This window comes from Cupressus sempervirens, chromosome 6, assembly GCF_028749045.1.
Source record: "Cupressus sempervirens isolate cs-2001-9-10 chromosome 6, ASM2874904v1, whole genome shotgun sequence".
NCBI lineage: Eukaryota > Viridiplantae > Streptophyta > Pinopsida > Cupressales > Cupressaceae > Cupressus > Cupressus sempervirens.
The window spans coordinates 513,685,321-513,973,678 of NC_143123.1; the positions used below are offsets into that span (position 1 = coordinate 513,685,321).

General features: G+C 35.7%; 1 protein-coding gene across 1 annotated transcript; it reads left to right on the forward strand.

Annotated features, from left to right (window-relative positions):
* The first annotated feature begins 36,826 nt into the window (after positions 1-36,826).
* On the forward strand, positions 36,827-228,387 carry INDH (INDH1(iron-sulfur protein required for NADH dehydrogenase)). Its single transcript, XM_089788749.1, has 8 exons — positions 36,827-37,055; positions 37,147-37,315; positions 81,208-81,330; positions 143,303-143,400; positions 159,411-159,537; positions 198,098-198,183; positions 204,554-204,679; positions 227,776-228,387. The coding sequence occupies exons 1-8, from the start codon at positions 37,002-37,004 to the stop codon at positions 227,944-227,946; spliced, it is 954 nt and encodes a 317-aa protein (XP_089644875.1). The 5' UTR covers positions 36,827-37,001; the 3' UTR covers positions 227,947-228,387.
* Positions 228,388-288,358: the final 59,971 nt, after the last annotated feature.

Here is a 288,358-nt window from a genome sequence, read left to right on the forward strand (position 1 = left end):
CTAAATTGATTGCTGAAAGGTTTAAAAAGTGGCTTACAGTGCTAATCTTCGAAGAGCAAAGTGGTGTGGAAGGTCGTCAGATTTTGGATGGGGTGGTGGTGGATACTAAGACTATCAATTCCATGGCTAGTTCCAAAGCCAAGGCTATGTTCATTAAACTGGATATGGCCAAGGCGTATGACAAAGTTCGTTGGTCCTTCCTTCAGAAGGTTTTGGGTGCCTTTGGTTTTGAGGAGGAATGGATTTGTTGAGTTATGAGTTGTGTAGTTTCGACTTCCTTCTCAATTTTAATTAATGGGGAGCATTCTAACCTCTTTGGGGCCTCTCAGGGTTTGCGGCAAGGTGACCCTCTTTCTCCTTACTTGTTTCTTCTTTCGGTGGAAGGTTTGGGAAGGTTGATTAAAAGGAATGTTGCAGGAGGCTTTATTTAGTGCTAGCAGTGGGGAGAGGGTATTCATGTTCAGTCTCACCTACAATTTGTGGATGATACAGCTTTGATGGGTTTGGCTACTATTAGGGAGGCCTCTAACATGCGCAGAGTGTTGGATGTCTACCTTGCTGCTTTCGGTTAGTTAATTAATGAGGGCAAGTCTTCAATTTTTTTCTTCAACACTCCGCCTTCAATTCAACAAAGAATTGCCCATATACTCAAGTTCCAAATTGGAAGTCTTCCTTTGCTTTACCTTGGGATCCCCATCTCTACTTGTAGGCAATCTAGGGATTCTTGGTAGGTTATTCTGGATAAGTTCAATGTCAAAGTGAACCACTGGACTCATCGCTGGCTATCCTTTGCTGGTCAGGTCCAGTTACTTCAATTTGTGGTGCAGGCTCTTCCTCTTTACAGGTGTTTGATTCAAGTGGTGTCGGTGAGCTTTGTTAAGAGCCTTGATTCCTTAGCCAGACAATTTTTATGGGCTGGTAATTTGTCATCAACTAAGAGGAGCCTTATTAAGTGGGAGACTGTTTGTAGTCCTAAAAGATTTGGTGGTCTTGGATTACGATAATCATTGCTTTCTGGTACTGCTCTGGCAGCTAAATTGTATTGGCGATGGTGTGTGGAACAGGATTGAGTGTGGGCTAGGATCTTGTCTCACAAGTACTTTTTTGGGATCCCCCAGTGAGATATCCCTCGATATAGCTTGGCAGGGAAAGGCTCGATGATTTGGAATACTCTCAATGATGTAGGAGCATCCAGAGGTATAAGGGCAATCCTGTGTCACCCAAAAAAATGTACTTAGACTTAGTCTCTATTTTATGTCTTTGCATTTTTGGATACCCATTTGGCTCAAATAAAGGTTCCAACTCTCATAGTTCAACTATCAGTGCATTTAAAAATCCCGAAAAAATAGGAGCATGCAATTTGACCATCATTTCGGTGACCTAGAAGGTGTGACTTGGCTAGATGAATGTAATTGAGATTTAGAGCATTCCAAAAAAAGAATCAGGTCAAAAGGCCCCACGGTTTGAAATTTATTGCAGTTTTTTGGGTTTTGGAGACCCCCTAAGAATGCTTCAAAGTCAGGTTTGGGGCATTAAATGACCTCAAAAAGGGTCGAAAAATGGGGAACGAGCGAAGCTGGTCCATAGGACTATAGAGCGCTTCGAGAGCTTTTCGAAAATGTAAACGATTCGTCAATCGGAGTTACGGTTCAAAAGTTATGCCTCCCGGAAGTTCGGCTACCGTTTCTGGATTCTTCTAGAATTGCACCGACTTCTAACGCAGCTTCCGGAACCTTCTATTTTTTTGGTGGATGCCTACTAGCACTTTCTAGAATGTACTCCTAGTCCTTAACCCTCCGGGGTCTATTTAAGGAGATTTCTGGCATTGTAAAAGGCAGTTCGGATTGGAGCTTGAGAGGAGGTGCTAAAAGGAGAAATATTCTCCAGATTTATGCTATTGTAAGCCCGCAGGGCATGTTTTGAGTTTATTTTCTCTGCACTGTTTGTACCAGCTTATTTTCTCAGTTAATATAATTTCCCCTTTCTATTGTGTCTATTCTGGTTGTTGGGTTGTGTTCCCATCACTCAAGAAGGGGGTTGCGCTTATTAAGGGTGGTCTCTTCTAGATTTGTAAGAGTGGGATAGAGGCACACTTTTGGCATGATTCCTGGGATGGCTACCCCCCCATAGTTTCCCAATATCCTCACCTGAGTATATTGGCACAGAGGTTTTGTGAAGCTGGTTGGACTAGGGTGTGTGACTTTAAGTCATTTTTCCTTCAAGGGCAGGTGATGGAAGCAAGCTGGAAGACTTCAAGGAAGTGGTCTATTTTTGGGTTGGAGGCTGAGTGTGCTGAGCTTCATAACATTATTTCGGGTCATAGTTGTAGTGCCCTTATGGATAGTGATGTGTTGGCCTAGTCCCCTAATCCCAAAGGTACATACACTGTGTCTTCTGGTTATCAGGTGCTACTCTCCTAGCAATTTGCTGGGGGGGAAGTCCATTGGTGGAAGAAAGTCTGGAATAATTTCTCTTGGCCAAAATGTAATTGCTTTTCTTGGACTTTGGCTTGGAATAGATGCTTGACCTGGGACAATATTCAGAAGAGGGTTTTTGCTGGCCCTTCAAGGTGTGTTCTATGTGGTGGGGGGGAGGAAGATTCTCCACACTTATTCTTTAGTTGCCCATTCACACTACAATTATGGCACTTCTGGTGGGATGTTTGGAAGAGTCAGTGCTTTCATGCATCCTCCCTAGCTAAGCTTTGGATGAGATTGGGAAGGCCCCCTTCCTCGGCTCCCTTTTTGCAGGATGTCTGGTATGCTGGCCCTATCTTTTTGCTATGGCAAGTTTGGTTGGAAAGGAATCGTAGAATCTTTCGGGGTGAACAATTGGAGATTCAACAGGTCTGGACTAGAATTATGGGAATGGTACAGGAAAGTATGAAAGCTAAGAGTGAGATTATTTTGCTGCTGGAGAAAGGCGATGCAGAGATAGTTAATAGGTTTGGTATACAGGGCATATCTCCAGCCTTAACTTGTGTCAGGAGAAGTAGGCGTGTGAAACATAGAGTTCAAAGGATGGGGAAATGGCTCCCCCCTCCTACCGGCTTTTTGAAAATTAACACGGATGGTTCTTCTAGGGGTAATCCTGGTCCAGCTGGGATTGGTGGGATTGGTAGGGATTCTTCTGGATATTTGGTCTTTATCTTCTCGGCTAATGAGGGCGTGCAGACTGTTAATAGGATGGAAGGCTTGGCTATCCTATATGCTTTGAAGCGAGCTTATGCCTTAGGGTGGCGGAAGGTGATTTGTGAAGCTGACTCTCAAGTACTAGTTAACTTGCTCCTTCAGAGGAAGATGTCTAAAGTTAGTTGGCAACTATCTATGTTAGTGCAATAGATATTACAGGTTAGCTCTGTAATGGATTTGGTGTCTTTTACCCATATTCCAAGGGAATGGAATAGGGCAGCTGATTGTCTGGCTAAATGGGCGTCAGAAGATATTGATGACTGGAGGATTGATGAGTGGGAGCAGTTGCCCTATGAGCTATGTCAATATTTGGAGAGGATTCTTGTTGAAGATGAAAGTGGTGTTGGGGAATGAAGTTCTCATTCTTGTTCTTTCTGTAATCTCTAGTAGTTCATGGGGCTTTGGCCCTTTGTTGTTTTGTACTCAGCTGTTCTAAGTTTCAATAAAAATTTTACCCCTATTTTTTCAAAATATACATGTACACTAATAAATATGTATATGCACACAAACCTATCATAACTAAATCATAAATGCGCTCATAATCAGTTGAATATATAGGATCATGAATGTCAATGTCAATGTCAACATCTTCAAAAGGAGGCTTTCTAACTATCTCCTTCAAATTCCAATGTGAAACATATCCATTCACAATATTTTCACATACACTAATTGGATTGTCCTTAATGCAGTCATCACAAAAACATGTTTTCTCTCTTACTTTAATTATTGGACATTTATGGTTTCCTGTAGTCATCACTTGATGTAAACTTCTAATACTAGAAATCCTTTGACAATTGTAAGGATTAGATCAATCTATATCTGTTACAAATACAAAAATTAATTGTCATATTTCAAAATAAATATTTAATAAAAAACTTGAATTTGAAAAATACATTAAAAATAAATATAAACTTCAGCATTCACCTCCCAAAAGTAATGCTTATTGTATTCAGTATCTTGAGTAGCAAAATGAACTTTGCACCATTCAACAATTTGATTTGCACTCTCTATCCTATTCCTTGTATGTACATACAACATGCATATATATAATTAAAAAAATACACCATGTGTGTGTGTGTGTGTGTGCGTGTGCACACGCTACTAGTATGAAACATGCACAGTAAATGCATATTTACCTGCAAGTTCATGTTGTCAAAGTGCATATTTTATACATGCTCCTACTCCATCACACTCCCCTTTTCCATGTCCACTTTCAAAGAGATTCCATAAAAATCTAACATTGGTTCTAGCATGTTACATTGCTAACCAATTAAATGCTTTTGCAAATTTGAATTGTCCTGTGAACATGAAATGTTAAGTAGAAACAATTACCTATGTACATGTATCAAATCGAAATAGGAATGTACAAATAAATATAAGTTAAAATAAAGTTAAATAAATGTGCAAGTTCATGTATACTAACCTACACAACCATCAAACCAAATTCAGTGCTCTAAAACATTTATTCCACAATTTTTAAGATCTTCAGAGAATATTGCAAAACAATGAGCCACATAACTCCTATCATGAACTCTATCATCACTAATATAGAAATGAACCTCTTTGATGATGATGCATTCATTTTCAACCAACCTTTCTATCTCATCCACCTCAAATTGTGCATGTCTATAGCTCACTTGCACAAACATTGCAACTTGTTCAAAATGAAAATATTGTCCTTAAAGCTCTGTTTGAGGTGCAAATGTATAATTCTCAATAAAATATACAACTACAAGTATACAATTAGGTGAAAAACAATTTTTTGAATCACGTATCTGTTTAGCTTGCCATCGTGCACCATGACAATCGTGGATATGTGGATATATCAATGGATAGAACTTGGTCATAAACTCATCATAAGGCAATTCAATCTCCTTCAATACAATTTTTTCGGATTCATCTCCTGTCTTATTTTGGTATGTCTCATATTCATATCTCATCCATGAAATTGGTGTTGATTCATTAATATTCTCAATTTGCATTAAAAATTTAAGTAAATCTCCACAATCTTCACATTGATTTTTGATGCATTGCACTTTGAACTCATCTAAATCTTCTAATTTATCACATAATATGGACTTCACAAATTGTGTTGTACTACTAAGGATGACCAAATTAGGATCAAGTACTGCCATAACTTTTTTATATGATTGCAAGTGTAGACCAAATTCAACATAATTTCAACAACAACAAGTTTTACATATCTTATTTATGTGTACAAAGGAAGGACACAAACTCTCTAACATTCTCTAACATATTTTGACATTTGAAAATTCTTGCTTGAATGTTTGAAATAATTCACTTTGAGTTATATCTATGAAATGTTTTGGATGTACAATTTTGGCCCCTGTCTCTTGATCTTTAATTTGTATAGTATCATATCTGTTGGAAGAAACACAAGAACGTGTGGTCCAAAATTCAATAACTTGTCTTTTTACATCTTCAAAAATTCTATCTTTTCGAGGAACTCTACAAATATTCACCCAGTTATTCTCAATGTTATCATCTAGCATATTTGTCCTCTTGATGTATCTCTGAACAGTTCTTCTAGATATATGTAATACATCAGAAATTGCATGTACCTATTTTCTATGTGTCAATTTTCTACTAGATATAATAGTCATCAATGCTCTATGTGCATTACTCAAATCACCTCCTCGAGTTGTGTTGTCAATTTTGTTCTAAGCATTTTACAAGTTTTTAACTATTATTTTATTAATATTATGTGACTGATTTTTCCTGTTATCAACACCCAACAACTCCAAAATGGGTCTCATATCTTTTTCCCTAAATAACTTGACAAATAATTTTGCCTATCCAAATATACGTTTATCTTTGAAATATTCATCCCACATGTTTTGACAATGTTTTCTAATAATATTATCATTTATCATATGTTTAGATGGAATTTGGTTTAAAAGTAGTTCTTCATCCAAATCCATCAAATTTGCTATGTCTTTTAATTTGTTTCTATCATTAGAACTGCCAATTTCTTTCTCTTCATTACTTTCATCCTCTTCATGAATCTCATTCTCTTCAGGAATTTCAATAAGTTGGTTTTGCTTATGTTTTGTATGACTTTTCATTTTGTCATCTCTCATTTTCCTTGCACTACCCATTGAATACTTTAATCTATAGAAGAAGAAAAATTAATTTAGATTTCACTAAATACCAACTAATGCTTCAATATAGAATACATAAAAATAAGTAGACAGGAAAAAAATATTCGATCCTTTGTAGTTATGATTAAATCCACAAAATATTTGTTGAAAATGGCTTAAAAAATCGTTGTCTTCTGAAAATGCTCTTTTATTTTTTGTTTTTTCCTATATTTATTAAAAAAATGAAAAAAATAAATTTTATTTTATATGAAACAACCAAATTAACTGCTAGCAATTCGATAGGTCGACGGGGGTTATTGTCGAAACACTTTCGGCTAGAAGTGTTTCGGCTGAAAGGGTTTTGGTCGTAACTGTTCATGTGGCATGCTAAGTGGTAGCCACACAAGCAAAAATAAGAACTTCTGTAAACATCTCATTTTGAAGGCCAATTTGACCTACTAAAATGAAGTTTTTCTAAAACTAAAAATATACTTCTGTAGGTCTTGGAATCAAGATTATGATTATATAAAAAATTTTTTAATTTTGATTATGGATAATGTGTTATAATTTGAAAATATTACAAGTAGGTATTTTAAGATTTAGGAAGATGTCTATTCAAAAATAGTAAATCATGTTCAAAAATTATTATTTTTTAATGTTGCACTAGAGGAGAGAGTCTTCTTCAAGAATATGTAATTTGTTTTAAAAAATATGTAGATTTGATGGGAGAAAAAACTGTCAATTTCTAATAACTTGACTTTGACCAATTATAACTTGAAAAATATTAGCCAAATTTCAATTTTTCTTTTTTGGTGCACTAGGTATACATGTCAACTCTAACATATTCCATAATCATACCAAAATATGATCATTTGCATATATTTGTTTGACAAGGAAAAAACTCTATATTTTTAGCAAAAAATTAAAAAATAGACTTTAAAAATTCAAAAATAAATAAAATTTTCACTCAAATTTTTTTTTTAAATTACAAACATAAACTTCATCCAATTTAACACATTTCATTAATTTACATCATCTTCAAATTCTAAACACAAATGCCACTTTCATGTTGTTAAAGTTGAAGAGTTTAAATTCTAATATCACTTTCCTTTATAAAAGGTGACATAGGTTTGTGCTTTTACCCACATACTAGTGCTCAACACTGACTAATCATACTACTCGGCATGTACTGTCTGGAGGCTTATGCTTGGCATATGCTATGCACTCATCTCATACTATTTTCTGATAGATAATGACTAATTTTTTTGTCACTGCCTTATCAAAGATTAACAATCTCCCACTTTGACATGAGTGGCAAAAAAACTTTGTCATAATATACACATACTTGTCTTATGCATAAGTTAGACAATATATTAATCTTTGCTTAGCTCCAATACAAAACTTTAGAATCTTCAAAATTTGCAAAAATGCAATCATTACCTTAACATGTTACTCTCTCTAAGTAAATACTTCATGTCATTGTTGTGACTCCCTCTAAGTAGATATTTTCCTTGACAAAACTTCTTCAAAATTTTACAAAGCTTTAGTATCCCCCTTTTTTGACACTTATGTCATGTGGGTGGTACACTTATAGTGTGTTTACCCAAAAATGTTTTGTGCACTTGCATGATAATGGCCAAAGTGGAATCCCAATTTGTACTTGTTGCATCCAATGTTTGAATTTAGATTTCTAACCTTGCAGCCATATCAACTAAGCCTTCATGTGTTGACAGATGTGAATCTTGCTTGATCAATGGTTCAGCTTGTGCTAGTTCTCTCTATAGAACTTCCATGTGTGGGGTCAACATTAATTGTATGTTGATTAGAGTGGATCTTATATTGGTATCTTTTGCTTGCAGCTCGATAAGCCTACTTTGAGTCAACATCAATCTTTGAAAGTGTAATTGGCTCATTGCAGGAGACACCTACAGTGAATTTACAATTGATTTCAACTCTCCCTACAACTTTTCAATTAGCTATTGAGTCTCTTGAGTAAAAATATCAACATCAAATAATGTCTTGTACAAAGAATGGATGTTCCCCAAAACTTTTTGTATGCCCTCTACCTTAGTTGCTAACTCGACTAAGTGCAATGACACTAGATATCTTGTCCATTACTTTGGTGTGAAACTTTCTCTCAAACCATTCTAGCAATTTTACATTGGTCACTAAATCCTCATCTTTTATTTTATCAACAATATTTATAAGTTGCTCAATAATTGGTTTATTAGAAAAAGAATATTGAAGGTCAAATGCATCAACAAAAATATCTTTAATATCATAAAGTACCTATTTCTATTTGTGCTCCCTCCTCAATATTTCTTTCCTGGATTTTCTTTGAATGGTCTCTTCAAGAACTAATATTTCTTCAAGTGTGATTGTTGTTAGATCAAATTGTGGTAAAACAATCACCTAATCTGGACTAACATCACCATAAGATGTAGTCTTAGTACTCGGCAAGGTACTGGTACTCAACCTTGCTATCTATGATGGTGCATTATGTGAACTTGGTTGTTGAAGAGTTTGGCTAGTAGAGATAGGTGTAGAGACTAGTAAGGTAACTGGTGTTTGTATTGCTACTTGTTCTTCTGTTCCAATAGTCAACTTTTCCTCTTTCTCCTATTCATTCCCCTATTTTTCATCATTCTATTGAAATGGGGTTGTTGCTGGGGTTTCTTCCTTGTCATTTCTCTTCTCATTTCCTTCAGTATCAACTTCCATAGTAGCTGGTAGTCTTGAACTTTGTAAACTTGACAGTAATGTAGCTAGTGTGTCTACCTCTTTGTCCTTCATCTGAATGACTATGGTAGGCAATTCAGATGATGCTTGTGTGGGCTCTTCTTTCTATTCAAGAGTTACACCTTGATCTTTGATCTTGTATTGTGTCTCAACTATTGTTTCCATTGCAATGCTTTATGGCACTAAAGATGTGTCTTTTGCTTCTCAGTCTCAGTGGATGCAACCTCAACCTTTTGAAATTCATCAATCTTCACCAATACAGGATTTATGTAGCATTGGAACATTCCTATTACAATTTCCTTACATCGTCCTCACTTAATGGATTGACATTCTAAGTGGAGTTATCTGGCATGCCCTCAATAATGACTGTATCATGTTGTCTTTCATTTATTGTATGTGGAGGACTAGTGCTCGACACTTGAGCATCCTGTGCATCTCATTGCTCTTCTTTACTTGTATTAACCTTATCTATTCCTTCTTTACTTTCCTCCAGCGTACCTTCTTTTGTTTGATCTTTAGTAGTTTCTACCACATCTTGCTCTCCTTCTTCTTTAATAGCTTATGTGGATAACCCATAAATTGATTTCCAAAGCAGTATGCTCGTAGTTACCACATCTTCCACTTGTTTCTTCAAGATATAAAATTCTCTATATTTAGGAGCAAATTTCTCTTTATGTTTCTCCATTGCCTCTACAATCATCTACTTATCCAAAGTAGGCATAACTTGGGCTAGTGTAGCCTCTCTAATTTGTCTTTTAGTGGTTAAATTGAATTGTCACTTTTGCTCAACTCTATCATATAAGCTCTTTAGTATGGAGTTGGAAATCTCTAGAGGAGTGGTCTTGAATGTTACCATCATATCGTTTATGGACTTGTCTACATTATTCTTATCTACACTCCCTAGTTTATCAAAATCTATATGTGGAAATCCATATAGGTCTGCATTGGTTTTAATATTTTCAAATAGATTGTCAATATTAGAGGAAGGGTTGCAGCTTACCACTTTGAATTGATTGTTTTCATCTGATTCAGTCTTTTCCTCATATGATTCCTCTTGTGGCTTTTATTTCTTTCCCAATCTCTTGGCAAGATTTTTCAACTTTGTTGTAGCACCTTTTCTCTTATCTTTTGCCTTTGATTCTTCTTTTGCTTATGTAGTGGTTACCCTTGTACTTGACCTTGTTAGAGGTACTACTAGCTTTTGTTGTGACTTCTTCATAGTCTTCTTTAGCTTGTCCACTAACTTATATTGAGCTTTCCTCTTCTTCTTTGTAACCTTGGGTGCTTCCTCAACTTCTTTCTCCTTAGCACCTTCTTCTTCATCATCTTTGTCTTCACCCAAACCTTGTGTTAATTCAAGAGGTCCTTGACTTTGCTTTTCTTCTTCTTCTTCTTCATCTCCTTTTTCTTCACCTTCACCAAATTTCTCAATTAGTTTCTTTACCATCTTATTATTTTTCCTAATGACTAAGGCAGTCTACAAATTGATTGTTATTATGTGGTTTGCCTCATCATAGTTGCTAAAGGATGTAGCATCCTTGTCAATTTCTTCTACCAGTAGTGCAGTGATGGTTGTTGAAGCTTCATCAACATTAATTTCATATGGCAAGGGTCTTAGCCATCTTACCCTAGGAATTGTTGCTTGCACATATGTGTAGTCAGTATCCACTAGAAAACAAATATCATTGTAGTGTTATTATACTAGGGATACAAGTATTCTTAACCTTTGCTTCATGGATTTCTTAAAATCCTCGAAATAGCTAGTCATAACTGACTCAAAATTCTCACCAAGTTGTTCAATAAACTCTGTTATCTAGTGTGTAACTAGTATGTTTGTCTTCCAAACAACTTTGCAAAAAGTGGGAAAAGTGTTTTGCACATAAAAGAATATGAAAATAATCAATGAGCCAAACTTACATGATGCACTTTTTGCCTTCCTAATGGCTTCCAAATTCTCTAAGAGTTGTTGAAGTTGGAAATTGGCTAGGTCATAAGAGTGGTCTCTCTTTACAATTTTATAGCCTAGGTCAACTACCGTGCGGGATAAATTATTTAGTCAGCTCGACTGAAAGAATTTGTGTGCTATAACTTATTGGGCAGTTATTTTACACGAGGTCAATGGTAGGAATCCATTGCACAATTCCTCTCTTGAAAAGCTAATCTTTTGGGGATCAACTCCAAGGTTTAGTATTTGTCTTGTGACGTACCAAAATCCACTCAGTTGAAGATAAATGTGATTGTTCACCAGGAGGCCTTTGCTGCTTCTATTATGATCTCATAATGAAGTAAATTTGTTTTCTGTCTCAAAATCACACACAAAAGAACAATATTTTTTGTATTTTTTGGGTTTTTCAATGAATGCAATTCTAACAGTACAACTAAAATGAGTTCCTATTCTAACAAGGGGTTAGCAAAGAAAATAACATGAAATTGAAATAACTCGAAATTGAAATCCTAAATGGACATAAGCTACAAAAAAAATATGCTACGAGTTAAACTTTCGAAGAAATCAGTAGGAAACCAATAAAAACAAGAGCAACGCTTCCTAGAATACACTAATGCAATTGTCAATGAGAAATTTCAATAGCCAAATGATGTTTCACTCTTCATCAAATTGCAAGGCCACAGAAAGTGCACTTATGCAAGACAAAGAGTTATGCAGGCACAATTTGGATCTCTCCTCAAGCTAGATACGTCAACGAAATTCATAAATCTGCAACAAACACCAGAACTAAAAGATCACACAACCAGAAACAATGCAATAAACCTTTGGCTCAATCACAATTCTATGAAGAAAATTCATAAAAATATGACACATTCAGGCAAGAATCACTACACTTCGAATGCTAGCACCAAAAGTATAATTTTATTGCATAATAACGGCGGCCTTTGTTACACTTTACAATGGGGTATTTATAAGAAATCATCTCCTCAATTTGTGTTGAGAGTGAGAGATATCTTCATGCAATAAAATGCTTTTAAACATAAAACAAACTAAATATATACAAACTAACCATTAATCTGGTGCTTAGAGGGATTCCATCCATGTTTTATTCATTAATTGGATGCATGAGCCCTTTACATGTCAAAAAAAAAGAAAGCATGAGAGAGAGAGTAAGAGGAAGTCATCAGTTAAAGTGGAAGTGCATGGAAGCACCAAAAATAGAAGCTGGTCTTTCACTAGGCATGTGTCGGAGTTTAATTGCTATCAAAATGCGCTCCCGATGCATGGAAGGTGTTATTTTTGGAACTAGCAATTAACTATCAGTACACTTCTGAATTGCGAAGCTGCAAACCTACGCACTTTGTTGAGATAATGGGTGTTGCACACATTGCATAATATTGTTATATTTTATTATTTTATTTTATCATGTAATGTTCCACCTAGATGGACGTGCAACATGTAAAGACTCTCATGGAATTTTCTTGATGAGTTGTATTGTAACATTATGATAATATTTCATGTAATTATTTAATATTGGGAAAAAGAATTAAATGCCCAATATTAAATGTGGGGTCAGTGGGTTAGGTAGCACATGGTTTATGTAATACCACTTAGTGGTTTTATGGGACTTGCTACTATATAAGTAGCCACAAGGGTAGTTGTTGTAGAGAGTGAGAGTGAGAAAGGCAAGAGTCGAGCGGGACAAGGCTTGACAGGTTAGGCAAGGGAGCATTTGTGAAGGTTGGAAGCACGTCATGGGATGTGTGGATTCATGCTTGTTCACATAGTTTGCTCGGTTGTGGCTATGGCCATGAAGGCTTCCATGGTTGTATGGCAATGGTATTTTTTGCTGAATAATACATGGTGGTGGATGCTTTTGGAGGCTGGGTTTTTCCCTCAATGACGGTTTCTCAGGGTATATCTTGTGTCACAATTTTGTGGGTATGTTGTCTATTCTCTTGCATGTGGATTTTAATTCTGTGTTTATTTCAAATTTATTATGGATTATGTGGAAATGGCTATATTCTTTATTGCCAGGTTTCCTTGAAAGTGGTATCAGAGCTATGATTTTATTGTTTGTAACCCTAGATTGAATCCATGGGAATGCATGAGAGGATAAAAGAAAGGGCAAGATATATGAATAATTTATTGCAGATCTAAGGGCTTTGGGTTTGTTGTTATGATGGGATGTTGGTAGATTTGGGCACGTGAAATTGTTGGATAAAAGGTTTTTTTGGATGTTTCATTTAAATGAGGATTTTAGGGGGAGCTTGTAGAAATGACCTCGTAGGTAAAAACAGACCTCACCATTGGATCCGGGTCAACATTTCCATAAATTTTGATATATAATATGCCCTAGTTTGGCCATGTTAAGAAGAAATAAAAGAGTTTTTTGGTTTCAGCCCATCATGGCGATCAAATTTAATCCCGTCGGAATTTTCATCACAAAAAATAAAATAAAAAAATGAAAAATCGCACTGAAAATGGTAAAAAGATTGTCTTAGTAAAATGGCCATAACTTTCTCTCAGAATATCAGATTTTAGAGTTCTTATAGGCGTTGGAAAGCTAATTCAGAGCACTACAACATGTTATAGGTTTAGTTCTATGATTTTGATATTTTTTTAGGTTTTAAGAGCCCTAAAGTCAGATGTTATTTATTTTGAGCACGGATTAGGGCATAACTTGGGCATACAGAGTCAGATTTTGGACTTTGAGTAGTCAACGGAAAGATCTTGGAGAGCTCTACACATTGGTTTAGATTTGGTGTAGGTTTGGCATGATTTATTTGGTGAAATATTGATCTAAATAGTTTATGGTATATTATGACTATGGTAACATTGTGAGTTTATGGCATTGGAGATTTAAGATTTGATGTCATTGTATACTCAGTTCAATATTTAGATTGGTCTCATGATGATACGATTATCAGTGTTTGGTTTGGATATGTGTGATGACTTATTAGATCTACAAGTTGTGCAGTGTTGTAAGTGGTCTATACTTACAAGTTGCATTTATAACTTGGTTATGGGTTGTCTTTGCCCATTGATCTTTCATTATTGATGCATATTCAGATTGGTGGCTTGGATTTGGGTTGTCTATGCCCTAAGTCACATGATTTATTGATTTATCTTCATGTAGAAGGGATGAGATGTTGTTACCAAGTACAGTCATGGTGGAGGATTGTGGTTGACTATTTTATGCTGACAGGTTAGACATATTGAGAGTCGGATGCTCGATTCATGGATGTGATCATGGTGCCATGGATTTTGAAATGACATGATTGGATATACAGTACATCCTTGATGTTCATTAGCTTGGATTTTTTGATTCAATTATGGTGGTATATCTTCTTGGTTGAGGATCATGGTTATTTGGTTTCTTTTGAGGAGCTTATGATGTGCACTTTGAGTTCTTTGATGGTTTGATGCCTTGGTTGATTCTCATGGTTAGAGGATGGGTTTTTCATCATGATGCCATGGATAGCTTGGATACATGGTTTAGTGGAAACTTGTGGCAGTGATGGGGTGACAGTGCACGATTAGTTCCTAGTTTTGGTTTGGATCTTCATATAGGAGATGGATTTTATGATGTCATAGGTGACTTGGTACCACGGTTGAGTGGGAGTTGTTGGCATTGATATATTTATTGAGTGTTTGCAGATGTTGGAGGTTTGTCTTACATCCTGTAGCTGCAGAAGCATCTTTGACATTTGTATGGTGCACTTGTTATCTTCATGGTGTGTGGAGATGGTTGCATCTTGAGGACTCACAGGGTTCCTGGCAAAGGTGTGGTTTATGCTTTTATTTGACATGTTATCCTTGGTATGAGAATGGTTTCATTATTATCTCATGGTATACTCTTGATATGCATTTAGAGTTGTGACATGTTATGGTATGTTCATGTGGAGCATGTTATCTCTTTAGTTGAGATGGTTAGATCATGTTGTCATGTTTATGTTCCTGAGGCCATGGTTGGAACTTTGACATTGATCTTGGTTTAGTTTCTTGGTATTGAGTACACTGATCATAAGCTAGATACTTCATGATATTGCTATGTTGCATTTGGAGTTGGCATGGATTGATTGGTTACAGGTGCTCATGGATACTTAGAGATAGTGGTGATGCTGATTTCTCTTGAATTAGAGAAGTATTTGTTGGGACGGTTGACGGTTTCAGCAGGAAGTCCGAGGGGCAGTCACCTGATATGGACTTGAGAGGAGATTGTTCTTAGATGAGTCTTGGTTGGAGACTTGGGTATCTTGATGAGCATTCTCATTCCCCACTCTTGGTCTACTAGGCGGTTTGCTACTTGAGAGGTATAGCCCATTGTTTTTCTTAGGTGCATTATATTTATGCTTGTCTTTCATGGATATGGATCTTGAGCTATGGTACATGAGTTAGTTCTAGAGGGTTCATTTGAGAGATGGTTTAGCATTGGTTATCTCCATTTGCATATGTTGTTATGCTGGTTGAGTTTGGGAGATGGTTTTATATTGGGCATTTTCCTTGGATTAGGAATGGATTTTCCTTGATTTAGGAATGGTTTATGAGTTTGATCTTCTTGTGAGAGGCTTACATCCATGATTAGTTATATGGTATGGTTTGGGTGTTGTTGAAGTTTCTTGTTGGGGTTTAATGGAGGAGATCATACTTGCACAGTTTACATCTAGAGGTGTGTGTAGAAGGACATGATACACGTTATGATTTGCATGGTTTTTTCAGTCTTGGTTATCTTCCTGGATGTTTAGTTTTTTATTACATTGGATTTGAGATTGGTTAGAGATTGTGATCACTGGTTTGTGCTCATGTATGTCATGTGAGAGATGACATGGTTATTCTTTTATCTCTTTCTTCTGTTAGTTGTGGAGAACTTGGGAGAGCATTGGAGACTTGTTATGAGAGTTGTTCTTGTAGGATATTAGTTTATGTATTGTGGATGTCCTTGATACTACATGGATTCACTTCTTTGAGATGTGTTGAGTGGATTGGTTATAGATTTGACATTATCTTTTGCAGTGGGAGCTTCTTGGTATATATTTGGCAGGTATTGCTCTTGAGGCTTGTGATTGCAGATTATAAATTGGATATGTTGATGATGTGAGATTCACTTGGTATACCTTTCAAGGTATGGATAGTTGGATGGGTTGGTACTTTGTTGTGGGTGCTATTTCAGCTATGGATATTTTGACAACTACGGATACATGTGATTACCTTTAGATCAGGTTATTTGTGCTTGGAATTTTAGTTGGTACAGGATTCTATGATCTTCTAATGTGACAGGTTGGGTGGCTTTCTCTTTGGATGGCTTCTATGTATGTCCAGTGGCAATGGCATAATAGGAGGTGAGATCATTCATGTTTGAGATGCTAGATACTTTGATTTTGTTGTGGGTACCAGGATGGAGCACTTGGTGTATTTTTGATCCATGATGGTGGATGTGTTGGAAGGGATTGTTCCTTTGTTCATTTATGTGGCTATGGATTGACCCTATGCAATGTATACAACAAGTGGGAGATTGTTGAGATAATGGCTGTTGCACACATTGCATAATATTGTTATATTTTATTATTTTATTTTATCATGTAATGTTCCACCTAGATGGACGTGCAACATGTAAAGATTTCCATGGAATATTCTTGATGAGTTGTATTGTAACATTGTGAAAATATTTCATGTAATTATTTAATATTGGGGAAAAGAATTAAATGCCCAATATTAAATGTAGGGTCAGTGGGTTAGGTAGCACATGGTTTATGTAATACCACTTAGTGGTTTTATGGGGCTTGCTACTATATAAGCATCCACAAGGGTAGTTTTTGTAGAGAGTGAGAGTGAGAAAGGCAAGAGTCGAGTGGGAAAAGGCTTGACAGGTTAGCCAAGGGAGCATTTGTGAAGGTTGGAAGCATGGCATGGGATGTGTGGATTCATGCTTGTTTACATAGTTTGCTCGGTTGTGGCTATGGCCATGAAGGCTTCCATGGTTGTATGACAATGGTATTTTTTGTTGAATAATACATGGTGATGGATGCTTTTGGAGGCTGGGTTTTTCCCTTAATGAGGGTTTCCCAGGGTATATCTTGTGTCACAATTTTGTGGGTATGTTGTCTATTCTCCTGCATGTGGATTTTAATTCTGTGTTTATTTCAAATTTATTATGGGTTATGTGGAAACGGTTATATTCTTTATTGCCAAGTTTCCTTACACACTTGCGCACCTATGAACTTATATGAAATTGCAGAGCTGTAGACCTGCAGAGTTGCATGAAAATGCAGAGCTGCGAACCTTGACAAGGTCAAAATCTCAAAATTTTACTAAGTGTCAAAATTGAAATTCTGGCATCTGGGTTTTGTTCTTCTTCATCCCAAAGCTATGTTTGGATGTTTGCCCTTGAATTTCTCTATCATCTTAGTAATTTTGGCCGCATCTAGAAGATCTAAAGCCTCATATTTATCCTTCACCTTCTGTCTATAGTTGTCCACCTCAATTCTAGTCTCTGCAAAATCTCTGAGTTTGGTGTCCAACTCTAACAATGCTTCTTCTATTCTGAAGGCTTGCCTAATATCTTCATCACTGGATGCTTCCTCTAATGTCTTCTTGGAATTCTCTACTACTACCTCAACTAGCAATAGCTTCTCTTGTTCTTCATCTTCAAAAATGTCCAAGCATGCATCACTGTACAACTTTTCTGCTTCCAAAATTTGCCCCCGGGCTTGGTCCTTGAGCCGATGGATCTCTTCATGTAATGTTTCCATTACTTTATTGCCATCCGCTATCTTCTCTATCCAATCATCAATCAAGTCTAACTCTTCTCCAGTATATACATCAATCAAACTGCAATACCTTTTCCCTTTTATAGCTTGTAGAGTCTAAAAATCCTTGCTCCATGCCCATACCTCATCCATGATACTGAAATCCTGCCTCAAAATTGCTATGATCTTATTCACATTTTCTTACGTAGCATGCAGTAACTTCAAATTCCCCATGATTGTGGTAACACCTCTATCCTCAAGGGTTTCTTGCCATTCCTGACAAGCTCTCAAAAATGGATTAAGCCGTACACCATCCCCTTCTCTAAGAATGGTATTTAGAGTCTCCTCAGGGTGCTCGGGATCAAGAGGACCAAGAACTTTGGCTAGATATCCTTTTATGATCTCAACTTCCCTTCGAAGCATTCAGAGTTCAATCTCATCTTGCTCCATGTACCTGAGAACCTCTTTGACTCCCATAGTCATCATCTGTCAGGTTGAATCCCATGTAGGATTTCCCAACATAACATCCTTCACTTCATAATCCTCAAGACTAACAACTTCTACATTTGTACCTTTAGGAGGGAGAGCCACTTGTGCAAATAAATCTTGGTTCCATATGGTAGTGACAAATGCAAATGGTGTTGCATCATGTAATGGAGACTCAGGTTTGTTCAAGATCTCTGCAATATCACAAATATCATCCTCTAAAGCACGAAACTGAGGCTTAGCACTCCTCATTATCTCCTTTTGAAACCATCTCCAAATGTGTTTCTCTACAACCTTGGCTCTTGATGATGAAGGGGTGTGTTCAACTACCTCCTTCCCTTTATCACTCTTGCTTGGAGTCGTCTCCTATTGTGAAGACTCTCCTTTTGTAGCTTCAATCTCTGTAGATCCTGTAGCTTGCTCCTTAGCATCTTGGGAAGGTTGTTGTGCATATTCTACCATTTGTCCCTCTTTTGATACTTCATTAGTAGCCCTCAACTCTGGTTGCTCTTGTGGTGATGGTTCCTTTTGAACTTGTTCCTCTTCTAAACTTAGAGGTGGGGGAGTTACTGAACCCTTATCTACCATCGTAATCAATGGTGGAGATGGATGAGTGAGATCAGGGACCTATGTTTCAGGTGGCATCTGCATCCAATCTTCCTATTGGAGTTCACCTATAGGGTTGTCTCTGATCTTATCTCCAACCAACTCTGTACCCATAGCCATGAAATCAAAATCCATCATAGAGAAAACATCCTCACCTTGCTCCCTTTGCTCATTCACCCATTGCTGCACTTCATCTTCTAAAGAAGAGAGTTCTAATGGTTCTACTTGGGTGGATAGCGGAGTATTGGTGGCACTCTTTCTTCTTTTTAATTATGTAGCTTTTGCTAACCAAGTTCTTCTTTGTAGGGGTACCTATTCCTCCTCCTCTTCTAATTCTATTTCTTCTTCATCTTCTTCTTCCTTCAAAATAGTTTTAGGAATAGATGGATTAGGTACTAATCTTCTAGTGATCATTTGCCTTTTCTTCATCTTAATCTTGATCCTCTTATGTTTCTTAGAGATAGAAGGAGAAGGGGGTTGTTCTTGTACAGGAGGAATGGAGGCTTCTAGAATCCCTCACTCTTCTAGTTGGCTTGGCACAAAAAGAGGCAACTGAGGTTCATCCTGGATTTGAGAGGCTCCAATACCTTGGGACTCTTGTGAGCTCTGTTCATGCTACTAGGAAGACACATGTTATGTAACCTATTCTATCTAAATCCTCTAAGGAGAGGTTCTCTTCCTCTTTCCCTTCCTTTCTGGAGGGTGATAATATCCAACTGGGCAATCAAGCTGGTAGATTGTCTTTGGCCTAATAGGAGACTAGAGTGCAAAGATAAGAACTATGACTTTCCTTCCTTTACCCCTTTCTGGGTGAGCATGTGCATGGAAGATTACAAAATGAGGAATTGGATCAAGTGGAAAAGGTTTATTGATCCAATCCTTTGTCACTCTAATGACATGTCTTGCTTGATGATTGATGGCATCTCCTTCCTCTCTGTCAATCTCTACATTCAAAATGGGTCTTTTACTAACTTTATCTGCATTGAATAGTGGATCCAGTAATTCTTTAAAGTCTTGTAGCCTTATCTCATCAGGGATATTCAAATGGAGAGCCTTTCCTGCTAGATACAAAGTCATCCTACAATAGTTTTTGATGTAGACATCGTAGTCGTTTGTGGTGTTCATCCAATGATCTCCAATGGCATCCTCATGATGGAAGTCATTTCCTACCAGGCTTTCCACTTTACCAACATTGTCAAAGTATGGCTGAGGAGAGTTGTATTCTTCAAGAGGATAGTTCTCCCATTCCCACTCAAAGGTCGAAATATCCTGTTTCTGCTTCACCTAATACGGCCCAATGACCAATGGTCAATCCCAACAGGGTCTCCGTTGCCTTTTTATCTTCTCATAAGCTGACTTAGTTTTCCTAGAGATCTCTAATAATACCAACTTGTCACTTGGGTATCTTGGAAGCTTCTTAGGATTGATAGATGCACCACCCACCCAAAGATACGTGAATGTCTTAAACTGAATGAAGTAGGCTCTAAGAGTCGTGATCTGTGCTTTTGCTTCATCAGATAACCTCTTCCCATGGTCTCCCTCAATGAATCAAATGATCACAAAAATGAATGCATCATTCACAATCCTATACTCCTTGCTCTATTCTGAGAGCTTCTTCTTCACCAACTGAGGATAGACTATGTATGGCCAATCATTGGGGTCCTGCATACTGCCTTTCTTATACAAACTAGGATAGTTCATTGCCTTAGCTGCAAATAGGTACACCATATAAGAATTCATATAAAACTTCTTCTTGTCCTTCACCATCCTTAGTTGATCACACAAGTTTTCGCTTAGTGTGGTGGCCCAATCTAGTGGTATCCTTGCATGTCTGATGGTCTCAATGAAGTTGACCATGAATGTAGTGAGATGACTCACTACAGATAAGCCCATGACTCTGCTTAGGAGAATGATAGAGTATCCGATGTCATCCTTCATGTATCCTCGAGTCATATCCACTTTGCTGTTTATCCTTCCCCGAGGAGGTTTCTCAATGAGGTATGAGGATTGTATAATGTCAATGGCCTCTTGTTGATGCTCCTTGTACCATCTCTCATCTGCTTCATAGGAAAGTTGGATGAACTGGTCTACTCTTGGTAGGTGGAAAACTTTCTCAATGTTATCAGGTTGCAAATCCAATATCGCTTCCCCTGTGACGCTCTTGACCACCCTCTCATTAGGAACAAAGTGTTGTGATAGGGCTATGATTAGTTCAGCTGATTGCATCAACACAAGATGTGACGTTACACTCACTAATCTGGAATGGATCAATGCAAACACCAAGGCTGACCTCTCCGTCGGCTTGTTGCAAATTCTTAGGAAATCTCCTAGATCTGTGTGTCCTAGGATGGTATCTCTGATCTCAGCATAGTCATTGTGGAATCTTGATTTTGAAGGTACACCTTGAAACTTGAATAGGACCAGTTTGGGTGTTGTTCCAGATGTGGACACCATCTAGTTATGTTACCTACACATTGCAAGAGAAAGCTTTTATTAGTCCATAGATAGCGTAAAAGAAAAAAAACATAAGTAAAAAAATGTCCCCCTTTGGGGATTCATTTATTTCTAATTTGAAAAAAATTATTTTTATTTTTATTATTAACTTTTTTTAAATATATATATATTTTTAAATTTAAAAAAAAAAACATTTTCAAAAAAAAAATGAAGAAAACACATGCGCGCATGCTTGTCGATGTGCGACAACCATGGTGCGGGCGGCCAGTGTGCAGCACGAAGTGGTGAGCGCGTGGCCCATGTGCGATGAAACCATTGCGCAATACCATCGAGTGGTGCAGCATGCATGCAACGCTACTGCATGGATGGGGCGTGCACAACCATGGAGGGAAAAGAGGGGGGGGGGGGGGGGGAGCTCACCTTGCTCCCTCTCTTGTGAAAACTCGAAAAAATTGGGGGAAAAGGAAAGGGAGAGGATTTTTATAACCCTTCTCCTTCCCCCGTGCATCGTGCCTCAATGCACGTGCACGGGTGAGTGGGGATTTTTTTTTTTGGGTTTTTTCAATTTTCAACTTTTGACTCTAAAATTCTAACTTTTTAACTAAATTTTCTTCTTCTGACTCTCAAACTGTGAGTCTGGGAATCAAAAAGAGTAGGGGGTCCCCATTCCTAGCAAGGAATGGAGCGTGTGTTGTGGATACCACAACATAACTTTGACTACAAAGGCTATCATGGGATCTAAAATTGCATCAATTAACATTCCTCTTTTATTCCACACAGCTCCAATACTCTTTTCAATAACTTCCTTTGCATCGCTTCTCATACTCTTTGGTTGGTCAAGGGTAGGATACCTTGTCACTTTGTGTATGATTCTCTTTGAAATTTTTATTGGTCCATTCTTTAACCATAGCTGGTTATCATGTATTCAGCTTAAAAGTGATCATAATCCATTTAGTTTTAAAAACCTGACGAAAATCTAGGGCACGCATCAACCCTTTTCACTCCAATATCTTGTTTTCCTCCTTCATCACTATGTTCTCACATAACATATTGTAGATATCCCTAATCTCCATGTCTCCTACTTCTCCTACCTTATAGGTGTAGTAGCATCACACATCCTAAATTATTAATACTTTTGGTGGTATCATGGATAACACATCAGACAGATTTCCCTTATATGCAATCTCAGGAATTGCACAAACTAGAGGTTGCCTAACACCATTGCTAATTAATTGTACATTAAAAACTTTCTTCCCCTCTTTCCTAGGTGTTTTTAAAGAGTTAGCTATCATTTTTGATTTACTAGGGTTTACAAAAATGAAACAACATAACTCGACACAAGCTACATACCTTTTGAATCTAAAGAATGGTGTTGAATAACAGTTGAATTTGGTTGGCAAACACTTGAATCTCCTTTCGCTAATCACCTACATGCTCTTTGTGCTCTTCAAACTCTAGTAAGTGTAAATGAGTTAAAAATTGACTATAGAACCCTTCAAATTCGACATTAATTGCTCAATGCTTATACAGTTATAAACTCAACTATCATAGGGCTTTCAACATGCTCGGCTATCATAAGATGTTCGATATGCTCGACTAACATACCAAGCTTAGAAACAACTATAATTCTTTTCATGCTCAGTTGTAACTCTAATTTTGTCCATGCTTAGCAACAACATAAAAAATAGCATATCTATAGAATAACTCTTTCTTCTAACTTCTTCATTGTGTCTAAATTCATGCATATATAACCTTTTCAAATCTTACATATTTGGAACTAATTCATAATGTTATATTTCAAATATCAGTTCCACACATACCTCTGATTACGTAGTTGAGGGTGATGTGATCACCTGATTCATTAGATAAAGTGACCTCATATGGACTTGATGTATTTCAATCTTCCTTCTTTCTCTATGTCTTGTTGATCTGCATCTTTACCTTTTCAACATCAACCTTTCCTTTACCTTTGCTAAATTCATTATTTGATGCAAGTGACTGAGTTGGGTAGTTTCTACTAACATGACTAGTTTTAAGACAACTAAAGCATATAATCTCATTCAACCATCTATTGTACTTACTTCTAAAGTGTTTCCTAATGTAATCATATGACCATATTCTTGGCAATAGTGACAATTGTACCTTGTATTATTATCCCAATCATAAGAATTTATGTTGTCTATTTTTTTGATGTCCACTTGGATTTGGGTTTGCATTCATATGCCTTGTGTCCATATTTCTGACAGTTATAACAATAACCTTCAAATCTTTGACTGTTAGTGATCTTTGTCCTACATTCATGTGCTTGATGTACTTGCTTCTTGCAGTTATGATAATGTCTGTTGAATTTTTGCTTGGGGTTTTGATTTCCAGTGTTGCTCCTATAGACATTTGTTGTGTGACTTAATTTTCCACAGTGATGACAAGTGAGCTTGATGTTCTTTCCCTAATTATTCCTTTGTTCACCACTCCTAGATGATTCTCCTTGCTCAATAGTAGAATATCCCAAACTAGCTTTGTGTCATTGTTTGATCTTGGTGCTTCCATTAGTTTTTCAAAGTAATTGATGGATTCACTAGGCTTGTTAAGATTTTATTTCCCAATCTTTAATTCATTCTATAATAGGGTATTATGTGTTTCCAAAGTTTTAATCTCAATGTCTTTCCTATTCAGTTGTTGATTCACAATCATTAGTTGATTCATTATATCCAATTGCATGTTTGCAAGCTTTTGTAATCTAATGTCTTCTCCTCAAGTCTATTAGCTAGTAGTATTTTGTCTTCTTCAATCATGGCTTTGTCTTCTTCAACTTTATTTTTTAGTTCATTTGTCTCGCACAACAATATTGGTTGTGATTCTTATTCTATTTTCAGTTTCTTGACTTCTTCACTTAGGGCATTGTTCTTTTCCATTAGATCTTCAATTGTTGCATCAAACTCTTCTGAGTTTCTATCCTCAAATAATCCAATAGTGTCTACTTCTTGATATTGGGTGTCATCTTGTTGAATAACTATCTCCTTTCTTCTCTTCAATGAGTGTTGCAGTTCATCTCTTGCCTCCTTGTGTTGATGTAGGGCAAGTTGCATTTCAATCTTCTAGTTCTCAATAGACTTTCCCAACTTGCAAACTTCCATCTTCAAGATTTTACCTCCAAATCTATAAAATTTTCCTTTCTAGAGAACAAAGCTCTTATACCAATTATTGGAAATACTAATGGGAAAGTAAGTTTTGAGGGCGGGGGGGGGGGATCAACACTTAAAACTTTTAACCTTAAAACAATTCACCATACATTCATCTCATAACTTTGTATGTAAACTAACATAACTAACCATACATCACATCCATAGCATAAAGTAAATCAACACATAATACATAAGATTTTGGTTACCTAAAAACCCTCCAAGGAGAAGGTAAAACTAGGGTGGGGATGACACCCACAAATCTTTACTACTGCAATTGTAAAGTGTGGCCTATTGTGGCTACAAAGTTTTGATCATAAGCTATGATCTACCCTGCAAGGGTTCTGCCCTGTTAAAGGCTTACAAAGACTGATAGGTCTCACCTTGCTAAAGGATTTTAACTCTTAATAAAGTAATCTCTTGGTTAACAGATTTACAATAGCCTATTAGGACTACTCTGTTAAGAGATTTACTCTATCTCACCTATTAAAATGATTCAACACCTAATTATTTGGTTAGCACCTTACTATTTAATGCCAAATCTCCTCTTTATTATTTAAACCTTGATCCTCCTGGTCATATATCTCTCCTCTATCCTTTCACCGCTTCACTTTGTTCTCCTTAAACTGATTATGCAATGTATAACTCTGTAATAGCCATCATATCTAGCATGAATGTTCTCTATACTCTTAGAATTCATCTCCTCGCATACCCATAAACTCTTTATGGGTTTACCTCATTAAATAGGCATTGGTGGAAATGGATTAGGTTATAATCAATGACTGTGGTTGATCCTTATTACCACCTAATGCTTCCCTTAATTTGATTGGTTGCATGCATTACATAGGGATGCATAATATGATTGGATCCTTATCCCTTAATATCAAAATTTCATGTTTATGTTGGCCAAAATAGTTTACATAGAAGTTTATATCATAACAAAAATATATGCCAAAAATTGTTCATTCAACACCAATAGCCTCTAATGCTCGGCCTTCATTGTGCTCTAAATGTTATAACTCGACTTCTGTATAACTTAGCACTTACTATTACTTGACATTTGAATCACTCGACATGTATAGACTACTCATCATTGGAGTGACTCAATGCATACTACCTACTCAACACATACTAGTGCTTGACACTAACTAATCATATTACTCGACATGTACTGTCTGGAGGTTTATGGTTAGCATATGCTATGCACTTAGCTCACACTATTTTTTGATAGATAATGATCAAGTGTTTTGTCACTGCCTTGTCAAAACCAAAAACTGAGATTAACACTTTCATGAATGACATTAAAAAATATTAAATTATTTTCACTTTAAATGACATGTTTAAGACCCAAGTCATAATTCTCACCATAGTTCTAACCTACATCATAATCTTTAATGCAAGTGTGATCATTGTTTCAATAATAACAACAATATTTTTAAACTCTACACAAACACAATACAATAGTAACATTAAATACTACACATGCTTTCAATATAGGAGCCTCTACCTTATAATCAAAGTTGTAAATACCAATTATAGACTTTCTGCAACTAGAAGGGACAAGACTTACAAGTTTTTAATAAGAAATGGAACAAATCAAACATATTTTAACTTCATTGGTTAGGACATGTTGAAAAATATAGACTATCAACTCAAAAAAGTCTTTCCACATAGTTCTAACATAGGATTTGTTGATATACATTTCCTTATTGCTAATGGTTTTATTAATGTCTTTTACTAAATTAGTGTAGCTCATATACAATTCATATGTTTTTTATTTTACTAGATGATCTAAAGTTAAAATTTTCCAATTCTCTTTCAAGTGTATCTATTATTTTAGCTAGTGATTTGGGGTGATTATCTCAAGTCAATGATAAACCAAGATATGATAGAAACATGGAGGTAAAGTTACTCTGGCAATAATTCAAGATGCTGGTTACATTGGATAAAGTATTTAAGCAAGAGGAGAAAAAATTTAGCAACAAAGATTTTGCTAGCTTCTCACAAATCTGAGACATGCAAATCCACATATAGATGATTGGAACTTGCTTATGACAAAAACTCCTATAAGGTTAGATGATGCAAGAAATGATGAATTTGATAAGACAGTGCATTTGTTATCTATAAATGACAATGTTCATAACCATAACATAAGGATGTTGTATTCTTCAAGACATCATTTTACACATAGTCTTGCGTCTAAGTCAAGGAATGATAATACAAATAAATATTGGTTAATTAAAGAACTTGATATAGAGTTATAGTTCACTGAGAGTGTAAGGGTAATACTAGCCACAAATCTATGGATATAAGTTAGTCTTGTTAGTAGAGCATTGGGATATATCATAAATACTGACTTTTCCACCTGAATCACCAACATATATCGTAGTTGAGTTTGATAGCTACTTTGGACTACCATATGATGACCACCGTCCAAAAATAGAACTATTAGCACCAATACAAATGGGTAGGACCTTCAAACTACCATTAAGGTTGGCATGGACATTAAGAATTCACAAATCTCAAGGACTATCTCTTTCAAAAGCCATAATCGATATAGGCCTCTGAGAGAGAGAAGGATTAATATTTGTGGTTATGTCTCTTGTAAAGTCTCTGGAAGGTTTGAGAATAATATCACTCTTCACATATGACCATTGTAGAAAGATAAAAAGTGAGAAACAAATTTCAAAGAGAAAATTAAAAGAAATCAAACGTATATGTCTAAAAAAATCAATGATGTACTCTAATGATCTATATTTACAACTTCTTATTAAAAAAATATAGAATGGTTTGTCCTCCTATGCTATGTGATAATCATTCTCAACTATTATATCATTAATATTACTATGCATATTCATACATTCTATTCCACTCTTAATGACAAGTAAAATAAAATATGCTCAATCTAACTTGATAACCTCATTATTTAAAATTTCTCATGGTTGCTAAATTCATTTGGATGAAATTTAATTGCACTAATTATATCGATTTCTATATTTAACTATCATCATTAATTATGTCCTCGAATCAAGATTGAAGTACCCTCTTCATTGTTGAAGATTGTGTGATGTACTCACATCATTATAGACATGCATTTTACATGCATCTAAACATTAATTAATACATCAAAAGTGTAACCATTCTTGCAATAAGATTAAAATAAATAATAAAAACGAATTAAACTAAACCTTAATACTAATATTAACTAAGTCTAAGTGCACACCTTCACCATAACCATAATAAGCATTGTCAAAAAGTTTAATACTATCCCTAACTATACCCTTGACTCTATTACCTACACCACATCACTAATATATAACAATACTCAACGCAGTAGTAACTAACAAGATTAACAAAAATCTTACACTTCATCTTACCAAGGACTCTAGATCAAACTTGGAGCTACTAGAGTCCTTGGTAATGTTACTAGAGTATTTAAAATCAAGTTAGGGATATAGTTACTCTTCATCCTACTAGAGTCCTTGGTAATGTTACACACAATATCTTAACTTAAATTTTACTTTATATTAAACTTATAATACTATGTGTATTTAAAATGAACACACTCTAATTACAACCTTAACCATATTAATAACATGAATGCTAATATAATTCTAAAATGTAATCAAATACTAATTTAAACATATAACATAATAGTTACTCTAACACTAAGCATAATGTAACAATAACATTACAACATAATTGGAATAGGAGCACTAACCCTAACCATTTTTAGATTAACCCTGACAATTTTTATCAACCCTAATTACAACATAGAACCCAATAATTACTGTAACACTAACCTTAAGTGTAACAATAACAAGTTAAACTTGATTGTAATAGGAAAAATACCCCTAACCATAACCTTCCCCTTAATAATATCATTAATCTTAACCATAAAAACAACATAACCCTAACAAAATTTAAAGGTAATGAAAAGACAACCATAATTTATGATAAAGACCACTCCAGCGTCTTGGAAGATATGAGACTAAAAAGATAACATGCCCCACATTCATCTTATCACAAATGTGTCCCTAACCATAACTCTAAATATAACCCTAAATAAATGAATAATCATAGTCCCAACACTAATCCTATGCCTAACCCTTCCTTTATCCAAAGTCTCACCCCAATCCTACTCCTAATCACAAGTCTAGCTCTAACTGTATGCCTAACCCTGCTATTAAATGTAACCCTCTCCCCAGTTTGAATTCCTAACCCCAACTCTACTATTGAGCAACTAAAAGCTAATTATAAGTCTAAGACTTTTGTTATCATAACTTGGACTCTAATCATAACTCTAATCCTAACTCTATTTTTTGTAACTCTAGACAAAAGCATTATTCTAACCATTGTTTAAATTTGTAACCTAAACCTAACTGTAACCCCAATCATAATTAAGCAAACACTAATCCTTATTGTAAGCCTAACCTCACCCCTAACCATATTCCTAATGCTAACTATAATTATAGCATTACTTATAACCATAATTCCAACCATAAGCCAAATCATAACCCTAGATATAAGCCTAACTTTCAACTTAATGGTTACCTTGTATGCCTAATTGTAACCCTAACCCTAACCATATTATGATATTTAACTGTGTAGTTTTTGAGTCAAACTCATTGACCCATATATCATGAGTAGTGATTTAACATGAATCCATCTCTCATGAGAATAAATGGAACACTTAGCACTCATTGGACCTAGGTGATGCTCATAGAGATGAAGCACTAGGACTTCTCAGGAGGTCACCCATCCTAGTACTACTCCAGCTCGAGTGCACTTAACTACAAAATTTTCTCCATGGTTAAACCCATTTTGCTTGCAACTCCATTTGCAAAACCTTCACCAACTATTGTGCCTTATAAACCTTTCTTTAGAAAGCCCCTTAAGCTCATTAATTGATAAGTAGGAGATAATTTCCATAGTAAGTCAAATAATGATATTGCTATCAGGATTTAATTGTCTAGTTTTTTAGTCAAACTCATTGACCCATGTATCATCAATAGTGATTCAACATGAATCCATCTCTAATGAGAATAAATGGAACACTTGGCACTCATTGGATCTAGGTGATGCTCACAAAGGTGAAGCACTGGGACTTCCCAGGAGGTCACCCATCCCAGTACTACCTCAGCTTGAGCACACTTAACTATGGAGTCTCCTCCATGGTTAAACCCACTTTGCTTGCAACCCCATTTGCAAAACCTTCACCAAGTATCGTGCCTTACAAAACATTCATTAGAAAGTCCCTTAAGCTCATCAATTGATAAGTAGGAGATAATTTCCACTGTAAGTCAAATTATGATATTGCTATCAAAATTTAAGTGTGTAGTTTTTGAGTCAAACTCATTGACCCGTCTATCATGAATAGTGATTCAACATGAACCCATCTCTAATGAGAATAAATGAAACACTCAGCACTCATTGGATATAGGTGCTACTCACAGACGCGAGGCACCGAGACTTCCCAGGAGGTCACCCATCCCAGTAGTACTCCAACTTGAGCACACTTAACTATGAAGTTTCCTCCATGGTTAAACCCACTTTGCTTGCAACCCAATTTGCAAAACCTTCCCCAAGTGTTGTGCCTTATAAACCATTTATTCTATATCCAATGGGTGCTAAGTGTTCCATTTATTCTCATGAGAGATGGATTCATGTTGAATCACTACTCATGATACATGAGTCAATGAGTTTGACTTAAAAATTACATAGTTAAATCCTGATAACAATATCATAATTTGACTTAATGTGGAAATTATCTCCTACTTATTAATTTATGAGCCTAAGGGACTTTCTAATGATTGGTTTATAAGGCACAATACTTCATGAAGGTTTTGCAAATGGGGTTGCAAGCAGAGTGGGTTTAACTATGGAGGAAATTTTGTAGTTAAGTATGCTCAAGCTAGAGTAGTACTAAGATGGGTGACCTCCTGAGAAGTCCTAGTGCTTCACCTCTGTGAGAATCACCTAGATCAATGAATGCTAAGTGTTCCATTTATTCTCATGAGAGATGGATTCATGTTGAATAACTACTCATGATACATGGGTAAATGAGTTTGACTCAAAAACTACACAGTTAAATCCTGATAGCAATATCATAATTTGACTTACTACAGAAATTATCTCCTACTTATCAATTGATGAGCTTAATGAATGGTTTATAAGGCACAAAATTGGTGAAGGTTTTGCAAATGGGGTTGCAAGTAGAGTGGGTTTAACCATGGAGGAAACTTCACAGTTAAGCACGCTCAAGATGGAGTAGTACTAAGATGGGTGACCTCATGGGAAGTCCTAGTGCTTCACCTCTATGAGCATCACCTAGATCCAATGAGTGCTAAGTGTTACATTTATTCTCACGAGAGATGGATTCATGTTGAATCACTACTCATGATACATGGGTCAATGAGTTTGACTCAAAAACTACATAGTTAAATCCTGATAGCAATATCATAATTTGACTTATTGTGGAAATTATCTCTTACCTAACCATATTACTAATGCTAACTCTTATTCCAACCTTATCCATAACCCTATATATATACTTCTACTCTTATCCCTAACCCTGCCCCACAATCGTAAGCCTTTCCATAACTATTATGGAACACTTAAGTAGAATAATAACTATAGTTCTAATCCTAACCCTAACTCTACTCCTTAACATAACCCCAATCATAAGTTCATAAATTTTCTACTAACTCTAACTCTAAAGCTAACCATAATCCTAACTATAACTCTACCTAATTGTAATTAGAACCCTAAACTTGATGCTAAATATAAACCTATCTGTAACCTTAACTCTAACTCTAACCATAGTCATACTCCTATCTGTAACCCTTCCCGTAACTATAAGTATATCCCAAAGTCTTGTAGTTCATAAACTAATGAATGACTTTGTGCATGAGATTTGGGATGAGGAAGAACTATTGAAACAAAAGGAATTGTTGATCAAGGAAATTTTGAAAGGTGATGATTTGATAGAGAAAGTAGAAGTGGAACAAGTGCTAGTAGAACTAGAAGATCAAGAATAAATGATCAATAATATATGGGGATAACCATGACCCAACCAAGTAAGAATAACCTTGATTGTGAAAAAATAGATAAAAAGAGGGGAATAAAATCTTTACAAGAACTAAGAATAAGGATGAATGTGCTCATGTTCAATATAAATTAACTGATATCTTTAATGCAGAGAAGTAGAAGATCCTTCCCAAGTCGCCATGAATGTCCTAACTTGGAGTGTTAGGGGTTTAAATGCTCCTAACAAGTAGTGGGTCTTAAAATAGTGCATATAAAAAACAAAAGCATAACTCATTTTATTACAAGAAATGAAGCTATATAGGAATTCTCTAGAGAGTTTAAAAATGAAGCTAGGATTTAGGGACAAATGGGGATCTCCAACTAGGGAAGCCTTAGTAGGTTTATCTTTTACATGGGACTTAAGGTTTCTGACTATAACATCTTTAGAAGATCATGGAAATTAGAGTCATGGCTTAGTAAGAAGCTCCCAAATGAAGTTGAGCTTTAGGATGTTTAATGTGTATAACCCTATTGAAAATATGTAGAGAATTAGAGTCTGGAAAGAGATTGAAAAACAAATTAATTGTTTATAAAGGAGATATTTCAATCATAGGAAGGGATTTCAATGCTATAACCAAGACATCAAAAGAATGGAGTGGAACTCAGAAACTCCCTAAAGAAGCAGTAGATTTTAATCAATGGGTTAACACAAATGGACTAATAGATATTGTGACTTCTACAGATAGCTATACTTGAAATAATAGGAGAAAAGGATTCAACTTAATTGTGGAGAAATTGGACATATTTATTTTAAATGGGGATATGGTAGAACTACCCTTTACTCTAGAATCAAAAGTGAAACCCATCTCAAGTTTGGATCACTACCCAATTGAATTATGCATCATAAATGATAAATAACCGAACAATTATCCTTTCAAATTTGAACAAATGTGGTTTAAGGTTGAGGGCTTTCTAAAGATGATAGAAAAATGGTGAAACAAAATTGTGTTATTTGGGTTTAAACTTTACCAAGTATTTAACAACCTAAAAATTATTGAGCAAAGGCTTAAGGTATAGAATTTTGAACACTTTGGGAATATCTTTGAAAACAAGAAAGAATCAGAGAATCTGAATAACGAGGTTACAGAGAAAGGGATGAATTTAGCTTTATATGAAAGAGAGAAGTGCCTAATGAGGGATTATGAAGACATCTTAACTAAACAAAAACCTTTTTGGAGACAAAAGCCAAAAGAAATATGGCTAGATGCAAGGGATAGAAACATAAAATTCTTTCACAACAATACAAAACAACATAGGGTAGCTAATAGAATCAATTCCATTCAAAATAACGATGGAATTTTTTTGGAGGACCCAGATAATGTTGCAAAAGAGGAAATAAAGCACTCACTTTGAAGATATCTCCAATAATAATGGTAACCAAAACCCAAGGGCAGAAGAAATTAGCATCATTAAGAACATCCCAAAGCTTATATCCAAAGAACAAATAAAAAATTGTTGGAAAAGTTTTCCATTGAGGAAGTAACTATAGTCCTCAAGCAAATGAATCTAGATGAGTTGCTGGGCTTGAATGGGTTTCTAGCATATTTCCTTCAAAAGTAATGGGACTTCATAGGGATGGAGGTAATTGAGGCTTTAAAAGGAGTACACAATTTGGAAATATTCCTTAGGGAGGTGAAAATATCTTTAATGATTATTGTCCCATAGCTCTGTGTAATACTCTATAAATTGTTTACTAAGACTATGGCAATGCGAATCTAAAAACTTCTCCCTAACTTGATTGGTGAGGAACAAACATGGCTTGTACAGGGCGTATCTATCTTTAAAGGAGTAATAATTTCCCAAGAGGCCATACATATCCTTCAAACAACAAAGAGCCTAGTATCTTAATTAAGTTAGATACAAAAAAAACATATGATAGAGAGGATTGGGGCTTTTTGAGGGAATTCCTTGAAGCCTTTGGGTTCTTAAGATAATGGATAAATTTTATCTTTGAATTCATATCCTCCCCTAAGTTATCAATATTTTTAAATAAATCACCCAAAGGCTTTTTTGGAATAAGCATGACACTTAAACAAGGGAGCCAATATCACCTTTTTTTCATCTTAACAACATAAGCATTAGGAAGATCAATGAACAATGCCAGCTATGAGAAGACTATTAAAGGAATAAAGAACACTAGTGATATGGATTTGACAACACACCGATAGTTTGTTGATGACACTGTGCTTTATGGAAAAGGTACCATAAAGGAGGCAAAAGCTTATAAAATAATATTTAAGTCAGTACACTAGTGCATTAGGTTAAGAGATTAATTCCTAGAAGTAAAAAATCTTCTTCTTAAATATCTATCTTAGTCTGGAGCACTAAATTTGACAAATATGTTATTTCAAAAGAGAAAGTTTATCTTGTAAATACTCTAGTCTCCCTTTATATGAAGGGGGATGCTTGACAAAATTATGGGATCAAATAACATAAAAGATAAAAAAGATAAATGAATTCCCGAAAGGAAAATGACTCTCTTATGTGGGTAGAGCAATGATGATACAATTTGTCATTTTAGCACAACCTATTTATCAATTATCTTGTATTGATCTTCCCATAAAAATAGGAAAAAAATCAATAGACTCCTTAAGAATTTCTTTTGACAGGGAACACGAGAAAAGAAAAGAAAATCCTTGTTATATTGGGACAAGGTATGCAGACCAAAAGATGATGGAGGTGTAGGGATTGGGGACATCAAAATCCAAGGTAAAGATTTAGGAGCTAAACTAGTATGGAGAATTTATAAGAATCTACACCTTAAGTGGGCAAAGGTCCCAATAGAAAAATATCTAAGCAATACTGATTTGATCAACATATTTAGGGAGAAATCACCGCCTAGAGGATCAAGAATTTGGAATTTCATAATGGATTGTAGATCTTCCATCCATCATAGACTAACATGGAACCCGAGGGTGGGGGAAGGATTTCTCTTCTAGAAAGACTCTTGGGGAGGATATGGTGCTTTGGAAAAGGATGGTAGACTAGCCCAATTAAGCTTAACACTTGAAGTGAGATGGGGAAAAAGAGTTATAGATTATGTCACCTTTGAGGATGGAGGAAACTATTGGAAATGGAAGGATTTTAAGAACATGAACTTCCCACCTAAGGAAGCAAAATATCTACAAATAACCTTATCAAACAAGAAAATGACTTTCAATTTTGGCAAAGAACAAATTGATGCGGGATGAAAGTAAGAGTAGGGAATTCAAATTGAAGGAGGGGTATAAATTCCTCATGTCTCTCTAGATGAGCACAAAGGACTCCCTTCTACAACATTATGTTGGAATAAATCTTGTTTGCTTGAGGCAAGATTTTTCACTTGGTTAGTTTTAAACAGGAAGGTCCCTAACTCAGAAAGATTTAAGAAAATGGGATACCAAGGCCTAAGTAGATGTCCTTTATGTGAAAATGAGGAAGAATCCATTGACCACCTTATTTTGCATTGCCCTTATTTGAGTCAATGTTGGAAATGGCTCTGTTTACGATTGGGGTGGGTATCAACGTTTCCAAGAACTATAACAGATATGCTACATGCTTGACCCCTCCTTAGATAGGATAGTATTTATATCTCTTTATGGATATCTACACCTTCCATAGTCCTATGAGAATTATGGAAGGAACACAACTAAATAATTTTTCAGGGTACGAAGATGAATGTAGAACAACTTCTTGTTAAAATTGAGACTTTTATCATTGAACTTACCATTAGTTGAGTTTTGAATACACAAAAGGAGGCTTTAATGTCTCATTGGGATGAGAAAATGAGAGGCAAGTGGATAGGTCTAAAATTACCCCCTTTTATAGGAGCAGTGGGGGAAACTTCAAAAAGAAAATGAGAGAAGTACCAATGGAAACCATCCAAGGAGGGATGGTTTAAACAAAGCTTCTAGAGGGATTCTAGGTAGAGCATGCATTGGCTATAGCATCCGTAACTTAGAAGGCACAAAGATAGCAAAATCAGTAAGATATATATGAATATAAACTAATAATTGAGTTGAATTAACAACTTTAGTTGAAGGACTATAACTATACAAAACTCTTGGTTGTAAGAATGTAGAGATTCAAGGAGATTTTGCAATTATAATAAATGCTACAAGGAAAGGATCCCTCATTAATTAGAGACTAGACTCAATTTTATATAGAGCCCTTTCACTGTGTTAGACCAGTGACAATATCACAATCAATCATATATGTCGAGACTGCAACAAATAGAAGATGAATTAGCTAATATAGGTATAGAAGAAGGCCATACTTAAGAAGTCAAAATTTTAATATAGGGACTCCATCCGAGTCAGGGATGATTTAGACTTTTTAGAATTTCAACCTTAGTGTACATCTATTTATCTCAAGAAGATTTTGGGGTTTTTCTTTAACTTCTACCCACTGCCTACTTTTTTGCATCCCAAGACAATATGATTGGATAGACAGATTCGTTGTGGAAGATGGTGTTGAAGCCTAGGAAAATGGGTTTGAGGTGAATTTGGAAGTTATGGATTCATCCAATTTGGTTTTGATGGACATACTCAACTGAGGAATGACTACTTCACTTTATTAGATGTATTTTCTAATGATATAGATGTATATTTTATTTTTGTTTAAGAAAATATTTTTATTACATTATGTTTCCTTTCTATGCCCTTTTTGTATTCATGTTTCGTGACTTTTCAGAGTTTTATCCTTAACATAAGTGCAATATGTAGTGCTTAGATTATATACAAATCCTAATCGAAGGCAGTAGAAGAAGAAGAGAATGACAAGGAACAACCTAGAAGGAAGGCAAAAAACATAAATTGGGACTTAAAAGTTAAATATCTAGATGTATCTATGTACTTTATGAAGTATAGGACGTAGGTTGTTTATCTATAAAAAATAAAAGTACAATAAATAAATAATTTTCCTGATGCGTTGTGACTGCTACTAACTCTCTCTCTCTCTCTCTCTCTCTCTATATATATATATATATATATATATATGCGCTAAGAAAGCTTGCAAGCAATCCTTCTTGATGCGCCTATTTTCATCAATCCTAAAAAACAACAAAAAACAACAACCTTAGAATTTGATAAAAATAGACACCTCAAAAAATATTACTCTCACCATATATATAAACTAAAAATATTTCTAAATTCTAATATCAACCAAATATAATTTTAAATTTTTGATTCAAATTTTAATTGACGAAGAAAAAAGACTAAATTGATGGAGAAAATTGACTAATTGATGAAGAAAATTGAATAAAACGAATAAACAAATATTCGTTGCCCTTGAGAGGAATAATAATAAAAAAAATACTTTCAAATCTTACTTCCGAATGGCGCAATTGCTAGATTTTAGCTTATAGCCCTCGCTCTAGACACAGCTGACAGCTGACATGGTCGAGGCAGTACCTACCCTGAGTACTCGGTTTTGTTCTTTACTTTCCTCATATTCACCAATTTGAAATACGACTAGAAAACCCAATGAAGTTCCCACCGATGAACAACATCACATTTTGGAGATCTGTAAAACGCGAGGTGCGCATTTGCAGTTGTTTTTGCGAGGAAGTTGTTTTATTTCGTGGGTTTTAGGTTTCTGAATTCAGTTATGAAACTTCATGGGGTGCAGAGGGTGTGGCAAATGATTGTAAAAAGAGGGATTAGCAGCAGCCATTTTTCACGGGAGCCCATTTCTGACAAAGGACGAATGCCGCTGCACAAGCTTAACATTGAAGGAGTTAATGATATTATTGCCGTTGCCTCTGGGAAAGGGGGAGTGGGAAAGTCTACCACTGCAGGTTTGCTTTTTTTTGTTCAAAAAGGTTACAAATATTGTTCATGGTAGCGATTAGTCACAAGGGATTATACAAATTAGGTCTTACAAGTATTGATGAGCCTAATGCATAGTTTTATAGAATATTTAAATATTAATATTTAGTTTCTTATGAGCATTTATATTATATAACATCCTAGATATCTATATTAAAAGTCAATACTAGAATATCAAGAATCATTACTTATACATTTACATACTACGAATTAACAATAGAAGATCAAGAATCACAATTCAGAATTCCACTGTAGATACTCTTTTAAATTTGAATTTGAATTTCTACAACAAGGACTAACATTTTAATTAATAGAGCTCAACGCCTTAGATCACAACAGATATCTTTCTGTCATCAAATTGAATTGAAATCAACAATAAATTAAGTTCATGTGATGTTTGCTGCACTTTTGTTTGTATATATATGCCCAGCACACATAAGAAGTTTGCATAATATGCCTAAAGCAAGTATTTGTATATATGAATACTATAGCAATATAGTGGGGGAGAAAAATGAGCACGAGCTATTTTTTTCTGCTCCATTTACGCTGCCCTTTTCTGTCGTCTAATTGAATTGAACTCAATACCAAGTTAAGTGTGTGCTATGCTTGACATATAATTACGCTTTCATGTGTATACATATATACACACGCCTTTGGGTATATCATATACATAATACGTATACAAGTTTGTATAATTTTCTAACAACTATTTGTCGACTCTGCACATAGGTATTATAATAACAATATAGTCGAGTTCACAATCTTATCTACATGCATGCCTTGTATATATATACACCATATGTAATATATACACAAGTTTGTATAATATGCTAACATTAAGTACTTGTCTACACATAACTATTATAGCAATATATTAGAGTTGGCAATTTTTCTGCACTCTGTTTACATGTTACCCATAGAAACCATGCACTTTTTGGTCCAATGGTCAAGTACAACTTTTTTTCCTTCTAAAAATAGGATAGATTAGATATCATTTGTGTGAGGAGATAATGGGATTAGTAGAGCTGTCATCTTTGGAGTGAGAGATCTCCAGTTTAAGTCTCTCGTTTTCTCATTTTAAAACTTCTATAAATTGTCAAATTGGATGATGTTTAAGTTGCTATTATACACTTATGTTTGCCTTGTCCTCAAATATGTTCTTTGGTGCTCAGTTCAATATGTTTTATGATTTATCATATAAGCTGACAGAACTTAACCATTACCTCTTGACATGGTGTTATATAGAAACATACATGATATGCACACAAGTTTGTATGGTATGCCCATCACAAGTACATGTCCATACATAAATATTATAATCCAAACAATATGTAGTTTCAATTTCATATGATTCTCTGAACATGTATGTGTAGAATCATGCGTATATGCTATCATATTTACATTTGCATGCCCTTTAATAACAATTATTGCATTTAATATACTTATAATATTTTGAATACTTGTACCTCTAATTTCTATTCATGCCATGTCAGCCTCTTTGAGAACAGGAGGTGTTGAACTTCCCAACATTACTAATAGGAATAGGGATTTTGGTGCTAACCTAGTTTGGCAAATGTATGACAAATTCTTTGCCAAATGGTTTCGCCTTTTACAAGAGAAATATTTAGATAATTTGGATCCTTTCAGGGTTTTTACTGTCTTGGACCTGCCAAAGGGCTTTGTCATTCGGGATTTCATGATGGTTTCTTGAGAAGTTATTACTTCATCCATATCTTGGGAAGTGAACAATGGGGATAGTGTCAATTTTTGGTTTGATTCATGGAATGGGTTCCCTCTCCTTGCAAATATTGATTCCTTAAAGAATTTCTCAAACATAGTGATTCAAGCTTGGGGGACATCTTTTTCTAATTATGTCTTAGCTATACATAGATTCACAGGGCTAGTCATTTAGAAAGACCCCTCAATTCTTCCTATATCCCACAATTAAGCTGCTTCTTTCAAACAAGTATTCGCTAAAAGGAATGTTTTTATGTCTAATCAACCAGATTGCCTCTTTTGGGTTCCGTTTAAAGAACAAGGATACTTAGCTCTCTAGCACAATTAGTTTAATTAGACCACATATTGTGCCTTTAAATTTTGTTGGAACAGTTCAGTTCTGCCAAAAGCATGATGCTTTGCATGGCTTGCATTACAAAACTGAATTTTAACTAGTGATCGACTTTATAGATTGAACATTTCCGATCCCTTTAATTGTGTACTCTGTATGGAAACTACTGATCACCTCCTCTTAAATTGCCCTTTTACCCAAGATTGTTGGCATTTTATTCTTAATAAGCTTAATTTCCATATGCCATTACCTAACTCTCTGTGGGATTTATTCCAGGCATGGCCAATCTTACATTCTGAATCAATGTTTTCATGCCTTTGGAAGTGCATCCGTGCATCTCTAGTATGGGCAATTTGGTGGGAGAGAAACAAGAGAATTCTTAGACAGACATCATCTCCAATCCCTTGATTTCTAGAAAGATTAGAGATATCAATTGTTGAGCTTGTTAATGCTATAGTAAGTAAATACGAGGTTAAACATATTTTTTCTCCTTGGGATGTCTTTGTTATTCATCGGTGGAAGGGTTTACTTTTTTCTCATCTTCCTGCTCCATTGTGTCCATCCAAGGTTCCTCTTATCCGAGCACAAACCAAGTGAATTCCCCTAAGTGAGGGTTATCACAAACTCAAATTTGATGGGGCCTCTAGGGAAATCCAGGTAACTCTGGCTATGGTATAGTCATTAGAGACTTTAAAGGTCATATAATTGCAACAAAATCATCTCCTCTCTCTTCGAGCACTAATAACAAAGCTGAGGCCTTGGCCTTGCTTTTTGGTTTGGAACTTGCAAAATCACTATCTATATCTAAGTTACATATTGAAGGGGATTCAACCATTATCATTAATGCGTGTATTAAACGTCAAGTATATAATTGGTGCATTAAGTGTATATTGCATCAAGTATGGTCTCTTCTTGATTCAATCTCTAAATGTTACATGATGCATACTTATAGAGAAGGTAATCTATTAGCTGATTGTCTAGCTATTTTGGGTACTAATGGGGTTTATATTAACTCTTTACTTTCCCCACTTAATCACCTTGATTTCCCTAGCTTGGTTAATATTACGACAAAAGAATATGTTTAGAATCCTGTTGAGCCTTCTCAAATATTATTTGATAGTTAATCACGACTTTTTTGCGATTTCACATGTTGTGATATTACTATCAAGATTTAATTGTGTGATTTTGAGTCAAACTCATTGACCCATGTTTCATGAGTAGTGATTCAACATGAATCCATCTCTCATGAGAATAAATGGAACACTTAGCACTCATTGGATCTAGGTGATGCTCACAGGGGTGAAGCACCGGGACTTCCCGGGAGGTCGCCCATCCTAGTACTACTCTAGCCTGAGCGTGCTTAACTATGGAGTTTCCTCCATAGTTAAACCCAAAGCTTGCAACCCCATTTGCAAAACCTTCACCAAGTGTTGTGCCTTCTGAACCATTCATTAGAAAGCCCCGTAAGCTCATCAATTGATAACTAGGAGATAATTTCCACAGCAAGTCAAATTGTGATATTGCTATCAGGATTTAACTGTGTGATTTTGAGTCAAACTCATTGACCCATGTTTCATGAGTAGTGATTCAACATGAATCCATCTCTCATGAGAATAAATGGAACACTTAGCACTCGTTGGATCTAGGTGATGCTCACAGGGGTGAAGCACTGGGACTTCCTGGGAGGCAACCATCCCAGTACTACTCCAGCCTGAGTGCGCTTAACTACGGAGTTTCCTACATAGTTAAACCCAAAGCTCGCAACCCCATTTGCAAAACTTTCACCAAGTGTTGTGCCTTATGAACCATTCATTAGAATGCCCCTTAAGCTCATCAATTGATAACTAGGAGATAATTTCCACAGCAAGTCAAATTGTGATATTGCTATCAGGATTTAACTGTGTGATTTTGAGTCAAACTCATTGACCCATGTTTCATGAGTAGTGATTCAACATGAATCCATCTCTCATGAGAATAAATGGAACACTTAGCACTCATTGGATCTAGGTGATGCTCACAGGGGTGAACCACCGGGACTTCTGGGGAGGACACCCATCCCAGTACTACTCCAGCCTGAGCGCGCTTAACTACGGAGTTTCCTCCATAGTTAAACCCAAAGTTTGCAACCCCATTTGCAAAATCTTCACAACAAGGGGCTTTCTAATGAATGGTTTATAAGGCACAACACTTGGTGAAGGTTTTGCAAATGGGGTTGCAAGCTTTGGGTTTAACTATGGAGGAAACTCCGCAGTTAAGTGCGCTCAGGCTGGAGTAGTACTGGGATGGGTGACCTCCCGGGAAGTCCCGGTGCTTCACCCTTGTGAGCATCACCTAGATCCAATGAGTGCTAAGTGTTCCATTTATTCTCATGAGAGATGGATTCATGTTGAATCACTACTCATGAAACATGGGTCAATGAGTTTGACTCAAAATCACACAGTTAAATCCTGATAGCAATATCACAATTTGACTTGCTGTGGAAATTATCTCCTAGTTATCAATTGATGGGCTTAAGGGACTTTCTAATGAATGGTTCATAAGGCACAACACTTGGTGAAGGTTTTGCAAATGAGGTTGCAAGCTTTGGGTTTAACTATGGAGGAAACTCTGTAGTTAAGCGCGCTCAGGCTGGAGTAGTACTGGGATGGGTGACCTCTCGGGAAGTCCCGGTGCTTCACCCCTGTGAGCATCACCTAGATCCAATGAGTGCTAAGTGTTCCATTTATTCTCACAAGAGACAGATTCATGTTGAATCACTACTCATGAAACATGGGTCAATGAGTTTGACTCAAAATCACACAGTTAAATCCTGATAGCAATATCACAATTTGACTTTTTGTGGAAATTATCTCCTAGTTATCAATTTCACATGTTTCACTTTTATGGATCTCACTTGTTCTTTTGAGATATTGTATGCAGTTCAGGGTCCTAGATTGCTCTTGCATCGAATGGCTTTTTATTAATATCATTGTCTCAATTGGAGTTTTGGATGAAGATCAATGATGGAAATTTTTATGACAGTTTTTGGCTTGGCTCTTGGTGTTGTCTCCGACACCAAACAATGAATTGTAATTGTATTTATATGAGTTTTGGTTGTAATCACAATGTTCTAGATTCGGGATTCACAATGACAAGATTCATTAGTGTTGATAGATACTCTCTCTAGCTGGAGTCTTTCTTCTTCTGCATCCTTTTTGTATTAGGCAATGATCATAGTTTTCTTTTCTGGTTCTTTTCTTTGGGAGCCATTTTTGAACTAGTTATTATTATTAATATAAATATAAAGTTTCGCCAAAAAATCTAAAATTTTGAATACTTGTAATACTATAAATCACCTGACTGATGATCAAGAAGTTTGAGCTGGTGGGCACCTTGGAGTACGCTCATCCTCTTGGTAATCACATGAATATAGGCATTTCAGTACCAATTTTGATGAGCTAGTTTTCTCCTGAGGAAGAATTATGCCTCAAACTATCTTCTGATTGCCCAAGTTCTGCATTAGCCGTTGCTCATCTTCTCGGTAATCTCATTTGCTTTCCTTCCACCAAATAAGTTTCGAAGGGTTTGTCTGGAGTTCTCAATCATTTGCATTTACAATTGTACATAGTTTCTCATAAAGATCTTGTAGCAATCTATGACTCGTGGTGGTTTTAATTTCAATGCCAATAATTGTACTCAAGGTAAGCAGATATGGTTGAAAAGTGTTCAAGAAATGATTTCAATTGTTGAAAATGAATGATTGAGATCTATTCCCCATCAAAACGATCAAAAGATCATCAAAATTGATGCTGCTTTGTATTTTGATTTGCAATGATAGTTGTTATTGGCATCATGCAATGGGGTTTGAAGCCCTTGCTCTGATTAGGCTATTTTGCATAGGCCTTGTAGACAAGGAGATAATTTGAATCCTTGTCTATCATAGTCCAATCAACCATACATAAAAAAATCATCTAAATGAATGCTACTTTGTGTCAGTAACATATTATGATATGACAATCTTTACTTTATTAGCATTCTTAGGCTAGATTCCATTTTCCTACATTTCAATTTATTGCCCATTCTAGCAAAAAATCTTGTGTGAGGGTGATTAGATAGTAGTCTTGGGGATAGGGCCTATAGGGCCTTTGTCTATAAGTTCAAAGTCACTATTTTGCTAATTATCGTCCAAAGTGGTGCAAGTTTCACCACCATAAATACAATTGTAGGGAGTGTTGATGGGAAGATTGACCCCCAAGTCATTCAAATCTTTAGTAGCTAGATCTTTAAGGCTTCGTGATTTGACTCAAAAATTTGAAAGGGGTTAGAACTTAAAATCTTTGGATAGTAGAGTATTAAGCTCTCTTTTGGTGAGGGTACTTGCTTCTAGATAATTTGTTTCTTTTGTTTTGGATAGGAATAAAACCGTCTTCTTTGTTGTTCTTAGTTAGCTAAACATATGCCAAATTATTAGAGCAATTCTTAGATAAGTTCCCATGGTGCGATACATGAGACATGTGAAGGGAATGTGCTTGTAATTCAATTCCTATTGCTTTGGGGAGACCTTTTTAATGTTTGACTTCAATGCAAATCCTAGTGTAGTAGACATAATGGGCTTTAGGAGGAATCCAATCAATAAATTTATCTGTTTGATTACTTGTTTGTTCAAGAATTGGTTTATTCAAAGGTGCAAATGGATTAAGGGAAGCCTTACGTGGACCAAGATCTCTTTTGATGTGTCCACCTAGCAATTGAAAGTGTAGTCCAATGGTAGACAAATAGGGGCTCTAGATTCCATAAACCATGTTCTAACTTCGAAGATTGAGTCACTTGAGTAAAAAAATAATGACAAAGTAGTCACGAACTTACAAATAGAGCTTGAATGAAGGTTTATTTAGCCCATGTTGTTTTTAGTATGCTCGTTTAACTACATGCAATGACTCAATCATTATTGTCCTCCCAACTATAGACGATAAACACTTTTCATCTCCCTTGAGCACTACTTTGTTGAAGAATGCAGATTGTATATATTCTGTAGTTTTTTAAAAGAGGAAGACTCAATCTTCCTTTATACCTATTGGTGGTGCCCCTTCACCATCATTCACCACGCTTCATATGTGGCCCTATTTTAATTTAAAAAACATATTATTATAATATAATAATATTATCACAATAATAATATGATAATTATATTATCAATATAATTATGTTTATATTATCACAATAATAATATAATAATTATATTATCAATATAATCATATTGATATTATCACAATAATAATATAATAATTCTATTATCAATAATTATATTTATTAAATTAATGGGGCCACACATGAAGATAGTGACCCTTGGTGGAGGGGTGCTACCGATAGGTATAAAGGAAGATTGGTTCTTCCACTTTTATAAAAATGTAGAATATATACAATCTGCATCATTCAGCAGAGTAGTGCTAGAGGGAGATGATAAACATTTGTCATCTATGGTTGGGAGGGCAACAATGATTGAGTCATTGCTCGTGGTTAAATGAGCACACTAAAAACAAGGTATTAGAGCCTAGCAGTACGATCTAGTGCAGAACGTGGAGAGCAAGCTGCTTGAACAAGTATGTGGTCAATGTTTGTTTTGAGTGATGCGAACATTCTTCAAAATGGAGGGTGATAAATGAACAAAGTCATAGAAAAGCTGTGGAGCAAGTTCTCTGCCCAACCACATTCACAAATTGCCCAAATTTCTTCCGTAGAGAAAGTTCTTTGTCTGGCGTGTTACTGCTTTGTGAAGCTATACAAAGAAGGTGGAAGTTCGTTGAGAAGTTCGCATGAGTTGAGTAGTATGCTTGAGTTTTAATTACATTATGGGCATTCGATATTAAATTGAGCCGATAGATCTTTATGAGTATCGAGCTTAATATACATGGACCTATTTCACTGCTACTAAGCCTTAAGGTCTGGTTTAATAGTTCAATATCGTGGAATCTCTTCTTGATAACAACACTTTAATATTTGATAAGGCAACATAATAAATATGCCACGCCTTCAACAAGTTAGAAACATCTAGCTCGATATCCTTGAAGGTGGTATCAATAGCTGGGCTTAAAAGTGCTTCCATGAAAGCTAAGGGATTGAGTCTCTGCTCATTGTTGTGACTTTTGGACATTAATCATTCCCTGTAGTATTTGAGGTATTCTTAACATTGACGTGTTGGAATTTGTAGCAGTAGATATCAGGTTGAAGAAGTGTCTATATGAGGTGTCTTTAGGCATGGTTATCATTGAGTTCTGAATTTGATATTTGCCATAAATAAGAAACATCGCAGTGTAAGGCTCACATTTTGCAGTTCAATCTATACTTCGAGTGGTCTATTTACATAATTTTCACACGATTAACATTGATAGTGTAGCCTGCACAATATTCTTGGCTTTCTCATCTGGCCTGAATTTTCCCATCAAAGGCAACTTGTTTGTCCTCGTGGATGGCATGCATATTTCATCATAGTTTGCAGAGTTCATATGTTTGGATCAAACCTACTATTGCCTATCTGATTGGTGCATTGTGAGGTGCTGTTTTCCTTCACTGGGGGGGGGGGGGGGACGTCCATATATGTCTTGTGTGGCATGGTTTGTGCTCAGATAGAGCTTTATCTGCCTTCATCACAGCATACACATTTAGGCGCAGTTCTGACCAACTTCAATATTTGTACCAACACTTATTGTGGCTTGTGCGTACCTTTTTGGCAACATTTTCTTCATCCACAATTTATCTATTGTTTAGATTGGGTGAACGACAACATTTGTTCTCTTGGCACGGGTTTCAATTCTTTCCTGATCATGGTTGATAGATCCAAGGTGGCCCCTTGATCTCTTCATTGGTAGCTTTATCATGGCTTTCGATTGGTGCATAGACCTCTGGTTTTGCAGGCTTTTGATTGTTTGCTTGGTGTGACAAATATTTGTTTGGTCCTTTATATGCTTTGATTGGGTTGTATTTGTCAGATCCAACTTCGTCCATCATCATTGACAGAAGGTAGTATACCTATTTTGGAGGCCTATATTGTTGTCAGCATACATATTTAATCCTGGAGTTTTGGCACATATCAAAATGTATTGTGCAGATTCATTTTGTTAGAGTGGGCATTGCCCATAGTCGGCTTCATACATTAATCTGAGACTGTTTGTTTGATAGAGAGAGTGTTCAACATGTTTACTGGAAGGTTTCATTGCATGGTATTTATGTTGCTCTGTGGTTAACACCTATTGGTGATCATTCTCTGATTTTTGTCTCGTGGTTGAGGCCTGTACTGCAGTCAGCAAGGAAATTTAAGGATGAAGCTTTCATGTTCTCCCGTGATATCCATTTTCAGAAGACATAAACCTTGTTGTGAAATTGTTTAGAAGAAAACTCGGAGCCAGATAATTTTGGGGTATTACTCCTGTAAGGCATCCATTCATTTCCTTGGCATCAAAAACATATTTGCTGGAGTTGGAAGAATCTGTGATTGGTATCAATTGAAAACTCTACTGATTTGTACAATGTATATAACTCTTTCGATCATTGTCTCTTTAGAGTCTTGTGCAAAGTTAGAGTAGGTTCGTCTTGAGCCACTTGGTTCAACAAAGGGTAGGATAGGTACCCTTTCTACCAGTTCAAAGCTAAGAGAGTAATTTTCCGTGAGTCAGTTGAGTTGAGATTTGTTTGAGTGACTTAGTTTGTTGTTGTCTAGTTTCCTTTGGTGGGTCAGTTTAGTGGCTTAGTGGTTTAGTTGTTGTGGTTTAGGTTTCCTTGCTTTTGTTGCTTAGGTTGGAGAGGGATCTCATTTTTGACAGGGGTGATATATTTTTAACACACACTCTGGTGTTTGCCTGATAGTTTTGCTTGGAATATTTCCTGGATATCTCTCTGTGAAGATCTCTTGAGTTGGAGACAGAATGTCGATAGAAAGAAGAGACAGGTGCATGAGGAGACTATGGGCACATGGTAGACACTGAAGGAATAAAGGTGAGAGGATTGTGAAGACAAACACACACACAAGGGGAAAGGTTGTGATGGAGCCCCAATTTTTCGCAAAAATTTGGGGCCTCCATTTGAGAAACATTACTACTTGATGAAAATGTCATTTATGTCAGATATTTTATATATTCAGGTTTATTAAATCTGATATATGTATATATGTGTTGTATATCAGAATAATAAAACAAAGATTACATATAAAAGATAAAGTTGCAATGACCATTCATACAGCAGACAGAGTCATGGTGACAAAACATGAAAAATCAATATACAACAGATATAATCTAAAGTCTTGAATGAATTGATGTTACATCTTTAACAAGCCTTAGAAGAGCAAATACATATATTGAACCAGATCCATGCAGACACAGATATTAGTTGCATACTCTCCTCTATGCTCGAACCTGAAAGTTCATCTCTGTTTCCATATGTTGAAGATCTTAGTCATGGACCAAACAGAGGACATGATTCTATGCAGGAATTTGAAGTCTGTGATAGAGGACGTCTGATGGCTAAGTCTCATCAAGATTGCCGGCTTCTGGACTTGCCTCATTGAACAGCTATTTACAAACTTGTCCTTGAAAGAAGTGATTGAAATATTGTCATTGATGTCGAAAGGATTTCAAAGATGGATAAGTCACTTAAGCTTCATCAATTTCAAGGGTTTGAATGAGGGTGTCATTGATAGACATTGGAAGACATCAGGGGTACGATAGTATGACAAAACAATTGTAACGACGCCATATGCAAATCGGAATAATCTTAAGAGATGGATTTGACACATCAAGGGCGCCTCTGATTTGTCACGATGGAATTATTTACGGTGGCTTTTCTAGATGTTTAGTGCAGTGTGAGATGTCGGGAGCAATTTTGATACTTGGGGATACATTGGAGTCTAAAATCCATCGAAAGGACTTGCAAGCACTTGGAGCACTTGCCGGCTTCTGGACTTGCCTCATTCAACAACTTTTTTACAAACGTGTCCTTGGAAAGGAGCTTGATATATATGATGTTGACCTTGGAGCAACACTGATATCAATGCAAGCACTTGTTTGTCTAAAACAATTTTTGGAATCCATGTTGCATTTTTTGATCATTATGAAGACTAAGAACTTATAGAAAAGAAATTGAAGTGTTAAAGCTAAATGTGATAGTACAAGTTGGGCGTAGTATGAATTGATAAGAACCAATCTCCTCCCTATTTGTGTCATTCGATCCAGCATGCTAACATTTGGAAAGCTTGAAAACATCATTACACACAAAGAGAACTCAAACAACTACAGTATGGAAAATTTGCAGTAAGATACCGTTAAGCGATGCACATCTCTTTCAAGAAATAGGAGATAAATGTAGAATGTACCCCACTTGATAAAAATAATACATGCTAAGGAACACACAAATGAATGACCAACATTCCTGTGATAGGAGGAGATAGATGCTGGTCACTTTTCCTTGCAGGTCTGTATATAACATTGGAAGACATCAGGGGTACGGTAGTATGACAAAACAATAGTAACGATGCCATATGCAAATCGGATAATCTTAAGCGATGGATATGACACATTAAAGACGCCTTTGATTTGTCACGATGAAATTATTTACGATGGCTTTTCTAGATGTTTAGTGCAGTGTGAGACGTTGGGCGGAATTTTGATACCCGGTGATATATTGGAGTTCGAAATCCATTTGCTGTGTCATCTTTCAGACACATCAACATGAAGGTATTGTTGGGAGTTCAGAAGTTAAGTGAGAATAAAAACAGACCATTTTGTGCGTAATACCAATGGTCGCACATTATAAGCTTTATTAAAAGGTTGATTAAGAGGAGATGGAATTAAATTTGAAGACAATGATTTGTGCATCATTATTTATAGCGATTAATATGTTATATATAGATTGATATATTATATATTTTATTGATAAAAACAAGATCTCTATTCGTGTTTATTTAAGGCAAAGAGAATCCATGTCTAATTGGGCTTCCACCAAAGAAGTTAGAATCCTTTTGGATTAACATCGAATTGCATAGGTGATTTCTCTTTTGCATTTGGAGCATAGGAATAATTGATGATATTCTAAAGTATATTGTTTTATAATGTTGTATATAAGAATCCTCATTGTGGTAAACTCTATTGCCCAAATAAACAAGGCACTTGTCTTTGGAATCACTAAAATACTATCATTGGATTTATAGTTAAAGTTAGCGATTCTTTTCTGTAATTCCTTCTTGCAAGCATGAACTCAATTATTAAAATTTATATTAACATTTAATCATTCAAGCTTTTAACTTAAGTTTGATCAAGTTTAAAGATTTTGCCAACCTGAAAACTCACGAAATTCAAATTTGCTATAGAAAAGCTTTATACCAATTAATTTGGGTTTAAGGTAAAGGTTCACCCACCTAGGTGTAGCGAAGCCTAAAGTGTAGGGGAATTGAAGTTATCCTTGTTCGTTGGTCAAAACTGATTGAGTAATCCTATTGGAGAATTGGCAAAGCTCTTAGATTTCTAATCTATGGTTTTGGGAACCAATAGGTTGTGTAGGTACCTCATTGGTAGACAAAAGGAGAGGACTCCATACTCCGTAGGGAAGAAGCGCCACATCACCACAGGCCGAGACCACTGAGTGACATCTTTCGATGCGGCTTAAGGAGGAAGGTAAATAAAAAAAGTTGTTCCATGCAGCGACAATAAACCAATAAGGGTGTACAACATAAACCTCGTAGGTAGAGTTGGCACACAACACATAAAAAAACTTTGGTGTTAGGCAACCAACTAGAAGCCTATAGATGTTGTAAAACACTTAGGCAAGTTGAAAGGAGACATGCAACGGAGTTCCCAAGGTTGCACAAGTAGGGAATAAACAAGAGATTGAGATCTATACGATGGAGGTGGCCGAATGAAGGAACAAGAGCCCTAACCATTTTTTCTTGCGCAGAATGACAAACAAGTGATAGTTATGGATTTGGCTAGCAAAAGACATTGGAAAACCAAGTTGAAGTCATAGGCAAGTAGTTCTAGCAATAACTTGGACAAAAATGCTCAAGTTTTACCTTTGGGAGTAAATATTTGTAATGTCCCCTTTTTAGCATTTATAGCATGATGTTGTTGTTAGCCTATTTCCCCACGGTCCCGGAGGCTAACTAAGACATTAAAGGGACTTAGAGGCCTTTTGGCCTAGATAGTTTCAGCTGCAGGTCTTTCTGTGGGGTTTTGAGGCAACTTTGGGCATACTTACTATTTATAGTAAATCATCTTGGATATGGTCGGACATCTAGTGGCAGCGGTATGTCGATGGTAATTGTTTAAAATCGAAAAGACGACTTGTTTATCATTGATAAGATTTGTTATGCATTGATAAAGCTATTTTATAAAGTTAAATTTAAATATTTAACTTTATTAATGCATAGACTATAGTTGTGGGAAATATTTAAATTAAAAGAGTCCCCTTTATTTTATAACACATTGGAGACATAAGTTACATAAAGGGAGTGATGTTTTATCCCACATGGAGAAAATGAAGGATTGAGCTCTTGTGAGAACACTATAAAAGAAAGGGAAGAGCTTCTTTTTAGTATGCTTGGAAATATCAAAGAAATTGAAATTTTTTTTGGAGATTATGTCTCAATAGTTTGAAGGACGAAATCCCTTCAAGCTGGAAATCTTGACGCCATTGAAAGATATGGTCTTGAGATTCAACATGGTAGCAGTCCGAAAAAGCAGATACGAAAAAGCAGTCCAAAAAAGCAGAATCGATAAAGCAGTCTGTAAAAGCAGTTCAAAAAGTAGATCCAAAAAAGCAGTCGAAGAAGCAAATCGGAAAAGCAAAGCAGAAGGGGCAGCATTGAAGGAAATTATTACAGCCATCTACAACCAGGTTCCTTTGTTAGTATTGCTTTTTAGGGTGTTATAAGTTTCAGCTGTAAGTGTGCATTATACCAGCATTATCATTTTGTAATCCATGTTAATGCCAAAAGTCATGGCCATATTTCATGAGCATAGTATTAGAAATTTCATTGCAATTAAGAAGATAATAGTTGCTGGTGTCATTTAAGCAATTCAATATCATTATTTATCAGCTAGTTAGTTTGCATACCAACTGTTTGTAAAAATGCCAGTTGGCTGTAGGTGTTCATTTCTCATGCTTAGATCATATATATGCATTGAATATTGTCAAAATTAGTAGCACACTCATGTTAGGCCATTGTGTACTCCATTTGGAGTCTTCTAGCACAAGATTCTCATTAATGCAAATTGAAGAAAGAGTCATTTAAAGCCAGCTGAAATACTATATCAGTCATACGTCCCTTGCAAGTGAATTGTTTGATGAAATTTCTTGAGCTTTCATCAGCATTTTTGAGAGCAGATTTGAGGAGGGTCATTACAATATTGCAGGTAAAATAGGTACTAGTTCCAACAAGAAGAAGAAGAAAATAAAGCCCAAAGTTTAGATAGTGTTGACTCCTTTGAGGGATACAGTCACAACATAGATTGTGGCATTCGAGGGTTTGAATGTAGGAAATGGTGGTGAGACACACCTGAAGATGACTTGATAAAGAAAAGTTTGAGGATGATGTAGGTACCATGGGCAAAGTAGATGCTTGTGTTCGTATTAAGGATTATGAGGGTGCACTTAGAGTGACGATAGAGACCTTTGATAGGTATTCTCAGGTGAACACATTTCCATATCTTGAGTGGGACTTGAGGATTTCATTCATAGCTGTGGAGTTTTCTTGAGTGTTTTGTATGCCAGGGTGTAATGGCAAAAAGATTGACATGAAAGTATAAAAGATGACAACGGAGGCAATGGAGTTCTCCATAAAGTTGGTATCTCGAGGCCTTACACCTACTAAGTTGGAGTTCGTGGTGAGGGATGAAGAAGTCCTTCGTTGCAAAACGACTAGGGCAATGTATCATGGACATAGCGAAGAGTAGGTTGACAGGTTTTAGCCATGCCTAAGATATTACACTCCCTTAGTGCTGATGAAGGGCACTGTATGTGATTGAGCTACACTGTTGGCGGATAAAATGTATGAGTTCATGACCTTGTAGCATAAAACATTTTACATGCCTTACTATGCCATCGACCTCTTCTTGGATGCCACATGCATGCGAATTCCATCTGACCAACTGGAGGTGAAACCTGCCCCCTTGACACTTGGTGAGCCACCAATTATGTGCTGGAGGCACTTGCTCTTGGACACGACAACATGTCAGAAGGTACTTTCAAGGTAGAAGCGGTGGAGGCAAATTTTTTTTTGAGTTGGAGTTAGAGGATGTAGATAGTGGATGAGAGGAGGCGTTAAAGAGTCCTAGTGCCTCAGGAGAGGGGGACAGTGAGGTGGCCGAGGACAACCCTGTTGAGCCAGTAATTGCCACAGTCACCTTGACACCCATGCTTGCACTCACACAAGTTCTGTTCACACAACCTTTATTGGCAAACACTGTACAGTTTACTTCATCGATGTCAACGAGATTAGCAACCTTTGCAGTGATTCCAACATATGGTCATATTTGCATGCTGATGAGTATGACGCCCCTTACAATAGTGCCAGAGATAGGCCTAGCACACCCCCGATGGAGATAGTTTCTGTACCTTTGGCAATGGAGTTAGTTTTAGCTCCACCACCAGCGTTGGTGGAGTTGGCTTTACCTACAATACCTCAGGAGGTTCACGAGGGTAGACCTCAAATGGAGTTACTAGGAGTTGGGAGAGTTGTAATAACCCCAACCGGTTATAGTGATGCAGGAGCATCCTAGGGTAGTCCGCATCCTGTATGTAGGAGCATCGAGCTTGTATTTACGGAGTTATGGTTTGCATAGTTAGGGCTGTGTTCGAGACATTGTGCAACCTTGTCCTAATTGTGCATAATGATTGGAGTTATCGTCTTAAAGTTATAGCCGTTTTGGTGGTTGCTAGTAACGTGTTCCTGACTTACTAGCAGACTTTGGAGAATGTATTCGCGAGCTTTGATTTGAGGGAGTTGGCATGTGCTCTCTTGGATTTGGATAGCTCGATGGCACGTGGACCTATGCCTAAGGGCACGTATTCTAATGTTGTCATATGAGTTAGTTATGCATTGTAAGCTTGGGGCTTGTCCTAAGTGTTTAGTTATTTCATTTATTTAATGTTTGTTGTTAGGTCAACTTGTGGCTTGAAGGTGTATTTAATGTGAGTGTTTATTTAGCGTATCTTGCAAGGCCAACTTGTGGCTTGGTTTAGTATAAGTAGGGGGTCTTGTCTTGTCTTCAATGATTCATTTTCAGTAGGAGGAAGAATGAGTAGTTGAGAGGAGCAAAGTTTGGGCAGCACTAGTAGCTAAGTGTGGGCTTGTGAAACAAGAAGGTTGCTTGGTGGCTTGCGAGCACACTTTTAGATTCTTCTTTGGGTTTTCTACTAGATTGCCGATTTGGGCTAGCTAGAGTTTGGATCTTGCAAGGTCTTCCAGAATTGTTATTGTAATTGTTGATATATTTGGTTGTAACCCAGAGGGCCTCACAGCCAGGCATATTGGATATAAATCTTAAGATTCTATTATGAGAATTGGTGCTGTTGTGGATCTAGATCTCTGTGTATTGTTTATATGCCGCTGTGTGGTTATTTGTTGGGGACTAGGACATCTCCTTTGGGGATTCCCCTGCCTTGCACTGCATTATAAAGCCTTGTCTAACTCCAATTTCTTTACTATTCAGTTGTTTGACATTTTGTCAAACACTTGGCAAATAAGCTTAATGCTGATTGATTGCAAAATACATATATCTTCTCTTTTTTCTCGTGTTTAGTATTTCTATTTTGTTAGCTATATAATGCAAAACATTTAATGAAATGCTGGAGTATAACATGACAATCATATTCAATATGCTCTATAAGTTGGAACAATTACAAATGCAATGTTTGATTGTGCTAATCAAATGCTACAGCAATATGTCGAAATCAAATTCAATTTACACAAGAACCTGGTTTTGATAATTCCCTGACCAAGTGCATCCAATTTCAGCAACTGCAACCCAGGTCTATTATGCTACAACAACCTTGTGATGTTACCTAGTAATGCAGGTCTCCTCCTCACGTTCAATGGTGAAGACAAATATTCCAGATTCCCCTCAAGAAATCACCAATTTCACATGCTCATTTGCAGCCAGTGACCCTAATACCAAACAAAGATTAATTGGTGTTTTGATTACAAGTATAATGATGCCCCAGTGCAGATTCGATTGGTAATTCACTGGCAGAAATTTCAATTACCAATTCCTAGGAAATGGTGCCAAGTTGAAGAGATAAATCAAGTGATTTCAAAGACTTGAATGCAAGCTAGGATAGGAAATACTTTCAAACATACCTTTATCCGAACACTTGCTGTTTTAATGGTGCAAATTACTCAAAACTAGGGCATTTTTGAGCAAACATGTGCCCTAGATGGGTTGAGAATGTAATGATCTTGTTTCCTCCATGCCTTTTTTGTACCAGTACTTCCCGTCTATTGTAAAAATGTCGATTGAGGGAGCAAGTGGAATTGGTAGTACGACCTAATGGGGAAGCCACATGGTTAGTTAGGATGTCGTACGGTTAGACTAGCCAGTGTACAATGCATACAGTGTCCATATAGTTGAGCATGATGGATGGTGTACAGTTAAGACTTGAAGCCATACGGTGTGGTAGGGGGACAAAGTGATGTCCGTATGGTGGGCTCAAGAGGCTGTACGGTAGTAGTGAGATGTCTTGGCCGTACGAGATGGTTGGTAGGGTTGTACAGTGTGGGCAATGCGATCCGTATGGTGGAGTTGGAGGTGTACGAGGGGGGGGTTATTGAGTGTGTTGGAGTGAGGGAGGAGAATGATTGCGTGTTGCTATGGTATAGATTGAGTTGCACTCGAAGATGCCAAACAAGATGAATGAAAACATCAAATAATGCTAGTGCAAGTATTGAAAGCCAATCAAAGATATATCTAGATTGATGTATTTGCAAACAAAGATGGTGCGCGAAATTGATAGATCCAAGCAACACAAAGACAGAATAGGGTGAGGTTTGAATCCCATCGAAACCGAATTAGCCAAGTAGGGAAGATCTTTAATTTCCGAAATGGCGAACAACAGAGAATCCCAACGAGAATTCATAGTACAAAGAAGAATAAACCAAATTGCATACCAACTACTACCTACATGTCGTGCTTAAATACATGTCGAGAAAACTTTTTGAGGGTTTACAAAGATAGCCAATGGCTACACCTACCTACAGAAACAATAAAAAATGGGTCCGAGATATACTAAATCAATCGGCCTATTAACAAAGGTTTGATTAATTATTTATTTTATGACGGGAACATTACAGTCCTCCCGTCCCAAACTTTGCTTGTCCTTAAGCAAATGCAATGTCAGATGCTGCAGAATGTGTTCACCTTCCCAAGTCGTGTCGTCTAATGGCAAGTGTTTCTAGCGTACCAAGTATTCCTTCAAAGTATGGTTCTGTAGAGTCTTCTCATGTACATCACTGATGTTGGCCGGTTCCAAAATGAGCTTCCCTTCTTCATTGAGCGGCGAAAGGTCTGCAATTACCGTGATGTTTTGTCCCACTACTTTTTTCAGGTAGGAGACATGAAAAACCTTATGAATGCGATTTCCTTCAAGAAGTTTCAGCTCATAGGCGACTTCACTGATGTGGCAAGCTACACAATAAGGGTCATAAAACCGTGGCTTCAATTTTTCTTTCCCTTTTGCCTTTAATGAGGACTTCCTGTATGACTGGAGTCTGTATGGCTGGAGTTTGAGATAGACCAAGTCTCCTACTTAGAAACTTCTCTCGATCTAGTGTCTGTCGGCATACATCTCTTGTTGATTTTGTGTCCTTTGTAAGTTCTCTTTCAAGCATCTAAGGATGTCTTGCCCTTCTTGAAGCCAGTCTCTCGCCCTTGGTGCGTGACTGTCATCCAATAACATGTCGATAAATGAAAGGGGTTCATCCCTGTATAGTGCTTTGAAGGGTGTCATCTCGATGGATATGTGATAAGTGGTATTGTAACAATATTCCCCCAGATGCATCCACTTGACCCATGTCCGTTGTTGTGTCGAAACATAGTTCCGGAGGTAGTCTTCTAGCCACTTGTTCACAATCTCAATTTGTCCGTTTGTTCGAGGGTGGTAGCTTGTACTTGGCGACAATTCTGTTCGTGCAAACCTAAACAATTCTGTCGAGAAAATACTGATGAACCACCCATCTCTGTCACTGATAATGTTTTGGGGTAATCCGTGCAGACGGAAAACTTATCTAAAAAATAAGTCTGCTACCTTTGTGGCTTGAAAGTTTGAGGGGATTGCGAAGAAGTGTGCATCCTTCATTAGGCTGGCCACCACCACAAAGATACAATCCTTCCCGTTTACTTTAGGGAGTCTGGTGATGAAGTCCATAGAGATGCTTTCGCACTTCCGTTCTCATATAGGTAAGGGCTGCAGTAATTCAACAGGTATACGACAGGTATAGTGTGTACGGATTTGTTTTGTTGGCAGACTGCACATTCCTGTACGTACTGCAATACATCTCCTTTAAGTCCCTTCGATGAAAACCTTTCCTTGAGTTGTCTATAGGTTTTGAGAAACCTTGAGTGCTTGGCCAAGGGTGAGTCATGTATTTCCTTCAGGATTTTCTACTTCATTTTGGATTCAAGCACCAAGTATATTCGATCCCTATAGTAAATGATGTCATCCATCACCTTGTGTAGGTCATCTTGAGTGTCACTGACCATTAGCTTACATGCAAATGTGTGTTTGGAATATTCCACCAATAAGTGTGCTTTCTAGTCAGCTGAGATCTAAGATGGTAAACAGATGGTAGGTTTTCTTGACATGGCATCTGCAATCACATTGTTCTTCCCCTTCACATATTCAATGTCAAAATCAAAAGCCTGAATCTTACTTACCCATTTTTGTTAGATCCCGTTGCTCCAGAAAATATCTCAAACTATTATGATCGATATGAACAACAAACTTGGCACCTACCAGATACTGTTGGAATTTGGTTAGTGCATGCACAATGGCCAACATCTCTTTGTCATAAATGGAATATAAAGGCTCCACTTTTGTAAGCTTTCAACTCTCATTGGCTATAGGGTGCCTATCTTGCATTAATACAGCGTCAATTCCCTCTCCTGATGCATCACACTCTAGAATGAATGGTTGTGTGAAATCGGGTAAAATGAGAACCAGACAAGTGCTCATTGCTTCTTTTAACATATCAAAAGTGCGTTGTACTCTTTCATTCCATTGGAAGGAGCCTTTCTTAGTTAGATCTGTTAACGGTGTGTTGAGCTGAGAGAAACCGCTTTCAAACCTCCGGTAGTAACTGCATAGAACTAAGAACCCTCACAACTTAGAGAGTGATTTTGGTTTGGGCCAATCTAGGATAGCTTGAATCTCATGGTGGACCTGCACTCCATATTTGCTGACAATGTGCCCTAGGTATAATATTTCTGTCATTCTGAATTCACACTTGGATTCCTTGGCGAACAAGGACTGAGCCTTCATGATCCCTAGGACTTCATTCAAGTGTTTTAGGTTTTCTTCCCAAGTTTTGTAGTAAATAAGGATATCATCAAAGAATAGCAACAAGTACTTATGCAATTCTTTGTTGAAGATGCGATTCATGCAAGACTGAAAAGTGGCTGGTGTGTTCATTAATTCGAATGTCATGACCGAGAACTCATAATGCCCGTAGTGACAACAAAAAGTCGTCTTCGCCACTTCTTCCTGCATTTGGATTTGATGGTACCTGGAACGAAGATCTATTTTAGAAAAATAAATAGCCCCATGTAGCTCATCCAACAATTCATCGATCCTGGGAATAGGGTATTTGTTTTTTATTGTCTTCTTATTTAGCACACAGTAGTCCACATACATGCGCATCGTCCCATCCTTTTTTACCAAAATCATTGATGATACAAAAGGGCTAGAGCTGGGACGGATCCATCCTTTCTCGAGCAATTCCTGAATTGTCTTCTCAATCTCATCTTTGAATTTCTTGGGATGATTGTAAGGTGCAGTGATAACTGGTTTAGTGCCGGCTTCCAACTTGATGGTATGTTCAAACCTGTGATGGGAGGTATGCCAGGAGGAATCTCTATAAAAACTTTATCATGGACCTTTAAAATAGTTTGAAGGTCATCGTCCCAGTGAGGGGTTTGTTGTCCTTTTATAGGTTTCGCTGAAACGAAACAATGTGCAACCCATGCAATGTCATCATGTCGGAAAATTGCCTCCATCCGCTGTGTTGAAACTTCCTTCTGTCCTTCATTGGCCATTCCATGGAGAACAACCTTCTTCCCATTGACAACAAAAGTGAAGTCCATTTGTTTGAAGCTCTCAGTGTATTCATGAAGTGTCTCCATCTAGGTCCACTATAAAGAAATCCTCTCTCACAATGTAGTTAGCCATGGTGATACTCAGTTGGGGAATAAGGTGCGTATAGAGCAAAAGTGCCCTTCTGGCGACCTTGACCTGGAATCTTGCGTGCGTCTCAATAGGTAGATCTCTTCGTTTCACCAAAGATGAGTTTATGAAGTTTAGAGTGGCTCCGCTATCTAGCATCACCATGACCCTTTGTCCGTGAAGGGTTTTACGTACACAAAATACCGTACACCTTGGGCTCCCAACTAAGGCGATGGCTCCTCCACGTCGTACCAATGCTACAATTCTCTCCGTATGGTTCAGATTAACCATTTTGGTGTCCTTGTGGGGATGGTCGTCTTCTGTAGGTATATCCTTCTGATTGTCCTCATCATTAGATATGACTTCAATGTAGTGTATTTTTCCTTTACCGAGGCATTTGTGCCCAAACTCCCATGGTCCCTTGCAACTGAAGCATAATCTCGTCCTTCGTAGCTCCTGTCTGGTCTCTTCGTCCAATGAAGGTTTCTTCGGTAGAGGTTTGTTATCTTTGTCCTTTGGAGATATTGGCGGTTTGGAGTGTGAGTAACCTCGAGAGGATGATGTCAATGATGATGCCATGCTCAACGCCTTTTATATGGCCTTCGAAAGGGTGCCAGGATTGAAACCTTTTACCCAACCCCTTAGTGGTTCCGTCAGTCTGTCCATGAAGAGCACTATTCGTCTCCTTTCTGAAATATCCGTAACCAAAATAGAGAGTTTTTGAAATTCTGTGATTTATTGGTCGACCAATCCAATTTGTCTCAGTTGTGCTATTTCCTTGAAACTAAGTTCCGGATCTTTACCAGCAAATCGATCTATCAATCTTTCAATGAATTCCGCATAAGGATTTATTTGGTCATGCCTCAGTGTGATGGTGCCATGATGCCACCATTCATGCGCCACTCCCTCCAAGTGTAGTGCTGCAAATTTGATTGCTTCCTCTTCTAGCATTGGATTAAGTTGGAAGTAGGTGTTGGCCTTCATTACCCATGCTTGAGTAGATATGGTCCCGGATGTGTCAAATGGTGACAAATTTACCTTACTCAACTTTCTTTTGAGATCATCGTTAAAATATTCTCAGTTCTGCGTAATCTTTGTAGGACATATTTTCTTCCAAATTTGCATTCTTCCAATCTCTCTCAACTGTCCTTGAACTTCCTGAAAGGTTGTTTGCTTTCCTCCGTGTGGTACCTTTGTTCGTGAAGGGAAAAATGACAGGGAAGGTCAAGAGCGTGTTGGATGAAGGTTTGCCTTACCCGACATCGAGTCCGCGTAATGACCATTTTGTTCACTGAATATTTTATTAGCTGCCAATTTCTTGAGAGTTTCTTTCATAAGTCGCTGAGTATCATTGATCTGCGCTTGATTCCTCGAGAGATCTCTTAGAAGTGCCATGAGTTCAGCAGCAGTGGTTTCTTGTTCTGTCATTCTATCAACTGAATGGGATCTTCTCCTCTTCCAACTATAAAATCTCATTCATTGGCTACAGGTTGGCAGGATGATTGGCTCTGATACTATTGTAATGATCCTATTTCCCCTATGCCTTCTTTGTACTAGTATTTCCCATCTATTGGTAAAATGTCGATTGAGGGAGCAAGTGGAAGCGGCCATACGACGTGATGGGGAAGCCACACGGTTAGTTAGGATACCGTACGGTTAGACTAGCCATTGTACGATGCATACAATGTTCGTACAATTGAGCAGGATGGATGTGTACGATCAAGACTTGAAGCTGTATGGTGTGGTTGGGGACAAAGTGATGTCCATATGGTGGGTCAAGAGGCCGTATGGTAGTAGTGAGATGTCTTAGCCATACGGGATGGTTGGCAGGGCCGTATAGTGCGGGCAATGCAATCCATACAGTGGAGTTGGAGGTGTATGGGGCAGGGGGATTACTGAGTGTGTTGGAGTGAGGGAGGAGAATGATCGTGTGTTGCTACTCTACAGATTGAGGTGCACTCGGAGATGTCGAACAAGATGAATGTATTTGCCAAAAAACACCAAATAATGCCTGTGCAAGTATTGAAAGCCAATCAAAGATATATCTAGATACATGTATTTGCAAACAATGATGGTGTGCGGAATTGCCAAATCTGAGCAAGGAACACAGAGATTGAATAGGGTGATGATTGAATCCCACTGAAACCAGATTAGCCAAGTAGGGAAGATCTTTCACTTCCGAAATGGCAGACAACAAAGAATCTCAATGGGAATTCGTAGTACAGAGAAGAATAAACCAAATCGCATACCAACTACTATCTACATGTCATGCTTAAATACCCATCGGGAAAACTTTTTGAGTATTTACAAAGATAGCCAATGGTCACACCTACCTACGGAAACAATAAAAATTGGGTCCGAGATATACTAAATCAATCGGCCCATTAACAAAGGTTTGATTAATTATTCATTTTATGACGGGAACATTACAAAGAAATTACTCAACAGACTCCCTTTTTGAGGAGCCCAATGTGTTCTTTTAGTGAGTTTAGGCAAAAAGTATCCCAAGATCATAAAAAACAACCAAATATTGCTCAAGATATGAGCATTTGAAGGTTGTAAAATCCATTTTAAGAGAAAAATGCCCAAAAAAGTGAGGTTTTGAGAGCTAAAAACATGGGTTTTTGAGCTAAAAATCACCACTTTGACATGTTCAATTAAAAAGTCATATAATATGAAGTAAAACACACTTTTTGGTTGCATTTGCATGTTCAAAACATATGCAATCGTTGGAAGAATCACCACTTTGGATTTTAATGCACTACAAGCTATAAAAATGATTTTTTATGTGCCATTTGCATCCTTAAATGATATGCAAATGGTCTAAAGTTGTCACTCTTGGTTAAAATGCATTTTTAGAAGTGAAAAACATGTTTAAAACTACATGTTATTGCATGACCAATCACTACTTATGATCTTCAAGTGAAAAACAAGGTTTTTCAATGCATATACATGTTCTTTTAGCATTTAAAACACGTAATGGGGTTAAAATTTGCCACTTCTAGTTTTGGCTTATCGAAATGAGTTTTTTTTAACCAAAAACAATATACAATAGGGTCAAAAAACACCACTTTTGGTTTATTTAAGAAAAAACTCACTTAAAACATGTATATACATTTTATATTATGTAAATTGATCTCAAAAGTCCACTTAAGTGGCAATTTAAAAAAAACATATGTAATAGGTTTGAAAAACTCCACTTAAATGCATTAAAACATTAAAATGAACTTATATATGCAAATTTGCCACTTACATTGATTTAATAAGCTTTAAATATGCAAATGCATATTAAAAACCCACTTAACACATTAAAATGTGTTATTGCATTGAAAAAGTGTACTTTAATGATGTTGAGACTTATAATTTATTTAAAGTGGATTTTCGCATAGTCAGTTGTATGTGGATATATGTAATATGTAATAAAACCCCACTTAAAGTGTCTTATGTAATTAAATTTAATATCTAACTATAGGTTTTAATAAAGTAACATGAAAAATAGTTTTTAAATAGGCTATTTTCATAAAGCATAAAAAATAATTGTCAAATCAACTTAGATTGAGTTGAATTTTTTAAAAGGGACCACAAAATCCACTTTATTTCAAATATAATTTTAAATCAAGCAATTAAAAATAAATAGTCCACTTTTATGAGGTTTTTTAATCGAGATATGTAGTTGTCCTGAAAAACTCCACTTTTTCCCTTATAATTTGAGTTAGACAACTCCAATTTTGACCTAAGATACCTCAAATCGAGCGGAATTGCAAGGGCTATTCACCAAAGGAAAAAATAAGACTAAAAACTATTTACAACACAAAGAAAAATGAAGAAAGGAAGCGAAGGATTGCCAAAAATCGAGTGTTTGCAGTCAAAGAAGAAAAACTCTTACTAGCAAACAATTTGGGATTCAACTTGATGGAAACCTTAAAAAAATGCAGAGATAGGATGACATAAAATACAATTTAGGGATAATGAATTGTTCCATGACACCTTATCGACACTTTAAAACAAAGAGGATATGGCTACGAATCCATAAGAAAATTGCTTAGGGTTGATCCAATTTTGTGAAGTCAAAATTGAGGACAACAAAGCCTCAACAAAAGAAACAAAAGTCTTGGAATGTACCCTCGTCACCAAGTTACACTTCTATTGTACAAGAGATATTAACCTTTTAGAGGCAGAATGTGGCGACAAGGATAAGGAGATTCAAGGGAGAGGAAAACTTGGCAAGGCCAATACAAGATATATTGGGTATAAATGCCTGTGGGAAATTTGCACAAGGGAAAGGTAAAGATCAAGATATGGCTACAAAGGAAAGTCTTGTTGCAATCTTGGAGCGAGGAAGAATGGAGTTGAGGTTAATCCAGAGGAGAAACAATTTCCTGCAACAACGACAAAGATTCCAACTGTATATGTTGTAGCTTTCGAGGTGATAGTGGATAGTCCATGAGGCGAAAAGGAGATTGATATTCGAACAATGCAAGGAAAAGAGTAATTGGTGATACAAGGAGATCAGAGAATAGCTATTCTAGAATGGTTAAAGCAACAGATTCAAAAAAGTCAAGAAAAGGAGGTTGACTCGGCAGTTGAATTACAAGAATTTTTGAATTGAGCCAACCAATCCGAGGAAAAGAGGAAAGTGAGAAGGTTAATTAAGGTTTTGAGGAGAGAATCAGGGTCTAAGATTTTGCAAATTGCAACTCCTAGAGTTGATAAGACTAAAAATCAAATCACATCAGATGAGTACTGTTACTCAATTTTCACACTTGTCAAAATTCAGTTCTATACCATGTCCATGAGAAGATAAGTTGCATATATAATTACATTCAGCACATGACTAAGTCATAGATCAATATTTCATTCTGAATAAAAAATGCATAATATGATTGTCCTTTGTATTATACATCATAACGTACAATCGATATTTATAAACTGAATGATAATGAAATGCTGAAAGTAAAATATCTCAAAGTGATGGCAAGAGTAGTCCCTAATTGCTGATATACATTCCTACTCTATGAAAAAATGCATAACATTAAAGAAGAGGATAGAGTAGAGGAAAGGTCATGGGCACCAGTCATTGCCTGTAATGACTGCTAACGCTGCATCCATTTAATTCCGCCCATCTGCTGCCTTGCATTACATCTCTTCCAAGCTTTCGAACCCTGCATTCAAAAGGAAGATACGTTAATGGATCCAAGCAATGCGAGTGTTTCACTTCACCTCAACTTTCATACATTTGTCATGCTACACATTTTTTCATAATACAAGAATATCTACCAGCAAAAGGAAAACAATCACGACGAATGCTTTATATTTAACATGTTTGTTTCCTGTGCAGCATAATCATAACAAATTGAATCATTTGTGTGTGGCTGATTCATAATAGAAAAGCAAAAGCATTAAAGGGACAAGTCATTTTGATTTAAAACCTTTTGCTTTCAATACTACAAAAGCAAGCATTAAAGGGACTAGTCAAATAGGCTTGAAACCTTTTGTTTCAAATATAGTAACAGAGCTGAAAGCATCAAGTTGCAGCAAAGAGCAATACAAGTGTGCTCAAAGGGAAAAGCTACAGCTGGCTGAAGAAATGAAACATTATTTTCAAGACCTACGGTATGGTTTACATAAACAAGTTAAAAAGCTATGAGAGGAAACTGTAATAGGGAAGAGCAAAATCCAAAATGAAAAATAAAACAAAATGGTATGACAGAATGAAAAAATGCAGCCATCAGAGAAATAACAAAAGACTGGAATTGTTCAACAAAATACATCTTTGTATGATATAGCAGTTGCAAGAGAAATATTGCAGGAACTTAAGCAAGTAAACATTTCTTGTCATATTCTAAGTACAGATTTGGAAGCAATGGAGGCAATAAAACAAACAAGACATGTTATGGAACCTTTATCTTTTCAGCATAAAGGTCAAAGAATGGAGCTGTAAACAACTATTACTATTTAGAACGAAGCAATACATTATCAATATACTGAAGAGCAGAGATAAACAAATCAAGGGTTTATGCCAATAGTTACTCCATTTTCTTGAAAATTTTATATGTTCATCAAAACTATAACCATATCACAGTCAAACCCAGATCCAGAAATGCAGCCCACGTGCCAAGTGGAAAAGAGTAAAATACAAACAACAGGCCAAGAAGACTCCAGTCACAGAAAGGAATAAAATATGCTGATATTTTTTGAATTCAAGCAAGTATTTATACACATTTTGCCAAATAATTCTGCTACAAGTTCTTCACATTAAACATACTTATAGCTTTCCTTAGAAATGCCAGGTTTGTTCAAGTTGAAGACACAAATGAGGTCACATGTGCTCCAAAACAAACACAACCAGAAGGGAATAATCAAGAAAACCCTGTCTCGGCTTCAGCATCTTCACAAGACCATGGAAAAGAGTTACAATAACCCTAGCAGCCACAAGTATAGCAGCAACAAATAGAAAGACAAGTAGCAGTCACGACAAGCAAGGAGACTGCATACTTGCCTTAAAAAGCTAGAAACAAGAGCCGTGATAACTCCAACAAATAGGAAAAGATCTAGTCCTCTAGTCGCGACCAAAATAACATTAAATAGATTAATGCATACAAACAATAGACAATAACATGTAACAGCAGTACTCCTTTTATTATTCGCATATATGCCGAAGAGATTACATAGTGCTTACAATGATGATTACAACGATGATCCAAAATTGTAGATATACCATCTCAAAGAACCTTTCCAAAGGGGCCCGTCGGCTACATAATAGTTACCGACGACATCAACCTATCGGCTACATAATATTTACCGACAACATCATCCCCCCCAAAAGAAAAAGTCGTCTCCGAACGACAATTACAAAACATCCGAGACAGATTGACAAAACGGAATGCATTAATTGACTAGCTACAACGAAATAGATCTGTTTCTGTCAACCCACTTTCACGTTCGTCGTGTGCCTGCACCAAACTAGTCTCCAAACCACGTTGCATCTATAGCCTTTACTAACACAATACTGTCTCCTTAATCAAGCTGACCTTGATAGCCACCCGTGCTACTTTCTCTGCTTCCAACTCCTGGGTACCCTGAGCCAAGTGTCGCTGCACTGCGTTCGATTGGATGATCAGCTCCTCCCGAGCTCTCTATGTATCTACCAAGACAGCTTCACATCTAACACCTACTCCAAGTGCCTCAAAGTGTATCAACCCTCTCGAAAGGCTTGCTTTGGTGCTCTCTACCTCTAGTACACAGACACTCTATGCCTGCAGCAGCTCCAAGTCTCATCAACTGGTCACACTTCCCACGACTGATAACTGCACCGATTGGGGGTCTAGGGGGCATCGCCCCTAGCGGGGTCGAGGGGCAGCGCCCCTGTTGCCAAGACCAAATTAACACTCTCAAAGTCACACAAAACTCCATGTAACACACCATTTTTGTGATTTTCTTCCGATCCCACACTGTTTTTGGCAATCGCTTGTGTTTTACTACCTGTTTATGTCTTTTCCTTCCCTTTGGCATCATGCGTTATTTATTCTGAACATTTTTGATTTGTCGTTTTTTTTTTGCTCCTCTTCTGACTGCTTCTTTTTGCCTTCTCTTCTGACTGCTTCCTTCTGCTGATTTGTGAGGTTCTATTTGACTGCAATGAGGTTTCCTCTTCCGTTGGTTCTCTTCAAATCACGCTGTACGGTCTTTGCTTTATCTTGCCTCAAACTTTCCTTCCTTTACCCTGCATGCCCTAAGGTTTCCTTATGGTATCTTGAAGATGCTCTAAGCTCGTTTGGAAACACCAGACATGCATTATGCCATACGGCAGGTCGTTTGCTTCCAATGAACGTACGGTGCCCAATAGATAAATTGCAATTGCCGTATGACAATCTCTGCCTTACGCTTAGTCTGCCAGGTGATCTCGCCGTATGATGTCTGCTAGGAGAAGTCACACTTCCGTACAACGGATAACAAGAAGTCCATACGGTATATATATATATATTTTTGCTAATCCTTGACTGTGTCGTCAGTACGGACATGAAGCTCTTAAAAGAAGTCGTATGGTGTAAGTATTTAAAATCGGCCCATAAAACACTGTACCATTGCTTCTTGAAATCGTCGTACAGTGTCATTAAACAAAAAATCATATGGTGCCAATTCATTATGTTATTTCACCGTACGGTTATGGAATTCACTTTAGAGGCTGTACGATGACTGTATGGTGATTTGCAACTTTGTTTTTTCAATTTGCTGAATTTTACTGCTCCTCGATATTCGTCGACGACGGAACAGGTCGCGCATGATATATTTTCAACTTGGAACCGTTCATCGTTTCTGGAATTTCTTGCCTGTCCAGTGTCCATAACTTAATTGTTCCGTTATTGCCCACTTCCCGAATCTGGTATGGTTCGATCCATTTGACTTTAAACTTGCCTGGTTTTATTTCGTTCCGTCCGTTATACTTCAACACCAGCTGTCCCAATTGGAACTTGTTTAGTTTCAGGTGTTTATCATGCCACACTTTGTGCCTATTCTGCCTCACCTCCATGGCCCATTGTGCTTGCAATCGTGACTTATCAAGTTTATTTAAGTTACACAATCTCTCCCTCAGGCTTTCCATATCTCCAAGCTTGTTCTTGAAACTCGGTACCATGAATTCCATCAGTTGCCACTCCTTGCCTTCAATAGCTGTATTCTTGATTTTAGAACCTTCACTCTGTACTGCTGAAGTTTTTATTAAGCCCTTCCTCTTTGTTTCCTGTGCAGACCGTACGATGTGTTTTCCTTGCTTTCGACACCTTTCTAGTAAATTCGTGGTGCATTGTAACCTTTTCTTTTCGTGCCGTCCATTCACTGTGTACCATACGGTGGAATCTTTCCTTTTTCTGGGTTCGTACTGTATGTTCTTCCTTTCAGCTTCAGCCGTAACCGCCTTTCCTTCTTTTGCTTCTCTGTATTCTTTCGGACATTCATTTCCCTCTTCTTTCTCACCTTCATCAACCCTTAACATATTATAGCTTGGAAAAAGCTTGTAATCCTTCATTTGCCAGTGGAAAAGGCTGTTCACCGAATCCAAATCATCATCCATCGATCCACCTTCCAATCGTAGGACTCTTTATTGGATTCCAATCGTTGCTTTCCTTCATCCTCTTCTTCAGAATTAGATGATACGACTTCTTCGCCCACCATTTGTGTGAAAAAATCAATAATGAATCGTCGTCCCCTGCTTTTTATTGATAGTGTATTTTTCTTCCAGTCATGCTTAACCCTTGTTTGTACAAGCCATCCCCGGCCCAAAATGGCGTCATATCCTCTCCTCTTCAGTGGGATGACGACAAAATCGAGTAGGAACGACTGTGTTCCAATAGTCACTGGTTGTGCCATCAGGATTCCCAACGGTTTGATCCTGTACTAGTCTGCCGTGAGCAACTGGAATGTAGGTGGCCACAACGTCGGCTGTTCCAACTTCTTCTAGGTATCTTTTGGTAGGACGTTTACCCCTAAACCTCTGTCCACAATTGTATTTGAAAGGACTGATCCTAATATACCCATTTCTACGATCGCTGGATGTCGTCCGGATGTGAGGGCTAGTAGCATTAGATCTACTGCATTTGCTCCGCTTTCTTTTTCCCTTCCATGTTCTCCTATTAGTTTAGCAGTCGGAGCTATGTTTGTTAGTGTTGTCCGTAGTTGAGGCATTGTGAGGACTAGATCATGTAACTTGACTGGTATTTCGGTTTGTAATATCTGCCGTATGATGTTTTGTTCTTCGCAATTCTTTGTTGAGGTACCGATAGTGTCCTTCAATTGTGATTTCTCTGCCTGCGTTGCTTTTTCAATTTCTGCTCGTGCTTCTTGCAATCTCTTCTTTTCCTCCTTAAGGTCTGGGTACAGTTTTGCCTGTTTCTGTGTGATTGCCAAGACTTCTTCGTCTGTGCCAATGCTAATTAGATTCACTCCTGATTTCGGGCACTTGGCATCTTTATGATCTTCAGGACCGCACCATCGGCATAACAACATTGGTGTATTCGCGGATGTACAGTTTCGTGCAAAGTGGCCCCACAAATAGCATGCTTGGCATTGAACCATTAGGCGACCGTTCGCATCGTGTTGAATTCGGTTGCGGCTTCCATCATTATTGTTGTTATTGTTGTTTTCCCCTCTTCTATTATTTCTGTACCCACCCGAAGTGGTACCATGATTGCTGGTGTTTTCATTTCCTTCTGACACGAAAGCCTCTTGTGTTAGGAGCACTTTTTGAGGTCCTCTTGTTTTTATATTGAAGGGACATTCTTTTGTGGAATGTCCCATAATTTGGCAGATCTCACAGAATTGGTTCTTTAGACAGGATCCCTTCGTGTGACCTTCTGTTTTGCATTCTGTGCACCATAGCTCGTTTCCGTTCGTCTCTTTCTGCATATTCTTAAATTCCTTCATCATTCTGATCATATCGTTCTGGAGAGCTCGGACCTTCTTGCTGCCCTTTTCATCACCACTGCTATCTTCTTCTGAAGACGCATCATCTGAGTCAGATGAGCCACTTTTCTTTTTCTTTTTCATTTTTTGTTCACTCTCTAAGTTCATTGCCCGATTGTATGCTTCGGTGTATGATGATGGCGGTACAATCTTCATTTTCTTCCTTAACTTTGGACATAGTCCTTCAATGAACCATTGCTTTTTCAGCCCATCTGCTGGCTTACTTTCCATTTTATTTATTAATTCTTTTAGTTTTCTAGTATATGCACAGATTGTTTCATTTTTTCCCTGCTTTGTAGTGTAGATTTTTGCTATTACCTCATTGTTTTCTCGCAGTAATTTAAACTCGGCGATAAGCTCCTTTTTAACTTCCACCCATGTAGTTAATTTTTGGGGATTCACGTCGGCAAACCAATCAATTGCTACACCTTTTAGGATTGCTGGAAATTGTCGGACCCATTCATCTGTGTCGGTTATGCCATTCGGCGTCCAAATTGTTTCGCATGTCTTATAGTGTCTGATTGGATTGGCCGTTCCATCACCATCAAACTTTGGCAATTTTTCCTTTGGTCTAGCCATTACTATTCGAGTTGGAGGTACTTGTGTACCAGCGTTGTTTTGGACTCTTGCGTTGTTCTGCACACCCACGCTATTTTGAACACCCGTGCTGTTTCGAACAATCGTCTTATTTCCAATAACTATGTTACTTGGTGAGAAAGGGTTTTCCTTAAGTGAAGTTGTTCCTTCCGAAAGTGTATTGCGGACGAAGAGTTCACTCCATGCTCGTGCTCCCTCGACACTCTGAGCTGTGCGAGTTAATTCCGTTCTGTCTGAATTCTCTTCCCTCGGCATATTCAGGTTAAGAAATTCCTCCCTTGTTTCTTCCACCAAATTCAACCGTTGTCGAGTCTCTTCCAACAATTCCTCGGTGCTTCGGTGTCTGTTGGCAATCTGCTGAAACCTTTGTCTGCGCTCAACTTCTGGTGCCAAAATTAAAATTTCTTGTGTGGTGCGTATTCCATCTTTTCCCTTTATTTTATTTTTATCCTTGTTAAGCTGATTCGGCATTAGTCTTTATTCCTCTGCCTTCGTTCCAAGTCCATTGGGTGACGGTGCCAAATGTTTATCGTATGGGGTAAATAGATTAATGCATACAGACAATAGACAAGAACATGTAACAGCAGTACTCCTTTTATTATTCGCATATATGCCAAAGAGATTACATAGTGCTTACAATGATGATTACAACGATGATCCGAAATTGTACATATACCATCCTGAAGGGGTCCGTCGGCTACATAACAATTACCTTTCTGAAGGGGCCCGTCGGCTACATAACAATTACTGACGACATCAACCTGTTGGCTACACAATATTTACTGATGACAATATGCTGATATTTTTTGAATTCAAGCAAGTATTTATCCACATTTTGCCAAATAAATCTGCTACAAGTTCTTCACATTAAACATACTTATAGCTTTCCTTAGAAATGCTAGGTTTTTTCAAGTTGAAGACACAAAATTACACAAATGAGGTCACGTGTGCTCCAAAACAAACACAACCAGAAGGGAATAATCAAGAAAAACCTTGTCTCAGCTTCAACATCTTCCCAAGACCATGGAAAAGAGTTACAATAACCCTAGCAACCACGAGTATAGCAGCAACAAATAGAAAGACAAGTAGCAGTCATGACAAGCAAGGAGATTGCATATTTGCCTTAAAAAGCTAGAAACAAGAGCCGTGATAACTCCAACAAGTAGGAAGAGATCCAGTCCTCTAGTGGCGGCCAAAATAACAGTAAAATGAAGTCGTCTTGCCACAATAACAACAAGCAAATGATGTTTGAAGAGATCAAAAGATGAAACCTTAAGCAGAAAACCTAGTTTTGGCATAGAGGAGCAGAAAACGTGCAAAGCACCTAATGTGCAGATGAGTTGCAACATGGTAGTACATAAATATTCCAGAATGGTGCGGCTAAGGGTTTCGTCAACCTTGTTCTTTTTCCTCTTTTCTCATGATACAACCACAAAACGCCCAAGAAGTAGTCATGGCAGTCAGCTCAATCTTCAAAGATGAAGAAAAACTCCATAACCAGCGGCTAGGGTTTTTCCTAGCCTAAGTCTCCCTCATATTGCAACTTTTCAAATGACCAAACAACTTATGATTTTTTCCTTTTTATCATTCCTCAAATGTGTTTCATAATATTTTGGGTCTGCAAGCTTTTTTTTACTATGAAAGATGCAATTTATTTTCAAATAATAATGTATGACTCGAGCTTGGAGTCTATCTTTTTTTTAATAAACGTTTGTTGGATTTTTGTAATAATTGTAAATATTATTAATTTGGTTGATATGTTATAAATGAACTAAATAATAATAAGTATTAAAATACAAAGGTAATAAGTGCAAAATAAAATTTTTAGAGGAAAAAAGGGAAATAAGATGGTTGAGTTATCATTAACTCAAAATGTCAAAGAAAGAGTTGAAGTTATTAAATGCCTAATTTTAAGGGAGGTGTCTCAGTTTTTGTTTTCAGGCTTGGAGTTTTGACTCATGACTTTGGAGTCAATTATGGAGCGATTGTTGGCATTTATGGAGTCTTCTTAAACTTGTCAACATGTGTATTTGATCAAGGCACAGTTTGGAGTGCATGTGGCATGTTTTTGGAGCTTTTAGATTATTTTTGTATGCAATTTTCTCTTATTTTCGACCCTCACTCCCTGATTTAGGGGAAAGGTGATAATGTGTCATTATTATTATATACCCCTCCTTTTGATAGAAAAGGGGTTCAAATTTTGAGAGGAGAGAGGTGCACATGTGATTTTTTGTCCTTGGCATCTTTTTCTCAAATTTTCTAAGCTATTATGCAGATGTATTGTTCTTTGGGCCTTTGATCGTAATATAGTTTTCATTGGATTCAACTTTTTGGAGTAAAAGATCTGGTTGTATGCTTTGTGGTGATTGATGTTATCTAGTTGTGTTTTATTCAGAAACCTTTTGGGTAATGTCTTGTGTTGCATCTTCCATTTCTGATATCTGTTATTCATAGGTTTTGAGTTGTGTTTCCATGGTGATATATTTGATAGTGATTTATTTCCTTTCTTATATTCATCTTTTAGCCTCTCTTAAAATATTTATGTGGATTAACTATTTCTTCAAGGTGTTTTTTGTGGTTATCTGTTGAAAGCGTTAATTGTGCTATGTAATATAACAATAATTTGCATTATGATTTCTGGTGTATCACCTTAGTTTTCATCATTTAGGTTTTCCATTTTCAAGTTTACCTTTTTACCCTTTTCCATACAAACTTCACATTTTTTATTTGTATAGGTGAGATATAAGATATATCAGATAGGAACCAACCTAGAATCCGGAGGTTCAATCAGGTCATAGGTTACCCACAACCTCTGATTTATCCATTGTTGCTCTTGAATTGCTGAAAATTTCAGAACTTAAGCATTAGGGTGCAAATTTTGGAGATAACATGTACCATGTCACGGAAATCAATCTTGGTCATGCCTCCTGTGAGCAAATCATAGAGGAATTTGATGATTCGACTCAAGCTTTGAAAGAAAGGATGAAGAAGTTGGAAGAGGGATACTGGAATCAGAAAAGAGAAATCAAGGCATTGTGTCAGTTCATAAACAACTTGCCTCGTTTAGTGAGAGAGGAAGGTCCATCCTTTGTCCCTCCCTCGAGTGTTTCAACTGAAGCACTAGATGATATTGATAGGATTAAGCGGATTGCTTAGGGTGCAAAGGTCTAGGTTGAATGAATTCAGGAAGAAGCCTTAAAACATGTAAAAGAATCGGTGCAAGTTAATAGTAAGGCATTAGCTAAACTCTTGAGGATCCAATAAATAGAGGAATGATGGGAAGATGAACATATTTACCAAGATGAAGTGATCTCCAATATTCAGAATTTGATGGAGAGTCCAAAGTAGGCATTGATCAATGGTGGAGTTATTGACGAAGGGGATGTCTATGACTTCCTTCGATTATATAGTGCAATGATCACAGTTAAGGAAACATGTGAGAGCCTCACCAAGAAATTAAGTCAATGGAGAAAGACTGTTGACAACATCAAGCAAGGGATATCTAATACAATTGCATCCTTGTTGTCATAGAGATTGGTGGAAGATGAACTAACAATGGACAACATGAATGACAAGTTGGAGGAGTTCTTTCAGCTGCAAGTTTTGCAGAGAGATGATTTTGGGAACTTCTCCATTTTCTTGAATACCATGCACACCACTCGGAGTTATTACCGGATTGGGAGGAATGTTTGAAAAAGAAGCAGTTTGCAATTATGGAGTTCAAGTAGGAATTAACACCAAGCATTAACACAAAAGAATTAGAGATGGTGTTGGATCAATTCCATGCCTTCAAGCGGTGTAGTCAAGGATAGATGCATCTAATGCATAGGGGGTGTGTGCCTTGTGTTCATTTATTGCATCCCTCTCTCTTCCCAAGCAAGCATGCGTTGTGGGCATTTAATAGACATTATACTAGTGGATTTTGTCTTTCATTAATGTAGATTCATTTTCTTTGCCCTAACCCTAATTAGGGCTGATGTGGTACAGTGTAGGCTGTGGGTTATTGTTTTCATCTGGGCCACCTATTGTAATCGAGGACCTATATAGAGGCCTCACTTCTCATTTGTAAGGGAGGATTTATGAGATTGTTGCTATGAGCTACTGAGACAATAGAGTTTTCATTGAAGTTTCGTGACTACTTGATGTGTTTTAGTGCTTGCTTGTTCTCTTAATTCCCTAATTTAGATTAAGTTTAGTTTAGTTACAGTGTTGTGATTACAAGGGAGAAAATGATGGTATTTTGGTGAATTCCTTTGGTTCATACTATTGATGTTTCAGTGATTCTAAATCGTTGTGCAAAGTTAGCCTAAACCCTTTCATGTGCATGCTTAATTTCTATCTTTCATATATATTGTTCTCTATGATAGTGTATTTGATGGTATGAAAATTTGTTGTAAAACCTTTGAAGATTGCACTAGTTCACATGTAGTTGTAGTATAAGTTGCGAAGCATAGCTTGGTAGTTGAGGAATTTGTCCACCAGAGTACCGTCTTTTGTTATCATTGCCCTTAGGATTAGAGTAGAATTTCTAATTCCTATCCCCTTTCATTTCCACTTTTTTTGTGAGAATCCCAAAAAAGTACTTCATTGCAAAATCTTGTGATAGCTCCCACATCAAGGATGACTTGAAATGAATCTCAAAAAATACATGTAAGGCCCTCATTGATCATTAAGAAATCACATCAACCACTGAGCTTATCTAGAGGCAAGACCTGACATTAGAAGAACCTTTGAGTCATATAATCTTGCAATCTTAGCATGCATGAGACTTTGTTCAAGAGAGGATAAGATACCTTGGTATTTTGTTGTACTGTTTGGTGGGTCATAAAACATGCATCAATAGGGCCCATACTTTTTAAGATAGCTGATTGTTCAGGGCATCACAAAGATGCTAATTTTCAGTTATACATCCTAGGGAAGCCATTGAGGAGGTTGGGCCAAAAAAATGGTCCAAGTAGTGACAAATGTTGCAGGTGTGTGGAAAGCTGCAGGAAAGCTTGTGGATGTAGCCTATAGACATATTTGATGGGCTCCATGTTGGGTGCATGCAATGAACAATGCACTATTCATGAGGAAAATCCAGTAGATTAGACGACTGGTTAATGATAGTAGAGGTGTAGATGTTTATTTGCAATGACCATACATCACATGCACTCTTTAGGGGCTTTGCGAAGAAGTATCTGAAACCAATTGAAACTAGATGTGCTTCATTTACATTCTCTTGCAGAGAACATTGAAGTTGTAGGAGCCACTGCAACTCATGGTAATGACATTGGAATGGAATCGGTGGGCCAAGTCCAAAATAGAGCAGGGGAAAAGGGTGAAGGAGACATTGAAGAGTGATAAGTTTTGGGCTGATGCAAAACATAGTTTCCATTATTGCTGCTATTTCTGAGGTCATCAAATATGGTGATGGGGATTCACCTACTCTTGGAGAGATTTATGAGTGAGTGCATCGATTGCATGCTTGGCTAAATGAGGGTTGTGTGTGAGAGGGACCCTAGTCTAGCATTCTGTATTGAGCACATTAACCTATCATTCATCGTAGGTGGGAGAAGTTGAATACTCCTTTGCACATGATTGCTTATGCATTGAATCCCAAGTGGTAATGCCTAGGCATGGTAGAGTTATACCACTTCAGGATGATGAGGTGAAGATTGGGTTCTTTTGATTCATTGGTAAGATGTTTGATGGTGAGACTGCTGCCCAAATTCACTCAGAGTGCATGGAATATGCCACTCTTACAGTTAATTGTTAATTCAATATTCATTAATATCGAGAGATTAGTAACCTCAAAAAATTAATTTTATTGTTGGGTATGTTTATGAGACATGACATTATGTTACAACTTATTATGTTCTAGGATACTCAGATTTGGCAAAGATGGATATTAGAACTATGGTACAAAAGCATCCATATTGAGGTGGAAATTCCATGGATCATAGAGGGCAAAGATTACCACACTAGCCACCTGATTCCTTTCTTAGCTTTGTAGTTTCCCATCTTTAGAACGCATTCAAGTTTTAAAATTTAAAATTATAGAGTTTTAGTTTTCTATTACTCTCACAATGACCATTTGTTTGCTATCTCAGGTTTCTAGTTCCTGTCTTGTAGAGGGGAACTGGTCTACGTACAACTTCATCCACTATGTTAAGAGGAATAGGCTTACCTCTAAGAGAGCAAAGAAGGTAGTTGTTGTACACAATGTCTTGCATATGGTAGATTGCAAGACACATGGGTACAAAGAGAGCCCAACAACATGATGGGATGTAGAGCCAGAGGATGCGGGTCATATTAATGAGGACGAGAGTGCAACAGAAGCTGATGCAGGGCTAGTTGGTGTTCCTTTGATGGACCTTGGTGAGGAGGATATTGAGCCATTCTAGTCATGAGAACTTTGGCTTGGGGGATGATTAGTCATTAGAGGCCTCCTAGTGTTACATTTTGATGTGATTTTAGATTTTGACATTCATAGAACTTTGTACTCACTTTGATATTGATGGTGATTCATTATATCATGCTACTTGTGTTGTTGTAATCATGGTCATCTTTATGATATATTATATTTCGTATTTGAACAATGATTTTATCATTTATATGAATCATCAATCTTATCGATATGTTACCATGTTGAATGTTCAATGGTTCTTGTTTGTGTTGCAATTTTGCTATATTCAAATACATTGTATCTGGTTTGTTATACTGAAACATCTTTTCATAATTAGCATTTTAACTTATATATGTATAGTATGTAGCCCCCCCTAGTGTCGTCCCAAAATTGAAGCCCTATTTTTCTTGCTCCCGAAACTTGTCCCGACGTCCCCTTGTCCCACTACATGCCTGCACCAATGTTTCGCTGGTCAAGTATTACCCATGGTGGATAATATTCAGATCAGGCTTAAAAGGAACAAACTAGTTCTTCTCAGATCTCACTCTCACAATCACTTGTGGTGGTGGGTTGTGTGTGTGTATGAATGTATATGTATATTTGTGTGAGTGTATGAGTATGTTGCCTATGCATAAATAGATAATGCTTAAGTGTATGCTAATGATAGAATATAAGAAATGCCTGATTGTCTGAAATCCATCTTGTTGTAAGAAGTCAGGTTGCAAGAGGGTTATCTAAGTAGGCGACCATATAGATGACCATATAACTAGCTCTTGGGCCAAGAGGGCTCTGATGTTCATTCTGCTTTTGGGCTTAAATGGAAGATCCAAAAAACCCCTTACCCTCTTTGACTCTGCAATGGTTGCACTTGTATTTAGGAGGGATGAGGCACTGATAGGAAAAGTAGATACGAGTAACCCACTAATTAGGTCACTTTGGTGGATGCCAAAAATTGACTACCCAACGAGGCCAAGAGGGCTTTGGCATTCAGTCCGCTCTAGGGCATAGTGTATAAATGGCTTCAGGTAGACCTGTAATGTCCCCTCATAGAATTATGAAATACAACTATTAAATAGAAAATCTCCAATACTGCTATAATGTCCCATTAAGAGATTGCTTACTATTTTTTCTATATTTTTATGATTCAAACTGCAGTATGATTTGAAAATCAATTTCTTTAAAGTATGTATTAGATTGGTTATGCCAAGAGATATCAGTTCTTTGTAATATGGTTCTCCTTGGCAATGATGACTATCAAGCTGGTCTTCAAGCCAATCTGAACATCTGTTCTGAATTTGACCAAGATTTTTTAATAATTTAATGGAATGGATTGATAATGGTATAACTAAATATTGGTTTTCTTTAGAGCTGCATGATAATTCTAATATAATTATTGTTCGGCACCCATATCTCCTTCTGACTTCATATATGTATGAAATCTGCAAACTATAGCCAATGGTTGTCAGAAAATTATATTATTTCTTCTAGTCAAATCTGAATTCCCAATTTTATCCTCCAAAGTACAAGGGCGCTTTGTTTGACAATGGGTTGTTCCTCCTTCCTACTTGGCAGTTGGTTGGTACGGAGCATGGTTCTATATATTGGTGATTAATCATTCTTTGACATATAATTCTCAGCAACTCCTCCAGGGATAAAGGTAGGAAATATAAGAAAATATCTATGTCTATTTGGTGATTCTCCCCCAACTCTCTGGTTTTTTCCCTACCGATACTCTATCTCTTTTCTCTTTCCATCTGCTTCATGGCTGTCCTCTCCGTAGTCTCTTGGTTTCATATTAACATTCTTCATCCAGACTTTGTGTGGTGAGTGAACAGAAATCCCTGTCAAATATTGTAGTGGGGGCTGAATATAGGAATTTCACGATAAGGATTTCTATGCCCAAACCAACTGTCGTTCATCAACTTAATTCTTTTTCTTTCCATATTTCAGATCTGTATATTAATCATTTATTATATCTCTTGTCAAGTGGTAATCATATTGTGATTCCCTCTGCCAATATATGACTTTGATCTAAGATGTGCGATGTTGGCTCTGGCCTGCATGGAAGTTGTTTTCTATGCATTTGAGTCTCATTTGATTTTTGCTTTATCTGTACAATCTGTTTCCCATCTCTGTGCATCTCCTTCTCGCATGACTCATTTATATTCCTCTACCCAAAGCTGGAGCTTAAGTGTGTTTGCCTGCCGACAGAGAATCTTTTGCCGGTTATGAATATATGATCTTACTGTATGTGTGAACTGATGTGTATTCCTGCAGAATTTAATCGCAGTCCTCTCCTTGCTACCTATAAGTTTTATTTTTTTCCTTCCCCTGCTATGTCCGTCGGGTCTGATGGAAGTTTGATATTGCTGAAGATGAATTGTCTGGAAATGTTTGCCTTGTTTATTATAATTTTGGGATTGTTCTACCCCTGATACTGTGATTTGTGCTTTGATTCTTCTCTTCGATGATGAACTCTGGTTCACGCTGCTACTCCAGTTTGCAAGTAATTCTTCCGTGTTCCATTCTCCGCCCAAATTCCTGATAGTCCCGCCTATTCATTATGCAAACCCATTTTATATCTCTTTCATGGTCTATTCTTGAATGGTCACATCCTTAGAATTTAATAGATATGTTTTAATTAAGTTTACATCTAAAATTTATATAGTTATAATAGATATTATATTTAGTTATAATTTATCTAATTTCATACTTACTTTTACAATTATTATTTATATTAATATTAATATATATATTTTAAAAAATAGTTATCTTATACATATTATGATATCATATTCATAATAGATTTATGAATTAATATTTATTATTATTTATTTAATTTATTTATAATATTATATTATATTCTCTTTTCTTATTATATTATATTTAATTTAATAATAAATTATATTATAATTTATTATTAAATCGATTTACTCAAAATAGGGGACATGACAAGACCTATCATGTTTCTTCCTCCAAACCTTGATGTCCTTGTATAGCATTATTGATATTATATGAATGTGGTGTGATCTTGTCTACCCTAATAATTGGAAGTATGAAATACACACACACATGCACATGTTTCTTATGTTATGATTGCAAATTACAAATCTAACATTATGTTATTTAAATAGATATTTACTTGGTAAGTATTAAAGTATTATTTTAATATTTAGTATAAAGGTCATGAAAGTAACATCCTTTCAAGTCAGTCAGTTTTTAGCAACTTTTTGTTCTTGAAGTTGTTTGACTAGTTTAGTAACTTTCTATTTTTGTCTTAAGTTCCCTTTTGTTTCTGTTATGGAATTATCTTCTTGCAATTGATTATTTAAGGATAATTCCTCTCCTTTGTTTAGTATTGTACAACAATCAATTATCATTTCTGTAAGATGCAACTCTAACCCTCATTTGTCGCAATTGTGATTCTAGTGAAAATTCTATGGCAAATTAGGAAGGGGGTATTACATATATACCTTTAATAAGTGGAATATTCATGCCCTTACCTATACATGATTAAATATATGCGGTCAATAACCAGAAGCTTCATGTTGATATAATCTTCATATCACTGAGGCATTTTAGATACCTACAATTATTATCTTCTCCTTTTACATCCATTGTCTATATGATCCGGAGATGCAACTTACTGCACCTTGCCCTCTTTTCAGTTCACTTGGTAAATGTGCATGTTGTTTGTGTAAGAACAATGGATCTTAACTTTGACTTTACTTCCATTACATTGGAAATATATGTATGGTATACTAAAACTAAGAGTAGCATGTTGCTGTATCTCTAGCATCAGATCTATCCATTTTTTGTCAATCTTAATGTCCTAAGCTAAGTCACCGATGCTGGTGCACGGAATTTTTTTTTGGGAATTTGGATGCATTTGGGTGCGTCCACACACACACACACACACACTATAATAATATAATTTATGAATTAAAAGAAATGCAAGAAATATACAAAATGAAGTACAAACTATTCCATAGCAATTAACATATGCAAAATGCCAAAATGGAGACCAAATGAGAAGAGAGCTCAACTCTAAACAACATGAGAGGAATGAGCAATGAATGGTCTATATTAGGGCCGTTTTAGGGTTTTGGAGCAAAAAGGAGACAATATATAATTAAAAAAACAATTTTAACACATGTTTTATTGTGTCACTTAATTGACTTGGCCCCTAAAAATTCTTGATGCTCTGTGGATTCACCCGGATGCTTTCCCAAGCATCCCGCAAGCCTCCACAAGCAGAAGCCACGCTTCCTGCCCACTTCCATGACATTTGCAAAAGCATCCACGCATCCCCGTGCATCTGCACCTGCACCCTGGCCAAATTGCCAAGCATTGGTATCTAAGGTACTGAGTATGGGGGGTTAAGCATGGAAAATTTTAAGCCATAGAACTACCGTTTAACAACAAGCTTATCAGCTTATTCTTGTTGCTCCAACTATGTAGTTGAGCAACTTTGTGAACCATAAAAGGCTTTGAAATTTTGTTCTTCTGGTATTCTTTGAGGCAAGAGAACAGTGAGGAATTTATATGTAACTTTTGTGTGCTCTTCTAATATTTAACCGTTTTCGATTTTATAGCTTCCAAGGCAGTATGGTTATAGTTTTTGTGAATTGTGTTTATTGATGATTTTGCAGTTTGCATACTAATACATCAGAATCTAGAGGTCATATTAAGATATTTGCTTAAAATCATATTTAATTCTTTGGGTGATGTACCTGTCTTCTTATTCTATTTTGACTTCTTTTTCATGTTAATAATATGGAAGGGCTATGCGGAGTACATATAGTAAGCTCTTCTAAGCTATTTATAATCTACTTTTTATTGATAAATGATTTTATTAAGGTTAGTAATTGAATGGTTGATCTTACCCATATCATGCAAAAACTCATGCTAAGTGTAAAGAATGGGGGCTAATTCAGAAAGTATGTCCATTGCAGTGAACTTGGCAGTTGCTCTTGCCGTTACATGTAGACTGAAAGTGGGTCTACTAGATGCTGATGTGTACGGGCCATCTATTCCTACAATGATGAATCTTCAAGGAAAGCCTCAGGTTACAGAAGGTACACATTCATGTGCTCTATATTACATAGCCTTAGCCTTATTTCAAGTAATATTTGTTTTAAATGAAGAGAACATTATGTGCGGTTTCATAGAGACCTATGGATATCTTCAAATAATGTGTTAGTAATCACAATAAACTACATAGTTGACTGAAACTTGAATAAATGGTGGAAGGTAGTTAAAAATATAAGATTTATTTTAAGAAAGTTGAAAATGAGGAACTTTTCAATTCTTTATGACTTTAAGAACGAGCACATAAAAATGTAATGCCACCTATTGGAGCTTCTCTTGATTTACCTTAAAACTCACTACTATGGTTTAGATTACGTTTGGGAATGGCAATTTGTAATTTTCCCTACTAGGAGAATGCCAATTCCAATTATTAACATACATCTATATCAAGATATTATCTCCTTAGTTAAATACTTTCTATAATGGTCAACTACTTGTCTGTAGTCTTTCTTTTAGTCTAGATAGGAATGTTTCCTATCCTATCTCTTTCAGTCTAGATAGGAATGTTTCCTATCCTGTCTTCAGTTTTGTTTCTAATTTCGTCTTCAGTCTACGTCCTTGTAATTCTTCATAAGGAGCACATTTGTTCCTCTTTTAATCAATCAATCATCTAGAAATCCATTAATCTACCAATTCTTGAATATTGTAACGTTGGTATCAGAGCATGGTTAAATTTTTTCGAACATAAAAATTTCTTCATTGAAATTTTTGGATCCTTATTTTTGAAATTATTTCGCACATATCTGCTTCCTCATACCTAGCAACATCTAGGGTTTCGGTTTGCCTTGCTCTTTGTTCAGGCTTACAGGTCTGAGAATTGCGAATCTTGTTTCTCGCATGAAAATCGCGGCCATCTGCAAATTGCGATTTTTTTGTTGGCGTTTTGTCTACAAATCTCGATTTGCTTAAGGAATATCACGCATAAACAAGCTCTCTCTATCTCTGTTGGATATTCTGCTTGTGTTTCAGTTGTTGGGGCTCGTTTTTTTGGTGACAAATCGCGATATACAGTGTCGTTTTTCTGAGGATGTGCGTTTGGAATTTTTATGGTGCAAAATCAGGTTTCTTGGTCTCTAATCTTCCTTCTCTCTGCTGTCTTAGACAAAATGCCCGTGTTCTGAAAAAATGGGGCATTGTTTACCTGCAAATGCCGTTTTTCTGCTGTTTTTGATCTCCATGGCCGCCGACTTGGCTTTTTGCTCAAAACCCTAGTTTTTTGGGTTCGAATTTTTTTTGGATTTCATATCTTGTTGGGTTTTTCGAGATCTCAAATGGGTCTTCATCAGATTTTTGTGGGTACCTTGTTTTTTGTGCCTCGATTTTCGATCCTACGTATTTGAAATCCAACTTCAAATTCTTTCTGGGTTTTGTACCAGTTCCTCTGGGTACCTATTGATTTTTTTTGGGTCAGCTAGGAATTTGCCTTGAAATCTGTGCCTTTTGAATTTCAATGTAGAAATTTGTACCTAAATTCTTCAAAATGGCATCTTTAACTAATTTGATGTTGGAGGGCAGTCTACAATTCAATGGTCGCAATTATAACCACTGGAAGCAGCGCATGTTAACAATCTTCGAGTATCGTCGTTTGGATGAGCTTGTTCTAGGCACAAAGACTCGTCTGACCTCCGACCAAGCGGAACAGGACAAGTTTGATGATCGTAATTGAGAGGTTGTTATGCTTCTTAAGCTCTCTGTTATCAATGATCAGTGACTGCAGATTCCTTCTGGCAAGTCAACTGTTGAAATCTGGAAATATCTGAAGGAGCTACATGAAACATCTAACGAGTGTTACATCCCAATTTTTGACCTAATATGAAATAGACGTTGAGGTTCCATGAAGTTAGTTGGCAATTTAATTTGATATAATTTGGTGAAATGGTAAGATAGCCATTATGTTTTCAAGTGAAGGTGACATGTTAGTTGATTGTTAATTGTGAATTCATGAAATTAAGATGAAAGGTTAACTGATACGATTATTTATAATTTATAATTTAATTACAGAGAAATTCCTTGCAGGGAGCTTGTGGAAGGGGTGGAAGCATTGTTAGAAAAGAATTAGGCAGGGCATCACCATCTCTAGCATACGGGTAAAGGACCTAGTGATTTGAAACATGATACATTTGTGGAATTGCATTAAAATAATTGAGTTAAAATAAAACGTATCTTAAAGACTTTAATTTTTGAAAAAGGATTTTAATTTATCTTTCGTTATATTTTTTTTAATAAATATTTATAAACGTATATTTAAATATAAAATCATGTAGCACCATTATAATTTAATAATCAATTAAGTGATGTTTATAAGTGCATGTAAGATTTTAATAGTATTCAAATTATAATAACTTTAGCATTATTATAACAGTATAACTTATTCCCTTTCAATTTAATATTCTTTAATGATATAACTTGGCATAATTAATTGATTTGAAGGAATTCGTATGGGTTCTTTATAACTACTGGGTAGCCGTAAGGTCAGCTTAAGCTTATTTATGCATTCTTTGTCGTGTATCGGAGACCACGGTTGAACCATTATCCTTCTTGCACGAGTTTGTCTCTATTTCCAAAAAACTATTTTCAGTAGTGCCGAGGGTCTGGTTACTTTGTTTCCTGTTAAGTCACCGCTACATTTAGATTTGAGAGCCGAATTAAAGCCAAGCGGGAGTCATCATTGTATACTGTGACAGTGAGTCACGTAAGATGTATTCTTTTTTGTTTCCATTTACTATCTATTTATCATGCTGAGTCGGCATATGTAAACCAGTATAGAATTCGCTGTTCCCAATGTTAGATTGCAAGATTGTTGTTTTCCTCTTGAACTCGATCTGTGTTACAGAAAAACGCATAACAGTCAGTTCTCTTCTTAAATGTTAAGAGATATTAGAAGAAGCCGACTACAATCATAATTTTTAGTTTAATATGTCTTTCCAGAGTAATCGACTGCCATGGTTTTGTTTTTAGTTATAAGATTATCACCATCATAATACCCGAACATGTTAAACTCTGTAGACTTCTTGAATGATTTTCTTCTTGATAAACATATTTTAAGAGAACACATCAAATAAATCTGAGTTTTCTTCAAATGTAACGTCTAAAAGGTAACCATTTGGAATAGAAGTTTGAGGGGAGACATTAAAGTAGAAATGCATTCATTATCTTTGTTGAAAAACTCAGTTAGGGATAATGGATATGATCATCCACAACACATGTAATGTTTTGGAACGTATTTGGTAAAGATTGTCTTAATGGACATCCATTATTATTTTAATATATGTCCATCGGTGCTCAGTTTATATTCATCTCTCCATGTTAACACTGATGCATGTTATATGTAGTCTGAATAAATTATGCTGATAGATGCTTTAATATAGCTTTTTAGTTTGTAGATAGAGATTTAAACATAGCTTCTTAGATGAAATCCTTAGGGTCTGATAATCATGTCACATGGTGATCATTAATTGGTAGAACTTTCACAGTTATGAATAAGGAAGATAGTGATAGCCATTAATTAAAGATCTTGCCAAATTTATTTCTAAACTATCTTTTATTCATCATACTGAAATGTTAATAATATCATGAATTCATCGGCAATGTTGCCATGAAACGGTGTAAAGGTGGAGTTAAAGAGAAATCAGTTATGATTATTATTTTAATTAAATTAAATTTGAAATCTTTTAATCATAGACTGTGATATGCTGGATGCATGTAGTCTTCATGAATAAATTGATAGAACTGGTTGTTCTAAAAATTCATAACTCCTGGAACTCACTTGGCTGTGTAGCCAAGAAAAAGGGTGACAAGGTGAACAGAGGAATCTGAAGTAACACGATTCGAATCAGTAATTAGTTATGACAATTCAATGTTTATCGTTTAATATAAATTAATTAACAACTCATGCATATTCCTATTATGATGATCTTCTGCTGCCAAGTCGTATGGCATGTTATATATCATGATGCCCAGTGATGATAAGATGTTACCTGCCAATTTCGGGTAGGGAGGGCCTTTCTCGATAGAGATCGTGTGGGGATATGTTGTGGTCCAAGGTTGGGTGGTTAAGCCCCTGATAATGTTTCACCCCACTCAAGATGTCGGACATGAGTCAGACAGAGATAAGCTTTGCATTCAATTGTTATCAGAAACAGGTATTATCATTTTATTATGAAGAGGTAAGATTGAATTGAGTTAAATTCATTGTTATCACTATTTTACACCTGGATTGATTTGTCAATTGTTTTCATTTATATGAATATTGAATATAAGTATTTATCTAATCTTGAGAAACTGTCACAAATAAGTAATCGGAAGGAAAAGAAATCTGAAGCCCTAATTGATTGGGTGACAACTGGAATCTTAAATGATATAATGGTATTGCAAGCCCTAGTTGAATTCCGTGGTTGCGGAAGCCCTAAATTGAATCTGTCGTCGTGGAAGCCCTAAATTGAATCTGTGTTAGCAGAAGCCCCAAGTGGTAAAGCGGTATCAGAAGCCCTAAATGAACGTAAGGTAATTGATGCCCTAATTGATACAGTGGTTTGCGATGCCCTAATTTTAATTATAGTGGTATTTAATTGTAATTAACATTTAATTTTGAGATAGCGGTTTTTAGATGATAGTCATCATACGAAATTGTTATAGTGTATTTGTGGACTAACCCGGGTGGTTGCAGAAGCATCCCTAGTTTGTTTTCAGTCTCAGTTTTTCGAGGTATGTGATTTTCAATTTCGGTAGTAATTTCATTTGATGGTGTTTCAAGTTTTTAATTAAGAAATTTTGTTTAATTGATTTTAAATGTAAATCTTATTCACATGAACATGAATGATATAACTGTCTTCCTATGAAATGAATTAATAACTATATTCTTTGAGTATGATTGATGTTAATTTAGACCCTGGAAAACCGGATGTTACAACAAGAGTCGGGCATTCTTTCTGGAGAATCAGCTGTTCTCCATTATGATGGATGAACGTATGTCCTTGCAAGAGCATCTGACAAAGATTAAGGACACTTGCGATCAGCTCAAAGCTATTGGTCAAAAAATGGAGGAAGAGGATATGGTAGTCATCATTCTGAAAAGTCTACCATCGTCCTATGAGCGCTTCATAGAAGCACTCAATGTTTATCGCATAGGTTAATTCAGAATTGCACACAGATAATGAACACGAACTTGAACAGCAAAACACTTCTCTTTATTATTCGCATATGCCAGAACAATACATTATGCTTTTATGGTAAGATATCCTCTTTACAATGCTTCCCGAAGGGGTTATAAATACCTTCCGAAGAACTTTCCCGAAGGAGTTCGTCGGCCAGATACATTATGCCCGCTACAAATTGTTTACCCGTCGGCTACATAACAAGACTTTTACCGAAGGGACCCGTCGGCCGATGCACAATTTCTATCAACGACATCATCCCCCCCAAAAAGAAAAGTCGTCTCCTGACGACTAGCAAAATTAGGAGACAACCCACAATCAAGAAAAAGAAATACTAGAGAGAAGAAGGAGGTGTCCCAGAAGAGTGCTGTTGACGACGCAACTCATACACCTGGTCAGTCCGGATGCGCAGATCTGTCTGAATCTGTGAATTAACTTCTACGGCCTCCTTCAGTAGAAGCGCAACATCCATAGCCTGCCTCTTGGCCAACTGTAACTCATGCTCTGCTGCATCTTTATCCCGGATAGCTGCGTCCTTCTCCTGTACCACTGCTGCCATATCCTTCAATAGTTTTGCTCGCTCTGCTGCCCATGCTGCTTGCTTGTCGGCCAAATCAGTGGCTAACTTTTCTCTTGCCTCTTTTTCAACTGCTAGAGATCTCTGAGCTGCAACACTGTCTGCTGCCCTATCCGCCTCCGTGCGTTGCCGCGCATAGTAAACCTCTTTGTACAGTCTCACGATCTCATGTGCCAACTTCATCATCGGAGTGTCACTCGGTCCCAACTCCGGCTCAGTGGCCCAATCTGCCAACATCTCTGGTGTCTCAACTGTCGGCCAACCTCTATCTACAAAACAAGTTTGAAATCGCTTAGGACAAGTCCCACGAATATACGCTCGAATCAAATGCCACTCCCTTCGCCGAGTGAGAGCCTGAATCGCCACATCATGCCCCTTCTTCAATGCAGACTTCATAGTCCTGAGGTAGTCCCTGCACCTGTCCTCATCCGACCCGTAATCCTCCTTGGCGAAGTCCTTGAATGACCATTTGGGATCACTATTGTCCTCCTCATCAGCGGGAGCCATGCCCACATCCGGTGCCGCCTCCTATGTTGTCGGCGCAATCACGGCATGTGGCATTACCTCCTCCTGAGACTGAGGCTCTGGTACAGGTGCTACTCCGGAATAGCTGGGGGACTGAATGGACGGGCCACGCCTATCAGGGACGAGTCGGAATTGCTGCCTCAGAAAAACATTGGCTCTATCCATGACCTCTGGTTGTTCGGGCCGTGTTGGGTCCGTACACCCCTGTACTCCTCCGTCTGATACGTTCTCTACTGGAAGTGCCTAAGCTTTTGCTGACTGTGCTACTGTAACAACTGCTGCCGGCTGACTTATGGCAGGCGCCACGGGTGCCGCTATCGGAATTGCTTCAGGAGCTGAAGAAGTCTCTCGGTTGATGGGTGCGGTCAGGTGGGAAAAGCTGACCGCAAATCCTGCCCCCGGTCAGACAGGAGAAGGCCGTACCCCATGTTGCCATGGTGCGGCTAGTGTGACTGCCTGGTGGGATCCTCCAATCATCAATATCGGTCGTCGAGTCTGTCCAAATCCTGGAATGTGAGCCATGTATAGACCTCGGGGTAACAACTTGGAAGTCATGGGAACTGTAGTACGCGGAAATAGCAAGGGGGTAGCCGTGACAATCTGAACCGCTTCATTATCCTTGCCCTCCCCTTCTTCCTCCACACTATCCTGCTCAGAAGATGTCTCCTGTCGGCCGCTGTCAGTATCATCTGCCATGTCCATCTGGGGCCTCTTTTGACTTGCTGAACCCTTCTGCCCAGAGATTGTGTCCAAGTGCTTCCATTGCATGATAGGAGGTTCTCTTGGAGCCAGTGGTCCAGGCTGTGCCTCTATCTCCTCCGTTGGAATGAACCGTGCTATAGCATCCAGGAATAGACCAATGGCGTAATGGGGCATATAGAAGGTCTTGTGCTGGAGAGTCATGAATTCATGCATCCGTTCAGCCAGCACAGACGCCCAATCATACACTTTCCCAGTCATTATGCTGTTCATCATGGACACCTGTGGAAATGTGATATCCGATGCCCTAGAGGATCTCGTGAGCCTGCTTTTGACCAAGTCCATTAGACATCGCCATGGTCCTTCCGGAATGTCGGTTTTTTTTAAACCCTTTCCCTTTGATGTCTCGGCTAATGCCGCCTGTTCTGCTTCAGTCAAATCTCCACATACTAATTTGATTAAAAATAGTTTCCCATCCTTTAGAATTTTCTTCGGCTGAATCTTTCTGCCCTGTTGCTCTGGAATGCCAAAAACCCGTGTGAAATCTGCTGCTTTGAATGATACCACTAACTTCCGTCCCAGATACTAAAATGTGCTCCTGCGAGAAGCTTTGCCATATGTCTCAATCATGGTACTCAAATACCCTTCATAATCTCGAATGCAAAAAATCGGCATCTGAATGGCCCATTCAACCTGTGCTCTTCTGATGCTTGCTTTGACTGGATGGTCATTAGGGGTTTCTTGCCACCATTTCCGACAATCCATTCCATTTAATCCCTCAAATTGTATAGTCTGTGGTGTGACTTCAGCTGCTACAGGTGCTACAGTCTTACGCTTCTCCTTGCTGCTGCTCGAGCCTTCATTCAAATTACCTGTACCTGCCATGCTCCTGCCTTCCACAAGTTTGGACTGTGCTAATTGTTTTTTCCGCTACAGTTTACCTGCAGACTCCATTAATTATATTTATCTTTTCTTAACGGTCTTCCAAATCCGTACGGTGATGAAATTGAGAAATCCGTACAACAGCAAGAGCACAAGTCTATAGAGTGGTTGCCCCAAAAAAGTCCGTACGGTGGGTTATGGGAATGGTGTGGTTACCGTACGGTCATGCCATGAGAACAATTTGGAATCCGTACGTTACCACTTACAAGTTGTACATTCAATTGTAAATACCTGCCGCCATGGAAAGAGCAAGAAAACCTTGTGGAGATTTCAACTCAAGATGATCAATCAATGCTATTGTCCTCCTCTGTTGCACTGTAGGATCCGTACAAGCTCAACGTTGAAGAGGGCTCATCAATTTTATCTGCAACTCTGTCTTTGGTACCCCCACAAGGCCTATATATTATAAAGCCGTGTCTTCAAACCCGTATTTCACATTTGCAGACCGTACTACACATTACTTTATTTGGAAAGCCGTACATTGCAAACCGTACTACACATCACTTTATCCGGAAAGTCGGACACCATCCTGCAGACATTGAAAACCGTATGTTATTCCTCCTTTACTGTGAAATCCGTACGGTGGTGCTCCTTGTTTCATATACTAAATACTGTACAGTGCCCTTTACTGTGAAATCCGTATGGTATCAATAAAATCCGTACTCTAGCAATGAATTTCGTACGGTAGCAATGAAATCTGTACTTTAACAATGGAAACCGTACGGTAGCAATGAAATCTATACTTTGACAATGGAAACTGTACGGTAGCAATGAAATTCGTACTTTAACAATGAAAAACCATACGGTACTAATGAAATCCATACCTTAACAATGAAAAAGCGTACGGTACTAATGGAATTCGTACCTTAACAATGGAAACCGTACGGTACTTTTTTAAAATTTAATTTAATTTTTTATTTTTGAAAATAGCAGTCAATTTTCCCTTCGACCGTCGTCACTGTTGTTCTGTAGTGACGGAGGGGTCTCCCGAAGGCCATTTTTTGACGTAGAAGTCTTCTGCTCGTGATATATCTTCAACTTCGACCCATTCACCGCTTGAGGCACTTCGTGTCCATCCAAAGTCCATAATTTGATTGCTCCATTGTCCCCTACTTATCGAATCTGATACGACCCGACCCACTTAACCTTGAACTTACTCGGTTTGATCTCATTCCGGCCGTCGTACTTTAATACCCACTGTCTGGGCTGAAACCTGTTTAGCTTCAGGTGCTTATCGTGCCATGCCTTCCGCCTATTCTGCGTTACTTCAGTTGCCCATTGTGCTAATAATCGCTTCTCCTCTAACCTGTTCAGTTTATACAGCCGCTCCCTTAAGCTTTCCATGTCGCCCAACTTGTTTTCTAGTGCTATCCGCAAGCTTGGTATCATAAATTCCGCTGGTACTACAGCCTCTTGTCCAAACATTAGTTGAAACGGCGTGTGTCATGTTGTGACTTTGTATGCCGTGCGGTAAGCCCACAGAGCAGAAGGTAATTTCTCCTCCCAATCCTCCCCTTCCACTGCGTAGGATTTGTATATAATTGATACCAGGATTTTGTTGGTAGCCTCGGCCTGTCCGTTTGCCCTTGGGTAGTACAGACTTGATAGCGAATGATAAATTTTGAACTCCATGGTAAGTAGTCGGATCACATGATTTACAAAATGTCCGCCTCTATCACTTGTTAATTGCAACGGAATGCCGTATCTAGTAATTATTTGTTCATAAATAAACTTTGCTGTACTTACCGCTGAATTATCCGGTAGTGCACGCACTTCCACCCATTTAGTCAAATATTCCGTTGCAACAACAATGTAATGGCACCTTCTGATTTTGCTTGTCTTCAGCAGTCCTATGAAGTGCAGACCCCACCGTTCAAAAAGCTCCTGAGCATGAGAAGGATTCAGAGGCATGAAATCTCTTTTCAAAGGTTTTCCAGCTCGCTGACATGTATCGCAGGCAACAACCCATTCCCTGGCATCATTGTATACTGTTGGCCACCATAATCCTGTTAGAAGTATTTTTCGTGCAGTTGTGTCCGGCCCCATGTGTCCTCCTGCCGGTCCTTCGTGCGCTTCCTTGAGTACCCATGGAATTTCTTCCTTTAGGACACAACGCCTCAGGATCTGATCGGGTCCCATTTTATACAACAATCCATTAATCAGCTGGAATGTTCCACTCCGTATCACCAACTTCCGTTTTTCATTCGGTGGCATTGTATTTGGAAACTGTCCTGTTGACAAGTATTCGCCGATGCTTGTATACCATTCTGGTAGTGCAGCAATTTGAAACAACTGTGCGTCAGGAAAGTCATCATTTACACCGTTTGCCGGTTCTCCTGTTCTGATACATGATAAATGATCCGCGCTTACATGTTTTTTTCCTGGCCGGACAATAATCTTGAAAGTAAACTCCTGCAATAGAAGTAATCATTGGCTGATTCTTCCTTGAATGACTGGTTTGTTGATCATATACAATAGGGCCTGATGATCAACGTAGAATACAAATGGAGTGGCCAACAAGTAGTGTCGGAATTTTTGTACAGCATAGACCATCCCCAATGCCTCTCGTTCGGTGGTACTATAATTTTGTTCAGCTTTTGATAGCAACCGACTGGCGAAATAGATCGGATGATCCAACCCATGGCTTCCCGTCTGCGCTAGAGTTGCTCCGATTGCATAGTTCGATGCATCCACATGCACATGAAACTCCTTCCAATCCGGGTATGCCAAAATAGGTGCTGTAGCCAGTCGTACCTTGAGTCCTTCAAATGCTTCATCCTGTTCCTTATCCCATCGGAACGATTCTGTCTTGGAAGTTAACCTATCCAACGGATATGCTATCTTGGCAAAATTTTTGATGAAACGCCTGTAATACCCTATATGCCCAAGGAAAGATTTAACCTCTGTTACATTGGTGGATGGTTGCATCTCTAATATGACCCGTACTTTGTTCGGATTTGTCTTCAGTCCCTCCTTACGGACAATGTGGGACCATAAATCTGCACTTCTTCGGGTTCAGGGCCAAATGCGCACGGCGACATCTTTCCATACACTCGCCTAAGGCTGCCAGATGTTTGTCCTCCGCACTGAACACTGACCAATCATCCAAAAATGCCTTGAAGTTTCCGATGGACATCTTGTCAAAAATGTGTAGTATGATCCGCTGAAATGTCGCAGGCGCATTGCACAGACCGAACGGCATCCGATTATAGGCATAGACCCCATCTTCTACGACAAATGTTGTCTTCAGTTTATCCTCCTCTGCGATTGAGATCTGATTGTAGCCGGAAAAACCATCCATAAATGAGTAGATCTCGTGCCCCGCTACCTCCTCCAGGATGGTGTCCATGAATGGGATTGGGAACGGATCCTTGATGGTAACTGCATTTAGGCATCGAAAATCAACACATATTCGGATCTGAATGGAGTCCTTCTTCAGGGAGATTACGATCGGGGATACCCATTCACTGGTCTGCACCTTGAAAATAATTCCGGCTTCTAGCATCCGATTGATTTCCTTCGTAACCCGGGCCGCATAATTTTTGTTTATTCTGTAGGGCCTCTTCCGTACGGGTATTGCTCCTTTAATCAATGGAATGCAATGCACACACAATTTAGGTGGTACGCCCTTCAGGTCCTTGTATGTCCATGCAAAGACATCCTTATACTCTAAAAATATCTTGAATGCTGCTGTCTTCAGTACTGGGTCCCAATTGTCTCCTACCAGTATGTTCCGTGGTTCTGCTTCGTCTCCCAAATTCATGGTCTGCAACGCGACTTCATTGTATCTGATGGGTTCTCCTTTAGTGAACTGATGTGCCGGGGTCACATTGAGTGACGCATCCCCTTCCTTTATTTCAGTGAATTCCTTTGGAAAGGCATCGGTATTGTTTTCTTCTATAGTCAGTACGTTGCAGGTTGGAAACAATTCATAATCCTCTATCTGCCAATGGTAAAGACTATTTACGGAATCCAAATCGTCATCTCCTTCCAGTCGTAAAACTCCCTCCTGATCCGGTTCCATAGTTTGCCCCTTTTCATCCTCTTCTCCCTCAGAATCTGACGATAGGGCTTCTTCCTCGACCATCTGAATGTGCAGATCGATGACATACTTCCGGCCTTTGCTTTCGAGTGATAAAGTATTTTTCTTCCAATCATGCTTTGCTTTTGCTTGTATCAGCCACCCCCGACCCAAAATAGCATCGTACCCCTTCCGCCTGAGAGGAATCACAACGAAGTCCAACAGGAATGGTTGTGTTCCGATTGTCACTGGTTGCGTTGTGAGTATTCCCAATGGCTTGATTCATGTTGATCGGCCGTTAGGAGCTGGAAGGTAGGTGGCCATAATGTTGGCCGTCCCAACTTTTTTCAAGTATCCTCTGGTAGCACATTGACATCGGATCCTCCGTCGACAATTGTGTTCGTTAGCACAGTCCCGAGAATGCCCATTTCAACAACCGCCGGATACCGTCCAGATGAGAGAGCTAACAACATCGGATCTTCTGCACTTGTACCCCCCTGTTTCTCGTTGTCTTGCTCTACGGGTTGCTTAGCACTCGGGACTATATTTGTGAGGGCCGTACAGAGTTGAGGCATAGTTAGCAACAGATCATTTATCCTGACGGGTATTTCAGCTTGCAATATTTTCCGTACAATGTTCTGTTCTGCACAGTTCCGAACTGAGGTACTTGGCGGGTCCTTCAGGTGTGTTGTTTTTGCTTGTGTTACTTTTTGGATCTCTGCCCTTGCTTCTTCCAGTCTCTTCTTTTCTTCCGCTGGGTCAGGGTATAGCTTCGCCTGCTTTCGAGTGATTGCCAGAACTTCTTCCTCGTCTGTCCCTAAGGTAATCAAGTTTACTCCGGACTTCGGGCACTTAGTATCATCATGATCGCCAGGTCCACACCATCGGCATAGCAACTTCGGTGTGTTCGTCGTTGTGAACTCTTGGGCGAAGTGACCCCACAGATTGCATGCGCGGCATTGAACAATTGGCTGACCATTCGCATCGTACTGAATTCGACTCCTTCCTCCATTTTTGTTGTTGCCACCATTGTTGTTATTGCTGTTGTTTGGACCGCGCCGGTTGTTTCTATATCCGCCTGATGTGGCACCTTCCGTACTGGTGTTCCTGTTCCCTCCTGACGAGGATGCCTCTTGTGACAGGAACACTTGCTGTAGTGTGCTTGTTTTTAAATTGAAAGGGCATTCCTTTACCGAGTGTCCCAGGATCTGACAGATTTCATAAAATTGATATTGCAGGCAGGATCCCTTCGTATGGCCTTCTTTCTTACATTCCGTGCACCATAGGTCATTGCCCTTAGTTTCCTTGTTCATGTTTTTGAATTCCTTGATCATCCGCATCATGTCCTTCTGGAGGGCACGAACCTTCTTGTTGCTTCCTTCGTCATTGCTGCTATCATCTCCTGAGGATGCATCGTCATCTGAATCGGACGAGCTGGTCTTCTTCTTCTTCTTTGTCTTTTGGTCACTTTCGAGGTTCATTGCCCGATTGTATGCTTCATTGTATATGGATGGTGGCACGATCTTCATCTTTTTCCGCAGCTTCGGGTGAAGGCCTTCAATGAACCATCTTTTCTGGAGTCCATCTGCCGGCTTATTCTCCATTTTACTGATTAAGTCCTTCAATCTCCTGGCGAAGACCCTTATTGTTTCATTCTTCTTTTGCTTGGTATTGAATATCTCGGCTACAATTTCATTATCATCACGCAAAAGTTGAAATTCCGCGATGAACTCCTTAATATTATCCCAACTATTTAATATCTGTGGATCAGCATTAGTAAACCAATCAATCGCAACACCCCGTAGGGTAGCAGGAAATTGTCGGATCCATTCGTTTGTATCTGTTATGGCATTTGCCCTCCAGATCGTTTCACATGTTTTACAATGTTGAATGGGATCAGCTGCTTCATCACCATCAAATTTAGGCAATTTTTCTTTCGGACCTGCCATTATCACTGTATGTCAAGGGTTTTGCTGTGTACTTGTGCTGTTCTGAGCTCCCGTGCTGTTTTGAACACCCGCGCTGTTCTGCACACCTGCGTTGTTTCCAACACTGGCATTGTTGTGGACACCTGCGCTGTTCTGCACACCCGCGCTGTTTTCTACACTCGCGCTGTTTTCGGCTTCCGTGCTGTTTTCAACACCCGCGCTGTGTTCGACTCCTACGGTGTTTGGTGAAGAAGGGGGTTCGTCAACCGAAGCTGTCCGTTTCGGAAGTATATCTCGGACGAAGAGGTCACTCCACGCTCATGCTCCTTCGACACTCCGAGCCGTGCGAGTCGATCTCCTTCCGTCAGGATTCTCTTCCTGTGGCGTATGCAGGTTTAGAAACTCCTCCCTCGCTTCTTCCACCAACTCAAGCTGTTGTCGAGTCTCCTTCAACAATCGTTCGGCACTCCTGTTCCCGTCGGCAATCTTCTGGAATCTCCTTCGGCGCTCTGTCTGCTGAGCCAAAATTAAATTTTCCTGCGCAACGTGTATGTCATCTTTTTCCTTTAGCTTATTCTTATCTTTGTTCAACTGATTCGGCATTTAATTCATATTCGCCTGCTTGCATACCAGGTCCATCGGGCAACAGCGCCAAATGTTTATCGCATAGGTTAATTAAGAATTGCACACAGATAATGAACACGAACTTGAACAGCAGAACACTTGTCTTTATTATTCGCATATGCCAGAACAGTACATTATGCTTTTAAGGTAAGATATCCTCCTTACAATGCTTCCCGAAGGGGTTATAAATACCTTTCGAAGAACTTTCCCGAAGGAGTCCGTCGGCCAGATACATTATGACCGCTACAAACTGTTTACTTGTCGGCTACATAACAAGACTTTTATCGAAGGGACCCGTCGGCCGATGCACAATTTCTAGTGACGACACTCAACATTACGTCAACTAATGTTGATTTGAAGTTTCCAGAATTATGCACCAAACTTCTGCAGCAGGATCGTTGGAAACAATAGTTTGGCAGCAATGCTTCTATAGCCTCCTCAGAGCAAGCATTTGCTACAAAATCCTTTCAATAGAACATCGACAACCATCAATCTTCTCAGCCTTTCCAGCATCAACCTTCTGCTCAGTCCCTAGATGGCTCTACGAAACAAAATGTACAGTGTAATTACTGTCACAAGTTTGGCCATATGAAGTTCGATTGTCGGAAATGTTTGGTTGCCCAAGCAAGGTAAAATGCTTCCCAGTCAACAGCACAAGTTGTCGAGCTTCCTGATCAAGGCGAAGTTGCATTTTTTGCCTTTTGAATCTGTTTCTGTTTTTTATGGGTTTGTTGATTTTCTCTTTAAAAATCATTTCATGTTGTTTGTAATATGTAAGGTTGTGTGAGATTCTGGGTTTTACCATTTTTTCCACAAAACAAAGTTTTGTAATTGTAATCTGTTTTGAGTCATAGCACTCTTCTGGCAAAGCTTCTTGGTTTCAGCATTCTATAGATCCAGGGAGGGTCTCAGTTATCCCAGAATGTTCCGATATCCGTACATTGACCATTAAGGGAGGGTATCAAGATATTATCTCCTTAGTTAAATATTTTCTATAATAGTCAACTACTTGTCTGTAGTCTGTCTTTCAGTCTAGATAGGAATGTTTCCTATCCTGTCTCTTTCAGTCTAGATAGGAATGTTTCCTATCCTGTCTTCAGTTTTGTTTCTAGTTTCGTCTTCAGTCTACGTTCCTTGTAATTCTTTATAAAGAACACATTTGTTCGTCTGTTAATCAATCAATTATTTGGAAATTTGTTAATCTGCCAATTCTTGAATCTTGTAACCATAGTTGGAAAACTCGCCGAGTACTCGGCGAGTTTTTAAAACTCGCCGAGTTTCCTAGCTCGGTGAGTTTTTCACCAGTTAACTCGCCGATTCAAAAACTCGGCGGACTGGTAAAAACTCGCCGAATACTCGGCGAGTAATCGAGAAAAACTCGGCGAGTTTTTAATAAAAACTCGCGATTTTCTGGTGAGATTTTCACCCGCGGCCTATGACGGATTAAAGCAGCAGTGAATGTGTTTTTTTCTCATTTTTTCTTGTATTTGGATTGTTTAGAGCCTTGAGGAGTGAAGAGAAGAAGGTTTGGAGGCATTCTTGGCTGATTGCAAGTGATTCAAGGCGGATTTGAGTGGATTGTAGAGGATTCTAACCAATTTTAGAAGACAAATTTCTTTCCAGGTATGTTCATCTTATCATAGTTTGAAAACTTTTTATAGTTTTATAACAAATGTTCTTTTGTTTTTGTTGTTGTTAACTTGTTTGTAAATGTTTTCAAATCATTTAAAATCATTTTGAATCATTTTGATTTGAAACCCTAGCTTCTAAGGATATGGTTGAAGTTTGTTGTTTGCTAAGGATATGGTTGAAGTTTGAAGTTTGAAACTTTGAATCATTTGAAACCCTAGCTTCTAAGTTCTAACTTTGTTTATTCATTTTTCTATATATTTATGTGTAGGGCAGTGGTCAACCATTAAAAAAAAGACAAACCAAGAAGAGTGGCCACAAACACCATGCCCATCTGGATATATAGGCACTCGGCCTAAAAATGCAAGAGATAAGGCATGGCGGTATGCCTATGAAGCTCCAAATCCAAATGATATTGGGAAGGTGTTATGCATTCCCTGTGAGAGAATTATTTTTGGAGGCATAAACCGCCTCAAGTACCACCTTGCAGGCATAAAGAAACATGACTCAAATCCTTGTCTCAAGGTAACTGATGAAGAAAAAAGATTCATCTATGCCCTACTTGCAGCTGTTGAAGAGAAAAAATTGAATAGGGAGAGGGCAAAATTAGCTATGAGGGCAGCCATAGCTGAATCAGAAGGAGCTCCTTTTCATATGCAAGAGGAAGAAGAAGCACTTGAGAACATACTAGGATCTCTTCGTGGCCCACGGATCCGCAAACAAAATTTCTCATTTACCGGTTCCACTTCTTCTACATCTCCTACTTCTTCATCATCACCATCCGGATCCCCATCAGGGTTTTGTACCCAGGAACACACCTAGAGCACAACCATCATTAGAGGGCACTGCATGGTTTAAGGAGGTCCATGAGCAAACTGATATTGCAGCAGCTGATTTTTGATTTTTCAACAATATCTCAATGAATGCTGCTGATAGTCCCTATTGGGTCAATATGGTGAATGCAATGACAATATCAGGCAAAGGGTACAAGCCGCCTAATCGCAAGGATATGATTGGAAGGTTAGTATTTTACTATTTAGTAATTGTAAATAATTGTGATTCACTTTAGTTCATTGTTATATTTTAAATTTTAATTGTTATAACTTATTTCCTAATTTTTTACTAACACTTACACTTTATTTAATATTACACTTAAATTTTGTAGGTTGCTTGACAAAGCGGTTGGTAGGGCAACATTGTTGATAGAAGACCAAAAGAAAGAGTGGAAGAAGTATGGCTGCACCATTTTATCTGATGGATGGATAGATGGAAGAAGTAGAACCATTATTAACTTCTTGATTGCTTGCAAAGATGATGTGGTGTTTTGGAAATCTGTCGATGCCTCCAACAAAGTGAAAAATGCAGCCACATTGGCTTTAATGTTAGAGAATGTTGTCATGGAGGTGGGAATAGAGAATGTGGTGCAAATAATCACAGATAATGCAGCAGCATATGTGGCAGCAGGTAGATTTAATTTTTTATATTTGAATCAATATGAATCATGAATGTAATGCTATGGATAATGGTATTATTCAATTTAGATTTGATGTAATTTGTAAATACTAAATATGGAAAGTTTGCTATTGATTATTGATTTTTTGCTAATCTTTTAGGTAGAATCCTCCAAGAGAGGTATCCCACACTTTTTTGGTCACCTTGTGCAGCACACGTCCTTGACCTTCTTTTGGAGGACATAGGAAAACTTGATTGGGTGAGTCCAATTGTGGAAGATGCTAGGCGAGTTACGAAATATATCTATAATCACCCATGGGTTCTCAGTTTGATGAGAAAAGCCACTAAAGGCAAAGATTTGATGAGACCTGCTATGACAAGGTTTGCAACGGTCTTCTTGACGTTGCAAAGTATTCTTGACCACATATTGGCTTTGAAGCAAATGTTTGTGTGTGCTGATTGGGTTGCTTCACCTTACGCAAAGAAGCCCGAAGGAGAGGCTGTGGCACGAATAGTGTTTGATGATAGCTTTTTTGCAAAGGCTAAGGAGATTGTGGAGGTAACTTCATTATATTTTTAGTGTATTCAAGTTTCATTATCAATTCATAACTTACTATGTTATTAACTAATTTGTATTTTTCAAATTTCAAATGTAGATGTCTCTGCCCCTAGTTCTAGTCTTGTGCACATGTGATGGGCAACAATCCCCAATGGGAGGTCTTTATGAGGCCATGGATAGGGCGAAAGAGGCTGTTAGAAGTTACTATCACGGGGATAGTCTCAAATTTGACCCCATTTAGGAAATAATTGATAGGAGGTGGAACAATATGCTCCACCAACCTATTCATGCAGCAGGCTACTTCCTCAATCCAAAATTCAGGTACTATGATAATTGATTGTCCTTGAAGTTGGGATTTTAATAAGTCTTTATTTTACTTTACTTTTTAAGGTTGTGTAGTAAGACTTGATATCATTTTCTATTTGTTTTAGGGCTGATGATTCCTACTCAGATCCTAATGGAGAGGTCATGGAAGGTCTCTCTAAATGCATTGAGAGAATGATATCAAGTGAAGAGGAGAGAGACCTTATTGTGACCGAACAACAAATCTATGTGGAATCAAGGGGTCCTTTGTTCTCTTCTATGCTAGCAAATAGAGCAAGATCTACTCAAGCACCAGGTAAAGTGTCAAACTTAAAAATTTTTGCTAATTGATAAGTTGTGCTTCTGATTTTTTTTTTATTGCTTTATAACTTTTTCAATTTTGTTTTGCAAATGCTTGGTGGGCAAGTTGGGGTGGCAATACCCCCAATTTAAGGAAATTTGCTCTCAGAGTCCTATCCCAACCTTGTAGCTCATCCCATTGTGAGCGCAATTGGAGCTTATTTGAGTCCATCCATACAAAGAAAAGAAACAGATTGACTAAAAAATGGCTTAATGACCTTGTTTATGTGCACTATAATCTTAAGTTGCGCATAAAAAATGCACATTCTTAGAACTACCTGGTCCGCTTGATCTAGATGAGATAGATCCTTATTCTGATTGGACAGCACAGGAGCCAAGTCCATTGTTTACACCAGATGAGATCGCTGATTTGGAGAGGCAGGCCATGGAGGGGGAGGCTAACGCTGATTTTCAGTTCACTATGGATGACATTGAGGATGAGGACGAGGATGATGATGATTCAGGCGAGGATCATGCATTACCATTAGGAGGAGATGCATCCTCTTCTAGGACGCCGAGCCAGTCAGTAGGGACGTCGAGCGAGGGGGCATAGCCACAGAGTTCATAGTCACGCAGCTCACGCCCTATCCCAGTGCGGGGCACTTCTTCTAGGACTAGACCCCCTCGCTTTCCTGCTAGTGCAAGTGGAAAGAGGAAGATGTGATTGACATTGTCAAATTGTATTGATGTATTTAGACTTTTAGTATTTACTTCTAGTTTGACAGATTGAAACTATTTAGTAATTTACTATTTTGCTTCCTACCATGAGCATTCTGCATGAGAATGTAATTTTGTACGCATTATACATTTATATATATCTAAACTTCGTTTCTTTCTTTTGTATTGTCTTTAATTAACTTATTAGATGCATCTTCTCATTAAATTTTGCAAAATAAATGTATTTTTAATTAAATTTCAGCGGTTTTTTAGGTTCCCGAGTTTTTCCCGAGTTTTTTTTTTAAATCGCCGAGTTTTTTCCGATTAAACAATTGGGGGGCTTGGCGAGTTTTTGCATTTGGCGAGTTTTCCAACTATGCTTGTAACAATCTATGCGTATAAATTATGGAATAATCATTGATCTACAATACATACTTAAGCCTTGATTCTTAACTTCTCTCCTAATCAATAACCTTAAGAAGGATGGTGGAATTATTGTGCTAGGGTGTGTGAATCAGTCTACATGTGGGCTCCCTCAAGGTTCTTACCCATCTTGGGACCTGCCCGTTTTGTGACCGAATCACCATACCTCTCCCTAGAGAAACCATCTATCCTCCTTAACAGTATTAGTGAGTGATTTAGTAATTGGCTATGTATATATTATTGTCTTATGGATTCTGATTTCATTATTATTATCTGATGTACACACATTGGATGATATAAGGATCCCTTATCCCTAATAGAATTCAGATATAATATTCTGTAAATCCGTAATCAACTCATAGATATTTGCCATCAATATCTTCTTGAACTCTCCCATTTGTAGAATACAATTATGAAAATTCTGAACTTTCCCTCAGATATAATATATTTTCTGATTTCTTCCTGATCCCTTTCACTGTGATCAGTACAAATGTATTTTATATTTTCTGATTACTCCCTTATAATAACCAATATAATACAGAAAACTCATTCTTCTATAGAATGCTAGATATTGATTCTTCCATGATTTTTCTTTGTAATGAATACTAAGTAAGTATATTTAATAGTCTCCAATCCTACAATGAATGCCAGACGCCACCTATAATCTGATTCTCTCCCCTTCTTTCTAGAGTCAGATTTGACTGCTGTCTTCTATCTCTCAAGTGGATATTAGGTTATGTTTATTAGACATGTCTTATGCCTATTCATAATGGCCTTCCTTCTTCCTAATTGTACCCTTTCATGGCTAATGGCGATTGCTGACCTAACCTATTATAAGTGCTACACCACTTATAATTACTGCCTTTGGTAAGGTTTATTACAGCCCTTAGTCTTTAGTCGGTTGGTGATAACTCTCCTCAATACTGGTCACATCCTTTTACTGTTCAATATGTGTGAAGCGCTGCCAACAGGATTCTCCATTGCCATCTTGCTCTATCTGATGACTATGCTTCTGATTAACGAATCAATTGATTAGTAATAAGTATTTAAGTAACTTGCTGTGTGACAATTACTAATTGTTGTCATTTGAAATCATAATAATTAATATTAAAATTGCTGCCTTTATCTACCATTGGGGCCTTTGAACACTTTCTGCATGGAGATAATATTTGCATCGATACCATAACAAGTAGGCATCCAATTCAAATTCGGTTCTGTAAATGATGTTTGCCGATTCTACCCATTAATCCTTTCTAGTATTGTTATGTCAAGTAATAATATCAAACACCTGCTAGAAGTATGTTTATCTTCCTGTAATATAATAGATTCCTGAAGTCACAGCATTCGAAATACTTTTAACCACCTTTTGTTTATAATTTATTATTAAATCTTATTTCAGAGAGGGGACATTAAAAAATTTGGTCAAGGAGTAGGGGTTTTACAGATCTTCATCCAATTTTATATATACAGAACAGGGGATGGTCACTAACTCCTTTTTTAGCTTCTAACATTCTTGACCAATTTAAAATAAAATTTTAGTCTATTGTTCTTCTCATCATAGTTTTTTTTTGATTGATGAAAGGCTGAAGCTGTGTAGTTTATATTGATTTAAAATAAAATACACGTATGATATTGTAGACAGATTGGGTATAGCTCACAATCTTCCAACAGTAATGTCCAAATGGGCAGAATTCTGAAAATCGCCCTCCTTCACTGTCACTGCCCTATATAGAAGAGGTAGAGTTGATAAAATTGCCTCTTTTTTCTTGAATGTAGACCCATTACATGCATATATATATTAACCTAATCTTCTATATAAGATGCTAATTCTTCGTCCATTATAAAATAACATGGGAATCCAAAAAGCATCTGGTATTCTTTATACAATATGGCTCTTCCTATTGCCTATTCTATTAACTGAAATAGCTTCATACATATCTTTCCTAGTCATGATGACAGAGCTTTCAGTGCATGGCTAGGGCCTTGCCTTTGTAACTTGGAAGAAACACATGTTTCCCCTTCAACACCCTTGTTGCTTGGCTGTGGGAAGTCAACCTCTTCCAAATTTTGCAGACCTTTGGTCTTGAGTTCCGGTCTCTCCTCATTGCTGGTAGCCATGCCATCTTTCCTCATGTATTCGTGCATCCAACTCCTTCCTTTGTTCAGTTTCAGTCTCAATAGTTTCTTCAGTAACCCCAGGTTTTGCTTGATGATGGCCTTTCCTGCTTCAGAGTAGTCTGGAACTTCAATGGCTAATGCTGGCATTTTGGGCACTGGTTTTCCATCCCTACTTATCACAAAATAATCATTAGGGTATGTAATTGTCAATTCTTCATTTGAGTTATCCATTATCTTTTCTATCCCTCCAATATCTCTGCTTTGAAAAATTTTCAGCATAACATTCTAACAGAATCTTTAGGTTCATCCATGTATAATGCTGTCACTATGAAAACTGTTAGAATATCTGCATCTATTCTATGCCTACGAGTTGTGAAGATGAATCACCTTTGAGATTCCTTGTACTGCTCAGACTATCAGGTTGTTAGAGTAATTCATTACCGGCTTTAGTCATTTCTTTTTCACTTCATCAATAAAGGCCATTTGTCTCTTGCTAGATACCGAACTGATAGGAGAATCTATGAAACTGACTCAGAAGCTAGCAAGGTGATAGCCAGAAAACTTTGATATACCTTATGTTTTTGATTAAGGGAAAAACAGGTTTTGAAGGGCCCTTGAAACCCTTTACATCCACAAATTAATCAGATAAAGCATTAAGCCCAACAACAAAATTATGCTGCCAGTGATCTAAATCCATCATCAAAAAAGCCAAAAACCAGCAAAAAGCCAGCAATATAGAAGATATATTTAAAAACTTAAACAACTAGACACACTGCACAATGACAGCACATAGATGAAGAGAACAAGAGAAACAAACCATCAGCAGCAGCCAAACGTTAGGCCAGCTCCTTGAGGATACTAGCCACCTCTGCTTTAATACCATTCACCCTTCTGCCTTATGTTGCTCAATTCAGTTCTCTTCATATTAAAAACTCACAAATCGTCCCTTTGTCTTGAGGAATGAGCTAATTAATGTGCTTTCTAGCATGTTCTCTATTCCATACCGATAAGCTTAGCAATATAAATTATGATTAATTGTGCCAACTTTTCTTGGTAAAAAAAAATCAAATATGGTGATTTTTAAGTTTGGAGTGATTAAACTGTATTTCCCAATCATGCCTTTAATATTCTTGTCATTGATCCAGATGATGCGCTTATGTGAGGTGTCATCACATTGTTAGACATTTCATTTCGAGCAAGTGGTCATACGTTATTATGATGATTCTTCCTTCTTTCTTTACCAATATTCAATTACTTAAGTTCATTCTACATCGCCTAGTAGTCTCTGAGGTAATGTTGACATCAACTACCACGTAGATTTTCTTATATTTTAGTTTATTTTATGCTCTGGTCTTATATTATATTGTTCGGTCCATACTTAGTCCAAACACTTTATAAGATATCATTTACTGCTTTGTCTAATTTCTTTTTACACAAATTTATATATTATTTTATCCTTTTTCTACTAGCCCAATTTCCCCAAACTTAATGCAATTAGCTCTAATATTTGCCATTTGATCGGTTTCCATATTAGCCTCCCAATATATGTGGTTGATCGGTATTTGCTTCAATATCTTTTAATAAGTCTAATGATCTTCCGAGCAAACCATTCAACTTCCAATTCGGAGTTGATTTTGTTCTTAAGACATTTCTCACTATGACCAAATCTCCTTCATTCTCAACATTTTGAATACCTTGTTGTTTGGTATAATGATATGTTGTCATCTAAAATGTTACTATGTCATCATTCGTTACTATGATCGAGGGTAGGTAGTTATAGTCGCGATAGTTTACGTCGCACCCCCTTGAGGGTTATATGTACACTCTCTCAGATGAAAGAGATCATCATTGGTATCATTGTCAGTAATTGTCATTGTCACTCTATGGAAACCATAATCAGATGTAAACTTGGTTGGCATTAATGGAAGAAATGGTAGTTCTCTGATATCACATTGCACTTACTTGTATTTGTTATAATTCTTCTATCAATAAATGCATTAACTCCCTTTCCCATAGGTGGTAAGCATTTGGCGCCTTAGCCTCTATGACCTTGGGAAATGATAGAGTGGGTGGAGAAGGAAAAACAATGGGGCAACCAGTAAAGTACAGTACAGGTAGCTGCTAGGAGCAAGAAGAGGACAACATGGAACTATTTGAAGGCGAATGGGTGTTGGCATCAAATTTCGTTGCACTACTCTAGGCATCCTTCGAAACTCACATTAGGACGGAAGCCGCAGGAGAAGTATTGAAAAGTGCCTTGTGGAGTGCCCTTAGAGTGAGTTCGACTGTAGATCGGTTGATGTGCTATCTCCCTCATTTGTTGCTTGCCCTTCAAATTCGTCAGGAGGATGTCAATCGGGAGAATCAGAGGCAACAAATCTTTCAAGATTACCATCACTGAAGGGATGAAACCCGTCGAAAGGGAAACATGAACTAAACTCTTAGAGTTCAAAATGAATAAAAGAGAATATAGATTGTTACGGTCACATTTGTGTGATGACATGCATTGTACACAAATAATGAATTAATAAAGTGTACTTGATTATTTGACTATATCAGTGTTGGTTTCGTTTGCATACACAAAGAACGAATTTATGCCAAACTAGTTAAATAAAGATAGAAATAGAAGAGTATACATATACGAGTGGGAAGCTCGCCATAAGGCATTATTGCTACAACAATAGGTTGAAAGGAGGCAAAGGTTGAGGAGACTCACAGAGGGGTTACCAGAAGAGGTGGTTGGTGAAGATGAGGCCATTGGCAAATAACGAGAGGAGTTTGATGGAGAGGACCATTGTGAAGAGTTTGACGGTGAGTAACACCATCGGGTGAAGAAAGAGGAAAATTTTATGAAGGAAACAAGAAGTTGGTTTGGGAACTTAACTGTAACCCTGCGAATAGAAGTGAGGGAAACCCAAAGGAAAGAGGTAGAAGAGGCTAAGGATAGAGGTATGAGGGATATTGGTGTAGCCATGAGTGTTAGGACACAAGGGCACAAGAATCAAAGAAGTCTATGAGGCTCGAATGCTTCTAGTTTTGGGACACCAAGCTTGGGGATAACAACACAATCAGTAACCATAACAATTATAATGACACAGAAGAAGTTACCTAAGTTTATAGGCAATGGGAAAAGGGGATCTTGTACGACACTGTAAAGCATGCAAAACAATGTGGACGACCAATGGAGTAATAGATCACGATGAGTGGACAATAGTTTCTAGTGACGTTGCACAGAGTGGCCGTCGACTGCTACTTTGACATTGATCAAACAAAAATCTCTACACTGACAACCCTTAAAAAAGAATACTAGACTGAAATACAGTTGCTCATGAGTGATGATGAGATTGTTGCCAAAATCAACAATGCCAAACAAGTGAAGGAAGAAACTGTTCAAGGGAACGACCAACGGCCGAAGGAGTTGGTAGGAAAGATGGAGAGCCTGCAAACAGATGGTCTGAAAAAGCATTGGTTTATTGAAGGATTTAAACCCTCCCTCAAAAGAAAGATGAATGTTGTACCACCACCATCGTATGTTGACACATACAACATGGTGGACTTATAGAGTGAAGGTAAAACAGTGAAGAAATAGAAAAACAAATTGTCAAATGATGGTAACAATTCCTCGGGTGAGAGTAGTGACAATGATTCGAATAAGGAAATCCAATCCCTATAGAAGGACATGCTATGCATGATGAGAGAGTTTAAAATCATGAAGGGCAATATCGGTCGAAACGAGGACGACGACCTATGGTGTATGAAATGCAAGGAGGAAGGCCACACCAAGGGCACATTCCTGAAGAAATTGTTCTATGACATTTCTTAGATAATGGGTCATTTCACGAATGAATGCCCATATAATATGAAGAAAACCCAAGGAATCGGTAGGAAAGATGGAGAGCCTACTAGCAGATGGGCTGAAAAAATGTTTGTTTATTGAAGCATTAAAATCCTCCCTCGGGAGAAAGATGAAGGTCGTACCACCACCATCGTATGTTTATGTGTACAACATGGCGATGGACTTAGACAGTGAAAGTAAACAATGAAGAAAAAGAAAAAGAAATCGTTTGATGATGTAATGTTCCGATGTCCTCTGATCCTTAGTAACAGGAGTGTATGGTTGAAGAATGTTTGAATCCAATTTACCATGTGCTATAGGGAAGGCCTAGCTATTAGCTTTCTATAGGGGTTTTGTCACAAAAGGAAGGCCGTACAGTAGCTGGGAGACCGTACGGTATGTAGGAATGACCAGATTAGCTGAACACTGGAGGTAAATGGGTCGTACGACAGGTAGGAAGGGATGTACGGGTGATGAATGAGTAGTATAGGAAATGACGGGAGGCTACACGGTTAGATATTTCCGAGCCCAATACGGAATACAATCTTCTTAATACACAAAACACAATAGATCTTGATAAATTCCACACCATAATAAAGACTTGAATGCAAATAATAATTACCGAATTTGCCAGATCCGAGCGAAGTATTGCATGCAACAACGGAATAGGGTGAGGGTTGAAGCCCACCGAACCTGCACAAGCCAAATAGGGAATATCTTTCACTTCAAAAATGGCGAACAATCCAGAACTCCAACAGGAATTCGTAGATAAAGAAATAACCCAAAAAGCATACCTAAAGACAATCTACATGCCGTGCTTAAATACCCGTTGGGGACAACCTTTCGAGGGTGTACAAAGATAGCCGACGACAACACAACTATGGAAACAAAATAAAAATGGGTCCGAGATACATTAAATCAATGGTTCCGTTACAATGGTTTGATAAAATGATTCATTTTATAACGGAAACATTACGGTCCTCCCATCCCAAATTTTGCTTGTCCCCAAGCAAATGGAATGTCGGGTGCTAGAGAATGTGCTCGCCCTCCCACATCGGGTCGTCCAATGGCAAGTGTTTCCAATGCACCAGATATTCCTTCACCATTCGGTTTCACAGCCTTCTCACGTACTTCGATGATCTCGGCTGGTTTCAATATGAGCTTTCCTTCTTTGTTGAGTGGTGGAAGATTTGTGGCAACTGTGTTGTGTTGATGCGAGTTTTGTATCACTTACATAACATATTAGGATTTGAATATTTGATACAGGATATCAAACATTCAACTCCTCTCTTGAAAAGTTATTACTCATGAAGACATAAGCAATAGCTCCAATGTTCCTTACACCGTTGGATACTCGCTTAGTTTTATCGATGTGATTTGCTAGTAATCACGTAGGCGACGTTATGCTATTCATTCGAGGATGACTTGAACTTTGGTGGAATGATGGAGATGACGACTCGGTTTGTGAAATGTGCGGAGGCAGATAATGTTGATGGTCGCGATGATGGAGGCTGTGTCTGCTGATGATGATGTTAATGGGAAAGCGATGGTTGTGGAAGGTGAATGGATGAGTTCTATCACTTGATCTACTCTAACTTGCTTCTCTAAGCTTCGACTACCCAGCTACTTACTATTCTACTCCTACTCCTATGAATGGAAGGTTAGCAAATGGACGGGGATCGAACCTAATGAGAGCTGACCAGTGGCCTCACTTCCACAGGTGCAATGATTCTAAGGAAAAATAAACTAGTTTACCACACAAAGCTTCCCAACCAGCCGCTAGGATGCTAGTGGCCTAGTATTGATCCCTATCAAACATTTACCAATGCTACCATACAACTATCCATCTACTCTACTCTTGCTTAAACAACTTGAAATTAAACAAACTTTAACAATTTGAAAGGAAATCTAACTAAGTGGAAGTAGAAAACATGCAATAACACCCAATGTTCTTGATCAACATGCCAATCGCAACAATGAAAAAGAGAGCATTTTGGTATTATCTTCGCAACAATTTCTCCGACCCCTTTTACAAATGAAAGCAAATGGCCTTTTATAGAGGCCAGAAATACAATGGACAGTGGAGATTAAAACAAGATCAACGATTCAGATTGGATCCTCAAAACCCTAATTAGGGTTGCCACCCCATCGGCCAATGAGAAGCTGCCACCTCATCAATGGACCAATGAAAAAAGTGCAAAAAGTGGCAACCAATGAGAAGGCACCAAAATGGTGGCCAATCAAAAATAGACACTTGTCCTATTCTAAAAGAAAGGGGAAATTTGCCACTTGGGCTTACATCAAATGATCTTCTAATATAAATCTTCCCTTTTCTTTCATTTTCTTAACTAAGGAAATGAACTTAGCTAGCCTTTCGTTAGCTTCTTCCGTAGGAGGACAAGGTGTGTGTGCTTCGCCTTAAGTTCCGCTGTCTTTGCCACGCTGTTTGCTGCTTGTAGTATTTTTTTTTTCATGATTCTTCTCATATTCTTTTGCAAATCCAATAAAAGCGCTGAGAGAGGGAAGGGTGCTCGAATGCTTTTTCTTGATAGCAACCTTGCCTAACTCATCCAACCTCGATCCAAAATTTGTCTCATCGACATCCTCTTCTTTGATATCTTCAAAATCAAGGGCTACGCCGTTGTTGCTCATCATGGTCATAGTGGAAGTGTCGATGCCTAGGCTGTGATGTGCAACTGCCTTTTGTATATTCTTTTATTGTACCACCATTGGTATTGGTTATTCGCCTCATTTTCGAGAAGAAGGGAGTTTTGGGCATCATATCCTCTTTGTCTTTCTTAGTGTTCGCCCACTTGGGATTCTTACTTGCACTATCATCCTCCATGCTCGTCGCCCTATTACGGGATGGTAGAGTGGTGGACCAAAAGGCAAGAAGAACCAAGCAGAGCAATCCTTAGCCTAGAACAAAAGATGGATATCTCAGCTTAAGCACTCCTCGCAACTCTAAATGATTTGAAATTACCTCTACCTATAGCCAAGGGGGATTGTCCTTCCTTCAGTCTGTCCCTCATTCGTATCATGTCCACTATACAGATATTGGTGTTGGTTATTCACTTCATTTTCGAGAAGAAGGAAGTATTGGGCGTCATATCCTCTTTGTCTTTCTTAGTGTTTGCTCGCTTGGGATTCTTACTTGCACTATCATCCTCCATACTCGTCGCCCTGTTACGGGATGGTAGAGTGGTGGACCAAAAGGAAACAAGAACCAAGCGGAGCAATCCTTAGCCTAGAACGAAAAATGGATATCTCAGCTTAAGCACTCCTTCTATTCTAGATGATGAAAATTCACCTTAACCGATAAACTTACAGCGACTTTTCGGAACCTAGGATATGACTTTCAAGAAGTTCAAATCCCTTTGCAAATCAGGAATTTACCATGCAATTCACCTCCAAATAAAATTACCCAACCTAGGGCAAAAATCGCAGCCTTTTGAAAAAAAAAAGAATTTTATCTTCCACAAATTTCGGCTCCCACAAAATTCGGCCCCCACAAATTTCGCCTTCCACAAAATTCGGCTCCCACAAATTTTGCCCAAGTCTAGAAAAAATCTGCTCCTCCACAAAATTCGCCCACATGGAGAAGAAGAAATGATTTGTGAAAATGAAATGGGGAGGAGACTCCCTTTATAGCCAATTTTCTTTCTCCATAAAGCTGGCCTACATGGTCTAGGAGAAAACAAAAAACAAAAATTAAATTCAAGTTAAGGCCCACAATTAAATACTTAGCTTAAAAAAAATTAATTTTGCCAAAAAGAAAATTGCACTTTTAAATTTACCAATTAGCTCCAATTGCAAAACGAAATTAAATGGTGCCTTGAGGGTGTTAAATATTTCCATTTAATGAGGATTTAGTAATTAATACAAGGCAAATTAATCCAATTAAAGTCAATTTTTTGCAATTTTCTACCAAATCGATTTTGCCAAGCTAAAAATAAAAAAATTAGAATTGCATTTAGAACCAAAAATCGATTTTTTGTATTTTTCCTCATTTCAACAAAATTCAAAAAATTTGACCAAAGAAAAATTTGAGATTTTCCAAAAACTTAAGTCTAATTAAAATTTCTCTTTTGAGAATTATCCAAATTTACAGAGTTAAGACCAAATTTTCAAAAGAAAACGCCTAAGTACAAAATTCACAACTTTATCCTGCCAAGTTGAAGTTAACTTAGAAAATTATTTGGCCTAGGGATAAAATTGATAGCTCTGGAAAATCAAGTTAAGAAAACCAGGTGAAAATAAGCTAAGCCTCCCCATATCTGTCCTGAAGGTGCCAAGGCGTGAAATTTTTCAAAACTCAAAATTGTTGGACAATCCAAAAATTTGCCAAGGCGATTAGAAAAAAGGGGGTCTCTAAAAATTTTGGGGCGATGGTGTGAAAACCTCACAACATGACGTTTTGCCCTATGGCCTTCTTCAGGCATGAAACATAGAAGATGTTATGGATACGGCTTCCCTCTGGAAGTTCTAGTTCGTAGACAACCTCATCAACGCGACGAACTACACAATAGGGGCCATAAAATTGTGGCTTCAATTTTCTTTTCCCTTTTCCTTCAATGAGGATTATCGATATGGTTGGAGCTGGAGATAGAGCAAATCCCCTACTTCGAATCCTCTCCATTCTGTGTCTGTTGGCGTACATCTTCTGTTGATTTTGTGCCCGCTGTAGGTTTTCTTTCAAGCATCTCAGTATGTACTGTCCCTCCTGAAGCCAGTCGTTCGCCCTTGGTGCGCAGTCGTCGCCCAAACTGTGTCGATGAAGGAAAGGGGTTCGTACCCGTACAGAGCTTTGAATGGTGCCATTTCGATGGACATGTGGTACGTGGTATCTTAGCAGGATTCCCCTAGGTGTATCCATTTGACCCATGCTCGTCGTTGTGTCGAAACGTAGTTCCGAAGGTAACCTTCGAGCCATTTGTTCACAATCTTCGTTTGTTCGTCTGTCTGCGGGTGGTAACTAGTACTTGGTGGCAATTTTGTCCCTGCCATTCAAAACAGTTTTGTCTAGAAGATACTAATGAATCGCCCATCCCCGTCATTGACAATGTTTCAGGGTAACTCGTGCAGACGAAAGACTTCTTTAAAAAACAGATCGGCAACTTGTGTTGCTTGAATATCTGAGGGGATGGTGAAGAAATTTGCATACTTTGTCAATCTATCAACCACCACAAAAATACAATCCTTTCCGTTCACCTTAGGAAGCCTCGTTATGAAATTCATTGATATACTTTCCCACTTATGTTTTGGAATTGGCAAAGGTTGCAATAACTCAACATGTAGTATATGTTCGGATTTGTTCTGCTGGCAGATCACACACTCTGTTACATATTGCAACACGTCCCCTTTTAGTCCTTTCCATGAAAACCTCTCACGGAGACTTTTTTAAGTTTTGAGGAAACCCGAATGTCCTGCCAAGGGTGAGTTGTGTACTTCGTTCAAGATTTTTTGCTTCAATTTGGATTCCAGCACTAAAAATATCCGATTCTTATAGTAGATAATGTCATCCACTACTTTGTACAGATCATCTTGGATGTTGCCATCCATTAGTTCATAGGGAAATGTGTTTTTGGAGTTTTCTACCAATAGATGTGCCTTCCAGTCAGCTGAAATCTGGTTTAGTGAGTAGATGGCGGGTTTCCTGGACAAGGCATTTGCAACCACATTGTTTTTTCCCTTTCACATAGTCAATGTCAAAATCAAAAGCCTGAACCTTGCTTACCCATTTTTGTTGCCTCTCATTCAAGTCCTGTTGCTCCAAAAAATATCTCAAACTATTGTGATCCGTACAGATGACAAACTTGGCACCCACCAGATATTGCCGAAGTTTGGTTAGTGCATATATGATGGCCAACATCTCTTTGTCGTAGATGGAATATAGGTGTTCTGTCTGCATAAGCTTCCTGCTGTCATAAGCTATGGGGTGTTTATCTTGCATCAGTACCGCGCCAATGCATTCTCCGGACGCATCGCACTCCAAAATGAACGGTCAAGTGAAATCAGGTAATGCAAGTACAAGACAAGTGCTCATTGCCTCGTTCAGCTTATCAAAAGTCTGTTGTGCCTTTTCATTCCACTGGAAAGACCCCTTCCTTGTTAGATCGGTTAAGGGTGTGTTGAGCTAAGAGAATCCTTAAACGAACCTCCAGTAATAACTGCATAGTCTGAAAAATCCTCGCAAATCCGTGAGTGATTTTTGAGGAGGCCAATCAAGGATAGCTTGAATCTTCTCCTGATGCACTTGAACTCCATATTTATTGACAACATGCCCCAGGTACAATATTTCTATCATACCGAATTCACACTTGGATTGCTTGGCAAACAAAGACTGTTCCTCCATGATACTAAGGACTTCATTCAGTTGCTTTAGGTTCTCCTCCCATGTCTTGCTATAAATAAGAAGATCATCAAAGAATACCAATAAGTACTTATGCAATTGTTTGTTGAAGATGCGATTCATGCATGATTGGAATGTAGCAGGTGCATTGGTCAATCCGAACGGCATGACGAGAAACTCATAATGTTCGTAGTGACAACGAAAGGCTGTCTTCTCTACATCTTCCTCCCTCATGTGAATCTGATGGTATTCGAAACGAAGATCTATTTTTTAAAAATAGACCACACCATGCAATTCATCCAGCAACTCATCTATCCTTGAAACGAGATATCTATTATTTATTTATTTTTGTTCAACACACGGTAGTCCACACAAATGCACACCGTCTTGTCATTTTTGACCAATACCACAAATGACGTGAAACGGCTAGAATTGGGACGGATCCATCCTTTCTCTAGCAATTCATGAATTGTCTTTTCGATTTCATCTTTGAATTTCTTGGGATGGCGGTACGGTGTGGTTATGATTGGCTTGGCTCCTGCTTCCAACTCGATAGTATGTTCAAACCCTCGATGAGGCAGTATGCCAGGAGGAATGTCCATGAAAACTTTATCATGTTTACTTAAAATATTTTTGAGTTCATCATCTTGTGGTGTCCATTGTCCTTTTATAGGTTCCGCTGCGATAAAATAGTGTGTTGCTGACGCAACGTCATCACACCGAAAAATTGCCTCCATCCGATGCGCAAAAACTTCCTTAGGACCTTCATTTGCCATTCTATGGAGGACAACCTTCTTTCCATTGACAATAAATATGAAGTCCATCCGTTTGAAACTTTGAGTGTATTCATCAAGTGTCTCCATCCACTGTATGCCTAGAATGATCTCTATGTCATCAAGGTCCACTATGAAGAAATCCTCAGTTACCGTGTGATTCGCCATTGTGATACTTAGCTGAGGAACAAGGTGCGTACTGGGTAGAAGAGTCCCTCCGGTAACCTTGACTTGAAAGCCTCCGTGTGACTCCGTAGGTAGACCTCTTTGCTTCACCAAGATGAGTTAATGAAGTTTAGAGTGGCTCCGCTGTCAAGCATCACCATAACCCTTTGTCCTTGAAGGGTTCCCCGAACATGAAAAACTGTGCACCTCGGGCTACCGGCTAAGGCAATAGTTCCTCCACGTTGTACCAAAGCTGCAATTCTCTCCATACGGTTTAAACTGACTATGTTGGTGTCATTGTGAGGTTGGTTGTGTTCGGCCGACATTTCTTCCTATTCGTCCCCATCATCGGACACAACCTCAATGTAATGGATCTTCCCTTTTCCGTTGCATTCGTGACTAGGCTCCCAAGGTCCCTCGCAATTGAAACACAATTTCTTCCTTTGGAGTTCCTGCTTGGTAGCTTCGCCCAACAACAGCTTCCTCGACGGAGGTTTGTCCCTTGGAAACGCTAGCGGTTTGGAATGTATGTAACTTCGAGAGGATGACGCCGATGACGATGCCATACTCTGTGCTTTATTGATTGTCTCCAAAAGGGTGGCAGGATTGAATCCCTTTACCAAACCTTTTAGAGGTTCTATCAGTTCGTCCATTAAGAGCACTACCCATCTTCTTTCGGAAATGTCTGTGACCAAAACAGAGGGTTTTTGAAATTCTGGAATGAACTGATCGATCGATCAAGTTTGTCTCAGTTGTGTCAAATCTTTGAAATTAAGTTTCGGATCTTTACCATCAAATCGCTCTATCAATCTCTCTGTGAATTCTGCATAAGTAGTTATTTGATCATGCCCTAATGTGATGGTGCTGTGATGCCACTATTCATGCGCAACTCTCTCCAAGTGCAGTGCCACAAATTTGATTGCTTCTTCAAGCATAGGATTCAGTTGGAAGTAAGTATCGGCCTTCATTATCCACGCTTGCATAGATATGGAACTGGATCCATCAAATGGAGATAGATTTGCTTTACTCAACTTTTCTCTGAGATCATCGATAAAATATCCTCTGTTTCTGCCTCCCAAATATCTCATTGTCAGATCCGTGTAATCTTTGTAGGATATATCTTCCTCAAGGTTCGCATTCTTTTAGTCTTCTCTCAGTTGTTCTTGCATCTCTTCAAAGGTTGGTTGTTTTCCTCCGTGTTGTGCCTCCGTCTGTGGAGGAAAAGTCGGCATGGTAGGTTGAGAGCATGCCGGATGAGGGTTTGATTTACCTGACACCGAGTCCGTGCTGTGACCCATTTTGTTCTTCATATATTTTATTGTCCACCAACTTCTTGAGAGTCTTCCATGAGTCGTTGAGTATCAGTGATCTAGTGCCTGATTTGTGGGAAGTTCCCTCAGTAGTGCCACGAATTCGGCAGCTGTCGGTTCCAATTTGTCAACCATTCGATCAATGGAATGTGTCCTTCTTCTCTTCCGGCTATAAACTCTCATTCACTATCCACAGGCTGGTAGGATCGAAGTGCTCTGATACCACTGTAATGTTCCGATGTCCTTTGACCCTTAGTAATAGTAGCGTATGCCTAAAGAATGTTTGAATCCAATTTACCATGTGCCATAGTGAAGGCCTGGCTAGGCCGTACGGTGTCTTATTAGGTTTCTAGGGGAGTTGTGTGTCACAAAAGGAAGGCTGCAAGGTAGCTGGGAGATCGTACGGTATGTAGGAATGACCAAACTAGCCTACACTGGAGGTAAATGGTGTAGGAAGGAATGTATGATGATAGTGAATGTATCTCAGATAGATGGTCGTATTGTTGGTAGATGGAGGTCCGTACGGTGAATGCGAGAGCCGTAGGGTTGGGTAAAGGTAGTTTATGTACGACAAACAATATGCCTGATGTTGTACGGTATGTAAGGAGGCCGTATGATTGGACTAGGAGGCCATACGATTGAACTGGGAGGCTGTACGGTAGGCAGAAACACAAGCTGCACAATGAAGTATTCAATAATACAGATGGATGGATGAGGGTCGTACGAGTGATGAATGAGCAGTACAGGAAATGATAGGAGGCCACACGGTTAGGTATCTGAGCCCAATACGGAATACAATCTTCTTCATACACAAAACACAAAAGATCTTGATAAATTCCACACCATAATAGAGACTTGAATGCGAATAATAATTCCTGAAAGATGATGCTTTGATTTGCTAGATTCGAGCAAAGTATTACATGCAACAACGGAATAGGGTGAGGGTTGAATCCCACTGAAACCGCATAAGGCAAATAGGGAATATCTTTCACTTCCGAAATGGCGAACAATCGCAAATAAAGAAATAACCCAAAAAGCATACTTAACGACAACTTAGACACTGTGCTTGAATACCCGTTAGGGACAACCTTTCGAGGGTGTACAAAGAAAGTTGACGACGACACAACTTCGGAAACAAAATAAAAATGGGTCTGAGATACATCAAATCAATTGACCCGTTACAATAGTTTGATAAAATGATTCATTTTATAACGAGAACATTACAGACGACAATGACGATTTGTTGGGTGAGAGCAATGATGAAGAATCAAAAAAGAAAATTAAAGCCCTATAGAAGGACATGTTACACATGATGAGAGAATGAACGATTAAGTGTACTACCGATCGAAATGAGGATGATGACCTATGGTGTACAAAATCCAAGGAGGGAGGCCACTCCAAGGGAGCATGCCAGAAGAAATTGTTCTATGACATTTGTTAGATTTTGGGTTATTCCACGAAGGAACGCCCATATAATATGAAGACGCAAAGTCAACAAGTCTTGTTGACACAAGAACCATCCACCTCAACAGCGAGAACGAACATACAACCCACAAACACTACAACATTATCCTATGACTATCGAATAACTAACAGGCATGAAGGAGCAACAATGATAATAACATCAATAACAACATTAATGGTGGTCGAAGTTGCATTCAATATGATGCTAAAGGACATTGGATTGTACAATGTTGTACATGTAGCCAATGGGAGCATTTTGCCATGGACTGCCCGAGAGAAGAAACACTGCGATTCCTTTGTAGATGGTGTGGTTTGGGAGACCATGAGGATTTGAAATGCTCGAAGTTTGGGGTAAATCTGTTAAACATCATAAGGGATGGTATAGAGGAGATGATGGCTGACAGGAGGGATACATGTGACTTGGAAAGTACCTCACTGAGGAGTCAAGTAGAGCAAAACATACTAAGGAAAATGATGCAAACATAAATTCCAGTAAAAATTAAGGACCTTGAAACCATGCGACACTATGGAGGACTTTATTAAACATGATACCATCTCTGAAAGTGCCATATAGTGTGGACCGTATAGAAAACTCCGCCGAGCCTTCAAAGGACCCCATGTTATTGGTAGTTAACATAGGGAGACATCCGATGGTGGTCCAGATGGGCATCGTCAACACCATCTTGACGGACACCATCATTGATGGAGGATTGGGTGTCAACGTCCTACTCGAGGAGACATGGAAGAAACTAGGACGACCTACACTATGGCCGTCGACTTTCCATCTCATAGGTGCAAACCAATATGGAATCAAAACTATTAGTACACTCATGGTAAAGAGGGTAATGATCGATACTTAACTGTTTGTTTTGGATTTTATGGTAATCTCACTGAAGAGGAAGGGGTTTGATGCCATTCTTGGTAGGGTTTGGATGGTGCAAGCGAAAGTAAACCATGATTGGAAGAGGAACACCCTCTCGATGGAGACGGGCATGATTGGAAGAGGAACACCCTCTCGATGGAGATGGGCAATAGGAAATTTACAATTGACTTGAAGATCGAAATGGTGAGTGAGAACTTGGCATCTTTATTAGTGTAAGAAGCAGAGGAAGAAGTGGACAAAGGGAAGCAACGCATGGATCCCAATGAGGAAGACATCCTCGAATTGGAAGGATGCTCAAAAGATGACTTGGACTATTCCATTGGTAGATGGAAGATTATTAGTTGTTTTAGTGTAACATGCTCCAAGTGGACGGGGGGGAGAAAAGGGGTCATTTCCACCCGAGTATGTAGAGTACAAGAAGGGGAGGCTTGGGTCAGCAAAACCCTAGCACAAAAGTTCAACAAGGAAAAACTAGTTAAATATAAGGAGTCCTCGCTGAAGATCACAAACTTAGGAAACAAGGCTAACCACAAAAACATCCTCGTAGGAGATGATTGGAACCCTGTCTTGATGGCGACGACATTCAAAATTTCATGGACTATAAGGATGTTTTTGCTTGGACATATAAATATTTGAAAGAGGTTTTGCTAGATTTTTGTATCCATCGTATCCCATTGGTGCTAGTAGTGGTACCTATATGAAAGTGATTGTACAAGATGAATAAGAATTACGCTACACTAGTTAATGACAAAATTGAATGCATGTTGGATAGAACGCATGTTGGATACACGTATCATATTTCATGTAAATAAAGTGAATGGGTATCCCCCATTGTCATCTCATTGAAGAAAGAGATAAATCGAATTCGAATATGTGTGGATTTCAGATGCCTAAATGCGGTTACCATAAGAGACCTATTCCGAATACTGCTCATGGACATCTTGGAGGTTGACGGACATCAATTCTACTCCTCCATGGATGGATTATTTGGCTGCAACCAGATATCAATCAGTGAAGAGAAAAAGCTAGAAATGACATTTGCGGTAGAGGAAGGTTGAACGCCTATAATCGAATGCCATTCAAACTCTGTAATTCTCCCTGAACCTTTCAGAGGATAATTTTGCACATTGTCGACAAAATGTCCATTGGGAATTTTCAGGGCTTTTTGGATGATGGGTTTATCTTTAGTTCGAAGGGCACATACGTGGTAGTCCTTTAGGAATGCATGGAGAAATGCAGACGGGCATGACTTGCACTCAACCCCAAGAAGTGCAATTTCATGGTACCTCAAGTGAAGTTACCCGAACACCTGATTTTTAAGTTCGAACTCAAGACACATTCTGAAAAAGTAAGGGTTATCATCGAGATGGAGCTACCCATGGATGTTATGGGAGTGAAATCATTCCTCAAACACATTGGATATTATAGAAGGTTCATTAATTTTTTCTTCATGTCTATGGATAAATTGACTTAGAAGGGCGAGCCCTACACTTGGGGAATAGAACAAGGGGAGGCATTTGAAGGACTACAGAGAAGGTTAGTAGGTGCACCCATTTTAGCATACCCCAATTGGGATAAAGAGTTCCATGTGCACATTGACGCTTCCAATTTTGCAATTGGAGCTACACTTGCACAAGTGGGCGACCATGAGTTGGATAGCGACAACTCAATATACTTCATTAGTAGGTTACTGTTGAAGGCAGAGAACTATAGCATGATTGAAAGGGAAGCCTTGGGAATGGTGTATTTCGTACAGAAATTCTGGTACTACTTGTTGGCTACTTTGTTTATTTTTTATGTAGATCATCAAACATTAATGTATCTTGTGAATAAGCTGATCATCTAGAGAAGAGTGAGTCAATGGTTACGTTTTTTTACAAGAGTTCTCATTTAGCATCGTGGTATGACCCGTGAAAAGCCATGTGAGTATGGATCACCTTTCTCGTATTACACCGGATAGCCGCCATAAGGAGTGAACAATGACTTTCTGGATGCCCATCTTTTTCAAATTGCCATTATGTCAGCATAATACACGAGTATCGGAGAATACCTTTCACAACCCAATTTCCAAGAGAGATGCTCTTGGGTGAGAGGAGGAAACTTGTCCAGAGAAGCAGAACCTTGCAACTTCTCAATGGTTTACTATACAAAATTGGACCAGATCAAGTGCTCTGATGGTGTGTGATGGAGGAGGAGGTCCCAAGTGTTCAGAGGGAGGCTCACAAGGGTCTAGTCGAAGGGCACATGGGGCTGGACATAACTGCACATAAAGTCCTATTTGCAAGGTTTGATGACCAAGTTTATACAATGATGCAAGAGAATAGGTGGTAAGTTGCAACACATGCTAGAGAGCCGAGAGACCATTGAGAATTGTTTGAATGATGGGGACTGGATTTTGTCAGGCTATTGAAGCCAAGTAGTAGCAAAGTTTGAGAAGGGCGCCTGTGTTTTGCATTAGAGATTAGGAGGGTACACTAAGAGTTATGATATACATATTTGACAGATTCTCAAGGACTAGTACATTCGAGTAAATTGGCCATGATCTGAAGGTCTCGTTTACAGCCATAGAGTTCACGAGCGTATTCAACATACTTGGCAAGTGTTGGTGTAAATAAGTACTTTACTATTTACACTTAAGTTTACTTAGGTTAATGCATTATTTAATTATTTTGCATTATTTTATTATTTTTATTTGTGAGACACTTGGGAGTTTGCACACCTTTTGAGTTGTCATGTTGACAACACAGGAGTACGCAACTCTATTTCAGCACATGGTGACTACAACACTGTTTTGCGTGTCCCACCCTTGTAGGCTTATCCTCTCATCATCGCACTTATTTTTGTGCTTAATGGAGGATAATCCATATCTGGTGGACATGTGCTTGGTTGTAAGACACATTATGATGCTAACTTCTATGCATTCTAGAAGCTCTCTTGAGGCCTTTATATTCAGGCACTCCTAGCGTACTCTGATGAACCAAGTTAATGAATACATTGTTATTCTGATCATACTCTCTCCATTTTGGTCTATAGTTGTGCTTGTGTTTGAGTTCTTAGTTCCTAGGTGAATTTTGCCCTTAGGCAAATTCTTACAGCAAGGATGGTAAGAAAATTGATTTGAAGGCTAGGAAAATGACAAGGGACAAAAAGGAGTTTTGGATAAAATTTGTATCTCGGGACCTCACACTTGTAGAGTTGGTGTCTTTAGCGAAGGCATTGAAGGGACAGGGAATGAAGAAATCTTTCAAGAGTTCACGAGGGTGTTCGACATACTTGGCAAGGATGGTAAGAAAATTGATTTGAAGGCTAGGAAAATGACAGGGAACAAAAAGGAGTTTTGGATAAAACTAGTATCTTGGGACCTCACACGTGCAGAGTTGGTGTCGTTAGCGAAGGCATTGAAGGGACAGGGAATGAATAAGTCTTTCATAGGTCAAGGGTTTTGGTGTTACTTGATGGATGTAGTGAAGAGTAGAATGATAGGGTTGAGTAGAGTGTCTGATATCACATTGCACTTGTATTTGTTATAATTCTTCTATCAGTAGGTGGTAAACATATGTAAATCCTTCCATAGTAGTAATCCTAATAATGCCTCTACTTTTTCTATGTTGTTCACTTACTCGTCTAGAGGTTTTGCCAATTTGGCTACAATTAATCCATCCACAAGGTGAATCACCCATCCAATTCTTGAGGCTCCAGTGTTCCCTTGATAAGCTCCATTGAAATTCAATTTGAACTATCTTGGTTTTGGTAGAGCCTATATTCTCTTGGTTGTGGCTTTTTTGCTTGGTGCTCCCCCATTTCTGTAGAAGGGAAGGATCTTTAGCGATACCATCTACTCTTGACTTTCCCATCTTAATTGGTGAATTGAGCATCATTCGGCAATATGTTGCTAATTTGCTGATGATGATTTCTACAATTGTTGTTTTTATCTTGTTTAGAAAAGATTCTCTAGTTTCCCTATTTTCCACAATTTGCACACCATCAAAGAGAGTGAGGTAGTCCACAAGATCTCGCACAAGCTATTTTTTGTCAAATTGTAAAAAGGCTCATGATGTCATTGAGTAGTACTATTATCAACGCTCATTTGGCACATAACGATGTCCAACATTTTTGTGCAAAGGAGCAATTAAGAAATATGTGATTCATTGTTTCTTTTTCATTTTCACAAAGGACACATTTGAATGGGCCAACGAACCCAATTTTTCTGAACTATTCTGTTGGGGACATTGTTTTGTAATGCTGCCCTTGTAAATATTGAAGCCTTTGGAATACACAATTTATCCCAACAGAGTTGTATATGTATTTCTGTCTTGTGGAATTGTTGTTTATTAATCAAAGCATCATATCCATCCCAAGAATTACACTCCTTTGATTTAGGCTCACACCAGACTAGTTTTTCGTCACCACTTTGAAACCCCAATTTCCTGGTTTTCAAAATGCTCTCTTAGAGCTTGAAATCTGGTCTTGGGAGTGGGAGATCTTAAAATGGTTTGTGTTTCCATCCCAAGGATGGATCTCCATTGAGTATTTCCACATAATCACTTACATGTACTCTCCATTCCTGTTCTAATAATACTTTTGCCCTGTCATTGTTCATAATATTGTCTATTTCTGTGTCCTCCCCAAGAATCAATTCAGAATAATGCTTTATGCCCATTTGCAATATCCTACATAAGCTGCTTTGTGATTGGACCTCTGCATTTAATCATAAAATCCCAAACCTTGGATCCTCTTGGTGGATTTGGTGTTCTTAGAATTCTATATGGAGTCATCCCATATAAGTATTTGAATTGAAGCATTTGAGGCCATTTTAAGTGGGGTTCTCTAAAATTCTAAATATCTTCCATACCAGTTGAGCCATTAAAACTTTGTTTTACCAAAATTGGTTTCTGAAACCTATACCCCCTACTTTGTTTGATCTACATAATTTTTTCCCATGCAATCATTGCCATATTTTTCTTTTTGGACATGGCCGGCTATTATAGAGATCTTAATTTTTTTTTCCATTTCAGCATTTCAACCAGCTAAAAGGGATAAACAAGACATTTTATAAGTAGGTAGTGAAGATAACATTTCTTTTAACATAATGGCTTTGCCTGCCCATGACAATCATTTGCTTGCCAAGATTCCAGTTTTTGTTCCATTTTCCACCAATTGTATTCCATATTTTAGTTGATCAAACCTAGATATTTGTAGGGCAACCTTCTTGCTTTTGAGTCCTAAAATGCTAAGTTACCAGTTTAGGTTCGGGAATGGGTTTGGATATAAGAACACGATTTATTTTCATTATGGTCCTTATGGGTTCATGCATATATTTCTCTTATTTTTTTGTATATATATATACACAAAAAAATAAGAGAAATATACATAAATGTAAAACTAATTATTTCATAGTATGAATCTATGATGCTTATCATTGATCAATGCCAAATGTCAAAGATAAACATTACAATACTTGAAATGTCAAATCTACTTTGTGGAAGGTATTTGCCACTCCACAATCAAATACAATTGCCTCTGTTGAAACTAGCAAGATGCCTTGGGCCCTCATGGGTCTGCATCAATTGCTGCTGAGTCCTCTCGAGTCTAGGGTGGGTAGGTGCCCAACCCTGTGGGTCCTTATGGGTTCGTGGGTCCACAAACTTGTGACGACCCAGGGGGTTGGGCATCGACTCTGCTCGCACCCAATACAAACCATTTCATGAACCTAAACCCGATTTACACCTAGACTTGGTTTGAGGGTCTACGGTGCAAACCCGATAACCCAAGGAAAATGTGAAAGAAGAATAATAAGTGTGATTTTTCATGACTATTAAGCTACCTTGATGCTTTAGAATACATAGTTAGGATATTTTTAAATTATCTTACCTTTTGTTTTTCCCCAACACCAAAGAACATTATGTCATCTACGAACCATTGGTGAGATATGGTTGAAACTTCATTGGTGATTTTGATTTCTCTTATTTGTTCCTTCTTTCAAGATTTATACACAAAAGTTATGGCTATACAAAGAGCTTTTGCCATTATAATAAAGAGCAACGGTGAGATTGGATATTTCAAAAAGACCCTCTAGGGATCCATTGACTAGAACTGAAAATCTTGGACTGAAGATGCAATAGTGTATCCAATTTATTCATTGTTAACTAAATCTAAATGCTTGTCTATACCATCAGTCTAGATTGAATGTATGGCGTTTTATGCTATTAATATACCATCAAATATAGACCTTCCTAACATGAACGCATCCTGCTCTTTGAATTGATATGGGGTAATTTTGTTTTTCAATCTAGTAGAACTTAGCCAACTCTTTTGCCATTATTTTATAGAGTATTACAAATTGATATTGGTTTATTTTCATCCAAACTTTTTGTAGAACAACTTCTTGAATGCTGAAAGTACGAACATTCTCTTCAAATTTCATCCTCTTTCCTATTATTTCCTTTGTATCGAAAGAATTATTAGCTAAGTTGTCAGATACTCTTGCCCAATGCTTGGATGCAGAGGTGTTTGGAAGCAGAGTCTAATGCATGGGGAAGTTGACAAGGAGCATTACAACTCCTTGTTGATGAGTGCGGATGTGCATCCAAGTTCATCTACACGGAGTTGTAACACTCCTTGTGAGATTCCCTTAGCACCTAGGCGCATTCAAACACATCTAGACGCCCAGGAAAAAATACCCCAAAAGTAATGAGAACTTAAAATATTTCACTTAAGCCATGTGCTATATTCACTTTTTTATTGTTTTTTTCCACTAAACCCTAAAACTCCCCTAAAAGAGGGCATTCATTGTTTTAGCATATCATTGTGTTTGCTATTTTGTTCTCTTCTCATTTGATCTCCATTTTGACATTGCAAAGTGCAAGTGATTATTTTTGAAGAGGATCACTTGTGAGGTGCTAGATAGCTTCTGTAAAGGAGACTTTTCCATCTATGTTAAGCATTTGTCCCTATTCTTGAGTCTTTTAATGATTTGTTTCAAGTTTACGATGAAATTTCACAATTTTTTTCATTTTTTTCTAAAAGAAGAAATAAGGAAACAATTTTAGCTGTTTGTTTTAATATTTTTGTAATTTTTTGTGCATTTGTATGCTTAACTTTTTTAGTTTTTTCTAATTAAATTTTTTTAAATTTCTTAAATTAGAAAGAAATCAGAGTGCATGGATGGCCGGTAGTGAAAGTTCAGTGGGAGGGCAAGGAGCCGATAAATTCCAAATTGATATAGGATCTCCTTATACAAGTTGGAGACATACCACAAGAATCTCACTAGTTGCAAGAGGTGGATCATATATTTGGAGGTGTAATGTGTGATAGGAAGCCATTTAATAGCTCATATCCTTGAGTGAAACTTCACTCTATGGGCTTGTTGGTGATGGAATGGAAATGGGCAAAGACAAAGAGAGGAAGGGGATTTCTCTTGCACAAATCGTAGGATACGTAAAAGAACAAGAAGAGGCTGATAGTTTGGTAAAAAGATGAAAACGAATTCTTATGTTGGTCCATCTAGAAAGAAAAAACTGCACCCTAAACAATTGTAGCCTGCAAACATTTGTTCTTGCTTGTATTGGAAGTGGACGATGAAGAAGTAGAAATTAGCACTTGTAAATGAGGTCTATTGGACACGACTTTGAAAATGGAGGCAAGAGACATTGTTGGACAAGCCATTGGACGTTGCCTCTATACCAATGGCCATCCTTTCAACTTGGTGAGATCACCATATTGGAAAGAGATGCTGGCGGGCATCAATATTAGACCGGCTTGTTACACAAGTCTTGAGTATGAAAAAATGCATGTTGGTTTATGATTGCTGCAAATGTGATAATGCTTTTAATTTATGTATGTTTCATAGGCAGCAATCTCCCTTTTATTTGTATTGTGGATGAGACTGTTACATGAATGCTGATGGTATTCCTTTGGGAAAGTATCCTAAGCATTGAAGAGTATTAACATGTTGCATTCATGACTGTGTTTGTCATTGATGTCAACATAGCAGTAAGTCTGTGAAGATTGGCATTTTAGCAGATAGAGATCGTACTTGTATGGACAAAGTTTTGATTTACAAGTGATGCACATTTAAGGACATGTACCTTGTGTCCTAATAATGAGGTTAAATGCACAGAGTCTAAGTCGAAGATGTACGAAAGCTATAAGTGATTTACAGGGAGCAATAAAGAGACAAAGTACATGGAAAGCAGTTTTTGATGATCTTATTATATCTTCTAGCAAAGATATAATATGGTGATGCGTGGTCAGCCAGTGACAAAGGATAGTTTGATGGTGACGTCAGCAAGTGTGTAGGTCGTAAAGTTGCAGTGTAAGAAGTTTTATAGATTGTGAGCCGACAATGCTATTGTAATTATGAATTAATTAATTATCTTATTATAATTAATTGGGAAAGCCTCAAGGCCAACTCAAGGAATTAATTTGAAGATATGGTTTAAAGGAAAGATGTTTTCCTTATTTGTAAAAGGTATTGAGTGTATGTTCTATGCGAAGTGCGAAAAGGAGCAGTGTTTGGTGAATGCGAGTAAGCGATCCAAGGGATTATTGGATGTGAGACTTGTGATTTGGTTACAAGATCAAAAGGAGCAGAACTAGTTGACAGGACAAAGAAAGAGGAAGGAAGTAAAATTCAATTCTATTATTCTACAAGGAATAATACAGAGATCATTTGGACGGTGGGTTTTTTAGTCTTGCCCTTGAAGTTGTTTGGATAGTGGGTCCATTTGCGCTCTACAAATCCTAACAGGGTTGAAATCTCCTAATAAGGATTCAAAGTCTCTTATCATGCACTAATATGTGTTGAATGTTGTTATAAACTCCTAACAGGGTCCATTGTCTAACAAGGAATATTTATATTAGTACATCATCTTGTGGGTACCATCCCCACTGGGGTTTTCCCTTTGATCAAGGGTTTTCCTAGTTAACATATCTGGTGGTGTTGTGCATGAGTAACTTGTTGTGGTTTCTAATTATATTATTCACATGGTTAAGTTTGATTAAGGTTGATAGTTGTGATAATAGTTGGATAATTGATTCACCCCCACTTTTGCCCCTCCCCACCTCTCAGCTATATTGGTGGACTATATATTCTAATAGAGACATGAAGAGACATTTCCCTTCATGGGACATGTCTATTTCATATACTCTTTTAATTAATATAATGACATTCATATATATATAGTATTTTTTTAGTCTTATTATATTAATTTCTATAACTACTAATACTTAGATATATATATATATATTTATATCTCATATATATATATAGAGTAAATATGTTTGTGTGTGTATACATCAAAGCGATGAGAATCGGAATCGCCAAGGTCGAATCGAATCGCGAATCAACTATGAATCGAAATCGAATTGGCCATGAATCGACAAATTAAAAAAGCCCTTGAAATTTAGAGATTTTAACAATTTAAAACTTAATTCATGCACCCTTTATTGAATATAACTTAAAACACTCTATAACATCATCAAGGAAGCCAACATACACAAACATGGAACATAAATGATAAATCCATCACATACGTAACTACGTTACATGTAAAATGTAAATTGTAGCTGAAGTAAATAGAAATCATAGGATCACAATGAGTCAAATCATAGAATGTTTGTAAGGTGAAGATCCATAAGACATCAAATCATAAATGTATGTAAGATGAAGAATCAAGATCCATGAAACGTATGTCTACCAGTATCTATAAGTGTATGTCTATTAGTATCTGTAAACGTATCATTTTTTGGTGCTCTTCCTTCTTGCTGGTTGCAAGCTTGTGGTTTTTCTTTTCTCTTCTCTCTCACTTTTCCTCTCTTGTACTCATGCTAACCAATTAGAAGGCCCTTCAGGGTTAAAACAAATAGAGGCAAAAAAAGATTAAAAAAGATGTGTTTTTATTAAAATTTGACTTGACTTTTTCCCCACCTACGTGGCTGATTGTTTGTGATTCACAGAGGTGATTCATGCGATTTTTTGCATGAATCGTTCATGCCATGAAATTGCTGAACTGATTCACCGGTTTCAAAAAAATCAAGAACCATGAATTGAATCGCCAAACTGGCAATTCAGGCGATTTTTCATTACTCTAGTATATATATATGTACAATAGTATTGTCTCATAGGTCTATCTGACTAAAGCTACCAAATATCAACACTCCCTCTTAGCTAGGGAGGATAAACACAAGATATAATATTACCTCAATGTAAAATCAAGAATGACAAATTTTAAGAATATCTTTGAATCAAAAGATATCCACCATTTTGTAATAACCCGGACTGGTTATAGCTCCACCAAACGTGAATTTTCTTTTCTAATCAATAGTCTGATAGTTTGTCAAACACTTGGCACACAACTTTGCTTATAATTGTATGTGATGTTTGGTATGTATTTTATATTTTTCAAGGATATATGCTTTCGATATTTAGAAATGAAATAATGTCCAAGTGTAGTAATGAAGATGTAATGACAAATTCAGCAGATATAAACAACTCACATTAACAAGCTCAATTCTCAGAACTGATCTGCAATTATTAATTCCCAAATTCAGCATACAATGATTATTCAAATACAATATGAGTTCGATTGGAACCTGATAAATGTGAATAGCAGCAGACAGTCAATGATTTACATAAATGCAGCCTTAGAAACTAGTTATACTATTACATTTGATCCCACCAAATTGATTCTTTAATGCACGTGCTTGACTAGAGTGGTAGTGTCATAGTAGTGAGAACCAACACAAAAATGGTGCTTGAATTCTGTAGGAAGAAATTGTCCAGCTCCAACAATCGTTGTCAGTAAATATTGTGTAGCCGACGGGTTGATGCCGTCGGTAAGTGTTATGTAGCCGATGGGCCCCTTCGGGAGGGTTCTTGTCATGTAGCCGACAGACCCCTTTGGGAAGGTTCTTCGGAAAGTATATATACACCCTTTGGGATCATTGTAAGAATCATCATAAGCATAATGTATTGTCTTTGGCATATGTGAATATAAGGAGTACTGCTATTGCATGTTTTTGTTTCATTGTCTGTATGCATTAATCTGTTTAGCCCATGCGGTAAACGATGCCCAATGATCAGTTTGATACATGCCTTAATTTTGGCTCAATGCTCTCAAGAAAACATGCCAATCACAGAAAATGCTGGTGCTAAAACAAGCAGCTTGATAGGCCAAATTTATCTCTCAATATGCAAATTATTCTTCACAGATAATTGCACAGACTTGCAATCACATAGATGCCTAGACAAGAGGTTTTAATTGAGCTCGCACAACCACCAATTCACTGAGCCACCAATTCACCCCAATTTGCAGGAGATATATCGCTTCAGAATTACCACCAAATCAGATGCCTAGTAACAGCTATAGGGAGAGGCACAAACCCTTAGTTCAACAAGCTGCTACTATGTGAATATCATAGCAGGAAAACACCTCAAGCTGAAATGATTTTATGGCCTTTTATTCACAATAACAACAGGCAGTAGGCTACAACAAATTGACAAATCTATCTCCAGATGGTCACCTAAATCGCATGAAGCAACCAAACATAATCTAGTATATTTTCAGTAGTGAATTGGAAAATCAATTTAAACTCCAAACCCACAGTAATAAATTGCTTCTCAAGCCATAAAAGAAAGACAGTATGAGAAGATAATAATAGTACTCTAAAATAATTTACAATACCTCAGTTGCGAATTACCAGGCACTTCTCAATTCCAAAGCCCTATACTTCAGCAAGGCCAAAGAAATCTGCAAACTCAGAAACTCTTTGCAGGCAACAAATGAAAATAATCAATCAGATGCCTTTCCCATCAAATGGCCTCATATTTATAATCTCCAAATGGCACAAGTTTCGCAAATGAACTTCACTTAAGAAGTTTCCTCCACACAACATTGAATTATAATCAATTGCCATTATAGTACAATTTATTAATTGCGTTTGGCTCCAAAAATGACCTTTTCCACCATAACATAATATTCTAACACACAAGGCCACTGTTTCTTGTGCCCACGACTTAAAACTTTTCATCCTGGTTCCAACGAGCTATGATACTGAGATGGCGAACATTAAACACCGACAAAAATAACAACCTCAACATATTTAGATGAATAATAATAATAATTCACCTATTTTGTAAAAGCAATCAAAGAAGCATCAACGTTGAAATTTGACAACACTAGAGTGATCTTGATGAAGAAAGACGATGAATGAACCCTGTTGGTTATCAAAATCGTAAATTAGAATCCTACGAGCCATGCCTGCTCGATGTTGGGATATCTAATCGGTTTTGGCCAACTTGACAGGATCAATCAATTCGATTTAGATCCTTTGCGCTTTTGGCTCCGCAAAACTAAGGCCTGTACACTTAATCTTGGATAATAAAACTTGGATCTAAGATGTTTTATAGCGAATAGATATAAAGACAATCTCCTTAAATGGCAAGATTCTAAGGAAAACTTTTGGATTGCGAATGTTGAGTATTAATCTTCAAAATTCGATTACTTTAATAGAGCTGTGAATGCTGAAATACGATTAAAAATGAATTACTAAAACATAAACATATTAAACTCTTACCACGAAAAGATCAAAATATTGCTAGCAAATAGATAGAGAAAAATGAGCAATTTAAAGATTAGTGTTGAAATTCAAATGGGCGATAGAGTCAAGACTATATGTTTTCACATACAACTTTATGATATTATGATATTAAATCTATAAACAAATCAATTATTGGGATGCGTCAAACTATTTCGTTTCTTGCATATTAAAACCAAACTATAATGTTTTAACCTTTTAAAGAACAAAATAGATACAAATAAAGAAACAATTATAATGTTCCACAATATTTGTATTTATCAGGTTTAAACAACAACACACAATTTAATCCACCTATCCCAATAATAAATTATTAATAGAAAACAAATAAATCATAAAGGACGAACTATATAACATTTGCATGCTAAAACAAATAAAATTCTTACTGATTATATTGTGGAGAAATTCGTGTTTGAGGACACTCAAAATATAGATGCTCCACTCAACACATTTATATCTCATAGAATATCGCAACGTTTGCTCAATATTGCAACATCCAAGAGCTTAGTTCAAATTTGATCTCTTCCAACAAAGGAATTGTAATAGCTCGTATGCCTTAGGAATGCAGAGAAATTTTTGAATGAATCTATGGTGGTTGTTTGATTTTTCATATCATATATTTATAGAAAACTAAAGGATGTCAGTTGCATTATCAAACATTGCAACCTTTCACAAACAAAACTAACCAATATTAAACTTTTAATATGGTTTAAACATAGCTTGGTTGCGTTATAATAAAACTGGCGGCCTCATGCATATATACCCAAGCCTTCCGCATGATACTGCTTGTGATTTCTTCATACAAATTTTGTGAAACTGCAAACGTTTAATGAACCAAAGAAATCTATGGGCAAATAAGACTTTGGAACTGCGGTCCATCATATTCCTCAGACATTATTCAGACTCTGCAAAGAATATGTTTATGCTTGATGCACGTTCATACTCCTCTTCCAATCGTATTTCCAGACATGGTATTTCTTCATGTGATGTTCTTGCTCTGTATGAATCATTTTCAAATTCTTCTTTGGTGCTGAAGATATCCTGTGCGTGTTGACTCCCATATGATTTATGGCATTAAATCATAGGTCAATCTGAGCATGAAGATCCCTCAGCTAAAACCATGATCAAATTTCTAAATCCCATAAACATGCCAATACTCCTGACGGCTCTTCTTGCCTCAACAACACAGAGTTAAAAACGATTTATATATAAATATATTTCTCAGAACTATTTTCGTTTACAGTAACCCCTAATCCTGCAAACGTTCACAAATAAAAACATGTTTAACCCCTAACCCTTGATAAGTTTTTGGACGCATGGGCTAAGTCTTTCTCGGACACTGCTATTCCAAGCATAAACCTTTGAAGCCATCACTCTATAAAAATGGAGGCTTGATTGCTGTTGTCTGTTCTTGTTTACCGTATAGGGTAAACGGTTTATTAATGCATTCAGACAATAGACAAGATTATGTAACACAGAAATATTTCTTTTATTATTCGCATGTATGCAAAAGATACTATATATTCGATATGCTTCCATACAATGATTCCCATGATGATTACAAAATCCATCCCAGAGATGTACATATACCTTTTCGAAGGGGTGACTCAACTGTCACGCGCCTATTTAGATACTATTCTATCCGTCGGCTACAATATAGATTTTGTCGACAACATCATCCCCCCCAAAGGAAAAGTCGTCTCCAGACGACAATTAACAAAACGAAATACATTAACTGACTAACTATATATTTGTTTCTGTCACACTACTTTCACATTCGTCCTGTGCCTGCACCAAAATGGTCTCCAAAAACACATTGCATTTGTAGCATCTGCTAACACAATATTGTTCAATACTGTCACCTTAGTCAATCTAACCTTGATAGCCATCTATGCAGCCTTCTCTACTTCCAACTCTTGGGTACACTGACCCAAGTGTCGCTCTACTGCTCCAATTGGATGATCAACTCCTTTCGAGCTCTCTATGCATCCACCAAGACAGCCTCATGTCAAACACCTACTCCGAGTGCCTCAAAGCGTAGCATCCCTCTTGAAAGGCTTGCTCTAGTACTCTCTCCACCTCTGACATGCAGACACTCCATGCCTGCAATGGCTCCAGGTCTCATCAACTAGTCACACTTCCCATTATTGATAACTGCACTGACTAGGGGTCTAGGGGGCATCGCCCCCAGCGGGGTCTAGGGGGCAGCGCCCATGCGGGGTCCTGGGGCAGAGCCCTAGGCGTGCTCCCTGTCGAGATACAGGGCGGGGTCGAGGGGCAATGCCCTCGCCGCCAAGACTAAATAAGCACTCTCAAACCCACACAAAAGTTTATGAACACACCATTTTTGTGATTTTCTTCTGATTCCATACTCTTTCAGCCAACCACTTATGTTTTACTACCTGCTTACGTCTTTCTCTTCCCTTCAGTATTATACATTACTCATTCTGAACTGTTTTGATTTGTCGTCTTTTTTTATTTTTATTTTTAAGATCCTCTTGCTTCCTGAAGAGTACGACTCCTTCCTCTTGAATGCTTTGGTACGGCCTTCGAAGGGTAACTTTATTATTGTACCTCTGTCCTTCTCTGATCCCTTTTATTATATCACCACTTAACCCCGTACAATATTGTTTTGAAATCCCTCTTCTGCCTTGGCGTTTGTACGGATCTGTATGGCCCTTCCTCAAAGTTCTGTGAAAGTCTTCTGAATGTGTTCTGATCGTATGGCGTTTCTCAAGAACCGTACAATGTGTCTTGCCTTTTGTTCGATCGTTATGAACTTCTCTAAACATCTCTGCTTCGCACGTAATTTATTCTCCTTAATATCGTACACTGTATGGTTATTTTATCCACTGTTGGCCGTACGTTTGTCTTTTCTAAAGAGTATAGAGCGATTGGTTTTACGGTCTTCTTGCTTTTTGATCTCCCCTTCACTGTACATCATATGACAAATTTCTTTCCTCTTGAGTTCCCATATGGCTGTACGACATTTATGTTTGCCTTGTTCTCTTATGTCGTACAAAGCTTTCTATGTTCAGCTTGCCATACAAGGATATGTTTTTAAGGGCCGTACGAACACCATCTGTACGGTACTCGATTTTCTATTGCATGTGCTTGCCTCGTGACAGAACCAACCTGTCTTCCTTTCGTGTTTCGCTTGTTGGGTTCTGTACGGATGTCTATACGGTTGCTGCTTGCTTGCTTTGTAGCCTTATGCTAGTGTTTCTTATGGGCCATACGGTGGTTCAGTCAGATTTCTTAATGCTTCCCTTGGCTATTCCTTATTATGTTTTGTTAATTAAAAATTAAAAATCCAAGATTCCCTTTTCCTTACATATATACAATATTTACTGTCATTTATTTCTTTATTACTTCTGTACCTGCACTCAAAAAACTTGTTCAACTTTGTATTTTATCTACACTTAGTTATCTTACATATATACATTATTTACTGCTTTTATACTCTCTCAATTGTTCGTCCATGGAGGTGCATTATTTCTTTCATGGTAGACTTTCAATTTCGAACCATTTACTGCATCGGTTACTACTTCCTTTCCGTCGAGCATCCATAATTTTACTGCTCTGTTATCTCCCACTTCATGAATTTTATATGGCCTGACCCACTTTATTGTAAATTTGCTTGGTCTGATCTCGTTATGCCCATTATACTTCAACACTAGTTGTCTCGATTGAAATCTGTTCAACTTCAAGTGCTTGTCGTGCCATGTCTTTTGCCTGCTCTGTGTAACCTTCGTGGCCCTTAACATGAATTCTGTCAGCTGCCACTCCTTACAGTCAATAACTGTATTCTTGATTCTAGAACCTTCACTCCGTACTGCTGAAGTTTTTATTAAGCCCTTTCTCTTTGTTTTCTGTGTAGATCGTACGATGTGTTTTCCTTGCTGCCGGTACCTTTCTACTAAATCCGTGTTTTGGCGTAACATTTTCTTTCTGGGCGGTCTGTTCATCGTGTACCGCACGATGAAATCTTTCCTTTTGTTGGGTTCGTACGGTATGTTCTTCCTTTCAGCTTCAGCCATAACTGCCTTTCCTTCTTTTGCTTCTCTGTATTCCTTTGGACATTCCTTTTCCTCTCCTTTCTCACCTTCGTTAACTCTTAACATATTAAAGCTCAGAAAGAGCTCGTAATCCTCCATTTGCCAGTGTAGCAGTACGTTCATCGAATCTATGTCGTCATTAGTCGACCCTCCTAATCTCAACACCCCTTCTTTGTCTAGTTCCATTCTCTTTTTTCCTTCGTCATCACTCTCGCCTTTCTGAGTCTGATGACGCAACCTCTTCCCCTACCATTTGTGTATATAATATTATAAATCAATTATGAATCTTCTACCTCCGCGTTCCATGGATAGGGTGTTCCATTTCCAATCATGTTTTATGTTTTCTTGCACCAACCACCCCTGTCCAAGGATGGCGTTGTACCCTCTTTTCTTCACTGGAATGACCACAAAATCTAGTAAAAATGGTTGTGTCTCGATTGTTACCGGCTGTGCCATCAAAGTTCCCAACGGTTTTATCCCATGTTGATCTGCTGTGAGTAATTGGAAAGTAGGTGGCCACAGTGTGGGTTGCCCTAGCTTTTTCCAAATATCTTCTGGTAGCATGTTCATGCCTGATCCTCCGTCTACAATTGCATTTGTCAGTACAGTCCCCAGAATGCCCATCTCCACTATTGCTGGATGCCTTCCTGTCATAAGTGCCAGTAGCATCAAGTCTACTGTCGTTGTTCCATTACTTTCCCTTCTTGTTTCCTCCGTCACTCTTGGGGGTGGTGTCATATTCATAATAGCCGTTTGCAACTGTGGCATCATGAGAAGGAGGCCATTTAATTTAATAGGAACTTCTGTTTGCATTATCTGCCTCATGTTTTGCTCTGCCAAGTTCCTTGTCGATGTTTCGACAGTGTCTTTTACTTGTGATTTCCCTGTTTTCATTTGCATTTCTAGCTCTGTTCGTGTTTTTTGTAACCTCTCATTCTCTTCTTCTGCATCAGGGTATTTTGCTTTCCTCACCTGCTCCTGTGTGACCGCTAGGACCTTCTCATCACATGTTTCAATGCTTAATAGATTTACGCCTTGCTTTGGGCATTTTGAATCTTCGTGGTCCCTCGGACCACACCATCTGCATAGTAGTTGTGGCGTCTCCTTTGTAGTATAGTCTCTAGCGAAGTGGCCCTAGAGATTGCACGCACAACACTGAATCATCAGTTGTCCACTCGCGTCGTACTATATTTGACTCTGGCCTCCATTGTTATTGTTGTTGTTATTGCCACCCCTTCCGCGTCAATTGTTGTTGCGATATCTGCCCGAAGTTGCATCGTTGTTTGTGTTGTTTCTGGTGGACACTTCCTATGTTAGTAACACTTGTTGGTGTCCTTTTGATTTCATGTCAAACGGGCACTCCTTTAGGGAATGTCCCGCAACCTGCCAGATGTGACAAAATTGTTTCTTCGGGCATGAGCCCTTTGTATGGCCATCCTCTTTACAGTCTGTGCACCACAGTTCTCCTTTCACCGTGTTTGGATTCTTTTTCAAATTCTTAAATTCTTTCATCATTCAAAGCATATCTTTTTGTAACACTCGAACCTTCTTGTTTTTATTCCTCGTCACTACTGTTACTTTTAGAGGATGAATCGTTTGAATCCGATGACTTATGCTTTTTCTTCTTACTTGTCTTCTATTCGCTTTCTAGATCCATCGCACGATTATACGCATCGGCGTATGACGTGGGTGGTACAATCTTCATCTTCTTTTTCAGAGCTGGCCGCAGCCCCTCTACAAACCATCATTTCTTCAATCCGTCCGCTAGTTGACTTTTCATCTTCCCAACCAGCTCTTTCAGCCATCTGACATAGGCCTGGATTGTTTCATCCTTTCCTTGCTTGGTGCTATATATCTCTGCTACTATTTCATTATCGTCCTGTAGCAATCGAAACTTTGCTATGAACTCTTTTCTAACATCCACCCATGTAGTTAGTTTCTGAGGGCTGTGTCTAAAAACCAATCAATTGCAACAACCTGTAGGGTTGCTGGGAATTGTTTGACCCAATCATCCTCGTCCGTCATGCCATTTGCTGTCCATATGGTTTCACACGTTTTGCAATGTCTGATTGGATTTGTCGTACCATCACCATAAAATTTTGGTAATTTTTCTTTGGGACCTGCCATTACTACTTTCTTTTGATTCTGAGGTACCTGTTGAGCATTCGCATTGTTCAAAGTACCCGCACTGTTCTGCACACTCGCACTGTTCTGTACAACCACGCTGCTTCGGACAACCGTCCTACTTCCGACAACTGCGTTACTTGGTGAGAAAAGGTCTTCCTCAAGTGAAGTTGTTCGATTCTCTTCCTGTATCCTTTTGTTAGGTGTATCGGGAACAAAGAATTCACTCCACGCTCGTGCTCTTTTGGCACTTCAAGCCGTGCGAGTTGCTTCCCTTCCGTTCGGCTGCTCTACCCTCGGTGTATATAGGTTAATGAACTCCTCCTTTGTTTCTTTGACCAAATTCAATTGCCGTCGAGTTTCCTCCTGCAATTCCTCGGTATTCCTCGGCCTACTAGGTGAGTGCACTCCCTCCGTTTGTGCCCCTTCACCTCCTCAGTGTCTGTCGGCAATCTGTTGAAGCTTCTGTCTGCGCTCTGCTTGCTGTGCTAAAATTAAAACTTCTTGTGTTGTACGTATTTCATCCTTGTCTTTTACCTTGTTCCTATCCTTGTTAAGAAAATTCGGTATTAATCTTCATAACATTCCTTCGTTCTAGGTTCGTTTGGCAATGGCGCCAAATGTTTACCATATAGGGTAAACAGTTTATTAATGCATTCAAACAATAGACAAGAGTATGTAACATAGAAGTATTCCTTTTATTATTCGCATGTATGCAAAAGATACTATATATTCGATATGCCTCCATACAATGATTCCCATGATGATTACAAAATCCATCCTGGAGGTGTACATATACCTTTCCGAAGGGGTGACCCAACTGTCACTTGCCCATTTGGATACTATTCTACCCGTTGGCTACAATATAGATTTTACCGACAACAGTTCTCACAGAAATGACATCAAAGATTAGAGCTCTCCAATACTTCTTCGTTTGCAACGGTATTTCACATATATTGAAAATCACTGATAGGCTTAACAAAGTTGTAATTCATCTCCTTGGCAATTTTGCCCCTTCATGATGATCATTTACACAAAACTATGCACACAGGTCTGGAGAAATTTGCTTACAAGGCACTAACAACTTTACTACATGGGTACAAGAATTCTCAATGTAACAACCCTAAATATGTGAAGTGGATATTCCTCCTTCATGATTGTGTGTTAAACTAGTGCTTGCTCTTCCAGATTGCAGAACAATGTATGTAAGCCTCTACTAATCGTCTGAAACCCAATTAATGAGCAACCTCCTTGTATATTCCTGTTTTGGATAAATATAATCAAGGACTTTAGAAATAACTACATTCCTCCCCTGTATAATGGATGCATCATGTCCCATTTCAATACAACATTATTTTCTGCTTAATAGGTTGATTAAGCTACTTTTGTTGCTTTTTGAAATGAATACTTATAATGAAATTCCAAGCATGATTATCTGGAGGACAAAAACACACAATAAGTATTAAGAGTAAATTGATCCACTAATCTGTCCAAAAATAATATTGACTATGGGATCATAAAAACCTAGTATGAATCATTTGACTAAGGAATATAGGGAACATATGCTTTATTTAGTAATGACAAAATTATGCGAGAAATATATAAGATATAAAGATTAGCAAATGCATTTCAAATGGATGCCCAAAATTTTGTGCTCCTTCAAACCCGACGAGGTGGCTTACTAAAAATAGATGTTCCCTCTTAAGATTCTTGGAGCCCAAACTAGAAACCTAAAATAAAAAGTGAGAGCATCCCTCAGTTCCTCTAACTCAACGAAGCTCATTGGAACCAACATTTTGACTTACTATAAATAGTCAGTCTGTCAAATGGAGCCAAAACACACCATAGGCTATTGGAAAGCCTATAACTCCACAATTGAGACCTCAAATCCCATTGTCAGCTCACAAGGGGCACGATGGTGAACTAACCAAGCCAACTGCAAGAACTTGCTAAAAATGGGGACATTACACATTTTGATATCATCCCATGATATTAGGAGTAATGGTCTCCGGAATGTCAAGTTACATGACATTCACCAAGTACTCTTGAGCAATAGTCTCCTAAACATCAAGTTGCATGGCATTCAACAAGTAATCTAAAAATGTACATAAGGTATGTGCACACGTATCCCTGATGATACTTACCATTGGAACATTCATGGTCTGTTTAAGGAACTTAATCCACCATGCAAAATATAATCTATCATGATCTACTTAGACATCATAAGATATCCATCATAATAGAAGATTTAAGTTATTTAAGATCGCCACCTTTCAATAACTTCTACAAATACAAGCGATAATCATTTGGAATTCATCACTTCCTCATGATGTACACAATGTTGATGTTTTGCTAGCTTTAGTAGGATAAACCTGTGAGATCAAAGAGAAATTAATATAATTACAATGATTCATATATATATATATATATAAAATTAAGTTTGCCATTATATTAATTATATTGATGAATAGACATGTCCCATGAAGGTACATGTCTCTTCTCTTGGTTTATTCCATATTCAAATACAAGAGGATGCTGCCATTTGGAAAGCACATACCAGACATTATGGCAATGCTATTACATTTGCAACGGTCTTGGAAAAATCAACTTGGTATCAGAGCAGGCTGCAAACGTAAGAGAATAAGAACCATTCGAACATGAGACATGTGGCAGATACATATAAACACAATCACTGTAGATCGTTGCTAGTGACTATAGTCAGTGTTCAAATATGGAACAATCAGAAATTAATCTAGTTGATCAGAGAGGAAGAACATTTGGCAAGCTTTTACACAGTCAGCCTTAGGGATTCAGAATAAAGGAAGGCCATACCCAGGGTCATTATAGTGGGAAAACAAAAAGCATCGCAACCCATATAAGAAGAAGGGATAGCCCATATAGAGAGCAATCACAGGATATATGTTTAAGGATCTCTGAGCATAGATAAGACACTGTCAGCTTTGATCATTCAGGTCCAAGTCATTAGCAGGAGTCTGTGGTTTTTGGCATGGTTGGAGTCAAGGTATCGTGATTGGAAATTTGCAGGTCTTCATAATAAAAGATGTCGTGGAACTGTCTTCTTAGCGGATGCACATTAGCGAAGAGAGAGAGAGAGAGAGTAGTTTGAGTGCTGTGTGAGAGCCAAAGAGTTGACCTCGATTATTGGTTTGAAGCTCGACGTTAGTCTACCGCATAAAAATAAATAAAATAAAAATGCAGAACTCATATGGATTTATATGTTTGGTGCCCATGGTTAAGAGTTTTCACTGGAGAAAGGATTTGAGATGTCCATTCTAAAATTTTACAATCATAACATTTAAAAGGAATGTTGCAATCGAGGAGTGATACAGTTCAATGTTTGCTAGCCTAGAAATGCTTGAATGATGCTTGTTCCTCATTATGTGGGACTCAACAGAAGTTGGATATCACTAAGATTGTTGTGATGTCAGATTGCAGAGATAGAAGTATACGAATAGTTTCAGATACTTATATAGAAACCAATACTTTAGAGCAACACTCAATTCTCAGCTTGTGTTTCAGATTGTCGATGGGGACGATATTAAAAAATATCTTTCCAAGTTATGTGTTAACGGGTGGAGGCCTGACGTGTTGCTCCCACTTTCCAATTCTATTTATTTGTTTTCGTCTGCTTGTGACGATTCTTGAGTTTTTCTCCATGAATCACAATTTATCTTATCGGTGCATTCAATAACACATTATCTTCTTTCTTTGAAACATCAAGCGCAGAATGTTCGATCCCAATGACCATGATGCTGATGTGGTCTATGAAGCGCCTCTGCACTTGTCGGGTGTGAGTCTAGTACGTGTGCTTTCACTTCGGTCATTGCTGGGCCACCATTCATATGAAAATCGGCAAGGTACGGACATAGACTAGGATCTTCTAATTTTTCCCCGATTTCATTAATTTCCGTCCGTCTCTCCGATAGCTCAACAACCTTCTTCAACTTTTGTTCATGTCTAGATCTCAAGTTATGCTTGGGAACCCTGTGTCTTTCACAAATAAAAGAGAACTCGATAGGAACATAAATTTGTTTGGGCTGTGGTCTAAACATGGAAGAATTACACTCTCAATCTCTTTGTAATGATTTCTTGTTTCCTGTCCATTAATTTTGAACATAATGTCCTTGGTGAGTTCATTTGTGATGCCCTGCACAGTGAACTTTTGGACTGTCTACCGGTGATTGACGGTCACCTTCAAATCTGTTAGAGCATTTGTAGATGATCCAAGGTTGTAGGATATTTGGTGATAGAGCCAAGTTTATGTGACCAAAAGTGATCTCTTTGTTCTGCAACGTAGTTCAATTGCTGTGCATTGTACAATCTGTATATTTTCTCTGACCAACTATTACATCCATCAAAGAGCTATGCAATACAAATTCATGCTTTTCTTATAAGTGGACTAAGACTTAAAAAAAAGTTTTCTTATAAAAATCTGTGCGCACTAAAATCATCCACAGATATGGTCAGCTCTCTAGAGATTTTAGATTTCAATCCTTTTTGGCTTCCTTGAAGTTATCTCAAGAATCAAATAGGGAATGTACACAGAAGCTCCACATGCATCTTGTCTAAATTAATAAAAAAGAAAACAGCCAATGATGGGCCAGTAATGCATTGAAGAGTTCGTTAGGGTAAGCTTAGTTTGATTCCATTAAATTACTGGACCTTTCAATCTGTTTTGGGAGAAGAGAGTTAACTACTAGTCAGGTCTGCCCCAAAGAGGGACCATGCTTTAGCTAAAAAGGGAATTTTTGAATGTCCCGAAATCTTATTTCACAGGCTCCGGGCAACAATTTTTTTTATCTCCAAAGTACAAGGTCAGATCCGGCTAAATCTTAACTTTTTCAGATTGTTGTACATATATATTTAGAGAATAAATGAAAATTTTTGGAGCCTACTGTGAGCTACATTCTTCTCAGTTTTCTTCGTGATTTTGCCTTAAAATCAGCATCACATAAAAGTTAAAACATACAAAAGATTGGAGTCATTATGAGCTATCTTCTCTTGCTTTTTGGAACACATATTTGGTTGAGTGGGTAGGTCTAACAATCCAGTGTTTAGACATTGATTCTTATTTTTGCCACCCAGCATCCTCTTTGGAGGCTTCTATGGGTGAGTGAAAGAAGTAAAGATTCTGTAGGACCAGATTGGTAAGTTTTAACAGGCTTGCAGCCTTTTTTTGCAAGATCTACAAATGTATCATGAGGAATGGTAATTATTTCAGAGCGCAACTCCTCTTGAGGAAGAATACCATATAGGTTATGAGAAATGCTTGACGCAGAAGTAGGAAAGGCTGAAGGCTTACATTTGCAACACACACTTCAACCTAGATTGTTGAGGAAGAGGAACAGAAGACTGAACCTGAAACTAAGGAAGGCTTTAGATTGTTGAGGACCAGGAAAAGAAGACTGAGTCTGGAAGGAAAAGAAGGTAAGATTTGTTTAGAAGGAGATACATCTGGCTGCAACACTGCAAAAGACTTTATAAGGTGGTTATATTGAGTCACAGCTTATAAATTATATCAAACAAAATGTTCTTTAGTCATTAGGATGTGTCCAAACAGTACTAACCTGCATTATTTTGATTTGTTCTGGCAAGGGTTAATCTAGTTTGATATCTAGTATTCACACATGTGGATCTGTGGTTCAGAGGATGTCATGGCAAGGTGTGGTCAGAGAGTACAGCCAACTACTGACTTTCTTAAGAGATATTTCTGCCCAAAATTCCCCTGAAAGATCTAGAAAACAAATCCACATCAGAACAAATGTCAGAAGAAAAAACTGCAGTGCAACACTTAGTGGTGCATAATCATATCTCAACCAGGTTGACAGCTTTTAAATTTCATGCTATTTGTTTGTTAAGACGCCTTATTGGTGATCCATTTATAAGTGTCAGGTTGCTTTAAGGATTTTGTTAATGTATATTGATTTGGAAAGTACACTGTGAAAGTTGATCGTACTGGTTTTGAAGAAAGGCACATAATCTGCACATTCTCTTCCCCTTGTCATTTCTCAATTTTATTCTCTGTTTTTTGGTGAGATTTATTATACCAGTTTTCTTTCTATTTCTTTCTTAGTTTTCAAACAAAGAAGCTTAATGCTTCATATGCTATTCCCCTTAATTTTGATTTCTCATTATATCTATGTTTATGATAATAGGTCTTGCTGACGTCCCTTCAATCTGGGTTCATCCTGATTCTCAATTTAGTCACATTGTTTCTTAATTTAACTAGATTTGCCGTTTAATATCTATCTATCCATTCACGTTTTTCTGGAATATCACCCCTGCTGTTATTCTCCATTTTTGTTTCTTTTTTTGTGTTTTTGGTTTTTCGGATTGCATGTGTGGCAGAGAGAAAAAGGCGGCAATGTTTCAAGAAACATGGTTGATCTTGGAGTGGCTTTCTGTAGATATGAAGATGGTGCCTATGGAGAATCATGGGGTTAAATGTATTTCAATGGGATTCCTCACAGAAAAAGATGCTCCAATTGTATGGAGGGGTCCTATGGTAAGTTTCTAAAAGTTGTTAAAGTATTTCTCTATTGTTTAGTCGGGCCTTATTTTCTCCAGTCTCTTTCTTCATTACATTTCTACCAAGATAAAGACATTTCATTCATATTAATTTAAATATTTTAATTTAATTGCACAGTGTAAAGGAACATATCCTGTGGTGTTGACTTCCACACATAAATTTATTCCAAGTTACTGCCAATGGATAATTCCTTTTTTGTTTTTATTTGTGATTCTTATAATCCAATAGCCTTTTATTCATGTAAGTTCTACCATAAAAATTGATTGTTAGAGAATTGCTTCTCAGGGACGTGTTTCTGGTAGCTCTTAAGTATGCTTCATTCTATATTACTAAGAACATGCATTCTAGCTTGAATATGTCTTACCTTTACAGCTGTTAACTGTTGATGGGTAAACTATAAAATGTATGTTGCTTCATTATACTTCTTCTTTTGGTCAATTTTTCTATGTGGTCTATATTGTTGTATATAAAATTGCTATAATGAATCTTTCCAAAAGTGGGTGCTCAGATGGGATAATTGAGAAAACGCCCAATCTGCTACTTCAATAACTACCAAACCGAGAATAAAGTGGTGAGAATGTAATGTACTTCATAAGGAATAGAAGAAAGAATTAATAAATACCATAAACAATTAGAGTGTTTATATCAATAAGTTGCAATTAATAGTGCATGACAGAAGGAAATAGCAACAATTACCCAACCAAAGATAGGTGATGATTAACTCTCAATATATGAGGTCGCTGTTAAAGATGATTAGATTTATTTCAGACTTGAACTGTATATGTATTTTAATTTCAGAATGTCATTCTTACTAATCTCTGTATTTTCTTGCAGGTTGTAGCATGAACAAAACAATAGTCTCTCACAAATATAGTGGGGAAGATATATAGTAATTACGCTTATATTGTTTCAGATTTGTATCACTGATTTCTAAATATGAATAAGAGAGATCAATCTTCAGATTGGTTTGCACTAATGATTTCGGTACTTGACATATCATAGATCAAGTTTGAATTTATGTATAAATTTTGAGGGGTACGATGGTGGATAGACATGTCTCTTCCAATGTGGAGACATATCTCTCCATCATCCTACCATTTCATAACTCCATACTTATCTAAACAAATAATAAATACAGATCGGTGATTATATATAGCGGTTCATATACTAATTACGAACATGATTTGACTGTTATCTTCAATGTGTAACACTCTTTAATCAGATGTAAATCTGATCGCTGCAATATACATTTATTATCAGTGACAAGTGACAAGTTTTCTAATATCGATTAGATCAATAATTATCAAATAACAATAACACTATTTAATAATGCAGGTCAATAGTCTCAAATTTTTACTTGAACAAATACATAATGTTTCAATCTGATTTGTGAATGGTGATTCGATTTATCAATAAGATTAATATAATGATATAAAATCAAATGTTAAATTGAAGAGCACATGATTATACTGAGAGGGGGGTGTGTGTGGATGAGTATAATAATGAATTTGCCATTTTAAAACTTTTATCCAAACAATTAGCTTCAAATGCTGAAATGAACAATCATGCACATGAACCCAGTGATACAAAGATTTACGTGGAAATCCAATGTAGGAGAAAACCATGGCAAAAAAAATGCTTTCTTATATAAACTATTTTTTTACAATGTTTTGTAGGCTACAACCTACTAGAGGCTCCAATCCTTATGTTTACGAGCACTGACCTATTGGAAGCTCCAATTCCCTTTACTTGTCTTCATAACCCTCTGCACATAAACTTCTTTTCCACCTTCGCAATTTTGCTTACTCAATTGATAATGATATATCCTTCACACACAATTCTTTTTCTTATTCAATATGCACCCACTCCTTTCTTTATTTTCTTCTAAACCATACAAACATTTTCTTTTAACAATCCAAGGTATTCTGATATATATATATATATCTTTTTAGGCTTCTCTTATTTGTCTTGCATTACCTTTCTTCAATATAAATATATATATCAGATTCTACAAATCTGAATATAATATTTCTTTTATTTTTACTCTATTCTTTTTGTTCTTCTCTCATCTGCGGAGTCTTTTATTTTTACTTCTCGTAATCCATATCTGTTAAGCTCCTGCACTTTCATACTTTATATTCTTTTGTTATTTATTCTTCTCAACACTTATTTTCTTCTTCAATCTAACTTTATTTATACCTTTATCTCCAAAAAGTCACACCTTTCCAAGTGAAGAGGTATGTCTTAATGACTTTTCTTTTGATGATATTGCCATCAGGATGTTACTGTGTAGTTTTTGAATCAAACTCATTGACCCATATTTCATGAGTAGTGATTCAACATGAATCCATCTCTCATGAGTATAAGTGGAACACTTAGCACTCATTGGATTGAGTTTGACTCAAAACTACACAGTAAAATCCTGATAGCAATATTATAATTTGACTTGCTGTGGAAATTATCTCCTACTTATCAACTTTTCTTTTATTTATAAACCTTATTAAATAAAGTAATCTTTTAATTAATGTTGTCAATTGAATGTGCCTCTCCCTCACAAACTGGTCTTAATCGCACTCCTTTGAAGATCACAACTCTTTAATATATTCCTTACTAATAATTTTTTGTGTTTCTCCTGAATATTGCTACTAGGAGTGAGTCAAACTGGTGACAATCTCCAGGATACTCAAAGTGTGGTTTACATATGTGCTGCATATTTATTTACTTATCACAAACTGATTCATTAAGTGACGATTAATAAAATTGTTGACACATTTGCTGTTGGACCTTGCTCAATTACTTTCAATGACCAATTTTGACGATACCTCAATTGGATAATGTGATAATCCCCAATGGAACAGAATAATAAATAAGATAAGAATGATAAAGTAGATTTTTCCTAGCAATATCACAAGATAAAAAAATGACTAGAAACTATAAATCAACATTCCTTCCAATTGGCATTTATATTTAAATTCAAAATTATTGTTATTTCCTATAATAATTAATTATTATTATTCCCCTTGTCACTTATTCTTTCAAACATTAAAACAATAATAATAAACCAATATTATCTTGAGTATTTAAAAGGACTAACTAAAGTATGAAGATCATAATAAATGACTTATTACAATGGAAAAGGAAGCCGACCCGTCAAACATCACGACCCCCCCAAAACGGTAGACTTCATGCATATAACTAATGGCCATTTCCGAAGGAAGAAGGAAACCAAAGCATAGTCGAGCATTCGGAAGAAGAGACAATCCAGTATATAGTCAAGGTATAAATCACAGGATAAACTCCCAATCATACTATATCGAACAAGGCCTCGTCCCCAGCACACCCGCCAGGAATAGCAAGGAAGGAAGCACGCGGAAATCATCTCCAGAAAGGAATAAAAGACATATAGTCATTGATAGTAAAGGTTTTGTATCAATTTGGATGTTAAGAGCAAGACAAGCATCATACTTTGGAACAGCGACAGAAGGAAGTGTAATTCACAAGAACAAGATCGGTTGGAGATATCAAATTCTAGAATTGAGTAAGAAGTAATGGAGAGTACTCCCCAACCTTGGCAAACTTCATCACGACAGTTATTGATATGTGGCAGTCATAGAGGCATCCATCATTAAGGGAGAAGAAACGAAGTTTGCTATTGGAGCAACCATTAACCAAGGTCTACCCATTCTTCCGCTACAACACTCACACAACTACAAACAAAGTAAGAATCAGCCTTCCACATCTTAGAAGAATCAGAGAATTGTCCCTAGAGTCAGAATCTTCTGCAAACAAATAGTCCTGGGTCTAAGATCTATTGAGCTAAGAAGTCTATTGACAGAGACATAGGATGATTAGAATAACTCTGAATCCAAAATAAGAATTAAGGCAGAGATCATCTATCTTTGAAGGTCGGTATACTGGAAAATACAGGCATATGCATGTGAAAGGATGGATATATCTATTAAGGTTATCCATAAGGCCTAAACTGAGAATTCTTCTTGGAAGGATGGATATATTAGGAATGATTATCCATAGGTCTTAAAGAGAGAAAGTATAGTGAGAAGACGATGCTTAGTGGAGAGTTGTCCTAACATAGCTAAAGCTACAGGAAACCCTTCCTCAGGAACTAAGTATCTCATTACTGCCTCTCATTAAGAAGGGAAGCAATTGGGATTAGTAACCTTACATTGTTCTCTAATAATTAAATAATGTTCTATTTTGATTCATAACTCCACTAGAGTACTAACATCTTTGTAGGTGCAGAAGGTAGAAGTGGGAAATTTAACCAAATAGCCAAGGGGACATTACAGTGGTGTCAGAGCATCGATCTTGCCATCCTGGAACAACAATTCATTCAAACTTATGAAAGAAGACCTAAAAAACCACCATGAATGAAATGACAAACGAACTAATGGCTTTTATGGAACATACTAATCAAACCGTCATGAGTCAATATGAAAAATTAGATAAATCCAATTAGGCCCTTCTAAACACTTTACAGAACATGGGGAATTCCATCAATAACCTCAAGAATAACTCGTCCCATGGGAGAGACATAAATTCGAATGAACTAGATAGTAATGCGTCATCATCTTCTTGAATCCCAAGACCTCCCTTCTTACCAAGGGAAGAAATACCTACGGAAGAGGAAAGAATAGATCAACCCAACAGTAGTATAATAGATAATACAAGGGACTATGCAAGCCTTGAACTTGAATTCAGGGGACTTATAACATTTGGGGAATTTTGCGAAGGTCAAAAACATGAGGTCCTTAAAAGACCGAGAAGGCATATAAATAAAGATTTGAAACACAAAGTGAACAAAGTGATACTACCCAATTTTGATGGACCAAGAAAAATGACAGCCCATGCATGGCTCCAAAAACTAAACTCCTACTTTACACTTAGCCCAATGACTGAAGAAGACGCCCTTCAATTTTCCATATTTCACTTAGAAGGAACAACTCATGAATGGTGGCACATTGGGCTTCTCTCCCTAGGCCTTTAAAACGTAACTTCATACCAATAATTCTCTCAAAAGCTTATCAGACAGTTTGATCAAGTTGAATGTGAATGGTACTTCAAAGAACTGACCCATTTAAAACAGCATGGAACAGTCGAGGAATTTGTAAATGAATTTCAAGAGCTTTCAGTCATGGTTCTTGACTTATTCCAAAGGAGACTTACCTATTTGTTGAAGGTCTAAAAGATCCCATTAAAAAATATAGTTAACCCTTTAGAACCTCAAACGGTGGAAGAAGCCATTCAAAAGGTCCGGAAGGTGGAATCAAATGTATCGAAGGAAAGATTTAGGACTTACCCCCCTAAAAATCAAAACAAGTATGAAGGATCAAAAAGGGAAAATAAGGAAAAGACATGTTACTTTTGTGAGAGCAATGGAATCCAGGGCATCGATGTCAAGGAAAATAAGCTATTGGAAAGAGGGATGAATTATCAAAAAAGGGTTGTGCTTCAAATGCAAAGAACCTTGGGCATGAGACCACTAATGTAAGAGGAGACAACTGCATAGGATGGAAGAAGCAAGTATGAACGAAGCTCCCAATAAAAGAATCAAGATGGATGAGAAGGAATTTGGGATGCTAGCAGTAGTTACCCAAGAGAGTGGAAAGAGACCTTTCCGTGTCAAAGGAATATTAAAGGGTCAAAGGGTGATTGCCCTAATAGATTTTGGAGCCTCCCACAACTTCATTAGCAAGGACCTAGTGGAAAAAAGAAGACTAAAAACTTAAAAATTTAAAGGGTTTAAGGCGATAATGGGCAATGGTACCTTGTTCAATGCATCAAGATCATTCCACAATTAGAAATTACTCTAAATGATCACATTATAAAAGTAGATTTCTTTGTTGTGAAATTTCAAAATGATATCATCCACAAAATGCCTTGGATTGAATTCTTAGCGTGTTTTACTATCGATAATCCCTAGGTGTGTTTTAAACATGAAGGGAAAGATATAATGTCAAAAGGATTACCTGGTGGATCCCTGAAAGTAGTATCTTGCAATAGAATCGAACGTATCCTCAGGCATAACCAATGAGAATGGATAGCTAAATTTTTGGTTCTTGATAAATCACCTAGTAATGAACTTATGGTACATGTCGATATACATTCCATCCTGAAGAAGCACCAAAGGATCTTTGAAGATATCCCTCGAGGTTTGCCACCAAAAAGGGGGTTTGAGCATTCCATTGAATTAGAAGGAGCTAAACCTATTATAACAACCCCGTATAGACATCCCCACAAATACAAATAAGAGATCAAAAAGACTATTAAAAAATTATTGGAAATGGGACACATCCCACCAAGCTGCAGTCCATTTGCTTCTTTAGTAGTACTTGTCAAGAAGGACGGAACTATGAGGATGTGCATCGATTACAGAGCTTTAAATAAGAAGACTATCAAGAATAGGTATTCAATCCCAAGGATAGATGAGTTGATGGATGAATTACATGGTGCTCGATACTTTTCAAAAATTGATTTAGGATCAGGATATCATCAGATCAGGATGAGGAAGGAAGACGTTCCCAAAACAACATTTAGATGCCATTATGAACATTTTGAATTTCTAGTACTTCCATTCAGTCTTACTAATGCTTCGGCTAATTTTCAATCTTGCATGAATCACATTTTTAGACAACAATTAAGGAAATTTCTCCTTATATTTTTCGATGACATACTCATTTATAGCAAGACTTGGAAAGAACATTTGCAACATATCAAAGAAAGCCTAAATATTTTTGGAATAGAGTCATTATATGCCAAAATCTCAAAATATGAGTTCGAGTTGGAGGAGATTCCTCACTTGGGGCATAAGATCAATGCTCAAGGAGTAAGTGTAGATGAAGAGAAAATCAAAGCTACAAAAGAATGGCCAAGACCCAAAACCCTAACTCAATTTCGGGGGTTTGTTGGACTATGCAATTATTATAGACGGTTTGTGAAAGGGTTCTCTAAGATTACCGCCCCCTTACAAACTTAACCAGAGAAAGGTACCTTTGCATGGAACGAAAAAGAACAACAAGCATTTGATGAACTAAAAGAAATCATGAGTTCTTGTCTAGTATTGGCTATAACTAATTTTACAATACCTTTTGAGCTACAATGTGATGCATCAGGAGATAGGATTGGAGCAGTCCTCATGCAAAAGAAACATCCCATAGCATTTGACAGTTGTAAACTCTCAGAATTTGAAAAGCACTACTCTATATATGATAAATAAAGAAATGTTAGCTATTAGGCATGCCTTAACCAAGTTTTGACAATACCTAGTTTGTGGTAAGTTCATTGTGAAGACAGACCATAACAACTTACGTTTCTTCCTAAGCTAGAAAGATCTTAATGATTGACAACAAAAATGGGTTAGCCGGATTCAGGAATATGATTTTGACATAGAATATGTAAAAGGGGTGAATAATGGAGTTGCTGATGCTCTATCTAGACACCCCCTCCTCAATATTGTGACTCGTATTTCAAGAGATTGGAAGGAAGATATCATTACTGAATACGCAAAAGACCTTGAAGCCAGTGCCATACTAGAAGGAAAAGCTCCAAATGAAGATTTCAAAATACAAGATGATATTATACTTTACAAAGGAAGAGTATTTCTGACCCCTAGATCAAGGATGAGGAAAACCATCTTAAAGGAGTGTCATAATAACCCCTTGTCTGGCCACCAAGGATATTTAAAAACATATAAACAAATAAGAGAAAATCTTTCATGGAAAGGCTTGAAGAAAGATGTCCAGAAGCATGTACGAGAATGTATGACATGTCAACAGATTAAGGCAGAACAAACATATCCAATAGGGCTCCTGCAACTATTACCCATTCCAAATCAGAAATGGGAAAGCATTTTGATGGATTTCATAACTGGTTTACTGAAAGTATAAGTTAATAACAATATTTATGTAGTAGTGGATAGACTCACAAAATATGCTCATTTTTTTTCCGGTTGCCACTGAATCATTAGCACAACAGATAGCTGAATTGTTCTTCGGAAAAGTATTTAGACTCCATGGACTCCCGCAAAATATAATCAGTGATAGAGATAGCAAATTCATCAGTCAATTTTGGCAAGAGCTATTTAAGCTAGCAGGAACGGGTTTAACTCCCAACACAAATTATCACCCGCAAACAAATGGACAAACTGAGATAGTAAACAAGTGGTTAGAAGGCTATATGAGGAACTACATAACTGGACAACAGAAAACATGGATCAAATGGCTGCATTTAGGCAAATTTCGCTATAATACCACCTATCACATGTCCATTAGAATGACTCCTTTCAAAGTTTTGTACTGGTATGAGGCACTGACATTTGTAAGCTTATTCCCATAAGATAGTCGAGTACCGAGTGCACAAGAATTTGTCCAACAGAATACAAACATTTTAAAAACTCTAAAGGAGAACTTACAACAGGTCCAGAATCAACAAAAGATCTATACAGACCAAAAATGCACTAAAAGACATTTGATGATGGAGATCTAGTGTTCTTAAGATTACAACCATATAAACAAACTTCAATAGAAAGGAATGGAGTAGAGAAGCTAAAACCACGGTTCTATGGACCATATAAAATATTGAGGAAAATTGGAGAAGTGGCATACGAACTACAACTCCCTAAAGGGAGTAAGATCGACAATATCTTTCATGTCTCTTGACTCAAAAAGGTATTGGGGAAACAAATACAACCATGTGCAGAACTACCCCCCTTAGATGATGAAGGTCAACTGGTCTTAGAACTCGAAGTTGTGTTAGATACTCGAGAAAGAAAATTGAGGAATAGAACCAGTACAAAGTATTTAATCCAATGGAGGAAACTACCTAAGGAAGACAACCCTTGGGAAAGGGAAGAAACAATCAAATTGTTTGAGGACGAGCAAAATCAAGTGGGGTAGACTGTGATGATCTCCAATGGAACAGACTAATAAATAAGATAAGAATGATATGTAGATTTTTCCCAGCATTATCACAAGATAAGAAAAGTGACTAGAAACTATAAATTAACATTCCTTCCAATTGGCATTAATATTTAAATTTAAAATTATTGTTATTTCCTATAATAGTTAATTATTATTATTCCCCTTGTCACTTATTCTTTCAAACATTAAAACAATAATAATAAACCAATATTATATATATATTTTGATATATATATCAACATTGTATCTTACGATTAAATCAAACCGATTGTAGCTATAATCTTAACACTTCCTCTTAGCTAGGGAGGATTTGTCATGGAACACAATATGCTCTCAAGCAAATGGAGATATAACATCTCAATGTGATATTGCTGGAATGGCATATTTACAAATATCAACATAAATCCATCAACACACACACATATATATATATATATATATATATATATATATATATATATATATATATATATATATATATATTAACATATATTACATATGGAATTTGCTTCAATTCACTATGAGGCTAAATTTCTCAATAGTATGTATGTGTAGTGACCCTACTCAAATCTAATTGAGAAATTTTGATTGAAGGCTCAAGAAATTTTGTCAAACACTTTGCATACAAGGGGTCATATGACTGATATAACTTTTCAGATTGCTGCAATGGCTCTTGTTTTGATTTGCATCAAAGAGAATGCTTACAAAAAGACTCCAGATTGTCTAAACAATGACCTAACATGAATGTGCAACTAATTTTGGCAATATTCAACACATATATGTGACTTAAACTACTTGCAATATGCAGCTACAGCAACTAGTAATTATGACAAATACTTTGGATGCAACCTAAGATGGCATTAATGCACTTACAACCAAGTGGCATTAATATAAACACTTAGTATGCAAAATTAGAACATTATTTATGCCAAAAAGAGAACTTACAGCCAATTGACATTTTGTCAAACAATTGGCATGCAAACTAATAAGCTGATCATCAAACTCTAGGTTTGCAATATAGATAGTCTAAAAATTACAATGCTCTTTCAATTGCAAAATCCTAGCCTTCCTTTGATACCAATAATGCCAAATGGCAAACAAAGACAAGTACAATGTAAAATAGTGAAGTGCTGAAGCTATATTTTGTACTCAGCTGAAAACCTACATTTCTCAGAAAATATGCCAAATGAGAAGTGAAGAACCTGATTGTAGATGGCTGCAATAATTTTTACCAACGCTGAAGATGCCAACACCCAAGCCAAAGTCACTCCAAATCTGAAAATGTATTTCCTTGCAGATTTTCAAAAATGTCTAGGAGTTTTGAAAATTCTGAAAATTGGATCAGACTTGTAGCAAAAACGAACAGTAGGTATAAATCTTTCCTCCACCACAAATTAAGCCTTCCAAAGATGTCCTACGATCAATTCATGACTGAAAATGAATAGACCTCAGAAAATGCCCTCCTTCTATAATTTTGGGTTTGATGAAAGAAGCCTCCTAAAATTTCGGATCTGCTAAAAATGGCTTCCTATAATTTTGGACCTGCTAAAAATGGCTTCCAATAATTTCGGATCTGCTAAAAATGGCTTCTTATAATTTTGGACCTGCTAAAAATGACTTCCAATAATTTCGGCCCTGCTAAAAATGCCTCCTGAAATGCTGAAATGCTGAAAATGGCCTTAGGCCCAATGATGCCCTAGCTGAAGTGATTGAAGTATCACCTCCAAATGTGCAACCCTTCAAAGGATATTTCACCTCCCCAGTTATGCAAAATCCTTAGGAGTCTCCGTTCCCAAAGATCAACTGACTATCTGAAACCACTTGGCTCCACAATAGACTATGTGACTGAATCACAATTTGATGTCAAGAGATAAATAAACAACTGAATGATCAGAATGAAGCTCGGGATGCCTATTTATTCTTTTTTCTCCACTTTCTCCAAAAACTTCTAGAACATTATTTTATTTTATCTATTAAGTGACTTTATAAAATATTTTATAATTCAAGTCACTTTATTAAATTAATTAAATATAAAGTTACCTTTTAATATTTATTTATTTGATAACTGTATAAATAATTAACTTAATACCACTATTTTATTTAATTAAAATAATTAATTAGTCATCTTCATAAAATATTCATTATTTTGGAGAACCTAATTAATTAAATTAATTAAATCAAATTGCCTCCAAAATGGAGACATGACAGTATGGATGGTTAGATGTAATTGGAAGTTATATGGGCATGAAAAATTGCGAGGAACACACAAGGACTAATTAGATAGTGAAGATATCAGTATAGTTAGTTTTGGTATAGTATCTATATTTCTTATATAGATTGTAATTCATTGTATAAACAATGAACTTCTGCATACAACTCCTAACAAGGTTGAGGCCTCTAACAAGGTCTAGTCCTCTAACAAGGATAAATGTACTAAAATATATGTAATGGACTCCTAGTAGGGTCAACACTCCATACAAAGTATGTTTGATTAGTATATCATTTTCTTGGTACTATTTGGTGGATATTTTGCAACCAACAATTTTTTCAAATCCAATTGCAAAATAGGTAGACTAGCCACAACATATGAGACAGAGGCTCTCCTACTTTTAAGGGAAGACTCCACCTTCTCACTGTTCCTTGGATACACTCAAGTTAAGAAAGAAGTAATATTTTGAAATCGGTGTTAACAATATTCTTTCCTCTTAACTCTAAGGAAAGAATCCACTTACTTGCGGAGCGAGTAATGTGCAAGATGAAATCTCTTACTACATTTCTGTCTAGTGCCGGGAAACGGTGATACCGATAAACCAACACCAACTCAAAGGTTGGTTGAAAGTGTATTAGTTTGGTGGCTCTAAGTCCTATTTTAATCTATTCTATAAGAATAACCTCTACCATTGGGGCACAAAGACTTCCAGAAGTAGTGAATTCTAACTATTTCTATGAATTGAGAAGGCAATACAAGCTACGGTCAAAACTCCCAGTTTATGTATCACCACAATTGCTCCTAGTCAAAGCTTCGGCTCCGACTATTTCTTAACTCTTTATGCTCAATTATTTAAACTATACAACAATAACATGAATGAAAGAAGACAGACACAGATTACAGTCAGAGCTTCCAATTTACACTTATCACAATTGCAGTCAATCAAAGTTCAGCTCCAGTTGCTGCTTTGTATTCACTTTTCATCAAAATAGTAATACACAATCAAAGTTATGCTTGCACAGGTCTATGAATGAACAAGGTGTTCAGAGTATTGATTAGATACTCATGGAACACATGTGATGGCTGGAAATGAACCGGAAAGTATTATGTAGTTGGATGGAAAGGGCCAAAGTGAGACTTAGAAGGATGGATTGCATGTGGGCAATGATGGGTTTTCATTTGTATGCCCAAGAATGCAAGCTAGGTGCATAGGAATGCATGCAAATAATGACTTTGGTATTTAGAAGTGTGACCTTTTACCAAAATTGGGTTCTCTAGAGGTAATTACGTTTAATAATTACTTGAGGTACACATGTAATCAGGTTCGAAGGATGTAATTGCAAGGAAACTGGACATAATATGCATTGACATGGAAAGATGAAAGGTGAAAGGACGTGGATGCACTTGCATTCTTGGGTAGAATTTCACAACTTCTTCCTAAAAGGGAAAACAAGAAAACAAAAAAACAAGAAAATAAGAAAACAAAAACTTACCTCTTGCTATTGGCTTAGACATGAGAAACTTCGAGATGTTTATCTACATGCAAACTCGTTTTTGGAATATGGAGGATTTTCAAGCATTTGAAATGAGAAAATCTCATCTTATTTAAAGGGAAAATGCAAAAGATATGGCATGCCTTTGAACAGGTGGACAAAGATGAGCCAAAAAATGCATTTAAATAGCAATGCAAGCAAGAAATGAAAGCAAAGCTGAAATCTTCTACTTACTTGGAGCTCAAAGAGCCAAATGTGGAAGAAAGAGAAGTTGAAATGGAACAATCTTCTTCAAAATCGAACTCTCCAAGCCTATTTCAATGTTGCAAATGCAAATCCATACGCTCAAACACTTGGTCGTTTTTGCATGTAATGGGCAAAATGCAAGCAACAAAACCTTGAAAATGCAAAATGTTTGTGCATTGGATGTGTACACGAGGCATTTTAAATTAAAAAACATGCCTTCTTGATGCAAAGACATGGGTCATTTTTGAAGAAATAAGGCAAAAATGTGATTCTTAGATGCCAAAACAAGCTGCCAAATGCAAAAACGTGCCCTTGCTGCTGGTTTGTTTGAGCTGGAAATGCATTTTTGTAGCCTCCAAATGCAAAAACGTGACTGGAATCATGGCTCCAAAATGCAGATTTCTGGGCGTTTTTTACAAATACGTGGCTTTGAAATGCATATATATGGGTTGTTTTTTCCTTGAGAATGCAAAATCGTGTTCCCCAAATGTATATTCATTCATTAGAATGTAAAAATGTGACCCTCCCATGCAAAAACGTGGATAAAAATCCGTATTTCTGGGCATTTTTTGTGAAAACTTGTCCAAAAAGTGCATGTATTTGAAACGTTTTTGACTTAGGAATGCAAAAACGTGTTCCTCAAATATATTTGCATGAGATGGAATGGTGAAATCGGACCATATAGATGCTTTTACATGTAAATAATGCATTCATATGATGGCTGAAAGTTTAAATCGCACTCTCAATGAGCCATTACATATTTATATTTTGTTTAAAATACATGTTATTGTGTAAATCACACTCTAAATGGGCCTTTACATATTTGCTTTTTCCTTCCTAAGTGCAAATCACACTCTAGAGGAGGCATTACATATTATATATTTGGATATTTTTGCTTGGGAGAGCAAAAAGGGAATCTTGGAAAGTCATTACATGAGTTTTGAATGCAAAATTGGATTCTCTAAGAGACATTACATATAAAATTCATTGGTTGGAACTGCATTTACATGTAATGGACTCCTAACATATTTCAAATATGCATTTACATGTTAAAAATCGGATTCTAAATATGCATTTGCATATTTACATGTAATTGAGTTAACACAACTTAAATGACCAAGTACGCACATGTCTAATTGATTTTCGAGTTAATATTAGTTGATTGGGTCAAAAATAAAATTTATACTACTATAGTTTATATATCATGTAAAATCATTATTAAAAAAGTAATATTTAACTTAGATGTTTTAAAATAAAACATAAAGTAATACTCTAACATTAAATTAGAACTATATAGTTAATAAAGTCACTTAAGTGAAAAATTTAAAAGTAGTTCAACATGAAAATATAATATAAAGTGCACTATAGTCACTTAAGTGATAAATTTAAATGATAAAGTAACTTAAAAACATAACGTAAGGTCAATTTATGTTATATTTTTCAAAAAGTGAATGTTAACATTAAAATATAACATGATGTTTTAAATATGCAATTGCATTTGGAGAGTCCACTTTTTGGGCACTTTAATGATTATATCTTTTGACTTCCAACTTACCAAGTTCGATTAAGCCTTTAGATATACCGATCGAAGGGAAAACTGAAAGCAAGAGATTGAATGACCAAAAGACTAAAATCAACTAAACACTCACACAAAAATGCAGGAAAGGATATTGAAGGGTTCAAAACTCAAGCATAAGCTTTAATAAAAAAAAAAAACGAAACAGACTTGATGAAAGCATTTAGTAAAATGATTTATTATACAAATTGGGGTTGATTGGTTGATTAATGTTAGGCAATTAAATAATGAACTATCTCAAAGAAACACGAAACGAAGTTGAAAAAGATTCGTACTGTTACTTACATTTTGTGGTGACAAAATGAAAGAGAACAAGTACCATCCCCACTAGGGCCTTCCCTTGGCTAGGGTTTCCCTAGTTAATGAAACATGGTGTTATGAGTTTCATTGTGTTATGCACTTTTCATTTCAGTTTGTTTATATATGCAACTATATGGTTTTAAATTTCCTGCCAAGTATTTAAAAGTATTATTTTATAATTAAATTTCTGTAATTATAAATTTCTGAAGTAATTATAAATTTCTGAAGTAGCCCTTTGAACTCTCATTATTAGGCCCAAACATAAAAGTAGAATTATTATATTTCTTTTCTTCTACCAATTCTTTATCGCAGTAAAAAAAAATAGGCTAAAGGTCATCTCCTTGTTCTTAATTTGTTAAAGAGGACTTAACGTGTTGCTGTCATCTTTTGGTGCACAAGCAAGGGTGTAGTATTAGCTTGATAAGACATTTTGCAAGTAGCTAGTTAATCTTTTTGCGTGGTGGCAAAACTTGGGGTTTAGTGTACATGACCCTTGTCATGTTCTTCATTCATTTGTTAGATTTCCTCTAAGGATGTCACTTGGAAAGTCCCTTGGGTTTAGTTGAGCCTACAGTGAAGTAGAGAATACCCACTCTTAGAAAGTGGTTTTTAAGCATCCATGCATTGTTGTGCATCCATGTTCTATCCCTTTGCAAATAAATCTTTGGCTTTGAAGATTGGATTGTACCCTCCGAGTATGGAAGTGCAGTATGTTATATGTGTATACACTGGTTTTCTACCTTTCAAATTAAAAACTTTTTTTTCTAATGTATTGCATTCAAAGAGACATGCTTTTGTATTGATGATATATCCAACTTGACTCTTGATATACTTCTACTGTTACTGGATACATGTTCTTTTCTTTAGTAATTTGACATATTAAAGATTTTTGATTTTCAGAGCATGATACAATCTCATGTAGGTGAATACCATTTTGTAACATTTAAAGTTCTAAATGTTTTTAGTGTCCTTTTAGACCCCTTTTCCAGATAATTACAAGATCAATAATATATATATTTTGGATTACCCTTATTACCCTTTAAAGAATAATTAGAGTAGTAATTACTAATTTGAGGGAAGTTAGCAGTATAATTAAAATTGTTGAGTTTCTTTTTGGAAAATGAAGGTTGATTATTCCTAAAAGATTCAATAACTATTGGTAATATTTTAATTCTTAATAATGTAAAATTATTGTTAACATTAAATCCACTTATATTTCTTTATAGGTGATGAGTGCTTTGGAGAAATTAACAAGAGGTGTTGCATGGGGGAATATTGATATTCTAGTAGCTGACATGCCTCCTGGAACTGGGGATGCTCAATTATCAATGTCACAACGTCTACAATTGTCAGGTTAGATTTGTAAAATCTAGTTGCAAAGACAATTTCAATATGTGGCAAAGGATTTATCAGAGAATGGTAGAAAATATTTAATTTGGTTGATATAAGTTGGATGGTTTTGAAGGCATAAGTTTTTAATGAACTCTACTTCTATCAATGTTTCTGATTTCATGCCTTCGTATTGTTGGATATAGGCTTAGATGAACTTTCTCAACTTCCTAGAATGACACACTTTGATCTGTAAACTCTCCAAATAAGTAGAATCTATGAATTAGAAATTAATAATAGTACTTGCTCCTAGTAACTTTAATGTGTGTGTGTGTGTGTGTGTGAGAGAGAGAGAGAGAGAGAGAGAGAGAGAGAGAGAGAGAGAGAGAGAGTTGTTGATCAAAGAATGAATAAACATGTTCTTATGAAAGAATTCGATACAAGAATTTGGATTTTCATGCTCAAACTACCTAGAGAAAGAAAAGCTAGAGTGTGTTGGTGGCAAATAGTAATATTGTACTACTTATACTACAGTTTTAAAATTGTCTAATACAATAGGTTTCTTGGATGTAAGCTACCCCTTTCTCCTCTAACAATGGATTCTATTTTCTCAACCCTTATACCACATTGTAAATAGCTAGATCCTTTTGACATTTGTTGAATACAAATATATTTATTCTCACATTGATTTGAAAAGACTATTTTCTTTACCTCCGTTTATATATTTTTGCATGTAGGAAGGTTGTCTGAAGACTTGAAATTGTTCTTACACATGCTAGAAGGTGAAACAATGCCTCTTTGATTTGCATTCCAATTTCTCAGGTCACTTTGTCTCGAGACTTGAAATTGTTCCTACACATGGTAGAAGGTGAAACAATGTCTGTGTGGTTTGCATTCCAATATCTCAGGTCACTAGTTGCTTTCCTATTGTGGACACTGCCATGTTTGCAATCCTCAGCATTCCCAAACAACTTCTTCTGTTTTCTGTTTGTTTGATTAATTAATTTCACGTTTTTTTTCCAAAAGGGGTAAATGCTTTTGTCCTGGAGCTATGAAATAGAGAATAAACAAATAGGGTACCTCATCCCTAATTTAAATATTCAAAAATCACTTTGGTGAGGTTAGAATGTTGATGGCAAGAAAACGACCACAACTTAACCATCACACTATGCGAATGCCCACTTACTCATTTTAATGTTTGCAAAATACACTTCTTTATGTTTTTATTAGATTTTTCTCAACCATATAGATCACGCCTGCCTTACTAGAGAGGCATTTGATCCGACAAAATCTTAGTGAGACTTGAAGTGAGGATATCCATCTAGTGTTCGATGACACTTTGCACATAATGTACTTGGACATATGCCTCACCCTATTCTTGTGGGGGGTGGTGGATGCTTCTAATATGAGAGTAGCTCCCCCGGGATACTCAACAAGCAACACCTCTTCTTCCAAGTCCCTGCATAGGATAGAAGATCAATAAATAATGGAGTTCACAGCCATTAGTAGCAGCTTATGTAATCATTGAGGGAAGCCACAGGGTATTTAGCAGCTGCTTGAGGCAGAGAGGAAGATGTGGGTTGCCTATAAAGGCACGTTGGGGATTTTGATGCATCAATAGGCACTACATTGGTGCCAAGGTTCAGATTATTTCCAGAATATGCCTGCTATACATTTTAATGCTTTAAATGCAAGCTGTGATTGTCTCCAGGTTTTGAATATTGCAAATTCTTTAATTTACTGAATTGAAATAGAGGAATTCTTGTGAATAGTTTGTAGCCATTAGTTTGTATGCAAGCTGTATGACGAAATGCCTTTGAATAGTTTGGGGTATTTTCAGAATGATGTAATTGCCAAGTATTTGACAAAATTCCATTTGGAATTTTAAGAAAATTTGAATGATATTATATAGTTGTTTGCAAGTCTATCTCATTGAATATCAGATTGTCAATGAAGTGTTTGACAAAATGTCAAACATCCAAAATTGGAACCATCCAGTGTTTGCTATGAGTTAGAACCACATGGGCTCCTACAGGGGTATTAAAGTGGGTTCCTGCCATCTTGCTAGGGTTGGAAATCATTGAGCTCACACGTTTGAAAACTGAGTGACCCACACTCTTGTTTGGTTTGGATATGAGACAGAGACATAGCTTTAAAAAAAACTGTTAAGGACCTTTCTCAAGCTCAACTAAGGTTAGGTAATGATGTGTAGCATTATGAAAATTATTTGTTGACAAAATCTAGACACTTCCACATCCACAAGTAAAGATCTAACACAATATGTGATAAGCAAAATGTTGTGAAAACATTTGTAAATGCAATGCTTAATATGATTGAGGAATATAACACTCTTCCTCAATATGTTAAGAAAGATTTATCTTTCTCCCAGTTTATGGACTTTCATGCAAAGTTATGTGGAATGATTTGTTCAACAAAGAAACAATATCACATCATAGCTCATGACTTATTTTCAAGAAGAGTTGGTTCAGGTAGGAACAGTCAAATGTTGTTTAGCTGTAGGAGGGAAAAAGTTATGGAAGAAATGGACATTAACAATTCTGATTTTTATAACAACAATCATAATGCTGAGCCTATGCATGACATGGTTGTATGGAGTTTCCTAGTGTTAGCACTCAAGATTTGGTGTTAAAAACGAGTTATGTGATGCAAACGTAGGTCACAACAAATCTGATTTTATGAAGCAGACCTTGAAAAATAAATCAGAAAACTTAATGGTTGGTAATAGGTTCCAGGACCAAGTTTTGGATGGACATGCAACTACCTTCAGAGAAGTGTTAGAAGATACTGTCATATTAGCAGTTACTACCTTGCTAGTTGGGCCATTTGTTGAGGTGCTTGGCAACAATGCTTTGGATGTTGATGTGTGCACTGATGATAGCGCATATTTTGTTTGTTGTCCTTCATTTTGTCATCACAAAATGGAGGTAACACTACAAAACTTTGCCAATTAAGTTTCAATTTATTCTAACTCATTATATGATTGGCTAAAATTGGTCAATTAATCCTTCCCAATTCATATTATGAATCTTTTTATTGAAGGTTCTCGTTAAGTTGCTTTCGTATTTGAAAGCTTGATTGGAATTTTCAGATCTAGTTACATATACTTGATTTTTGAGGCCTTCAAAGTCCTTTTTTGCATTTTAGTGTGTTTGTTTGGATTGTTTTAGTCTTTTTGTTTCCTTCAAACTTGTTTCCGGAAGGTCCTCATTTTGAGCTATCTTAGGACTCAATTAGAGTTGTAAATCAAAAGATTGTAAGGTTTAAGTGCATGTGTAATCAGACTGTAGAACCCCAATTGCATATTTTAAATATAAAACCTTATAGTTTGATGTTGTGTTGCACTTTTTGACATTTTTAACTTAAAATCAGTTTAAAATTTGTTTTTAAGTTATATAGTTGCACTTTTTGATCTTTTAAGTTATAACTTAAGTCACCTAAGTTATACAGTGCACTTTTTAATCTATTTTGAAATTATGTTTACACTATATGTTATAACTTAAACCAATAAGTGAAAAGTGCACTTTTTCAACCCATTTACACGGCACACAAAAATGTTGTGTAATATGTAATGGACCCCAAAAAGTGAGGTTCACTTAAGTGAGTAAATTAAACATGTGCAAATTAGAAACACCGAGTTCTTTTGAGCGATTTACACATATAGTTGAGGAAATCTGCAAATGCACTCAAAAATTGTGATCTTCCTTGTGTTAAATATGTAGTTGCATCCAATAAGTCTGATCTTGCTTGTTTTGTCTCATTCCAAGAGGCAAATTGCACTTTTGAGGCCAAATGCATATTGCATATACATATCTTTAATATGCAATGTGTATTTCCTCCTCAAAACCACAATCAGTCAATTAAACATGTGCAAATTAGAAACAACAAGTTTCTTTAAGTCATTTACACATGTAGTTGAGGAAATATGCAAATGCACTCAAAAAGTGCGATTTACCTTGTGTTAAATATGTAGTTGCATCCAAAAGGTCTGATTTTGCTTGTTTTGCCTCATTCCAAGAGGCAAATCACACTTTTTGAGGCCAACATATTGCATATGACATTTTTTCAATATGCAATGTGTATTTCCTCAAAACCATGATTGGCTATGAAAACAACTTGTTATCTACCAAAACTACTTGGCTGAGCGGTTTTGCATGGCATTTTAAATATGCATTTCATAATGAAAACCACGATTCGCTCACATGTTAATGCAATATGCAATCCACCTCTAAAAGTTCGACCAACTCCATACTTGCACATTTCATGTCAAAGGCAACGTGCATTTAAATTCAAAAAGTGCAATTTGTTTAAGACTTATGCAAACAAGCAAAGAGTAATTGTATTGAAAAATTGTGATTAAGGACTAAGGCCAAATATGCAAAATATGGCTGGAAAAGCCCGATTTGTTTTCTGTTTGCCTTTTACACAACATGTTTAAATATGCCAATCATTTGAAAAACCTCTATCTCCGTACTGCCTTCAAAAACCAATGTGTAGATGCAAGGGAAAAGTGCGATTTGCACTAAAATGACCAATTTTAAATATGCAAATGATTGTGAAAAGTGCAATTCGCACTTAGCACAAAAATGCAATGTATAAGTGAATGTGAAAACTGTGATTTGCATGGAAATGCCAAATGTGTAATATGTACTGTGGCAGGAAAAGCCTCATTCGCATTATCTTTCCATTTCCAACATGTAGGGCAGCTAAAAAACTACAATTTTCTTGCGCATTCCATTCACATACACTTGGTCTTTACATTTGAAAAATGCAAATGCTCACAAAAACCGTGATCTGCTCTTGAATGTCAATTTCCAACATGCAAACAAGCTGGAAAAGGATGATTTGCACTTAGAGAGTATACTTGCATCATTTAAAATATACATTGGCACATCTAAAATGCAATTTAGTGCTAGAAGTTAGGGATTTTCAAAAGCATTGATTGTCATCTGCAAACCCATTGAAAAACCCAATTTTGAAGAAGAGAATTTCGTTCGCTCTTCTTCTTGCTCCTAGTTTTTCTCTTTCCTCTCCAAGTAAGTGTAAGATTTATTATGATAATAGATAGTTTCTATTATCGCTGTTTAGTATCTAATGGTTATCTATTGTAATCTCCTGTATATATTAGAAAGTATCTAATATTTAGTTTCTTGTTTCTAGAATAGAATGTTTCTTTTCTTTATGATTGTTTCATAAGGAAACATCATTCAGTCTCTTGTATAAATTGATCTCTTGATCATTGTTAATATCAAGCAAATATTTACGATTTACTTCATAATATGATATTAGAGCCAATATTTTAAAGTTTTTTTGAAAATCCTAATTTCTTTTCCAAAATTGTCAGACCCTATTTTCAAAATTATTTTCAGTGATATTTGCTTTGAGCTAGGGTTTTGGTCTGCTACTAATGGTGATTATTTTGCAACTATCGTTTGTATCCCTATGATTATTTGTTTTTAGCTGTTCACGTCTAGAAAAATTGTGCCATCTTTTCGGTTGTTTTTTCTCTCTACAAGTCTGTTGGGTACCATTTTTTCGGGTGCTCTAATCGTTGCAAATTGCGACCCTACTATGGTTTACTACCTTGGCAAATCGTGACTTTTTTTTTTGTTGCAAAAATCATGGTTTTTTTGAGTTGTATAATGTGTGCTGTTTTTCCCTTTTTGAGGTTTTTTGCAGCCTCCAATTGCCATTGCTGGAGGCGCCTAGGGTTTTCCAACCTATTGCTGTTCACTCACACCTCAAATCTGACCTAGAAAAGACATTTTTTTCTGCATTTTTGCCTTTTATTTTGGGGTTTTTTTGCAGTGAGGGCCATTTTTTGTTAGAACCCTAATTTTCCATGCCAGGTCAATTTTTTTTATAGATTCGTTGTGGGTTTTTCTAAATATCAATTGGGTTGTCTGTTTTTTTTGTGAGTCCCGATTTTCGTGTGTCAATTTTTCAAGCCAGTGGATCCAAAATTCGACATTTTTTTGTGTGTTTTTCGAGCTCTCTTCTGGGTACCACTTAAATTTTTTTGGGTCTTCCATTTTTTGGCTTCAAGTACGTGCCTTCACAGATTTTCACGTCTTTTTACTAAAAAACGTGCTATGGCATCTTTGACTAATATTTTGCTTGAGGGCAATTCAAAATTCAATGGTCGGAATTATAACACATCGAAGCAATGGATATTAGCAATCTTTCAATATCGGAACATTGATCAAATTGTTCTGGGTGTTATGCAACATTTGACTGCAACTGGTACTGATCATGATACATGGGATCTAAATAATCAGGAGATGGTGATGGTTCTCAAATTATCCGTAGCTGATGGTTAGCTCCTGCAGATTCCATTCGAAAAAACAACTTCTAAGATATGGGAGCATCTGAAGAAACTTCATGAGACATCAGAGAAAAGCAGAGCCTTCTTTCTCTAGAACATTCTGTTTTCTATTATCATGGATGAGTGGAAATCGCTTTGGGAACACCTGAATAGGATTCAAGAAATCCGTGATTAGTTGCTTTCCATTGGACTCTAGATAGAGGAAGAGGACATTGTGGTCATAACCCTCAAAAGTTTGCCGAAGTCCTACGAGCATTTTATCGACTCTCAACATCACTTCTACTAGTGTTGATTTGAAGTTCACAGATCTTTGCACACTTCTACTTCAGTAAGTGCGATGGAAACAACAATTTGGTAGCAGTTGCAGCTCCCCCTCCACAAAGCAAGCCTTTGTTGCTGAACCCTTTTAGAAGGATAAGGGAAAGTCTCATTCACAACAGTCTTCTCAGCAGAGGTCCTCTGCTCCAACTTCAAATAGGAAAAAGAACATTTAATGCAACTATTGCCACAAGTATGGGCACATGAAGGTTGAATGTCTGAAGCGCTTAGCTGCCCTATCTAAGAAATTTGGTTCGCAGCCCACAACTAACAGTGCGCAGCACACCGAGCAAACAAAATTTTCTTTTTACACCTTTTGACAGCTTCGTGCTCTAGATAGATTACAATTAAGGGAGGGTATTACAATAATAGATTATTTCTATTATCTCAGTTTAGTATCTAATGGTTATCTTTTGTAATCTCCTGTATATATTAAAAAGTTCCTAATATTTAGTTTCGTGTTTCTAGAATAGAATGTTTATTTTTTTTACAATTGTTTCCAAGGAAACATTGTTCAATCTCTTGTATAAATTGATCTCTTGATCACTGCTAATATCAAACAAATATTTACCAATTACTTTGTAATAAGATTTGGGTTTTATTTGCATTTCTTGTTCTTGTTGCTTTTTTGATGCATTTATTTGCTCTTTGCTTTCCATTTGTTTAGTTGCAACACTAGAATTTTTTTCTAAGTTGTAAATAAGCTAAAAACTCTCATTCTTTTTAATTCAAAAAGGATTCTTCCAAAAATGAAATTGCTTACAAGATTGAAGTGTTGAAAGTTATGTTGAGTCAAAGCAAGAGGTATGTTTTTTTTCTTTTCTTTGTTTTGTAGATACTTTGTGTGCTTGTTGTTTGTTTTTGGTTTGTTTTTTGAAATTTCTCCCAAAGAGTGCAAGTATCTTTTCATATTCCAGCCTTCATATTCATTCCATTTCCAAATTTCCCCAACTCCACATTTCGCAAATATGTAATCGGACTTTTAAAACCCGATTACAAATTTGCATAAGCATAAAATAGTGAGTTTTTCACCACACATAGATGTGTTTCTAAAATCCGATTTTGGTGAAGGTTCACATTTTTGAAACACAAGACTCTCATCCACGTTTCCAAGCCACATTTACTTGCATTCTTATCCACTCAAGCCAAAAGGCCATATTTTGCCCATATGCAATCCTCATTGAAAACCTCGATTTTGGTTATTTTTGCCCAAAATACAAGCTGTTCAAACCATTTCCAGCCTTCCTAAGAGTTCAAAAAGTAGCTAAATCATACTTTGAACACTTATCCTTCATAGTTCTATCTTCATTGTTGAAATCCCAAGAGCCCTCATGGATCCAATCCTTTTAGAAGATGTTTTTACCCTTTGGAACTTTCATGTTGCAGCAAATTTTCCAAGTTACGATATGTCCGAGAAATCTACACATTCAAAAGTAAAGGGAAAGATGAAATATCAATATGACAAAGAGTTGGTACATCCTTCTCCATCTTAGGTTTCATCTTCACATAATGGAATCACAGATACAAAAATAGGTAATGTTGATATGGCAGATTTTCTACAAAGGATTGATATGCCCACTTAAGAGAATGCTACGAATCAAAAGAAGTAACATTCACTTGGCTTCTAGCTTTCCAATGGCAGCCCTGGAACTTGAATTTGTGTGGGAATGCGCCACACATTTCGACACGAAAACAAAGTCAATCAAGGATTCTGATGGGAAGGTTGTCCTTAGTTTGCTCCGAGATATTAATGAAAAGATTTTTTAAGTACCAGAGACTTCAAAATGTGTAAAAGTAACTCAGGAAAACTCTCAGCAAATGTGGAATGAAAATAAGCTTGATTACATCAACTATTTCAATGAGAATTGGCTAATCAACAAGAGAATAAACTTCTCTAGATGGTCAAAAGTTATGCATAGGACATATTTTGTCAAGAAGTCAATGACTTTATTACTCTTCTTAACAAAGTTGTGGCCTCAGAGTTTAATCATTTTGAACCATGGATGTACAAGTTCATCTATAAAATCCTTGAAAGGAAAGAGCACATTGATTGGGGAGAAATTATAAGTATGACAATATGTGAGCATTTAGTTCATGTTAAGAGCTCCCTCTCTTTCTACATGAATTCTTATCTTGTCTACATTGTTGCAACAATGGGGACTTTCTCAAGACTCTCTACCAAGGGAGATAGGGGAACTATTATGGAACAACTCACTTTTACAAAAAACGAGAAACATTATAGAAGGGTACAAGATGCCTTCTATGGAAATTTGAAGTGTTGCTTTAATAGAGAGTTGACAAAGAAGAGAGTTTTCGATGAGGCATGAAAGAAGGTGAGTTGGCATGGGTGCTTGTTCCTATAGTTGCCAACTTTCACATACATGAGAGTTGGTTGCTTTGAAGGAGAACCTTATACTCTACTGAGGTATACTACTGACAAGATCATCCTAATGGAGTTGGCTAAACAATGCATGATTGTGAAAGTATACCAGACCACTTAGTACAGACCAAGATTCAGGATCTCTTATACAAATCCTTTGCAAATTGGCAAATATGGGATCACCATGGTGTTCAAAGCCAAGTCTATGAAATTTGAACTTCAGGTAATCACATTGAAGAAGTTCAAATCTAGGGAAGATTTTGACTATAGAAGAATGGACTCTAAGATCAAGAGAACATTCACCCATGTTCATTATGTGGAGTGTGTGTGGATAGATCTTCAGGGTGAAACAGTGGTAGCCAGGACAGACTATTGCCGACTCACATTACAAAAGATCATAGATCTTAACATAGTTCCTATTCTAGAAAGGGTTGAGGATGATATAATTTGGATCCAAAATACCGTAGTAGTCAAATTGCAAAGCTTCCTCCTACTCCTATCCAGTGGGAACAAAAGGATTCTACATCCATATTTGATAGATTTCAGGCCATCCTCATGAATATTTGAAACCTTATTCATGGCTGAAAAGTAAGGGTTTGAAAAAGATAAAGCTGAAACTTGGTATAGATTGCAACCATTTTGGTCCTGTGGGTCGAAAGTTACAGGTTGGACATAAAAAGAAAGATGGTCCCTCTACTTTAGAACCAAAAAAGCGGTAAAATATGAAGATTAAGCAAGGGGTATTTTTCAAGCATCTCATTCTTCTCTAGCTTCACCAAAAGCGCAAGATTTAGATGAAGAAGAGGTAGTCTTCTTTTCACCTTCACAACGATCAAAGGCCAAAGAATCATCTATCCTAGAGAAGTCTTTCTTGTCTACATTGGACATCGATGTGGATTCCTTTTCAAGAGTTTTCGTACCCACCATTCTATCTCGAAGATGAACATTTCAGCAATACCTATCTCTTCTGCAGCTCCTGCCCTCATAGCAGAACAATGTGAGAATTTGGAAAATGTTTTTGAGACCTTTACTTTTCCTACTCTTAGAGAAGGTCAAGTTTCCTAACTTCATATTTCAACTGCTAGGTTCGAACTGTTTAGGACAGAGTAATCTCAACAAGCACCCATGGTACCATTTGTGTAGATGGATGCATGCATCTCAAGGACATATATAAAATCAAGATCAATTTCTGCAATAACAACCATCCCAGTTTCCATTGAGGAAGATTTTAGCTTACCAACATGGGTTAACAACATTATTGTGAAGAGGAGGAAGATAGAATTACCACCTAACAATCTTTTTCCTAAAAAGAATAAATCCAAGCACACAAAGCCAAGACTGTCTCATGAATCCTTGTTGATTTTGAGAAAACCAAATATGTTGAGATCGTAGAACCCTTGGTAGACAAACTGTTTGAAGAGCTTCTTGCTTCATATTACAAGTTCACCAAAACTGAATTGGAAAACAATCTTGATTGGAATGTCAGAGGGATGTGTGAGATGCAGTTTCTACCTTGTCTCTTCGAAATGATGAACTCTGGAAAAGAAAGAATCAACTCAAGCTGGAGAATACTTGCCTTCACAAGATTATGCACCATCTTTCTTCACAATCCATTCTCACCACACCTCATTCTAAACAGGTGAATTGGAGAGCTGAAGCAACAAAGAGTTGGTTTGAGCAAATTGTCATAGAGGGGCTTCAAGCCATAAGGGATGTGCATAAAGTTCTTGGATCCCTTAAAGACATTGGCTCTAAGCTCAAGAGTACTCCCTCTTCTTTTGACCAAGAATTGAAAACCTTGGACTAAGACTTGAGTATTTGGGAAAAAATGCCAGAAATGGACTTGGATGTCTTGACTACATACACGATCATCACATGCTTAAAGTGTTCTATGAATACTAGGGGCTCATGGTCAACAAGGTGCAGGTAATAGAAGGGTTGGTAATAGAGGTATAGTAAGCCCTTAGAAGTTGCATTGTTGTTGAGACTTGCATAATGGATCCCTTGTCCAAATGGGATTCAAAGTCTTCATCGTAGATAATAACTTGTTGGTAGAGGAAACTAAAACCTCATAATTCACCACGAGGATCATTGCGGAATTTGAAGTAGATAATTTTGGGGTTCATATTATGAATAAATTTTCAGCAAAGCACCTGTGGTAGTTTATTGAAGAGAATTACCAGGCTGTCAAGAAATGTAATGCTACAGGTATTAAAGTAAATGCAGTTGCGTGGAAGACATGAATTCCATATCCTTCAGTACCCTGCAATTGCATCACAAAGTACAAGGCCTTCACTAATAATCTGCGAGATTGATTCAACAATTTTCATCATTTCCTTCATTTTTGTTTAAGTTTGTTTCTAGCTTGTAGATTCAAAAGACATGTTGCATGTAATTGACTTGCATGCTATCGAATTACATGTACATCCAATCATGTAATTGAATAATTCTTCTTTCTTGGTTTGACTTATTTAAGGTGATTGAGTTTCTCCCACCTTTTTCTTCTTTTTTTCTCACTCCTTTGCTTATCTAAAGGAGTGCTCTTGATTGTAAATATCATTTTTTTGTATGCAAGAAAGCTCTACAAAACCTGTGCAAGCATAATTCTGATTTGTTGTACAAGTTGAAAGGGAGGTGAATAGAAAAAACAATTTGTTTTGAAGCTATTTGGAAACAATTGTGGTAGTACAAATTGGAAGTTGTGACTCGAATTTGTATTGCTATCTTTATAGTTCATATTAATCTTCTTTGTATTTGGAGCAAAGTGAGTAGGAGAAACAATATATTCTAAAGCTGTGTCTAAAAATGATTGTGGAGATATAAGTTGGAAGTCGTGTCTGCAATTTGTATTGCTTTCTTTAAGTCATGCATCTTATGAGAATCAGTTACTTTCTTGTCTGTATGCTGAAATAACTTATAGATTTAAAACTTAGAAAACATCTATTTCTAGAAGTCTGTTTGCCCCAATAGTAGAAAGTTATCTTTGAAGTATTGCATAGGAGTTTGTGAACCCCATAGCCACCCTTATAGTATAGCAAAATAGACATAGATCTAAGCTAGTACGCTTACAATCAACTTGTGAGCTGATTTGGGTTTATCGCTATCATTGTTCCAATTTTAAGGTAGAAGTGTACTTAGAGATCCATCTTGCCCATTATTTGTTGCGCAAGTAAGTGGATTCTTTCTTGTAAAAAGGAGGAAAGAATATAACACCCCTTCCAGTATCTCAAAATTCTTGCTTACCTTGAGTTGATCCAAGTAATATTGAGAAAGGGGAGCCTTCCCTTTAAGGTAGGACTTTGTCTTACACACTGTTGCTAGTACTCCTGTTTTGTGACAAAAGTTATGGAAACTGTCCATTGCAAAATATCCCCCCAACATTGTTGATCATGAGGTGAGTGTTGTGGATACAACTTCATATGACAATGTAGACTTTGATTCAGATAGCTTGCATGGGAGTCACAAGTTGCACAGTCCTCATCATTTGGTTGGGCAATTTAAGGCGTAATGGCAACGCGATTACCACAACCACAAAGCATTTTGATATTGCTCGTCAAATGTTGGCTATGTTTGGTTGGGGTACTCCTATGTTAGATGGGCACAATGATAGTGGCCTTTCCTTAGCAAAGTTCCATGCACTTCGAGAAGCCATTAGAATGATGAAACATGATTATTTACTATTATTGGCTAACAAAGACTATCTTCTTGAGTGGGATTATGGTGCAGGGGCACCCCTCAAAGACAAATACATGATGAAGACTCCTAGCATGGGCAATGACGAGAAGACATCTCTGAAGGTCAAGTCAAAGGTTTTAGAGCCAATCATGGCTATATATAATAATCAAACTCATAAGATGTATGTGATTCCTCAAGGTCATGATAAAGGCTTGAGCAAAATTGAATGTAATGGGAGGCCAATAGTGCCCAATAATTAAAAAGGGGTTAAAGGGATAGCAGACCAGTTGGTTAGGTCCTAGGAAGAGATTTGCCAAAAGTTTGATAAGTTTAAAATTAATTAGAATGAAGACATAAGAGTAATAAATTTGAATTTTCAAATTATGATGATTAGTTACCATTTGGAGGGAAACTAGTTTAGAGCCTTAACCAAGTTTGTAACACATTCCAACCAAATGAAATTGGTTGATGAAGTTGTCATGCACCCTATATAGCCTGTTCAACGCATAGGAGCAAGCACAATATAGATTTGAGCAACATTTGAATGGACAAACTTGAGAAATGCAATAGAAAGGGTCTTATTTTCAAAAATCTTTGCTTTTCATTGAGATCAGTTAGTTGTTTTGCACTTGTAATGGTTCAAAGACGTCTATAAACCCCTAAGGAAGTCTGGTAAATGCTTTGAAGTCTTTGTGGATTCATTCTTGATTGGTTACAAGAATATTGATCTTTTCTTAAACAATTTTGAGTTTATATTTGAAATGTTGATCATTCCATGAATGTAGGAGTCAGATTCTCATGGAATGATCATGTAAGAATATGTACAAAATAGTGCTAACAAGATTTTGATAGGAGGTGATCTTCATTGGAGTTTGGGTGTTTGAAGGACACTAGATTCACGGCTATGGAGCAGCAGTAGGAGATCTAGCCATTGGAGGCCTATGTTTTATGATTAAAATAGTTAATATATGTTGAATGGATGGTGTAATAACTTCCATTTGATTCTAGAAGTGATTTCTTGGTCGGATTTGAAGAGGCCCTAGTTTTTGGCTCAATTTGGTGAGGGTTTCATAGAAAGCATATATGGAGAGTTTCTAGGTTCAAAGTAATTGAAGAATTCTTAGTTTAGGATCATTTGAGGATATTGTACCAAGTTATAGGGTTGGGGAATAATTACTCCTTATAGTTCCTTTGTAAATGAGGGGATTTTATACCTAAAAAGAGACCCACAGTGTAACAGCAGAGACATGGTCGAAAACAACTCCACCTAATCTTTGGATATGTTGTAGAGAACCCAGATGCATATCCAAATATGCAATTTATTTGTCTGGTTTTTTGGCAAAGTTTGGAGAAAAACAGGACAATATTTGAGGGAGAATTAGGGTGTATAGGCCTAGTAGGCAGAGTTGTTTGGTTTTTCCTTGAGGATAGGCATTTGAAACTTGGTAGATTGGTTATTTGGGTTGGATTAGGGGATTCAAAGCCCTTAGAGTCCTGAGAAGTCATTGGAGAGATCAAGTGCTTGATTTGGGCAACCTAAGGCTTAAGGTTGTGTTGGGAAACTTGTGGGAAAACACATTGTTCAAGCATTTTTTATCATAGAACTTAAAAAGGCCCACCTTTCTCTGCATCAGATTGCACTTTCTATGATGTGTTGAGGAGAAAGGAGGAGGTAGATGAGATGGTAATAGTAGTGTTACCAGCCTTGGACTCAGTCAGGCCTCGATTGGGCTCAAACTTGGTCTCGGTAGCCTGACTTGGCAAATTAAAAAATCCCATGATAGTAGTGTTACCAGCCTTGGACTCAGTCAGGCTTTGATTGGGTTCAAACTCGGTCTCGGTAGCCTGACTTGGCAAATTAAAAAATCCCATGAAATTCAAAGATTTTAAAGGATTTTAAGTTTTTTTCATGCACCATTTTTCCAATTAATATCAAATACACAATAATTGAGATAAATAGAAGCTACTTTGCACACATATACAACTTTTTATAGACCACGTAAGTATAAATTCAATTTTTTGAAAGAAATTACTTAAAGTTATTATGAATAACATAACAGAAATCTGAAATATAGTGTAACTGTCAAATGTCTACAATATCCATGGAATCAAAGGTTCAAACCATATGTCAAAACAAAGGCTCATAGTAGCCCATGTCTTCCTATGACTACGCCTAAGATAGGACATGGAAGACTCTAGAGCCATCCTCTTTCCCTGTGTCTGAGGTTGAACCTGTTGGGACTCAAAATTGCCTTCCCGATTTTGAATACCATTGAGAATTTTAAGCCCTATAAACGCTTTTTAATGCCTATGTACCCGCCTGTCCATTTGAGCCCCTTAAGGTGTTTAATGTTTCTAACACCTTGCATTTAGCCTGTCTAAGCGTTCCGTGAAGAAAAATTGAGATTTTGAGCCATTTCGTGAAGTCTCATTTTGAGCAAATTTCAAATCTGCATTTTGACCTAAGTGTCAAATAGTGACAGGAAGCTGTGTTTTCCATTTAATATCTCGCACTTAGGAATGTTTCACGACTCGCCACTTTGGGAGTGCCTAGTGTCCATACCAGAGAGCCTATGTTTTAGATTTCGAGTCATTTCGAGTCCGTTTGCCTAGGTTTTGAATCCCTCAAAGTGGTCATTTAAATTTGTCATGTTGATGCACATTGCACATAATTCTGGGAAGCCCTGTTTGACGAGCTATAACTTTGACCCAGTTGACCGAAATGTTGAAATTCCTTTTCTGTTGCATTTTAGACGTCAGAGACTTGTTATGTTTCAAGTTTCAGCTTATGACGAATCCGTTTGATCAGTTTTCAAACACGATTCCAAACGCAATTTGTATCTTTTTACTGGTGTCAGCATTTGCAGATTTGTCGGAACCCCTGTTTGTGATGTCATATCTCCTGATCCGTGATAGGTCAAGTCAAATGGATTGTACCATTGTGTTGTCCTCTGAAAACACTCCAAGTGTGTCAATTTGCAAGTCATGATGAATCTGCTTGCACACTTTTCCAGGTCAATTCCATTTGCAAAAATCAATTTCTTGTCATTCTTTCCTGTCGGCAAATGAGTAGCCCGCTTTGAACACTCATCATTTGCACCCTGTTATTCATCATGAGCCCAAATCATAGATCCATAATGTCCTCATGACAAAGGACTAATGCCCCAGTTTTCGTCTTCCCGAGTCACCATTTGCCCAGTTTTCAAAGCCGATTCCAAACCCAGTTTAGTGTTTTTTGACATGTTTTCTTGTAGGTAATTTTGAGAAGGCAACTTTGATACCGGATATCTTTTCACTGGGAATTCTTCATGAGACAAGATTTGATAGGGTGCAAGAGTGTGGAACAACGAATCAGTGTGTTTGATTTCAGAGCACGATCAGAGGTTTGGATCAGTTTTTAAAGCCAGTCAAAGGACCTCTTGACATCAAATTGACAATTTGTAGAATAGTGATAAAATGAGTTTTAAATGATCAGTCAGAGATCAAGTTTGATTTGAATTAATATGAATGGTTCAATAGATCAGTTTGACAGTTCAGGTGTTTGAAAGCGAAATTTTTTATAGTCGGACCCACTTTGGGGCCCGACTAATTGCGTCAGATTGGTAAAATAAAAATTGGAGGTTCTCACTTATATTAAAGCTTTTCAAAAGATTTTATGGCTATTGATTAATTGCAATGAATAGCCAGCATGGAATTAGTCTAGGATAAAAGAAGAGTTCACGGGAATCTAGGGGTTCTCTTTCTACACAAGATAATGAAGAGAATGATATTGAACTCTTATAAGGATTTATCAACTCTATACGGGCAGATAATTTCTAATTGGACTATAATCTAGCATTTTGAAATTAGTACTTATGGACTATACTATACAGGAGAAATTATGACGAATTCAAGAAGCATTTCATGTTGAATTTTCTAGTGAAGCTAAGCATTGATATGTTGAACACTAATAAGGACCAACTGTTTGAACCATTGCAGAAAGAGAAGTCACACAAATCAAAGGAGAAGGTGGCTATTGGAAGGAGAAGCCGCAGTTTTAATACTGTGTAGAGGTAAAATTCCATGCATTAGAAGGTAGTTGTGAAAGTAAAATGTCAGAAACAATAATCCCATGCATAGGCAGGGGAGTTTAAGACACAAAATGCCCATTAGCAGGTAACTACCAAGTTTTAAAAGGCAAAGGCCGCTGCTGGAGTAGCAGCATGAAGACAGTCAAAGTAGTGGCTAGCATGGAAAGGCAGTTCATGGCTTGTCTTAAGAAAGGAAAAAATTGCAAAGTCTTTAAATGAATTTGCATTTATAGCAGTAGACTTGTGCATAAAGCTGAAGCTGCCTTTGAGATTAGTGTAGGTGTCCTTCAAAATTAAAGATCGCAACAGACAAAGAAAAAGAACAGTCATTCCCATTCAACTGATCACTCCAATCAAATACATTGAGGCGCCAAAAGGCAAAATCTGCCAAGAGTTTTCAAAGCCATGGCATCAAATAAAAGCCGCCAAACAGAGCAAGGGCAAAGCCGTTTAAAGGAGGTAGGGGGATACCCTGCGGCTTAGACCAGAAAGATGCCATCAAAACAGTGAAAAGGAGCAGTAGGCATATTAGACTCCAAGCCGCTGATTGCATAGAAGAACCTGCAATAAAACAGAGATCCCATGTTGAGCAAAAGGAAAGCACGAAATTGATAAAGAAACAATCAGCGCTTTGAAAAGAGGGTCATGCACGAAGGTAACCACTAATGAAATGAAAGATGAAACCCCAAAGAAGAGCTCACGCAGGTATTGGTTTAAAAGAACAGAGGCGTCCATATCAGCACTCACGCCAAGGGGTCTTGATCTGCAAGCAAGCAGCTAGGAGGAATTGCATAAGATGAAAGCTGCCAGGATGCCCACAAGGAAAGAGGTCTGGAGGTAGGCGCCAAAGTTTGAAGAAGACCATGGTGTGGAAGAGGTTGCGGCTGAGTTGGGAGCTGCAGAAAGCCCACGACATGGGCAAAAGAGGCAGACCATGTTAAAGGACCGAGCCGCACACTGAAGGAGAGTCTTCCACACTAAAGAGTAACCTGTAGCCAAATAGGGAGAACACACGCCAAAGAGGCATATTAAGAAGCGACAGTATAAAGATTTTGCAGCTTTAGCAGACAAGAATACGCCTACTGCCTTATCCCACATTGGCTAGGCGAACGATATTTTAATTGCTTAAATACAATTCTTTGCACAAATGCATAATGACTTAAAGACACTGCCTTTTGAAAAGGCAGCGCCCATGTGGTGGGGCCGTGGATGACGTCAGTCGACTGTTAGAGGCGACACATGCATAATTTTAAATGGACTAACAACCGTGCTGATTTGGCAATGATGCTCTGAGATGATGCCACGTGTCCGGATCCGAGGGTGGGCGCAAGCCCACATTATCAAGATGCACGCCGGATAAAAAATGCGGACATGTGGGATTGTGCCACGTGTCAGCGGGTCCCACGTATGGTGAAGTGGCATTGCAAAGCAGGCTCAGGCGGGAAGCGACCAGATCGTGACATGTGTCACGATCCGACGACGTGCGCATTCTCGCAAAACAAAGATGCAAGGCGGTTAAATATTGCAGGAAAGCAGGACGGCGACATGTGGCAGCACAGGCCCAGATGGCGCTGATGTGGAAATGGTGGCACGGGTCGACCAAGCACAGAGCGCCACGTGGCGCTTGGTCAACAAAGGTTTGACCTTGGATTGGAAAGACAAGGGAAAATGTGAAAGTCATAAAATTATTTTTATTCTTTTCTCAGGCTAAAATGCTCATTCAGATTGAATTTTAAATTCAAGCGGGTCATTTTTATAAAGTTGGAACCTTAGCTTTTGAAAATTTTAAAATTCAAAGTTGTAGACTTGATATTTATAGCCAGAGGAGTATTTTTCAAATTGACCTTGGAGGGGTTTCTGGTAGGCGAACATAACAATGTTATATACCGCTGGAACCGGGAAGAGACGAACTTTTCGATTTCGGAGACAATTTTTGCACAAGAAGTAGCTGGTTCATGTTATAGGGGGATTTGTCTCAGGTACCTAAATTGCAACTGTATTCAGGTAATCGAAGTTCAGAATTGATTTTTAACATAGTAATGACTTGAATATTAGTAAAAGGCAGTAAAAACTCAGTTTGGGTCGAAATTTGTTCAGATTCATTCAGTAAAAACTGAGATATCACCAGCATTTCAGTGAGCAAATCAGATATTTTGGCAAACAAGTTTTCATCATTCAGAAAAGGATATTTGCAAATCAGTCACAAAGCAATGATGAAACCAAATCAGATCAAAATGGTAGAGAGAAGAGAGAGGTGATTCAGTTGCAAGAGATTGAATTTCAAGTGGACAGGTGGCAGTTGCATAACAGATTCGGGAATTCACTTCTTGCTATATCTTTCTTTCTTTCTGTCATTTGAGGGGTTCCAGTTTTTGGGGAAGAAAAAACCACTCACTATTGAGAGACCATATTCTGGTTCCAGTTTTGATGGATTCCAAATACTGAGACACCATTCTTCAGCATAATTCTCTCATGTGAACAGTAGTAGGAAAGATAATACAGCAAGTTTTGATGTGTTAGGTGTTTTCATGTTTTGATTTCATGCATATGAATGTATTGTTTCAAGGAAATTAATACAAAGAACAGAAGAATTTCATTAGTTTCATTCTGATTCTCGTCTCCAGTCTCAATGAATTGTCAATGTTTTATGATCTTTTGAACAAAGAGCTTAGGTCATAGTTGCAGTCCCTTAAGGCTGTATGTTGTTTTGTTGTTGCTTACGACTCAAGGAGTTATGTAATTGCTTCAGGGAATCAACAGGGTTGCAGGTTCATTGAGAAGGATATCATGTAAGAATGAGGTTTGGATTGAGCACAAATGTTTATTTACAAGATAAATAGATAGATCATATATCTGAATATATACATAAGTATCAGATATCCATATGCATGTATTTGATTCATGGATTTGCCCAATAGATAAGGCATTGATCAGTTTATGGGATCACTAGGTCTTACTGCTGCATATCTGAGGTTTTGTTGAATTCAACATTATTAATCAAAGGTTCTTTCCCTTTCATGTTGAAGGACCTAAATGTTTAACCCTCACTCAGCTTATGAATGTCATAGCTTTGCATTTAGCTACTATAGATCTGTGTCATTTCACGAGTCAATAGGAGAAATAAGGGTTTTATCTGCATTAAATAGATTCAGGGATATGTTTTGCACTAGTACAGTATCAATTGAATCTGAGGTCTACCTTCCTAGGCCTTGCAGAGCCTGAAGAAGAAGAAGGGTCAAGCCTTATAGTTGGCCCTGTGTCTGAAATGATATGTTGATAATGGGAGTTAGCTGCCCCTAGATGTGTCATATTCTCATGGGGATAATTGAAAACCCTCTAGCATTTTCAAACACCAACAGAACCTCAACGACATGCTCATCATGATCATCCTCATCCTTATAATCCTCATCATCAGAGTCAGATTCATCACTCTTGGCCTCAGGGTCCTGTAGTGGGTCTCCTCGTGCTCTAGCCTCCTCCACTACCATCACCACTGTCGGATTCCAAAAAACTCCAATACTCTTCCCTCAACTCTTCTTTTTCTATTCTTTGTGTTTGCAAGTGCTAGAATGACCTTTCTAGGTCTTACTCTTGCTTAAAATACTAGAAAAAACAGAAAAAAAAAATTAAAAATTAATTTTTGTCATTTCTAGAGGTTGCCCACTAGTTGAGTCAGGCTAACGGGACTTGGCGAGTCAACCAAGACTCGGCCAGTACATGGCCGAGTTCAACGCAAGAGGCCATTGGCCTCGTTTTGCTTGGCTCGCCAAGTCTTACAACACTGGGTTATAGCTATAGATTTGTCGAAGAGTGCCCGGTTGGCTCTTTATGAGTCACAATCATGATTAGAGAAGCTTATGGTGGAGTTGAGTTTGGCACAGTCTTCACCGACTATAGATCTTCCACAGTGGCAATTGGTGATGATCTTATATCCACAGGTTATGACTGTGAGTGGGTGGAGGATGTGGCTACACATCACAGTTATGGGTGCAGTTGATATAGATGGGATGAGTGTATTTGTTGAGAGCAATGGAGAACCACATATTGCATCAATTTCTCTTGTTCCACTATATATGTTGTTGGTGTTGATGTTTGGTAGCTTCAATCGGATAAACCTAAGAATATATATGATTATATATGAGATATAATTATATAACATAAAATTATATATGAGATATTAGTTTATTATATATATATATATATATATATATAGCAATGGAGAACCACATATTACATCAGTTTCTCTTGTTCTACTATAGGTGTTGTTGGTGTTGATGTTTGGTAGCTTCAATTGGATAAACCTAAGAATATATATATATAAATATATATATATATAAAATTAAATTTTTTATTATAAATTATCTAATTAATGAATAGACATGTCCCTTGAAGGGACATGTCATCATAATATAAAAGAGAAAGCTACGTTGGGAACATATTTACTAAACAAGGCAATATTAGTACAGTTACAGTGATCCTCCATGAAAATTAATATGGTATCAAAGCCAGACTACAAATGTAAAATACAGAGGATGCATAATTCAACATTTTCCTATCTTATGTTTTCATTTAGAATTGTAACATTTGATCAGACAAAATATACAACGACATGATGTTAACAACAAAGAAATTACAAAGACCAAAAATGTGGAGTTGGGCATAGCAAAAACTAACACTAAAGAGAACGAATGTAGATAATAGAGAAGTTTCAAATAAGATATGAGAGCTATATGGAAGACCCTAATGGCCATCGAGGAGTTGACTGATTTACATAATTGCGGAAAAATTAACTGTACTAGATAAAGAGTTTTGAGAGGGAGATTACATAGAGCACTTAGAAGACACAAAATGTCTAAATAAATAAATAAATAAAAAGAGTAAATCACATATTTTCACAGTGGACAATAACAGTTTTTGGGTTGATGCAAAGTTTCTTCTAGCGATCAAGGATTGTTTAGTATGGTAGCGAATGGAATTCTCAGCACAATTCACTATCGAATGTCAGAACCATGTCATTTATATCATTGTCTTAATAGTGGATGATAGTCATATGCGACTACTCAAGTATTAGTTCTAGAACATATTATAATACTGATATATTCTTTCAAGAAAAGTCATGGCAGAGATTAATATTATTGAGAATGAAAGATTTAAAAGGGAAATCTGCCAAGGAATCTAGTCATCATAAAGACCAGCCAATACCAAGGTAGTAATAATATTTATTGCCACCATGTTTAGTGTTTCTATTACTTGGAGCAATTTATGGAAGAGCGATATAAGGACGTCTTAGGGGAGCAAACAAAGAAGCCTGTAGATGTATAAACCATAAAACGATAAGAAGCAAGTGTGGAAAAAGACAAAAAATCAAAGAGAGAGAATATATAACAGCCGGTGAAAGTGGAAGCACTTAGCAACACATAAGGAGAGTTTTTAGAAGACAATGATAAAAATGGGAAGGAATTCAATGTATAGATCAGACTAAGCAAAGAAGTCCATAACCAATGAAAAGTTGTTGATAGGAAAGGAGAAAAGATAAGTGACTTGTATTTAAATCAGTGTGATGTTAAATCAACAAGATCAAGCCCGTAGGGAAGGAAATATATAGCAAAGGAAGAAAAGAAGATAAGAAAAACAAATAATTTAAGGGAAAGTAATATTGAAAAGAGCAATACCATTAGTGTGTTGAATCCACTAATGTATACATGGAAGTCAAAGAAATAAAAGGGAATGTAATCCTATGTGTCATCAGAGGTAACAACCAAACTATGAACATATCTCCTTTTCTTGCAAATGTATACCCTTGAGACTAGGAATAGTACATCTAAAAGTACTGCCATTATTGTCATGTAGGGAGGCAACATTGGATGAGAAGCTCCAAAGATCGATAATTCAGAGGGATTTTAAAATATATGTGTGAGACTATGATTTTAATTTGCCTAACCCCTCTGTAAATCATGAGAAGGTGACGACTTCCAAATGATTATCACTTGTATATGCAAAAGTTATAGAAAGGTGAGAATCTTACAGTCACTTAATTTTCTATTTTGATGGATATCTTACGATATCTATTCAGATCATGATAGATTATACTTTGCATGGTGGATGTTTATATGGTAGACATTATGAAAATGTGAGTGCACATGCCTTATAAACATTTTGAGTACATGGTGAATGTTATGCAAATTGATGTTCAAGAGGCCATTACACAAAGTACTTGGTGAATGTCAAATGAGTGGACATTTAGGAGGTCATTACTCATAGTATTTGATGAATATCTTGCAACTCAACATTTAGGAGGCCATTGCTCAAAGATTACGTGGTGAATGTCAAATGAGTTGACATTTAGGAGGCCATTACTCTCAATATCTTTATATTACATTGAGGCAATATATGGTCTTGTGTTTATCCTCCCTAGCTAAGAGGGAGTTTTGATGTTTGGTAGCTTCAATCAGTTAAACCTAAGAATATATATAATTATATATGAGATATAATCATTTAAGATTAAATTATATCAGGTATATATATATATATATATATATATATATATATATATATATATATATATATATATATAAAAGTTAAATTTGTTATTATAAATTATCTAATTAATGAAAAGATGTGTCCCTTGAAGGGACATGGTTCTTCATGACTTATTTTCATTATATATATCTTATAGTCATTATATATATAAGAGAGAAAGCTAGCTTTGGATCATATATGCTAAACAAGGCAATATTAGTACATTTGCAGCGATCCTCCATGAAAACTAATAGTTGGTGATAAGTCATATAATAGAGACTATATTGAAAACTATGCTATTCGGCGCTTGAGTGAGGTGGGAGCTTTTTTTTCATGACTGCACTAGGAGTACTCATCACTGCTTTTCTGATCTGCACATAGAGGATTTGATGATGCATTGGTGTGGATTGATCTTGAGGTTGTACATCCTTTGTGAGATGGATATTTGCCATTTTCTATAGATGGAATTAATGGCTGCAAGTTGGATTACTTGTAGAGTCAACACATCCATGGGAGCCTAGCAGAGGATGGAGATATTCGTAATGTTACAAACACCTTTAGATGTTCTTATCTCCATAGTATGAATGAATGTTCTTACCAAAATTCCAGTCCCATGCATAGCAGACGTGCTTCATCCTTTCCTTCCGGCTATCATAGTTAACTCCATCAAACTTCAAACTTTCTTTCTTGAAATGCGTTATGGATTTCCTCAAGCTATTAAACTTTTCCTTCAAGGACCTGATGCTTTGATATTAATTGTTAGAAAGTAAAGTCCACCAAGATAACTTGGGGGGGGATTGGGGTGAATCAATTATGTGCTTAAAACAACTCTCAATATCTTTATTAATTTTGAAACATGTAAACAATAGATGCAACAACCATAGAAAAATAACCATGCACAATAATGTTAGATATGTTAACCAAGGAAACCTTTGATCAAAGGGAAAACTCCGGTGGGAATGATGCCCACAAGAGGATGTACTAATATATGTTGGGTGGATATTTTGCAACTGATAGTTTTAGATAAAATCCAGTTGCAAAATAAGTAGACCAGCCACAACGTATGAGACAATGTTTCTAACCTTGGAAAACTCCCCCTTCTCACCGTTCCTTGGATCAACTGAAGCAAGCAAGAAGTTGAGAGATTTATGAGGGGTGTTATCAATATTCTTTCCTCTTAGCTTTTAGGAAAGAACCCACTTATCCATGGAGCGAGTAATGGGCAAGATGAAATTTCTAACTACACTTCTATCTAGTAGTTGGAAACAGTGATACCAATAAACCAACACCAACTCAAAGGCTGATTGAAAGTTTACCAGTTTGGCTCTAAGTCCCGTTTTAACCTATTCTATAAGAAAAACCTCTACCATTGGGGTGCAAAGACTTCTAGAAGTAGGGAAATTCGAACTATTTTTCGTGAATTTGAGATGGTAACACAAGCTACAGTCAAAGTTTCTAGTATGTATTACCACAACTACTCCCAGTCAAAGCTTCAGCTCCGATTGCTTCTTAACTCACTATGCTCTATTATTGAACACACAATATAACATGAATCAAAGATAATAAGCACAAACTATAGTCAAAGCTTCTAGTGTGCTCTATCACAACTGTTTCCAGTCAAATCTTCGAATCCAATTGCTTCTTTTATTCATTTTTCTCCCAAATTCATACTACACAATCAAAGTTATGCTTGCATAAGTGTGGCAGAGCTTTCTTGCATACAAAAAAAGATGGTTTTTACAATGAGGGGGACACTCTTTATGTAGGCAAAGGAGCTGAGAAAAAGATGGAGGAAAAAGTCGGAGCAACTCAACTAACTTTGACCCGGTCTAACTAACAAGAGAAATTATTAGATTACATGTCATAAGGACGTGCAAATTGTATTACATGTAATTACACAATTTCATGCAATACATCCTTTTTAATTGCAAACATGAAAGAAAAAGAAGAAAGTTAAAATTGATTCCGAGTGAATCAACCTTGTAGATTGTCAGCAAAGGCCTTGTACTTGATGATGCAATCCTAAATGATCACAAGATCGGAAGTTCCCATATTTTGTGCCACTGCATTCACCTTGATAATCATGGTGTTGTGTCTTTTGATAGCCTTTGACTCTCTTTGATGAATTGTTCATTGTCATTTGAAAACTTGATGTGATCAAGCTTTTTCTTGTTCTAGTTGTCATGAGTTCTCCTTTGTAGATATGATCAAGCTTTTTCTCATTTTGACACATTTTGGCGTCTCTGACACTTTGAAAACCTTCTCGAGGATGTCTGGATGTAAACTCGGAACAAATTTCTATCAACACCTTTAACTCTTTTTTTTTTGAAGCAAAGTGCTTGGCGCATTCTCACATGAGCTCAAGTTGCAAGGCTACGATTGGGAAAATAGAGACCAAATGAATTACCTCTTCTTTGATTCGAAGCATGCCTTCTTTACTGGATGTCTTCATTCTTTATAGAAATTCTGGCATATCTTGACTTGCTGCAACATGAAATTTTCAATGGGATTGAATCCATCATTGGAAGATAAGAATTTTGATTCCATGAGAATATTGGCAAAATGGATCTCTAAGGAACAATACATTCGGAGTATTGATTAGATACTCATATATGCAATGAATTGGATGTGATATGGAAAGTACATGTGGAGGGCTAAAATAGGACTTAGGAAGATGGATGACATGTAAATGCGCATGGGAAAAGGATGGGTTCTTATAAAGATGCCTTGAGGAATGAAGGCCAGGCGCATGAGAATGCATGCAAATGATAACTTTTGACTTTTAAAGAGTGACCTTTAGTAAAAAATGGGTTTTCAAGATGCAATTGCATGTAAAGTGATTTACATGTAATTGTGACATGCAATTGGGTTTGGAGGATGGAAATGCATGTAAATGGGAACAAAGGATGAGATTACATGCAAGTGTGGATGGAGGATGAAATTACATGTAATCGCATGTGGAGAATGAGGTGCAATGTGCTATGGCATGTAATGATGGAGGTGGAATGAAACGATGCATTTGCACAAAAGAGGTGGAAGGTCGAGTGAAGTGAAATGTGGTCGAGTTCTTGGGAAAGAACTTGTAATTTCTTTCAGAAGAAGAAAAACGAGAAAACAAGCAAACAAACAATGAAAACAAGCACAAAGCAAATATGTACCTTTGGTTTTAGACTTAAACATGTTAAGAAGCAAGTTGTTTCAATTTGCAAATTTGAATTTGGAGTTTGGGGAAAATCCAAAAGTGTGAAAATGAGTGTTTTCATTATTTTTAAAGAAAAAATGCACTTTTCATGGCATATTTATGGACAAGTGTGCAAGATCAAGCTAAAATATGCAATAGAATAGGTAGATGAGCACAAATTAATGAACAAGATTGAAAATGTCCACTTGAAGATCAAAGAACCAAAATAGCAAGTTTTATAGACTTGAAGACCAATTCTTCCTCAAATGCAGATTTATAAACAACTATTTGACTTCCTCCATAGTTGCAAATAATGAATGATTAATGATCATTCAATGGTTGAATTTGACATGAGAATGCCAAAAACATGGTCTCCAAAGGCAATAGCATGCATTAAAACTAAAAAAGACCTCTAATGATCCAAACATATGGGCTGGAAATACCATTTTTTGGGTGTTTTTAACAAAAACATGCCCTTTTCATGCAAAAAATCTGGGTCGTTTTTGCAAAAACTTAGATAACAAATGCATATATATTGATCATTTTGACTTGAGAATGCAAAAACGACTTCCCCAAATGCATATACATGGACCCAAATGCAAAAACGTGACTCTAAAATCTAAAAAGCAACTCAACATGAAAATATAACATAAAGTGCACTATAGTTATGTAAGTGATAATGTAACTTAGAAATATAACACAAAGTGTATTTAAGTTATATTTTTGAAAAAGTGAATGTCAACTTTAATTTAACATGATATTTTAAATCGTGTAGTTGCACCTGAAGAGTCCACCCTTTGGGCACTAAAATGGTCAGATTTTTTGATTGCCAACTTTGATTAACCTCTAAGATAGATCGAATTGAAGGGAAAAACGAAAGCAATGATTTGAGCAAAGCCAAAAGACCAAAAGTTAACAAACACACTAAAAAACAAAGAAAAAGACAATGAAGGCTTTGAAAATCAAGCATAGGCTCAACAAACAAAAAAACTAAAAAGACTTGACGAAAGCCTTCAATAAAGGGATCCATTTTAACAGTTGGAGTCGATTAGTTGATCAATGGTATCCAATTAAATAATGAACTAACATAGGGAAATGCAAAACTAAGTTGAAAAAGTTTCGTATTGTTACCTGCATTTTGTGGTGACAAAATGCAAGACAACAATATAAAAGTTCCTTATGAAAGGATAGACCCTGTTAGGAGTCAATGGAATACAATCAGTAAAATTATGTAATGTCCCCCATCTTTTAGACCCTCAATGAAGTTCTTGTCTTTTTGTTCTCTAAAGGCAAAGTGGAGAAATAAGGAGAAATAAATTAAAGTCAATAAATAAATGAAACTAAAGGTGACTTTATATTTAATTAATTTAATATTTTGGAAGCACAACTAATTATTGTATTGGAAAGGGGGAAGCTTCTAGAGAGTGCAATTAAATAATATTTTATTTCCTTCTAGAATGTGTAAGGAAAATAATAAATAGAGGTGAGAGCTTCATTGTTAGGCATCCGATTATTGTCAATTGCATTTGATATGAACTTGGACATCTGATTATTGTCTTGCAACTATTAGTAGTTAGCATTGTAATCTTAGGCATATAATTTTGCTGTTGTAAGTGATAACTCATTATTAGATTTGGCATTGCTGTAGCCATAATTGTAAGCCCATTTCTCTTGGCAAATTCATAGCAACATTGTACATGGGAATGAATTCAATAAAGGAGATATATGTTGCATACCATTCTTTTGAAAAAATGTCCATCTAATAGCATATATGATCAGCATAATAGTTGTATGCCAATTGTTTGTCAAAATGTCAGTTGGCTGTGGGTATGTATTCCATATCTAGTTTCCATGTATATGCATTGCAAATACTAAAAGGAACTGCACTTTGCATGTTAGTTCATTGTAAGAGGTATTGTAATATCATTTGCGAACATTTTGAATTTCTTAGCATCATTCAAACTATATCAAACAATCTGAAACACAAAAAAAATCAGAAAAGAGAGATAATATACAAGAGTTTGACAATTTTCTTAGAGCTAAAATCAGTCAGTTTGGGCAAGGGATATTACATTGGTATCAGAGCAGTTTGGTACCATCCAGTGGGGTAGGAAAATATAAATTATTGTCAGATTTGCTGTTGCATGTGGAGAATGAGGTGTAATGTGCATTGGAAAATAGAAAATTATTGTTAGATTCGTTAAATGTATGTCCATTTGGAGGATGAGATTACATTTTCTAGCCATGGACAGACATAGGAGTACGTACAATTCTAGAAGTCGGTGGAGTAATGAGGAAGTTAGCGCGAAGATGAATGCTTTGCAGGAGAGTATGGAGAAACTTAAGCTTCATCAACAATGATTGACAGAGAGCTTGTCAGATCTAGAGACAATTGAAAGGACAGCAAGGTTAATGGTTTCTGCCTTTAGAAGGCCAACATCGAGGTTGCAAGAAAGGAAGCTTGAGTTTTCCTCGACAAGAGTCCCTGATGCAAATGTACCTATATTTATTACAACACTTGATAGTCCTACCTGCAGTGTTGACGATGGACTTATTTCATAGGGACATGTGCTTGTGTCAGTGGCAGCAGAGGATAGCGGCACTAAGGTAGGTTGAGGCTCCCAGAGTTGTTGCTATAGTTAGTGCAGAGATAGTTGATGCAGTTGTTACCATTGATACTTTTGGCTCTCTTGAGGACAGGATTATTACAGGAGATTTGTATGTGAGATCTCATGATGTTGCTATAGTGTAGGAGGTAGTTGCTTCCTTAGGTGGGACCAAGACACATATAGAGTCACCCAGCTATGATGTTGGTGATGTGGGTGTTTCAGCGGAGTCATTAGATGTGGCTTTATGCTTTAGTATTATTGATTCGTAGCCTAGCGTTGAGTTGTGTGCAGAGTCAGGAGTCCGCATATGAGGCTTTGTCAAGAGATGTTGATGCAGATAGTATGGACACATTTGATGATCCATTTGATGATGCTATGAGATGTACTGGGTATGACACCTCTTGTCAAATATTGGGTGATGACTCCAAGGAGGTTTTGGATGGGTCTTAGGATCGATGCTTATAGGATCTTACTATTGAGGTGGAAGCTGGGACATGTGATGAGATTGGGCATCCGATTATTGTCTTGCATCTATTAGTAGTTAGCATTGTAATCTTAGGCATATAATTTTGTTATTGTAAGTGATAACTCATTATCAGATTTGGCATTGCTGTAGCCATAATTGTAACAGAGGTTTTACATAGTACTTCATTTTGGATCCAGGTGGAGGTTGGAATTCATTGTGTTGCTGGATTGCTTGAGGACAAACAATTTCAGGGAGGGCGGACTGTAATATCCCCCATCTTTTAGACCTTCAATGGAGTTCTTAGTTTTTCGTTCGTCGAAGGCTACGTGGAGAAATAAGGAGAAATAAATTAAATTGAAGTCAATAAATAAAAAAATCTAAAGGTGACTTTATATTTAATTAATTTAATTTTCTAGAAGCACAACTAATTATTTATTGGAAAGGGGGAAGCTTCTAGAGAGTGCAATTAAATAATATTTTATTTCCTTCTAGAAGGGTGAAGGAAAAGAATAAATAGAGGCAAGACCTTCATTGCTAAGCATCTGATTATTGTCAATCACATTTGATATGAACTTGGGAGAAGAAATTAAGGGTTTTTGATTTCAGTTAGCCATTGGAGAGCGTCGATTCTTCAGTGTTGCAACCATTTGAGATGGTGTTAAATAACGATTGAGTTTGGCATTTAGGAAAGCTTTATTTTGGAGTCCTATTTGTGCTTCAAGTTAAGGAATAATTGAAGTGTTTGAAGAATATTGAAGGACTATCGAGTGCAGACTTGAAGATTCATCTTTGGCAGCCATTAGTAATCATTTTTTTCCTTGCTGCTATAGTACGCGTGAACAGTGCCATGCTACAGTACCTGTGCTACTTTCATCTCCATCTGTGGGCATCACTATTATTAGGGTCCTCTTGCAACTATTAATACTTAGCATTGTACTCTTAGGCATATAATTTTGCTGTTGTAAGTGATGACTTAATATCAGATCTGGCATTGCTGTAGTCATTATTATAAGCCCATTTGTCTTGGCAAATTCATAGCAACAATGTACATGGGAATGAATTCAATAAAGGAGATATATGTTGCATACCATTTGTTTGAGACAAAATATTTATTGGAAAACATAGTTTTTTTGCTCTAGATTAGTTCTAGAATCTAGGATATCCTCCTTCAATATAAGCCTAACACTCCAATCAATTCTATTTTAAGTCAGTGTTACTACAATCACTCAACAACCAAATTATAATAGTTTCAATTAAGAAATATTATAATAATATTTACACCTATCTACTATAATAACCCAAAACAAATTTATCTATTTCATCCTATAGAGTAGTTGATATCATGGCATAGTCAAAAGGGATGTGGTCAAGTGGTAGGGCCACTTGGTTCTTATGCAGATCAAGGTTTTTATGTCGGCAAGTAAAATCCTAGTGCTAGTAGGCACACTGTCCCTTAAATGATTATGGAGCATGTTGAAGTCACAGAGGAGGAAGATGAAGGAGAGGAGAGAGAGTATTTGCATTGTAGGAGTAGGAGTTGAGAATAAGGCAAAGTATACAAGTTGGAGGAACGTAGGGGGGAAGAAGGCAAAGTGTCAAAATTGGAGGAGCAAGAGGATGCTTTGAAAGAGGAGATAAGAAGAGAGGAGCAACATAGGTTGGGAATTGTAGGTTAATAATATCTCTTCTAGGAGAGCATTAGATGCAGTGGTATCCTTGAAAGATATGAGGGATGAAGGCCATTCTTACCAACACTTTCCATATACTTTAAAAAACAACTATACTATGGTGTAGTACAAGTTTTCTTAACATTGGTCCACTTATTTCGACATAGTTATAAGTTAGGGATTGAATATATATATATATATATATATATATATATATATATATATATATATATTGGTACACGAATTGGGACATACATGTAACTTTACATACATACAAGTAGTAGTTGAGGTGACCTTGTCACACCTCTTTGGTGAGAAATGACCTCATTTTTCCATAAACCAAAACAAGCCACGGAAATTGGTCTCACAATACTTATATGAGCACGGACATACTTAGATGAATGTGGGCATCTTTAATTGGTTTCCTAGAAACAATAGTGATATTGGGTTTCATTACATGTTCTTAGTGGTTTTTTCCTCATTAGACAATAACAATGTACGTTATGGGAGTTGGCTTCATTGAAGAGACATACTTCCATCTTCATTTACAAAAAGTAGTCTTAATCATCATCTTTATCAGTGATCATTGGTTGGGTTTCATTACATGTTCTTAGTGGTTTTTTCCTCATTAGACAATAACAATGTAAGTTATAGGAGTTGGCTTCATTGAAGAGACATACTTCCATCTTCATTTACAAAAAGTAGTCTTAATCATCATCTTCATTAGTGATCACTGTATTCAGCTTTATAATCTTGGCAGTAGCTACGCAGCCATATATTTAGACAACTTTTCAAGGGGAACTTAAGTATATTTCTTATTTTTCTGAAAAAGTGTCCCCTTGGTAAGTTGTCTAAATATATGGGTGTGTAGTCTCTGCCTATAATCTTTTTTGCATTTGTTTGCAAATAAAGCAATGAACTACACTCCAAGATGGCAACAAACAGAGGGCTAGTAGGTATCCTCCATCCTCTAGATTTTATTTCATCTTGCTAGGCTGATCTTGACGACCATATGGACCATTTTCCATTACATGCTCTTTAACAATTTTGATGACATTTTCCGTGGGAGGCTTCCACTAATAATCGTTTTGTGTATGAGCATCCATGTGCATACACGTGTGTGCCTATGCATGTGTGTGGAGTCTTATGGACCACTTGCCATTACATGAAGCTCTACAACAACTTTGACAACATTTTCCATGGGAGTCCTCCATTGACAAAAAATGTGTCCATGTTTGGGTGTGTATGTGTACCTATGCGTGTTGGTGTCTGGCATAACTAACAATAAACCAAAACAAGCCACATGACATATGAACATAGACATGCTCATTTATTTTCATAAAAACAATAGTGAATTTGGGTTCCATTACATAACCTTAGTGGGGTTTGGCTTCATTAGACAAAAACAATGTAAGTAGTGGGAGTTGACATTATTAAAGAGATAAACTTCATCTTTAGTCCTTGATCACTTCAATAAGTTAATCAACATTAGTGCTTGTAAGCATCTCAATCCTTTTTATTGTTTCCCTTCTATATTGATATCTACTTGGACTTTGTTCAGGCAAGCTTTTGCTACTGAAAAAGGTTTCAATATATGTTCTTGCTAAACATTGGAAACTTTATGTCTATTAGTGTAGTTCTTTAGCTCATTTAGCTCTTGTCAATTAGATATCATTACTTGAAGAAAGAAAGATGTGATTATGTGATTTTTAATAAAATTCTATGGGAAGTTGCACAATCTTCAATGATCACTTGTAGGACATGTATAGAATTGATCCCAAATCTATTTTTTGTGCTTATGACCTATTTGGAATTGGGACAACCTTTTTTCCCAGAGAATGTTATAGAATGGAGCGGGACATTTATGTGCAGGTTTTTTATTGAAAAAATCTTCAAAATTGAGTATTTTGCGTATCTTGGTGAAATGTCATGCCCTATTGTAAGATATAATTAATAATAATTAGATAATAGAATATTATCAAATAAATAATGATAACGAAATCGTATATTAAAGTAATTTAAAAATATAAAAATATGAAATAAAAATAAAAATATTATTATTACAATATAATTATTTTTATTATAATATAAATAACAACATACATAATCTATTTAAAATAATTACATAAGAATAAGATTACAATGAATGAATAAGTAAATAAAATTAACTATAATAGAGAATATTGTAGAAACTATGTTACCTTTCTAAATAGGATTTAATAATAAATGATAATAAACTTAAAATAAATAAATGATATAATATCAAATATTATAAATCAACTAAATCTAATGAAAAGTCGAGAGATATGTACTAAAGAGATGTGATTCCTTCAAATTAATATATAAAAGGGAGGAGAGTTTATTTGATAAAGGAGGGAGAAGGAGAAGGTAGGAGTTAAAGAAGGATTAATGGAAGAGGAAAAGAATTGAGATAAGGGAAGATAAGATAAATTTATTAATGTCCAACAAGAGACCACAAATGGGGCTAAGCGACTGAAAAGCGTACAACAAGGGTGTAGCCAACAATAGGAGCACCAAATAGTGTCCACGAAAAGAACAAAACATGAAAGAAAAAAGATAGAACAAGAAAAACCTAAGAACTCCTCACAGGCGAGAAGTAGTCCAAAACTAAAGGCTACAATCCGAGGAGAGTGCGAGCCCCGAGTCATCTCGAGTAGCCACTAGAGTTAGGATGAGAATAAAATAAAAAAGGTACTTTTTGAAAAGGTAGAAATGATGAAAGGATGTGACTCTTCAAAAGGGTTGTAATTATGAATGGTTGCGACTCTTTGAAAAGGTTGTGATTACAAAGTGTTGTGACTCTTGGAAAGGGTTGTAACTAGGAGCTATTGTTTTTGAAAGGGTTGTGCTTATGAAGGGTTGTGACTTTTCAAAAGGACATAGATGACAAATAAAATATAGGAGGATTGAAAAATAACTATACTCAAGAGAGTTGGGATGCAAAACCATCAGGATAGAGAAAGTAAAAGAACTAAACTCATATATATTTTGAATGAATGCCGAGAATTAAAATAATATATATTTTGTGAAAGATTATACAATGTAGAACTAAAGGGAACAAAAAGTATGTTCATTTGATATTATTATATCAGAAATAAATATGAATCATTTGGTAGATAAAATTATCAATCAAGGATTGGTAATGATGCTTCAAACAAGAACTTTCTAGTTGTCATAGAGACCAAGTAAGAACTTGCTAGAGGGCATTCATTAGAATGTTGAATTTCTCTTAAAAAAACTTAGAGATTAGAGGGCATTCTTGATTGAATGTTGGGATTCAAAATGGGAATCCAAAGAGATTTTTGTAGAGAATCTCTTAGAGACAATATATATTGTAGTGGTTAATCATAGGCATATGTTAGAGACAAGAGGCTTGGTTACAGGTGGGATCTTTGCCAAGTATGTGTTGTTTATGATTCACTTATGAATGGAGATCCCAGAGGCCTTAGAAGACACTCTTAAACATGATGGTTGCCTAATTGAGAGTTATTCTCATCAAAGGGTTATGCAAATCTTAGTAGAGCCTGCTTCTAAGGATTAGGTGGGTTTAGTATGGGAATTGGTACTTAGATGAGTTAGTAATTATTCATCTTGTTAATTGATCATAGTTGTTTCATAATCATATATGTTTATGCTATCTTTCCCATATTCTAACAATTTTTGCAGGTTTCAAGCATCAAATACTCAAGCCAGGTGAAGGGACATAACAAAACACTTACAGAAACTGCCTGTCATAAACATTTGACACACGTACTATACCATGCCAACACATACACGATGTCATGTGTGATACATGCACAATCACTAAAAGACAATAGGAGTAAAGAATGCAAGTCACACAATATGATAAAATACGAACTTTGAATAGAGGAAATGCTACAACATGGTCTAGATAAACATAATATCATCACAGAATAATTCTGACAAAACTTGAAGCAAATCATTGCAGGTGAGAATGATCTCTTACACAACTACAAAACACTAGCACTCCCTCTTAGCAAGTGAGGGATTATTAATATGACTTTGAATCTCTTAACATGACAAGTATAAGATGGAATCAAAAAATATCAGTAACATAATCTCAGCATATTATTGTCATGACATTCACCATGACTACATTTAGAGGGTGAATCAAAAAGACAGAAAATAAAGTCATGGAATCTCACACATAACATCGACCATTCCCTTTGAAAGGGTGGATCCACCATACCTATTTGTATAGGGTGGAATGAGGGCTTTTACCACTGACTTTTCCTAGGGAAGAATGCATCTCCACCACGCCTACTTGCAGAGGGTGGATCAACCATAACTACTCACAGAGGGTGGAACAAGGGATTTCACTTTGAACTTCTCTCGCAGATAAGAAGTCATTAACAAGGGATTTTGTCTTGAATTTCTCTCCTAGAGAAGAGCTCATTAACAAGGGATTTCACCTCAAACTTCTCTCGTAGAGAAGAACTCATTTACAAAGGATTTCACCTTGAACTTATCTTGTAGAGAACTCATTAACAAGGGATTTCACCTTGAACTTATCCCGCAAAGAGAACTCATTATTAAGGGATTTCACCTCCCTCAAAGAGAAGAAGTCATTTTTAAGATGTATGAGAATGGCTGAGAATTTTTCTTAATAGATACTCCTTCTCAACAAGGGTAGCATTCTCACAGTTTTGATTATCACAATAAGAGAGTTGATTCCAAGTTTGATTAACAAGTAGCTTTTGTATTCTCCCTCTGTCGCGCAAGCTCCCTCTGTCATGCAAGCTGCCTCAGAATATAATTTCTTCCTCTTCAAAGAACCTAATCATAATAACAAACTATATGTGGTCTTCTTTAATGAAGATATGTATCACCAGTTTAGTCCCATGGCTACAATCAGTGTCTCCATGTTCATTTCTACAGCCTGCATGACTTCACATGTAATCCCTCATCATCTCGTTGCTTCTTGATCCATCCTGCAACCAAGAGAGATTAATAGCAAGTCATAGAATCAACCTATCGTGAATTGAAATATATGGGTCAATGCCAGAAGCATACACTATTCCCAATGTTATAACAAAAAGCCACGATCAATATTTGATGGTATAATCATTGAATACTTCTTTTTCTTGTCTAATCTTCCTCAAGAAGGATCTCAGCACACACAATAAATATGGGTCAATAGACAACTATCTTTTTTAACAATATTGAAGAATAATCACAGAGCAGCATTCATATGATGATCATAGTACTGCATACATACTATCTCGCACAAAGAATGCCAACAAACATCTCCATGATTAGAATATCTCAAGGCTTAAGAGTTTTGGTTCTGGATCTTTTCTTAGACCTACTCTGATAGCATGTTAATGTTTGACCCAAAATAGCATCACATTTAATGAACAAAACCTCAAAAACATATACAAACAAATGACACAATTATGTTGCTTGGGATAACCCTCCTAGTCGAGGGAAAAACCCAGCCACTCAAAAATAGATCCTTTATTCAGTTCTTAAATCAATACAATACTTCTTACATATGATTAAAGTCTTCAACACTTTCAATCAGTAAGCATGTCTTTATTTTATCAGAGCTCTCATCTAGATTCACATAATCAGCTCAATGATCACTCCCAGATTCAAACATTCAAACATTATTGTAATAAAAAAGGTACATGATACTCAACACTCCTACACTAATTGCGATAAAGAACAAAACTCCACACTATTGAAAAATTGAATAATAGATGATAAATACGGAAAGTTTATCTTCAGATCTGCAAGGCACAATTGCCGTAAACCGATAGACCCAATGACCATCATCCATACAAGAGTTTTTATCAAAATAATGAATAGAGATGATGTGTCAAGACTACAGACTCCTACGTAAAAGTGTGACGGAAGGCGTTATTATCAACAATACACAACAACATTAAATTGAACTGACAGCACCACAAAGAGAGTCGAGAAGCTCCATAAATGATGTGAACACCTACAAAAATTGCTTGTCATAAACATTTGACACACACACGGTGCCATGTCAGTGCACACACGGCACCAGCTGTGATGCACACACAATCAGAAGGAGACAATAGGAGTCAAGGATGAAAGTCACACAATATGATAAAATATGAATGCTGAATAGCGGAAATGCTACAACAAGGTCCAAAGAAAGATAATATCATCGCAAAATATTTCTGAGAAAACTTGAAGCAGATCACTGCAGGTGATAATGATCTCTCATGCAGCTACAAAACACTAACATTCTTTAGATGGAGAGGAATTCTGATATGGTGTATGAGTAGTAAGGGTCATAGTAGAGTCTTTGGGTAACTATCCCTAGAGTTAGAACCAATAATGAAGAGAGATCCTAGGTTTGTATGGAAATCCCTTTCTCAAGTATTGTTTCCTTTCTTGATTTTCTCACAATCAAGTCTTTAAGGGGCTAAGAAGAATGCCTTTAACTTTTGAGAATTTACAACTTTTCTCTGAGGCTGGGTTTATCAGGGCCCTAGAGCTGACTATTTTGTATCTTCTACTAGAAATTTCATAACTACTATTTTCTCATGATTTATACCACATCATATCTAGTGTGAAGTCCTGAGAAATAAAGGAATGAGATGATAACATGGGGCATTTGTGGTAACTAATGTTGATTGTTACTGGATGGAATTTTGTTAAAACCACGAGAGTTTTTTCAGTATTAGATAATTGAGTGCAGGTGCATGAACAAGTCCTTCCATGCCTATTGAGTTTGGAAATAGCAGTTGATTTTTCTGAGTTGGGAAGATGAAAATAATCAAAGAAATGTTTATTGGCCTTTGATGTCTTTTCATTTTATCTGAAATTAGGCACCATTTGCCAACTGAAGATAAGAATAGTTTCGAAGAAAAACCTAACCCCAATGTAAAAGTAGAAATCTTGATCTCACCAGTACTAGAAGTAGAGTGTATTTATTAGTTGTTTAGTGAAGTGTGTTTTATAGAATTGAATCTCAAATTGAGCCCAATCTTTGAAACCATGATTATTAACTTTTTGGACATTGATGTTGCCATGGAATCTGCATCCATGCATTATTAATAAAATTTGTCCTAGTGCCCCAAATGTCCCTTATGTTTTTCTACATTTATTTTTTCACTTGCAGAATTGTCAACTCAAGTAGGTATTTCTGTGTTCTAGTATAAATTTAGCAATGAAAGGGATCAGCAGTGACAGATAGTAAATGATGAATGTTTGGCGAATATTGTATTTGGGATTAATTTTTTAAATTTCCACATTTGGCATTTCATGTATCACTATCTTGTATCTGTTTCTTTAACTATGGCAGTGACAACTGCATTGTACATGATTACTTTCTAGGTGCTGTTATTGTATCCACTCCTCAAGATATTGCCTTGTTGGATGCACGAAAAGGTGCCAACATGTTTCGAAAAGTTGAAGTTCCGGTACGTACTCATTTGTATCAGCTTTAGTATCAGACAGGCAATGCATTAGACTTTATTTTAAACTGGACATATTAATTGAACCTGTTGCAGGGGGTTCTGCAATACTGAAGTGACTCTTTTCATTAGTTTAAAAAATGCATGAAATTGTCATTCTTCTTTTTAAATAATCTTTATTTTTTTGATAACCTTATTATATTTTCAGATATTTTTGTTCATGCAAATTTTTTCTGAAATGTGACATTACACAACAAAATTGAAACCTCTATTAAACCAATTTAATTGCATTGTTTTATCACTTTTTGTTTGCATGTATACGGTATACCTTTAGTGCCATGACTAGCAACGCTAATAAATTTTTGACATTAAGATAATTGGTGAAGATCCAAATTAGGGAAAGAAAGTGGAAAGGTTAAGAATGTCTTATGACCCTATCAAACACAATTATGTTACAAAAAATTCTGTTGAGTTTATTGAACAAGAGTGATTCAAAATTATATAGAAAGTTGTTTTCCCCATTTCTCATCGCATGTGTACAATCTGTGAATGTTGAGAATTGTGCAGTGTAATCACAATTGAGCTTTATTTATATTCTGTGATCAATTGTTAGTATTCAGTAAGCCCCTGATGAGTGTTCCATGTTCTCTCTTTATTTCCTTTAATAGGTTTACCTGTGTAATTTTAGGACTCCATTTATATTCCTTGAAAAGGAAACGAGGGGTCAAATACATTAGGAATTTACTATTTCGTTTATTACACCTTTTTTGTGAAGGTTGTAATACACTTAGTATACTATAATGGTAAGTTTAACTTCAAATGTCTAAATTTTATATAAACCTTTTATAGTTTGCTACCTAGGTTTTTAGGCTTGTATATTGTAATAGTTGGGTGGCTATAACACCCATGCAACATATAAGTTGTCAGAGGGTTAAAAACTTAAAGATAGGGCATGCATCCTAGAAAGTTGAAGCATAACAATAAACCCGCCTATTGTTCTTTCAGATCTTCCACCAGGGAAGAAAACCTTTAAAGTTGAAGCATAACAATAAACCCGCCTATTGTTCTTTCAGATCTTCCACCAAGGAAGAAACCCTTTAATTGCAAATGGATGTACAAATTCAAGTACAAATATAATGTAACACTTGAAAAATACAAAGCATTGTTGGTGGCTAAAGGATTTTCACAGCGAGAAGAAGACGACTATGGGGGCAGTGCCTACAACAAAGATGAGCACCATCCATCTAGTTCTAGGCATGGCAACATAGTTGAGCTGGAAAGTCCTTCAAATGGACTTGAAGAGCACCTTACTCAATGGAGATTTGGAGGAAGTGTGGATGACACAACCTTATGCTTTTCAGGGTGTAGGAAAAGAGCACAAAGTTTGTCAATTGATGAAGGCTCTTTATGGCCTGAAAATTTGAAATAGACACCTAGGAAATGGCCCATCAAGTTTGACAGGTATTTGGATGAGTAGGGGCTTCAAAGGTCCCTCAGATCCCAATTTATATATCAAAAGCATAGGTAGTGATATCATTCTTCTGTTCATTTATGTGGATGATAATATCCTTAAAGGTAGTAGGATACATTTGGTTGAGAAAATAAAATTGAGTTTGTGTCCGGTGTTTGATATGACAGACTTAGGCCTTCTCTACTATTGGCTAGGTATAGAGGTTTGACAGACAAGTGGTGGTACTTTTATTTCTTAGTCTAAATACACTCAAAAGTTTATTAGACAAATTCTGAATGACAGATTACAAAATCTTGTCTACTCCTATGGAGATAGGGTTGAACTGCCAAAATAGACTCAAAGTTGGTCAATGAGTCAACATTCAGACAACTAGTGGGCAGCCTTATGTACCTTATAGTCACCAGACCTGATTTGAGTTATGCTATGAGTTACATTTCTTGTTTCATGACAACACTCTATTGCTTCTTACGAATGAGAATCACCTTGATTCCCTTGCACTTTAGGCTTTGCTACACCTAGGCGGGTAAACCGTCACCTCAAATGCTGATTGCTTGGTTCAAGAATTTTCTATAGTGAATTTAAACCTTGTGAGTTTTTTGGCTGGCATAATCCTTGAACTCGATCAAAGTAAAGTTGAATGCTTGCTTGAAATAATTGAATGTTTTGTATATGGTTTTTAACAATTGGTTTGATGCTTGTAGGAAGGAAGATATAGATTTTATGACTTCAAATATAATTCCAACATTAATACTTCAATGATTCAAAAGACCAGTGCCTTTGCTTATTCGGGCACTAGAGTCAACTACAATGAAGATTTTCACGTACAACTTTATACAATTCTACACACTTATACTCTTAACAATTTAATAATCAAGATGCGACAGATCAAATATATATATGCAATCTTAAATTAGTTCAAATTGAACTTTAACTCCTATGGTAGGGAAACAAATTGGACAAAGATACAAAAACAATTCAATATTTCACTATATCTATGATGATCACATTCAAGATGCTAAATAACCGTGTCCACTTATCTAACATTTAAATTGTTTACATAATTTAAAGATGATTATAAAGGATGAATCAACTATAGTTTAAATCTCCATGCCTTAAATATAAACGAAAGACTTTTTATTTATCATTGCAATAATATATTTGAATTTTGTATTACAAAGCCATTTTTTTTTTCTCCTTATTCCTCCTTACAAGTAAAATGTAAATACTTTTTCCTCACATGCTTTTGTCAAATGTGTCTTTTTATATCTTTTGTCCCTTCTTCAAAATAATAGACTTATTATTTATATTCTTTCATTTGAAAGAAACAATATGTCTCTTGACACGAAGGGATGTCCTCAAAGTTCACACCTCTTTCAACAGCTAACGATATCAATTAACTCGATTAATAAAATGATGTATGCTTACTTTATCAAACAACTTATATTCTTTTGACCATTTCCTAAATAAAATATTATAATTACTAATACTTTCATTGCACGAAGATGGGTTTCCGGATGGCCATTGTTGAGGGCGAGCATTTGAGGTCATCTGGGTTGTTTTTCTCAGAATAGAGTCTCCCACGCAAATATCTTCATCTCGTGTGCTATTTTTCTTCCATGACCTGTGTTGTAACCTTCTTGGTGAGAGCGACCATCTTCGAAAATTGTTCACTTGCATTAGGTGGTAAGCCAGCACCATCAATCATCCACGGAGTTTCTTCATTAATGGAAGAAGGCTTTTGAGCGGTTATTATATAATCTCGCCTTGGCTTCATCCATTTCTATCACCGTTGGCCAACATTTCTTTATGCATGGGTCAAGCTTTCTGGTCACTACTGAGAATCGACGTAAACATCACTTGATGACCTCTTCCCATCTTTGCTGCACCTGTAAGCTCATCTGAATAATTCAATATTCACTGCAATGGCAGACAACTGTGAGATATTGTCGTAAATAATTCGAGGAAGACGGTACTACACAACCCCAAATCCTCATGAACTGTGGTGCGTCTGTTAGATTCTTCAAGCAGTACCATGGAAAAGCTCCAGTGTGATGACAGAGTCCCGACATCCTAATTCCAAGCTTGAACGCTGACTCCCAATGACTCCTTTATTTGCTTTCACTCTGACGTGTTGCATTCTCCATCACTGCTTATTAATGTCTCTGACTTAGTTTATGAAGTTATTATTTTATTTCCGTATGATTGCTCTGAACATCATTTGTTTACTGCCTCCTTGTCAAGGTATATGGTGCCAGCTTGTGTTGCTTATGATGACAAATTCCGTTAATCTCCTGCTCCATTGTGTTTGTGTGCCTCAGCAACTTCAATGTACCAATTAGTTTGATGCTGATGTATTCATCTAAAACTCAACATGAGTTTGAATTTGATAATTATTTCTCATGTGCAGGATATCATATCACCTAATGATGATTCGAATATATCCCTTACACTTTATAAAATGATGCTTTCTGGCTGTTATTGCCATGATTGACCATAGTTGCTCCATCTTTGCTCTTTTGTTAAGTCCTTTATCCGTCTGGGCATCATTTTATTTTATTTCTGACTTATTAGAGGAAATTCATGTGACATGTTTCAAAACAGACGTCATGAACTAAAGTCTGTATGCAAGTATGTATTTAATCTTTCAAAATCCGTGTGAGGATCTTCTTTGAAAACATTGCTCCAGCTTTATTGTATATTTCTGGGTGTTTTGCTGAGGTTTAGTTCTTCAAAAATTTAGCCAATATTCATTAAAGATCACAGTTTTTGAAATGAGATTCTTTCAGTATAGACTGGTTCTCTGCAGGCTTATTACTCTTGTTGATTGCAGTAGGGAATGTTTTATAGATCTCTGTCCTCGGTGAATACTTCAGCACCACTCTCAGCATACCCTTTGAGAATGTGGAAACTCATTTGAGAATGTGGAACCATTCTCTGTATGTTTAATCAGTAATTCAACTTCCTTGAACTCCAACTGTGATGCCCAAGTTCTCAAAATATGTGGGTATGCTGTCTTAGCAAAATCTTATAAGATCCAGATCCCCATGTTGCCTCCTGTTTCTCAGTCCTTGGCAACAATGAGTCATTCAAATTTTGCTAAGCAAATGCTATACAATGATAACTATTGACAGCCATCTCACTAATTATTTCTCTAACCTTTTCTTTATTCAATTCAACAACCAGTCCTCCTTTATCCAAATAAGTATTACTTCAGCTGCTTCTTTCTGTTTCTCAACACAAATGGATGCCCAAAATATTGAAATTAGGGCTCGATCACACCCAAGGCAAAACATTGGTTTGCAACAAAGTGAGTACTGAGATATGTAAAAGGGACACTTGACTTTGACATTTTGCATAGAAAAAAACAAAGATCCTAGGTTGGTTGCTTTCACAGATTCAGATTGGGCAGGTTATATTGATGACAAGAAGAGTATATCTAGATATGTTTCAGACTTGGTATGGATGCAGTCACATGGACAAGTAAGAATTAACATGCAATAGCTCTTTCCTCCACAGAAGTAGAGTATTGGGGAACTGGCAAAGTAGCATGTGAAAAGTGAAACAGTTTGGCTTTGATGGATGCTTTCTGACAAGCAAGTTCCCTAACCCTTGTTTTGTGACAGTCAAGTGACGCTAAAGCTTGCCAAGAATTCATTTCTTCCATGAGCATACAAAACATGTGGAGCTTCATTGTCATTTCATACAACTTGTTGTAGAAGATGAATAAGTGCTGTTGCAGTTTGTTCCAACTGAAGATCAGATGACAAAAGTTCATGCCAAGTCCTTGAGTCCAGACAAATTTATAAAATTCATGAAAACTTGGTGTAATTAGTTGATTGATCATTAAGGGAGGGTATGCAAATAATATTGTAATATATAGTTTATAATTGTCTATTAAGTTATTAGGATAGAAATTAGGAATATTCTTTTATTGATTCAGTTAAGTTCTTATTCTCTGCTTTTCTTACTTGTGTTTATATCCTTTATAGATAGATCTTTGTAATGTCTTACTTAAGAGGCTTTCTCGTAAATATTAAATATCTTGGTAACCATTCTGTGTTCAATTCTGTTAGAAGCACACTCCTGAATGTTCTTCCCAAGTCATTTGTGAAGCCACAGTACCCTGCACCCGCTTCCTTAACACATGTGCCATTTGACTTGTTAGTTGAACAGCTTGTAAATGCCCACTTCACTGAAACATTTAGACAACTCCCTCCATTAGTCATTGCCAATACTAATTTATAACTGAATACAATAAATTACAAATAAAAACAAAATATTGCAATTTTCTAAATAAAAAATATATAGGAAAATAAGACTATCTCAAAGTTTCCATACTATCAGTCCCTAAAAAGAATTAAAATAAATACATTGGGTCGTGACAATTTGACTGCAATATGAGCAATTTTGGTTGCATTCAAATGAAACTAGAAAAAGAAGGCTAATTGGTTCTACTTTGTGAGAATGATGGCATGCATGTCATTTCTAAAATTGTACGTATTAAATGTTGAAGTGGTTCCTGGTTGGTTGAACTTGAAATCTCAGAAAAACCTGAGTTACACCGCAGGACATTTTTGCATCATTTGCTGATTTTCCTTTTTACTTATACACGAAGTGGCCCACTTCTATTGCAATCTCAGTGCCCAAAATTAGTCGTTTATTTATCTTGTGTACTCTCTTATAAGCATAAAACATGTTGATCATACTTTCTTGAGACCTCCATGAATAACTTAGGAGCTGGCTTGATATTCAACGAAAGTTTAATATGTTAATGATAACAGATTTCCATAATCCATGATATTATATTCATGCTTCTGAGTTTAATATGTGGCACATGAAATATCTTAGACTGTCAACTACATATTTGCATTGACTGACAATTTTTTTGTTTGCAATTTTGTTTAGATACTGGGACTGATAGAGAATATGAGCTGCTTCAAATGTCCTCACTGTGGTCAGGATTCATACATTTTTGGAAATAGAGGAGCTCAACGGACAGCTCAAGAAATGGAAATGGAATTCCTTGGAGAGGTATAACTTCTGATTTTCTTCTCTGTTGTTTCTTGCCCTTGATTTCCCTTAATACTGATTTTGAAATTGCATCAATTCTTATTGTCCTTTATGTTTTGTCTTTGCAATCTACTTTTGTTTCTTGATACTGGAGAGTAGCATGATCCAATGTTTAAAGTTAATACAATAACTGAAAACAATATATTAAATAATGAAAACTCTTGTGCCAACATCAAACGTGACCAAGGAAACAGGAGACTTTTTGATGCAGTGCAAGGCAGGAGAATCCCCAAAGGAGATGTCCTAGCACCCAACAAATGACCACACAGTGGAAGTATAAAAATAACACAAAGATTTAGATCCAAATAACTCCAACTCCCATAATAGAATCATAAAATTTACATCCAATATGCCCAACTGTAAGGCCTTCCTGGTTATGGTCAAATACATAAACAATTAATATGGTAATTCTGCAAGATCTTGCAAGATCCAAATCCTAGCTAGCTTAGATCCACAATCTAGTAAAAAACCCCAAGAAGAATCTAAACTTGTGCTCGCAAGCCACCAAACAAAAACCTTATTTCCCAAGCTGCAGCTACTAGCTCTATTCACAAAGTTTGCTCTGCTCAGCTGTTCCTCACTCTAGCTGACTTCCTTCATGTCGAATCCCATGCTAAATGAATAATGACAAGACAAGACTGTCTATTTATATCAAACCAAGCCACAAGTCGGCCTAGCAAGTTACATTAAATAAACCCTCAAGCCATAAGTTACATTAAATAGTGCCACCTATTAAGTGCCTTTTTCCCTCTTTTCTCCATTCTTATTTATTTTTATTATTTTTCTTCTAATTTTTGTCACTTTCTCTCCATTTATTAAAAAAAATAAAAAAAATAAAAAATTATGTCCCCCTTTATTTTTCTGATGCAAGATGCTCCTACATTGGACTCCCCAGGTAGATAGAAAAATGTGTAATGTCTCTTGTCGAAACTTACATAATTTATTCAAATTGAAACTCTGTCGACCATATTTTTAATATATTTCATTTTTCTGTTCTATATCTCCCAATATCTTTTCCTTAGTTTCAATATTCCTTTAGATATTTTGAAATGAGAAAAGTTGTGGCTTTTCATGTAATTAATAATTATATTTAATTATAATTATATATCATATTATGTTGCTTGTTTAGTTTAATGTAATATATATTTTTATTGATAACTCTATTTATTTTCCATTTACTTAATTTCTATATTATATTTCATATTTAAATATATGATAATATATTATATTTACATTTTGTTGTCATCACACATTTATAATATTAGTATTATTATTATTATTTATTTAACCACTATTATATTTATCTAAGTAACATATTATTATGCTACTTTTATAATCATTGTATATTTATTCCAATTATATTTATTCACAAAACTTATAATATAATTTTTATATTGTTATTTACTCTCATAATGATTTAGTATAAATAATTGTATATAATCTACTTATCGATAACTATTTTATTTCACTTATCTATTTATCCATACTATCATAATAAGGGGATATGACAATCCACCCTTCCTCAAATTGCTTGTCCTCGAGCAATGGCCGTCTACACCTAAGTTTTCTTGTAAAGTCAACATACAAGGTATAGATTAGGATGCAAGAATTCATAAGTCATGCATGGGGTATATACCTTAATTCATGAAAAAATGAAATGTGCACAAAATAAATAGATGAGCTCTTGTAGACATGAAGCATACACGAAGAAGACACATAAATGCATGAAGATACAAAGTAGACATGAGGTAAACACTTTAATGCATGAAGCCACAAAGCAGGCACCAAGTAGACATATTATATACTTATCCTAATCTTTGTTATGCTTTTAATTATGAACCCTGCAACCACAAAATGAACATCAATACTTACATATATAATATTTAAAGAAAGAAAACAGATTCATGATAAGTTAGTCAGAGTCAATCCCTTATTAAGCCCAAGAGTGGAACTTTTGCCCCCTTGGCCCTAGTGGCAGGTGCTAGGCATCCATGTGAGGTGGTCTACTTAGTGGGAATTCTTGTTTCTTAGTGGGAATTCTTGTTTCTATTTTTGTCTCATATCTCCTCCAAAAGGTTACTTGAGCATCTTTCTCTTAACTAGTACTACAATAGGCTGTCCTAGTGGTACTCCCTTTTGTAGACTCTGTAGGAAAACTTCTTGCATTAGGGTATATTATATTGTCTTTCCCTTAATTAGTACTACAATAGGGTGCCCTAGCCATTCTCCATGTATCACAAAGTAGTAGGGTTCTTTCTTAGCATTTCTCCCCTAACTATTTTTGTGATAGGGTGCCCTTGTGATTCTCCCTTAATTGTAGACTCCATAGGAAAGCCCTTAGTATCTTTCCCTTAACTAGTACTACAATAGGGTGCCCTAGCCGTTCTCCCTTTATCACCAAGTAGTAGGGTTCTTTCTTAGCATTTCTCCCCTATCTTTTTTTTCATAGTGGCCCTTGTGATTCTTCCTTAACTATAGACTCCATAGGAAAGTCATTTATTGTAGGGTTCATTTGTGCCCTTGTCTACTAAGTGAGTTAGAAATTATCTTTGTTCGATTCTTGATTATATTGAACATATATAACATCAAATTAATACTATTAGAAATTCTAGATATCACCCATATTCCCTATGCATCGGATCCCATAATGGATGGTAGATTTACTGCTGCTCGAGTTTGGACATGCTCAGCTTAGGGCTCCCTCAGATCTTTTATTCATATTGGGATTCTTTTTCCCTAATGCGACTGATTTACTCCTCCCCCTATGCACACTATCTACCATTACGTGACTAACACAATAGTTCTTAAGGATGCAACCATGAATTACTAGTAGTATTATTCACACATCTTGACTTAATATAATTCAACATAATAATATTAGATCCTTCAAACACAATATAGATTAACTGTATCCTTTGAATATATCTTCAATCTTCCACATACATATTTTGATCTATGTCCCTCAAACCTATTATCTCCTTATCGAACATTTAACTATGATTAAGAAATTCCTATTCAAATAACGAGTAACCCATATTGGAAATTCTTGTTCAAATAATAAGTAACCTATTTTGAATAATCTATACATTATCAATACTCAATTTTTTTAACAGTCAATCCTAAGTAGTTCCCCATCTATATTTACTTAAATATCATATTCATGGGGTCTAGTAATAAAGAGATGCATAAATACTTACCTTCAAATCTGGTATACATACGAATGTCAGATCGAGTACGTGATATAACTTAATGTGCCATTCTCTTAACAAGCCTTATTTATGTGGGCAGTATGCATAATCCAAATATCCCTTATTGAATTCATGTGATCTAAAATTGCAGGCTTCATGTATTTTGAAGTCCCAAAGACAGGGCTCAATTATAGATCACATTGTGATCCTACTTTCTTTGCACCCAATTACTCCTTTAGATGTCCATTGTTCAACTCGTGACTGATGGTTAGGTTTTGAATTAATATGCTCACTTTTTCTTCCCAGACTATATTCCGACATATCTGTTTTTACAAGAAAATAAGATCCATCATCCGCTTTATTTTTCTCTTTCATCTTTGTTGTGGCTCCATGTCAACCTATGAGTATGCAATTCCAATTCCTATCTTCCCCATCATCCTCCTTTATTTGCTCACTATTTTTTTGATTATCCTCTTTGTATCGTTCAGTATGTTGTCCTTTCTTATGTCTTCCTTCGTTGGTGATTCTGTATGATAATATGCCAAACTTTATGTATATTTGATCTTGACAAGTTTTACTATCTAATGGCATTTTCAAATCCTTCTAAATGCTAGATCATAGGACCTCTGAATGCTTAGAATCTGGGTTTGAATAATTAATGTATATATATCTTCAACACTATTGGCTCAAGAAATTGCATCACAAAAATAACTGCAAGATATAACCAATTTATGAATGCAATTGGTCTTTAGATGATTATATTATTCATGAATTGCCAGTATCAATTTGATGATCATTTATTCCCTCTCCAAAGTGCATCTTTCTTCCTATCGATCCCTTTTTCCAAGCTTCTTGCCCACATTACACCTATTCCTTTATTAAACAAATCAACATTGTATCTATTCCATCGTGATTACTTGTATAGATCATTGTTGTTGGTTGTTTGTTCACAGACATCCGCTTGCAATTGTCGTGGTGTCCCCCTTTTGTTCACGCACCATCAAGGGTAACACCTGTGTAAAAATACACTATCTCTTGTATACATGATATTTCTCTATTCCTTCCACACATTAGTCACCCGCTGACTCAACTTCGTTGTATTTCTCTAGGTGAAATATGAAACCGATTGAGGTTCTATTATCTTCTATTACCATTTTCTTGCTGAGTTCATCTATCGTTTTATTACTCCATAAGTAACTTCTTTTCTCCATGATTCTCTTGTTACCGTGAACAAAGTTTGATATTATAAGAGGCTCAATTTTGCATAATGTCAAATGGAGTTCTTATTTGTTGATTGCATATTCTAAATCGTTATCAATATCTTTAGTAATAATTTCAGAGGGTAACTGTGGATTTCTTCTACCGCTGACTTCTATAATCATATATGCGTATTTGGTACATTCTCTTGCCACACAATCAGTCTCAGATCTGAGGGTACTGTCTTTTGTATTCTTTGATCATCTCTTAAACCATAGCTAATATATTTATGATAGTCATTACAGAGTAGTAGGAGGTAGGTTGCTGGTCCACATTTCTTCCATATTTAAATTTGTTGGTGAATTGTCAAATAGTAAACCAATGACATGAATATGACTAGAATCTGGACCATCAAAATAGTTTGTCTTGGCCAGTCATTTTGTGTTGGAAGTTTTTCCTTATCTCTTAGAATGATAGGTTGTCAATTCTCAGTATTAATACCCAACAACTATACAGATGGACATAAACTAATAGATGTCTTTAAGAGTCACAGGCTGGCAGGACGCTAGTTCTGATACCTCTATAATGTCTCTTGTGGGAACTTACATAATTTATTCTAACTTATTCAAATTGAAACTTTGTCGACCATATTTTTAATATATTTCATTTCTCTATTCAATATCTCTCAATATCTTTTCCTTAGTTTCAATAGTCCTTTATATATTTTGAAATGAGAAAAGCTGTGTCTTTTCATGTAATTAATAATTATATATCATGTTATGTTTCTTATTTATTTTAATGTAATAAATATTTTTATTGATAACTCTATTTATTTTCCATTTACTAATTTAATTTCTATATTATATTTCATATTTAAATATATGATAATATATTATATTTACATTTTATTGTCATCACACATTTATAAAATTAGTATTATTATTATTTATTTAACCACTATTATACATATCTAAGTAACATATTATTATGCTACTTCTATAATCATTATATATTTATTTCAATTATATATATTCACAAAACTTATAATATATTTTTTATATTTTTATTTACTCTCATAATGATTTAGTATAAATAATTATATATAATCTACTTATCGATGACTATTTTACTTAACTTGTCTATTTATCCATAGTATACTATCATAATGAGGGGATATGACAAAGTGTGTCCCACACTTTAATGGCAAAAGAAATATCTGCAAGCATCTTCATTTTCACTATAGGTTTCCAATCCATCCCAGACAAAAGAACAAATCTGCACACCAACCATCTCTGCTTCATCCATACAAATATCTGAATCAAATGAATATCAGCCACCTAATCAGCACGCTCGCTCCTAGGAACAAACTGAACATAATGCTTCACCAACAATCTCTGCAATTGATCACGACCAACAATAACAATAGCCTCAAACATGAAATTCAGATCCGCAGTATTATGTAGATCCTCAACCACATCAGCAACTATTGAATCCACACTAGAAACATCCAAAGCTCCACATTATCCATATCCTCAACAAAAGAATGTCCAACAATATGTGAATCCAAAACTGTAATATCCCTGATTGGATATTGTCTCGTTTTCTCTTTAATAGTATAATCAGAAACTAAACATTGCAGATGGTTTCCAGCAGAATCGAAAACTAGTAGAAATTCCAATGTAGATTTAGTCAACTTTTCTCAAATATAACATTCAAACTCAGATACAGGTGAAATAGAATACAACGCTATAATAAAACCAGAAGGTTCACCACAAGTACATAACCTGTTATTTCACAATAGCATTCAAAATGTCGAACATAAAACCATGAGTTACAAATCGGTAAGATAAAATCAGTATTACAGAAGTAATTGGTAAATACTTGCTTGTTATTAACAGAGACCAGATGGTCAATTTATACAAAAAGAATGAGACGATGTTTCCTTAGGAAATGATCGTAAAGATTGATTCTCAGCCTGACATGCGTCACAAACTCCAAGCTGTTAAGTCTGAATCTCTGGCAATCCAATAACAAGCTCATCTCGAGCAAGCTGTGAGAGGTAATGCACATTTAAGTGCCCATATCGCTGATGCCAAAGTGTGCTGACAGAAGACTGCCGAGCAGCCATAGCTAAGTCCTGAGAATCACTAGAATCAGTAAGTCTAAAAATACCATGATCCTTAAGACCCAATGCAACAATAGACTTAGTTGCCCAATCAGTGATGGTGCGCTGATGTGAACTGAAGGTGATTGCCAAGTGTGGAGAATGTCACAACAACTGACTGACTGAGAGTAGATTTAGTTCCAACTTTGGAATGTAGTACACATCAAGGAATATGAGATTCCTCCCAACAGACTGAATCTGAATGTTACCTTTAACGACAATTGTGTACTCTTCTCCGCCACCAAAAATAATAAAGTCTGAATAAGGCTAGTAGTCAGTAAACCAGTCTCTGCGATGGTGAAATGACGAGAGGCACCTAAATCAATGTACTAGGCAGATGACTTCACATGATCTGTAGGTCTTTTAGCCATGAGGGCGTAAAAGGCAAATTTTGCCCGCTCAGTGTGCTCAGCACTGTTCGCTTTGGGCTGCAATCTTGATTGCTTAGACCGTGCAGCTAAGTGTTTCTGACATTCAACCTTCATGTGTCCAAACTTGTTGCAGTAGTTGCATTGAATGTTCTTTCTGGAATCATTTGATGCTGGAGTAGAAGACTTCTGCCAAGATGGCTACTGAAACTTGCTTTTATCTTTCTGAAAGGGTTTCGCAGCAAAGGCTTGCTCAGTGGAGGTGGAATTGGAGCTATTGACGAACTATTGTTTCCATTAATCTTGTTGAAGCAACAGTGTGCAAAGATTAGTGAAATTCAAATCAACACCAGAAGATGTGATGTTGAGAGTCTCGATAAAATGCTCATAAGATTTTGGTAAACCTTGAAGAGTGGTAACCACAATATCCTCTTTCTCCATCTTGCGACCGATGGCAAGTAACTAATCACGGATTTCTTGAATCCGATTGAGGTGTGCCTAGAGTGAGGTGCGCTCATCCATGACAATTGAAAACAGAGTGTTTTTCAAAAAGAAGGCTCTGCTTTTGTCAGAAGTCTCATTAAGACCTTTGAGATGTGTCTAGATCTCTTGTCAGATGGAATCTGAGAAAGTTGATCATCAGCTAGGGATAATTTGAGAAGCATCATTGCCTCTCGATTATTCAGATCCCATGTATCTTGATCAGGACCAGGAGAAGTCGAACGCTTCGTAACACCAAGAACAGGTTGATTGGTGTTTCGATATTCAAAAATTGCGATGATCCGCTACTTCCTGGTGCCATAATTTCGACTATTGAATTTGGAGTTATGCTTGAGCAGAATATTTGTCACAGATGCCATGGCATGTTTTTCAATGAAAAACTGTGAAAATTTGTGAAGACACGTTCTTCGAGGCAAAAAGATGGAAGACCTAGAAAAATCAAAATGACTTAGAAGAGAGCTTGAAAAACCAGAAGGAATATGTTGTTTTTTGGATCCGCTAGCTCGAAGATTGAGGCACGAAAAACGAGGCACCCAGAAAAAACGAATGACAACCCAGTTGAACTTTGGAAAATCCCACCAAGAATTTGCAAGCAAAAAAAATTTCAAGCTCAAAATTTAGGGTTTTGAGCAAAACCCAAGTCGGTGGTTTGGAAGGTCCAAGTTGCAAAAAAAATTGCAATTTCTAGGAAAGAAATGGCCGATTTTTGTTTCAAAGCTCGTCTAGAGGCAGATAGCGCATTGAAGATTGGAGATTTAAGTCCTCAAATGGCAGAGATTGTAGGTTGAAAGACGTTTGCACAAAAAAGCCAAAAAATGACCCCTTTTTTTTCTTGGTAAATGTCGCGGTTTCTGGTCATGAGCAGAAGAGAGACAATCAGGACTAGTGAAGCGAGCTTAGTACACATGTGAGTGGCAGAAAAAACGCCCAGCAAAATTGCGATTTTTAGATACGATTTTGCAGACGATTTGCCCAGAAATCGTGATTTTTCAAACGATTTGTAGACCCCAATTTTCAGATGCGATTGTGTAGACGATTTGCGTCAACCCTAGTTCGAGAATTTCTCTAGACAAAAAACCCTAGGCGGGTTTTAGAGAAATTAGCTGAAATAATTTTGAAAAAATTTAAACAAATAGTTTCAAGAAGAAATTATAGATTTTTCCGAAAAAAATTTAAGTATTAGCTCTGATGCCATTTTACGAAAGTAATTGGTAAATACTTGTTATTAACAGAGACCAGAGGGTCAATTTATACAAAAGAATGAGACGATGTTTTCTTAGGAAACAATCGTAAAGAATAGAAACATTCTATTCTAGAGAAAGCAAAAAACGAAAGCAAACTAAAGCTTATTAGATATTTATAATAGATAACCATTAACTAATAATAGACGACTTATCTATTATTGTAATAACCAGTAGACTCTTATAACTCCTTAAACAACGTTATTGCATTATACAACATCAATACAATAACTAGCTAACCACAATCCAATCTTATACACAGATTTTATAGTCAGATTGGAAAACAAGAGAAGAACCTATAAGCACAAACGAGACACCTGAAATGATATCTCCACAAGCAGTGGTTTGCGTCCACTGCTTGCCTGCACAAGGGGCTACGTCCTCACACTGGCTGAAAGCTAAAGCTTTTTGAAAGACTCTCACAAGAGAGAACTGAAAATCAGAATAATAAATCAAGAATACCAAAAGGAAGGGGTCTCTTCTCCTTTATTCTCGCAACGATGTCTCTTTGACTTCCTTTTTGGGTTTTTCGTCTTATCTCTCCTTGTCCTCTTGTGACCATATGGAATATTAATTTGACTTTTAATAATAAATCTCCAGCTTACACAGTCAAATTTAATATTGTAAATTCATCCCTTCTTAATATTTCTAATGTCCCCAAAGTTCCAAATCTCCCCTCTTTGAGATTGCTTGCCCTAAAGCAATATGTACCAGGAACCCATATAAATTTGTAGTTAATCAAGTAGCCCAAACTAAAAACAAACTCGGCCAAACTGTGAAGCATGGTACCACTCTGCAAAACACCTGTCAATCGAATTCCTAGATCCCATTTTACTCTTCGAAGAAACGTTGTGCCTATAAACTGATCAACATTGATCATCACCATAAACAACCTCATACTAAATAGGACCACAATAAAATCCTCATCCAACCGAAGATACAATTTGTCAACACCTAGATCGCAAACTCTGTTATGCTGCCTTACAGCTATGATGAGATAGAAATATATGCAGGGTCCATGTACAATCCAGTAGAATGTGAAGACTTGACTTAAATAGATGATGTAAGAAATGAGCTGCTTGAAACCACCATCCCATGGACATCAAAATTCATACTGTTGGCAAAAACTTGGAGAATTCCCTAGTGCATAGGAGCTATGAATATGAAATATTTTGAGAATCTAACCACAAGCCTCACATAAATACTCCACCGAGAACTGTTCAGAGGCTGATGAAGAAAATTCACCCAACTCCTGAACGGGGTGAAATCTTAAAATATGTTGGGGGCAGATCAAATGATAAGCAACAGAGGTTGATTCATCATTCCCAAGCTGAGACCCGGATTCATTGCTAGGATCTGAGCCAGGATCCCATAGTTTGAAATCAAACTCTTCCTCTTTGTGGCAAATAAGAGATGATCTCTCATTTAACACAAAAAGAGGATTGTCGGACGTCCAATCAGAAACAACTTCAAACAAGGGTTGTCAACAAGTTGAAAGTGTTTTGAAGTTTTGCTACTTAACCATTTGGGTCAGCTATCCAAGTCATACATCTGTTGAATGCTCTCAAGTTCATCAATGACTTTTTGAAAGAACTACTGCCTCATTCTATTCTCATTGTAATGTCCCTTGATTTTGCTTGGTTGAATTTTATGATCTCTGACTAATGAACCTATAGAGATACTTCGCTTGACTGCCTTGGACACTCTGTAAGAAAATGTCTTTACCTCTGCCTTGATTGCAAAGGAATGGGAGTTCGAATGGGATGAACTCCCCTATTGTCTTGGTTAATGCTCGGGTAGGAGCCTGGACTATCTACAATAGAACTTCTCCTATTTTAACTTGGGCGTTTTGCTTCAAGATTTATGATATCTCTATGTCTGTATTTATTATATGCTCAATGGGTTTATTTGTAACTAAAATGTAGCTTGACAATCTCTAATTAAGAGAATTATTGTCAATCTATTATAATCACTTGTTATTGCCAATATGTCTAAGGGATTTATCATTAAATCTGGGTAAAACGCTAAAGCTGTATAATCTGACTATTGATAAGAAATATTGTTGTTGCCTGTTGTCATTATTGTCTTGACAATATTGAAATATTATTTCATGATTTAGTTGGCTTTCTATCCTATACAAATCACTTCTTGGCATTAGAATCGATGTTGATTGTCCTATCACTACCTATATCTATTATGGAGTCCACTTCTTTCTCATAGAGTTTCCTTTCTTGTTCGAATGGTGGAATGATATGTAACTCGATAACGAAAGAATTGGTTTTCCCCAGTTGAGGTGGGAATTGTTTTCAGAGTGTGATCGCTCAACTTGCCTATGTTCAGGTGTCACCTCTACTACCGCCAAATGGTCTTTGTATGATATCTGCCAAGAATGAAGATAAGCTATGTCTAGTTTTTGCTAAGGAGTATATGCTGGCAGGGTTCCCTTGTTCCGTCTCTCTCTTTCAACACTTTGTTTGCTCTTCCAACATCTGCCGTTTTAATGCTTTCTTTACTCTGAAATCTGGTGCTTAAATTAATCTTCCCTTGGATCGTTTGGTGATTTTTTTCCACTATCCCCCTCCTCCATATTTCGGTTAAGGTTAGATACTTATACCCATCGAATATGAATGGGCATGGCCTTAACTTAGAGTACCATGTCGTTACTCCATGAAAGATGTTTATTATATCATAATAATAATATATTTATAATAGATCCCATTTCAATTATCGTATTAATTTATTATTTATAATTTTGACTAATACAATAATGATCTTATCAATTAGAATTAATATCTTTACAATAAAAATATATTTGTAATAATAATAGGTTTATTATTTAATTATATATTTATTGTAGAAGTTATCTTATATTGTATTACTACAATATATAAATTGATATTATAATATATCTATTTGATAAAAATAATAGACTATATTATAATACTTATTATTTATTTTATTATTATTTAATTAATCAATTAATATATTTCAATTATAATCGCTCATCATTTAATTGTTCCATCCTTATTATCATTAGATTATGCTCTGGAAGAGGGGACATTACAGTACGCCCTTCCCAAGATTGCTTGTCCTCAAGCAATTAGATATTTTCTCAATGGTCCTGCAACAACAATTTCAACTAGGATTAGATAGTTATAAATATAAATTTAAATATTGCAAGATTCAATTTAAATTACCAAGATCAATTAAAGATGAAAACTTATCTTGATGTACTGGAGCTCCATGATGATTCTTGACAAATGTACCCCGGGAGAGACTTTGTGTTGTCTCAGGCCTCTAATTAATCCTTAGGAGAGACTTTATCTCTTCCTAAGGCCTCTTAATATTTTCTTTGTAGTGGGGTGCCTTAGTAGTTCTCCCATAATCACAGTGTAGTAGGGTGTCCTGCTAGCAATTCTCCCTTTACTATCACTATGATAGGGTGCCCTCAGCGGTTCTCCCTCAACTATTCCTACAATAGGGTGCTCTAGCAGTTCTCCCTTAATTAAAGAGCAATAGGGTGTCTTGACTACGGTTCTCCCTACATACTGCTGCAATAGGGTGCCCTAGCTATTCTCGCTTAATCAATTCTGCAATAGGGTGCTCTAGCTGTTCTCCCTTAATTGCAGAGCAATAGGGTGTCCTTACCACAGTTCTCCCTACATACTGCTGCAATAGGGTGCCCTAGCTATTCTCCCTTAATTTCCCTCTTAGGAAGGTGCTAACAATAGGGTGTCACGAGAAGTTCTCCCTTAATTGCCACTCTTTCCTTTTATTAAATATTAAAGTTCTATTAATAATCATAAAAATATGTACATATATGTATTGTTTGATATTTACAATTCCTAAGTCGAACTTCTTCAAAGCTTCAATGATTCTCTAGTCCCACATCCTCTTTTGATTACTTTTCACACTCTTGTTCTGAAGCCTTCTCATTATTTATTTCGTGCGTTGCTTCTATTTGATGGAGTTGACTTTTCCTGTCACACTTATGTCCATGTTCCCAAGGGCCTCTGCATCTGAAACATATGCCTTTCTTCAATGTATCATCTTTTTGCTTTTGGGCTTCCTTACTCAAGCATTGGTGTCCTCTGCTCCATTTCGCTTTGCAATAATAACATTCTTTCTCTTTTTGGTCTTTGCATAAGTCTTCATTTCTATGCTCTGTTTTTGTCAAGAAATTCTTAGATCTTTCTTTTGATGAATTTGATTCTACCATTTTCGCTTTTCTAATGGCTTCTTCCAAGTTTTGTGGTTCATGCGGTTTAACAGTGCTTGGTGGAGTCTTACAATCCTTCTATAAATATATGAGTGAGTCTCTTTTGGGAAAGGTCCGAAACCATAATTGACAACTCTTGAAATTTGCGAGCATAGTCTTCCATTGTTCCAGTTTGTTTGAGTTGAGTTAGTGCTTAGAAATACCATTCAATGTCCTTATCATCAAATCTATTCATGAGCTTTTGGGAGAATTCTTCATAAGATTTTATATCTTTATGTCCCAATGAGATATGCCCATGGGTCCACCAATAATGTGCTGCTCCCTCTAGATGCAGTATAGCAAATTGTAATGCATCTTCTTCCGTCATGGGATTTATAATAAAAAATCTGTTTAATTTTTCTAACCATTGACGCGGTGTAATCTTTTTTGAACCATCAAAATATGGAAGCTTAATTTTGTTAATCTTATGTTTGAGTTCTTCATTTACCGTCCTTCTAGACGTCTCTCTTCATTTATCTTCACAAAATTCTCTAAACGATATCACTTCTCTAATGTTAGGCTCTAGAGAAGCATATGCCCTCACAATATCTTCCATACTAGTCAAGGGTTGCTCGACCCCTTCCTCTCTTAGATTTGCTCTTCTAGGTAGGAATGTAGGTTGGGGCAAGCTGGAATTTGAAGTTACATTGTTATTTTCAGAATGGACTGAATTAGTTTCTCTTCCTATGTTAGGTTGACTTCTCAAATTATTGATTGAATTTCCCATGTTCTGTAATGCTTGTAGAAGGGCTTGATTTGACTTCTCCATTTGATTCAATATAATTTGGTTGGTCTGGTGGGTTTGCTCCATATACATTCTTACTTCATTAGCCAAGTCGTTCATTGTAGTTTTATTGGTCCTTCTCTCACAAGTTTCCATAACCCTTCACTCACAGGATGGCAGGATTATGCTCTGATACCATTGTAATGTCCCTTGATTCTGCTTGGTTGAATTTTATGATTTTTGACTAATGAACCTATAGATATACTTTGCTCGACTTCCTTTGACACTCTGTAAGAAAATATCTTTACTTCTGCCTTGATTGCAAAGGAATGGGAGTTCGAATGGGATGAACTCCCCTATCGTCTTGATTAATGCTTGGGCAGGAGCCTGGACTATCTACAATAGAACTTCTTCTATTTTAACTTGGGCGTTTTGCTTCAAGATATATGATATCTCTATGTCTGTATTTATTATATGCTCAATGGGTTTATTTGTAACTGAAATGTAGCTTGACAATCTCTAATTAAGAGAATTATTGTTAGTCTATTATAATCACTTGTTATTGCCAATATGTCTAAGGGATTTATCATTAAATCTGGGTAAAACGCTAAAGCTGTATAATCTGACTATTGATAAGAAATATTATTGTTGCCTGTTGTCATTATTGTCTTGACAATATTGAAATATTATTTCATGATTTAGTTGGCTTCCTATCCTATACAAATCGCTTCTTGGCAGTAGAATCGATGTTGATTGTCCTATCACTACCTATATCTGTTATGGAGTCCACTTCTTTCTCTTAGAGTCTCCTTTCTTATTCAAATGGTGGAATGATATCTAACTCGATAACGAAAGAATTGGTTTTCCCCAGTTGAGGTGGGAATTGTTTTCAGACTGTGATCGCTCAACTTGCCTATGTTCAAGTGTCACCTCTGCTACCACCAAATGGTCTTTGTATGACATCTACCGAGTATGAAGATAAGCTGTCTAGTTTTTGCTAAGGAGTATATGCTGGCAGGGTTCCCTTGTTCCGTCTCTATCTTTCAATGCTTTGTCTGCTCTTCCAACGTTTGCCCTTTTAAAACTTTCTCTACTCTGAAATCTGGCACTTAAATTAATCTTCCCTTGGATCGTTCGGTGATTTTTTTCCACTATCCCCCTCCTCCATATTTCGGTTAAGGTTAGATACTTATACCCATCAAATATGAATGGGCATGGCCTTAACTTAGTGTACCATGTCGTTACTACATGAAAGATGTTTATTATATTATTATAATAATATATTTATAATAGATCCCATTTCAATTACCCTATTAATTTATTATTTATAATTTTGACTAATACAATAAAGATCTTATCAATTAGAATTAATATCTTTACAATAAAAATATATTTGTAATAATAATAGGTTTATTATTTAATTATATATTTATTGTAGAAGTTATCTTATATTGTATTACTACAATATATAAATTGATATTATAATATATCTATTTGATAAAAATAATAGACTATATTATAATACTTATTATTTATTTTATTATTATTTAATTAATCAATTAATATATTTCAATTATGATCGCTCATCATTTAATTGTTCCATCCTTATTATCATTAGATTATGCTTTGGAAGAGGGGACATTACACTCATGTTCTCGAGAGTGTTCTATGAGCTTGATTTGATTTTCTGCTCCCTGTACAGGTAATTGAGTTTCACTCAGTGCTTCCCGAACATAATTAAGCGTCCTGTTGAGATCCTCAATCTCATCTTTTTTCCTATTTGACTTTGTTGCATAAATCTCAGCAGCCTTAAGAATATAATCCCTGTCGGACAGCAGATATAAGTAATCTAATTTCATAGTCTTGAGGGTTGTTTTGACCTTTTGTAAATTGGTCACATGCTAGTCACCTTCCCTTTCCCTTGGGATCTTCCTGTAGAGGTCCTCAACCAACTCGTGGGTACTATCATACTACAACAAGGATGCCACAACATGTCTTTACTAACCTTCAGTTGATTATGTAAGGCATATATTTCATTACCCCCTTGCTGAAACTGTTCATTGTCTTGCAGTGTCATCCTAGGTTGTTCCTCTAAATTCACGTTTTGAGTATCATGAATATATGGTTCATGATGCCAAGGTTTCAAACTGTTATTACCTTGTGTGCGATCTACTTCATTATTCTACTTGACAAATCTTACCTCCAAGTCACCAACGAAGAAACCTGTACCTTGTGTAACATCTTCTATGTGATCGCGAGAAGGTTGCCCATCTTTGGTAGTTGTCTGCTCTTCTATTTCAAGATCATCCAAAAACACAACACGAAGAACAACAACCAAAGGAGATAGAAGAGCAAAATACTTATTGATTCATCAAATTATCAACATACATGCCTGGCTATGAGGCCTTCTGGGTTATGACCAACAATACAATTCAAACTTTGATCTTCAATGATGATCTTCGCATTCTAACTCTCCAGACGAAAACTATCCATTCTCTCTAACTCCTCAACTAAAAGTCGGTCCTAGACCTCCTTAAATACTAGTGCGGCCATAGGTCGGCCTATCATAGAAATTAAATCCTACATTAAATGCATGCACAACCACAAGTCAGCTGGCAACAATTATTAAATACAAATACCAAATTGAATATGCGCAAAGTCACCCAAAACTAGAACCAGACATAGACAACTCGGTCAAAGGACCAAGACAAATATTGTCACTCGGCAATGCTCGACGTATACTTGATCTCGGCACCAACGGGAACATGACACCAACAGGAACTTGACAATGCTTGACACTGCAACTTGGTCCACACTATGAACTCGACAACAACAGAGAAACAAAAAAAAATGCAGGATAGCAATGCAACCCAGGATGCTCCAGCATCAAAAAACTAGGGTTGAAAGAAATGATTCTCCTGAATCATGGAACTGGCACAACTTGAGCTGAATCCAACTCAGATTGGGAAATCCATATAGCATCTTCAACTGCTCTGTTCTTCCACTTCACCAAATACACATAGTAATCTTTTCCTCTTGTGCTTTTACCAATTCTCTAATCCAATATCTATTCAACCTCTTCAACTTGCTTCTTAGGATAATCATCTGACATAACAACTTCATCATCGGACACATGATACTTTCACAAATGAACAACATTGAATATAGGAGATATATCCATGTCATTAGGTAACTCAACTTCATAAGCATTACCACTATCAAACTTCCTCAAGATCTTACAAAGTCCAAACTTCTTCATCTTCAACTTACTGTATGTTTCACTAAGAAATTTACCTTTTTTCAAATGAACCATCACCTCATCACCAACTTCAAAATCATGATGTCTTCTAGACTTATCAACATTCTCCTTATACTTTTGATTACTTTGTTCTAACCTCAAATTTACTTATGCAAATAATCCATAAAATCAACAAATTCTTCCACTGCATCACTTCTCTTTTCTTCACCAACAACATGCCTCAACTTTGATATTGCTCTAGGTTGCATTTCAATAACAATCTCAAAAAGTGTTTTCCCTATACTATGCACAGAATTATTATATGCAAATTCAGCTTGTGCCAACACCAACTCCCAATTATATGGTTTATCTCCAACTAAACATCTTAGCAAATTACCCAAGCTACTATTCACAACCTCTACCTGTCCATCTGTCTGTGGATAGCATGTAGAACTAAGCTTCAACTTAGTACCCATCTTCTTCCACAAAGTTCTCCAAAAGTAACCAACAAACTTATTGTCTCTTTCAGAAATAATACTTCTTGGTAATCCATGCAATCTAACAATCTTTTTGAAGAAAATTTCAGCAACATGCTCAGCATTTGATGTCTTCTTACATGGTATGAAATGAGCCATCTTAGAAAATCTATCCACAACAACAAATATCGTATCATACCCCTTTATTGTCTTAGGTAACCCAAGAACAAAATCCATACTAATGTCACTCCAAGGTTTCTCAGGAACAAAAATAGGTGTATACAAGTGAGTATTTTGACTTACTCCTTTTGCAACTTGACAAACTCCACAACTCTTTACAAACTTCTGAACATCCTTCTACATTTGTGGCCAGTAATACTTATCTTTCAACAAACTCAATGTCTTATCAATTCCAAAATGTCCAACCAATCCACCACAATGCTTTACCTTAATCAAACTAACTCACATAGAACTTCTAGGGATACAGAACTGAATTCCTTTGAACAGCATACCTTCTTGAATGAAATGCTCATCATACTTATGTGATTTAATAGATTCGGTGCTCTACACTCTCTCCACGCATCAGAAAAATTAGGGGCAGTATCATACAACATGTTCATTTCATCAAAACCAAGAACTTCAACCTTCATCTCGGTTAACAAAAAATGTCTTCTGCTCAATGCATCATCAAATCGGTTAGTGACTCCACTCTTATGCTTAATCACAAATGTGAAACTATGTGAGTATTCAATCCACTTCATATGTCTCTAATTTAATTTATGTTGACCTCCTAAATACTGTAAAGCTTTATGATTAGTATACAACACAAACTCCTTAAGAATCAAATTATGTCTCCACTTCTTCAAGGCTTGAATAATAGAATAAAAATCTTGATCATATACAAAAGACTTCCTTTTAGCATCATTCAACTTCTCACTTAAGAAAGCAACAGGTTTACCTTTTTGACTCAATACAACTCCTATTGCACGACTACTTGCATCACATTCAACTTGAAATACCTTATTGAAATTAGGTAAAGCCAATTCAAGTAACTCAACAACTTTTTGTTTCAAAGTCTCAAAACTCTTATCAGCTCCATGTGTCCTCTTGAAATCCTTTTTGTCTCCTCTCATTGTCTTAGTCATAGCATTACAACTGGAACTCAAATTTTTTATAAACTTCCTGTAGAAACGAACCAAACCATGAAATGATCTTATCTCAACCACATTCTCAGGTGTTGGCTATTACAAATTTTTTAAAAACTTCTCAGGATCCATTCTCAAACCATCAACTGAAATCCCAAATCTCAAATACACAATCTCCGCTTGCATAAAAGAACACTTTTTCAAGTTAATCGTCAACTTCTCCTCTTTCAATCTTTGCAATATTTGTCTAACTTTGCAATTTTCTCCACATCATCATCCACATGTCCAGATCTGATGTCCTTTCTATAGAATCCCTTAGTATACTCCTTCACAGTCATGTCCGTTTGTTTCAAATTTTGCATCTTTCTCAACAAGCTAACTTGGTAATCAGGAAGAAGGAACTTTTTCTTTACCTTGTTCACCATTTTCAAGCAAGTCCTAATCTTCTCCTTTCCTATCCTTTGTTGATCAGTTTGCAAATGCTCCCACCATAGTGAGGCATAACCCTTCAACCTAGTGACTGCAATTTTTACCTTCCTATTATTAGGAGTGTTTTCATACTCAAAGAACTTCTCCATATCAGAGATCCAATCCAACACAACATTGGTATCCAATTTTCCATCATAAGGAACAACTTCTACATCAAGCTTTGAATGTGCCCTAGACAATACTCTCAACAATCTTGCCTCATCTAGGGTTTGGTGCTATTGCTTCATCATCACTTACATCATTAAGATGTGCCCCTCTCCTCCGGGCTGTCTCTACAGCATTTAATTTGGCTGCAATTTGTCTCAATGTATCCAATACGACATTGTAATAAACTTAGACCAATCCCTACAGCAAATATAAATATAATTTTTTGTGAACTGTGGTAGATTGTTCCCAGAATTTTGACAAGTTTGCAAATGCTGTTATATATGTGGAGTAATGACCTTGTCCAGCTATTCGCTAACTTTACCCCAGTCTGTAAGGAATTCAATAATAAAACATAATCAACTGATTTCCCAGTACAATCAACTTAAGCTGAACCCCTGAGAGAAAGTAAACGTGAAATCAGGTACCAAACTGTTACCAAGGTATTTTAACTGCAGTGGGTATTCTGTCAAACAAGTCTTTGCTAACCCAGGTGTTGTTGTGTTCACTGTACTGTTAACTGAATATTACACGAGCATTTCAACAAACAATTGTCAACTCTTCCTACCACTTAAGAACTATATGAAGTGCAATACTGAAACATTCAGGCACTATAAAATTTGAGTCTGAGATATGTGTTTAAACAATATTACCAACGTGATAGCCCACCCAAAGATTTCATAGAGCTCTCATCAAAGTTATAATGTCATCACGCTAAATGATATGCCAGTAATAACAACATTTTCAGAACACGTTAATAAACCCAAGGAAAAGACTTAAGAGTGTCTTGAAGTACAGACCCGATATTCTGAAGGAGTCTTTATAACTTTGGCCACGGTTGAACTGAGAAATTATGTCCTCACGAGCTTGTTTAGAACCTTAGCCGACTCTTCCAGGGTTAGTCGTAACTCCTCAATGTGCACCCTTCGTTTCAGATTTTCTTTCCCTGAATAATGGCAGAAGGTCCTTCCGGAGAAGTTAATGAGGATGAATGATTCCAGCGCCGTATCCTTCCAACATCCACAATCATTTGTTCACCTTCATACGCGAGTTACCAAACCCGCGATTTCCGCAAAATAGCTCCACTTTCGAAATTCTACTGTTGTTCTGAGCTGCTAGGGAGTCTAAATCTCAGCGCAGAACACTACACTTGCTTGCTGTGCGTGCCCTTGAATAGATATTGAACTCTTAGACGCACATAAATCGCTGAAAATGCCTCCTTTTTGGCACCCGACTGTTAACTTTGTGGCATGTTGAGATCTAAGAATCCTATTACCACGTTAGTTCTGGAAACCTGCAGATTTAGTGTCTGAAGATTATTTACCACAGTAAACCTCCATTAAAACTATCAACAAAATAAGTAAATTCAAGAGAAGTTGGGGCTACGTCCAATGTCCCTTATTTGCTTTAAGGGTTTTCGTCCTCAAAGCGACCAGTCACATTCAACCAACCAGAAATGTCAAACTGCTCAGTTCATTAATTCTTCTTGTTTGTTAATCCCAATGCACTCTCGTGCATTTATAACCATGGAATGAGGGAAAAGTACCACGTGCAAAGAATGTGGGATTAAAAGTCATTTTTGTCCTGTAGTCACTTAAAGCTATTTATAAAGTAAATAACTTTAAAACATTAAAGTGACTTAATTCTGCACCTTTAATAAAGTCTTGGAATATATTAAATTAAATTCCCCTTTTGTGACTGGATAGCATCCTGCCTGAAGTCGATATTAATCTATCCGGATGTGGAGATAGATTAATTCTGTCGCTCAGAACTAAAATTGAGAAGGGGACATGACAGACATTATCGACATTTCCTCTACCTCAAACCATCTTTACAATCCGGTTCTTGCAAGATTGTAACCCTTTGCAAGTTATAGGTCAAATCTTTAGATCTGCTACCCTACAACCAAATTAACTTAGGGTTCTACATGATCCAATCTCCACAAGGATGAACCTCAAGCTCCCGTTGATGCAGGGAGGTTGATGGAAACTAGGGCCAAAGGCACACCCAACTACCAAAGCCACCTGCAAGAGTAAATACAACGAAAACACAACCACCAAAGGAAATAGAAGAGCAAAATACTTATTGATTCATCAAATTATCAACATACATGCCCGGTTGTGAGGCCTTCTAGGTTACGGCCAACAATACAATTCAAACTTTGATCTTCAATGATGATCTTCACATTCTAACTCTCTAGACAAAAACTATCCCTTCTCTCTAACTCCTCAACTAAAACTCGATCCTAGACCTCCTTAAATACTAGTGCGGCCATAGGTCGGCCTATCACAGAAACTAAATCCTACATTAAATGCATGCACAACCACAGGTCGGCTGACAACAATTATTAAATACAAATACCAAATTGAATACGCACAAAGTCGGCCCAAACTGGAACCAGATATAGACAACTTGGTCAAAGAAGGACCAAGACAAATACTATCACTCGGCAATGCTCGGCAGATACTAGAACTCGGCACCAACAAGAAATGACACATATTAGGAGCTCGACAATGCTTGATACTACAATTCGGTACCAATAGAGAAACAAGAAAACCATGCAGGATAGCAATGCAACCCAGGATGCTCCTGCATCACAAGATGAAGAGGTGGAGAAAGAAGTTAGCCAAGAATTTGGCATGTTTTGTTCAGGAAGAAGGCATACTCCAACAGCTATTAATGACCAATACCCTATGGAAGCTCTTACGTGGTGGTACGTTCATGGTCAAATAATTGGATACCTCTAACCTCTTGCAATCAAGATCCTCTGACGTGTAATGGCTTTTTTACCACCTGTATCCTCAATTTAGTATTTAACATTCTTTAATAAAAAAAATATTTTTATTTTTATTTCTGCAAAAACTATCTAGGTTACAAGTTCGTTTGCTGCTGAATGGCATTGGAGTATGTACTCCTTTATTACTCAGTGAAACATAACTGGTTGGTTTAACAAAAAAAAACTCAAGACTTGGTTTAAATTCATTCCAACTTGCGTCTTTTGTCACATAAGGAGGAACACTACAAGGATGGGCAGCAAAGCCTTGGGATGTAGCCCCTGGATGTGCCAACATGGATGAAACCATTGAGAATCTTACTAGACTCACCACAGCTTATGATGATGATGATTACATCCCTATACATGGTGCATCTAGTGCAAGTGAGACTGTTTTGGGTTCAAAGGATCTTGAATTTGCAGCATTTGAAGATGCAAATCGAAAAGATGATTTCTTTGACAATCCTTTTGATGATTAATGAATCATGAAATACATTTTGTAATTCTAATAATTTTCTGATTTTCACTGGAATCGTAAATATAGAGATATATGATATTGGCTTATTTGAATATTTGCAAGCTATCAATACATTCAATTTGGCATTTGCCATTGATCAGTGATGAAGTATCATACTATCAAATGTTTTAATTCTGTATATTTCTTTAGTTTTTTTGAATATATATAAAAATTAGTTAGATAATGTTTGTTGGCTGATTACTTAAGCTACACATTTTGACTTCCTATATTATTTACTGGTTCAAGATGGAATTTTACTTAGAAAATTTCTCTTTTCTATGTATTCCTCCATCTGTCTTATCAATCTCAAATATTCACATTTAGTAATGCCAGCATTACTAGAGGGTCATGTCCCAAAGTAGTCTACAATGTCATAAAGAAGCACAGGCCTGCAATGCGGTTTATCTTTGTCTAGCTATTATTTCATATAATAGAGTGCCCTTACCCAAAGGTCTTGATTCTCAAAAACTCTTTACATTCCAATTGAATCAGCAATAAGCTGCATGAAACATTTTTGTCAGAACCACAATATGATGCCATTTATATTATATATTTAAAGATCAAAAGCATATTGCTTGATTTTTTAATATATTATATATGATTTGTTATTTAGTAAGAGTTTTGTTTGTTTCAGGTACCTCTGAATACAGAAATCAGAGAGACATCAGATGCAGGAAATCCTGTAGTTGTGGCATACCCTGACTGTGAAGCTTCTGAAGCATACAGGAGAATTGCTGGCCGTATTGTAGAAAAACTGCACGACTTGAAAAGTAGTAAGGTAAGCACACCACAGATTATAATCTAGTGCCGATAAGAAATCTGTGAATTATGAGAGAAAACCGAAGAGCCTTTGAAGTTGCTAAAGGTGACTGAGAAGAAGCCTACAATTCTCTAATGCCAAGTTCAAATGCAGCCAGCTTAGACCAATCCCTTGATCAGGTTATTGAACTCAGGACTTCACTCTGTTTCATTTACTTTCAGTATGATCGCTGCTAGATCAGTGGAGTTTGCAGGGCATGAATGTTTTCTGGAAGAATTGTCTATGCTGAAAGTTCTTTCTAGTGGTAAGCTGCAATTTGTAGTAGTGTTGTTGCCACCACCTAAATCTGTGACACACAATGCATAATGGAATATATAATAGCTAAAATGAGTCTTTAGATAAAGCCCTCCTTTAATATTGTTAATGACTTTTAAGGAAAAGACCAATGACATGTTCATGTGAGTTCTAATTTATATTGTTCAACAACTGTGCTATTTCTTTTTCTTTCTTGTTTTGGTGAGATATTATATGGACTTGACCCACAGATATCATACTGCGTACCTAAAATCATTCATTTTCTTTGGTAAGGCTGTCACTTAGAAGTGTTATGTTATGCCAAAATCTGCCCATGACATATTGTCATAATATCTAATCCTTGACATGTTCATTGAAGCTCAGTCAACTAGTGCCATAATAAAGTGTAGTTTATTGATAATAAACAAACTGAAAACTGTTCAATAGATATTGTAGTTGGATTGAATACCATTTGGGTCTTCGTATACTTTTTCTAGCCATAGAATATATATACTTATAAATCGCAATTAAACTACAAAACAAATAAGCTTTAGGTTAGGTTGCAAGTTTACGTCAAATTATAAAATTGCAATTTAAACACAAATCAACCAAACTTTAAGTTGAGGTTGCTAGTTTCCTTTCTAACCTAATTTAGGCTCAACTTTTATTATTTTGTAATAGTTCTCTATAATTCTTAGATTATAGTTTAGCACATGGTTAATGAGTTTTAAAAACCCTTCTCATAGTGAAAAAAAAAATTGAATTATGACATTTTCCTTTGTGAATTTTATAGATCTCATAAATGGTAGTTTACTTTTTGAGAAATGTGTGTGTGTGTGTGTGTGTACAATACAATACAAGAAGTAAAATGATAATTTGCTTTTTGAGAAAACCTCAATGCACCTCCTACCCATCTTTGTTCAATAGTTTTGTCCATCAAAGTTGATGTAGGGGATATGCTAATTAGATGATAGAGCTAATATTATTCAATTAGCATTGGATGTACATGTGACACTACACATTCCATTACTCCCACTAGATTTGCAGTGCTATTCTTCCTCATGTTGGGTTGGGTATTTGTTGTCATGTTATGTTCTTAAATATTCACTAAATTCAACCTTTTGGTCTATTGTAAAGGAATATGTTTCCATATGTTTTGCATGGAGCTAATGGTTTATATATAATATCTACATGTCAAATATAATTTTATGTTATTTGTTGTCATGTTACGTTCTAAATTCAAAATTTTGGTCTATTGTAAAGGAATATGTTTCCATATGTTTTACATGGAGCCAATGGTTTATATATAATATCTATGTCAAATATAATTTTATGTTTTTGATATGTAGTCAAACATGTGGCATTAATCACTATTTGATTATCTGTATTTTTGTGACATAATTAAATTTTATTATTTTGAAATTATAGAAGTCTTTACAAATCTCTTATTATTTCGAAGGATCCACTTTCCTAAGTGGAGTGATGTGTATTATGTGACGTCCTTTCTTATATAAAATTGTTTTTAATTATTAGGGATTATCTATTATGCAAGAGGCATGTATCTTTAATTACAACCATTTCCTTGTTGCAAGATTCACAATACTACAATTCTTGTTCTTTTTGTATCTTTAATTTTTGAGTGCATACAATTAAAAATTTCTTTTCTATATTAATCTGATCTAAATGCATGAATTCTTATTTAATTAATGAATTTAACTACATTATATGTTAAATAAGAAATATATAACACGTAGCTTATAAATAAATAAACAAATATAAACAATGAATGGTAGATGGAATAAAATATTAGTAAATATTAATATTGTTAAACTTTAATATTCAATACTCATGTTCAACATAAATATTACTACTATTTTAATCATTTAACAATAATATTCATTACTAAACAAGATAAGCTTATAATATCCATGCAAGCAACGTGTCCCCATCAACACACTTCCCATTATAATAAGGGTTAGGCAATCACAAAAATAAGGCCACATCACCCTCAAATCACCCTCAAAAGGGTTAAGGGACGAACTTTCCAAGGTGGTGGCAAATACATACAATTCTAAGAAATGAAACTCGGTGCAAACAAAAATTTGGCAGCAAACGGAATACGCACGGAAAGCCATGTGTAGGCCCACATTAAAACCACCAATATGGAACCCCACCTTATTCGGCTAGGAAGGAACGTCGACCCCGTAGCACTTTGCTAAGTCAAGTAAGGACCAATACACAAGGGCCCATGTCCTAGGGAAGCGTAAGTAGAGTATTGTTACATTAGCATACTGGTGGTATGCAACAATTATTATAATATTAAAAACTATTAGTAACACACATTACTTAAATAAGATAGGACTTAGTTAAAGATATTGATATTGATATTATTTTCCATATTTTATTTACTTAATATTTGCATATTGATGTATAGGATAATAATAGTAAGAACAGTTGATATTAATTGAAGGATAATTGACAAGAGTTATGGGAAGATGATAATGTTATATTTGATTATCTATGTAGAGTCATGTAAGATGTATAAAAAGGTACAAATTTAAGCAAGGGAAATGTAAGGATTTAATAGAGAAATCTCATAGACCTTTATGACACCCTATCATGAAGATGGCTAACTAATCGAGGATCATTTTGTAAAACACGAGGGTTGTCATAGAGGGTTATTCCAGTTTTAAAGAGGAAACTTGAAGAATCTGGGACCATTCTCCACTACACAAAGGATCTTCTAAGAGGGTTAGGGAGCCTGATTGAAGGGATCTTAAGGATTGTGTAGAAATAAGTGCATATTAATGATTAGAACATAATACAATAGTGAATTCACCAAGTAATCTCTACAGGTTATTCTCATTTCAAAACAACCTATGGAAAGGAGGCATTTCAACATGTCCCTCCCCCGAGCAACACACAAACACACAACCATGTGAATATACAAGTACATACACACACATACACATTGTTGACTTACATCATTGTCTTGACAATGTTGTGGAACACGAAAAATAACATAAGCAAACATATAAAAATCAAAGTTACTAAAAAGTACAATAACATTAACTAACTTCATAAACCATTTGATAAACACAAGACATGTTAATATTAACTTTCTAAATATGCATAATGAATTCTACCAAAAGTATATATTCTATTGAGAAAGCATAGATTGTCTCCTAACTTCCCAAAATCTCTTTGCCCTTTCTTAAAGGACACTCAATTTGAACTATATATAATATCCTCTCGTCAAGAATGTTATTTTAACATTCATGTTTTCTATCTCTTAAGTAAAGTTAGAGACAATTGATAATAATAATATTTTTTTAAAACTAAATGATCACCTATATACTTCTAAAATACAATGGTAAACTCTTTAAATATAAATATAAACACGAGACAATCTTATAATTTTGATCATATAAAATGTTGAAGCATTTATAGTATCTTCCACTCAAGAATATTATCTTAACATTCATGTGTTATAGCTCTAAATTAAACTTTTATATAGTAAGAATTTAATTTAACTCAACCGTCACCTAGATATGTATAAATCACAATATCAAGCTTCTTTACATACAAACATGAACATGCAACATAATGTTGCAGTTTTACTTCCACGAGATACTCTTGTTTAACCATGTATAACATCCTCTCCTCAAAAATGTTATTTTAACATTCATTTGTTATATATCTAAGTTAAAACTTGTAGACAATAGATAATGAGAATTTTATTTAACTAAATGATCAACTAAATACTTGTAAAACACAATAGTAAAATTCTTTAAATATAAAGATAAATATAAACATGAGTCTTAATTTCAAAATTGAGACTACATATTAAAAAGTTGTATTAATCGTAAATAGATTTATTTTTTACATTACCAAAATTTTCTCCCTTTTCTATAAAACACTCATGCCTCATCTAGACCAATGGTTTGGTTTCAATAATCTTGTTTAAAAAATATTAGAGGCCATTGCATTGTACCATGTGGTTGGCTATGAAATCTATTGCTTAGTTTATTTACTATCACTTTTATGTTAGTGTTTGGTATCATTTCCAAGTGATTTATACAACATCTATGTTTCTTTTTAGAAGGAAATAAGTAATATGTATTATAAATAATATTAATTTGTGCATTACGTTTCTTTGATCAGTAATTATGTGTACTTTGCATAATAATTCATGTAGAACACTTGAATCTATATACTTCATACCTATGCAAGATATAGTTGCAACATGCAAATACATGAAGGACTAGCCAATCAAGTGCACCGCCTACTTCCCCCCATCTCATTTTTTATCATTTAGGGAAGGTGAGTAATTCGCAAGAGGGCCTATATCCAACATAGTAGGAATGATAGCCAGTTCCAAACAAGGATCCTCTTGAGGATCACAATGTTCAATACTAGGTGTAAGTGTTAATTGTGAGGAAAATAGATTAGGTAAATCAATGTCAATTTCAATAGTTTCATATTCATCATTAACATCATCAATATCATTAAGAGTAACTTCATCATCTAGATTAATCAAAGAGGATCTAAGATATGAATAGAATCATTAGAATCATGTAACTTAATAGTAACAACTTCTTCTAATACATCATGCATAGTTGTATCCAAAAAAGATAAAGACTTTTGAAGAATAGAATTATGAGCTTTAGCTCGAGCACGGTGCTTTTTACGACATTTTTTAGTAGATTAGTTACATTTTGTTTTACTTGAAATGTGTTGAGAACTAGGAGGAATAATTACTGAATCCTTCACAAGTTCTATAGGAGGATTAATAGGATTACTAGCAGTTTGACAAGCAATAGGAGAAACTTGATTAATAGATGTAGAAGCCATAGATAAAGGAGGTATGGAAGGTGTAGGCAAAAGACCACAGTTAAGATCCGTAGAAGGTAAGCTTTTTTCAAGAATCTTCCGCTACTTATAGACTTGATATGAATGGAAAAGATGATCAGGCCGAGCAAGACATGAATTAGGTAATGAATGCCAAATGAAGTCAATGGTAGCAACATCCCTAGGCCTAGAAATATGATATAAACTACAATTAATTATTTTCACTTCATCATCATAAACAAATTTAAGACATTTATGAATAGGTGAAGCAACAACGTACATGTCATTTAACCATGGTAAACCAAGCTTAACTTGAAATTGATCAGAAGTAGGAACAATAACACAGGTGGTGGTCACAATCTTTCCACAAAGTTCAATTGGTAAATCAGTAGAACCAAATGATGGATAAACAAAACCATTACAAGTTTGAATCCATACATCCGATTTATCATAAAAATCACGTTGCAAACTTTTCATAAAAAGATTTTCTTCTATAATAAAATTGACTAAGTAGGTAGGATCAACAAGACAACCACGAGTAGGTATCTTAGCAATCTTAGCATAAATATAAAGGAGACCATCAAGAGCTTTAATAGTCTCAGAATCATTGAAGGTAATCAAAAGTTCCTGAGGTCATTTTTTCTTAGGTTGTTGTCGAGGTTTAGGTTGAGGCTTCAATTTAGGCTTAGGTTTCAGTTGAGGAGGAGCTGAAACTTGAGATTGAAGTGAAGGTTGAGACTAAGGTGGAGATACAGATTGAACCACATGCTCGACTTGATTAGCCACATGATTAAGATCATCTATCTTCAAATCACAACAATATCCATAGAAGATGGCTGAGCAATAGTATTAGTATCATGTGTTGGTAAAGTATTTGTATAGATTTGAAAATTTTGATTAGGAGGAGAAATAGATTTATTCCCACTACCATCAAAATGATCAATAGATAAAGCATTAGAATCAATTAATTCTTGAACCTTATGTTTTAAAAAATAACATTTCTCAGTATCATGACCATTATGGAGATGATATTGACAAAAAGCTTTTAGATCAAAAGATTTAGCCACCATTGTAGCAAGTAAAAGAGGATGAATAAGAGGTAAAGTAATCATATTAGTAGTTAACAACCTATTCATAATAGAATGTAAAGATTCAAAGAGAGGAGTGAACATACGATTCAATCAAAAAGTAGTGGATGCAGAAGTGACATTATGAGATGCAACAACAACTGTATTTACTTGTTTATTTATCTTCACATAGTTGTTGAATTTTTGAATTTTATTTGGATTAGGAGTAGCATTACGTTTATCAACAAGAACAAGAGCCATTGGAGTGGTGCTCTCAAATTGACTCACTTATAATTGATAATGATGAAGCATTACACAAAGTTGTTGAAAATAATTAAATTTAGTAAACAAATTTTTATCTCTAATATCTTATTGCAAATTTGAAATAAACATACATTGAATATCAATATCAAGAACATGATAGGAAATTTGAGCATGCAAATGCTTAAATCTACCAATAAATTCAGTCAATCCTTAGAATTTTGTTTACGATGCATCAAATTAGTTGAAGACACTTGTGGGCCAATGTTGTTTTAAAATATTTGAATAAAAGCATTAGGAAGTTGAGGAAATGAATGAATAGAATAAGGAGTCAAAGAAAAAAACCATTGTAAGGCCTTATCACAAAAAAGTTCGAGCAAATAACTTTGCTAAAATCCTATGATCATGAGCATAATCACTACAAAGGATTTGAAATGTTTTAACATGATGGGCAAGGTCTTCCTTATCATAATTCTCAAGATGAGGCATATTGGCTTGTTTAGGAAAGGGAGTATGAATAATATCTTGAGACAAAGGACTTCCCATGTCACAACTAGGGATTCTAAACTTGTTTTGAGTCAAGGATGCAAGTTGTTTTTGTAAAGATGACATAGTTTGAGCCAAACTAATAATTGTAGAATCATGAGAAGACATAGGAGGAATAGCAACATTAGAAACACTAGGTAAAGTTTAAGAAGCTGCAGGAATAGAAGACACAATTGGAGGAACATTAGGAACTAAAGTTGGCATAGGAGTAGAATAAGTAAAAGGAACATTATGCTAAGAAGGTTGTGAATTAGGAAGGGACATAGGAGTAACACTCATAGGAATAGAGGGAACCATCACAATCACCAAAGAAGGAGCATAATTAGGAACACTAGGGAAAGGAACAGATGAAAGTTCTACACTAGTGATAGGAGTCAACCCTAAATCTTGAGCTTCTTGAGCTAAAGGTTTAACATTGGAATGCACAAGGTGAGTAATACCATGCAAGAGATTAACACCTTGGTCACTATCACAAAGAAATTTCTTAAGAGCGTCAATAGCTTGAATAGAATCTCGATTATGGTCTTCTTGAAGAAGCCAATTACCCATTTTGTCAAGTTTGTTTGAAAGTTTTTGGGACTTGTTCAAGAGGAACTCTTAAAGGACCATCCTCATCATGAGATGAGCAAGAAGTTTTTTGCTCTATAAGAGGATTAGAATTAGGAAGAATCAAAGCTTCATCTAGAATCCTAAGGAAAGGAGAAGAAGACTTAGGCTCAAAAGTACCCATAAGTCTACGACCGTGTCTAACCCTAAGATTAGAAGTAGGACTAGAAGTAATAAAGCTCATAAACCAATACAAGGAAAATAAACTAAACTATAAAATAACAATATTTTTGTATTTTGAAAGAGATATTATGATTTTTTTGTATTTTTGAATTTAAAATGCAAGAGCATAAACTAAATCTAATCTTAAAATAATAAACAACCTAACAAATATGAAATGAAATATAACACTGGAAAACAAAATAGGGCATCTAATTCCACAAAAGAAAAGAGGATAAGTGTGTCAGGTTCACCAAAATGAATAGAAAGAAAATGGAAATGCTCTTCACAACCCTAAATTCTGAAAGCAATGATCCAAATTGATTAAACACAAGAGAGTGTTCAATGCAAAAATGGATGGAAAATAAGGAGAAAGGGGAGGAGGGGGGGGGCGGGGGGAGGGGTGTGATACGATCTTTCTATTATAGGTGAGTATGTGCCTAAATCTTGAGATAGATAAAAGACAAATACTAACCTTGAATCTGGAAAATGTTGTTTTTTGATATCTATATGTAGTTTCTGGAAAATTTGCAACATGATCTTGACTAGAAATGCCGAGATGGAGAAAACCCATAAATATTTTATCTTTTTGAAAGGAGGTCGACGTTGAGCCTTTTGGCGGGGCATAGTCTTACCCCGGGGCACAATTGTACCCTGAAAAGTTGATCCTGACCTACACTACTTTGACAAAATTTATGTTCATGGATCTCACAAGTTCAACGAAAAGGGTATCTAAATCTGTTCTTCAATTCATTGTTCCACACCTATATTTGCAAGAAAAAAAGTTTTGTTGGTTGGATGGGGGGTTTGCCTCAGTCAAACCCTAGTTTGGAATTAACCTTGAAATATATTTGAAACAATATATATGCATAAATGAAGTAAATGAAACTACTCACCTTGCTTATGTGGAAATCCTTGTGGAGGATTCAAATCCTTGAACCCACAAGTACGAATGCTCCAGATTTTATGTAGAAATTTATGTAAGATGTCTCAAATTAATGTCATTAGATCTTCAACACTAATCTTGAATGTATCTTTGCATAGGAAAAGGCTTGGATGAATATGGATGGAGAAATCTTCAACAAGAGGGCTCCATAGAGATTGAATCCTTCAATGGCTAGTAATGGACCTCCTTGATGAATTGGATGTTTGAAAACTTGAATTTTTGAATGCTTGATAGATAGTAGAACTTCACTTCATTGATCATAGGTAGATTGTAGATAGTGGATGTGCTCATGAAATTATAGATAGCTTGTGTGTCAAAATGAGGGAAGAAGGCTTCCTTATATAGAGATCTAGGGCACTAACTCTTAGAGAAGGCTGACATAGGAGCATTAAATCCCATTTAACCTTAACCCCTAAGAATGGACTTAGATTAAATGTTATTTAAGATTCTACCATTTTGAAACCCAAAACAACTGACCTAGAAGTGAGAAAAGAAATGTTTTGAAGCCCGAGATCCAGAAACTCCCAGAAGTTGAAAATAGGACTTGGGGTCAGGGATGAGGTCAACCCTACCCTAGGTTAGGGTTGAGGTTGTCCTTGACCTAGGTCAAGGTGAGGTCGACCTTGACCCAAAAGGTCATCCTTGACCTAGAGGTCAAAATCCTTAGTTTCACAAAGCAGTTTGTTAGAAATAGGATGGAAATAGAGAGAGAAGCAAAACAAGAGGAAAACCACCAGATCCATGCAAAGACTGATTCAAGGTGCTTGACATGGCCCTAGACCACTTACTCAGAGGGATAAACTCTCTTAACATGGAAGTGCTTCCATTTTAAGACGATACACTTAGGAACGAATCTTCTCCTATACTTTTCCAAAAATGTTTCTTTCTAGTCTTGAGACAAATCATGCATAACTTTGACTAAAGTGTTAGTTCTTATCTTTTTCTCTTCTTCTTCTACCTACCTACTACCACCTTCTTTCCAGTCTATCATACAAATATGCGGGTATTTTCTTTTCAATTTCACATAGGGCTAATTGATGATTTGCAATCATATCTATCATAGCTTCCTCAACTTTGGTTCTATAAGTATTATCTAATGTATCATATTTTACAAATCTAAAATTGGATAATCTTGACGATCTTCTAAGATTTTCACATACCTGGTCAATAGATTTTAATTACCCTTTGGGTGGTCCTTTGACCAATATCCTTCTCTTTAGTTTAAATGCACTAGGCTTAGTAGTCTCTACTACTCTTTATTTAGCAAATTGATCGGCACTAGCAACTACCCTGGTCCTTGGCTTAGTTGGTGGTGGAGGAGAGAGGGGTGTCACTATTGGCTTCTTTTTAGTTCTTTTAGCCTTCTTTCTCGGTGAAGTGATAATAACTAGGGCTTTTCCCTTATCTCATTCTTTGTCTTCCTCATCACCATTATCTTTTTCTTCATCCTATCAAGACCTTGTGTAATCTATAATGGTTCCTTTCCTTTGCCTACTCTAGTAAATTTGTACCTATTTTTTGATGAGGGTTGGTCGATATTTCGATGGACAATGATCAAAAAAATTCGTCGCCATAATTTTGTCAAAATTTTGATGAAATCCAGGGCTGTCCACATATTGATGGACAACTCGATCAAAAATGATCCCAATCTCTATCATGAGACGGCATCAAATCATTACTAGGAAATGTCAAAACTTTGATGACTAGGAGATGGGTATCGATGATCTGGCCATACCACCAATGATAGGCCTTGTCAAAATTTCAACAATTAGGAGATTGGTATTGACAAGCTTGCTATGCCATCGACGACAGGCCTCATCAAAACATTGACAAAATATCATCAAAATCCTATGGGATTCCAACAACGTTGCCATGTCATCGATGACAATGATCGTCGACAGAGTGACTAATGGTCATCAAAATTGTGACAATAGCCCTAGGTTTTTAATAAAAATAAAATCATAAGAATCCTATTTGTTTGGTGATCAAGGTAATTGGTGACTATCATGCTAGTAACATTAGGAGTGTAAGAATCCTATTTTTTTGGTGATCCAAGGTAAGGAAATTGTTGGTCTATTTGGAGTAAGTGTCCCTATTAATTTAAGAGGGGGGAATATATTTTCTAGTTTGATAAGTGAGTGGCGTTCCACATGTTTAGTTGTCTATCATAAGTTTGACAAAGTTATTGATGCTATTGGGGGTTTAGTATCAGATATTAGTTCAAGAGTATGTCACAAGTAACATCCTTAGGCCTAAAGAGAGTCAAGGTTTGATCCAAGGAATAGATAAATGAAAACATGTAATGTGGGTTGGTTTTTGATTAAGTAAAATAGGTTTTGAAGGGTGCCTAAAACCCTATACAAGTCTTAAGATTTTCAATAAGTACAGATGCAAAAGTACAATAGACAAAAGAGAAACCGGTCACCCCCCAAACAAAGGGTAACCAAGGTGATAGAAAAGCCTGTCACTAGCCAAAACCAAACACCCAACTAGAAGGAAAAAAACCAAACTGAAAGCCAAATACTACAATGGAGCTCACGATTTGCCCTTTGAATTAGAGCCTCCTTTGCACGATCAGAGGTTCATTTCTAAAGGAGGAGCAGAGGTCTTAGCTTTCTTTCTTTTTACTGCAGTCCAACCATCCCCCACCTTTGCTACCTTAGAAATCCTATCCCCAGAAGAAACTGAACAATGGAACCCAGGGGCATCAAAAGAAACAACAATCTCCCTAGGAGAGTCTGTAGCCAGCTGGCCCCCAACAGGACTAGGAGGAGCATTCGATATAGGGGTAGGGGCAGGAGAAGGAACAAGGTCTTAACCAGGAGTCCAAACTTCCTCTGCTACCATCGGCACTGAATGATCGTTTATAGGGGAATCATTTATAGGGTCATCCATTGGATCCAAAGGTGCATCCATTGACTTAACCACCATATAGTGCTCAGAAGAGGCCCCAGACCACTAGGAAGGTGGTTGCCTAGATTTAGTCTTCACAACAGCACAATGAGTAGCAATGTGACTTGTCATATGACATTTTCTACAGCAAAAAGGGATACCTTCAGAATCCAATATTTGGGTCCAAGAGCCCCTCAAGGATTCCAAACAAACCTTCTTTGGAAGGCCCTTTGAAATATCCATCTCTACAAGAATTCATGCACATGTTGAATGGAGAATATCCAAAGTGTTTGAGTCCACATATAAAAAATCACCAATAGCATCCCCAATAGCTTCGTAAATAGAATCTAGTCAGATATGCATCGGGAGATTTGGAACGGACCCAAATAGGGACCCTGTTAAAGGATTCTGTAAGCAGATCGAAATCCATATGCCACAGTTTGGCCATAAGTCGATATCTGTCCTGCCATGAAAAATTGTATCGCACAAAATAGTTTTCCTATCTTTAGCACTTTAAAACTTTACTATGAAAAATCCTTTAGCCATCAAAAAGATGTGGACATCACGGTCTAAAATTGGTTCCCAATACTTGGAGATCCAAGCATGAAGATTAGCAAGAGAGGGCCAAAAATCCTGAAAGAAAAAAATAACAGCAAGGGCAGAGAGCTCTTCTATCATACTGTAAATATCATCAATTTTATCTAGGTCTAAAAATACTCTTATAGGGTTTGATACACTTGTAGGGGAAACTTCACGGGGATGAAAAGGCTTGGAATGAGTAGCTCAAGCAGCACCATGAAGACCCACTTGAAATGCGGCCATGTCAGTTGAAGGCATAGGGGAAGCTGACCCAGATCTAGCTGAAATGGTGGCAGAAGGCATAATGGCAAGGGCACCACTCCCTATACCAGCAACCTACGACCCCAACACTTGGCAACCAGTGAGAGTTTTAACAAGAGATAACACAATTTTTTTATCGTTAACCAACACTCGGCAACCATTGATTATAAACATGAACAATAAGAGCACAAACAAGAGCTCGGGCGTAGCAAGAGCATGAATAGAAGCTTGGGCACAAGCATGGAGCCAGCGAGAGCCGACCAGTGGCCATGGCTATGGTAGTGAAACATGGAGTCTAACGTGGGTTGGTTAGGAGAGAGGGAAAGTTACATTTTATTGTATACATGTTGATAGTGATGGTAGTTGTCAATGGGCATTAAGGATGGAAAATAGTGTGTTTGAACAACCCAAGGGCATGAATATAGGAAAGGACAAGATGTCTCATGATGAGAGTGTGATAAAAAATTGTGATTGAGATTAGAAGTTTGACCTTGCAATATGATCAACAGTTGATGGACTGATCCAAATTTGAGTGCTTAATGTTTAAGGAGTTGAGTTTTGAACAATGAGATTGGTAAGGGTACATGGTGTGAGAAGTTGTATCTTACAAATAGTTGAGAACTTATCCTTATTTAATCATTGTGTTTAACTCCCACTTATAACCAACCAATCTATGCTTGGAGGGATGCACCTCTTTGCATCCTTGCAAGATATAAGATGGGATTCAAACTCTTTTCAAGGGGGGATTAGCCAGATATTTTTATATTACAATATTATCCTTTACATATTACTACAATTAGAGAAGCCTTAATAACATTCTATCTAATTGGAATAAGAAGGAAAAGATCATCAATTGACGTCCCTCATTTAGTACCAAACATGTAACAAAACAACATTATGTGGGAATCTTAAAAAAATATTGTCATCGATACTTTCCTTATAGATTCAAACCATAAATGGATTTAGTCCTTACATGGAATTATGCTCAAATGATGGAGAGATGCTTTCCTTTCCCTACAACCTCAATTTCTCATTTAGTTCTATTGCTTAGTACCCTGCAACCAAATACAATGAAATCATGATCAATTAGAGTTACAAAAGATGTTGAAAAGTTTCAAGAAATGTACTAGTTTTTTTTGTATTGGTGAGTGTATTGTATGCATATTAGGATCTATAATGTTAGAACAAAAAATTTAAGAAGACTAATATTAGCATGTCACCAATATGGTTGCAATTAGAAGAGATCAATTTTAGTGAATGAAGGCATGACACATTCCAACAAAGGAAACAAAATATTACTTTTAATAACATCAAAATGTAGAATGTAACAATAGTCAAAATAAGGAACTCAGTGATAGAACTACAATGTAAATAGTGAAGAATCATCATTTGCAACCACTTAAGCATCCATATGTCTTTGATTTCTCTCCCTCCCATCCAAAATAAGGTTCAAACACTTTGAATCGATAATTCACGTGCAACAACATTCCATATGCATGGACAATAAGTGGAGCTTAAAAAATGCACCACATTTATATTAATGACTTGTATAAAAAATGTAAACATGTTTTGTTTTTTAGTTGCACCTGATGTCATATGCATATCAATTGAGATTGCATATTGAACTAGGGCCTCCTTCTACATTTCCTAAAACCAAGAATTTGAAATAGTTAACATCTAATACTATCTCCATTAATTTGGTCCACTCATGCATAATAATTTTTTTTGAAACACAAATAGTAAAGGATATCCATCATATTAATTGTCAATTTCTTTTGAATATGCTCACACATGATCAACTCACAGGTAGAAAACAAAGTGTCTAATGTAGATGCAATGAAGAGTTTAAGTGTTGCTTCAATTACTTTAGATAGCTACAAAATAGAAATAGAAGACAAATAAATTATTAGTATTAATTGCAAGATTCTCAACAACATATGTAAACTCATCATAGATTCTAGTTACATTCAATGTGACAGATTTAGAAATGTATACAGGGCCCTAAAACTAACTTCAAGAAGAGAGGAATCAATCCTCAACTACTTACCCCTTTTGTCCCATAACAATTACTTTCTTTGTGGGGGAGAATGATGCAGGAGCACCCTAGTTTTGGCTTGTAAGACTCAAATTTGGGTCATAGATATGGAATAAGGGTTTCTCAGTTAAGCATCTCATCATCACCAACCTCAAAATTAAAACAATAGTTATTCAAGAGATCTTATTGGATAACATAAGTACCTTCCCACTAGAAGCTTCAATAATGACCCGAGTATTGAGATACCTAAAGAAAACCCAACATATGGAAGAATGTAGTTGGCCTAAGTTAGTCAAAGAGGAAAGACTAGATAAGAGAAAGAGTTGATGGATGAAGCAAAACAAAAAGAGGATTAAAAAAGGGATGTTAACATTCAAGAGTGTCCAATTAGCATTTAAGAAACAACTAAATTTTTACAAAAACAAAAAATTAGGAGTATCAAATGGTCAAACCAAAATAAATGAAACAAATTAATATGTCAAAGAATTTAATCTCATAGATGATCATTAGGAAAAAGCATTTATAGGAGCAAATATTGAATGATAAGAAATAGTTGATACCAAAACAAAAGTGGAAAAATGACATGTATCTATTCTGCAATATGAAGGTGGTTAAGACCAAACATCATTTTATCATGGAATGTTTGACTTATAATAACATTAAAATCCAAATTTGTGGATACTTTAGAGGAAAGAAAATCAATTAGGTAGAATTGTAAACCTAATGAAAAAAATCTATAGTTGGAGAGCAATTTGAATAAGAAGTTGTCACTGATCTAAATGTCTTGACATCCTATCCAAAGGTTTGTACTATTTACAAGTTCCATAAGTTGCTTTAGCCTCATGAACATTATTAAAAATTTACATTTCATTTCATGTCAACATTATTAAAATTTTAGATTTAATTTCATGTCAATTTTATTATAGAGTAGGATATTATAAGAGGATACTTCCACTAAAATCATCATATCTCATATGGCAAGAAAAAAATGTCAATTAAAATTTGTTCATCATCTTGGTTGCTTGGTTATTTCTAGGTGGTCAAAGGTGGTCAAACAACCACAATATGGTCACAAGCATGAAGAAAGGTGGAGTGTGGTGTAATAAGTTTTGAAACACCACAAGACATGTATTTTTCCTCCATTGGTGACAAGGAAGCCAAAAGTTGTCATGCAATTGTCAACTTTGCAAGAGTTGCAAAAATTGAAAAGTTGCAATGTTGCAACTTTGTGCAACTTTGGAAAATAGGTAGGATGTTTGAAATAATAGTTATATTTCACCTTCTTTAATTTGGTAATCATCTTGAAATCACATGTAATCCTTTTGAAAGGTAGTTGTATAGGTTGGAGACAAGAATTTTCTCAAACTGAATACCAAACCAAGTTTTTAATAGTAAAAATGTTATATTCACCTGTTGTTCACGTGTTTTTGTGATTGAATGGGAAAGTTGATTTTAAATAGGAGTTAGATATTATTGTTTTCATTTTTATTCTACAGGTCTTATTTTCCCTCCATTGAGTTTTGTATATATTCCATTCAATTTACTAAGTGCTGCCAATTTTTCCTTGTAACTAGACAATTTTTACAAAATGCAGTCTAACTCTTATCACCATGGTTGAAAAATCATGAAACCTTGGAGAAAGGAGGTATACTTAGTGTAATTGAAGATGAAAAAGGTTGGATTTAGTGACATTCAATTTGTGATTTTTTCCAGCAAGTCCTAGGTGGGTTGATGGTCAATATGGCTAGAGATGAATGAAGAAATGTGCCTGCCAAATGTATAGGAAACAAGATAATTGCATAATTTATTTTGTAGATGAAAGATCGGTGAAAGGAGGTACTTATATAGAAAGGGGAGGGTTCAACTGATCCATTGGAGGGTGTTACAAGTTCATTTGGGCCTTGTTTAGCTACAAGAATTGCCGAATGCAACATTCATCTATGCTAGAATAAGCTCTCTTTTGGCATTCATGCATTCTTAAAATAAGTTTTGGAAAATCATTTGGACCTATTTGATCGACCTTGAAAAGGAATGGAAATATGCATATTCTATGTTTGGTTGCAACAATTGAAATAAGAATTGGAATAATTTTTCTTTTAAAATTTTAATAATTAAATTATTATTTTTAGTTTGGTAATATTTTAAATAAAGAAGATTTTTATTTATAAAACTCATTTTTTATTAACTTTTTAAAAAGGAAAACTATTTAAATTAGCCTTTATTTTATTTTTTAAATTGACTTTATAAGTGAAAGATATACCACAATGTTTGAAATTCATCGAAATTCAAAGGACATATTATATTATATATTATAAATTAAAATAAATTATTTTAATGAGTATAAGATCAAAACTAAAATCATTTTATTTTTAAATATATTAAATAAAATGAAAAATTCAAATAAGTCAAGATCATTAATATGATATTTAAATGATCTTTCAACATAGTTTTAATTATAAGGCTAAACAAAAGAATTAGTTGTAAAGATAATTTTATGAAAGTTTAGAAAATATATCAAATCTGATATTAGTCTTTTTTGTCATTTAAAAAAAAACACATATTAAACATTAAAAAATGTTGACCTGGTTTATATCTTATGATGAACGAAGAAAATAGTAAAATAATGAATTTGAGTGGAAAAATACAATCAAATAGAAAAGTCATGAACCTGAAAACCCATCAAATTGGGTATATTAAAAACTAGAATAAGAATAAGCTATTCTTATTCCATCTTTTTTTAGGAATTCTGTGATTCTCATTTTTGGGTCAAATTAGGATAGGTGAATTCTAATTCTAATTTTGTATTTTGCAAACAAACGTCAAATTGGCAAATGTGGGTATTTAGATTTTCCTATTCTTGCCCAATTCCTGCAACCAAACGGGGCCTTGGCGCATACATCCAAGAAAGGCTTAAACCCTTAGAAACCCTCCTTTTTTGGATTTATGATGTATGGACAAAGTTGGAAAGTAAAACCTCTAAAATCCTATGCAATATCAAAATGGATATCTTGAATGGTGAATAGGTTGGTAGGTTGTTAAGAATGTTTGCAAATTAAAGCCCAAAACCCTTGTTTGGAGGGCTAATTGCAAAGAGCTACTAGGATGTAACCAAAAAATTTAGAAATGGGTAGAGAAAGGGAGTTTGGGGTTATTTTGATTGTTCATTCTAGATCAAAACCAAGTTTTTTAGACCTTATTGAACTTCCTTTAAGACCTTGAAAAGAAAGGAGCAAGTTCAAGCAATTTATGACAAAGAAACCATGTTGGGAAAAGGAGGTAATATTTGGGTGTTGTAAAGGGCCTCATTATAAAGTTGAGAAAAGTGTGTTAGGTGGAGTTTGGTGATGATCAAAGGAGTCAATTAGATACATCTACATCAACATGGAAGAAATGATAGATGTTAGTGACTATGGTGAAGTTCTCCATCCACTCGATGATGGGACCATATATTGGTGTTTAGTTTTGATACATTTAGTTCGAGCTTCACTTGGTTTCGAGAATCTTTTCATATTCTCTACTTAACAAGGCCAACCATGTGAAGGTGGAAGATAATTTGGCCTCTTCCCCCTATAATCACTCTAAATTCCCCATTAACAACTAAGTAAATATTTCATTTAGTCATTAAGAACCATATCATTGAATCATTATAATCACATAACATTCATTAACACAACATACAATTAATTAATATGTATAAACAATCATCAATAATTCATGAACAAATCAATCATTATATTCACATAATATTTATTAACATGACATATAATTCATTAAAGCATATAAATATTCATAAATAATCCATGAACACGTCAATCATTATAATCACATAACAATATTCATAACATTACATAAAATTCATTCATAAGAAAAATTCATAAAAATTTCATCATCAAACAAGGTTTTTAACATTCATTTCTTCTTTTGTCTTTTATTTTGTTGAAGATAAAGGCTAATAAGAACATTGCGAGTATCTTCGGCATTCTCCTGTGGGTCTTGTGGTTCTGATCTTATGACATGAGGCTTCCTCTTCTTTTTTTGAGGATGAGGTTGATGCACCCCTACAATAAGAAATAAATGGGTTTAATTCTAAACATTTTTTTTAATGTTATAAGTATTTCATTAATCTAAAGAACATAACATGGATTTTTCTTTACCTGATAGTGCCACATCATCTACTATCACATTTTGCTCAGCCTCAACTTGAACATGCTCAACACTCACATCATGCTCAACTCCATTACCATGACTTTCTGCATACTCAAAAATTATCACATAAAGGTTGCACCAATTATCATTTAAGATGTTAAATTTTACTAATAATTACATAATTAATGTTTAATAGAGATTAAATATGTACCTCTATAATTGTGATTCACATCAAGGCCTTCCCCATGTGTAGGATCTGTGCCTTTATCATCGTGAGTAGGATCTATGCCAGCAGTAGAAGGCTAAAGTGAAATGTCATGCACATTGTTATCATTGTTTGAAATTAACATCAATTATATTATTTCTCATAAAGTTCTCAATTTCTATTATTATTCATTAGGCCTATTTACCTATGTGTGAACAGATGCACCAAAATCTTCTACATCTCTTTGGCCACTGGAATCTGTGCAGTGGCGGGTAACCACCACTTTATAGCCTTTCTTGAAGATAATTTGTTTGTCCTCTTCTATGGGTTCTAGATTAAGTTCAATGCCTTACATTTTTTACATAATATTGTCAATATTGAATGTATTTCTTATATGCAATTTTATATAAATAATTTGATACAAAATTACATTTACTACTACTTACAAGTCATGAGTGAATTTTCATATATTCACTAGAGACAAGATGATGTTAACCAACCTTATCTTTCCTAGCTTGTGTAGCCTTTGATGTGTCCTATAACCTATATATGTAAACTTTGAAATATGTTAGATTATATAAATATAAAGAACACTAATTTGTGCATGATTACATTAATACTACCATATACCTATTTTTGTTAGGTGGTGGGTTAATTTCTTTATCTCTTATTCTTATCTCTTTTGCATCTTAATGATTGCATTCCACTCCAGCTTTGGAACCATAGGAGGATGCTCATACTTTGGGTTGAGCTTTAGAGCCCTTCTGCATTGGTCTCTCATAGTCTTTAGATGTTTGGAATCTTTTTTAAGAATTTGGACTCTATTCAAAATATTTTGACCAAAGAGATCCTCTAGAGATTTTATGAGCTGATCTTTTAATTCAGGGCCTTGCTCATTCCACCTTTTAACAAAAACCAAAATTGTTAGATAAACAAATTAGTTCAAGCTATCACTAGTACAAAAACAACAATATGTGACTAAAAAATCACTAAAATATGTATATATGTGACTAAATTTAGTCGCGTGACTACTACTAGTTAATATCCAATCATTTATAACACTACTAAGTAATTTAATCATTTACTTGATCACTGATTTTGATCATTGATTTAGTGGTAAATTTACTAATATATAGTGGTATATTTAGTAATTGATTTAGTAGTATATTTAATCACATATTTAATTGTATATTTGCTAGTTGATTTAGTCACATATTTAGTAGCATATTTAATTGTATATTTGGTCACATATTTAGTATATTTAGTCACATGTTTAGTGGTATATTTAGTATCATATCTAGTAGTATATTTAGTAGTGTATTTGGTCATAGTAGGGCACGATGAAATTGAACCACAATCCATCTTCTTGGTGCTCTTCCATCGAGCTAACACCCTTTAAAGAATGATCATACAATGTGTAACTTTCTACATTGTCTTTGTTCTTATCTTTTGAGTTGATCCCAATCATTTCTTTAGTGATTTATACCTAGTTTCTATATATAATTAGCAAATCTTTATCTTGAATTTTTCTTAGATAGAAGTATAATTGATTATTGTACTTAGAAATAGATAAATTTCCTCTATCTACATGATGTATATTTCTCCTTAAGTTCTATGTCATACATTTAGAAATATCAAGAAACATATTAATTAAACACTACTATTATCAAAATTATTTAAACATCTAATCATGACTCACAATTAGTCTTAATTGACACTTGATTATATGATGCAGGAGCATCCTGAGGTATACGAGCAATCTTGTGTCAACCAAAAAAATGTAGTTAGACTTAGTTTCTGTTTCATGTGTTTTCATTTCTGGATACCCATTTGGGTCAAATAAAGGTTCCAACTCTCATAGTTCCACTATTAGTGTTTTGGGTTAGAGTTTTTAATCACCTTGGGATACGTGTAAATGTCAAAAAAATAGGAGTATGTAATTGAGCCATCATTTTGGTGAACTAGAAGGTGTAAATTGGTTAGAATATTGTCATTGTAATTTAGAGCATTCCAAAAAAAGAATCAAATCAAAAGGCCCCACGATTTGAAAGTTATCGCAATTTTTTGGTGTCTGGAGACATCCTAAGAATGCTTCAAAGTCAGGTTAGGGGCATTAAATGACCTTGAACAGGTCCAAAAATGGGGGACGAGCAAAGCTCGTCCATAGGGCTATAGAGCACTTTGAGAGCTTTTTGAAAATGTAAACTGTTCGTCAATCAGAGCTACGGTTCAAAAGTTATGCCTCCCGAAAGTTCGGTTACCATTTCTAGATTCTTCTAATTTTGCACCGACTTCTAATGTGACTTCTAGAACTTTCTATTTGGTCGATGGATGCCTACTAGCACTTTCTAGAATGTATTCCCAATCCTTAACCCTCTGGGGTCTATTTAAGAACATTTCTGGCATTGTAAAAGGCTGTTCGGAGTGGAGTTTGAGAGGAGGTACTGAAAGGAGAAATTATCTCCAGACTTATACTGTTGTAAGCCCTTAGGGCATGTTTTGAAGTCTATTTTCTCTATACTGAATGTAATAGCATATTTACACAGTTAATACAATTTTCCCTTTCCTGTTGTGTCCATTCTGTGCTTGATGTCCTCATCATTATAACATTGTTCATTTTTCTCTAAAGTTCAACCTTTAGACCTAATTAGACCTACCAATGATAACTCCATCTTTTGTTAAAAATTTCATATTCCTTTAACACAAAGTCATTAAACATTTGTTATTCAAACACCCTATTCTCTAATCACATTGAATATTTACAATCACATACTATAGATGAAAACATTCAAATGGTACAATCTAAGAACTTGACCATACACATCACATCACATTTCTTGATCTTACACAACCTCCTTAGTCATATTACATTGTCATCTTATACATTTCTTGATCTTACACAAGCTCCTTAGTCATCTTACATACCAAAGACAACAAACTTACAGTGCAAACTTAGAAGAAATGTAATATTTACCCTTCGCTTTTTTGTTTTTGTTTAATTTCCTTGAGAACATCCACTACCTAACCATATAAATAAAGCATTATAAGACATTATTGGAAAGATGAACAACGTTAGTATGGAATTTCCTCAAACCAAGGTGATAAAATTTTAATTGTCATTCTCATAATGGTATCTATAGAAAGAACACTTGTTGAAGAAAGGAGAAAAATTAATAAATTTACATCAAAGAGATAATAATTTTACCTTTAGGAGCTTAATAACTTGTTGGAAAAGATGTTTAACATCAAGCAGATGCAGATCAATCTTAGTTGAGGCTTTATATCTTAAACTAACAATATATATATTTCAGCATATGTTGATTGACTAGTAACTGGTTTTTGTCACTTCTATTTTTTCAAACAATCGCATTCAACATTTCAAATATTTAGTAAATGAAGATATGACTTCCATTCAAAGCTTTAAATTAACCAAACATAATAGAAAAGTGAAATAAAACTAACATGATCATTAACCAACATTACTTGCTTGAAATAGCAAAGTAGCACATTAATGTAAACCTAAGATCTGAACACCTATCACATTTCATAACAAGTGACATCTTTTAAAAGAGCAGAAATTTTGAACAAATTTTTTATTCTATTTTCAATGCCAAGTAACCTAGCACAAATTAAATAAGTTAACTTCTTTCACCCATCTTGTTGATTAATAAATTTCGTAAAAAGGAAAAAACAATAAATACTAAAAAAAATGAAAGGAACTTAAGAAACATGAATCTTTATCTTCACTATTCTTGTATCAATGGTCATAAAAATCATAATGAACGTATAAAGTAATTATATAACTTAGTCTTATTGTCTAGAAGAGATGAGGATGGGTCTTTTGTACATGTTAAAATGTTATTAATATATTAAAAAGGTTTGAATTTTTTTTTTCAAAAAGGAAAAGGAGGGTTTTTTGAAAAGACAACAAAGAAGAGAATAACCACATTTCCAAAAAATTGCAGAAAAAATAATAATCAAATTTTTGAAAGAAGGTAAAAAGTAGCAATGGAAATTACTACATATGGAATTCAAAAAAAAAAAACCTACTAAAACCATGACAAGTCACTTACCTTAAGATTCTATACAAATTGTCACATACTGCAACAATGCCAATGATGACTAGTGGGAATATTTTGCAGGCAGAGTGTTGTAGAATAACTATAGCAAGAAAATGATGAACTAGAACCAATCTCTCTATAGATGTTGCTTCAATCTTGTTGCCCCGCTTTTAATAAGGACTCAGATTTTTTAATTTTATTTTCAAACAAGGTAATTGTGAAGCTTTTAAAGATTTGTTCTTGCATATGTTTTCTTGATCCCGTCGGTCAAACTGTTAGAAATTCTATTATTTTGATAGAATGTGCATTTAAAAAGTGTCAAGTTTACAATTTTAAAATGGTTAGATTTTCATTCAAATCTTGATGCTCTTATGATTTCAAAGGCTCTGGGTCATTCTTAGATAGATCCAACACTTTGAATTTCCAAAATCGGAGCTTCCATCCAAAAGTTGTGAGTTTCAAGGTTTTAATTATTTAAAATTTAAAATGTTAAATTTTTTTAAAAATCTAAGTTTTTCGAGTTAATAGTTCATGGTAAAGATTTTTTTAACCAAAAAGGTTAAGGGAAAATGTTATATCTTTAATTAAAAGGTTAAGGCTTTAACCAATGAGGTTAAGTAATTTAAAGATACTAAAATTCTAATTTTTCAATAAGTTTAAAAGTTAAGGATTTAAAAAATTCTAACGTAGATTTCAACTTTAAATAACTAACCTATGATAACTCATGAAAAGATACAATTGGTACATATAGATGAAATGCATGGGACATGTTTCATAAAAAGTTTTCAAATCAAGTAAAACATGAAGTGTTGTCAAGTTCTCTTTGATAGCTCTAATTGGGTTTAAAAATATTTAACTTCAAATGCACAATTCAAATACTCAAAGGCGTGGATAATGGAGGAAGCCATGATAGTTAAAAGAATCAATATTTATCAAAATATGGGAATTTCTTGATAATATAATGTGATAATTTAAAGCTAATACAATCTATGAGTTGTGATAGTTGAAACAAGTAGTATGAAGAGGTGCTCAAGCATCGATATCTATCACCAAAATCAAAAGCGCTCTACCAAATATTGGAAAGTGTAAGTGTGGGAAGAGAACATGTTCTATGTGTGTGCTAGTTGAATTGAATGATGTTCATACCATTCAAATACATTAATTCAAATGAAGGGTTGGTAAAGATCTGGTTTTGGCTAGAGTTTAACATAACCAAGATAAGCACTCATCCATGTTTGCACATATGCATCAAATAGTGAGGATGTCAATTTATTTAATGTCTTAGATATGGTTAATGCACTTGGTTAAAAATATCATTAGTTATAACATATAAGGGAACACACATGAGGAGTGAGTTGTGAATGTTCAATGTGAACATGAAGACATAGCGTAGAACACTTCAAGAAGAACTCTTCCTCATGGAAGCAATAGTATGTTTGCTGTATGTACCATAATCAGTTGACAAAGAAGTTTTTGTTTTTAAAAGTCATTGAATTAATGAAGTGTCAGAAAAAAAAAAGACATGTGAATTTTTTGACTAAATGTAGATAGAATTTCTCCCATCCATAGCATATTGTCAATAGTGTGAGTGGGTTAAGTAGACATAGTTATTCCACCTTATTTTGATCAGTGTTTCCCAAACTTGATTAGTGGATACAATGCACTTGCATCAACCTCGACTATGTAATATGAGTTATTGAATACCAAATACCAAATAAAATAAGCACTAGATAAGGCAAACTAAATATTTTATTAGCTACAATCACTATTATTGCCATACGTGTACCACTACAAAGATATGATTGAGTTTAACACATCTTGTATATGATTTTGGTAAAGGGTGTAAGAATATTGGGGGCACCAACTTAATCATGCCATAACCTCCATGAAGAATCCTACAAACAAGCACATTATTAACTAATGAATTATGAATGATCATTACAGGCTTGGCATGACAACTATTTGACTAAATGTCAAACAATAATATAGATGTAAATAACATTGGAATCTCACAACATTTTAATCGAGTAGAAATAAAGAAAGCCACTTTTTTTTTGAGGAAAAAACCAAGTTATAATCAGTGATGGAACTATTAAAAATTATGTAGATCTTGCACATGCCATCCAATGCTTAGCACACTTATAAGAGCATTTGACCAAACACTCACTCAAAGATTTTAATAAAAGATGAAAACATGACAATGAGGGATTGGGTATAGGTATCTCTTGAAATCTAGATGACAAGAGAAAAAAGGTTTTATTAGAAGTTTGAAATGCATGTAAACTATGAAGACACATTTGAAGAAAATGATACACGAGGATCATAAAAGTTACACATGAATAAATTGTTTGAGCATCATAGAGAAATATTAAGCACATATGTGAGGTAAATTTGTTGTTAGGTAGATCAATCTATAGAAAGAGAAGAATGCAGGCTAGAATAATTAAATTCTCGTCCAATTAAATAAATCTAATGAAGTGCATAAGGAAAAGATAATGAATGTGAAGTGTTTAGCAATTTTATCCATTGAACATTTTCAAGTGGATTCAAAATACATGAGATAATGGGAGTGTATGTGTGCTGAGTAAAAAGGTGAAGACCTGAAAATGCCTTATGAACATTCTTCAAAGAATAACGAAGGAAGTGTATAATTTACTTGACATAATGGTGTATAAAGGATGTTGAATCATAGATGAATGTTTTATGCTAACATCAATTTGAGGCAACAATACATCCAAATAAAAAAATTGGTTTTGGAATGCATGAAAGCATATAATTTGGATACTAGGGAAATCAACATGCCAGGAGGTGATGTTGTAAAAAATTGGAGAAAATTTGAAGCTTGTACTAAAAGAAAATTGATATAAAGATACTAAATGCATCATTTTCATTCCTATAGTGAGATTATTTCCTCGTATTGATGACTTCCAATCACATTCAATATCCTTTATTCTATATTTTAGCTATATTCATTGTTCAGACCTAGCTAGTGCAAAGAAGTTTTTGTAAACTATCTTTTGGATTCCATCTCAACACAAGGTAACATCTTGTTAGATTAAATATCATAGCCGTAAATTCCACATGAAATTCTAAACATTTAACAAAAGTGATAAATAGATTTTATTAGTTGTTCATGAATATTCCAATCCTAACATTCTATAAGTACAAGGAAGGTACAAGAATTTCTTTTAAATTTTGAAGGTTAAATTTTAACATTATTAAGATCAAACTAGTCTTTAGGACCTATTCCAATTCATAGTCACTTTGTTGTACAATATATAGAAGGGTCTCCACTTGCTTTATCACCATTCCTTCTGAAGTAGAAATGTCCTTGTCTCTCCAATCATCTATGTGTCAAAACCTTCACAATAGGAAAATTAAATTAAAAATTGGTCAAAAGATGAAGTAAGAAGTTAATTACAAAAGTATAAGCGTGATGGAAGGAAGGAAAGTTTTCAGGACAAGAGAGATAGGGACTGTGATATTATTGAAGGAGGTATAGACATCCATTACTACAAAAGTGTTTTGACAAAAATATGGTAGAGTGGGTGGTTAATGAGGGAGCTTCAAAGGCCATCATAAATGGTTGAAAATAAAATGTTTTAACATCTTTTTGGAGTTTGATGACGAAGAACAAGAGCTACATATGCACAAAATTATCTACCAGCCAGGATGTCAACTATGGCAAAATTGTACTTGCAGATACAATCATCAATACAACCTTAACTATGGGAATCTTTGCTTCCAAAAACTAGAACACATTTAATAGTAACTATTAAACATTTATAAACTATTAGTTTCTTCCTATACACCCTTGGATAAACAAATCCACAACCATACCAACAAGTCATTGTCATGATATAGTATGTAACAATTCTATTATTGTTCTTCATCAAAACCATATGCCATTCCTTTGCATGGGTTCATCTAGGAAAATATTAACAAACTACAAGGCCTCTCCCACCAATAGATTCAACTTGTACCTTTACCTCATGTGGAGTAATGAATTCCAACATATTATTAGGCCTTGAGTTACTCTAGAAGGGGTTTGAGAAATCTCAAAAAAGTTTGGAATATCCCTATTGACTCTTGATGAAATCTAATGAAATAAAAACTAAATTACAAAGGATTAAATTCTCCATCTAATGAAAAAAATATATTTAACTATTTTCCATATCCTCCATATTTTAAATTTTGTTTCCTTTCATGTCATTGTACTTGTAAATATAGGGTAATAATATGAAAGGTTTTTAGACACTACCGATAAATTCAAGTAGAAGGAATGATTTAGAGTGTACTTTAATGAGTAACAACCTAGGAATCCATTAAGGATAACATATGTCTACACATTAACAATCTCTTTAACAATGAAGCAATAATAAAACATTAAAAGCTAAGGTTGTGTTTTAGGTCACAACCAAGAAAGACCCGATTTTGTAATATGAGATCATCATTGTGGAAGTCCTTGAGGGAATTTATTTGTGTTGTTAAATATTGTAATGCTATCTATAAACTTGAAAAATAAGCTCAGGTGTAAATCCTACCTTGTCAATTAACCTACACCTTGAGTATCATATCATTTTCGATAGAACAAGAATTATATCTTGCCTTTTTTGATTATTTCATTTGATTCATTTATGAACTTATAGAGCATTTATTAGATCCTAAAGATGAAAGTTTTTGTTGTCTAGGATATTTTCTATAAACTTGTAAGTAATACACATCAAAGTCAAAAATCATTGCAACAATCAGACATCAAATTGGATATTAACTAAAGCTTTAAATTTATATTGGTTTTGTTGTTCATTGATCCAAACCATTGTCACCAAAAAACTTAGGTCAAGAGACAAGGATCCCCTTTACCTATACTCGTATCTCCCAGTAATTATAATTAAGTGCAATATTTATCTTATTTACACTCTTGTAAGCTATTTCTAAACTTTTTCTCCATCCACATACACTATTCGGTATCGTTACTTTAGTATGGCCAAATCTTATAGTGGAAGAGTACTATAGAACTAGATAATGGTATATAAATGTCATGTATTCTTTTGGTGTATTATTGTGGAGTTTGTTAAAATATGGGCTTGATAATACAAACTCTCAAACCCATACAAAGAGAGAGAAATGAAAGAGGTAGCTGCCAAAAATTGATTGCTATACTCTTCTCGTTGATATAGGTAAAATTGATGTACAAGAGTAAGGGTGTATGCCATTTGGATAAGCTAGACATGTGATGCCATAAAAATATTTGGTAAACTTGACATGTTGAAGAGATAGCCAAATAGAAAGATGGAAATATATAGAAAAGGGAGTGGCTTAATTGAAGTGGTAGTATTTTGTAGTTCATCTAGTAGAATTGTGTTCCTTTTTCTTTTTCCTTCTTTATATGGTCTAGACCTATGCAGATGTGCAACCTTTCTTTGAAAATATTTATTTGGTGCACCTAAATACCTTCTTTATTCAATTGCAGACTAGGCTGAGTCTTCCTCTCTCTACTTAGACACACTTGTGTATTGGTTGTTAGATTCAAACATGATACACCTACGATATGGATACCATATCTCGATGATCCATTTATAGATGTATCTAATAGGTCTAGATATGGTTCCACACCATTTGGAATTGTATTAGTTTGGGAATAGAGAATTATAAATAAATAAATAAATTATATTTACCTCACATTGACCATTTATTATTTTGTAACATTAATCAATTATATATTCCTTAGAGTCTGCAGCCTTTGTGTGCATGGAGTTCCTCAAATAAACTCACATGTTGGTAGTTTAATTTTTTCTAACTAATGTAGATTACAGGTACTAGTGCAATGTTTCTTCTTTTGTATTACTTCACAGTTTTCTATTTGGGCTCATAGAAATCAACTTCAACTTCTTTCTTGTATGTGTTGCCTTTTTCTCTTTGTCCCCATGGGGAGTGGGTATTTATGAGAAATGTCTATATTAAAATAAGTTTTTGAACTTGAAAAGGAAATCATCATACATGAACAATGGTTTTTTAATTTTTTTAGCATACTATAAACTACAATTATGTTCTATCTTAGAGTTGGCCTTGATTTATTCAAATACCATAGCTCTCATCTCCTAAATGAGAACCTTCAATATGCTTAATTATTTCCATTTTTTTACATGAACAATAGTTTTTAAATTTCGTGTAGCATAACATAATCTACTTGTGAATTTTACCTTGAAGTTGGCCTTGATTGCTTCAAAACCATAGCATTGACCTCCTTGAGAAGATTTAGTATTCTTGTTTGTTTATTTCATTTACAATATGCTTGCATATCCTCAGAAACCACTTTGTTTTTTGTATTCATCATTTATCACATGTTTACTAGCATAACATACTAGGTTTTTGAGATGAGTCTCTTTTGTCTAGTGGTAAGTTTAAAGATTCATTTTACAGGTGTGTAGAATCAACAAGCTTTATCCAACAAAGCTACCTTCAAGATCCTTATAAGTTCTTTGCCTTCTAGGAAAATTTTATCTTTTACTATAGATTCATAGTTATGTAGCAACATTCATTATAAAGGATCCATTTTAAACTTTCAAGTATTCCGTATTCTAGCTGCATTTTGTTCTAGGGATTTTAGACATGTCTAATTAGTCATCAGAAATCTATTTTAAAGTTGAGTTATGTTCTATTGGGAGGTTGGTGCCTCCACCCCCTTTAGGTGAAGGCACCATTCAACACGGACAATTCTTATCCCTGGCTCACATATTTCTAATTTGGGTTTGCATTTGCAATAAAACTCCTACAATCATATTAATTTGATGGATTGATTGAAATTCAAAACATTAATGGAAATGATGAATTGAGATATTCCCATGATGGAGCTTAAAAGTTAAAACACAAATTTCTATCTTTTATTGAAATTACACATACCATAAACTATGTTTGTTTATATAACAATCATGGATGGAGTGAATAGGCTTGTGAATGGTTTGACCAAAGTAGTCCTAATTTGAGTTTGCACCTAACAATCTGTTGGTTGCAATTTTTAAAAAATTATTAATGCTCACAATTTGTTTCAAAGTATAATTTTTAGAATCTTAATGGAACTGATGATTCAAAAAGTCTCTATATGTTTCACAAAACTCATTGTTGTTTTGATTTGTGTAAATATTTGCACCAAAATATTGGATGGAACAAATGGGAGAGTGCATAATATTTTTTAAGTGTGTCCTCATCCTTTTCTTTAAAATCACAATTTCATAATTGGTTCACTAGCTTTAAAAACTCCAAATTTTTATTTAATTGATGATTATTGAGTTTCCTGATTACAGATGCATAAATCCATATTCCATGCTTTGGCAATTGGGATGTTGCAAATAATAATGAAGTTATCACCAAATACTTTGACATTGCAAGAGTTGGTAAGGAAAAAAGGGAAGGCAATGGAAATGGGCATGCTCAATCTTATTTAGAGAGAGTGTCTAGCATTCCTAGAAGCTCAAATGTAGTGGATGGTAATGCTAACATTAGAAATAAAAGAAAAATAAGGGCTGTTTGGAAAGCTGCTAATAATACTGCAAGAAAAACAAAGGCAATTCCAATCAAAGCATCAAAATCCTTTCTTGATACATCAAGGAAGATGAGAACAACTGATAGTGGAGAGGGTCTAATACACCTATCTACATACACACTCCAACAACTTCACAAAAATGAGTAACTGTAGACACTTAAAATTGTCCTAAACACTATATTAATTTATTTAATATTTCCCTTGACATTATAATTGATTAAATATGGTATGTTCCTCTACTTATTTAATTAAATTTATTTAATTAAATAGGTTCACTTCTCTAATGTATTTAAATTTAATTTAAATACATCCCTATAATGTATTAAATTTATTTAATACAAAGTGCTTTGAAAACCCCCTTTAAAATAAATTTTAATTTATTTAAATCCTTCTACTTTATTAAATTCTCTAATCCTCTAATTAAATTAAATCCTTTTTTATTTAATCCTAATCCCACCTAAAACCTACCCTACCACCCATCACTCTCATTCTTGTAAGCCAACCCATTAGTTAATCCCACTTTATTATCCTAAACACCCTCTTAAACACCTTTTAGCCCCTAAGTGGTTGCTCACACATGTGTGAGAAAATCAAAGCCCAAGGAGCCCCCCTTTCATTAATTTCTTGAAAAGGACTCTTATATCCTTGTCCTCCCATTCATTTCCCCAAGGTTGCTCACACATGTGTGAGGACACCTTGAGCCATCTAAATAATAAAGGCTTATTTTGACTTTTGTATGGCTTGTTCTTTAGCCCATGTGTCTCCCTTGTGGCACCTATGTGGATGCCACATAGATGCCACCTCCTCAAGGTCTCCCTTAAGCATATAAATAGAGCCCTTGTCTCAAGCATTTTTCATCTCCTCCATATGCATTGTTATCATGCTATTTTTGTGCTTACAGATTCTTAGAGATTTTCATGCATTGTTGATAACTCTTTGGTAGTTGTTTTAGATTTGATTTCTTGCATTGATAATTTAGTTTGTTTTCTTGCATTCATGTCCATTTCCTAGAATATTTTAAGAATGAATTCTTCCATAGCCTCCTCTTGAAGCATTACTCACTCATCTAGCATAGGTTAATATCTCATTTTCATACTTTCATTATCATGGGATTCAATCATAGTAATGTTTGAGGAGATAAAATCCACATCCCTCGATCTTGAGCCCACTAACAAGACTTGTTGTGGGTGCCCTTGCTGAGCTACTCTAAGGTTGTATGAGGACTCTTGTCTTTCAGTTACATTAGTTCTGAAACTCAAGTTAGTTAGTGGTTCTTTCAGTTTCAATCTTGTTATATGCACATGCTACTAACATTTTCTTGTTTACATGTGCTCCCAACAAATTAGGTTTTCAAGTATACAGCAACCCAACATAGAGTGTTAGTTGCAACTAGACCATCCAAATATATCCCTTTGGGACATAAAGAGAGTGAAGTTTTCCACATAAAATTAGGAATTAGGAAAGAAAATTATGAGAGAGGATTTAGGAGCAGAACATAAATGGACTCGTCTACCTGGATCCAGAAAGAGCGTGGAAGGAGAAGAGCACTGATTCCATTACACATTAGGCATAACAATGCCCACAGAGGGTGGTTGTCATTTAAAAGAGTTCAAAATGATGTCATAAAGGCTTGAAATCTTGAGAATGAGGAAGAGATTGAAATATGAAGAGTTTGTGTTAACAAAAAAAGTTTTACTATATTTCCTCCATGTATTGTAGTTTTGACAGTGGTTTTAATTTCTTTTATAGGCTAGATGCTTTCTATTTGAATATCCACTTGTAGGGAAAGTTAGAGCATTGGATCCATAAATTTTTTGCTTTTATAGCACTTCATTTGATTGAGTATTTTTACAAATATCTTTTTTTCTATTAAAACTATCAAAACCCTCTTAGGGTATACAGTGAGCACATTCCAATGTAGATTCTATGAAATTCACTTGTAATAAGTAAAACCCTATTTGATGGAAGGAGGGGTATGTAAAATATGTCCAAATAACTATAGAGAACCATACAACATTTGACATGTAGAAGTGTGGAAGAAGATAGAAAACACTAGCTCAAACTATGATAGAGCAGTGGCACAAGGGTTTGATAGTGTTGTGTTTATGCAAGAGTATTTGGAAGGAAATTCATAGTTTGGTATGGAGTATTAGTGAGTTATAAGTGTGTCCTAGTGATACAAAGGTAGGTGGTATAATAACACCCTAGTTTTCACTTGAAAGACTCAAATTTGGGTCATGATTATGGAATAAAGGTTCTTAATAACCTAAATTGGTTTTTGTTACTTCTTAAAACATTTTCTTGGTTAAAACTCTCCTAAGCTTCCTAGGTGGTCAAAGGTGGCCAAAAAAACCACAAAATGGTCACTAGGCATGAAATGAGGTGGATTGATATTTGATGAGGCTTGAAACATCATAAGAATTCATTTCTTCCTCCATTGGTGGCAAGGAAGCCAAGAATTTTATTGAAATTATCTAGTTTTCAATAATTGACAAAACTAGCATGTTGCAACTTTAGGAAATAGGTAGGATACTTTCAATATGAATTAGTTATAATCTTAATTAAGTGAATAATTATCTTAAAATCATATTTAAGACTCTTCAAAGGTAGTTGTACATGAGAGAACAAGGTTGTTGCAAACTAAATTCAAGAAAACTGAGTTGTACCAGTAATTTATTTCATTCTTTCTTGCTATTCATGTTTTTCTTGATTGAAGGTGCAATTTATTTGCAATTAGGAGTTATATTTATCAATTACCATTTTTTTATTGAGTTTTATTATCTTTCATAGGTTTTTGTACATATTTCATTGAAGTTGCTAAGTGCTACCAGTTTATTTTATAGCTGGATAGTTTTGAGTAAATAGAGTTTTTCTCATGTTTCCATGATTGAAAAATCATGAGACATTGTGGAACAAGAGTATAATATCTATAAATTACTATGAAAAAGGTTGGAAGTAGTGATAATCAAATTGTGAATATTTCCAACAACTCCTAGGTAGGTTTAGTATGAATGCAACTAGAAAGCATTGAAGAAATGTGTTTGACAAATGTGCAAGGAGGAAGATTTTGACAAAGTTTCTTGTGTAGGGGAAATATAATGTTCAAATATTATTACATGGAAAATGGAATCTTATACAAATCCTTTAAAGAACATTACAAAACCTTTTAGTGCATACAACCAAGAAAGTCTTGAAAACCCTCAAGACCCTCAATTTTTGGGTTCTTGTTATATGGACAGGGTTGAAAAGTGGAACCTCCTAAATCCTATGAACCATCCAAATGGGTATCTTTAATGTAAGTTATATTGGTATATTTTTAAGGAAGTTTGTGAGTTAAATTCCAAAAACCTTGTTTGGAGGACTAATTCCAAGGGCTACTAGGAGCAACAACCAGTTTAGGAAATCAAGTAAGAAAAGGAGTCATTCTCATTTATCATTTGTGATCTAAATAAAGTTTTAGAAACATTATTTAATATCCTCTAAGATCCTACAAATCCAAGAGCAAGTTCAAAAAAAATAACACATAGGAACTATGTTGGGGAAAAGAGGCAACTTTGGTGTTATGTATGACCTCCTTTCAAAGTTGAACAAATAATGTTGAATAGGGTTTGAGTGATGATATAATAGACCAATTAGACCTTCCAAGACTCCTAGAATAATGTTTGTGAAGGTTTCCATATATCTCACATCAGTAGGGGACATCTTATTTGAGTATAGTTTGTGACTGTCTTTGTAGATGAAGAATGATTATCACAGTAGGATAGAGATTGGAACAATGGGGTGCAATTGGGTAGGTAAAAATATTAGTTGGGTTTTTTGAGTGTTAGGTATCACATAAGTATATTTTTCTCATACTACGAGAAGTGAGGACTCAAGCATGCAAATAGGCATAGTGTAAAGGAACTAATATAGGAAGACAACCACATGATGATGTCAAAGTGTTGAAATAGATTGTATAAGGATAAAGGGGTTTGGGAATGGTATAAGTCCCATGAATGGAGAAATAGTGTCTTGATAGAATCAATGGGAGTGTATGATCCTAATGAATGGTTAGATATTTAATGTAGTCTTAGGAATGGTATATACCCAATGAATGGAATTAATAAATATTGAAGTCATGATCAAATTGAAGGATGATCAACACTTGGATTGATCAAGGTTGGAAATTAGATAAATAGTGAGTATGAGATATTGTAAAGTGATCTAATGTGTGAAGACTATCATTGGATGATGCCAGTAGTGTATGTGAATAGTTAAGGCATGGAGCCTTTTGAAGACAAAAGATCATTGGAGTGTGATAAGTGAATAGAATCCTAATCAAGGTTGAGGGTTTGATATTTTTAGAGTGAGTTTGGAGGCTTGAGTAGCATGGCCAAAGTATATATCATAGACTATTGATAGGTCTTGAGGGATTGAAGGAGCATGACTAGTTGGTTGGACAGAAGAGTTAAACCAAGAAGTTGAGTTTGAATAGTGACATTGGTAAGGGGAGTTGTTGTTAGAAATTGTATCTCACAAATAGTTTGAGAACTTATCTATAATGACTAGACATTGTGTGAAGGCCCACTTCTACTATGCATCAATAAAATCCCACAATAGCTTAGTACTTTTCCAATAAACTTGATTCCAATATCATTGTTTCCCTAACATTTGTTCTAAGTTCATTTTTCCTTATTTATATGATCCTAGGTCTCTGGTAAGTACTTTAACCAGTAGTTTCTTAAAAAAATAGATAGGAATCCTATTGTGCAGAGAATGAAAAATCTTCCCAAGTACTTGCATGCCAACAGAGAAAACATTCTAATCCAACCTATAAACAATTCAAACACATAGAAGCCTAATATTAAGATGACCCCAGACTTGATATCCACTTATAGTTGGATAGAATGCAACTCCCATATTACAACACTAGACATCCAATGTGAAAAATAAAAAATGCTTCCACCTTTAGACTGAGGATTCAATACAAGTAGTACAATCATTGTTTACAATTTTTTAGAAACTAATTGGTATTTTTCAATTGTCTTGACTACTGGAGAAAGTGTGAAGATGAGAATGTGGTCACCATACACATTATCGACATGCCTTGTTGAAGGCTAAAACTTGGATTCACAAACCCATGGTGTAGGGAATGTAGAAAGCTCCCTTGAATATGGTTTCTTCCATTCATTAGCTATCACTAGTGATGCAAGATGAGGTGCCTTTTTAAGAACATTATTGTTTATGTCCATTTTCCCATTCTTAATTTCCATAATCTCCTTTTTTTTATTGAAATGGGCACTTTACAAAACCTATCCATCTTTGCCTTGCTTTCATTTCTTGTTGCTTTAATCATCAATGTCATTGGCACTAACCATGACATGGCAAGTGCATGGGATCCATAGTCCATAAGTTATTTAGCAAAATATTTTGGTTCTATTCTAGTAGATATCTTGAAATGCCTTATATCAATAATGAATTTATGGGTACTAGTTTCATTTTATCCTCTAAAAATAAAAGAATAATGATACTCTAGGGACATATCCATATAGTTTGTAGTCATAATGGAAAATTTTGATGCATTAGTAAGTCTCTATATGAAGCCATCATTTTAATATATGAATATGATAATGGCATAATCATGGTTAAACCCCATAGTGCTATTGATATTGTATCAAGTGGTTGTATATTTTCTTTAGGAGTAGTAATTTCATTTGTTGGTACTACAATGTGTAATGGTATAAATGGTGCCAAATACTTCTTTACTCCTATAGGCCCCATACCAGGACCCCCAATTCCATGTAGAATGTAGAATCTCTTTTGAAGATTGAGATGGCATGCATCCACTCTAATCCAACTAGGGATAGTTAGTTAACCAACCTGTCCATTCATGTTTGCACCATCCAATGCTATCATACTATGGCACAAGAAGATAATTTTAGCTTGTAATCTATGAATATATTGTAGGAGTTCATGCTCTATATGATACATCAAAAGATGGCATCTCTCAGCCCAATGAAGTGAACCATCTTTCAATCTGAGACCATCTTGGCAATTGTCTCTATAGAAGATTTATGCATTACTCTCCTTCAAGGATTACTACTCTTTGTAGCCAAATTTTAAAGATATCCTTTAAAAATATGTTTTCCATTTATTTTTTAGGCCTTTAGTTCTTTTATGGATTTGAAGTTTTGGGCCCTACTTTGTAGTATTCCTTCTGACCAATATAAAAGGTCTGACCTCTCATGTCAATGTATGATTTCTTACAAATGGATTATTCTTGAGAGCCTCATCCAAAAATATTTTTCTATAAAAATCCAATTCTTATTGCATCTTTTTCCCCACTTCATGAGAGAGGCCTCTAATTGGCACTTTGTTGTTTAAGTAAATTTTTTCTTCTTGGACCCAACTAGAAAACCCTATACCAGTAGGTGTCTTCAATCTACTGAATCCTCCACCATTGATCTAGTTAAATTTTACCCTAATGTTATTATCCATATACATATACCATTGATTTATTCATGTCATAAATAAAATTGTCAAAAAGGATATTTACAAATGATATATTCACAAAAATTCTAGAATGATGATGTTTCAAGCCTCTCATTCATGTTGTGTATAACAAGACCTTGACAAATTCAATGATTCTATTGTTTCTAATCCCTTTGCAACTTCCTCCTAGACCTGTCATTGATTTTATAGGTTCATTATTGCCACGTATTATTTTTGATATCATCCAATTCATAGCTTTTTTTGTGCAATTGTATCTATCCCTATTTGTGGTGTGATTGATCTCTTATTAAGTATTAATATGGATCCTTTTGTTGATAGTCATAGATGTTGCTAATGTCTAGCTATGCAATGTTTTTATCTCTTGGAAGCTATTCCTATATGCATATGTTATACCACTTTGAAAAAAATGGGACATATTACTACTTTCTTATTTAGATTTTAATTCACACAATAAAAATGTCATCATATGTATCTCCTACATTGCATAAGTTATTCAGTAACAAAACTCTAGGTACAAGTAGCTTGTATCTATGTATGTTTTTGTATATACATGTTGATTTCAATAGTGTGATTTTTTATCTAAGTGTTGAGTGGTCATCTGTATGAAAATATTTTTTGTTCAGAAGTTTCAACTTCCAATGCTACCAAATACTATTTGAAAATATTACTTTACAAATGTATAGTTTTGAGTTTACATGTGTTTTCAACATTTTTTCATATCATAGTGTTTAAACACTTGTATGCCACTATAATATTCCTCATACATATTGTAACAATAACTTATGTTGTTGTGTGATAACAAGAAACATAGGGACCATTATAGGAGACTACAATAGATACTATTATCTTCTTTCAAAAAATATTGAGTATCTATGATATCAATGATTAACTTTTTCAAGTTTCCAACATCATAAATGGAGGGCTAGATTTTAAAAAAAAATAGGGCTCCATCATGGCTAAAAAATTACATTTTTGAATCCTTGTAGCAGTATCACCAACTATCTATTAATTCAATTGCCATAACATGTAATATATTGCTTGAGACAACTCTACCTTAAAGCCACACAAATACAAATTGGCAAGATTAAAACATCAATCATTTATTTCCTCAATAGATATTGTTCCAATAATCTTATGCATAAATAATAGATAAAACTACAAATTTTATGCATAAGTGCTATACCAAAAGAAAGTATTGATGAGAAAAACTATTCAAAATTGATCATCATGAATGTTATACTTGTCATAAATTTACTTATTCTTGGGTATTGAGTCCATAAGAAGAAGATAGTTAGACTTCTATTCCACTTTATTTTATTTAGAACTTAAATTTAAGAAAAGTGTGAGGTTTTTGCACATGACATATTTTCAAGAACTCCCCTGAAAAAGTCTATTTTGAGATGAGATTGGACTGCAATCTACCATATTGTGAAGAAAGAAATGTCATACATTCATAACAATCATCAAGAAAGATGGTAGTTGCAAAAATCCAATTATTTAGTAAAATAAGTGGTTCCTTCAAATATAATCCATGGGTAAGAAAGATACACACCTCACTATTTAGAGAAACTTTTGGGAATCATCATGTTCAAAGAAAAGAATGGTCAAAGAAGTGCCAATAGATATGTGATAATGATAGAGATGGAAGATCTGAAGACCTATAAAGTGCATGCACAAGAAATAATGGATACAAATATAAGGTCACTATTTGGAAATATGGTATTTGGTGTTTATTTTTTTCCTAAGAAGAAGATGCATTGACATGTTGAAATCAAAAAAATAGTGAAATAAAGATTTTCTTGAAGAGAACAAGGTGTTGTATCATGCATCAAGATAGCAATGATGATACATGATTGCAAAGGCTAGCTCCAAATTGTAAGAAAAAAGGTTTAGATAGGTACTGAAAAATATATACCATAAGGGTTGATTTTAGAGTATTTTTCATTTCCATCTCATTTTCACCATATATAGGACTCTATTATTTGTTAATTCTTCACTTCAAATGATTTTTCAATAGAAGCATAGATAAATAAAAACCCTTTATGCTTGAGGTAATCTTTGGGGGAATAATCCTCCCATGTTACCATTCCTATAAAATTAATCATAGTTTTATTTTATAGTCAATTAGGGTTTTCTCTAAGACATACTCACCTCTATACCAAGAAACAAAGAGATTAAAACAATGAGACACATTATGAAATAGATAATACCTGTAATGGTTATATGATCTTGAGCATAGCTAAAAAGAGAAATTTTCCCCTATAACAAAGAGATGCTTTCCTACACCTGAATACTTACCAAATTGATAAAACCTAGGATAATTATATGAGTCTCAACACTACACTAATGGACAAAGTTTTACCCCACCTATGCTTGTGTGTTAGGGTTAAACTACAGATAGAAATAAAAATTACATACAAATATAACCAATATCTAAAAATAATAGATCACACAAAAAAGAACACAAGACACCAAGATTTAACATGGTTCACCCAATCCTTGGGCTACATCCACCAAACAAAAAGTCTGATATTATTACAATCTAGTGATTACAACTTGATTATAATCTATAATCCCTTACAACTCAATACTACCATAAGAACCAATTTTCACATCACCACTATGAAATAATCCCTAATCCTAAGCCCTTTTATACAAGTATTTTTATGCTACTTTAGGGTTACAACATGTCATCCATACATCAGCCACAATGTCGGCCACGACCCAAATATTTTTTTGGGGCACTACCCTAAACCCCAAAGAATTTATGATGTACAATACTTCCCTGATTAGTCACCACAAACTAAAAATCTCCCACTTAGGGACTGATCAAACTCAACACTAGACAACAATCTCCCACTTGGAGACTGATCTTGTAGCTATGTCACTATGCCATGAGGCTCTAACTAGACCAACCCCCCTTGGACTCTACTGTTCTTATATTCCTATTCAGTTTAGAAGACCAACCAAAGCTGAAGAGGAATTCAACTTCTCCCTTATTATTACCTTTTTCAACATATCTATTGGATTGTCATCTATATATCTTGTCTAGCTTTAACTATCCATCCTCCAAAACTGACCAAATGAAATCATACCACAACTGTATGTGTTTGGCCTTTGAATGTAGAGCTAAATTATTTGCAAGATGAATGACATTCTGACTATCTGTAAACAAATAATTATCCTTCTGACAGTATTCCAATTCTTCCAAGAAGAACTGAAGCCATATTATCTCTTTGGCTTCTTTTGTAATAACTACATACTCTGCCTTTGTAGTGGATAAAGCATTAACCTTTTGTAACCTAGAAACCCAACTCATAGTTGCCCCACCAATAGCAAAGACATAACCTATAGTACTCTACATAGTATCAATATCCCCTATCAAATCTAAGTCAACATAGCCCTATAAATTAGTAGTAGAGCTCCCAAAGCGTAAACACTTATTGAATGTTCCTCTCAAATATTTGAGAATCCATTTGATTGCATTCCAAAGCTTAATTCTTGGATGACTGATATACTTGCTAACGAATCCCACTGCATTTGCAATATGTGGCCTGGTACATACCATAACATACATCAAGCTTCCTATAGCTAAAGCATAGGGTACCTTAGACATCTTATTCTCCTCTTCTTGTGTTTTGGGGCACATCTCTTTAGTCAACTTCAAATGACTAGGTAAATGTGTGTTGATAGATTTAGCATTCTCCATAGAGAAACATTACAACACCTTCTCAACATAATCATCCTGAGATAGCATCAATATTCTATTCTTCCTATCTCTACAAATTTTCATACCAAGGATTTGTTTTGCTGCCCCCAAATCTTTCATAGCAAATGCATGTGCTAACTAGCATTTTAGCCCCTTAATATGATCCATGTTAGACCTAGCTACAAGCATATTATCAACATATAAATATAAAATAATGTAGCTGTCATAATCAAACCTCTTAAAATAAACACAATGATCTAAATGACACCTATTGTATCCATGCTCATGCATAAAACTATCAAATTTTAGATACCATTGTCAAGGTGCTTGCTTCAAACCATATAAACTTTTCTTCAATTTGCACACTATGTTCTCCTTACTTTTGACCTCAAATCCTTGTGGCAGAGCCATATATATCTCTTCATCAAAATCACCATGAAGGAAGGCTATTTTAATATCAAGCTACTCCAAATGCAAATCTTGAGTAGCCACAAAACTTAAAATACTATGGATAGAAGTCATTTTAACAATAGGAGAAAATATCTCATCAAAATTTATTCCTTTTTTTTTTGGAAAAATCCTTTTACAACTAACCTAACTTTAAATCTTTTCTTACCTCCTTCCTCTTCTTTTAACCTGTAAACCCACTTATTTTGTAAAGCTCTTTTACTTGCAGGCAACTTGCATAAATCCCATGTCTTATTCTTCAGCAAAGAGTCCATTTCATCTTTCATTAATGTAGACTCCCACTAAATCTTAGTATCCACTTGCATAGCTTCATCATAACATTCAAGTTCACTTGCATTAGTAAGTAAAATAGAATATAAAGAGGGAGAAAATCTTCCTGAGGTCTAATTTTCCTTGTTGAATATCTAACATTCATTAGTGTGTGTGGTATTTTTTGTTACAATTGTTTCACAACATTAGGAATGGCTGGAACATTATCTTTTGGAGTATCATCCAATAAAACATAATCATCTTCTTTCTTATCATGTTGCTGCAACAGATCATTGTACAACACTTTCTCATTGAATATGGCATCCTTGCTTCTTACAATTTTATGATTTTCAAAATCCCAAAGCCTATAAGAAAATTAATTAATGCCATATAAAAAAAATACATATTTCTTTGAATTAGCTTCTAGCTTGGTTCTATTTTTAGAATCTATGTGAGCAAAAGCTTCACAACTGAAGGTTTTGAGAAAAGAATAACTAACCTTCTTACCAGTCCATGATTCCTTTGGAATACCACAACCCAAAGGAGTAGAGGAACCTCTATTAATCAAATATACAATAGTATTGATAGCATCTACCCACATGTGTAGGGGCAACCTAGCATGCAACCTCATGCTCCTTTCATGCTCCATTATAGTCCTGTTCATGCATTCAACCACTCAATTTTTCTATGGAGTCCTTAGAACAATTTTTTGTCTACAAATACCATTAGTGGAGCAATAATATTTAAATTCATGACTTCAATACTCACCAAAATTATCAGATCTAAGACATTTTAAATTCCTACCAGTCTCATTTTCAACCAAATATTTTATTTCTTAAAAGTTTGAAATACATCAGATTTCTATCTAAGAAAATAAACCCATACTTTTCTAGTTCTATCATCAATGAATGTAACATAATAATGAGAGCCACCAAGGGAAGATACCTGAGCCAATCCCCATACATCTATATGCAGAAGGTCTAATTTCTCCTTTTTATTTTTCTTCCCAATCTTCACAAAACTCACTCTCTTTTATTTTCCATACACACAACTTTCACAAAAATCCATATTAACACATTTTAGACCTGGTAAAACTTTCTTTGAATGAAGCACTTTCATACCTTTCTCACTCATGTGCCCAATTCTTTTTTGCCACACCATTGTATTAGAATCTACAACAATTATTTGTTCTCCCTGCTCAACTATAGCAATTGTTCTTAAACATTCATTTTTCTCTGAAACAATTAAAGTAGAAGGAACAATATGACCTGTACAAAGATATAAGGTGCCTGATTTCACACCTTTTTCTACTACAAGGGAACCTTTTGAAACCTTCCAATTTTTATCATTAAAAGTAACTATGCAACCCTCATCATCAAGTTTCCTTGCTAAAATTAAATTCTTACTCAGCCTTGGAACATGTCTTACCTCATGTAGTATCCAATGATTCCCATTCTACAACTTAATCTTAATTTTTCCCCATTCTACAACTTAATCTTAATTTGTCCCTTTCCAACAATTTGATAGGGTTCATTATCTCCAAAATAAACAAGTCCAAAATCCCCTTAGACATAATCAATGAAATAATGTCTATGAGGTGTAGCATGAAATGAAGCACCAAAATCTAAAAGCCATATATCTTCAACACTTTCTAAAGCTAGAAGCAAAGCGTCCTCTTCAAATTTGTTACTTACTACATTTTCCTCGTCTCCATTTGGTTTATCTCCTTCCTTTTTCTTTTGATTCCAACAATCTTTCTTTTTATGCCCTAGTTTCCCATAGTGCCAGTAGTCATTTGGTCCTCTCAATTGAGACCTCCTCCCCTTTGACTTTCCTCTTGATTTTCCATGATTTCTAGAATTACTTCCTCTCTCAGTCATTTTGCCTCTTCTTTGTGTGTTCAAATCACTTCCTAATGTAGATCCACTTGAGGTTTTCCTACGAGTTTCCTCACTCAAAAAAACACCAATCACATTATCATATTTTAGGGTACTAGATCAAGGAACAAAATTATTCACAACCATTACCAAGTCATTCCAACCTTCAAGCAAAGAACACAAAATCAAGAGAGCCCTAATTTCTTCATCAAAATTGATACCCACAGAAGATAATTGACTAGTAATAGTAGTAAACTCATTTAAATGATCTACAATAGATCCAACTTTTTCTATTTTTATATTAAATAAATGCTTCATGAGAAATACCTTATTTGAAGCGGAGGGCTTTTCATACAATTTTGCTAGACTTTGCATCAATTCTTCTACCTTCACTTTTGTTGGTGCCAGGCATAATCAAATTCTTCCAAATGCCTTTTTATCTAAAGGATCCCATTTTTCATTTGACACAAATCCTTGATTCTTGGTTTTGTCTTCCAATGACTTCCTTAAATCCTTCTGATATAAATAGTCTTCCATTTGTATCTTCTATAACTAAAAGTTCTACCCATTAAACCTATCAACCCTCAGCTTACCCTTGTTTTCCATCGTTCCCACTCAACCATGAGACTCCCACTTAGTTGTAAAACTTTCGTATAGAGGATAATTAAAATAAAAACCTCATTCTAATACCACTTGTTATGATTAAACCACAAACAAAAATAACAATTACATGCAGATATAACCAATATTTGATAATAGATCACATAGAAAAGAACACAAGACACCAAGATTTAATGTGGTTCACCCAATCCCTGGGCTATGTCCACCAAATAGCAAGTTCGATATTATTACGATCCAGTGATTACAACTTGATTACAATCTGTAATCCCTTACAGCTCAATACCACTGCAAGAACCAACTTTTGCATCGCCATTATGAAACAATCTCTAACCCTAAGCCCTTTTATACAAGTATTTTTATGCCACTTTAGGGTTACAACATGTCGGTCATATGTTAGCCACAACCCAAAATTTTTTTTGGGCACTGCCCCGAACCCCAAAGAATTTATGAAGTATGTATAGTACTTCCCTGATTAGTCACTACAAAATAGCATTGCGTATGTGTCCCTGCTATAACATTCACAAAAATCACAGTGAAGTCTCCTTTGGTTTTTGCATTAAACATTTTCATTCCCTCCTCAAACTAAAATATCTTGATTCCATTCCAAAACTTAAAGAAATATATGTTGAAGCCAAAAGATATGAATTTGATGGGTATATTTTCTTAACAAGGTAAAATTGCAAAATAAAATAAAATATTATTTTAATTTATGAATTTATTTTATATATTGTGTAGTGAAAGTAAGTTATGAATTGTAAATATAATGTTAGATAATTTAAAATAATTAGCCTTTTTTATTGTAGTTTATTTCTATTCAAAAATATAATAACCCTTTTACTATCATATATTTATATTTTAACAACTTTTGAAGAGAAAATAACTTAATACACTGCAAATATTAATTTCAATAAATAATATTTTTTTTATATAAATTTATTTTTTAGTGAGAAATATAATACTAAAATTTAATAGTTATAATTTAATTATAAAAATATAAAAATATAAAAATATATCAATTAAATATAAAATATCTTAAAATACTATTCTATTTAGTAGTGTTTATAATGCTTCATGATACTCTTTTAAACCATCATTCTTAATATGGAGGTATTCATCATCCTAACTCAAGGAAACTCCTAAAAAAGTTAAGAAACACAAAATGGAAATAAATATATAAAACTAAGTTGGCTCTACAATTTAAACACAACTTAAATCATTCTTGTCTTTCTAGTACGATATTAGGAGAAGATCACTTGTTGAGGCTAATCAACACCACATTGAATGATGAGTTCTTCTTTGATGTGGCCCACCAATGCAAAGTAGTGGAGGTATATACAAAAAAGTCCAAACCATCTGATACCATTTTAATAGAAGTTTCTCCATGGTGAACCAAATTTTTCACTCCAAGCTTGATATTGTTGATAATAGTGTTCCAAAAATAATATTTGTTTGTCCCTATGAATTAGAGGGGTATATCTAAATATACATGTGGTAGCTCACCCTATTAGAAACTCAAAGTTTTTACAATCCTTTGTCTAAGACCTTTTGTAGTATTCATAATATAGATATTGGATTTATGATTGTTCACCTTTTGCCTAGAAACTTAACTATAGAGTTCTGAGGTGTTCTTCATTTCCAAAGCAGCTTGTAAAGTGACTTTACCATAAAGAAATGTATCATAAAAAAAAAGTATGTACTAGTTTAATGGAGTATCAGGTATCAATATTCTTTTCCATGGTGCTAGTTTACATTTGTTAGATATACATCGACTAAGAGTTTCTGCCATTATGATAAATTAAAAATGAGATAGTGGGTCTCCTTGATGCATTCATTGGATAACATTGAAAAAATAAGTTGGGGTATCATTAATGAGAATGGAAAAATAAGTCCCAAATAGACAAGAAAGGATTCACTTACACCATTTATCTAAAAATTTGAATTTTTTAAGAATCTTGATAAGAAATAATCACTATACTATATTATAAGCCTTTATTTAATAGTTTGGGTGACTAATTATTTAGTAGTTTGTTTGATCATTTCTTTAGTAGTTTTTGTTTGAGTAACTAAATATTAGTGACTAATAATTATTTAGTAGTTTATTTGGTGATTTTTTTAGTCACTTGACCTTGTGATTTTACCAAATGACCACATTAATCACTTATTTAGTCACCTATAAATGTAACTTGTAAAGAAATAATGGAATGTGATTAGTTTTAGTCACTTGACTACAATTTTTAGTGGTGTGACTAAAAGTTCTAGTCACTTAGTCACATATTTACCAAAATGTACTAGTGTATGTACCTTGAATATATTACAACAAATGGATGCATGAAAAATTGTAGCAACCAATTATATGAAGCTACATACCTTTTACATAATGTGGGCCCAAATATCTTCAATGTTAAATCATAAAAAGTTTCATAAAATTGATCATTTCCTGCAAAAGCATCATGCGATCATTAGTAAAAAATGAGTTATGAATAATTAAACTACAATTATACTCTAAATAATTACAATTTTAAAGTACCCAAAAGCATAGGAAATTTTTAGCGTATCACATCTTTCTTGGCCATCAACAATGATGCCTCCAATGATCCAGTGGAAGTAACATAGGTTGTTCCAAGAAACACTAGTAAATTATCACCAATATTGGTATCTATTCTATTATAATGAGAAGTTGTACCTGTAAGTGCACAAAGTTAATCAATGTCATACTATGATCAAATGAATAAGAAAGTACAAATAAAATCATATTTAACACAAAAAAAGTAGCAAAACAAGGATTTACTAGCTCTAGTTGCAGTAGGTATGGATGTTTGCATGCTTATTATTGTCAATCCTACAGTCGGCAATCTTGGAGTGCTAGCCAACGTTGTGGAAGGAGGCATATGCATGTCATCAGGACTTGAAAAATAATCACACACACACACACACACACACACACACACATTGTATTTTTAAAATATAGATTGCAAAAACATGACAAAAGTAATATAAAATTTTCAATAATAATCATGAATAAATTAATGTCCCTTTTGATGATTGAAAATTGAAATCACATACATTAGGAGCTACACTGGTACCTTCATCAGGTGGAAAAACTTGGTAAGGTCTCAAAAATTGTTGTAACAACACATACATATTTTGGTTCATGATCCATAAATTAGTATAAAAAATAAAGCTTTATTGACCTATTATCCTAGAAAAAGGTCTTTGTTGCTTACTTCTAGACAATGTGCTCTTTGACACAATTCATTTCTTGTCACCTCTTTCTCTTTGGTTGGATTTGGATCCATCACAAGCACAAGAATTTGTATATTGATGATTTTGAGGCTCCTTTTACACATTCTTATAGAGTCACTAGTATATACGATTTCATTATCGCTTAATACTATGGCTGCCATATCAATAACTAATTGCTTTTGTGTAATATGTTCTTTTCCATTTCCCTAAGCATCAAATTGTATGAAAGAACCAATAAGACAATCAAAAGAAGTCTAAAACCTTAACAAAAAAAACATAATACTATGCCATTTTGTAAAATTTTAATTATACAAAAGGTTTACCTGCACTGAAGAAAGGGTGTGAGCAACATCCCTGCCTTTGTCATCTGATGGATCGGCCATGTTTCCCTATGACAAATTATATATATATATATATATATATATATATATATATATATATATATATATATATATCAGCATAATGAAAGGAATAGTTGACTTAGAAAAAAAAGCTTATTAATAAAATACTATATTTTATATTAGAGTTATAACTGTAAGTAATTAGTTTAATTATTACATATATATAAGTACTTACAAGTCCCATGATAGTAACTTTCTTTGTATCTATATGATTCAAATTGTAATCTATTAGGAGCTCTTCCCTTGAACTTATTGATTTTATCACACATACAAAAACATGATTTCCCTCAAGTGCCTCAAAAATGCAATTGGGTCGATTATTAGTTGACCCAAGATGTGTACTATTTATAAAACTTTCAATATTCCCTATTGCTTTTGGACTTCCATCAATGTACACAACAAGTCTTTTACTTTTATCATTTTCTTTCCATTGTAGATAATTTTTTGACAATGCATACCTATGCATAATTTTTATATTGAACTATCTACACCCAATTATAATTGTAATTGTAACAAGGTCCTACATACTCCATCAATTCAACAACTTTGTTATAACTGACCTTTATGCCATCCATGCCCAAACCATGTAATGTGATGGAGCTATGTGATAGATCCTCTCGTTAATACAAAAATTAGTGTTAATTGGAGGTAGTTCCTTGGGTACCCATTCTTTTTAAAGATCTGTGTACCTCAAGGGAACTTTGATGCCATCCTTTGTCTCATCATCATAAGAACATGACCCCCCTTGAGCAAGGAAAAATTGCATTTGTTTATTTAATTTTTTTTCTAATATTTTGACCTCTATTTTGTCTCTCTTTCATAGACCTATTACATGTCTCACTATCCTATTCTATTCCCATATTTCTTTCACTTGAGGAAGACAAATTTGACAGATACTTATTTGGTGGTACCTATAGCCCATCAAATAAGAGATATAGTTCAAGGAGAAAAATATTTTTTTATAAAATGAGGCTAATATTGATGAAGTTTGCCTAAAGTTAATGTTGAAGGTAAAGAGAAAGAAATCATGTAATAAACTTATACCTCTTGATCCATGTCACTGTGTGCCATCCTTGTCAAAGGGGTATATTTTCCTACATATATAAATCATTTTTCTTAAGTTAGTTAAAAATTACATGATGCTTATGCTACAAATTAGATAGAACATAACATGAACAATATGCATACATCATAATCATTTTTTACTTTTTAATTTGTTAGCTCTATAAAAAAATATATTATAAGTAATCAATGCCAATAATTGAGCATCATAATAGATATTTACACCTAATCAACACCTAATACATTTCCATTGATCATGTCATTAATCAACTTCTTCATCCATCTCATTATTATGAACATCATCATTATTGCCATCATCATCCAAAATCATCACAATTACCATCATCATCATTATTGTTATCATCATCATTATCATCACCAACACCACCACCATCGTCGTCATTATCGTCGTCATCATCGTCATCGTCGTCATCATCATCATCATCATCATCATCATCATCATCATCATCATCATCATCATCATCTCCTTCTTCATCTTCACCATCATCAGCATCTACTTCATCTTTCACTTCTTTGGCATCTTCTTCTTCAGTCATATTATACTTTATTGGTCTTTCTCTTGGATCGTGTCTAATGACAAATGACCAACCTAGTTTATGTGGTATGTCAAACTAAAACACTTGCTGACATTGTCTTAAAAGAACATAGGGATCATTTCAACTAGCTCAAATGACCTTGTGTTAATCATTATAAATCTATTATCATGTTCAATAAAAATTCTATTCGGATTATTTTGATTCAGTCATAGCATATACCATTTGACAACAAATAGAAATAATTTGAAGGAATTAAGATTGCACTCAATTATATCATCCAAAATAACATAGTATCTATTTTTAGATTATTGAGGATTCATGTTGTTTGTAGAAAAAATATTGGCGACCTCTAAGACTATAGTTATCCTAGGATCACAAGTTCTCTTAGTATCGTCCACCTTTTTTATGCAAAATCTATGGCCATTGTAGTACATAGATTTGTAGTGCTTGACCTGTTATTTTTCAACATGTCAAATTTATGCATCCATCCATGAGTTGATATTAAACAAATGGGTCATGATAGATTAACTTATAATACCTTTCCACCTCTTAAACCATTTTCTAGATCAATTACCATTGGCATAACATTAGGATCCCCATTATGATGAGCTTCTTTAACCAATGAAGCAATACCTTCCCATGTTAATGAGTTACCATTTCGTTAAGATTGTTTAGTCCATACCATCGTCAAATCAAGATTGTTTGTAATATACAAATGAAGTGCATCCTACTCATGAGAAACTATATAAAATAAATCTAGACTAGTGAGAAAAAACTTATATTGATGATGGATAAGAATTGATTAACTTGTCATACCCAAAATAATAGGGAAAAAACACACAATTTTTTTTTAAAAGTTAATTAACCTACTATGTTAATACTAGTTTACTAAAGACATACATAAGTCACATTAGGTTTGCTATGGATCTATATATATTTGTTTCACAAGTTAAACTATAGGTATCTTGAAAGGTAGATATAGGTTTCCCTAACAATACCTTAACACTTCATTTAGTTTATAACCAATGTGTAGGATTAAATCATTATACTTAAATTTTCATTATTTAATTGATTTCAAATTTTTTTTGTATTATAATAGACCCCAATATAACACCCCCACTAACTAGCTTTACTAACTTATTTCAGTCTCAAATCAAAACAATCGATATTTAAAGTAAAACAACCAAATAATATTTAATTTTAAAGATCTAAGCATTAATACTTTTAAATCGTATACTAATTAAATATACTAACTCATCCTTTAAAATCAATCTTAGATTTCACTATGTTAATATTAATAAAATTAATGTTTTCAATCACATTTTAAACATTACTAGTATTAATTAAATCTTTCATGGAAAAAATAATATATATTTTAAATTAAATTTAAATTAATCTAAAATAATATATTAATTTTATTTACTTTTAAAATATTACACCCATTAATCAACAATATACTATATCTACAAACTAACTAACTATTAAAACATAAATTAAAACTAAAACTAATTACACTAACATTAACTTACTAATAATTTAAACTTTACTAAATTCCGAATACCTTTTTAAATAAAAATACATACCAACTAACTTTTTCTAACAACAATCATATCCTAACACTTTAACTATTTACACCTTTTAACCACTCACCTTTATTAACTAATAACCAAAACTAAACACCTACTATCTACTCCGTAACACCTCCCTAAACCCCACCTAACTCAAGGACAAAAGAAAACTTAACTCTCCTTACTTAACTCCTCCCTGTCCCCTTTCCCAAGGTCATGGGTGCTTCCCCATGCCTCCCCCACTCCTCCCAAGAGATGAAAATTGCAGCAAAAGGATCTTCTAGGGGTTTGTACACCCAAGTCAAAGTGGAGACAATGGAAGATCCAAAAAGGTATATGTAATTCTTAATTAAAACATGCTCAACTTTAATGGTCCCTCATTTCTCTTTGCCTAGCCCACTTGTCATGTTTGGTTTGACATGGGGGCATGTGAGAGTATTTTTTTATAGACCTTGAAGGCCATGCCAACACCTACCATAGGAGGGAAGAAGAATTAGGATTTAAGATTTAAAGTTTTCTAGGTGTGGGTAAAGATAAGAGACATGGGATTTATGAAATAAAGTTAAGTAAGTGTGTTAGGATAGGATAGATATTTATTTTTATTCAATTTATAATATAACTAAACTATTAATTAGATAAATAAAATGGATTTTAAAGTGGAATATTTAAGGAATATGGTCTATCCAAGGGGATTTACTTTTTTGTTCCATACAAAGGGCATAGAGCATATTTGCTCTAAGGAGATAAATTTTCTCAAGTCCCTTAATTTTTTTTCTAGCTGTTGGCTTTTTAAATCTATCTGGTTTTCAAGGCAAGGGGATATATATATAAAGTTGAATTATAGCATAGAGTTTGATGTAATGTTTAAACATTTGAATATAAATATTTTTCTTCCTAATAATTATGAAAATACGAAATAAAGTACCATTCATGTAATCAAATTTTCTTAACATAGTTTTAAATCAAATTGCATAACTTAATATATCATCATTTCATCTAATTACCATTAATCATATGAATACAAATTTGAATTATAAGAATGCCATAGGAAAGGTAAAACATCATTGTATCCATTTATCAATAAACATATGCATATAAATTGAATCATATAGAATATCATATGAAAGGAAAATAATCCATTTTTTTCAACATACGTGGGCTAGCCACTTCTCATTTATTTTAATGAATCACCCAATTCAAAGATTCCATTGGGAAAGAACAAGGGAAGAAAACCTGACATCATGTTCATTTCAAAATTAAGTTTAACAATAAATTTTTACAATAGGATCAATTTCCTAAGGAGAAAACATCCAAACATTTGAATTGAAAACCATAACTCTAAATTCCTGCTTGGCTCCATAACAAGGTAGCCATTATGAAATCTACAAATTTCATCAAGGTAATTATGGAGAAAATAAAATTGATTGGGAGACAAATAGATTTAACACAAAGATGCATTCAACCTATTTAATCCCATCCCAGGATTGCACAATAGGTTCATTATCAAACCAGACTAGGGAGAAGGTGGTTTTTATAGGCAGGAGAAGTCAGTCAGAACATCATAACAGATGCCCTTTCGAGGGTATAATCACAAGAACTTTTGTTCTTCCACTTCTCAATTTCCAAAGCACAAACATGGTCCATACTAACAAGTATGGGCCAATAACACCCTACTCTCTCCCTCTCCTCATCATGAGGAGAGACTCTGCACTGCTTGGAGTCCAATTGAAGCCCTCCTCCCATACATGGCCACTTCTACCCTATTTGAGAGTGGGTAATGATAACACAACCCTTATAGTTTCCCTCATAAATCAAAATGTAAAACATGAAAGAAAACATTTAAGAAACTCATCACAATCTTATCCCTAACATGTTCATCATACATATGAATATACACACATGCAAAAATATACTTAAGCAATGAAAACACATCGTGAAGACATGAACTTGAAGGATTCCTACCTTCACAAATGGTTATAGAAAACTAAAATTTGAGAAGAGTTATCCTTCCTTCTCCTTCAATCCTAACTTTACTCTCTAAATGTAGAGATTGGGTGAACAATCTTCCACCCTCAAAACTGCCACTAAAAAGGCTCCTAACTCAACCACCTATAAAAAAAAAATAACTCTCCACTTAACTAAGGTCTTCTAGAGTCTTCTAACTTAACCTCATCATTAAGACAAACTTCATGGTGGAGTATAATTTGTCAAACTCATAGTGAAACTCCAATTTTCGCACTAAAGGGAAAATGGGATATTTGGATGGTCACAAAAGTCAACGAAAGGGGCTAGAGGGGAGGAAAATGCCCTCAGCCCATACATACACCCCCTAGGCACTTAGTTTTTATAATTTTTGGCCTCTAGGACTATTTAATGACCTATTAAATTACTTGAAATATTTGGACTTTCTAAAAATTTTAGAAATGTAAACTTACCACTAAACCCTGATTAGGGTAATTAACCTTGATTACCAACTAATTAGTCTTAGGTTACTAACCTAGTCCATCTTAGATTATTAGGTTACTCGACTAACCCTAATTATCATGGTAATATACATATATAGATTACAAGTGTCAACTGACACTATAAAATCACTGTTACAAAGCATTTACACTTTATGATTATAGAATGATGTACATTCAATTTATGATACAAATAAAATATGAAACAATGAGGTCAACATCTTTCATTAGACTCAACCTTGGGTTTCAAAAACTATACATAGGGTTGACTTCTGATTCTCCATTAGATTTCCTAGCTAATAATCTCACATACTTCATTTCATACATAAGTAGCTCCAGATAAATCACATGCATATATTTAAAACTCATCTGGATAATCACATAAATCAAAACATCAATCTTTCATATATAATTATTTATCTCATTTCTGCTCACATTTAATCATCAGTAATTACATAATCATTATAACATAACTTATTCATTGATTCAGGTTAAAATACTAGAATAATCATCATTAGTCATGCATATACCTAAACATCATAAACATCACCAATAAGGAATACCGAACTATCTAAATGCATATAACCTAATCATCGAGGTACCATAATCAACATCATCATCATCAAGTGAAATACCTCATATCATCATTAGTGAAAATTAATGTTTAAACATTTGAGATAATATAGTAGTTCTCAAATCATTGAGTTTTACAAACATGAATGTATCAGTTGATCTCAGTTACTATTAGGACATCTATACCATAAAAAATTACTTCATATCCATTCCAATCTCCTATAATGGATTTAATAGAGAAATTTATATTTAATAAGTACATACGATGAGGGACCTTACATAACTACAATAATATCTTATAATTACCTCATACTTTCCTCAATCTACCTTTCCCCATCAAGTACTCCCCTTTGAATATGTTAATGGAGTTAGGATCCTAAATGCAATCTACATGGATCTTTGATGTAAATTTGGGAAGATATTCACTAATGTACACCATGGTCTATTATATCATACGTCCCTTGACCATAGAACCCTTAGAATGTGTTTTTTGTTGAACCAAGCCCTTCAAAAAATTCAAGTGCCTCTCAACCATCCACATTGACCTAGTTGGTATAGGTCCACACAATTCAATTTCCTCAACTAGATGTTTGAGGTAGTGTTCTTGTGCATTGAAAAAGGTTAAAGGTAGACACTTTTTCATTTCACACAAAAGATGAGGAATTTTTCTCTTCCAATTCTTTATGTATATTTTGTCAATTTCTTTAGATGACAACCACGTAGAAGATATTCATCATGCAAAAACATATTAATGAGAGTATACAAAATATGATACAATAAATTATAGAAAAAGAAGAGCAAGACACAAAAATAATATTTATACAACAAATCTAACAAATAACACTTCTAATATAATTTCCCAAGATCATATATAACTTGTTTGACACTTCTTGGTATTTTAAAATGTCAGGTTTCACAAACCCAATGATGAGAACATAATACATCTAGGGGTAGCTAATTACCATGTTCAACATTCCTATTCATTATGCCAAGGACAACCATAGGGCTATACTCCTACTTCAGGCTCTACAAAACCTAGGTGGGTGAATCTTAGACTCTTCAAATTGTGCTAGTTTCAAAGCATACAAATGAATCTTATAAAGAAGATAATACCCTTAATCTTCTATTTCCTATGCAAACATTTATGAACATGAAATAGCTAATAACATGACTCATGAACTTGATAAACTAAGTGATGGAAAATCTTTTCAGCTCTTTAACAAAAAGGGAAAAGGATTTCATTAAAGATTTGAATCAACATAACCCACATATGCAACAACAATATACATGCAATCTTTAAGCTGATCAATTCCTTATCCATTGGGCATTAAATAAGTTAGAACATACATAAGGATACCTAAAATATACTCATCTATTAGAGCTATCAAATTTACACAATCCATGAGTATTGTAATTAGTTTTTTGGATTTTATTGTGTGAACAATATTTTTACATCAAAGTTTTAGATTACACTCCATGATTCATCACTTAATGATGGATCACAGAGTGTGATTTTGAACATTAATGTAAAAAAATTGTTCACACAATTGAATCCAGAAAACTAATTACTATACTCATACACTCAGATATCAAATCTATCCATTCACCTTTCAAATAAACATCTATCTTCAAAATTAAGCTCATACTTATCAAATCTTTCCATGATCCTTACAATTGTGTCAATACATATCAAGAAATTTACTCAAGTCCTTGATGCAATATAAAAATAGACAAAGGCATACAACTTCAAAGCCAAGTTGCAACTAGATAATATGTACCTTTTAAATATATCACAAAAAATTACAAACCCATAAAGATGAGATAAGTTTTAGATTGAAACTTTCAATAAATATTTGTATTCATTTCCTTGAAACCAATACATCAAATGTATGCAAAAACTTAGAAAATACACAATAGATGATTGTATTATCTAAAATACTTATACAAAATTACAATATTGTTCATAATAGAGAAAAATATTGAGGATGGTGGTATCAAAATAATAAAGATGGAACCATCCTTGCAGTATCACAGTCATAAATAATGGAACCGACATGTGGTATCACAATCATAAAATAAATTTTAACCAAACTAGAACCAACATTTTGGTATCACAGTAGTGAAAATCATCCAAGAATTGGTATCACAATAATAAAATAGGAACCATCCTTGCAGTATCATAGTCATAAAAATTGGAACCAACATGTGGTATCATAGTCGTGAAAGAAATTTCAACCAAATTGGAACCAACTTTGTGGTATCACAATAGTGAAAACATATAAGAATTGAAACCCTTGCATCCACATCTTGGAAATCCTTATAAAGAGAACAATTATAACAAGCTTTAGGTGGGATGGCACTTGTTAAAATTCTATAAATATAGAGATATTTCTATACTAATACATTACAAACATTCTTTGCATTACAAATTTTTTTGGGGAAGCAGTTGCAAAGTTTGTAGTAGGTAATTATTACAGGAGTCTTCAACGTAATTTTTTTTTGTCTTCAACTACCCTTAATCATGTAAATCTTTAACTACTTTCTACCGGTAAATCCTTATCATCTACAACTACTTTTAAAACATTTCTTTCTTTCTTGATGGTTGTTTAATGAATTTGATTTCATTTAATTATCTCACCACCTTACTTTACCTAAAAATCTGATCTCTATCATTTCTATAGCTTGAGCAACTCATCTCTCTTGGTGTTGTTTGGTGTTGACTTGTGCACTATCATGTTGATGCACTTTAATATCAAAACCCCTTGCATTTTTGTAAGCCTAGAAACTGGTCTTTACAATCTCATGATTACCTTCTTTATCACATGATCAAGGGTGCCTTTTGAGTCTTCTACGATCTTATAGCATAGTTAACTTTCTTTTTGTAATGACTTTGAAAGCTATCTCTTTAACTATTGCCTCCACCTCCCAACCACATCTTGGTTATTATCTTTTTATATTACATCTTTGGAGGCCCTAGATTTTACCTTTATGATCTTATGTTAATTGTAGCCCTTCTCTATCATAGCATCAGAAGCCTTAAGACCTTGTTGAAAATACAATAGGGAAGTAAACTTTGAGAGGGGTGAGGATGAATTAACACTTAAAACTTTCAACCTCAAAACTATTTACCACACATCCATCTCACAATCTATGTATATAAATTGAAATACCAAATTAAGCATATACTTCCATAGCATGAAAGAAAAATATTCAACACATGTATGACACAAGATATTTGATTACCTAGAAACCCTTCGAGGAGAAGGTAAAACTAGGGTGGGGATGACACCCACAAAATCTTCACTATTGTAGTAATAAAGTGTATCTAATGAAGGTTACAATATTTTGATCATGAAACATGATCTACCCTGTGAAAGGTATGCCTTGTTAAAGGCTTACAAGATTGTTAGATCTTACCCTATTAAAGGATTTCAATACGCCATTAAAAGTGTGCCTATTAAAAGGACTTTAACTTACAATGAAGTAAACACCCTGCTAAAGGATTTAAAATAGCCTATCAAGACTATTGTGTTAAGAGATTTAACTGATTCACCTATTAGAATGTCTTAGCAATGATCCTTCGATTAGCACTATGTTGCTTGATGTTAGATCACCTCTTTTCTAATGTATTCATTAGATGTATCTCTGTTATTTTTTATTCCTTTCCCCTATTCTCCTCTAATTGATTCTATAATATAACTCAAATTATAGCTCCCTAGTCACCATGAATTCTCTATTTTTGTATGAAAAATTATCTCTTTTCTCCTTACACATAAAAGTTTAGGGTTCATCCTCCTTAAGAAGACCTAGGTGGCTTAGGGTTAGGTATGAATCAATGATAGTGATTCACCCATATTGTTGCTTAATCCTTCCCTTTTTTTGATTGGATGCATGCAATGCATAGGAATTCACCATTAAGATTTGTTCTTATCATCAAAGATCATAAAAAAATCCTTATGTCAGCCCAAAAATGGTTTACATACTAGTTTGTGCCATTACAAACAACTATGTCAAAACTGTATTACTTCGCAGTTGAAGTCCTTGATGCTCAACATCAACTGCAACTTCAATGTTGTAACTTAGCCTCTAAATGACTTGAAATCCATTGATCACTCAAAATTTGTATAGCTCAGCACATTCTATCTGCTTAGCACTAGAGTGACTCGACACTTATTAGTTACTCGGCACATACTAAATATTTGTTGCTTGGTATATACTATTCGATAACTTATGCTCAGCATGTATTACTTGTTTAGCATGAACTAAGTAAATTAATTAATTATATTTTCACTCATATCTCAAAACCAATCTAAGATTAATAATCTCCCCTTTGACATGAGTGGCAAAAATACTTGGTCATTCATGAATAACTCTATCGTTTCAAGCATAACTCAGATAATACCCCATTACAAAATTTCAAAACTTCAAAAGTTTGCAAAAACTTATGACTCATCAGTCATACCTCAAAATTTAATAACTCCCCCTAAATTGATTGTGTTGTTTTGTATTTGAATCAAAACTATTCCTTCTACTGAGTAGATTTGCATTAGTCGATCTATGTACTTTATTTTTGCCATTGAATCCTCTTTTCCTAAAAAATAGTAGCTCCCCCAAAAATATTATCTCCTCCAATATCTCCCTCATACTTATTTCTCCCCCCTTTTGACATTGATGTCAAAGGGTTATACACTTATAGTGTGTTATTCCAAAAAAAATTTGTGGACCTCGAGCATAATTTTCAAAGCAACATCCCAATTTTCAAAAGCTACCTTCAATGATTTAATTTGGATGGCCAGCTCAACAACAAGGTGAACTAAGCCTTCATGAGTAGAAAGATATCGATATTTTTTCATGAGTGTTTCAACAAAGGCTAGTTCCTTGTGTAATATCTCCATATGTGGAGTTAGGATAGACTAGATGCTTATCAATTTAGCCTTAATGTTTCCTTCATCTATATTTAGCACTGCTAATTGACTCTAGGAGTTCAAGAGATTTTGGAAGTGTTTCTCACTCTAGACTGGAGACTTTGGTAGATTTATACTAGATAACTCTAGATGACTCTCCAAGCTTAGTATGTGGCTCTTGATTTCTTGTGCGAAGAGTGTTGGATTGCACAATTTGGTGTATAAAGAGAAAATATTCTCTAGTACCTTCTTCACATTGCCAATTTTGGTTTCTAACTCAACCTGTGATAGTGAAATATAGAACTTGATATATTTTCATTGACCTTATTCTAAAATTTTTTCTTAGACCATGCAAGTAATTTCTCATCGGAATCTAGGTCTACGTCATTGACCTTCTCTACTAAGTTAGTTAGCTACTCTATGATAGGCTTGGTTTCCTTAGGTGTTGGCAGGTCAAATGCATCAAGAGAAATTTCCTTGATATCTAAAAAATCTCACTTCTACCTATGCTCCCTTCTAAGTGGTTCTTTTTTCTTTTTCCTTGCAAGAGCATCTTGTAGTATGCCCATTTGTTTGATAGTGATGGTTTGAAGATTAAACTTTGGTAACTCAATCAATTTTTCTAAGTTCACATCACCAAATGATGTAACTTTAGCTATCTTGGATGTGCTTGGACTCAGCCTAGATGATTGTAGGGGTATAGCTTCTATACTCAGCCTATGAAGAGCTTGACTAGGAAGAGTAAGAGATTTTGGAAAAGTCTCCAGTGCTTGTATTGCAAGTTGCTCCTTAGATTTTGTAGTCATACCTAGCTCTTTAGCCCTATTCTTTGCTTTCTCTTCATTCATAGATGCACCTTGATCTTGTGTTTTAGGTTCAGGAGTAGCATAATGTCCTATTTGAGCTTGCGTTCCTTTATTCTTTTCTATTTCATCTTTTTGTTTTCCAAGTGTCTCAACCTTGTCATTTTCTTTGACTTTTTCATGTCCTGAGATTGGAGCATTTTGTACCAATGTACTAATAGTAGAAGTAGTTGTCTCCTTCTTTTGATATACCACAATAGGTAATGTAGTAAGTATCAAGGTAAATTGAGGAGGGATTGTAGATGTTTCTTGTCTCTAAACTTTCTCCCTTATAGATGTCTTGTCTGCCTTCTCAATCTCATCAACATTGACCAGTATGGGATTTTCACATAGTTTGGCCTGGGTAGTGGGTTCTAGTAATATCTTCTTCAAATATTCCTCTATAAAGGGATTGATGTTCTGAGTGATAGTATCAAAAATATCCTTTATCTTTACAGTATCACTATCTATATTCAACTCATGTTGAGGACTAGCACTCAACACTAGTGTATCTTATACACTCTATTTTGTCTACTTCTCATCCTCAGTAGGTGCCTATGTTTCTTCGTGTGTCTCGGTGCCTTCCTCATGTACAACTATCTCAATGTCAATTGTAGTAACCTCAGTTACTTATTGTTGTTCATCTTTGTCCTTACCTACCTCAATAGGTGTTTGTACTATTGCTTTGGGTGTTGTCAAACCATATAGTGATTTCCAAATCTGAGTGTTCTTCTGTACAATATATTTTGTAGTATGTTGAATGCTCTATATTTAGGTGCAAATTTCCCTATATTTTTCTTTATTGCCTTAGCCATTATTTCACTATCTAATTCTAGCATCACTTGTGGAAGTGTAGTCTCTCTAATTTGTCTTTCTATATTGAGAGTATATTGCCACTTCTGCTCAATCTATCAGATAATTCCTTTGGTAGAGAGTTGTTAATCTCAATTGAGATTTTTTTGAATGTTTCCATCATG

Coding starts and splice junctions, on each gene's coding strand:
- INDH (XM_089788749.1), top strand. CDS start 37,002: ATGAAGTTCCCACCGATGAACAACATCACATTTTGGAGATCTGTAAAA. Junction 81,331..143,302: donor AAAGCCTCAGGTTACAGAAG/GTACACATTCAT, acceptor GGCTTTCTGTAG/ATATGAAGATGGTGCCTATG. Junction 198,184..204,553: donor TTCGAAAAGTTGAAGTTCCG/GTACGTACTCAT, acceptor AATTTTGTTTAG/ATACTGGGACTGATAGAGAA.